At 37.2% G+C, this 288,358-nt stretch overlaps 1 protein-coding gene across 1 annotated transcript; it reads right to left on the bottom strand.

Annotated features, from left to right (window-relative positions):
- Positions 1-58,688: 58,688 nt before the first annotated feature.
- HCN1 (hyperpolarization activated cyclic nucleotide gated potassium channel 1) lies at positions 58,689-251,246 on the bottom strand. Its single transcript, XM_014884290.2, has 8 exons — positions 250,809-251,246; positions 227,760-228,183; positions 149,280-149,441; positions 126,953-127,171; positions 101,750-101,896; positions 79,576-79,816; positions 63,068-63,232; positions 58,689-61,416 (listed from the first exon to the last, which is right to left on the bottom strand). Exons 1-8 carry the CDS (start codon positions 251,180-251,182, stop codon positions 60,572-60,574), a joined length of 2,577 nt encoding a protein of 858 aa, XP_014739776.2. The 5' UTR covers positions 251,183-251,246; the 3' UTR covers positions 58,689-60,571.
- Positions 251,247-288,358: the final 37,112 nt, after the last annotated feature.

Below are 288,358 nucleotides of genomic sequence, written 5' to 3'. Positions count from 1 at the left end.
CTGGAAAACCAAATTGAAAGACAAGGCATATGTTGAATATGTTTAGATAATTTAAATTAATTATATAAATTAATTAACTTAGTGGAATTTTTTCCATCATTGCGATTGTCAGGGGGTTTATTTTTGCCATTCTGCAAGTCATGTGAAATGACTTTTGGCTCTGAAGTGGATCTAAACATCCAAGCCAAGTGTAGAAGAGCATGGTGAAATCAAAATTCTGCACACTCTGAAGTGAACTAGCTGATTGAAGACTCAGAAAATATACACCTGGCTGCTGAAAGCACAACCAGGTTACTGAGTTTAGAAAATTATGTCATCTCATTTCCAATACCATAATCCATTTACTCCTTTAGTTTCCATTACTGATCCTGTCATACAGAGAAATTATCAAACCTACTTGCAATTTTCTTTGATGTCATTGAGATACTCTCAGAAACATTCAGTATAATTTAATAATACCTTCCTTAGTTTAATTTCTTCAAACATATACAAAATTTCATGCCTACAAAGTTAGAGCAATGTCAAGTTTTGGACAATATCAGGCTAAATGACATGGATTCTTACTGTGAGTAGGTAGCAAGGAAAATTTTGCTTGCAACAATTTCTGCTGGTTAATACTGATTTTATGCAGGCAGCAAATTTTCCTTCTGAAGGAGGGATAAGTGTATACAAGCTTCTTGGATTTTTGTTAGTTTGAAGAAATTCTGTTTATATATTATACTTTTCAATCTAGTAACTTCACTGAAATTGTGAAGAAGCCATTTTGAAAAGGCAATAGACCTAGTGCACTGTGTGATTTGATGGTGAATAAAGTAGAATGACTTTACAAGGGACTATCTTGCATTTCATGAGTTAAGTAGCAGAGAAAGGAAATCTCACAATGTGCAACAAGGTCCCCGTTTGCCAGGCTTGCACTGTTCAGAGTAGTTAGGAAGAGAAAAGCAACTGATAAACCATTATAAGGCAATTCCAATCAACTTGGGTCCAAGGAAATGCAAAGGAAATGTGAAATCACTGGAATATGGTACTCACCACATTCAAAATCTGATTTTAAGTTCCACAAAAGCTAGTGGGTAATTAATGTCACTAGGTTGTAGATTTTTCTAGGTGGGGGAAATGTAAGTTATTGCAACACACTTAAAGTACTTACAGCACAAATAACTCAGTAATGCCAAGTAATGACAATGTTTTGGAGAATCTGGAAATATTCCTTTTTCATGCTTTATTATTTATAACTATCATTTTGCACAATCTTAAACTTCAAACCCAAAACAATGTGGGTTTAGAACTATCATTACGGGACAGAAGAGTAATTCATTAAAATGGGCTTGCCATGATATGAGAAGCACGGACACAGAGGAAGGAAAATTAAAGACTTTTTTGGAAAGTACTCCTAGAAAACCAGTTGTTAGTGGTTAAAAAGAAACCAACTAGCCTTTTTCCTAAAATTTAACCTTCTTGTGGATTTGGTGTTGTGGAGGTTTTTGTCACATATCATATCTAACATTGACATGAGTTAACAGACGCCTAAAATAGGATATTAGTTTTTCAAGTACTTCTACATTCTGTCTTGCATTCTGTCTCGACTAGTAATGTGAAGACGGAGCATTTTTGTACCTTTAAAAAACATTCTGAACACCATCTAAGAAGATAAACAAATCTTAAAATCACCAAGAAGCTTATTTTGTGTAATCTTAGTAAATTTAGTCAGAAAGTTCTTCTAATGTATCTGCAGGAAGATGTTTACTTAGCAGATAGAAAATTACTAGATCTAATGGGCAAAAGGCAAGCTTAGCAAAAGTGGCATTTAAATGTGCATTTTGAAATATCCTTACATGTTTTAAGCTAGGCATCTGAAGTGCACCTATACCTGGAAAAATCATAGAAATCAATTTGTGAACAATTCTCAGTTTCAATCAAAAAAAAAGTAGTCTGAAAGGAACCTCTAACTCCTACTCAGAGTGGAGGCAATTCCAAAATTAGAGATGTTTGTTTATGGCCTTTTTCATCTTAGTTTTGAAAATCTGTAAGGATGGAGATTCCAGTCTCTGCGAGAAACCTTTTGTATTTCTTGATGAAGCTGACTTTCTTCCCTTGCTTGTGACCTTTGGCTGGTGCCTGCCCTGTTGCTCTGCACCCTGGAGAGGAGTTTGCCTCTGCTTTCACTGTAATTTCCACCAGAACTCGAAGGTTGCACTGAGATCCCCTCTCCTCCCCCTGCATCTCCTTGCAAGTTCCCTGATGACCTCGCTGTCACCACGCACCCACAAAAGCAGATGAACTCTGCTCTGCTGACACCTGGCACAACAGGCACTGGAGATGGTAATTTAGCATTCTGAAAGGATTACAGGATTCCAGCAGACTTGAATTTTAAGAATTGACCTGATTTAATAGCAATGGCATAAATTTAAAATCTAGGATTTAGCTGGAAAAGAACAGAATAAAGTTTTTTTCCTGCAACAATTCCACAGAATTTGCCTATCCAGAATTCTTCTCATGTGGTCACAGGGAGTATCTCCATTATTTCTTGTGGAATTAAAAGTTAAGGATTCAAAGGGTGCTCCTCACATCATCAAGTCAAATCCTCTTTCAGGCTTATAATCCCAGAAACACATTTATAGAGTTTCTTGTAAAATCTAGCTCAGGCTTATGTTTCTGGTGCTTGCACTAAGAAGTGGTTCCACTACACTGATGGCTAGAAAAACTATTCTAATTCTCAGACTAGATGTATTCAGCTCTAGTTTATAACCATTCGTAACTGTGCCAGTGTTGCCTTTTAACTGTAATAGCTCTTTATCCTCCCCAGTAATAACAGCCCTGGTGTATTTATAGATACATCCCTTCTTAGCCTTTCATTTCCTGGTTTCAAAAACTGAAAATCAGAGTGCAGCAGAAATCTTTTCTAAAATGTAGAATTGTATTAACCCATCTTATGACTCTGTCTGTTTAATGGTTCCCCTTGTGTCTCTCACCACCTGCACTGCTTCCCTTTACCTCACTCATTAAACACCTGACCTTACCCTTTTTTCTTTTGCAGTGCTGACAGGCTTGATTTTGCCTCACATATATTCTGAAAACTCTGTGACCACGGACCACTGACACAGAAGTTTTAGTTCACCCTCCTTTTCTCTTGGAAACTTCAAGTTACTCAGGTTTTGGGTGTTTTTTATCCCCTCGTCAGCTGCAAATAAAATAGATCTATGTGAGACATGAACAATAGAACAAAAGCGAGATAATGAAATGTGTTTCTATTGTTCCTGTGATGGAGATGATAACTGTGAATCTTCTTGTCAGAGCTATCATGAAGTATTTGAGTGATATTCAGGAACACTTCTTTTACTGGAATTTGACATGGAGAAGCAATTTCTTCCCCATAAAGTTATTGATCCTTAATTTAAAAGCAGTTTTAAATTTTTTAAACACTGTGAACCATTTCTCTTAGTAGAAAAACCTGAAAGGGAGGATATGCAAGTGAGAATCACAGCATCACTAGAATAAATTTCACAATATGGTGCAAAACCTATGGAATGGTTGTACAGAGATACTCAACATGCATTACAGAAAATTAATGATGCCTCCATAGCATGGATGGATGAAGAAATCCCACCATCAAAAGCTATGAGATTAAGAGAATGTTAGAAAAGGACTAAGTTAGATATTCTTTACTAATTATTCAGTATTAATCTTTCAAAATAGTTGAAAAACTCTTCTGTATGAAAAACTGTGAAAAATAATCAATTTCTAGGAAAGCAGTTTGCATTAAGATACAGAAAGTGTGATTTTCTTGCTACTTCCTGCTTTTTTTTTTTTGCAGTGCTGAAATTATATGAACATTTTCCATTCCACATAACATTAAAGAAAAAAATATGTATAATGAGGGTGAAGACAGCAGCAAGCTTGATGGGAGAACACCATAGTTACTGTATAAATGAATTTTATTAATGCATTTTCAAGTTACTTATCTACCTCTTAATTTCAATATTTCTGCTGGTATCTGTAATAGGCATATAAAGCAAGTTTCACTTTAAATGGTGGCAAAGTTGTATCTTAGTGTTAATAGAAATCTGCACCAGTATTAAGTGCAAAGGATTTGTTTTTTAAAATGTAGCTTGTAGTTTTTAAAACATTAATTTGTGTGGGGTAATTTTTTCTACATTTGTATGAAGTTTGGATTCTCGAAGTTTTAAAAATGTATTTTATTTGTTTCTACTAAGCATTAGGAGGTAATTCAAGGGCACATTAATTAATCTCATCCTACAGTTTGTAGTCATGACTGTTAGCAGGAGAAAAAAGTATTGTGGGTGGTTTTTAATATGCAAATCCCATGACTCCTCTGAAATTCATTTGTAAATTAACATTTTTCATTCAGACAAAATGCTTAAGGCCAAATTAAATAATATCAAGGACATGACATCATATAATAACCTGACATATCATATGATATCATGACAAATTCATGCATCCACTTAGAAATATAAATAGATCCAAATAGTCATCTGTTGAATGTAGACTTAGATTACATCATGTTTTCCTGCTTATATATTGCATCTTGTGCATCTTGATGCATTTGCAGCAAAACGATATTGGCTGGATATGAAGAACAGGGGCAACATTTCATTTGAAAAGGAGACTGTAGCTGCTTTGACCAACTGAAGTATTGGACATTTAAACACATATTTACACTTTCAACATCCTACAGTATTGAGCTTTAGTAACAAATCTCATTCTCCCATGAAGAAAGAAGCTGGGGCTACGTGTTTACATAAGAAAGTATCTAACACCAAGAGGAGCACACCTCTCGGGCTGATGACAGGTCAAAAGCAAAAGTAACTAGCCTTTAGGATTATGGTTTTTAACACAAAGAAAACACATGCAACTAATATCTCATATCTGAGACATGGAGATTTACTATTCTGAAGCCCCTGCTATGCATCCCTGCTTTTGTGATCATTTTGACATAAATGTTAGGAGAGTCAAGACTAGGATTTTGCCTTTTGTATAAGATACAACAAAAACCCTACCCAAGCTCATACTATTCTACCACAAGGCAACATATTTGTCTGCAAAGCTGGGTGCCAAAATAAAACTCCGCTAAGTTTTAGATCTCAGAGTTAACAAACATCTTTCCTTTGCCCCATCAAGTTTTCACTCTAAGTTTCTCTCCTGCTATTGAATAACACCTGCCTGTAACAAGAAAACACATGGGCTGCTCAACAGCTCGCTAATATAAACTAATGAGCAGTGGTTTGTCTGGAGCACAGCAAATGCAACCAACTAAAACCATCAGAGGTACAAGTAGTGACTTTCAATTGAGCTAACAAGATTTATAGCTTCCTTCTCCCAGATATTTGACTTAATCTCCACCGGTAGATTTCTTTCTTTTTAAGAAATAAGCTCTGCAATATTTCTGCTCTATATGTTAATACCCTCAGAAATACAAAATATCCTCTAGCTGAATATACTGGCCGTCAGATTGGCAGAGACATTATGGTTTGCATGTTTTCCTTTTATAAGTTCCTGTGAATTTTGAATTATCCTGTTTTTTCAGGAAAGCCCAATTTTAAGAGAAGCCAGTCACTGAGCTGCAGGGCACTCTTTCACCTGATCTGAGCCCTGGGTTTAGCCAGGGCTGGTTGATACAGGTCTTTTCCTCTGTGGATTATCATCCAATCCATGTCATGGTGTAAGAAGGCAGGCAGCCACCTTCATACAGATTTTAAAAGAAAACGTATTTGCTCTGTTCTTCAACAAGAATGGTTCAAGATTACAGCTTTAGCATAAAACTGTAGGCTGGAGGGGTCCCAAAAAGATAGAGGCACATCCTCTTAGTTCTGGATCAAGCATCCCAGCTCCACAGAGATGGGATTTCAAAACTGAACCTTTCCTCCATGATTCTTGTTCTTCAGCACAGGGTCCACTCTTGCTGAACAGTTCCTTTCTGAAGTGTCTGATATTCCTGGGCCCTGATATGCATCCTAAGACTGAACAGTGAAAAAATCTAAAAAAGGTGGGTTGACTTTTTAAAATTTCTCTTTAGGTTACGGTAAAAATCTGTTGCTGTAGCAGGGCTTGGGGTAACAGTGCAGGCATCAACGCTTCTGTGTGATCAGTAGGGAGGTGGAGCACTAAGGGTGATGGAAATGAAAAACTGTTTTTTGTTTATTATGATGAGTACATTAGTTGCAAATGCAATTAATACTGGATTAGTGACCCAGTTTTTGTTGCTTTACATTATGTTATCAATGAAATTTTCATCGTTCCTGGGGAGTTGTAAATAGCATTTCTCTTCAGTTCCAACCTTAAAGCTGATTCTGAAAAATGTAAATTAGTTTTCATGTTAGCACATATTGATAATAAAATTAACTTTTATAATATTCTTTCATAATTTCTTAGTTTTATCTTAGTATATCATTGTTCCTTTTTCCCTAAACTTCAGTCACAGACTTAAATTTCTCATATTATCAGCCTATTTGAATTTTGTATCCTTTACAGAATATATAGCAGAAGTCCTTGGGAGAAAATACCTGGAAAGGAATATATCAGATATTCAAATGGCAATTAATGCTCTGATAGTTTAAGTATTATGTTTTACAGACCTCTTTTATAAAAGAAGAACATAATTCACTGATCATCATAGTACGTCTGGAGAAAAGAACATTGCAATTCATCACAGACTGCCAAAAGCAGAAAGTATATTTTAGATAGTAAAACAGCTGTGCTTATGTCTAGAGGGGGACAGATAAGAAAGGCTTTTCACAGAAGTGATTTATAGTGATTGTGTTAGCTAAATGTTCCGGTCTGAGCAAAATTAATCCTGCACTTTCTGCTGGACACAGTATTTTCTTCTGCCTACTATGATTTTTCCACAGGTGCTCCATTTATTCATGGTGGATGCTAGCCCACAAAATACAATACTGGTCTGTGGGAATAAGAGAGGCAGTTCAGGGTCTCCTGAGTCAACAGTGGGAGACCATGGCTCAGGCTAGCATGCTTTATTCTTTTCCTTAGCAGTATGTGTTCTGAATATCTACAGCCAAGAAATTTCAGGATAAAATGTGTAGGCCATAGAAAGACAGCCTTACCATATTGAAACTGATAAAGCAATGGTAATCTATTTTCTAGTTTGTTTGCTACTTACTACTAAGTTGTTTCAGGCAATCTAAAATATGTAGCTTTTGGTATGGGGAGTATGTGGAGGGGGGTGTTTTTTTGACCATAAATAACATGGATATTTTGTATTTGTGGCTCACAGCAGTCTAAGTAGCTTGCAACTCAAAGACATGAAATTAATGTTTCAGATTTCTGTGCCCAGCCAACTGAGAAAATGATGCTCTGGAGCCCTTCAGTTCCTGTCTAGTCTGAAAACACTACATACAGGCAAAAAGAAATTAATTCCACTCCAGAAAACCCCTGGTCTGACTGTTTTCTATTTCCTGCCAATAATATCTATATTTAAAGAAAACAAACAACACTCTTAGTAAATGAAAGGCATATATATACAGTAACAATAACTTAGACTTAAGAAGGGCAATCATATAACTTAGATATTCAGCAAAAATCCTGAATTAAAATGTACTGGATGTGTGCATATTAATACTCCTCTTAAATAGAGGATACAATTCCACTACTGTTATATAATTCATGTATTAATATTGGTAATGAAAAGATGGAAGTAAGGCAAAGCGTATTGGAAGAAAGTCTAATATATGCATGTAGCTTTGCTTGGCAGACTTACAAAGGGTTGTACTGACTTTGCAATAGTTATGTGCATAAGCTCTTCAGGGACCTTGATCCTGAACTGCTCCACACGGACATAAATATTATTACAGGCACGAACTGTCACAGTGGAGCTCTCCTCAAGAAAAGTCAAATAGGGATACACAAGTTATTTCTCAACTTTCTTGAAATTTACTTGCAATTTCTATGAGCAGCAAAGGTAGACTAGGTATTCATTATCACAGGGAGATGTAGAGCAACTGATCATAAAAGATCAAATGATCTAAGAGTAAAATAAACTTTGTAGTAGCTTTGTTCATGTTTTCTCCTTCTAGAACTAAAGAGCATCTGTTCCAATTAATGTGATTTTTTCCCCCTTTTGTTGTTTCAGCTTTTGAATTTTTGTGGGAACAGAGAGATACATATTGTATGAAGTGTAATCAACAGCAGAGTTGAATTGACATTAGAAGACATTGCAAATATTTCAGTTTTGTAAGAAAAAAAGAATGGTGATTACATGACCATAAATGCCATGATTTCCACTGCTACTGGATGAAACCAATACCATTATGTACTTTTTCTATATGCTGTGTGACCTTGAGTCTGCAAAATGAGAAATCCCTCTTTCCCTATCTCTTAAATGAGTAAAAACTGGTCTCTTATACATTACAGGAATTCCTCCAGGAGTTTAACTTCTAGATTGAGGGAAAAAGATGTAAAATAAAAAATTTAGTCTACTTAAAGAAAACTGCCTCTCTATATAGACTGAAAACAGGTGACTAGCGTTATGGATTCTGAAGATGTTAGCCTGGATTTCTGTATACCATAGGTGTCCTTTTTTTCTTGCTTATAATTATTTATTCTTTATTGAGTGTATTTTTTTATTGTTGTTGAAAAAATGTTCTTTTTCTCCACTGGTTGCTTTAATGTTTGTTTATTTGCTCTCCTGGAAGTATCTGTCTTATTTTTTCTTTGAATTTACTTTTACCATGTTTATCTTACTTGAGACTCCAGTTATGTGATGCTAAAGAGGCTACTTTATCTTCTTGATGGTAATTGCCTTTTTTAACCAATTTTAGTGCCATATTTTTTCCTGAATTATGACAAAACTATTTTCTAGCAGAGACTTTCTATCTCTGACAAATTCTGTTAGAAATATTACACTTTGACTCTTCGTTTAATTAACAATTTCTTTACAACATCTGTAAGTTATCTGGTTTTTTTTCATTAAATGTGCAGAATTTTTAGTTGTGATATTATCTTGTCACCTATGAAGTCTACAGTACATTGTAACTACAGTGGTCTTTATTAACCTGTTTTTCTCTCTCTTTAGAGAATTAGGTTTCTTTGTAAAAAATATGATCTTAATTGACATTAATCATACCCTTCACCTTTAATTCTTTATTAAATGAATCTTGTATCAGTTTTTCTGTTTATTTTGTCTGTGGCAAATTTCACTTGACTGACCAATAGAATCATCCTGTTGCCCAATGGTAAACCAAGCATTGTTCCAATCTTGGCATTTCCACTAAAACAAACAAACAAACAAATAAACAAACAAACAAAAACCAGTGTGTGGATTTATTAGGTTTATTCCTCTTAATGCAGTTTAGCGTACTGCCTAATTGCTAATCAAAGAAAGGCTTCAGAAGGTACTCCTTCTGGGAACAGCTTAAATTTCATTAGTATTTTCAAGGAAAAGTATCTAGAGTTGCTTATTCATTTTTTAACCACCAATTCATTAACTAAAAATAAATTGACAAATCAACGAAAGCCCCTTACAACAGCACAGGAATTGCCTGTTTGTTTCATATTCTTGGCAAAGCAGGCAGTATAATCCCAGTTGTTAGGAGCATGAAAAGGTTTGATCTTTGCAAGCTCCCCTATCAGGAGTCTGAGAGCCGTGAGTGTGGAGCAGTGACATTTATAACTCTGTGTACCTGGCTATTGATTATCCTCGTGTTTATGAGTTCATACAGGAACAGATGTTAGTTGACATTTTTTGTTTAATCTTACAGACGTGCTAACATTGCCCTTGGAGATTTGGGTGAATATGGAGAGGCATGTTATTATCAAAAACTGAAACCACGTGGAAACAAGCCAAGAAGATTTTTGCTCCCAGAGAAGTATAGAACAATCTGGGGCAATTTCTGATCAACCCGAGCTCATTATACAAGAACTTTTAGGAATTTTTTTCTATTGTACAAAGCTGAGGGCTTACCTCACTTGGCATCTAATTGCAGGTCTAGTTCATCTAGCTCATGAAATAAAAGGTAAAAAAACTATCTCTGTTTTTCACACAAATACATTGTTATTTTTTTCATATACAGGCTGAGAAAGACACTAGTTCTCCATCTAGATTCTAAGCTCCTATATGGCCGTCAGTATGTTTCCCACCAGCACAGCAACTCATAAAACCCTTCTGAATGAATCTGAGGTTTTTAATAAATCATTATTCTAAATATTGCATTTTTTATGATACTGGTTACACCTTGCCATTTGTAGTTACTGAATGAATCATGGGCTGCTTGGAAGAACACGTGCACACAAACATTTCTAAGTTTTGTTAAGGAAGGTTGTTGACCTCCTTTATCAAGAAATTTAAATCTTTATGCTGACTTTTGAGTTTTAATGGTTGTTTAAGGTACAATCAAGGCTTGAGTGTGATTTAAGATGCAGGCTGTGATCACTCAGTTGCAATACTGAGCTCCTTGCCCTTTGATGGTAACCTCTGGATATTAACTAATTGCAAGCTCTAATCACCAAATTCCAGGAGTCTGTGGTGTTTAGCCTGTGGTGTTGGAGGAAGAGGCATATGGTTTCTGAGACCAGGATCTAGAGAGTTAATGCTTTTTGCTGACCATTCTTGAAGACAGAGGAAAGTTGAGGTCTCAGACAGCACAGCCAGTGTCTTGTGATAGGTTTCTGGGTGGCTGCTCATGCAAGTATTGTCGTTTAAAGTCTAAGCATCACTAGGCACCCTGATGCTCCAAAGCCATCCCTGTTTACCACATTTTGGGGCAACAAGGCCTTCGTGCCTGCTTGATGACCTCACTGAGTTTTTGGAGAATAGTTTCAAAATTATTCCTCAACATGGGTCATAAACTTACATACATATTCTCAGCATCTTACAGTTCTTGATGTTTGCAGAGCCATTCATTTGCACACGATTTGTAGCTGCATAGAGCTGTGAGGCAGTGTCAGGTCTGAATAAAGAAACACAGGCTTTCACCATGGATCGCTTGACTGGAGAGAACAAAATTAGCAGGAAGCAGCACACACAATTTAGTGACCAAGCTCTAGATTCACTGGGCAAATTCCATCTTTACATCAAGATAATTCCCAGACAAGTAGATCTACGAGTGAGGCGATTTTGCAAGGAAAAACTCTCGGGATTTCTGGATTTTTGAAACAATTGAGGGAAGAAAATGCTCCATCTTGCTGCTTGCATGTTCATCTCTTGCTACTTGTATGTCTACTTGTGCTCCAAATGACTTCATGTTCCTAGCTTTTGCTAGTTTTAAAAAATGTATTAAAAAAATATTCGCATGCTGTGCCTTAGGTCTCCTGACCAGAATATTCAGACTGCTAATTCCTTTCTGAGATACAACATTGTGTAAGCTAATATACAAGCACAGATTTCTGGCGTGATGATACTAATATCTGCGTGTCTTGCTCACTAAAAAATAACAGCAGAGGAAAATTTAAAAAAATAATTATACTACATATCAATTGGTAAACTGTTAAGGAGCTTGTGGGTAAAGCAAAGAAATATTTCACTGCAGTGTATCTCTGCCTTCTTACAAAATAGAACTGATGGGCTGAAAGGCAGTGTTTTGGAGATGTGACTGACCCTTCTACTCTGCTTGTAATGCTAAAGATTTCATTCTATGCAGCTCTGGGTTTGAGCAAGTCATAGTTGTATTTCTTAAGGGAAACATACTTTACCTAATTACACATTGCAACATTTATACTTTCCTTTATTTGGAAGGAAAGCTGTTCAAGATAAAACTCATTTTTATTTCTCCTTAAAGGAGAAAAGCAGTTTACAAGCCCTGATTTTTTTGTATCTGGTGCCTTACTCTGTTTTTCCCTTGGTTAGGTCACAGGCAATTAATTCTCCAAGACGGTAGGTCTTTTAGAAGTAAACACAGAGCAGCTTCAAACAGAATTTTTACTTAAATGCTTAAACTCTTATTAAACTTGACAAGTTTGCCAGAATAAGGCCACAACCAACAGGACCAAATCTAGCAAGAGTTAAAATTATTTGTATCCATTACATCTGAATAATAGACAAAATTCCATTGGTATGCAGTACTTAGAAATACAGCAAATCAGCTAAAGGGCATTTTTGACATCTGCTTGCAACATAGCAAAGAGTTTCTTATTAACAAAGAAGTGAGACCCAAGACCTGTATCTGTTTTAATCTGTGGAATATTTCCAGGACTCCTTCTTCCTCTGTGTTCTCCATGAAGATAACGTTTATAACAGTAACAATCACATATTTTGCCAGATACAAAGCTAATTTTCATTGCATGAGTGGAGATTCCTATGTCAAATACAGCTTGTTCCTAGGCAAGCAACCTCAGTACTGCTGGCATGTATTCAGCCTTTTGGACATAATATTTTGGGTCCTGGCTCATGTTAAGCTAAGTAAGATGGACAGACAAAGCTTCATCTCACTTAATGTCCTTGTCTTAAATATGCCTGCATTATCCAGAGATTTAAACTATACGAAATTTGGGCTAGGAAAATGTCAATGCCTTATGACTAAACAGAAGAAGTTTTATCTGAATTAGGAAAAGGAAGAAAAAATGAGACTAGCTGAGACTTTAATTAGATGAAGTCCATCTACCCACCTGTATTTCAGATACCCATGGACTACTAGAAAGGAGAAAGCAAAATAAGTGAGTCTTCCTGACAGCCTGATACAGAGCTTTAAGAAACTTGAGCTGGGTCACAAGGATTGTTTGTGAAGTGTGAAGTCATTCTCCACCACTGGGATGAAAGTATTAATAGGAACAACATGACAAATTCAGGTGTTTGCTATGTTTCATAGAGTTTGATCAATTCCTACATGAGATAAAGGCAGAAATGAGAAGCCAGTGATCTGTGTGTGCTCCCTCACTGCCCAAAGAGAAATGTCCATCACTCAGTGCTCTCAGGCTACATCTACTCTTACCTGGATCCCTGGCTCCAAAGTTTTCCTGTTAATTCTGCATGATACCTCATATGCAAACAGAATAGATTGCTATCTGTTTTCTACTCATTTTGATGCTCATGTCATCAGCCTACTAAAAAAGAAATCTCTCAACAGTAATATTGATTTAATTAATCACACTGAAAATAATGTCTCCTTCAGTCCTATGAAAAACAAAAGTGTTGCAGAAAAGTCTGCTACGTATTGGTAGGACAGTGATAGCCAGTCTGACCCAGAGTTGTGCAGTTTTTCAATGAAAAATTTGCTGCAGGGCCATAGAAAAATATGTTATAAGATTCATAGTAAAATCTGAGAAGGATATATGAGTAGGTGTTTTATCTTTCTTTTTCAATCTTCATGGTTTGTATTTGTAAACATTACGAGTAACATTAATTGCTAATAAGAGACTGACATTCATTACAATAGCTGTACTGAAAACATTGGACTTCAGCTGCTGTGCACCAGGCAGAATCTAATTTTCAGAAGCTTTCCACTCAGCAAGGATCCTTTTATTTCTGTTACACTTCCACGCCACATCCAGGAGGATGTATCCTTTCAATAGCTGTCAGCACTTTTTGAACACTTACTTTTCTTTCACAAGTTGCAAGGGAGAGGAAGAAAAATTAAGCAAGCAGATTTATAGGCTTATTTCTACGCCAAATTACATCTCTTTACGCTATACTAGAGCACTGATAGTTTTCTAAAGTATTTTGGAAAGGACAGGATGATGCATTAAAGATCCCACTTTGTATTGCACAAATGAATGACATAAGGTATTCTGTTTCTGTTCTAAGTAGTCTAAGAGAACATGGTGAATTTGGTGCTAGAAAAGTGACACCTTCTTTAAAGATTTAGTTTCTTGTTTCTTTGGGGCACAATGTACTGTTGCCTCTGAGTTTTTGCCTTCTGATCTTGAAACATTCTTTTATACTTTCTCACACTCTCTTCTGACAAACAGAGGTTGTTTGCATTCCTCTTTGGAGGAAGAGAAATTGACATAGTAACAACCCAATTGGAGTCAGAGATTCTTCTAGCATTGTCCAATCCAGGATCACTGTTAGATGTCTATAAATAGACATCTCATGTAAATGCAGTTGGCTCTTCCTGTTCACCCAACCTGGTGTGAGGTGCGTGTCTGTTTCCCTCTTTTCTGTGAGCGTCACAAGACCCACACTGCACTCCAGTGTTTATGATCACATGCCCTGTCTGCACTCACAGAGAAGCTCCAGGCACGGGGAGAATGTTCCTGAGCCAGGGTAGGGAACAGAAGAGACCTGAAGGTGGACTTTGCCTGAAACCTGTTCTAAAGGAACTGTGCCTTGAGTGTTCAACAGTGTTGTGGCTATTAATTATTACATCTACTGCAGTGTACTAAAGTGGCTTGGCTTGAAAACATCATGGTTTGTAAACACATCACCTGGCCAAAAAAAGACCTTAATGCCTCACTGTCCATGTGCCTGCTGAGATTAATATTCATCTGATACAGTTTTTCCATTGTGAACAGTGAAGCTCATGGAAAACTGGTTTTTGCAGGTTGGTGCATTCTTCCTTCATTACTTACCAAGTATTATCAGCTACAATCAAATTCAGATAGTTTTCTTGAGATAGAAAGATCCAGATGAGACATTTATAATACAAAATGCTTTATCATATATTATTTTTATTAAATACTTTAAAAATTTTTTAAACATTTTATTAAATGTTTTAAATTTTCTTGTTCCATTACTTCATCTGCCTCTTATTTAATTATGATTAAAATGCTGTAAGTAGGTTTAAGTGGCTATAACATAGATCCCTGAAATTTACCAATCTATCTGGGGTCCAACAACACATATCCAGACAACATTTTTACATATGTAGGGTGATTTACAGCTGTATAGTCAAATACTGTAGCTTTAAGTTTGCCATGGATAGCTTTTGCTGTGCATCCTTGAGAGACACAATTATCCACTGTCTGTGGCCATAAGGCCATGCTCTCACTTGCAGTTTTGCTAGAACTTACCTGCATGCTGACAAGCAAAGCTCTGCTTAAATTCTGATGAAGTAAATTAATATAACTAAATTACATTCTAAATTAATTTTTTCTCAATCTCTTCCTGGGTTCTATCTTATTACTTCTGTTTATAGCATAAAGAATTTTTAAAGACTTGAAAACTTGTCTTCTTTTGCTGCTCTACCACCACTTCAACAGCAGGTATTAGCCATCACAGTGTAACTTCAATACATCAGGATTTAATTTAAATATAAGTAGTCAAATGAAACCTAGCAATGAGGTGATGACCCATAGTGATAAAAAAGATAATTAGAATTACCATTTCTCTGGTATGAGAAGAGCCATGCAGTGACATATATCAGATACTTGGGAGTATGTCCAGGCATTTCCATTAATTTTGCCTTAATTTTCACTTTTAATTCAGACAAACTCAGCTATGAATGTTTCTATAGAAACTTAATGCACGTGCTACCTAACCTGTCATGTTGGATTCCTTTATAGGGTGCAGTTATATTCTGTATTTCTACAAGTGAGCACTGGAAAACGAAGTGTAAGCACAGATGAGAAATGCCTCTCAACACTCTAAAGCCTATTTCTGGAACAACTCCTTGGTAGTAGTACAGGTTTTAACTGGTGCACCTTGCCACTATTTCTCTGATCTATTTTCCACCTCTGTGTGATGCTTACATTTGCATTTGTGCTGTTATGGCATGAACTGGACTGAAGACCTGATCCAGATCCAAAGTAAATATGAACATTAATCATTTAGCTTGTGTATTATTAAATATTAAACCACACTCTTACATAAGTCATAAATTGGGAATATGTGATCAAAACATGTTATAGGCATAAATTCCATCAAGAGATAAACACATGCTTATCCTCTGCCTGCCCATATATCCTCCACATCCTGCTGTTATTTGTGCCTGAAGCTTGGTGAAAGTTCAGGCTGACGTAGTTCATGCAGCAGGAGTAATGTCCTGGCTGAGAGAGGCAGATATTCATTTTAATTTTCCCTCTGGATGTGATTTTTGATAACTTAAGCTTCTGAATGAGTGGTTAGTCCCAGCTCTTTCCAGAGCCTGATTCATTTTCAGTTGAGCATATTACGTGGGGTAGGAAATTTAAGTCTTGGCAACAGCTCAGTCTTAATAGTTAGGCTTTCAGTGCCTTAAGGAAAGGCTGTAGCTTAAAAGATAGCTCTGGAAACAAGTATTTTCCTTCTGAGAATAGCTCACAATATTTACTGGGGCCCAGTGCTTAAATTCTCACACATTTGCAGCATCTGGCTTTAATCAGCTGGTTGAGGACTTGATCCAAAGACATCAGGACTTGTGGTTCCAGAGTCATAATGACTTAAATCCTTATTATGAACACTAGCAAAATCTGTCTTTCATTAAATTCTTTGTAACAGGAAGGGCAAGTTGGTGGCCCTAAGCAGGAAGTTCCTGTTTCACAAATAAGTCACCCTGTGAGACTGCCCTTCTGCTGCACTGTTTGGTGGCTCAGAAGAGCACAGTACAAAGATGGGTGTCCTCAGCCATCCCGCGAGCCTTTGGAGCATCCTTGAAGATATTCACATTCCCATTGCATCAGGAACAACTGCTTCCTCACAGCATGTCTCCTAAATCTAAACATGACACCTGGTTCTGCCAGTACCCGCCCAAAACAGGGGTTCTGGAGCATGGAAAGCCCCTGTATTTCACCACACTTGACTCATGATATTATTTGGAGCAAAACTATAGGGTAGGATAAGCTAATAAATATATTTTGGGGAAGGTGCTGTACTTTTAGCATGCTCATGCTGTTTGGATGGTAGGGCCAAGGCACAGCCGTCCCTAGCTATGCAAAACATCACAGATCTCGTCAGAAAAGCTTTATTGTGATTTTTCTGACATCCATGTCATGAAACCTTCACATATTATTGTGTATAATTAATAGCAAGCTTAGATAGTAAGATTACCATTCAGCTGCCTGAAGCACCATGAGTGTTATCCAAAGGAATATTTCCAATGAAGTAAAAGCAACTGGTGAAGCCTATCAACAATAAAAACTTAACTTTCCTTTCAACAGGGAAACTTACCTACTAGTCTAGGATCATATTATGATGCATGCTTTGTGTGAAGAACAAAGAAGATTCTTTATCCCTAAAGCATGCATCTCTCTTTTTTTTCCTTTTCTCTCTCTAATCTGCTGCTGGAATCTTTGCTGTGTATTTTTATTTTATTCATGCATAACATTAATTTTTCAAATGTTTTTTCAAGCTTACAGTCAAAATCACTTTTAAAATGCTTTCAACATTTAATTTCTTAGATTAAAACAAAATGAAGTCTTCACAGTAATATTTTTTCTGGTTTTATGGAACTTTACTATGCAAGGAACCTATGCAAGTTCCTATGAAAGGAACTTTTCCTTTCCTAATAAATGAGGTTTTTGTTCTGTAGCATACTTGTGTCACAGCCAAGTCTCACTGCTCCCATTGTTCTTCAAGCTAAGGACGCTTACAATGAAGAATAAAAATCCCTTTGCCCTTCCCATAAAGAAAAAGCCAAACAGTCCTGGGACACAACTCATCTCCTACATCCAAAAGAGATATTACATGACTAGAGGACTAAAAATTTAGGATGAATACATCAGAGAGCAGTCATTATTTTAAATCAAGCTAGTAACTTCACTAGTGTTCCTTATGTACTACCATAGCATCCATGCAACCCTGGGCAGCCAGAAAGGCGCAGTTTGGGATCCCCCACATCCCAGGAGGTCACTGCCCACTCAATATATCTATTCCCTCACAGACTCCTGCCAGCCAGGAGCTGCTGTGCTGCAGGTCTACCCTAAAGGCTTCTATGGGATCACAGCTAAGTTAAACATTAGTTTAGAGCAGCCCTGCGTTTTTGCCATTTCCACCGAGGCAGATGTAGAAGTTTAGGACCAAGGAATGGGAGCTGCCTTGCTGCTGCTTATTTAGCTGTACACAGCACAGGCCAGACACTTCAGGTAAATACTGAAGAACACAAGGCAATCTTCTGAGTTGGAGTCAAACAAACCTCTCTAAACTATTTTCCTTATAGTTTACTCTCTACTCATACCAATGCTCATAGCACTTTCCAGTCTTGCTGTAAAACTGTCTTAGGAGAGCAAAGGACTGACCAGAGGAGAAGAGGAAAGCAAATCACTTAGAAGAGAGAGATCAAATCTTAAGATTTTTTTCCCTCACACTGCCAAATGCAGTGATAAGCAATCTTTTGCTATCTATGCAACAAAATAAGAAAAAAAGCCAAAATGCTTTCAAAGTGGGAAAGATTTAGTTTGTAAGCTATAATACGCCTATATATTTTGTTGACCCTGATACTCCAAGATACTCTTGTTATGACAACCAAATTAAATAAACCGCAGAAAAATGCTGAAACAGAATTGAGGTGCAATTAGTCAATTACCTTTAAATGTAACTGGCTTAACAGAAAAAACCAAACAGCTACACCATATGTCACCCTGAGATCATAAGAATTTTAGCAAAATGCTTCCATTGGCAGGAAATATTAAAAATTAAATTTTCCCTTCTTACTTGTTACAGATATCTTATATAGATCTATCAATGAATACCACTGGACTGGTGTGTATCTATATCTGTATATCTATATCATCTCTATCAATATCTCTGTATCTGTGTAATCTAATCTAATCTATATCTATCTATATTGTATATCTATCCCTATCTCTATCTCTATCTCTATCTCTATCTCTATCTCTATCTCTATCTCTATCTCTATCTCTATCTCTCTCTATATCTCTATCTCCATCTCTATCTCTATCTCTATCTCTGTCTCTTATCTATATAATCTATATCATCTATATCTACATCTATATCTGTATCTATACCTATATCTAATCTATATCATCTATCTCCCATATTTCTATAGCATAGAGAAATTCCATATATCTGTGTTAGAATTTACTTGTTATTAGCTTTGACACATTTTGACATACTGCATAATTGGAATACATACAAGAACTCAGTATATAAACAGTATGATCAGAAAATGAATAATACATTAAATGTGAGGTTTCGTTAGTAGGAGAGATTCGTGTGTCTTCTGTATGGCTGAAACACTTACCAGTGTGGATTTTCTTAGCCCACATCCACAGGATGGTTAAATGACTGAAAGCAAAACATATAGAAGTGCACTAGAGAGTGCACTTCTGTGGCAGTGTATTGTGGAAACTAAAATGTTGAAAGCTTTCCCTTTTCAAATATCTTTTTCTAATTGCCATTGCACTTTCAATAAAGCTAAAAAGGAACTATAATTACTGGACATACTAATTTGAATTAATTTTAGCTATGAATGAATGGCACAAGGACCTTTCCTCTCCTCTTCTGTAGGTCACAAAATGAAGAGTAGACTATGGCATTTAAACCGAGTTAAAATAGTAGTGCTAATTTCAACCTTGAGAGATGAAATAATGATCCTGCTATAAGAAAACGACAGCATTGTTCTAGTTTCCCCATGGGGCTGGGCATCTCAGCAAACAGTCAAGTGGGAGAATGGCTGGAGGGGGATGTCAGCACCACGGGAGTGAGCCAGGCAAGGGAACCTGAGCTACCCCCACCCATGGCAAGGCACGAGCCACAAAAGTGTGACAGAGCTGAGACCAGGCCACTCTGACAGGGACCCACATGACACCCCCACTCAGGATCCCTTACACCAGGTATGGATGGAGCTGTGCTTGTTTCAATAGCAGCCTTGAAAAACTGCTTGTCTTGGTAACTGTGTTTGTATAAAGGCTTCTTTTACGCTGTAACTTACACTCGCATAGAAAGTGTAAGTTAGAAAAGTCTCCAGAAAAGATACATGAGGTGGAAATAGCCAAATATTTTGAAGCATCCCACAGGGTTTATGGGCTTTCTGTATGCATTAACAGTCACAGAAGCATGAAATAGCAAGCACCTTAAGCATTTCAAATAAGATATCCTTGCCACTGCGTGAAAAAAATCACACAAACTCATCCAGAGACTTTGGCATCTGAAAGGAGATCGCTGATTATCAAGAGACCAATGACTCAGATATCTCCTTAATATTTGCTAGATGACCTTTCAAGGTTTACTGAAATTCCAATTACCAGAAGTCATTCAAGCACTCTTTAGTAATAATTTTATCCTCTGCTACCTAGTAGATGGTACTGAGCAGGAAATTGGAGGGAAAATATAAATCTACATTACATTCTAATGACTTAAAATTTAGTGAGCAATTCAAGGAAAAAATGATTATTTCCAGATGACTGCCCCTAACATCATAAATAAAGATAAATATTAAGTATCTTCATTGATGCACAAGAAATAAAAACACAGCTTATAAAAATAATCACCTATTCTATGTCTTAATAACCATGTGGCTTCAGGTCTCATTACCATGGTTTGAGAAGGTATGGGATTTTGCTTCCTCCTCAGTCATTATGGCCTCAGTCCAACATTTTAATGTTTAAATGAATCTTTATCTTTCTGTTCAAGAGATTCAGCTAGTTAATGGTTGAACAGCAATTCTAATAAATGTGTTGAACGAAGTAGATGATCATCATCATAATTTAAAATAATTCCAAAAATGCTTTATCACCATTGTGTAATATTGTAGCTTTAGAGTGTTTTGGCGAAGCTTGCACTTCCATAGTTACCCTGGCCTCAAAACAAGAAGCTCATTAGCAAAATTGCTTAAGTATTTTATCTGGCAGTTAACATATGCAATCTAAAAGTGGTCATCATTGACTCATTACAATAACAAATATGATAGGATAAATTAGATGAGACAGGGAGATTTATGGGGTCAATATGTGTGGATAAAAGAGTATGGGGTGAGTCCAAATTAATTAGTTGCTACAGGTCTGTAGAAAGACAGAAAATCTTGGGTGGCAAGTGTTGCAACCAGGCAGCATCCAGCACCAAGGTCCATTTGGAGAGCTACAGAGTTTTTCAGAATGGTAAATCAAAATTTTAGCAGTAATCTCATGGTTTTGTACTCATGGGGATGGTAGATACAAGACAGATAAACTCATCAGGTAATGTGACTAGCCTAAGATTGTGTGTCCTAGTACACCTGCTGTACAGAGCACCCCCACCTGCACTGACTAACGAGGGCAGTCTCTGACCTGTTCCCTCATCCAGACTATGGAGAAAAATTGGTAACTGGAGGCTAGAGCTTGAATCCTCGACAAGGCTCTGTTTGGTCTGCAAACTACAGCATCCTATCTAATTATCTCACAAGTGCATCTGTGCTGACACAAGTTGTTTCAGCACACACTTGGGAAATTTACATCAACAGTTCTGAGTGGCATTTACATTTTCACCATGTCACTTAGAGAGGTGATATGAAATACATAAGATACCACTGATATAGAAAAATATCAGAATGTCTTTTAGGGGTTCTAAAAAACAAGGGATGTTTATTTCATGCTGCTCATGAACTCAATGCCAAATAGCTCATACCAAAACTTCCAAAATATGTTATTTCCTTTTTCAGGTTTTCCCAGTTTATGAAAAACGTAACTAGTGAAGCACAACATTTAAAATTGGGTACCCATTAATAACTTCTTGAGTATGAGAAGTGTGAGTACTCTGTGAGTGCCCCTGCTCTTGCACAGTGAGGCACTGCAAGGCAGGCAGCACATCATCTACTTGGGAGCATGTGGGCCACCCACTCGTGTGATGGCATTTCCCGAGGGTCAGCTATTTCAAGGTGCTGGAGCTGCTATTGGCTTCTACCTTGGCAGTCAAAAGACAACTCAGGCCTTTCTGTGTTCTTCTGTGATTATTGCACAAAGACTAGATGTTGTCCCCTTTTCTATTTGTCTCTCTTCTCTGTGTGGAAGGAAAGATTTTTGCTTTCATTATCATCGGGGCCTGTGACACTTTCGCCCATCACAATCTCCTTAGAAAGCTGCATCATATTTAGGTAATAAATTAGAACATTTCTCAGTTTTCTTTTATGTCAGCAAGTACTCAGTGGAACTCTTATTAGGTGGCAGTGGTGCTGGCAATTCTCATCATGAATTTTTGACAGAAAAGAGAAAAAAGAAAAGTTGAGACACAGGGTCACATACTCATTCTAAGTAGCAGTTTCGGCAATCACAATCAGCTTTCCCCATATTATTGGAAAGTCAGGTTTGGTTTGTTTTTTTACCAACTGATTGGCATGCTGTGCTGGGACTCTTATGCAGACAGAGCTGTCTGCATAATTTTCTCTAAGAGAATACACCCCCAAACCTCAGAACACTTTTGAATCAACAAATCAAGAGATTTTTCACAAGCCACTCTAGAATAACTAATTCCTTAAGCAGAAAAAAAAAACAACTAACCACTGTTAAATAGATGAAAATGACAGGATTTGTTGCAGAGAAAATTCCCTTCCTTCAGAGCCACTGGCAGTTCAGAGAAATCTGTGCAGTTCCCCTATGGACCCCTTGAGATCTCTCCTTTCCATCTTGGCTGGCACTTGACAATGCAACTGCTCCACATCTTGCTGGGAACTCTTCCTGGCCTGTGACCAAATGTCTGAGCAGTGGCTCAGGGGATGTCTTGCTCCCTGCCTGCCCTACCCAGCAGCCAGAGAAAACACTGAGAGCAAACGTGATCTTTTCCCCACCACAAATGTAATCCTTTGGCTTTGTATCACTTTGTATTTGCCAGAGGCTCCAGAAAATGCATTAAAAAATAAAACAAATCTTACCAACATTTGTATCCAATCTGTAAATCTTGTAATTGCATTTGAAAACAAGCAAGAATTAAATTCCTTGGCAGGTTTTCTTTCTTGGTTAAACCTCTCTTAGCTACAAGGATAAATGTTTCTTACTTAGCTAATATTGCTTACTTAGCTAATATTGACCTCCTTCAAAGGCATGAAATTTATTTATGTCAGTGCCTAAGGGCTAAAGTTTCATTTGCCATTTGAATAAATGGTTTTAGCAAGTACAGTGGTAGACAAATCATTGTATATTTTGGTGCTTCTGGGCATCGTTTTATCTTGCATTTTATGCTACAGCATGAACAACTTCTGGTACTGGTTTTGTTGATTCTGAGTTTGAACAGTACACAGCTTTCTCCCCCAGGTCTCTTTTCCTTCTCATTTTACATTCTCTCACATGTCCAAACTGCAGAGCCACTATCTGTCCGTATAAACATCAGACGAGATGAAGCAAATTCCCTGGCTTGCCAGATTTAATTACTTTGTCAAAGGCAAATTCTGGATCTTTCTGAATGCTCTGCTTCAAATCCTGTAATAATGTATTCCCTTAGTCAGAAACTCTCCTCAAATATTCTTTTGGTACTCTGTTAATATCAATAACAGTACATCTAAAAAGTTTGTTTGGCTTTGTTTTTATTCTTTTTCCCAAAGTAAAAAATAATTGCAACACTTGACTCATGCAGTTTTGTCAAAGTTCCCTATTCACATAAGAGCTCAATATAGACCTATAAATTATGCCCATTTATAAGGGCAGTTTTAGACTGATGACTGGAATCAAAGTTATCAGATTGCTAGACTATAGGAAAATTGGTTCATGAAAATTTCCTTTTAAGATCTTAGTCTGCTGTTATGTAACAATTTCTGTCTTTTCTTAAGATGAATCAGGTTATAAAGAGCCATTTTGTTGGACAAAAGTTACGGTCAATTTTAACTCCCTTAATTTATGATTGCCTCTTGGTTAAAGATTTCTGGGTACAAGGTCCAGAATTCATTAAAGAAGTTATAAGTGCTGACCTTGATCTACCCTTGCCTCTGGTGGTTCTCATATCTGCTTCCCGGCCCAGGGGCAATGATACTAATGTTGAAAATGTATTAAAATATGCTTCCACAAAGATTCTTGCTAATTGGCCAGATTTTTCCAAGATCAATAGCAAGCACACTGGCTGAACTCTAAGTGCTTGACCTATGAATGATAAAAAATTCTAACAACCAAAACTGACAGATTATTAAGATGTGGTCCCAGGATCCCAGAATAGTTTTCCTAATCGCTAGTTTATCCTGCCCAAAACTTGAATCCACAAGTTTCATATCTCCTACTGTATCCTGTGGCACCATATTATAGCCTCTGGGATTAGGTCATATTTTGTTCAAATGTTGTTTTATTTGGTTTTCTGGCTTGTTTTTATGTCTCCTTCAATCTGTGGAAGCCTCACATATAAAATGAATTAAGGCAAGCTAGAGAGGAAATGCATGAATGTAGATCCTCTGCCTATGTTTTCCATCCTTTGTTTCACATAGTACACTTTCACACTTTCTTCCTGTCTGAAAAATATGGTTCTGTAAACAAAAAAACGGTAATTTTGTTTCGAGCTAATTTTCTCCTTTCACTATAAACAGCAGATTTGCTCTGGTCTTTCAGTCCTCCACTTCAGCCACCAGTAGTAGAACAGTAACATTCCACCCAGGAAAGTCAAACCTGAAACTGTATCTTTGCTCGGAGGGAACATCCAGAATAGGATTGTTCTCAACTAACATAAAACTTCTAAAGATGCCTAGATCTATGCAATTGCTTTAAGCTCCCTGCCTCATCAACAGAAAAAAAAAAAATTAATGTCCAAACAGTGAGTCATCCTATCTATTTTAGGCATCTTAGCAAGACTCTGGAGATGCTTATTTTTCTTAAGAGAGATTTCTTAGTTCTGTGAGATAAAAGTCTAGCAAGGCCATCAGGAGTTAAATTTTTAATTGGCATGAATTAGATTACATAAAGTAAGTTAAAATTGTATGAAATTCGATCAGATTATTAAAGATATTTCCTTGGATAACACTGAAAGACTACTTGATCTGGTAAGAATACAAATACACAAAAATACTTACAGTCTTGAGATTGTCTTCTGATTTTTAACTCCATATTTGGTATTTAATGCAGTTTTTAGTATGAAACCTGTGACATTTCTAACACTTTATCATAATTGTGTCACAGGAAATGATTACTCCTATGAAAAACAAATTATCCTTTAAAAATACTTCTGCAAAATGAATTTATGTTTTTCTTTAAACTAGAAGTGTTTTGTTGAGTTGGAAAGCACACACTGCAAATACTTCCTGATTCATTTGTGAGGAGAACTTGTATTGTTCTTTAAGGAGCAGCATCTTTCTCACCTTCTGTTCTGAAATATGAGGACATAGATAAGTGGGAATAGAAGTGAAAATGCCTGGTAAAAAAAGGGGAAAAAAAAGGCTGTCTATTCAGCTGCTCCTGAGGGATGCATATCGGGAGAAGTGATTTGATGCTGGGCAGAGCTGAGTCCACTCTGAGTCAGCCTGAGCTGCAGGAGGAGTTCATGAACCTGCAAGCTTATGAGATGACAAGAAGAAAAAAACCCCACAATGCAAAACAAAACAGAAGCACTGCATATCCCACATGTCTCTAGTCGCCCAAAGAGAAATGTGCAATTTCAGGCAGTCAAAGAAGCCATGGAATGCCACTGGGCTAATATAAGGGAAAAGAAACAGAGAGCAGAGATTTGTTTTGAAATTTTTATTTCAAGTCTTTTTAGCAGGAAGACATAGTTCTCTCCATTTCAAAAGTGACATTATTTTGTAGTATAATTACACTAGAAAATTCGTACTTCAAGAGACTAAAAACAATGGCTAGTTTCAAAGAGTTCCATTAAAGGGAAAAATAGAGTACAATAAGTTAGGGACTTACCAAAAAGAGGAAAACATTCTTTCAAATCTTCAGCTACAGTCACATGAACTTATTTTGTTTGCAGTAACAAGAATGCTTGTTCAAGTTATTTTCAACATATCAGTTGGATGGATTAGAGCATTTGTGTCTTCTCTGGGAAGAAACTTACTGAATGTTCCTGAATATTGTCGTGGTATGAATAAACCAAGCAATAGGCTTCTCTTATTTTAAAAGGTTCTACATGGCATTCCACTCAAATACTTAATGCACATCTTTGCAGTTCTTACCAAGAACTTATCAAGGGATAAGTCTTCTTCCTTGTTCTATGTTTTTTTAATAAAGACCTAGGTTTGAGAAAAAGATAGTGAAGTCTCCTTAAATTACACATTGCTTTGATCTCAGATAACCCTAAAGCTCGTGTGCACACAGCAACTCAAGTTTGCATACATAAAAATGAGCTCTCTTTGGTGTATCAAAGATAGAAATAATTTTTACTTCAGGTTATTTGCTTTCTGCTTTAATATTAAGTCTGTTCTGAGCTAGACTTCAGTTTGCTTTAATTGCTCTCTTTCTGCTAATTTTATTTTAATTTTTAATATTGAAGTGATTCAGCAGAGTAAGGTAGAAGCACTTTTCTTTTTCTTGCAATGTTGTGCAAAGAAAAAATAGGCAGAAACTGTCTGTGACCATATTTCATGAGGACTGGAAGACACCTTGGAAAAGGTTGCCTGTGCCAAAAAAATTGCAGGTGAAGTTTTCAGTTGAAAACTGCTGAAAAAAAAAAATCCTGACACTCCAAATTACCTATATAGAAAAATCCAAACAAATGAACAATGGCATTTTAGTTTAGCTTAGGAAGAAGAATTCAGACTGAAGAATAAAGTCACTGACTTTCCAACTATATTTTCAGTGACCAATTATAAAATCACAGAAAAAAATGATGAAAAAATGGACAGAGAAGGTCACCTCTTTTACCTTCAGGTTGCATCAACTATACCTAAGCAGTCCTGACAGATGTTTCCCTAACTTGTCCTTAAAATGCTCCAGTGATAGAAAGGCTACAGGCTTCCAAAGCAGTCTCATTCTCACCAATTTATAACGATAGATAAAAAAAAACACATTTAATCAGAGATTCCTTTTAATGCTCTAAAGGAAATCATGTATATAGTTTTGAAACTGCCTGAACATCATCCAGGCTGGCTTGAGAGAACCACAAGAAGATGTATAATTGCAGTTCATTCATGGTCAAGGCCAGGACTCAAGGAAGTACATCCGTTTGCTCGAAAGGATGATGGATCTATTGCTGAATGCAACTGCAACACAGAATTAAAAATTACTGGCAAAGGTACAGCATTAAATCCATTCAGCACCTGGTAAGTACACATGCACATGTAGCCTCACCAAATGTCAGGTAACCTAGTTCTCATTTATTGAGTGGGAGGAGACAAAGAGAAGACACAGAGCATGGCCCAGAAATGTGGAACAGCTCATTAAAAACTCTCACCACTGTTTACTTAACATTTTCATCTACAGACACAGAATAGATAAGATAGTGCAATATATTATAATCTTGATTGTGTTAAGGATTTTGGGGAAAATACAGGTTTCTTTTTACTTGGTTGTTTTTGTCTCTATTTTTATTTTATCAAGGTCAACCCACAGAAAATCACATGAGAGTCTTACATTGAGAGTCAGATGAAGAAAAAATCGAAAGTTGTATAAAAATTTTAAAAACAAGCAAAGGATTAGGTGATATCCAAATTTCTCTGAACTGGGTAATAGGTTGGCTATTGAATAACTGCACTGTAAAATCAATACATTACTGGTATTTCTCAGTTCCTCCAGCTCTCCCAGTATGAGCAGAAAACTGTCTGACCTGTGCATTGTCTTGCCTTGGAGACAAGAAAGTCTTAGAATCGTGAATGCATCTCTTGTATCATACATTTTTCATCTGTTGTGAAAAATTCACCAAGGACCACACCCTTTAGAAATTGTTGGCTGGGAAAATGCTGGCTCAATGGCAAAGCAAGAGTTGCAGAGAACAGCAATAGTTGGTCCTTCTGATATATTAGGAGAAAATATTGAGGTGACATATTAACACAAAATGGTCTATTTACACTGACTATACACTGCCTGCACAGGGGCCATAATTCTACGAAAGAGGAGTAAAAGATTTTGCAGATTACCTGTAAGACAAAATAGAAGATGCTGGAGTAATTTGGGAGGAAAAGAGATTATTAAATGCAGATAAAAATGAAACTAAGGGACATATGGGCATTTTCTGTGAATAAGACAGTAGTTTAATTGCCAATAGGCCAATTAACCGGGGAAGTTTAGGTTGCAAATTACAAAATAGCAGCGTAAGTTAGGTAGCACTGGAAAATGACCTCTAGGTAGACAAAGGCTGGGGAAACCCTGTGTCCAGGTGTTTTTTTTAAAGACCCTGTTAAAATAAACCTCTGTGAGGACTGCTTTAGGAATAGCTGATGATGTCTTGGAGCAAGAGACCAGATCAAGACACCGGCAGCTCTGTACTAAATGGAGCAGATTTTTAAGGGTTCAAAACATTGGCTTGCTCTCTAGTATAAGTGACACAACACAGAATTTGTCAGTAAAGATAAATGAAATACAAGAAGAGAGTTTCCTCCATTGCTTTAGCAGTCTGGAGCAAGGCTCTTCCATTACTGCTTGGTTGCAGATCCATTATTGCTTTATAAACTTGCTTGTAGGTTTGCCTCAAATGCAGAACACAGTGAAACTGTACCAGTGAAGTCCAAGCCAAGCAGCAGAGAATGAATCAGGAACAAGGCACTACAGACAAAGCAGAGACTTTTGAGCTGAGAGAGCAATCTCTCCGAGTGTAGTCTCTTCCAAAGACTAAATAGTTGTGTTAAATACACTCCCTGTAAAAATCCTTCGAAAAAATGTTTCGTGAAATGCCTGAGATAAACTATTTCCTGGTCTGGGCATAAATGGATAAACTATTTCTTCATCTTGACATAACCTGGGATGAGCAACTATATGTCCATGGAAATCCAAGTCAGTAGGACTGACATGGTTCATTCATTTCAATATGTCCACTGGAGTCCTTTTGCCTCTTCACAAGAGCAAGGATAACCTGAGCTCCACTGTAAGGGATTTACTTTGCTTTTGTAAAATTTTCAGTGGAGCAGTGAACCAGGTGAATGCAGTAATCCATCTACAGCTCAAATATATTGCACAAGCAGGCAGGCTAGTAAGTCTCAGACCAGGTGGAGCTGGCCAGTGTTGATACACCCACCATACACTGAATACTCCAAGCACTCTGAAACACAACTGACCAATCCCCCATGAGAATGTGCAGAACTGATCACAGATTACGGATAGAGGAATTATTTATTTTTGCAAACCTCATGGTAATACAGGGTCTTATTTTAAGCCAGGAATTCTTTATTCGTAAGATTTGAGTGATAGGTGACTTTGCTTGTGTATGATATGCTACTCGTGGCTTACTGAAAATATTTCTGGAAATGGGGAGAGGGTCAGGCATGTAGATTCTCTCCTTGCAGGGCAGAATAGTCCCACTGTAGCTACCAGAGAATATGGGAGGCACAAATGGACAGTTATTCTCATAGTCCTCTGAAGTGACTACAGGATCAACAAACTTTCTGCTGCTACCACAGCTATATCCTGATGACGACACTGAGCAGTCTCCAAAAAAAAAAGGATTGTATATCTGGTCATGCCTTCTCTCTGTGGAGGATTTTCTTCACAGCAGAATGCTGCACCTGCCAGGAGACTGATGCTCCCTGCATGGCACTTTAGGAAAGTTAAAACACACCAGTTTTCACTCCCACTTAGTTTGGATAATCATAGAGCAGGAGAGAATCATCATGACCTTCTAAAATAGAAGGTAATCAGTAATCTGTATGCTTTCCTCAGTCTATGAACATATCTGTGTTACCATGTGTTTAAGCAGCATGAGTCTTTCCTTACATCTGTGCATTTAATTTCAATTAATTAGAAAAAGTGCTAATCCTGGCTGGATTATGCATGGATTAAATACATAGTACAACTTCTAGTAAGAAGGTTGATGTTTTTCAATACCACGTTTCACAACCTAATAACTGAACATTCCCTGTGGGTTGTATGTATCACCAGGAAAGGGTCATACTTGCAAGGTCAAAGCACACAGTAATATTTAAGAATGATTAAGAATGATTAAATTTTAGAAATGGGGGGAAAAAAGGCATCATATTTTGACTTTTCCCCCTTATAAGAGCAATTATCAATTCAGAGACAAACTAAAAACCAACCAATTTCCAGAAATATTGCTAAAAGCTTAATGAATGTACTTGAAAAAGTATAATATACTGAGGAATAAGTGCCCAGTGAGCAAAAAAGTAATGTTTCCCTACCTGCATAACTATTTTAGGAGAATTTTTCTACTTAATGATCTTAGCCTATTTCTATTTCTAGTTTTGCAAGTACTGCTTTTTAGGAGTCTCACAGCATTTGATGCTTTACAGTGGTGTGTGCTGTCCCAGATGTGTCGTTCTACATGCTAAAATATATTTGCAGTGTTGCAGGTTTTGTTCTGCTGACTCTTAGTACAATATCAAAGGCAGGTGCATGCAGGATTTGGATAAAAAAATTAACTACCCCACGGCCTTTCAATAATTTTTTTTTGTAAACATACAAACAATTTTAATACTTCATAGGCTGCAGGGATGAAAAATGCAAAGACTCAATACTGGAGTTGTTTTAATAAAATTCGGGCGAGTCACTTGTTCAAACAAATTCTACTATTTTGTTAATCTTACGGATGAACCAGATGCTCAGGAAAAGACTATTTGGGTGGCAGATTTGAGGGCTGGATTGTATTGTGAAAGCTGCCACATGTCTCTGGAGCTTTTTTATTAATGCCCATCACTGCAGGCGATGGGGAGGATACATGACTTATAAAATCTTATAGGAAAATAGAAGTAATTACCAAGCCAAACCTAGTCCTCAATACTGTTACTATTTTAGCTCATCTTGAGCCAGATCATCTGATATGTAAAAAAAAATGTGGGTTTAGCCTGAATCTCTTCAAGCACTAGCACTAAAATTGTTCCTGTTTCTGAGCACTTCCGGATAAGAACCACTAGTTACTAAATTATTAATTTTTGTTCTACTTTAAGCAAAAAATTCCAAGTGTGGCTAAATCAAAGTTATGGGAACATCTTCAGAGAAGTTGAAGATCAGCTGAGCTGTTCATGTCTTCAAAATAGACAGTTTGTACGACTTTTAGAAAAGTATTTGGTATTAGTAAAGCATAAAGACACAGAATAGGTTTTTGTTGCAGGTATTTAGACATCATTCTTCTACAAAGTTCCTGGTCGTTAAAAAATCTCATCTCTGTAACAACGAGAACAAATTGAAGAAATCTTTACTGCTTAGATCAACCTTTGTATTAACTTTGCTTTTCCCTCCTTTCCACTCCCCCCGACACATGCTTGGCTCCAATTCATCCTAATTCTCTTATATGATAAATTCCTAAAGCTTCTGGAAGCTGTTGGCAGGGAGAGATGTAATAAAAACAACAGGGAGGAGAGGGCATTAGTGCTTATAATAACACTGACACCAAATGACTTCCACCAGAGCTGTAAACACGTTCCCAAGGAGGGGCTCACCAGGCTGCTTCCCTCTGCCCACAGCTGAGCCCCACAGTGGGACACAGAGTGAGAGCAAACGGGGAAAACAACACGAACCTAGCAAACAGAGCCCTGACAGGGAAAAAGCCACGGCCCCTTCGCCTGCCTCTATGCCGATTTAGCCAGCAAGCGAGGCTTGTGGGCTCGCATTCATCCCACCTTCATGTACATTCCCTGCTGCGTTGATGAGCCCGGGAGCTGGCAGGTTCTGCTGTATTTATTTGAGATTTGTGTGCTCCTGGAGACAGCAGGTCCCTGCACTTTCTGGCTGCCTTGCCCAGCATCACAGGGTGCCTGTGTGCACCAAAAAACAAAGGAAACACAGGTTCTACTGCAACAACCAGTTCTGTGCTCTTCAGTGAAGGGATATGCAACAACGCTAATAATTACCTTGCCTGAATAGGTACAAAGGAAAATTGCCCTAAAAGAAGTGAAAAGAATTTGCAGCCCCCCAAAGAAACCTAACCTGAAAAACCCTAAACACAACCACTAAATAAACAAACAAATAAACACCGCCAAAAAAATGAACAAAAGATAAATCTTTAGAAATAAAGAACTTGTAAAGATTTAGAAATAAAGAAACACACATGATACGTGATAGAAATAAAATAGTGTTTAATGAAGGTATAAACCCACATTTTTTCAATACTTATAGGTTTTGTAATTTTTAACTGATTTTAACACTAAGTAAAGAGACATATAAAAAATATTCTTTGTGTTACTAAAACCATGAAATCATTAAATATAAATTATATTTTTGGATTGTATTGGGATTGGAGCTTTTGGTTTCTTATGTATATTCCTAAAAAGGAGTAGACATTTCAATAGGCAAGACAATCCTAACAATAAATACAACCCTCCTATCTTCATGACTGCTTTGTACATGATTTTGTTGTAGTTTAGCTGACAGACAAGGATGTGAACAAAAGAAAAAATATCTCACACATTGAAGAAAATGTATCTTCTCTAATTTCTGTCAGAGTGATAGATTGCATTGTCCTATATATGTTGTATGTAAAGAATACACACAAGAAAAGTGCAGAGCTTGCAAAACAATAGCTTATGTTCAGTAGCTGACAATTCTGAGAAGAAAAATATTATTAATAGCAAAGACTCCAAGAAAGATTGTGGAAGCACAGTTTCCCCATTCCCTGATCTTTTTTCACTTGTCTTAGAAGAAGAGTAGGTTAACTATAAATAATACTGGAAAATATCTATACCATAATTCTTCATTAATTCAGGTAAGAAAAGAATTTATCAGAGAGTTTTTAGGCATTTTACTTCTGATGCTGAAATCATAACTTCACTTAGACCCTACTTCAGGTTCAGTTTTATCTTGAGTCTCTTGCTGCGTGAGACTGAGATGTAATTTTCACTGAGATAACATATCCAATTAATAATTAAAATTCTGGTGAATAGTTTTAAATAAAGTTAGTAGTATTTTCTTGACTTGGAATTTTCCCAAAAACTACTAATCCTACGGGGTCTTTTAGGACTGTATATGAACCACCACATGTTCAGAGATGGAATTGAAAAGTTAGGTGTCTTTTTCCTCTGGAAAAAATATCCAAATTGCACTCTTAGTTTTAATCTGACTCTAAAGAACTGTAACTTGGTTTTATAAATGTTGAAGCCACTGTTAAGAGGTTATTGTAGTAAACCATTGTGAAAATATATGTGTTCACCCTGTGTTGGTACTCTGGGCATCCAGCAGCCACTGCTCTTCCCTAGTCACTCATTTCTTTATAGGTTATTGGGTTGGTCAAGCATAATGTCCCATTTGTGATTCCTTGTTAATTACTCCTGAAAACTTTATTGTCCTACCTGTGCCCAGCAGTCGTTTGCAGGATTAGCTGCTCCATCACCATCCCTAGGTATCAAGGTGAGACTGGGGCACCCGAAGTTCCCAGGATCCTCCTTCTTTCCCTTTTCAAGGTAGGAGTGACATTTGCTAGTCCTCCTTTCATTATTCCAATTAATCTTGTTGTCATCAACTGTGAGCAGTTTCATGACATGACATATTACTGCATAATAAAATACAGATGATGACCTTTTTTAATATTCCTAGGACAAGTGTCTCAATTAGAATTATTTGGATGCTGTCCTGCTTAAAGTATGCAATTCTCAGTCAATTCAAAGTCATGTAAACAAAACAGTTATATTCCTAAGATTGTATTCGAGGAATAAAATATATATAAGTGTAGCTCTTTGACTTCTTGTGTGGACATTACTTCCTCACTCAGTTCAAAACTGTGTTTGAACCTTTTTAATTTTCAGTGGTCCTTTTAATTTCATGTGGACTGAAAATAGGCACCAACTGTCAGAAAGTTAAAGCTATGTTAGATGGCCTTGATCACATCACTTCTACTGGTAGCAAATCAGTAAAAATTCTGGAAAGAGACACAAGGAAAATTCAAGGAAATTCAAAAGTAAATTAATAGTAAAAAAAAAGAAAAAAATGTCGCTTTGTTAACTATTTTAATTTTCTAATACTTGCCGTCTAACCTTGTTATGTTTTTTTTTGTTTCTCTGGTATGATGATGGAAGATTATATAAGTATGATCAGGAAACAGAGATTTCATTAAAATCTTGCACAGTCTTATACATACATATTAAAAAGTGCAAATGCCAATTTTCTGCGGGTGCATAATGAACAGAAGTTTATATAGAATTCAAATTTTTGTAGAATAGATGTTTTTATAAAACATCAGGAAGAACTGAATAAAATTAGTCATAAATACTATCAGTAGGAACATTGTGTTTATATATCATAATATGTTCTTTACTGAACAAATTGCTCTATCACGATGATGGAAAAGTCTTGAAGAAAAATAGCTTCAGATATGTGAGAGAGGAAAGCTGATATATGTTTATGCAGGAATGATAAGACAAATATTGAGGCTGCAGAAAATAAATGGGATTTAGAACATGTTATTTAAGAATCAACACCATAAAGCATCATATAAGTGCTAATTTTTCCTCAAGACTTAGAAAATGCTCCTGGAAGATAAATAGCTACTGCTCACATGCATTAGGGAGCAAGAAACACAGAGCCTGTCAAATCACTTCTGCATTTTCAAAATAACTTCTCCCTAAAGAATTTAGAGCTTTATTACCAACACACCAGCCCAGGTTTCCAAAAAATTTTGGAAAGTGGAGACTGATGAACTAAGCACTGCAAACTCATGAGATAGCCATACACTTGCTGGTTGCACAGTGAAAAGAAACTACCAAACCAGTCAAGGACAGAAATGAAAGGTGTCTTCTTTCTTCTCCCCTGCAGTTTGCTTCATTTTGATGACTAGCTAAATGAGGGCTATTGAAAGAAACACTTTAACCTAGAGGCATTTAGCAAAATAGCAACTGAAGTGAAATTTTAACTGAATTGAAAAGAAATCTTACAGAAAATGTTGGGATTTATGGTTTCAGGGGTCTGGAAAGTAAACAATGTGATAACACACAGCAATGAAACTTTAATACTGCATATTTAGAGTTATTAAAACCTTCTATGGAAAGCCTTTTCATGTAGCACACACAGCACCTGACCAAAACACATAAAGGCATGACGTAGAAGTCCAGCAAATCAAATGATCAGGAAATTACCAAGGACTAGTCATAAAAAGATGAAAAATAAAAGAAAAAAACAACAAGACAACAAAATAAACAGTGAAGATGCATCTTATTCATCACTGAAGTCTGTAAATTGTCATGAATGAAATGTGAATAAAATGTGTGTTGTCAGGTATGTGAAAAACACAGACCTCAGGCCTTGATCAGATAGTACTGTCTTACATAGCCAAGGAGGGTAAAATCTTTGAATGCCTGATGAAATAATCATTTTCTATTAATATGCTTAATTGAAGCTTCTGAATCAGAAAAATATGCCTGTATTGTTGACAACTGTCATTTTGAATCTAGGATTTCCAACATCATTATAACAAAATATATTCTTGACACAGAAAATGGGATATGCAAAATTTAAAAGTAAAAAACCATCACAGTACTGAAGAATCTGGCATCCACTAAGAGACACTGCAGCACACATAGATGGCAATGGTTGATTTGAGATCATACAAAAAAAGGCACAGGGATAAAATTTAATCAACTGGCAATGATTTAATCAGAAGAAAAAGAATGTGTTAAAATTAATTTTGACTTCTGAGCTGTGACTGGAGAAGATGCAGTTAGGCACCCTAGGGGAATACAGGAGGTGTGCAGGTCCTACACAGAATTAGGTGGAATTTCCAGCAGCCCTGGTATTAAACCATGAACCCATCAGCTATTAAGCAGGTGCCTAGTATACTCTGCTCCTTCACCTACCTTATGAAGGAAGGAATTCCTGCTAATGGAAAAACCCGTATCTAATATGAACTGTGACTAAGCATCTGGGCTGTGTGTCTAATTCAGTCTAAAGCCCTGGAAGGTCTGCAGTGTAATTGCACACTTGGGACATGTGAAGATTCTATACTTCCTTTGCATTGAAATTTCAATCCAGGCTGTGCTCAATGCCACCTACTTGGAAAGTGTCCCATCCAACAGGCTGTGAGAAAAACACATTGGAGCATTTTTACCTGGAAGTGTAAAAAAAAAGTCTACTTATGAAATATTGTGGTGATAGAGGTATGCAGGACATCTGTGTCACATCACCCAGTTTAAGAGGGTATTTGAGGTTCAGTCCTTCAAATCCCAGATGATTATTTATTCATTTATCTGGCAAAAATCCCTAGCTCCCAGCCAGAAATGAAGGCCTGGCTTTGTTTAGGCACCAGATGAGGTTCTCAGCCCTGAATCCCCAATGAAGGAAATTGCTTCCCTCTGGCCCAGAAAGAGGCATGTGGTTCAGCATTACTTCCTCCAAGGACAGCTTTGGCTCTCTTGGCTCTCACTTCTCCTTGAAATTTCACTTCTGAGTCAGGCCTTCCCCTACTTAGCCACAAGCCCATTTGTGGGAACCTAACTAGTCACATGTTGTACCAGGGAGCCCTGTCAAGGTGAATATTGTGAAGGACAGCCTAAAAATTTGATAGTGTGCAGTGTGTCCTAGAGTGCTTGCCTCTTTCTCAGCTAATGAGCAGCATTTTTCAAGGGACACTGCCAAAATATGCCATTTAAAGTGATTTACATTGCTAATAAAATGAATGCCAATGAATATCCCATTTTCTCAGCCTATCCAAGGCGTGGTTTCCAAGTGTATATATGGATAATGCATATTAAAATAGTGTGCTTGAAATATTTCTAATAGGAATACAAAGTCTGAATGTGACTACCTCACCTCCTGTAAATAACCTTTCATTGCCTAGACTTCTATTTATTTGGGATTTTAAATTTAACTTCTAGACTTCAGAGGAAGGTCATTCCCAACCAACCAGAATCTCTTAAGTAGGCAACTACTTGGAGATCAGAAAAGCCTAGAGAGTTGTAGCTATGTAATCATCTCATGTGATAGAAATCAAACATTTCTTTCAAACCCTGTAATTCTAACTGACATACAGAATGCTAATGATTGAGGAAGGAACAAAGGCAGTGGAGGCTTCAACAAATCCTCATGCAAAATTAATAGGCAACTTTGAATGAACATTTGAAATTAATACGGAAAATTTTTACTTGTACCTGTAGTTTCACATCTGCTTTTCAATCTGTCTTCCTAGTTCGAGGAAGTGTGAGTGAAAGGGGGGCAGGGAAAGGCAAAAAACCCTGTCTTGGGGAAAAAAGCTGGGAATCAGCTTTTTTATTCTCACTCTGACACTCAGAACTTTAAGGGTTATTACTGCACTGAAAAGAAACCCTGGAATATAATTTCAAACTTCTCACAAACTACTTTTTCCTCACACTCTGGCTGAAGCTATATTATATTAGAGGCAAATCTCACACAGTCTGCATATGTGCCTACATAGAGATGACTATATAATACCAGACATGCAGAAAGGCTTCACAATTTATTTACAGTTGGATGGCACTGAAATTAGATGTCAGCTACCCAAGCATTCTCATCATCAAAATGACAGCTGGAGTAAAGAAATTGCTGGTACTGTTTAATTGTTTACCACAAGAGGCATTTAATAAAAAGAAATGAATATCCTGTGCTCTTGGCAGTGTATAAAGGTATTACAAGATTTACATTTACCAATATTTTGTTAATTGTTGTTCTACTTCTGACTTAGCTGGTTGCATCTAATTTCACGGTTGAATTCCTAATATAATTTCTGAGCTTTATTAGTAGTGATCTGGTTATTAAGAGACATATGGTGAATTACAGAAACCCAATAGCTTGTTAAAAAGGGACCGGATGTGCAGTCGATTGGAATCAGTGGAAATTTCCCTTTTAGTGTGGGCCAAGCTCAAGGGAAGCAGCATCACAGCCACCAGGAATGCTGGTAACTCACTACCTTCCCACTGCCTCCCTCCAGCAGAGTCCTGAAAGCAGTCCCCTGCCTGATGTCTGTTACAGCTTTGTAGCCTCACTATTAAAGAAGGCCATTCTTTTTTGTCAGTTTATTTATAATTTCAACAATTTTGAAGCAGCCGAATTTTATTTTACAGTATTCATTAACAATTCACTTTTGCCCAGAAAACTTCTAAGTGGATTCCAAGAGTCCAGCTATTGCCAACACTTAGAACAATTTCTTGACCTCTAATCAACCTTCCTCCATTAAATCAATATTTATATTCTTTTTCTCATAAAGCACATCGATGTCAAAAACTAGTGATATCAAGGAATCATTGTTACTAAAGTGAAAAGTGAACCTCTCTTGCCAAAAATAGAGACACATATAATATATTATACAACCAGCATGTGTCAAAGTCAGAGAAGTCTTACTTAAGGTCCCAGTGTGGACATATATCCTTTATTGTTCTAACTTAAATACATAAATTCACCATAGTAGAATAAGATCCCACAACCCTCCTTACAGTAAGAGTCAGATTTTAAGAGCATTCCTGGCTAGATTTTCAAATAAATTTATTTTGCCACCCAAGAAAGACATTTCGTATTTTCTTTTTTCCATTTTAAAAAACTTTTTCGACTTATTTTTTCTTCAGTAATTCAGCATTCAACATGCTGACTTTTTAGGAAATTCTGCTAAGTATGCAGCAGTTTGACAGTTGCCAAACTACTTATTAATATGATAGTCATAAACAAAGATTAAATTTGAATCAATATTAATTCCATTATAGCAGCACCGTAAATTCATTTAGATATGAATTACAGAAACAGAGACATTGAAATGCCTGTCCCCAGTTCCTTTTTTATACTCTTTCCTGGGACTCCCAAAGCTACAGAGGCAGGCTGCTAGCGAAGACCTGGGTGAACTTGGCAGAGAGTATTGCCATGTGAAACTATGTAACTAAAATATTAGAAAGTGTTTCATCGGGTAAAATCATACCGAATCCTGACATGAGCACACAGAAATGGACAAGATAACAGAAACCAGCAGGACACCGGGCTGTGCCAGTGCAAGCACCAGCATGGAAAGTGATGTGATGCCATGAGGGGACACCAGGTGTGAAACAGCACGGCCTCCGTGATGCCTTTTAGCCCACTCCTGCTCTATGGGGATGCACAGGGCTCACACACGGAGAAGACACCCCTTTGCCTCCACCAAGGGAGGGATTAAACTGGCAGGGAGCAGCTGACACGGCGAGCTGGGGCCCTGACCCCACGGCAGTGGCTCGTAGCCACGTCTGTGAGGCAGCAGCGTGGATGGTTCTGGGCCATGAGACTGCACTGCTGGCTATCACAGAGCCCAGGCACAGACTCGGGCCTGTAAACTGGCTAAATTGTGTCTGTGGAGGCAACACACAGCTCGCTGATGCCTTTACTGCAGATTTCCATCCGCTGAACTTGTGGGAAAGGTGTTCTGCTTTTCAAAAGCCCTCAGCTTCCACCTCAGAGCTGAATGCTGCTAGCAAAATGGAAGAGTATGGCATGGCCTGAGGCAAGACAACGCTTAAGAGAAACAGTGTGGTCTTGACACAAATAATTTCCTAAAATGTAGATATTTCTGAGGAAAAAATTGTGCATTAACCATTTCTAACCTAAAGATGTCTGAAATTAATGTAAATTAATTTTAGAAGCCCTCTTCCAAGAACAGTCAGTTAGACTGACAGACTCCAAAATGTTAGTGAGGGGAGTACATAAAGGCCTCTAGAAGTAACACTGGTGTACCATTGGGGAAGCTGAGATGGAATTACATTGGTGGCTTTGAATGCAGCCTGCAGTGTGCCAGACAGCCCCAAACTCCCCAGCAATGCAGAGGAACAGAAGATGGTAATGAAAGGACCAGTAGAAGGAAGGGACTTCACCCATGCATGAGTATCCCTGGCAGACCCATTTCACTGCTCTGCAGACTGAAGATCCATCACATCAGCAGAGATGCTGGGGCTGGGTAAGGCAGCCGGGTCTGCTTGCTGTATAAGCACCAGCAAAGCAGCCTGATCTGCCCATGTATTACCCAGCACAGCTTGGAAAAGGTGACAGGTGATAGTAGTGGGGGAGGAGCAGAGGCACCCGTGTGCTGGCTTGATGTATGCTCTAGAGAGATGTGCTGTTAATTGGGGGATCATGCCAGGGATGCCACCTGGAGACTACTAAGCCTCCAATAGACCACTTACTACTCAGTGCTGTTGCTTCACATGGGTGATACAGCCAGGAGCAGATTGAACAATACCAAGAAGGATTACGGAGCCCTGGAAGTGGGCTCATTAGTCCTTCTGGTCAAAGGCAAGGGATTTGAATGGGCTGTCTTCCTCACATGAAAGATGCAGCAGCCCTCCAATCATCTTTCTAGCCTTTTACTGGATCCTCTCCAGCAGCTCCCTGCCTTTCCTGAGCTGGGGCTGGACACATTACTCCAGACATGACCTCACCAGGAAAGTAGAGGGGACAGGATCACTTCCCTTCACTCTTTGTAATGCATTCCAGGATACCCACTGGCTTTTCTGGCTACAAGGGCACTCCAGGACTCCCAGGTTCTTTTCTGCAGAGCTGTTTTCCATCAGGCCAGGCCCCAGGCTGTACTGGTGCATAGGCTTATTCTTCCCCAGCTGCAGGACCCTGCATTTGCCTGTGTTGAACTTCATTAGGTTCCTCTGCACTCAGCTCTCCAGCCTGCCCAGGTCTCACACAGCCTCCTGGTGTATCAGCCACTCCTCCCAGTCCTGTGCCACCTGCCAACTTGTTCCTTCATCCAGGTTGCTGATTAATAACAAGACTGGACCTAGTACTGACCCCTGGGGAGCACCACTGACTACAGGGGCCTTCAGCTGCACTCTGCACTGCTGATCACAACCTCGAAGCTCTGCCAGCCAGTTCTCAACCCAGTTAGGTGCCACAATATAAAGGAATATTAAACTATTGGAGAGCATCCAAATGAGGGTCACAAGGATGATGAAGGGTCTGAAGGGGAAGGATGATGAAGGGGATGATGAAGGGTCTGTGTGAGGAGCAGCTAAGGTCAGCTGCTGTTCAGCCCAGGGAAGAAAAGGCTGAGGGAAGACCTCACTGCAGTGTGCAGCTTCCTCATGGGGGAAAGTGGAGGGGCAGGCACTGATCTCTTCTCTCTGGTGACCAGTGACAGGGCTTGGCTCCCTGAGGTGCTGGTCTATCTTTCAAGGAACAGTGGGGCACTTTGCAGGATCTCAGCTTGTCAATGTAATCCTATAAGTTATTTACTATGCAGTGCTTTTAAAATCCATCAAGAAAAATCTATTATGCTTTAGAGAAAGGCCTTGTAAGTGTTTGGATACTGCAGCAGCCTATGCTCCAGTATTAAGGCAGTTACTTGCAATATGACCAGCTGTTTTTCAAATTACCACAGCCTACTCCATCTCTGCAGGAACAGCATCTCTCATGTCTGCCTCCACCTTGTCATCTGCTCAAACTGAAGGTGGCTCTCACAGCACTCCCCTTCAGCTCCTCAGAAATGGATGAGCAGAAAAGCATTTTTAATTCTCAAGAGATCACAGGAAGAATGTAAACACACAGAGAAGTAATCCAGACATAAAAAGGTTTCACAGCATGTAACTCAAAAAGGCTGCTCTGAGTCAGAAAATGGCTGCTACCTCGACATTTTGAAATTAAAAGTTGATGAAAAATTTCAATTTATTGTAAGTGAAGTACAGGCAGAGATGTGTTTTCTTTCATAGTTGCAATAGCAGAGCAACATCTGAAAGAGAAGACGATTTAGTATGTCTGCTCCTAATGAAGTACTCATTAAAGTATTAGTTCAGGTGAGCATAAAAGCATGTTGTCTCAGACCCACAGCTAGGAGAGGAAACCTAAAGTAACTTTACCACACCAAAATTACAGACTCACAGAATACCTGAGAGTGGATGGCATCTCTGAAGACCAGCTTTTCCATCCCCTTAGCTCAGAGCAGGGGCATCTATGGCAGATTGCTCAAAGCCATGTCCAGTAATGTTTTGAATGCCTCCAAGGATGCAAAGTCAACATTCGTCTCAGGCCAGTCTGGTCCAGTGTTTGATCACCATCACAGAAATAAAACACGTCCTTCATAATTCCAAGTGGAAATACAACTTATGCTTATTTTTTCTGGGTACCACTGAGAAGGGCATGACTTCATTGTCTTTATTTCCTCCCATCATCGGGCAGTTACAGATTGATAAGATTTCCCCTGAGCTTTCCCTTCTACAGGATAAACCCTCTCAGCCCTCTCAGTCTCTCCTGGTATGCCTGATGCTTTAAGCCAAGCCTCAAACATCTGAGTGACCCTTTGTTAGATTCTTTCTAGTATGCCCATAGCTTTATTGTACTGGGAAGGTAACTCCAGCTGTGTCTTACCAGTACTGAGGAGAGGAATTGGATACCTTGCATAACGTGCTGCCAACAGTCCTAATGTAGCTCAGGATTCTTTGACTCAAAGGCCTACTGCCAGCAAATGGCCATCTCATAATTCACCAGAAACCCCAGATTCTTCTCTGCAAAGCTGCTTTCAAAGTCAGCATTTGCTCATGCCAGAGGTTACTCCTCCCAAGGTGTAGGATTTCACATTTGATCTTGTTTAACTCAGTGGGTTTCCTGTTGACCCATATATTTTGAATAGTGGCAGAAACAACTGATGGCAGAAAAAACTGCTGTATCAAGTAGTCTTTCCAATTTTGTATAATCTGAAAACTTGCTGAAAACTCTGTCTCATCACCGAGGTCATTAACGAAGATGTTAAATGGGATTTGTCCCTGTATTGGAGGGAGGAGATAGCTCATGTTCAAGGAGGGGCAAAGTATGAAATTACCTTGGCTTGCAAAGCAGGATGTAACCAAAAGTATGTATTTTATCACCATCTGTTAAAACCAGGTGGGGGAGTTTTATTCATCTTTTCCATATTCCAGAGGAAAATCAGACCCTTCCACATCATCACTGGACCTTCAGAGGAAAACTGCACCTTCTACAGGAGCACTGCTTCAACTGAACCACATCTGTCATCCAGGAGGATGCAGCCACCATTTAACGGGACTGCTACCAACACCCTGACTGAGGGGGTTGTATTCTGAGTCTGTCAGTGTTTTGGTTCTCTTTTTTTCTTTTGTATTACTGTAATTTTATTTTAATTGTTCCTAGTAAAGAACTGTTATTCCTATTCCCATATCTTTGCCTGAGAGCCCCTTAATTTCAAAATTATAACAATTTGGAGAGGGGTGGTTTACATTTTCCATTACAAGAGAGGCTCCTGACTTTCTTAGCAGACACTTGTCTTTCAAACCAAGACAGAAATGAATAAGAGAGAGTGGCAAAAACCTAGCTTTTCATCAGGTCTTCTACTATATAATTAATCTTTATACACATTCATTAATGCAGCTGGTTTGTGACAACAAACCATTTTTCAATGTAGGTTTTCACTTCTATAGTCTGATATTCTGTGGCTATAACTTGCTCTTACAAACCTTTCCACTTTTAGACTGTATCCTAAACATGCCTTGATAGTTAAGAACCATTTGACTTTTAAGTTAAAAGAGGAGTACTCATCCCAGTATGCTCAATATATATACTCCATGACCGAAGACTGAGAAGCCAAAAGAGGCCACTCACCCTTTTCCCACACAACCTTTTGGAGGGCCAAACAGCAAGTAATTTGCAATGATATCAATAAATCAATAGGTTGAAACACCTGATGCTACGGCCAGAAGGTTGCAAACTCAAAGTCTGCAAAGGTAACTAAGCCCTTCTGCAATCATAATCAAACTGGAGAATGATTAGGGAAATTGCTTAAAAGCCAAAACTGCTCTGAAAGAAAATACTAATATAGGCACAGCCTAAAACATAGACAGCAGAGGCAAAATTTGCTCTATCTCCAAGAAGACGCAGTAACAAAATGAGTCTGAAACATGTGAGGGAATAGATATCTTTTTCCTCAACGTCTTTTTCTCCTTTGTCTCTAGGAATAAAGAAGTAGTTTTTGAGGGGAAGATAATATGATAAGAGTCTAGAGAAACTGATAAAACTGTGGCTTATATATATGTGTGTGCGTGTGTGCATGTGTGCATGTGTGTGTGCACGTATAAATCTAAATGCATAATTTTAATCTTTTCCCAAAGGTCATGAAATTCAGGTCATGTAAGTCCTTGTTCTTTCTGTATTGTAAAGAAACACATCTCGCTTTTTTAGACTCAGTTTAGAACTCTCTGAATTAGTGGAGAGGGAGCCTTGTCAGTTTAGTAAACCCCTGATGAAACCCATATATGACAAAAAACAAAAAACAGCATTCAGAGGCCTGGCCTACCTTTCATGAAAAATTGAGGACACAGCCATCAATAGATATTTAATATTGCCTTGTAATTTATTGATTCTTTTCTTAAAAATCAAGGAAAGAATATGAAAATAATAAGTCATACTTACAAACTCCAATTGTTTCATAATGTATACAAATGTGTGTATAACAGCAGAGAAAACTAGGTTTCTATTAAAATCCCCAGTGGTAATGAAGATCAAATTTACCTCATTGAAAAGCAAATACAAATCAAATTAATGTACTGAATGTCTTTAAAAGCCATTTTTACTTTTCACAAATGTTTTTTTAAACTGTTAAATTGATTTCAATTTAAAATGGGATTCTTATGTCCTTATCAGATGCAAATTTGTTACAATAAGCAATTAAGGAGTTTTGCATCATCCATCAAGAACGTTGAATTTTCTGTCACTTTAACAATTCACATTAAATAAAATTAGTGCAAAAGTAGCAATTGGTTGAACATTGAGCCCAAGAGAGCATAAAAATTTGACCTACCTTTTGTATCCCATGACCAGAGTGTAATTAATCAAGTAGTATTAACACTCTGGACTATTGCAAAATAGCCCACTGAAATGATTCTTAGGATGCACCATGTTAGGGACAGGCTGCTGCCCCCAGTGAGAAAATCAGGTGGCAAAGTGAAAAACAAGATGCCTTTTGTCCCTCCACCCATGCTTGCATTGGTTGCTGTGCCACCAGGGAATGAGTGGGTGTCAGTCTGTCAGGCTTTTCTTTTGTTGGATTCAAAGAAGACTGACAGTGATAAACTTTAGCTTTCAAAAATCATGCATTAGAGCTAAATAATAGTGAAACTCTGCTCCTTTTCTTGTTTACCTCGCATCCTGAACATATTTTCAGCTTGGTAGATTTACTTTATTTTTCTTTTAGTGAAACTGCCATACTGGTATGTTCATTATTCTAGTTTAGGGCTACTATGTAAACTGTGAAATAGCAGCAGAGTCACAGAAATTAGTGAGGATTGGTAACACTGTACCATAATAAGATGACTGTAGCAAACACCACTGGGCATTGCTGTTTGCGTAAAATTTTTATAAGAACTTCCATTAACAACGTGCTTTAAATTCTCTTGATTGTTTGAATCAAAAAGGGATCCATTTAGATATGAAATCAAGGCATATTCAGTTGGCACTAATTCTCTAGGAAGAGTCAAGATACGAAAAGGTTTTGACTCAGAATGGAAGACTGTTGTTATTGGAGGGTTTTTTAAGTAGTTACATAACCACTTTCTGAGCAACTATTTACTGTCTTGTTTAACTACCCTATTTTACCTTATTCTATACCTAAAAGTCCTCCAGAGTGTAAAACAAAGACATGGAAGTAAAGCAACATATGCCTGGATGATGTTGATATTTTTGACATATTGGTTTAAACCTATGAAGGAGTCTTTCATCTGCACTCTCAGTAGATAGCCTAACACCGTGGCACATCTGACAAGTGACACAACAGAGCACTGGTGTGAAGTGACACAAGCAGCTGAAAGGCAAGGAGACTTTTCTGTATGCTTTGCTCATATGCTTTCTTTTTATGTTGCAAGATCATAATTTTAAAGATTGATAAATTATTTGGTTAACAAGGAATCTCTGAAAATGGATCTTTGTCTTCAAGCACGCAAGTTAATGCCAAAGAAAAGAAAATAATATCTCTTTGTTCTCTATTTCTTTTGCCTTTTGAGTTGATTTTGATTGGACTCTAGTGTCTCAATTTCGAGGAGGTTTGTTTTACTGTTCTAGTAGGCCCACATATTCTGTGAGAACATTTAAAAATATTCCTTCCACTAAGCATTGCACCAGGTGTTGGGAGGAAAGGGTTAGAACCAGAAGATTTGGTGAGGGGTGAATAATTTCACGCAGTCACCTTGCAGCTGGAATACTAGGAATGTAAGTGTGGAAAACTCCACTTATTATGCCTAGTGTTCATGCCCTGCCTGTTCTGAGCAGCAGAATTCCTGTACAGAGACACCCTCACAGACATCAATCTCCTCCTGCTGGGGGAGAGAGAACATGAATGCACAGCCTGGCCATAAAGTGCATGTGGCAAAGCCCTTTCTTGTACCAGGGCAGGCAGTGGGGCTCCCCACTGTCTGTGAGGATGAGCTGAGCCTACTAGAGTCTGTGTCCTTCTGCATCTCTGCCCACTAGGCTGACCAAAAGCCTGAGCCCGAAGGAGCCTGTGCCCTGTGTGCCTCTGCTCACTAGGATGAGCTGAGCCTACCAGAGCCTGTGTCCCTGAGAATCTTTGCCTGTTAGGATGACCTGAGCCTGAAGGAGCCTGTGTCCCATGTGTCCATGCTGCCTGATATTGTTAGGAACGTAATGATGAAAATCTACTCTGCATTTTGGCCGTGGTTTGGTAGTCTCCCTGGCTATCTGCATCTGTCAATTCACACACCATGAAATACAGGGCATAAGCTGTACCCAACTGATATAAAACTCTTGAGTTTTCTTATGTAACCTGTCCAGTTACGTGAACCTCAATTTAATAGGTGTGTACAGCCACCTCCACGAAGACAATTCTTTCTGCATTTAAGCAGACACATTATAACAGGCACTGGAAATTATTTGCACATGCAGTGAGTTATTTTCCCTTGTAGTGTGTTATATTAGAGCCTGGTGACTTCAGATTCAAGTGGCTTACAAAGCTGTTACTTTACACCTCAAAGGAATTCCTTCTTTGTTAAAGACTCCAAATTTATTCTTATTTTGCATCTCTGGGGCTTCATATATCACTACTGCAACAGACAGTAAAATATCCAAGATCTACACGACTGGGACTTTGTTTTGAAGAAGAGCCAGGGTCCAGAGGACATGTGTGATGATGCGGTTTAAAGAGATTGATAGTAAAAGCTACATGTATGGGTTAGGGAGACTGACACTATAAGCTGTAGGTACTGCCTGAGACAGAGAGGAATTTGGGCCCTCTTATAAGCAAAGCTTGTTTGACTTTTGACTCTGGCAATGATTTCTAGTCCTGTTTCTCTGTTCATTGTCTGTAAATTCAGTATAAAGACACCTTCTTGTTTCCCAGTTTATTCCAACAACTCTTCTGGAACTGCTAATATCTTTGTTATATTGACTAGCCAGGAAAATATGTTGACTAGTCAAGAAATGTGTTTACCCATTAGGCAAAAGAGGATGTTAGCAAAATACAAGCTATATAGGAAAGAACAATGGTATGATGGAGTTGTGGTTTTTTAAAATCACCAGATATGTGATGATGTTGTACATTAAGGATAAATTTGCTAAGCAGTAAAGAGATTCAGGAGAAAATAAATCGGATGGGTAAGGAAGATAACTTTCAATTCCTTCTTAGTCTTAAAAAAAATATCAAAAATATAAGTATCTTCAATTTCTAGGGCTGTGCAAAGTATGCCTTATACTTTAGCGCACATTTTAGGAAACACTCATTTCAAGACAGCTGATTCTACATTGCTGAAAAGAATCCTGATTAATTTTAGGATAATTAACCAGTAAAATATTTTGTCAACATAAGGAAATGTTTGGCAGAAATCACAGTGCATGGTTCTGGCACTATTGTAAGCTCCCTAAAGCAGCAGTTACATGTGCTGTGAAAAAGAGGTGGCTCTGGTATGAATAAAAGAAAATTTGTGCCACTTCCTCGAGTTTTCTTGGGTAAGGGAAATTGGAAATTATATCAGAAGATATGTGTTTTATTCATACAGAGATATTAACCAACTTTGTTCTTATGTTACTATTTTCAGGACAAAAAAAGAACTGAGAATAAGTTTATGTGTCTCGTTTAAGCTCAGGTCTTTTTCAATTTCAGAAACCCCAAATCTAAACACTGTCTATCATATCACTAAAACCCATGCCCATACTTGCTCCTCTAACAAGACTTTAATGATGCTGGTTTTCACAACAAACTTTGATGATATAATCCATCTGTAATTCACAGAGAGTGCAATTAAGAGAAAGGACAGCAATGTTTTCTTAGCTAATGACACACAGCTTTTCAGTTTCCATTGCACTAACAGGTCTTTGCTGACACTGTCTTTTCAACACAGAACTATTCTGTCACGATATGAACTGTGCCTGATACATAATTAACGTGGCTTGACTTCTATTTCACCTAGAATGAATACACCCACTATCATAAACACTGTAAGATGGGTTTATATAATTATTTTTTAAATTATTTTATATAATTATTTTTCTTTCTTTAAAAATCAATATACAATTTCCATGCCCCCCCAAAAATGAGGCTTGACTTGTTTTGGAAACAGACTAAGCATCTCTTCAGATCACAGATCAGCTCAGGAAAACTTTGATCAAATGGTTCACTCTGTGAATCCTAATGAAGTCACTAAGGTTGCCTATAACAACTTGTTTCTTGAGCTTGCACTCCAGTGTTCTGCTGACACAGCTGCAACAAAGATACACGGAGTCCCTGAGCTGCAGGATCCCTCCTGGACAAAAGCATTGATCAGCAAAACTCTACTGTTAGCAGAGTTGTTAATTTCATTCATTGGATGAGCACTTTACAGACTATAGATTGAAAAGGTACCTTTCCCATTTAGAGCCCTTATCTGGGAAACCACATTTACATTTCAGTAAAAGTCTCAGTCTCTCTACTTCAGTATGTTCCATAGGACTTTTTTTCATCCCATTGCACATCATAGAAATTAAAGAAGCAAAAGTTGCAAGACAGCTCTCATGTCACAGGAAAAATTGCTTCCTGTACATCATCAGTTAATACAATTGGATTTTATTCTGGAATTTGGGTACAGACACTACTCATCTGCACACAGGCCAGCAGAGCTATTAAGATGTCTCTGTTTCAGCATCAGTCATTTGGCAATGTATTTAAGGCTAAGTAGTATCAGTAAACCTTATGGCAATAAACAAAATTGCCAAATTGACTTAACACCCTAATTAATTAGAAGGACTTGCAAATTATCTTGACATCTTTTAGATGGAAGGCTAGAATTAAGTAAAGTAAATACCCATTAATTGTTAAGAGAAGTTGATAAAAAAGCATGGCTTTACAAAAAGAAATAATAACTAAAATTAATAAAAGAGGACATTTTTATAGTGGAGACAGAAATGAATGCAAGGATGAGAGGCCAAGGAAGCATAGGAGAGAAATTTTAAATAAGAGAGTGGCAGATGCATATATTGCTATTTGAGCTTTCAGACTTCCTTAAATTTTTTGTTGCAAGGAATAAAGGAAACTGACCACTGTGTATTCTACAAAATAAGGAATGTCTACGTGCTGCAATGCAGCACTTTGTAATTTTTTATGCTGTATGACAAATACAGGTTCCACACAATCCAACATGTAACAAACTGAGAACAAACATCATTCTTGCAAAAGTGACTGTAAAACTCATCTTTTAAGGCTCTGTATCTTAAATTTCTCAAAGGCTGTAAATCACATTTGTTCAAAGCACAACTTATTTTTTTTCTCTTCCAGAAATATGGCCATAAGGCTTCCTTTGGGATAAGCATATTCTGCTGTGTTCCTTTTGGCTGATGCATCATCCTCAGGAAGATGATTTATTTGAAGACATATTTCTGAGTATGATAGGTAAGCCAAAGGAAAGCAGAAGCTTCTTGTAATATTGACTACTTGCAGAACCTTTACTTATAGCACAATTATTCAGAGCTGACTCTGAATGGTGGTGGAGCACCTCACCTGGCTACTTAGATTAACTGATGAGCAGTTAAAATGGTGATATGGTTACCATGGTTATCTGCTCAGTAACTAAGTGAGCACAGATTTTGCAGCATGTACCTGAAAATGACTAAAACTTCATTTGAAACACTAAGAGAGCCTACCCCAACTTTGAGAGAAATAATAATAATAATCAACTCGGAGCCATATGCAGTATACCACTGCTTCATGCTAACATTTAAAATCCAATTAAGTAAGATACTATTAAGAGCAGTTTTCAACTGCACTGAGCAGCAACTCCTCTCTGGGCTTTTAGCTTACTTCTAGATTAGGGTCTGAGAACTGGAAGAGAATGTTTCAAAATGCCGGGAGTCTATGACATGAAATAATTGAACAATTTCAGTAAGCAACTTTGGTTTGTAAAAACCTTTATAAGCTACTCAGCCAACAAAGCCAGAGAGGACCATCTCCTGCTCGACTTCAACCAGAAAGCACCTTTTAACCTCAAAAATGAAACAAAGTTGATAACCATCCTTTTGAAGCCTAATTGAAACCACTTTTTGAATTATAGCAATGGCTGTCATACAACCCAAGCACATCTGGAATAAGCACACGAACAGCTGTCTCCTCACATACCAGGCTTTACAGGTACAACTTCTCCTTTCTACTTTAATTTTTTTCAGTATTATTGGTCCATAAAAATCATATTTTGATTTGTAGTTGAATAGAATATTTAATTTCTTTCAATACAGAGTGAACATGGAAGGCTATGTTCAGCTTGTGTGCAGACAATATATACAAAACAAATATGCCCTGGTTTCTCTACTACAGATGAGGATGCTGGACTATAATTCACACAGAAACATAAGGAAGATGCTTCTATCAGGTTTGGTATCACCTGTTTCACGTCTGCCTCAAATGAAGACTGAGTTTTGGCTGTATAACAACAAGTTTGCTGACAGTTTTTGTCCTGGTTTATAGCAGGAGACAGAAGAGAATGTAGCCCATCCTGCTGCACCATAGTGTTAAGTGTGAGAGATAGTGAAAATACTTGTCAGCTGAGTGAACAGAAGAGGCTTGAGTGCATGCAGAAATAACACTGGCTGAGGAAAAAAATGGCAGTTTCACTTAAGAATTTTCCATCAGGAAGGACACTGTATTACCTGGGACATTTCACTGCATTTCCCCCACTCCTCTGTGTTATTCTCTTTCTCTCTTGTAACTTGAGGAGTGATTCCAGGGAACTTCACTTCTTATAAAGCATCTTGTACAAGAGCTGCTCTACAACGTCCAAGCCAGAAATAGTCTCATATTAACAACAAAGCAGCAGTGGCTTTGACATAAGGATGCAAGCTCATTCAGACAAACTGGCTGGTGCTGAGAGGGCAGGAGTAGTGGGCACAGATGGTGACATTACAATCACAAAACCATAGAAAAATTCAAGTTGGAAGTGATCTCTAGATTCTATCCAGTACAATATTGTGTTCAACACAGGTGTAGTTAGATCAGATTCCTTGGGGCAGTGCTCAGCTTAGTCTTGTACACCCTCAAGGAGGGTGATGCAACAGCCTCACTCAGCTTGTTTTCCAGTAATTGTGTGCCCTATTAGTAAAAAATCCTTTTCCTTTACATCTGTTTGGAACTTCATCTGTTCCAACTTATGTTCATCACCTTTCAGCCTACTGCTTGCATCAGCAAGAAGAATCTGACTCCAGCATATCTGTATCCTCTGATCAGGTATTCACAGACAGGAATAAGGCCCCCCCAAGCCCCACTCACTTAATCTTTAGGTGAGACAAGCTCCGCTTGTTTAACCTCTCCTTGTCCATCACTCTGGATATCTTGCATATCCTTTGCTGGACTTGGCTCCATTGTTCAATGTTTTTCCTACACTGGGGAGCCCCAAACTGGACACAATAGTCCTGGTTTAGTCCCATAAGTGCTGCATTGAGGGAAAAGATCACTTCCTCAGCCTGCTGGCTGCTGTCTTGCTAATACAGCTGAACATGTCAAGTGCTGCCTTTGCTGCCAGAGCACAACCTAGGCTCATCTTGCCATCCACAGGACCTGTCATGTCCCCAGATCTTCTGCAAAATTGTTTTCTACACAAACATCCCTCAAACTGTAATGCGGAATATCATTATTCCATACCAGTTGCAAGATTTTGCACTTGCTCTGTTGACCCTTATGAGACGTCAGTCCATTTGTCCAGCCTGTTGAGGACCCATTGAATGCCCTTGCCCTCTGTCAGATTAATTGCTTGCCCACCCTGTCCCCTGTCAACTGTGGGGTGCTGGCAAATTTGCAGAAAGTGTACTTTTTCCCATCCTCTGAGTTATAAAGACATGACACTACATTGGCCTGAACAATGATCCCAGAGGGATTGCTGCTAGTTATTGACTTGTCAGCTGGACTGTGCACCCATCCCACAGCCCATGCAAATCGTTGTACACATCATTTTAACTGCCATAAAACACAGGCAGTGGTGGTAAATGGCCTGTGCTTGCCCTGAAAAAAAGACTAAAAATTCAAGCTGGACTAGTGAAGACTAGAAAAAAAGGCTAGTGAATGAACTGCTAAATGAACAACCCTGAGCAGAGGAGATGCACCAAAGCTGAAGGGCTGTTACTGCTATGAGACTTGGGGAACAGAGCTAAAGAATTTGTTCACAGTGCTTTGTACAGTGTGAGATTTCTTTACTCCAGCCCTTAAAGAAATTCCTCTGTTCAGTTCTATTGCTTTAGGATTTCTTTCTTGTACTCCAATACTGTTCTCTAATGTCAACATAAAATGTAAGAAATTAAAGTAATAACCAAAACTTATCCCTATTGACATAATCTTAATCATAGTATATGGTATAAATCTAATATATGATTTAAATGAGGGTTCTACTTGCTGAAAAAAACCCTAAAACGAAATGTCTGAAATATTATATTTAATACTTTTATAACTGGTTAACAGTTTAGGATTAAGAAATACTTTGGGCTAATTTTCCCTGCACAGAAAGTTTAAAAGGAATAGTTTTGAGTACAACATTCTTCTACTGGCTGAAAAAACATGCCATCAGCCACTAATGGTATTGCATGCACTTAGCAATGGCTGGAGACTACACATAGCTGTAAAAAACTTGATATCCAAGGTGCAGTCTTCAGATTCAAGGCATAGAAGGTTGAGTTGTATTATTATCTGCATAAAAGCCCATGCACGAGATTTAGATATATGTAGATAACAGTTTCAATTTTGTTCTATTCAACATGATTTGATTTATTTATATATTTATACATTGCTGAATAGCTTTCCATAATTTTGCTGTAAAGGCATATGTTCAAGGAGCTAGTACCAATAAAATTTCAACTAATTTACATGAGGCCTATTGAGATAAGATGTTTCATCACAAAATGCAGTTTGTATGAGTGTTCTTAGATGTTAATGGTTAAATGAGTGACGTCTCTTTTCCTCCCAAAACTCATTTGTTGTAGGATATTAGGTGTAGTCACTGAGCATGCATTTATTTCTCCTAGATTTGATGTTATTATCTGTGATGAGCTTGCTTTTCCCCAATTGTAGTGTTAAAACTTAATATATAAATAGATAGAATTCAATCATATTCTAGTTATTTTATCATTGATGCATTTCAAAATAATGAATAGCTCTCTTTAATATTTGCAGGGCATACTATGAAGCAAACAAGTAGCCTTTCCTGATTATAGTCTTTGGCTGCCAAAGACAGTTTTATCAGAGTGTTCTGGGGCACTGTCATGATTTGTTGACTTTCACCATCAGTACAGCATTGTTCTGGCTTCACTCCCAGAAACCAACAAATGACTTACAGGATATGCAAAAAAAAAAAAAAAAAAAAAAAAAAAAATCAAAACAACAACAAAAAAAGTAAGATAGGGTGATGTGTAGGATCTAAGTTAGAATAAATCTTTGGAAAAAACTTCATTGGAAATCTCATATGCTACTTGTTTCAGCCTATGCTGAAGTTTAATTAACAATATTGACAACTCTTGTGCACATTTTCCAATAATTATAAAAGTAATTGTCAGACATAGAGTGCAATGCTATTGTAACAAGAAAAAAAAATACTACAGCATTTTTCTGTGTAGAAAAGGTGCTACAAAGATTCATGGTATCAGTGACATAAAATGCCCAGAATACCCACTAGTTTTATGGTGTTCTTGACCATCTCTCTCTTACATCCTTCTTCTTGCAGGCCCATCTCTGGCATCAACAGAAGCAACCAGTAAAGTGGGTCTATCAACTTACAGAACTCAAAATAAACAAAATGAATTACCTAAAAGAAGTCCAGTATTTGTGGCAGAAACAAGAGACATGGATTTCTCCTGCTCCTCCTGCTTTATTGTTACCCTCATGACAGAGCTGCTTGGCATGCTTAAATAGGACATGACATTTTGTCATCTTTCCTCCCCTATCCCTTTCAGGTCCTTCAGGGAATCTCAACACAAATGCCTTATTTCACGGAAATATTTTTTTTCTGCCTGTGGCAATTCTCTTTGCCTTTCATCTACTCATTGTTATTGTCACTTTTGCTCTTTTCATTGTGCTTGGGCAACGACATCTGTATTTCACATTACTACTGAGAACCTTCTCCAAACACGAGAAAAAAAGGAAAAAAAAGAAACCCTGGAGAACAATCATTCCACTTGATGTAATGATTTTTTCACACATCACAGCTGAAATGAAAAAAGAGTTCTAGAAGATGGAACAATTTATGTATGTTCCAGATATTTGCAAGTCTGTCTTGCACAGGAGTACTAGGGATGGGATAAGAGGGCAAAAAGTGATCCATTGCAATAAGCAATACATGACCTCATTAAAAATCATGGACTTGAAATAGCCAGTGTAACCTGGACCATGACATATGGTGATCTGTGCTCAGTGTTGTCTGCTGTAACAACACTGCCTACACTATGAAGTTTACCCCAGATATGTCAGTTTTTGCCACTTATTAACAATGCCAACTTTCTTTCTCTTAGCAAGCTGTTAAAACAATGACAGAAGACCAGTTAAAAGTATGACTCTTCTCACAGAACACTTTCACTGCTACAGACCTGAGCAAGAAAACAACGGATATACAGTATTCATCTTCTCAAACTCCAAATCTAGGAGATGACGTATGTGAGAACTTCCATTATGATTAATGCAGCTCTCACAGACAACAGAAATCCAGTTGGAATGCTTATTTATAGAGGATCAAAACCTCAGGGATTTGTAATGTCCTTTCTTTGTTGTTGTTGTGTTTGGATTTGTTATTCTGGGACATTGAAATGTGTACAAACAAAATGGGAGATTAAAAGCCTAAAGACACAGTTTCTCACTTTCTGGCTCAGAGGTTATCTTTGATCTAACCCACAGACAGATTACACAGTGTTTAGGGACACACACCACCTTAATTCATGTACGCAGTGGTGGACATGATGTTTTTTCATGGTCTAAAATCTTTTTTTCTGATGTTATGTGCTAAGATTAGCATATGCTCTATAATTTCTCTATATGCATTAATTCAGTCCAGGTTTTCATTAGTAGCTCCGAATTGTGTCCACATCTTTTTGTCTTGCAAAAAGGACATGAAAAAAGCAACAACCTTGAACGACACCATCTGTATTCTTCTTTGTCTGGTGGATCTGATGAACAACGTCTTGCTACGAGTTCCAAGTGAAGCAGTGAATGTACTCGAGTCCTTTCCTGATGGAGGACATTAACATAATACCAGTTGGTAAAATGCACACATGCATTTCCTTTATGACGGACGTCTGGTTGTTTTTTGGCATTTTTTTGTTTGGGTTTTTTTAAAAACCCCAGATTTCTTAATCTTTTTTGATATCTAACATGCAGGTATCATCTAACCTGAAATACAATTGAGATGCACTGTCTACAAATATTGGTACATATTTCTGTTGCCAAGATGATATAGTAGAGGATGAAGACAAATTACAGATGAAATGGGTATTGACTAGCAGATTTTAAAAAAGTAAAGTCTGCAATTCCAATATAATCTACTTTATCACAGAAGGTTCAGATGTGAATTGATCAGTCTGGTTCATATTTATCAGTATTTCTGGTTTTTTTGTAGGATCACATCTATCACTGCTGCCAATCTTCTCCCTTTACCTAGATTTCCTGTTGCAGTGGACAATGATCTGGCAAAAGTTACTGCTCACATTGCCTCTTGGCTGAACTAGAGGAATGAATATAATTGGATGTAAATCTTCCAGCTCCTAGAAAAAATTAAATGCTATAAAACCCTACAGGCCTCTCCTAAAGTATACAGACTGCACATTTGGTGTAATAAGCAGAGCAAACCCATTATTAATGCTGACTTTGCAGAGAAATAAAAAATCCAATTCAAGAACAGCTTGGCCTAGGAACCAAAATCCTAACTGCCCACATGAAAATTGAGATCTGTAGTTATTGTCCTCCGATACACAGGAACTATTTTTGAAACCAGATCTCTACTTAAAAACTCTACACTGCAGTGAAAAAACAAACTGCACATATCTGGCTTTCTGAAGAAAATGTGTTTAAGCATGAACAGTGGTCATATTCAATGTACCACCCACAGAAGATGGAAGATTTTAAGATGATCAAGAAAATGATTTACAGTCCTAAGTATGCAAGCACTGGCTACTGATTGTTGGGGAAAAAAATCTATAAATTCAAAATTCACTGAATGTATTTCTCTTAGGACATAGTCTAGGGGCAATATTAATGCTCTTACATTACTTATTAATGCTCCTTGATTTAAAAACAAAATAGGAAGGAGAGGAAAGGCCAAACCACTAAAGAATTTGCACACCCAATTCTAATAGAGTGTTCAAATAATGCTTGTAGCTCGGACCTATGATTTGCAAAGAAACACTTTCTGTTCCTTTATTGTAGCAATATTTTTGTGTGAACAGAGGACTTTAGAACAGCAGAAATTACCATCACTGAGTATTCCTAGAGCTGTTAAATTTCAGATTAATTTAGAAGTTTAACATCTTCTTTTTAAAGTAAGTTCTTTTTCCTCCACTGAACAATGTCACTTATACAGTAGAAAAGAGTGCACATGTCCAGAAATACTTGTCAGTGTGAGAACTCAAATTTTGAAAATACAAATATTAAGCTTAACTCTTAATGATATGCATCAAGGCATGAAAGTTTACTATTGAGAATAGAATTTACTTTCGTTCTAGTCCAAGGTAAGATGGGAAGTAGGCTGAGGTAGATAGAGGTATTAGAAATTGAGAAATTCCAAAAATATATAAGTTAGTGTGTAAATGCACATCAATATCACATGTGGTGATGTGAAATACCACTTGAAAACAACCCTTTGTTTTGTTTGGTTCTGTACACAAACATGTATGAAATAATAAGACTGGACCAGAGACCAATGTGTAGTCTGTGAAGTGGTCAAATGTAGACAGGAGAAACAGATTTTGCTGCTTAACAAAATTCTTCTGGTTCAATGCTGGTATTTTTGAAAACCACTTCATTGCCTACCATTGGAAGAGAGCTATATCTTAGCAATGCAAAGTAAAAAAAAAGAAGAAATACTAGGGAAAGGAATTCAAAATACACTTTACAGTGCAAATTTAAAATACAACTACTCATGCTTGCTTAAAATCAGTTTATCGATTTAGGATTCTATTGATCCTACTGAAGGTGATGTAAAACACACAATGTGCTATTGATTTGAATGGACTGTGCTTTTTAATTTACAATGACCTAAAATGCGATTAATGAATATTACTTCCATATCAATGGTGCCTTGAAATCTCAACTCCTATACACAAGTTCAGAGGTACATCACCTGGGATTGGCACATACAGTAAGATAAAGTGAAAATATGATAGAATACACTTTCCTTAAGTTACACTAGCAAGTATTTGTATTGCTCCCCCAGGATATTTAACATATAAAAAACAAGCTTAACTTTTCAATATTTGTACTCATAATGTATTTCTGATAAGTGGTAATAGCTTACTTGAGAGATTTTTGGGAAACGAATTTCTCTAATCTGCAGAGGAAACACAGCTTAGGAAATGCCTATGTAAATCAGATAGTACCCTTGAATTTCTAAGCCTTCTTATTTCAGGAATGCACAGAATTATTCAGGTAGCCTTTTCTCCACCTCCCCATACTTATGTGCATATAACTTCTGGGCTCGGAATAAAGAAAAGAGATAAAGAAACAGTTCTTCTTTTATGGTAAAGCAGAACTTGGCTCAGTTACACAGATATTGGAAGGAAAAAAAATATCATGGTTTTATTTTTTTATATATTTTCTTCAATTTATTAATAATCTTTTATATTTGTTTATTTATGGCTTTGAGCAAAGACAAAAAAAAAATCTAACTCATCCCTGATCATACAATTATTGTAAGAACCAGATCTATAGTCTTCCCAGCAGCAGTTAAGATCCAACCTTTTTCATTAATACATTTCATCTTGTACAGATGTGAGATTTCATACTTATGGGCCTACTTATGTACAGAGAAAATAGGTCACTTCTGAAACTAGCAATGGACCTTTATATTACAGGAATGTGAGTCATTTGTTTCTTAATCTAAGTATATATACATTCATACATACATATATATATATACGTATATAATTTTATACCCTGTACCATTTTTTTTAATTAACATACAAATCCTAGATATTGTCCACTCTATTACAAAGTCATTAAAAATTATTTATGGTTTCACTGAAAGACCATGTGAATTAATATTTCTTCATAGTGCTTAAAATAAAATAAAAATATATATAAAAATATTTTGCTACTAACCCCATTTCTCCTATTAAATGTAAACCTTAAACAGTTTTCAAGATCAGTATATGATCTTAATTAACTGACAGAATTTGTTAGCATTAAAATAATATAAGGGGTATTGTACTCATAAATAAATGGTCTTGCAGCGTATCCATAATGTTTGAGACACTTTTTTAAACAATCATTTCCCCATTTCCACTCCAGGTCACTTAAATTAATGGCAGCAGCATGTTAGTGGGTTAATTACATCGATCTTTACTGGTGAATGTGAGTCAGCAAAAAAAAGAAAGATTTTTAAAAATTTTATTTGATGTACCACTTTAGTAAAAGGTATAACAGGCAGCATGGGTTCAAGCTCTGTTAGCTTTAGAGTATTTACTTGGCTCTCAAGTACATCTGGATTCACTGCATTACATAGTTTGTGATGTTTTTAATTTTTCCATGCATCGTTAAACTCAGCATTGATGGGAAGAGAAGAACTCCTTTGCATCCACTTCCTCAACAGAGTCAGCTGGGTTTTAAGGAACAGAATATATGCTTGTATCATATCCATAATGCTGATTTTTCAGTGAGTTAAATTATGACACATTTAATTTCAATCTCTATTTAATGTGACAAATCAGGCACAAAAGATTATGATTTTTTTTTTCTTTTTTTTTTGTGGATAAGATAATGTAAAGGTTTGAGCAAACAAAACAAAATGTTCACAAAACAGTATGCTTTAACCCTGCTTTCTGTCACCATTTCCCTTCTGTTTTGAAGACATAAAAAATAATAAACCTCATACCTATGGGCTATGTTTGACACTACATGCCTTAGGATATACTAACCATTTAAGTACAATATACACAGAGCAAATCGTGCATTTCCAGACAGACTTGATGCTATATTATATTTATTTTTGTAAATTAACACCACAGTCAACTACAAAACTACAGTGAAGACACAGAAAGCACCTGAAAGTCTAAATCAAGCTGTGGTTTACAAATAATCCTTTAAATGAAAAACCTCACTTCTAGACTTAAACCAGAGATTCAAAGTCAGCATTATAGGAATTTTAAGGTAGACACAATTAATGAATGGTTATTATTTTCTAAGATACCATAAAGCCTTTTCCTACTGACCAAACCTATTTTTATTGTCTTTTTTTTTTCCAAAGCATGCATGGAATATTCTCAGATGCTATTGAGGGCAAGAAGAAGAAAAGTGATGGTATTGGTGAAGTACAAGCGGTTTGCAGGATCAAGCGTACAATTTTGCATAAAACATTGCATGTAAAAGTAACACTGTAGGTTTTAAGCCATTGCATTACAATTTAACAGTTGTGTTGTACTTAGCTTTAACAAATTTTAAAACTGTAAATTTTGAAGTGAAAAGCGGAACCTAAATTCCTAAACAAAGACCTTGCAATGGTACACCACATAGCAGCTATTTTTGCTTGGGTCTAAAAAGTTATTTACAATGGCAATATTTAGTCTTTGAAAAGTCTTTAGCAGTGTGAAGATCAAAGTCCACCCAATTCTCTTAGACAAAGAAGGGCTGACATGCCATGAGGTTACAACCTATCCGGAGGAGTGCTAGTGCCTCCCTTTACACTGCAGGTGTTTGCAATATAATACTTTTCCAATCTAAATTCCAACGGATGGTGCTAACGTATGAAATGCAATGTGAAATAACAACCGAATTCTTCATGAGAAATTAACAACGTATACACAATAAATGAAGCAACAAATGTTTCAGAGTATCACTCAGTCAGTGCTATGTGTTAGTTAAATTGATGTTTTTTTTTTTTTTTTTTTTTAATATACTTGTTTGAAGTTTGTTGTGTTGACAATTTCCCCATGAAAACAGCCAATCTCATAAACAGAGAAATCTGTTAGGCTGATTTTAAAGTCAACACATTAAAAATAAGTAGTATTAGCGCTAAATGTAATCTTCTGTAATGGTTGTGAAAAAGGAAGACATGAACTCAAACAAGTTTTTTTCATTGCTTTTATATATATATATATTTAGATATATATATATAAAACTTTTACATTCGTTACATAGGGCAAAGCTGTCTAAATTATTTTTCTCATAGTAGACTGCTGGGGCACATTAGGAAACAGGCTAAAACAGTTCGGGGGATGGTGCTCGGTTTGTTGCAAGTCTGTTGCTCACAGTCACCAGGGATCATAAGTTTGAGGCGAACCGCGGTTTGTCTCCCTCGGGCTCTGTGCTTAAGACTGTGGAAGAATCCCTTTGCAGCGGGGCGGCGGGCGGCGCGGCCGCGCGGTTCGGGGGGATGGCTCCCGAGGACATCTGCCGGAACAGCGAGACCCGCTGCGGCACGCTGGCCCGCCCGGCCGGGGGCACGCCGGGGCCCGGGGCGGGCTGCGGGAGGGAGGCCAGCGACTCCCCCACGGTGGGGTGAGGCCTGGCGATCAGGGTGGAGATCTCGTGGGGCAGGGAGGGCTGCGAGGCGGACAGCGGCCGCACCTCCCGCGTCAGGTTGGTGTTGTGGAGGGCCTGGGTGCTCTTGTGCACCTCGTTCTTCTGCGCGGCTCCCGGCGGCTGCTGCGCTGCGTGCGCCTGCTGCTGCTGCTGCTGCTGCTGCTGCTGCTGCTGCTGCTGCTGCTGCATGAGGGAGAGCTGCGAGGCGGTCGGCGAGGCGTACTGGAAAGTTCGGCCGGCCAGCGGGCTCTGTACCGGCGGGCTGCAGACGGCCGTGGTGTAGGAGCAGGGCGACAGGATGACGGCCTGCTGTGGCGGCTGCGTGCTGGGCGAGGGCGAGTGCAGGTTGGTGTGCGAGAGGCTGCTGGTGCTGTACACGGGCGGGGACTGCGTCCTGCCGCGCGACGAGGCCGAGGTGCTGGAGTTGAGGGCTGGCATCTGCTGCAGGCTCACCGGGGCGATGGTCTGCACCATCTCCCTGTCGTGCTTCACGATCTGCTTCAAGATCTCATTCTCCTGGTTGTTGAAAACGCCGGTGTTGAGGTCCTTCTGGAACTTCTGCAGCAGGATCGAGTTCTTCTTCCCTTCAGAGAGAGGCAGAACAGTTAGTGAGGCCGAGGCGCAGGGGCAGAGTCCCGCTCTGGCTTTGTGTTTGACCACCCATGGCTGAGGACTGACTGCTGTCAAAGCCTCAGCAGGCCTCGGGTGGCTGAGCCGGCACGGCCCGGCCGCCAGCCCGGGGCAGAGCGGGCTGTGCCCCGCTGGCCCCGCCACAGCTCCCCGGGGCTGTGTCCGCACCGGCCAGCCCGGGGCCCCCTCCGCACCGCCGGCCTCCGCAGCACCGCCGCGCTCCGGCACTGGCCTTTCCCCGCGTCTTCACTTGCAGTTCACTGCTATTGCTACAATTACGTGTAAGAACCGTAATTTCCTGTACAACTGTCAGAAAAAGTCGTCGTGCTCTGCATCTATATGGTCTTTCTCTCTCCTTGCAAAACTGTCTGAATTTCCATTAAATAGTTACATGTTTTAAAAGTACACCTGCCATCAAGCACATTTCTGGGAACTAGTTACTAAAAATTAGTAACCAGTGTTTGTGAACTAATGTGAACTAATGGATAATGTGACGCTTGCATAGTGAAGACTGCTGTACACTGTGACCTGAAGTCTGCTTGATGGCTCAGTGTCTGTAAGATGTAGACACTATTCTGTCTGAGTCATCAGATGCTCGGGAACACAATGGCACTCAACTGCTCTTTTTTTTTTTTTTTTTTTTTCCTCCCATAAAACACTGCACTTCAGATGGGATTGCTACCGCAAGAACAGACTGGAACTTTACTGCTAATATTTTTCAAGCACATATTACTTAGAGTTGGACTGCATTTCCAGAGTCTTGAGAGACAAACTGTAGGCGTCTAATGCATTGAGTTGATGTGCAGAAATCCTCACACACAAATTTTCTCGTGAAGTTGAGGAAACACCACCAAACAGCATAAGTGATTTCTTTTTCCAGCTGTGTTTTAAAAGCAGTGTCAGTAGTGATGATCAGAATGCAATTCTCCTGACTGAAGACTTTATGCTTTGCCTAGTATGTCCTGTTGGGAGATCCCAAATACTGGAACAGCAAGTTTACACCCCTTTTGATCACCTTACTTTTGATAATCTGCCATACCCTTCTATCTTTCACTTGCATATTATTGGACTGCTTTTCTGATTGCAGGCAAATCTGAGCAGTGCCAGTGTGCAGCCATCAAGGCTAGCATCATGTTGTGAGGAAAATGAGAGCCCTGCTGCAAAGGATTAATTCACTTCAACAAACAACAGGTTTGTGAGTACTGAGAGGCTTCAGCTTTTCCCAGCATTATGGATGTCATCTGTAAGCAATTTATTTAGGAAAATGTCATCTACTGCTCGTGACACAGCATAAATCCTATCAAGTGCTGAAGGCAGCAAAAAGAAATCTACAGGATTAATAAATAATAATAATTATAATTAAAGTATGAAAAATAATCCTCAGAGGAGTACAAGAGCTTTCTAAAACTCAGTGGTTTTTATTATTTAAAAGTGAGATTGCAAAATTCTTGTCTGCATGCCTGTTATTTATAGATCAAGAAAACATTTACTGCAGCATAACAGAAAAAAACTTTTAAAGCGGGGTATTTTATCATGCAGCTCAAGGGAAAGAAAATGCGGAAGGATTTTAAGAATTAATCATATGCAAAAAAATGAAATAGGTACCTATCCTGTCAAGTCTATCAATTGCCACCGTTTCGAAGGCCCTTCTCATCATGGGGTACTCTTCCAGCACCTCGTTGAAGTTGTCCACTGAGAGCGAGTACAGGCGGCAGTACGTGTCTGCTCGTACGCTGGCAGTTCGACGGCCCTTGGTCAAAAGGCAGATCTCTGGGGAGAGAAAAATTCAGCACACACTGAAAACAATGAAGTTACTGAACCATGTGAAACTTTAAAGTTAGAAATTGACTCCGCGCTAGCAAGTAATAATTTAGTACTCAGCAGCAATTTTTCCATTTCTGCTTACATAAGGTTGCAGGGACAATTCTGAAGGTAGCTGATTCTATTTTTGCTGCTCTGAAAAAATAATTAATGTCCTTTAAGAGCCCTGCCTATAGGTTTTCTCCATATGAACTCTGATTTTATCAAGCCTTTTTAAAATAATGCTTCAAGTTCTAAGAAATGGTCCATCAGCTGTCAAACACAGCTTGATGACTTTGATTAACTCAAGTGCTGGATTAACCCAAGTGGTTCTGTTGATTTTCTTTTAAATATACAGCTGCCATTGAGGACCAATCCCTTTAATCATTCACTGGATTTACTAAACCAATGCAATACATGATATCATGATGTAATGATATTGGAATATAAGAGCTGTTCTGAGAAAAAAATACCTGGAGCATAAACATGCCTTCTGTTTCCTTGGTTCTAGGTATTTTGGGGAAGAAAACTTAAACCTTTTGACCTTTTTTTCTCATTAGATTAAAAAATGGAATTCATATGATAAGTCTAGCAGCCTTTCTCTGCAAGTGGCCTCAACAGGAATTCGTTATTCTGGAACAGTGGAAACTGAAGCTATGTGCAGAGTCCCAAGAAACTGCCCCAAACTTTTGACTTCTAATGCTCCAACCCAAGTCACTCATTAGAGTGACTGCATAGAGACCAAAGTCAGTGTCTGAGGATTGTAACAGCAAAACGTGGGATAGAATATTTATATTTGGGGTAGATTAAAATACAGAAAATTAGGAAGCAGTTTGCAAAAAATTAGTGTTTGAGTTGAGCCCATTTTCAAACTGGGGACTAAGAACACACTTAGAAATATCAAGAATTTCTGAGCTGAAGCAGGGTGACAGATAGTTTCCCTACTCAGTTCCAGCAGTCAAGGGCTGCAAGTTCACGCTGCATATTTAAATACAAAAGTAGGAAACTGTGTCCTACCTTGCTTTTTGTCCGTTACATGCTCAATTTCAATCAAACTATCATTTTCAAGTGTGGAAAACCAAATAATAAATAATTCTGCAGACTTCAATTCTACAAAGTACCAACTTACTTCTTGGTTTGGGTTTTTTTTGCTGTATGTCTTTAAGAAATATATCCTTTATTAATCTAGAATATGAAGAACCTTGATTTCTTTTGTCTCATACTTCTTGTTGAGGAATTTCCACATGCCTCCTAACCCTGAAGGCTTAGGGGATAAGATGCTTAAATTACAGTGGATGAATCAAAGTAAATTAATATTGGACCAGTAGTAGCACAGAATGTACTTAAACCCCAACAGCTTTGGGAAGAATTTAGAGAGACTGCTGAAAGAGTAGAGTAGAGAATTTATAGAGAATACTAGTAAGAGACTTGACCTAAAGTCCCTCACAAAACTTGAAGCCTATGAAATAATGATAGTTTACTGTAAAGAACCAGCCAGGTATAACAGAAGTCAGTCTTTCCCTTTTCTCACTCCTAGCTTAGCCTGACCTCTTCTCCTTAGATTGAACCCACTGCATTTTAGTTACAAGAGAAGGACATTTTGCCCAAAGGGAGCAGTTAAATGCAGTCAATACCTTCTCCAGGTCCTAAGATATTCTTGAGGTCTCACAAGGAATAAAGTTTTACAATACATTGTTTAGAGAAAATTGTCTGGAAAGTCTGTGTGACTAGTGATCACCTCTTGATTTTCAGGTTTCTTCAATTAAAATTGCTGCAAACAATACAAGACACATAAATAGGTGTCTTCTGCTACTCTCAACAAATACCTGAGTTTAAAACGCATCAAATGCCCCCTCCCCCCAAAAAAGCATTTCCTAAATTCCCTAATTCCTAAGTCTTCATTCTGAAGAGTGCAGAAAAAAAAAATGAAAGTACAGTTTTCATTATTAATAATCTTGACCACTGTATTGTAGATTACTTAAACAAGAAAGATGGGAAGAAACCATGAGACAATGTTAGGTTTCATCACAGGACAATGGGACCGTAGAATTCATGGATATTACTGCAACAAGTAGAATAACTTTTTTTTTCTTTCATCTATTATTTTTTGTCAAGTAAGATGAAGGGAAAAAAAATCAATAAAAACTATGATGCGCACACTCTGTCAACCCACAACTTCTGGTTGAAGAATGTATGTCTGGAAGGCTTTTAATATTTGTAATCCTACTAGTTAGATAATGTAATAAGCAATGGGTAAGAAAACATATGACAAATGTCCCAGGAGCTGGTCAGGGAGTGCTGCTGTGGAGCCTGCCTGCTCAGTAAGCAAGGACAGCCTTGTGTTCTCAACCCCAGGTGAACGGTGTCATTCAAAAGATGAACTACAGTTTTCTTACAGAAAAAGAACTGTGAATGAATACCCATGTACTGCATTTCCAGTGGTGTCTCTTGACTGATGAGAACTGTATTATAGTCACTGACACATCATCTATATTACCTTGTTATATGTATCAATAACATAATTTGTAGTCTATTCATAAAGTGTTGGCTAATTGTATATATTAATCTGTTAACTACTTGTTTGAACAGACCCTCAAGCATAATGAGAAATAATATATTAAGTCTTCCTTACCTGGACCAGAGAGGAAGAGCACAGAATACTGAAATGTGTTCCCATTAAACACTTGTGTTCATTTAAATAAACCAAAGTGTTTGTTTTTCATGAAAAGAATAAAGTAATTAAAACAGCCATGACATAATTTAAAATGAACCTTAGTGGCATCAGGTATACCAGGTGCCCTTAACAATTACACTCTTCTTGATATTCATTTGATTTAAATGGACTAGGAAATACAATAATAGCATAGGAGTGTGTAGTGAAACACAAAAGGCATAGACTATTTTTAAAACAGCTTGGATAAACAGGGTTCTCTATTAGCATAAAAATAAAGTGTCGGCAGCATATTACTAATATTACCATGTGCATTTGGAATTGCCTTCATAATGACAATTTCAGTGTGTCAAATCCTACTATCTTTCCTTTCCAAACAAAATAATGTCTTCAATTCCAGTTAATAAGTATGTTTTAGGCTACAATGAACCTGTTATTCAATTCTGAAGGCAAATTTTACTTGAATTATTTCATCTTTGTGGACAATTGTTACCTAGAACATTATGAAGTGAATTTCAATCACTGCCCTAATGAAAAGTGACTGGTTAAAAGCACTGAATGATGCTAAAAACATTTATTTGTTCTTACAGTCCATATTTAATGCAAATGTAATTAATAAATTGGTGAAAATCATAATTTGTCGTCTGTTAGGATGAGATCTTTCCCACAGAAAAATACAGACCTCAAAAGAACATGGAAATGGGCTCAAATACAATGTACTTACTGCTGTGAAGACTTAACTAAAAATCAGTGATAAAAGTTTAAAGCTAACCTTATTCTGAGAGTTATAATAACCAAAACTGATCACCAACATACCAGTTGCACATATTTGTGGGATGTGGCTTAGTGAGGGAGCTGTTGGTGCTGGGTTAACAGTCAGACTCAATGAAGGTCTTTTCAGTCTGAGTGTTTCTGTGATTCTATGGTGGGATTTCAGCAAAAGCAGGATCAGATTCAATTTTTGGAACACTATGATTTTCTAAAGGAGCTTGCCCGTATCAGTTTCTTGTAAAACAGGGAGTGCATAGGTTGTATTTTACTATTGCATTAATGTGACAGAATACTCTGCATAGGAAATTCTACATATCTGAAAGGCAGCAGTAAGGAAAATCTGAACGAGGTAAGGTGAGTGCCGTAGCCCACAGGATGAATTTTAAAGAATAGGATTAATAGGCCTTTTGTGAGGATCAAGTTTTGATCCCAACTGAGACCAGGTTCATTTTTCTTATGGACTGTACTGATATGCTGCTGTTAGTGATACTTTTCCCCCTCCCCTGTTGCTACATGATACCTAAACACTTCTTTCTTTGAGAAAATAAGTGCTGTTTGTGGATGTGGAAGAGATTAATCACAAGTAGCATGGATGACAGTCATCTCTTCTTTAGTCTTTGCTGGATGGGTATGTGTCTACTGGCCATCCTAGAAATAATTTCTGGTTTCCATTTTATACAGAAGATTTTTATATAGGAAATTTCCTTTTTCACTCTGAGAAGCAGTACTTTTTATGTGAGAGTGTATCCTTGTCCATTCATCATCTCTTCATTTTACATATAAATTATATTCCAGATATAATTACCTCATATGCCACATTAACATCTGCCTAGAGATTAAAATCTGCAGAAATTTGAATATCAATATGAAGTTGCCTTGCAAAATATGCCCACCAAGAGTAAAGTGTGTTGATAAATGTAAGTTATGAGTCCAGTAGTTAGCAAGTTCACTGAAGGACACCAAACCAGTCCTGTCTCCATGGACCATATTTCTTAGAATGTTACAATGTATAAACAGAAGATTCATACAATTAATTATTATGTGTGCATCTTCGTCTTGCAGGGACACGAGTTCACTTTACTCAGTGCAGAAATTAAATTTATGTAGTAATGAATTAATGAATTCAACAGTATTTTAGCTATATAATGTCTATTCTAAAAGTAATTAAAAACAACTAGCAGATTTATTCATTTCTGTCCCCTTGCAGAGCTGGGTGATTTCTTATCATCTGTTAGATGAAACATTACAGGATCTAGTGAGATGTCCTTCCAGTTACTCAATAGGAAACTTGTTCTTATCGTGGGCATATAGGTTGCTGTGTGTGTTGTCAGCTGTTCAGGCTGATTACTTTCAGCAGCAGAAGATGGAAAATCAGAGCAATTCAAAAGCCTCGGTCAGTCAGTCTAACAGACTTGGTAATCTTTCTTCAGAACGGGGCAGTGGATTAGAATATTGTGAATATTGTTTATTTTCTAGAGAACAATGAGTTACTAAACTACCATAGACAAAACTTAAATGTCCAAGTGCTCTTTCCATCCATCCATCCATCTTGTAAGACTTCAGAAAAAGCTTTCCAGAAACCACCATGTTTAGGTTATTCTTATTTTCTAACAGCAACTCCTTGGCATGCTACAAAGATCGACAGTTCTTTACTTCTTTCAAGCAGCTGAAGTTGTCCACTGAGCAGAAACCAGCTAATGGGCTTTCTTGGTGTGCCAGTCACAGCAAGGAACATTCAGCTTGGGGCACTCTGCTCCCCGGTTTACAACACAGTATGAGATGGTTGGGCTCTTTTTCCCTTTAGGAAAGGGCTATATAAACTTCAAGCCAATTAAAAAAAAAATAAAATCAGTAAGCTTCTAGGCATCTCATTCTTTCAGAAATTGGGCGATTTTCCAACTCCATGTTGACTTAAGCATCTCCAATATAGAAAACAGGGAGAAGCTGTTTCATATGATAACATGTTACTTTAACAGAAGCATCTGCACTTCTGTTTTCTTTCTTCTTTATTCAACTCTGGAAAACATTAAATGCCTTTATCTTCATTTTTTCTTCATTTTTATGTTCCAGTATATTATTACTAGTGTACGCAACAGTAAACCCAGACATATGTTGCTTTTTTTATAGTTACTAAAATAACTACTACCAGGTCTTACAATTACTCAGAATGTAGTTTGATGCAATTAAATGAATTTCAGTAACCTATGTTCTAAAAAATTCAGTCCTACATTTAAGAAAGCCTAAAATCTAGTCACTGCTCAAGAGGAACATTCTGCAGCAAGGGAGAGAACTTAAGGAGAAAGGAAAAGGGAGATAATTCCTGCCTTTTACAGACAGATTTGTAACCTGAACTGTCCAAAAGGAAGCTATGCAAAACCAGCAGCTTTTGCCACCATGTTTACACTAAATACGGAATTGCAGACAACTCAGTTTGAGTTAGGAGATATTGGGTGCAGGACCTCTTAATTTAAGACATGAAAACAATAACTGTCTCTTGAGTTGCTTTCAGATATCTGGGTTCATCAGTTGGAAAGATGGTTCATAAAGCAGCCTCAATACATAACCAAGTAGTTATTGTTTTGAAGAGAGACTGAAAATGGTTGATTAGAATGAAAAGCAACTTCTGTAATATCCCGTCTCTAGTCTTTTATCATTTTTTAAACTATTTACTTTAACCTGTTTTAAATATATCAATTCGTAATTTGTGATAGCTGTTGCCGTTATTAGTCATCTTGTTAAAACATCCAACCAAACAAGTAACAAAAAACTCCAAAACCCCCCAAACAAAAACGCCACAGGTTAGTTTAGCTGGCATTTTTATTGCCTGTTTGCAGTAATTTGAAATTTCTGTCTCTGAAGACTGACGCCTGAGCTTGCCGCTTGTTCATTATTTAATTTATGATATTTTGTTTAATTTAATGTAACAATAGCAAGAGAGATAGCAAAAATTTACTTTGGGAAAATTATTAATTTGAAAAGAACTGCCTACATTTAATTGACCCAAACTTTGATAGAATTTATAGACAAATAGTTACTTTAAAAAAACATTTAATATTTATTTAGGGTTTGCCAACAACCCTGAGAGTATGTTCCTTTCTTTACCTAGCTCCAAATGTGTCTATTATGCCACTTAGCTAGGAGAAACCAGTTTCTCATTCTAATAAAAAGTGGCAAGTTATCTGAACAGGGACTTTTTATTTTTCATCTTGACCTCTCTTTGCTTTTTTCCATGTGCAGGTACTGAAAATAGCTGTGGCCAAGTTTTCTTGACCAGAGCAGACAAAAGCCAGTAACAGAAAGACAGAATCGTTGAGGTTGGAAAAGACCTCTGAGATCATCAAATCCGACCTTTATCTGAACACCACCCTGTCAGCCAGACCCTGGCACTGAGTGCCACAGCCAGACTTACGAACATTTCTTACATCTATTTTCCAGTGTTCAAGCCAATTCTTCTAAAAAAGCTCTATATGATAGAACGAAAGTTTAGGATAATTTTATAAAATAGAAATAAAAGTGCCTATTTTATCTTTAATGCTATTTATAACTGAACATCCATATATTTTTCTTCTAATTTATTAAAGTGTTCTTTTTACACAGAGTGATTAAGATAGTCTATTTATTATCTTGTAAAAGCTCACAGCTTTACTGATAGTAATTTCATATGCCTTAAAAATAATAATTAAGCTTAGATTCTAAGATAATAAGCCTAAGAACAGATTTAGTTTTCATACTTGTTGTATCAAAGGCCAAAAGTGATTTTATGTAATTCATTTACTCCTACTTTTATTCAGATGGATGCTTACTGCCTATTGAAAAAATACATTAGTTCCTTATGTATTCAGTGGTATGCTCTTGAAATCTTGAGTTTGGCAAACAATAACAGTTACAAATTAAACTATTCAACTTGAACTAAAGTTGGCTTTAAAAATATTGTACTTCTTTTCTTTCCATTAAATTATTTAAAAAATTATCAGAGACTGTCAGTTCTGAATTAAATATTTAGATTAAATATTTAATCTAAACTCAAATATTTAGTTAAAATTCTACTGTGTGAAATTGAAGGTGCTTGGAAAATCTTCTGCTTTATCTGTGTTGACCACATTTGATTTCCAAGGCATACTATGTGATATTTTACTTGTGTCTAGTTCTATAAATTTTAAATTAAAAACGTATACTGTTAATGAATTAGCAGAATTATAATTTATTTATACTTTTAGATTGCAAGACTTATTATTTGTGTTATTATTACTAATACTGTTAAATTTATATTTTTGTTTGCTAACTAATAAAACTTCTAAACCTAAATCAACTTCTACCTTTCAGCAGTAGAGTAAGTTATTTTAATTTTATATTCCTAAAAATTCTCATGCACTTGAATAAAAATTATTGAGTTTGAATAGCAAGAAGTTCTTTTGATTGATTACTATTTTCCATATAAAATATGGTGTCGAAAGAACAACACAACAATTTCTTGTCAACAAGAAATTATGCAATATTATGAGGACTATTGCATATTATATTGCCTCAAAATGGCAGATTAGTCTCTGCCAAAAAGGCATTTAATTTTTAGGCCCTCTTGCAGACAATATTTTTAGAAAAATGTTCTATACTGTTCAGCTGAAAAATGTTTTACAAACGAGCTGGCATGGAGATGGGGAGATCCTGCTCCCTTAAAGCATTTAATTATGTCCCTGCCATTAAGAATACGAATAATCACACCTCAGTGGGGCTACTTATAATTAACTATCTGGATTTTAGTATGAATATTGAAAGACCTAATCCACCACTACCTTGAATAAGGAATAGCCATATGCAGTATTTTTGCAAAATGTAAAAGTATGTATCATATATCATATCATATCATAGTGTCCATATGTAAAGCACTTAAACAGATTTTTTTTTCTATTTATAATTAGTATTATACTGCAGATCTTTTAAAGTATTCTATCAAAAGGAAGCACCTAGAGTGTAAGCAGAAAAAAATAAGTGGCAAAATATAATCTAAAGTGACTCAACATTTCCCATGGTATTATTTTCCACTGCACTGGGCTAAAATATACTGACAGTTACTGTTCCGAAAAGGGGAAAAGCTCCATAAATAATAGGTAGGTCAAAGAAGTTCTGTCTAATTGGCCTTCTACAAGCTGAAGTAAATGCAAGATAGAGTTTATTAGAATTTCAAGTGCAGAAGAGTAAATGTTAAAACTGCATTAAATAATTTAAGCAAAATAAAACATTTAAAATTGAAAGTATTCCATGAACTACATATTACAAAAAATAAACCAAAAAAGAAAAGCTGCTATAATATGTCTCTGGGACATTGGGAAGATGGCAATGAGAATCTGGTTTCTAGACCGATTTACTAGATGAATGATGGCATGAAGTACAGATAGTAATATCAGCCTTTGAGTAAGTAAAATAAAACATGTATTTGTCTCTTATTACATTGCAAAAGGTAGGCCAATTACAGTTTCATATTCACACACTGCAACTCTCATATATACACATCATAATTTTATTTTTTAAAAGTCACTTTTATTTCTTCATGTTCAACATACCTGGAAATTGATAGAAAAAAAAAAATGCAATATGAGTTTTATTTAGTCTGAAAACTGATTTATCTACTGACTCCAAGTGGCATAGGGATTTTCAGTGGGGGAAAAAACAATGGGGAGTGGGATCTGCAATGGATATATCAAAAATTGGGCAGCATAAATTACTGCAGACTTATCTACTAGAATTAGTATTAATATTAGAATTAATATTAGTTTATCAACTAATAAAACCTCCATGGGGCCCCCAGACCTAGCTAATAAAAATATATCTGCACTTCCTAAACACTAAGATTGGATTTCCCTAGCAATACTGGCATTCCTTCAGCTCTAACACAGTATCTGTTAAAAACAGAAAAAAGGGGTTAAATTTCCTGGAGCATATGTCTGGGCTGCTGCATGAAGGAAAGCCTGTGTAAACACAGGTGGGAAAACAGATGGAGAAAGGAAAAGATAGCAGGGAGACCAGTCTTATCTTGTGTCCTTTGTGGTTGAGAGGAATTTTGCCAGCGACTACAAAAAAGAGAAGGATGAGACCACAGTGAACAATCAGGCCTCTGTCCACCAGTGAGAAAGCAAATGAAGTAACAGCAGAGTCCTGAACGTGTTCCCAGAAATCCTCCTTTGAGTAGCTGTGCTGAGCCTTGCTGGTTGGGCAGTGTGGGGTTTATTCCTTTCTCCTCCTCCCTGCAGGCATGTCAGCCACACTCTAACACACCAGTTCATGGGGGCAGCTCAGCAAGGGCTTATCCAAACCAGGACTACCTGTCCTTAGTCTCTTCTGGTGGCTAGAGAGGCACAGCACCCCATGAAACCACTCCTGCTCATCAAAGGCCCCTGCTTTGGGACAGCTTAAAACGCTGATGTTTGCAGGGGTACCAATCTCAGGCAAGTCACCAGTGGCTGAAAGCTGCTTTTCCACTTTGCTCTCCAAGCAGGAACCTGCTGTCTGTAGCTGTTCCCATGCATGGGAACACCACCTGAGTCTGGGGTGAGGGGTATGCAGAGAAAGTGCAGGGTCACAAGGTACCAGGGAGAAAAAGGCCTTTCCAGAAGGGAAGGAGAAGTTGCAGGGCTTGATCTTACTGTGATGACTGAAGTAGCCCTAAGACCTACCCACACATCTGAGTAAGAGGAAGGAGATAATTGGAAAGGATTTGTTTTATTAAAGCAAACATCTCTTTAGTTTATTACACTACTGTATGTTTGATGTGATTAATTATCGGAGATTCTGAATTACCAACTTACATTATTATGGAGTGATTCTGAAACAATTTACCACAGCAAAAATCAGAATTGGCACAGCACTGGTAGTACATCAGTTTCTATCAATATGTATTGGTATAGGTAAATTAGATAGCCTCATTAAATATGTTAATAATTCTGTTCTGTAAAGCCCCAGTAACTGATGAACTAATCTCTTCTATAAGCAAAAGATTCATATTCTTGTGCTTCATCTCTAAAGATGTCAAAATCTTTGCATTTGCTGATTTTGTATGCATAGTGAAGAATTAATATACAATCTGTTCAGTAATTCCTCCTGTCACAAGAACAGCAATTTCTAATCTAATCACGTGGTACTGAAAGGAGAAGGTTCAAAAGGATTGAAACCTGACAATTTCCTTCCTACCATTTATTACTGGGATTATCCATAAATGAGTTTGAACTACGAAGATATTAAAGAGAAAGACAAATATGCACTGAGACAGAGAAAGCAAAAATGGGGGAGCTGTCATTATCCACTGCTGTGTACTTTGTATTTTCAGTTTCGTAAACTGTAGATACTCAGGACCAGGGACAAGATGACAAAAAAATGAACCACTTCATAATCACAACATTCTCAAAATACAATTGCTTACATTTTTCACCTGCCTTCTGATTCTTACTCTCCATCCCAGGAAGCTGAGTCCAAGTGTGTCAATCTCAAGTTTTCAATCCAGTTTAACTGCAAACACATGTGCAGTCAGGTTTTCCAACTCGCTATCCAAAAGGTGTAGAAGCACCTTCCCACTCTTTTCCAGTTTCTGGAAGTTGTTCAGATCCGTGCTTGCATTTTCTTCCCTTTCCCATGAGTCTCATGCCCATGATGTTCCCCTGTCTCCCATTCATTTGCACCACTCACAACCTGACTCCTACCCACAGAGTCCTCTCTCTGTTGACATCTATCTTGCTCCCCACACTCTTCCCTAGTTTTGTCCTATCGTTGTAGTCCACACCATCCATTCATTCTCTCCTGACCTTCACTCACATGTCACTAATCCTACAGAGGCAGCCAGGAGGAGATCATAATTCCTTAGATAAAGAATTGGTTGTATGGTCACATCCTGAGGGTACTAGTCAATGGCTCAGAGTCTTGATGGCCATCAGTAAAAAGTGGTGTCCCTCAGGGATCTATACTGTGACCATCCCTCTGTAGTGTCTTCATTATTCAAATAAATGAATGAATTGAGTGCACCCTCAGCAAATTAGCAGGTGACACCAAGCTGAGTGGGGCTGTTGACAGTTCTGAAGGATGGGATGCCATCCAGAGGGACCTGGACAAGCTCGAGAAGTGTGTCCATGGGAATCTGATGAGGTTTAACAAGGCCAAGTGCTGGTGCTGCACCTGGGTCAGATCAACCCCTGGTATCAGCACAGGCTGGGCATGAACAGCCCCAGAGCAGCCCTGCCCAGAAGGGCTTGGGGGTGCTGTGGGTGAGAGGCTGGACATGCCCTGGCCATGGCACTCCCAGCCCAGAGAGCCAAACGTGTCCTGGGCTGCATCCAGAGCCCCGTGGGCAGCAGGGCAGGGAGGGGATTCTGCCCCTCTGCTCTGCTCTGCTCTGCTCAGACCCACCTGGAGCACTGCATCCAGAGCTGGGGGTATCCAAGATAGGAAGGACTTGGACCTATTGAAACAAATCCAGAGGAGGCCAAGATGATCAGAAGGCTGGAGCACCTCTCCTATAAGGCAAGGCTGAGAGAATTGTTTTTGTCAGCCTGGAAAAGAGAAGGCTTAGATGTGACCTAATTGAGATCCTCTGGTACCTGAAGGGAGTCTCCAAAAAAGAGAGAGACTTTTTACAAGAGCATGTGGTGAAAGGACAAGGGTAAATGGCTTCAAACTGAAACAGAATAGATTAGCATTAGATACTAGGAAAAAATTCTGTACTGTGAGAGTGGCAGTGGCACAGGATGCCCAGAGAGGTTGTGGATGCCCTATCCCTGGAAGTGTTCAAGGATGAAGACTTGGAGGGGGTTCTTAACAACCTGGTCTAGCGAGATGTGTCCCTGACCACGGTGGGGGGAGCAGATCTAGATGATGTTAAACATCCCTTTAATCCAAGCCGTTTTATGTTTCCATGATTCTACAATAATTTCTATTGAGAGCAAACTTATTTCCTCCCATATGAAAACTGTGTCAGAGTCAGTGTGAGAAGTTCCTTTTGTACGTGTAAAAGATGCATCTACTGCTATGCTGATAGTGGCAGCAATCCCATTTCTAATAATGGGAAACTAGGAGCAAAATTTCTAATAATGGGGAGCTATTAGCAAACAGAGTAAAAAATGGAGGAGGACATAAAAACATCCACTGATGTGTCAAAGAAATAATATATATATAGTTCAATTAAAAATAAATCTAATAAAAGCCACTATAGAGTATTAAAATCCCATGATTCTTCACTAGTAACTGTGGCTTATATAATTTCACTGATGTCGAAATTACTATATAAATGCACAGCATAGTGGAAATTAGTTTCGTGTATTTTTCCTTGTCTAATTCTTATCCCTTTTATAAAAAATCACATGAACATACTATGTGAGGACAGGGATTCTAAGATGAGGCAGTAAAAAGTTACTGTTTTCTATAAATGCCAGCAAAATGGTAGGGGGAATATGGCCTATTGAAAAGGACAGCACCAGAAACTGCTTTCAAATTGCTACTAGCACTTGGAGGAGATATGTAGGATGATAATGTCCTTCAACCAGCAGTCTGAAAAAAAAACACTTATTGGGATGAAAATGAGCATCCTACACACTGCTGGCCTGAAAAATGGTCCTGCACACAAAGTTCAAGAAGATTACATTTATGAACACACATCAAGGTCAGGGAACAGAATGCTCTTCCCACAGAAATACTAAGAAATAAACCACAAAATCTCTGTGGTTACAGTATGGTATTTACTCCTTCCCTCCCAAAAGCAGAAACCAGTGAGCACAGATGAGGAAGGAGGCAGACAGGAGTCAAGCCCTGATCTTTCTATGGTCACCACTTTGCTTGTCCCTCAAAAATGAACAGAAAGAGTACAGGAGAGATGTAGCGTGATTCATCTATTCCACTAGTGGTTATCCAGGCATACTCTTTTTGAGAATTACCAACCAATCGTAAGGTTTATCTAGTCTCCTATTAGACCAGTTCTACGCCTGTTTTTAATTGAAAATAAAGATTAGCAAGAGAATTTAAATGTCCAACATCAGTCCTCAAACCTCAAGATATTTCCTCTTTTTTACTGAAACTTTTGGCATTCCAGATTTTCATTCTCCCAGCAATCTCCATTCAAGTCACTCCCAAATACTGGTGACTCTGCTTTGCTTCCTCTTAAATTTTGGCTTTCACACTAGAATCCAGTTCTCCCACAACTTAAGGGGCTTTTTTTATATTGGTAAGGCTTTTTACCTAATTTTTTTTCCTGATATAATGTTAGGACAGAAATATTTTACATATTAGGAGTGGTTTCCCAAATCCAAGGCAGGATGCTGTTGAAACCCTCCACTGTTCTGGAGGTGAGCCTACAAATCTCTGCAGAGCCAAGGTAATTCAGCTCTGGGACATCCCTGACAGAAGTTAGCATCTCTGAGCTGGGACAAGGAACTTTCAAAAGATAAGACATTTAAAAACTGAAGAACGAACTGTTTAGGCGTGGCACCCTGTCACCTGTGTGCCCTTTACTTCCTTTTGGGAGCACAGGTGTTGATACTGATGTGTGGTGTCAGACCTGGGAGCTACACAGATCTGTTGTTGTAAGTAGCATCTTAAACACAGTGTCAGCTTCAGATTTGTCATGTGTCCATTAAGGAACAAATGTGGTTATTGGTCTTAGAATTTGCATGCAGCCTTGATCTTCCAGTTTATTATTTTATCACTATGTAGTATTCCTCGTGTCTGCTTTGGTCAGGAAGCTTTACTCAGACTCTGATACATGCTTCAGGGAAAGCAGGAGCTCTCCAGAGAGATGAGAATTTTAGAACTGTTTTTTATTTTCTGCTTTGATAATCCAAACCTTTTCAATTCACAGATACCTGATTTGCAGCTTGTTTTCTCTCTTTTCTGCTGCAGTCACAGAATTATAAAAGCACAGAATGGTTTGAGTTATAAGGGACCTTAAGGATCATCTAGCTCCAAGTCCCTTGCCATGGGCTGGGATGCCATTCACTACATCAGGTAGCTCAGGCCCCAGCCCAGACTGGCCTCGAACACGTCTGTGGATAGGGCATCCACAGCTCCTCTAATCCAGACTGTTCTCCGCAGCTGGAAATACACTTCTGGAAATTCACAATATATGGTGTTTTGCTACAACAGATCTGAGCCACACTACTTTGGATCTTGGGGCATTTCCTCTCTTAGGTTCTCTCTCCCTGTGCATTCACCTTATTTCACCTCTCCTCACCCCTCCATGCTACAGCAGAAACTATTACCTGCTATTCTGTTTTCCCCAGCAGGCATTACCACCCATTTCTGCAACACCTGTCTCATCCCAGCTGCAGTTTGGATGAGCAAAAGTGCTTTGGTTTGCAGTGTAGTAACTTCCTGTAGTGTCCAGATATTTCAAGTAGATTATTTTTTTTGTCTGCATTCCTGTTAAGAAGGGTAGCAGTTGAACAGGATGAGCTAAATAGTTGTTTGCACTGCAACAACAGGCTGACAGTTATGTAAAATACTTTCATGTGCAATCTCCTCTGATCCTCTGCTGGTTCAGAGGAGTATTATGGCCAGATTCAGCACGCAGTCTCTTGCAAACTCATTTTCATAAACTAGGGCACTGCTAAGCATAGAGGAGACCAAGACCAAGGTTGCTCTGTTTTTTCATCCTCAGCATTTACCTTTTCTTTCTGCTTAATCTCCTGTCTTCAGCATCTACAGCTTAATCCTGTGGGATAAGCACAAGACCTCTTTACCAAAGTGCTTCTACAAATACTGGTGATACAAATCACCTTGCAGAGGCTACTTCAGAGTGACAAGGTCTTCTGGCCAGATCAGTAGGAGTTGCTTTAGCGTATTATTCTAAAATGGGATTAGTTAAGTAACTCTACAGCCCAATTGAAACGCTGAGCCCAATTCACTTTTCTTAGCTTCCCCCTTCTGCAGACCAGCTAAATGGCACTGATTAGGCTTTCAATTGAGCATTTTCTGAAAGCTGCTCAGGTCCGTTATGGGATCATTCATGGAATTCAACAGCAAATTAATACAATGTCCAGCTAACCAGTCTGTTCTTGTGGGTAGCAGTGGTACACACACGAATATTCAAGCAACTTCCAAAATCCAGCCTTTCTGCTGCTTGTGGAAGCAGACACCTATTCTCTTGCATAGAGATAATTTACAGTCAGAGAGAACAACTATTCTATATCATCAATTATTATTATTGAAAGAAAAACAATTGCTTTCATCAAAATATACATATTCACATGCTTTCATCTAAGCAAATAACTATTTTTCATTAGGATTACCAGATTAATTTAATTAAGATTAAAATTAATATGTGACTTTTATTAATATACATCTGTTAGAGAGCTACCTAGGAAGTCCTATTTCTCATAGTATATACTGGAAGGATAAACATTGATGTGTGCTAAAATTAAGTGGAAAAGCACTAATAACACCCCAAAATATTCAGGAATTACAAAATATCTCACATAAATAATGCTTTTCTATTCATAGCTAGTTTTGCAATTCTTACTGTGATTTTTACCTTTAGATTTTTGACTCAAAAAAATTGTATTATTTTTAAAGCTTAATTTTACCTTTAAAAATCTATAAAATTATATGCAAATTATTATATTTTTATTTAAATGTTTTCTGTTAAATAACAGCAATCTTAATGAAAAATAACTTCAAAATTCTGGAAGGTCATCTGCATTTGTAATAGCTGTCCTCACAACAGTAAGCAGACTCTGAATTTATTTTTTTTTTTCAGAAATATTTTGTGAACTCTTCATTGCGTTTGAATTGTCTAGGCAAGTGACTCTTAGCTAACTTATTTAGAACTCTCTTTTCGTCTGTCATCTGTACGTGTTTTGCTCTATTGCATTCACTCCAGTGTTATTCATTTTTTCCTACTCACCTCCAAAGTAAGAGCCATCTGTCAGCTTCAGCTCCTTGTTGGACTTGGTGATAACACCAGCAACACCATGTTGAATGAAATACATCTTCTTACCCACAGCCCCTTCTCGGATAATATAATCTCCAGGTTGGAACACCTCAAATCTCAGTTTGCTTAGCATGGCAGTCACAAAATTTGGGTCTGCATTAGCAAAAAGAGGCATTGTAGCCACCAGCTTCCGACAGTTGAAGTTGACAATCTCCTAAATGGGAAGGAAACATCATGATAATAATGATCAATAAATATGTTCAATATGATGGGCATTGAAAAAAAGATATTCTGCTTTCTTAACAAAGAATTTATTTATTCTCGTACTGGACTTTCTGTGTCTATGTGCTTGCTTTTTAACATATTTTCATCTGCTTTTAGTGAAGTGATTGAAACAAAAGTGCAGTCTAACTTGTATTTCTAAGGTTAAAGGTTTTCTTCTGATGACTTTTCATATATTATTTATTATTCCCATTCGAGTTTAAGGGGACAATATGACAGAAAGGTAAAAAATAAATAGGAATTACACTGCTTGACAACCAGATTGGCTGTTGCAATAACTACATTAAGTGGTGAAATTATGCAAGTCCTGTGTTTCCAAATATTACACCCCAAATATCTTTCTGTGTTGAACATAACCAGTGGTAATATATATTACAGTTAGATAGTTGAAATCAACAGGAAAATTCCCTGCACAGTTTCTAATTAATTTTATTAACACACATTACTGCCCTTTAAAGAGATGTATATAACATAGACCCCTATATGCAGAAAGCAGTGCTATTTTCCTAGGGTCTTAAGGACTTCTCCTACCAAGGAGAAACTGCATTCATATTTACAGAGCACACTATGAGCACATCTACATGAAAAGATTAGTACCAAAAAAATCTGTAAATGTCCTACTTGTTTTAAATAAATAAAAAACAAAACAAAACCCCATGAACAATTTATAAAATATTTTCAAGCTCATTTTTGCAGACCTTACATTGTCTTGGGAAATTAACATGGTCAGTTGCCATTACAGATTTAACATTGTATGGAAAAACTGAGACTAACCAGTATTACACATGGAGAGGGGCTCAGGCAGGCAACATCTACTGAAGTAGCAAACCCAATATGACAGAAAGAGCAAATATAATCATCTGTATATAAATGCAATCAGAGCAAATTAAAAAAAACAAACAAACCACCCAGCAGTCAACTGCTTTGCAGAACTAAGTATGCCTTTATTGTCAGTGGAGTACCCCTAGCATTTCTTACATTAATCAAAGGCTTCAAGATTGATGTAAAGACGACATTCCACCTACCAGTGCTCTCCTTCCCATGACTGTAGCCCTTCTGGAAGTGGCTCTTTCAATTTCCTATTTCCTGCTGTCTCATATATCTCATATATGCCGTGCAGACAACTCTGAGCATGAAGCTCAGATATCCAGAAGCTCAGATTATCCACTGCTCAGACAAATTATTTTCCTCTCCCAGTCCCACAATGTAATATCCTGCTTGCAGACATGCGGGGGAAGTTCAGGTAATTTCACACCAAAAGCAACAAAACCACAGTGGGTTCTTCAAATCAGTTCCCTTGCATCTGGGAAAGATGTGGGAATCCCCCTCTGAAGGGAAGACATTTGCTACTGAAGCAACTAACAGGCAAGTGCATTAAGAGTGAGGAGAGTGAAGAAACAACCACCTTTCCCTGAGCAATCACAACCTTTCCAAATAAATCTGGTGGGACTTAGAAAAGTAAATTGGAACAAAATGTCTCACCAGGCACCCTATAAACTAGTCTCCCATGTAAAAAAACATGGTAAATTTGATGCAAGATATCTTGTGTTCGCCTGAATCCAAAAATTATCTCAAGTATGCGAACCACCAGATAGGTGACATTCAAATCTATGAATACTGCTGAGTCAGTAGAGGGGAAATGCCAAGCTATCCTCTAAGTATATTTTTATGAGGCAGTAAGTATCATAATGAGATTCCAACTGTCTGTCTTTCTAAAGCATGAAGAGAAGCTTGTTTTCCTTCTTGTTTAAACTCTACATTTCTTAGTAAAGCTCCAGCCATTACCTCCCTCCCAAAGGAAAATTATTTGCTTCCCCCACAGCTAGCAGTATGGTGGCATCCCATGAGGAGCCCAGACTACATCCTCTGCTCCCTGTGAGACTGCCTGGCTGCTGTCTCCACTGATGCTGGCAACAGCTATTACTTGTCTTGTCTTGCTCAGGGACTTTTCACTAGGCTAGCTGCTTGTTTTCTGCTTCTGAAAGTGAATAGCTTGTCTCGCATGCCCAGGAGGCAGAGAAAGGAAATTACTAAAGAAAGCAAAAATTGACTGGAAATTATATAGAAGCTGGTGGGAAAGCACAGAAAAGGCTGGGAGAGTAAGAAAATTCAGCTCCACTCAAGATTAGGAAGAAAGAGTAAAATAGACTTAGGAGGAGTAGTACTACGAAAGAGAGAATGGGAGGAAAACAAAAAGAAGGAACACAAAGACCTAGAAAAAAATAAACAGAAAAAAAACAACCCAGGAAGCTTGACTTTAAAAACAGGTTGAGAAATGGAAATCGCTGAGAAGTGAGAACGCAGGAACACAAAACCTGGAGAATAGGTATCTGGAGTGAAAGCTGAGAAGTAGGGCATTTGAAGTAAACAAAAGAGAAACTGGAAAAAAATCCAGAAGTTATCTGTAACACATCTTTAACAGAATGATAGTAAAGATTATGATATATAGAGAAGGGAGACTTGAGACCTGTGTGACTCCTTTGTGCAGACCCAGTCCTACCACCCCAGAAAGAAATTAATCTCATATTGAGAATCCCAACAAAACATACCCTTGAAAGAGGATTTTCACCCTTGGAATCTCGTGTCCTCCTATGGCTCAATCTTCTGCCCACTTTTCTCTCACATTATGTAATCTGTATCTGGATATACCCATGTATACACACACATTATCCTGCTCAGCCTGAGCTGCCTAATGAAGGTACCAACATAGCTACAAAACCACCCTGCTGAGGTAATTTCAGCTGTTATTCCTAGTAATGCATTCATTTTGTTGATTAGTTTTCTGTGAAAGTTTGTGCTGAAGTACAAACTTGCCTTATTTAAGATGTTAGAAGGTGGAAAATTACCGAGGGAGAAAGAAATGTGTCATTTTTAAGTGCTTTGTTTTTCTTTAAAGTGTTCTTTTATTTAAATATGAGATCATTCAGAGCAAGTAAAATACATTTCCCTGAGTCTTAATCACAGGCAGTTCTGCAATTTCAGGTTCTTGTGTATTACTTTAAATATCATCCTGGGGAGAAAGAAACAGTAAAGATTATGAAAGTGTTTTATATAACTCAGAAAGTACTAGGAGAAAAAGTTCTGTGTTTTAAAAGAGAGGTAACAAAAGAACAAACTGAGAAATTAAGAGTTGACATTTTGTACAGAGAAAAATCTTTCACTCATATTTCGCTTTTAATTCTTTGGGAGCTAGACTGGAAACAGACTATGCTGCCTAATATGATATCTTCATTAAATGAGATTTTGTCTCACCTCTACTTGAAGAAAGTACCAAATGAAGCCTGAGGAAAGGATCAGGGAAGAAAATACCAAATGAAGCTTGAAGAAGGGATTAGTAGTGCATTATATAGCTGAAATGGTTAAAGAGCAAGAATGAATCAGACCTAGATGGTGCAAATGTTGATATATTCTAATTGCTGGTCTCTTACACAAGAATTAAATCAGAGATGCAATGGTCTGCTTTATATAAGAGATTGGTTAGGTAATTACACTGGCTTCTGCTCCTTTGTAGTATATCGGATATATTACTCATCTTGAACTTCCCGGATTTTTTTCAAATTGATGTCAAAGCATCAGATATTATCATTTTGTGTGGGTTCAGTATTTCTTGATGGCTTCTCAAGATGTTACAGAAGCAGTCACAAGCGTGTCCCAGCTGTGACTGGAGTTCTCTGATGGCATCTCTGAAAGTTTTTAGGATCTCATTTCCAGAAGATTTTTAGATGGATTGCAGTGCTTTTAGTTAGACTGACTGGAAAATCCTGTTGCCACAAAAAAGGAAAAGTTGTTGAATGATCTGTTTGTGTGAAAAGTTCTTTACTTTTTCCAGTTGAGCTAGTAAAAGGTACTACTTCCATCTACAAACTATGTTCTTATGTGTAGGCCATTTAAAACTATCTTAGCTTTTTTAGACTTCTACATACTATTGCAAAAATCTAGTGTATAACTGTAATAATGCACTTTTTTTTCAGTGTTCCTTTACATTTTGCTTTCAAAGGATGCAAAACTAAATTTGTCTTCATTTCTTGAACGTCAAAAGGAAGAAATCACTTTCCTGAGAGAACTATTTTTTCTCTTAGAAATAACTTGCAAATGAAAACTTACTGACCCATCATTAAGAGAGAACTATAGGAAAAGGGATTATATTTAGGAATTTGGGGTTGTTTGAGCAGGATAGATATATTTAAAACCAGTTTTAAGAAGCTATATTCTGTATGTTCATGATTTCCTGTAATTTTTTAACCCATTGGTCAATTATAGTCAAGTTTGGCAGAAAAGAGGCATCTCACTGATACTAAGTTCTCACAGGTTTTATGACAGCGGGCAGTCAGGAGGACTAGGATTAGTATCCCACTGAGGGAATGACTACATCATTATCTAACAACTTGTTAAATGCCAGGAAATCTACATGTGGCAATAGATGCAATATTCTTCATTTCTGGTGCACCTGAAATTGTTCAAATTGCTTTGACACATTCTGTTTAATCATCTCTACAGAGTGTATGACTTAAAAATAAATTTTGCTTAGAGGCCTTTCATGTAAGTAACGACTATGTACATTTTATCACATTGAATGGGATTGCCACAATTTTCCATTTTTTCAATTACAATGATCAGTTTCAACATAGAGACTGCTTAAATTTTACTTAGAACATGGGAACTCTTCCAGAGTACGTCTAGAAATGTGTCAAGACACACTATTCTTTTTCCTTTAGGACTGGTATTTTGTCATTTTGTCAATGTAACTGGACAATCCTTGTGTCTGTTTCAGAAAAGCTCTCCTTTGGTTGTATATTTTAAAGCCCAAGAATGCTCCGATCTCTGGTAACCAACATATCTGACCTACAGACAAATCAAAACCTGAATAAAATCTCTGATCTCTAAGGCAAAGAGAGTCCATGGAATCTCAATTGCCTTGAAAACCAGTGACCAGCCTGTCTATTTACATTTTCAAAGCCCTCCAGTTCCCAAGACCTCCAGCATACCTGGATAAAGGGTATCCACATGCAGAAAATTTGCCATCCAGCTGTGAGATAAACTTAGGCAAAATGAAAGAAGTAATAGATAGGCTTTGCAGCAAAACAATGAATGAAATTCCAATTTCACCAAGACTGACAGGACTGAGTTAAAGAAGGGATTTTTTTTCTGTCTAGCTCTGTTCAACTCAGATTAAGACAACTCAACCCTAAACAGAGCATATGTTAGCTGGTATTGCTGTCTTCTAAGAGAAAGCAATTTTTTCATGTGTATGCAATCAGGAGTGATGAAGATTTGACCAATTATATTTTCTTGGCATAGCTGATGAAATATTGGCCTTGTGCACACTTTTCTGTCATTCCCTTCTTGATTAGAATTTTCTATTCAACTCCTTATATGCATTTTTTATGCTTCAGTATTATTATTGCATTAAATTCAAATGCAGGCATAATAATCCTTTTGAGGCAATATGGTTCAACCAAACCTCCAATAAAGGCATTCTGATGAAAGATATCCCTCTTTTTCCCAGCTTGTTAATTGATTTAATGGGGCTTAAGAGAAAGCAGTTCTGCGCATCTCAGGTTCCTCTGGATTGTCCATTACATGTAGTAGATAAAAAAAGAGAAAAAGAAAGAAAAAATACACTATCTGTCCACTCTTTCATTCATCCAACTGCTTATCCATTTTCTAAATATTTGAAAAAGGAATTTAGCTTTCATCTTCTTCAATGTTCTGAAATGTTAAATGCTACTTAAGCTTGTTTTCCAGTGGGAAAAAGGACATGAGGCTTTAAAATGGGAGCAGCAATACAGCCAGTGTCTTAAGGCAGTCTGTAAAAGAGAAATAGCCAGTCTAATTTCAAAACCCTGATAATTCAGATAAGTACTTAAAGTTTGGGCCATATGACCACTACTTTTTGATGGTTACACCCTTTGAACTGTTCTGCTGAACAAATTTTCTCTATGTATGTTGTTTGGAAAAAACACCTACAGTTTATTACAGAAGGTAATGTAGAATTAGTGCTGTACCATAACAGCAGTTGCTGTAGAGACTGTTCTGTCTTATTAATTGAATAAATAAACTGCAATTTGCAAAAGTATTTAACAATCACTGTTTCGGTTTTTCTGCCCCTGAGTAACTAAATATCTTCATTCTCATCTCTGTGTGTGGACACTGGAGTGTTGTATTTGTTAATCCTATACAGTATTTTAAAAATAGTATCTTGGGGAGGGTAATTAGGGCTGAAATCTTTGTTTAACAGGCATTTTAAATATTTAAGTTGCCCATTATGCCAATGAGAATACAGATTTAAACACACGTACTTTAAAACTGTAGCAGAAAATTAATCCTAAGAGATGTGATGTTGAAAAAATCCTAATTAGCACCAATACCAATCAGATATCAATAACCTATTGGTATCCAAATGATTATCCATATTTTGATATTTTGTGTTAGTGCATGGAAAAGTGGCACTAGTTAGACTTCATGTTTGCTTGACAACAAATGAGCACCTTTCAACTTTTTCTAAACATCACTTTCAGTGATTAAGAAAGAGGAGAAAGTTTTGCTAATAATCACAAAACTTTGTCCAGTCTGCTCGCTCATAGGTTAGTCTCTGCAGCAGCAGCACTGCTTTTCCACTGTCTCTGGAGCCTCCACTCACCTCCTCCAGCTGGTGATCTGCTGGTTCTGGAAACCATTTTCACTACTATGCATTTGTACTGAAACTCCAGTTGCCATCACCAATCAATATGTGGTTGACCTTGTATGACATCTGTGTGGCAGCTATTATTTTTTAATACTATATCCTCCAAAAAAACCAGTTCAATTGCTACATACAGCTTTGCTCAATGAAGGCTATCTCTTATATCCACCAAAGTCAGTAAGGTTTCACCTGATCACCTCAAGAAAAAGGTTTTTGTTTTAGCATAGTGCTGGAAAGAATGCTGCTGTTCTCAGGACAGTGCTTGATTCACCTGATAGCAAGGGATAGTAATTGTGCTTGAGAAAGAGAGAGACAGTGGAGTTTCACAAAGGCAGTCTGAGTTACATTTCTGTGAATTATTAGGTAAAATATATTGATTGGAGCGTTTTATTATTTAAAACACACAGTTAGAATGCAGGACAACCTAAAGAGTTTCTCTCACTTGAGAAAGGGAAGACCATGAATAGAATAACTTGCGGATGAAAGCAGGGAGGAAGAAATCTGTGTTTGAAGCTATCAGGGGTGACTGGGGCCAAACCAAAGTTTGAAGCAAAAAACTAGGTGGTGGGAAAACAGAAACATATCTTAGAAGAAATGGAAAGCTATGGTTTGGATACAAATTTTTTGTTTAATTTCTGATTTGAACTTGTTTGATCAAGGTCAGAAACTGAAGCTGTGGATGCTTCCACGGAAAGTTTATTGTATGCTCTGAAACAGGCAAAGAATTCCTTTTGCCATTCCAACTCTCTCTCTTTGTTCTCTCCTCCCTTCTGCTGTCCCCCATGTACTGCAACCCAAATGGCCCAAACTGAGCAAGAATGAAGTTCTCAAGAGAATGTGCTTTATCTACACCCTATGTGTATGGTTTAGTTGACACAGCAGAAACAACAACCAGGAAAACAGTTATTTTAAAATCAGTGGTGATTTGTTCACCGAGTTATTTTATAGCTCCTGAGCAGCTCTGGATGAGAAATACTGTTATCCTGTTAATTGCTAGGTTAACACTTACTCTTCTTATAATGAATTAAAAGCCCATTGGTTCAAAGACTCTCTCTATAAATTTAAGTGGCTTAAATTAAATCTTACTGATTATACTGGATAAATCTCAGTTAGCTGAAATATCTGCACTGAAATTATGTTTAGTGTTTTTAAGTATATTTCAGTTTACATATAATTTGATTTGTAACTATTAAATGAAGGCCTACTCTATATTATGTGCAAGAAACATCAAACTCTTAACTCTATCTAACACACAAAATTTAGACATTTTTAGACAATGTATATTCCACATTTTAAAGTGGTAAAAAAGAGCTTTTATAATGTATGAGATTTACTTATATTTCTTAGGTAAATGTGTGACAGGACCCTGAATGCCTGTATGTGTATGTGCTGGAATATTTACAATGCCAGCTATAGAGGTACACATCTATATATAACAGAAGGATATAAAAAGAAAGATAAGAAGGATGCACAATCCCTTTCTAATTCTGAACTTGGCCTTCATCACTGCTTTGCAATGTAAACTGGGACAAGATACTTGTAATACCATTTGAATTTGCCTTCTAAGGAAACTACTGACAAGGATGCTGAAGTGGGATCAGGTGCAACAGCTCAGTGATCTTATGATGTGAGTAGCAACTTGCAATACAGGTGTAAGAAGTCCATGACCCACATTCGGGCCACTGCACCAGAGCCTAGGCATGCAGAAGTAGAAAAATACTGAAAGTGCTGATTTTTAGAGCCCTGGTTTACAGTGAAACATGAGGATGGCGCTCAGTTTTAAGGGTGAGACATGGAGACCTGGCTCCAGAGAAGTTAACAGCAGGTCATAAAAATGAAGTTTCTGGGAATAATTTAGTAGAGTGTCAGCCAGACAGCCCTCAAAACAAAATTTTCTTGTGAATATCACTTTGGCTAATATTGGTAGCTGCGGGGAAAAGAGATGAATAAATGGCAAGGGAGTTGTAAAGAGTGGAAAAAATTTTGAGGAGGGCAAATGGTGACAGCAAAAACAGCCTCAATAGCAGATCATGTGGAGCAAAGAGAAGGCAGGAGTAGACTAGTCAATGTGTATTAGTAATAACCACTGGAGTAAAAGTAATGCATCGGACTTTAAACATCCAGTCGGCAGACACACTAACTAATGCCATGGCATCACAGTAACAGTCACTTGGCAACTGGGAGCCAAATCACGGTCAAGGCTTGACAGATCAAGGATGCACCAGGACATCCCCAGCATTTTTACATCCTGAAAACTTGTTCTATAGAACAGGGAGATGAAGCAGCTATATAAATAAAAAACAAGGAAGCAGGGGAGATACCTACAGCCTTCTGCTGTCTACATTTAGCACTGTTGCTCTGTTTGCACTCTGAATGCCACCACTGAGGCCTTAGATACTTGTGCCTGTGCTTCCACTCCAGGGCTGGACATGCACTAAAAGCAAAGGGGCCTGATGACAGCAGGGCACTCAGAAACTACAATCAGCATCTGTGCATGAACCCAGGCAACCATGGGATTAATTTCTTTACGTTATTTTAATAATATTTTTCAAAACAATTTCAGTTCATCTGCTTGCCCAAAGTTTAAAATTTATTTAATTATTAGTAGCATTTAATTAAATTTATATATATATATATATGAAATTTAATTGCTCTCTTAGTGAATTAAATATAGGCTGAGGTTTATTTCCATAAGAAATATATTCCTTTAATTTATTCAGAAAGTTCTTCAAATTCTCTTTAGACTATATCTTAATCTCTACCTTTATGAATAAATGTATCTATATTGATTTTATATCAAAGGAAGCCCCCTAAACCCCTTGTAACCACAATTCATTTTGAGGTAATGTATTATAAATATAGCCTGGTGACTACAGAAAATATGTGCTGAGATATATGGCAACAGTAGAAAAAGAAAGACCATATCAGAGTACCTAATGCAATACATGCACTTAGTACTTTGCAAATGTATCAACAGAATTTTACAGAGCATTTTTCTCACACAAACATCCTGGACATGTGTTTGCATGTCTGAGTCAGAATATATGTGTATATATATATATATATACACACACACACACATATATACATGTATATAATATATAAACATATGCATATATATGCTCTCCCACACATGTATTTATATGTGTGCATGGACATACCTGCATGTCTACAGATGTACATATTTGTACATAAAATGAAAAAAAAAATCAAAGTGGAATTAATTTATGTGTCCCATTAGAACAATATTTCAAATTAGATTTAGTTATCTTATTTAGAGGTTGATACAACTCATGTATGAGTTTGGGCTTGTATAACCCAAGTTATAATCTAAAACAAAGAGGTGAGAGGAAAGAAGATTCTGCTCCAAGTCCCAATTATGTTCTTTGGAAATGAAATGTCCTGATGTTCTATATTCTGCAAGGACACATGATCTGTATCTATTTTCAGCGAACATCTTCTCACATGGTGGCCTAAAAATAGGCCAGCCATGAACTTTAAATAATGGCTCAGGAAGGGTATTAACCTCTTTCTCACATTCTAAGTTTGTCCCATTGCTGTAAGTATCAATATTATGAAGAACATATCTGGTGTTAGAGAATGACAAAGCAAGCTACATACACTCCAGTTCTGCTTCTCCACAGATGTCTTTGCCTCTTAATTTCCTTCAAGGTCTGTTATATAAATTAAGCTGTCCATAACAATACTGACAGCATTTCTCCTCCTTTGAGTAGTGAATCTGTTTTCTGACAGGTGTTAAAAAGCATGAACCATTTCATTTCCAGCCATGCAGGGTGGGAAACTTTCTACTCTTGGTGAAATACGGATGATTGTGAAAACTCGTATTTTCATAAATGAATAAACAAGTGTTTATTCAATGTGTGGCAATGATTCGTACATGAAGTTGCTCAATCTTTGTTTTGGGGACAGTGGATATCTGTATTAGCTGCATTTCCCAAATTATCTGTTACAACTCCCATAACGTAATGCAATTTTTTCAAATGTTTCTCAATAATTCTGTTCTTTACTTACTTTTAAAAAATAGAACGCAGATACATTGTTGCTTCCTGATTTTCAATTTAGTAAAAGAAAAAATCCTCACTATGAAGTAAACTTAATTTTTTAATACATGTAAGAGATATTCATGAGATCACAAAAATAAAGGTTTTCAGTTGCACAGTGATTTAATGATATCCATACAGGCTCATGTCAAAACTACTAATTACAAAGAATGTGGCTTTTCTTTAAATTGATATATTTACCCCAGGTATTTATTTTATCCACAAAATATTTTAGTGGTCTAGCAAGGCATCATTCAGTGCTTCAGTGAGTGCACAAACATGCAATGATCAGTTCATAAATTTGCAACTGTTCATGCTTTAGGGCACCTCATTTATATCCTTTCAACCAGTCATAGAGTTTTTTTTCTTTTCACAAGTGAGGGAAAAGAAAAATGGATTTATTGAGAAGAAAATTAACATAGACTCCCAAACTAGGAGATTAAAATCCTTTTCAGGGAACTCCTTGCCAACTACTGCCAAGGCTGGCTTAGGATCCAGTGCTACTACTGAGCCAGGACTGTGCAAAGGTATTGTGAAAATGGTGGTGGGGACAGATAAAAATATTGCCTTGAACTCAGGCCAGGATCTACCAGGAATTCTGTACCTGTACTCACAGTGTCAGACTCCACATTTTGCTCCAGCTTTTAATTTCACTCATCTCTGAGACTCTCATTAATCACTAGAAGTATCACATATTAAGTTCTTTCAGTGTTAGACACTTATCTTTAAATGAAACAAGTGTAATTCAACACCTTGTGCATCCATATCTATGCTATATTTAATTATCTGTCCATTTATAATAATTTCAGTATTTTTAATTCAATTTCCATTTTCATTTAATCCCTTACATTAAAATTATTAATCAAAAGAGATTAGATTTTCAAAATACTATTTTGGAGCTGTAGAGGAAACTCCAGATTTTTCAGGTACCAAAAAAACCCCCATCAGTATTTAAAATTTGACTTACCAGCAATAAAATTTCTGGAGAAAAGATATTAACTATTTGGTTCCTGCATCTTCTAGGTAACAGTAACAATACAAAAGTACAGATTAGGCAGAGTTTCCTGCAGGTTTCAAAGTAATGTACAACTTTTTTTTGCTCAAGAAGCACTAGGATGAAAGTAAAACAATGATTTAGCATTACCTTGAGATGCAAAATTTAACTTGGATTATGTCCCACAGCTTTAACTAGGTTAACCTTCCCAAATCGTTGGTGTATCAATGAGAAATTAAGTTCATAAAAGTGCATTCAGAACAGATCTTGTGCTCTGTTTTTTTTTTTTTTGCTCCTCGTCTTTGTCTTTGAGATCACATGCTTTTAAAAGGCAGCTACAGATTTATGCATGGGAAGTGCTGTGTGCCCTTCTGTATGCTGTTACTACCATAATGTGCAACTGAGTGCATAAAAATAGGCACTTGCATTTGCTTCTGCATCAAACAGTTCATGGCATATTTATCTCCTCTTGCTGGAGGTGAGTCACAACTCTGATCTTTATTTGTGCTGACTTTCATGGACAGTGGCACATTTAAAGGGTACCCCCTTCAACACAGAACTTCTTGTTTACTTGCCCCCCATAGCATTTTTACCTGTTCCAGACCAATGTGCTTCAAAAGCCTTTAGCCTGCTTTCTGAATTTAAATTCCACAGTGAAAACTCAAGGAAAAGATGTTCATTCTCATCCACCTCCATTAATGAGATTTTTTATCAATGATATAATTAATTTATTATGTTCATTAATGAGACTTTTTATTGCAGAAGTCAACGAAGAAGAAATGGAGAACCCTGGTAGGTACCAGGGTACCAGATACTGCATCTCCTAATCTTGATTTAAGAGAGACAATGTAATTTCCAGCTCTGCATCAAGAATTTTAATTTACTTATTTTTAATTTATCTTCAGTTATTTTCTAAAGAGTTCAGAGGAACATATTTCAAATTCCGCTGTTTTATTGTAATGGATTCATAGCCACAATTCAAGGATTAGGGCCAAAGATCACTAGGTTTTATCAAAATAAAAATTTTCCACATCCTACCAAAAAGGATACCTGTCAAGTCAAACAAGCATGGTATTAAAAGAATGTGTTTACGTAAGAAGAACTATCTCAGGAGTCATTTGAAGTATGTTACTATTACTATTTTGAACCTCCTAAAAATCAGCAATGCTATCTCTAATTGCAATAGCATATTCAGATCTGATAGAGATGAACGTGTTGTGGCAGGCATCAGTTTACTGCAACCTCTTTTGGCTTTCACCAGAAACCACATGGAGATTTTAAAAAAGTGCTTAACTCTTTCCATTCACTACCCCAAGCACCACCCTGGCATCAAGCAGCTGAGCAATTCTTTGGTCTGTTAAAAACTGAGACATGGCAGACACTTGGAAATGTGATCTTGGGCAGAATAAGGCAATGGGTGAATTTCGTCTCTGCAGGACAGGTGCTATTCTCTCATTGTACTGGACCTAGTGCCCACAAAAACCTTTCTGACTCTGCTCTTCAGAAGCCTGAAAAGCACTTCCAACCGGAGCAGGCACAGACTGGATTTACAAAATCACAGAATCACTTGGTTGGAAGAGACCTTCAGGATCATCAAGTCCAACCCATGCTGCAACACCTCAACTAAACCATGGCACAAAGTGCCACATCCAGTCTTTTTTTAAACACATCCAGGGATGGTGACTCCACCACCTCTCTGGGCAGACCATTCCACTACTTTATTATTCTTTCCGTAAAAAACTTTTTCTTACCTGAATTTCCCTTGGCACAGCTTGAGACTGTGTCCTCTCATTCTGTCAGTGCTGCCTGGAGAAAGAGACCAACCCCACCTGACTGCAGCCACCTTTCAGGGAGTTGTAGAGAGTGATAAGGTCACCCCTGAGTCTCCTTTTCTCCAGGCTAAACAACCCCAGTTCCCTCAGCTGTTCCCCACAGGGTTTGTATTCCAAACCCCTGAACTCCTCCTCTGGACGTGCTCAAACATCTCAATGTCCTTCCCAAACTGAGGGGACAGAACTGGACACAGAACTCAAGGTGTGGCCTCACCAGAGCCACGTACAGGGGAAGGATGACCTCCCTGCTCCTGCTGGCCACACTATTCCTGATACAGGCTAGGAGTCATTGGCCTTCTTGGCCACCAGGGCACACTGCTGGCTCATGTTCAATTGGCTGTCAGCCAGTACCCCCGGGTCCCTTTCTGCCTGGGCACTGTCCAGCCACACTGTCCCCAGCCTGTAACACGGGGTTATTGTGGCCAAAATGCAGGACTCCGCACTGAATTTATTAAACTTCATCTTACTGGACTCTGCCCATCCATCCAACCATTCCAGGTGTCTCTGCAGAGCCCTCCTACCTTCCAATAGATTGACACATGCCCCCTTTGTGTCATCTGCAAATTTACTAATGAAAGACTCAATACCCTCATCTATGTTATCAATAAAAATGTTGAACAGGACTGGCCCCAGCACAGATCCCTGGGGGACACCACTGGTGGCTGATCCCCAATGGATGCAGCACCTTTCACCACCACTCTCTGGGCCTGGCCATCCAGCCAGTTCTCATCCCAGCACAGAGTGCTCCTGTCCAAGCCATGGGCTGCAGCTTTTCCAGGAGTGTGCTGTGGCAGACAATGTCAAAGATCTTACTTTTCTGTAACAGGATTTTACCTCTCTCACAACATCTAGTTTGCCTCTAAATAGTTTGGAACTTTTATCAAAGGACTTCCCTTTCTTTATATAAAAGACAACTACTGCACTAAGAATTGGGCATTTATTTGCATTAGTATATTTGAAAACCTCATGAAAGAACTGTCATGTCTGAAATATTTATTTAACAATTACAATAAAGGAATCTTGTAGGTGCAGTAACATCACTATTCAAAATCATAACTACTGAGAAGTACTGGTGTATTATTATCTGTATTATTGGAAGCAGTTAGATCTGGGACTTGTCAAAGCATGTCTCAGCTCAGGGTGGATTTGCTAATAAAGCATGTCAAACACAGAAAGGACTGTGATCAGAGTTTCTCTAACATGTGGAACAGCAATGGAAGTGGTTGACAATTCGGCCGCAGCATGTGCACTGTGAATGTGCACACATCAAAGGGCAAACACACTCCCCCGGGCTCAGCAAATCAAACCACATTGTCTTAGTTAGGTCCCTGGGAAACAGCCTGGAGCGTGTACACTGTTTGTTACCATGTCACATCTGCAGTGCAAAATCGTCCTAAAACACAATAATCAATTCACCTGGTGATTGTCTGCCCATTTCTTCATTAAAATGGCCATTTGCTACTATTTTCAATTTTAAAAACTTCATTATAGTTACTTCTAAGAACTTTTCTTTCAGCCTTGTATACTTGGACTGCAATTTAAACATAATTTACACAGATATATTTGAAAACCACCAATTTTCTTTTTCAGCATTAGTCAAATAAATCATGCTGTGGTCTATCAGCATTTATTCTACAAGACTGACATGCTGCATAATTCACTCATGATTCAGTACTCCAGAATATAAACTACAGTTATACTTTATCTATGCCTCTGAGAAACAAACAAACAAGCAAACAAACAAGCTAAAAACCCCTTTAATTCACTAGTTAAAGGTAAGAAGATATTTAAGTGACTTCCAATGTGACTACATCTAAAATAAGAATACATTTTTTAGTTCCTCTCTTTAAGCTTCACACTAAGGATCACTGCATATTAAAATGCCAAAAAGCATGGTGGATTGCAATGAACGAGTTACCTGTCTTTTATGAGATAAATCTATGGACATAAGTTGCTATGGCATCAAAATCTTCAAATATTTCTATGATACTTTATTGTGCTTTAATGTAAAAAAAAATATTTTCTAACATTGTTTTAGTGTTTGAAAGTCCATAGCCCAAAATCATAATGACTACACTTTTAAAAAGGATCAAAGCATTCTGTAATCTAATCACACCCCATTTTGGCTTTATATTATTAATCTGGAGATGCTTTGTCTTTTGTGCATAGGACTATAGTATGGTCTAAATAAGAATACATTGCTTTGTGATTTCTAAAGATAAATACTAAAAAAATGAAAGACATAAAAAAGGAGATAAATTTTAAAACTGATTTTAAAAAACACAAAATAATTTCTCTACAAAAATACCTAATTTGTCTAAAAATGCCAAACCATCTGGTTTGGGTCCAATTTTCACTCAGATACAATATAAATTATAAATCCAGTAATGGAGGCTTTCCTGCACTTTATTGTGAGAGTACTTTCCTTACAAGAACTGTCACAAAATGCCACTCTTGATGCAACACTAAGTACTGTGCATGATGCTTCTCGGAACCTTACACCTGACTCATCAAGCTGTAAAAGGTACACAATGTACCTACATTCACTATCCCTATGGGAACAACAAAGGTCAAGGACTTCACACAGATCTGCTGAGTTCCAGAAACAGCACCATGAAAAGCTGGAGAAGCTTGCTAAAAAGAAACTACAAGAAGCTGCTTATCGTTTGGCTGCAAGTTACTGGTGGGGAACAATATCAAGTGACACACCTAAATAAATACATTAAATAATGTATTCATTACCACTTAGAGTTAGTTTTTACCATTACAACTTAAAAGAAAAAGTAAACTCAATGTTTGGCAGTGACTAACAAGCTAATTGATGTTAGGAATTACTTGTAATATTATAGCACCAGTATTCTTCCTGCAGATCTGGTGCTTTCACTGCTAAAAGGCTATAGTAGACCCAGGGAAAAAGAAAGAAAATCGCAAGAAGAATGATCTAGCTTCCATGCAAGAAAGAATTAACTAGAATATGTCTATTTATCATAAAAAATACAGGTTAAGGATGTTATCACATAACTCTATAAAACTGTAACTGGCATGCAAAGAGTCAGTAAAAATTGACTGTATTACATCATTTTTGCTACAAGAATTAGTGGCCATCAAAACAAAAAAACATTTAGAGCCGTGTTCAGTCCTAAAAGAAGGTGGTGGCTTCTTATGCAGGAGGGGTCAGGTCTGTGCTCTTTGACAAAGGACAGTGTGGTTGCAGAGAGCACCTTGAATAAAGAATGCAAGCAAGTAATTGGAAGAGATGTGTATTAAGGATTACCCAGTAGTCAAATCACATCAGTCTCAGAGCATTCCTTGACCAGAAAATATTGTGAGTCTAGGAGAGTCATTAAGGGCCACATCATACTTTCCCTGCTCTTGTTCTTCCACGGGCATCCACCCACAGCCACTGCAGGCAAGACTGACGGCTTAAACAAAGGTCAGAGCTGAGTCACTTTGACTTGTACTCAGTTACAAGATGGAACTAACAACGTATATGTATTTCAACTTCTAGAATTCAGGTGTTCTTTTGGAATATATTTCCCTTAGGTATATGTGGGTTTTGTTGTGTTTGGTTTTTTTTAACTTCTTATCTGTAGCGTCTCCATTTCATGTTATGACAAAGACCACTTTTGGGATTAAGGTCTTCTGAGGCCAAAGGATGTTCAAGCCTTGTAGATGGTAAGAATTACAAATTTAAAAATGTGAAGTTTAGTATCTCTGTCTGCTGAAGAACTAGAGATGATATTTATATAATGGAAACATGCTAATTGTTTCTAATCACTACCTCAAGAAATGAGAAAGACAATTAATTGCAAGTGCTATTAAAGACAGAATTTATTTCACATATCAACTGCTGTTATAAAGATGCAGCCTTTTTTCTAAGCTAGTCAGCTAGGTATTCTTTACTGTGAGAGCATGTGTGTGGGGGTGGTGTGTGCAGAGAGAGCCTGATGATCAACTTAGACTTGTTGCAGAACTTGTACGGAACTACAGATAGGTTTGATGAATCCAACCCTGCATGGCCTCTAAGAAGCAATTTCAAATCTTTCTTCTCTACCAAAATTATAACTGCCAGGAGTCTCTTGATTATCCTGTTCTTGAGAAGACTGGACGCCTATTATCAGATAAGGAACTGTGAAAAAGAGGATATACTTTCAGTTCAAGTGAAATTTCTGAATTTAATGAAAAAAACCCCAAATCCTTATCCTTTACTGTTGTCAGAGAGCATGTGTCCTTACAAGCAGGTATGCACGTAACATGTTGCAATTTATGGTTAATTCACTTTGAGTGTATAGAGCTAAGAGTATCCAATTAATTGCATTACTAGTGGACTAATACACCCAAATTGTGCAATTAACTAAACAGGGGAGAATACAGAGCTTTTCAGTCTCATAAATGTTGCCTCAGTGCCCCAGTCATCAAATGCAATCTCTTTGTTAATGCCAGATTATCCTTGAAGGATACAGGTCAGATACTAGTTGTTTTACTCAGCTTTGAAGCACTTAGACAGAGCCTTGTACAGTTTAAAAAGGTTCAGGATTCCTTTTTCCCTTTTTTTTTTAATGAAGCCTTAGTTAATTCCCCACAACAAATATGACTCTATTTTTATTATCCAACCAAATGCATCAAATCTTTTCTCAGATTTTCATTATTTTAATCATCCAATCTACTATGAATGTTCCATACATAATGTTCAGAAGCTCATTAAAATGAACGCTCATCTTCTTTTACAAAGAAAGTCTTAACCTCTCCTATCAAGGCTTGTCCTGCTCTGCACTAGCGTGACCTCAGCTCGAGTCTTGTGTACAGTTTTGGGTGTCACAGTATAAAAAAGACATTAAACTATTAGAGAGAGGGTCACAAGGATGCTGAAGGGCCTTGAGGGGAAGCTGTGTGAGGAGAGGCTGAGGACACTTGGTCTGTTCAGCCTGGAGGAGACTGAGGGGAGACCTCACTGCAGCTAAAATTTCCTTGTGAGAGGAAGAGGAGGGACAGACACTGATCTCTACTCTGTGTGACCACTGACAGGACCCAAGGGAATGGCCTGAAGCTGAGTCAGGGGAGGTTTAGGTTGGACACCTGAAAAAACCTTTTCACCCAGAGGGTGTTTGGGCACTGGAACAGCTCCCCAGGCCAGTGGTCACAGCACCAAGCCTGACAGAGCTCAAGAAGCGTTTGGACAATGCTCTCAGGCACCAGAAATTACTCTTGGGGATGGTGCTGTGCAGGGCCAGGGGTTGGTCTCAATGACCCTGATGAGTCCCTTCCAGCTCAGCATATTGTATGATTCTATAAGCATATACAGCTTTATTACTAGCATGTATCATGTAAGAATTTTTTTTACACCGGATTTTTGCTGCTAGTTCTATGTACTTTAGCTATTTTTAATGGTTGAATGATCATATTTTTATCATGCATAATTACTTTCCTGCTAAAAAAAAACCCCGAAATTTTAAAACGTGGATGAAAAAGAAGGTCATCGCTCTTAAAGAAAGCATAGCTGTGGAAAATTTCAGCCCATACAGTAAATTTCAATGGCTGAGAACAAGAAATAGTGAAAATCCTGCAGTTTTTTTCACAACATTTCACGATGCTGTAATTTCGCAGCAGTTAGTACGGTTTCTTTTGTTCAGCTTACTCCAAGTGAGGAAATAATGGTTTCAGATTAATATCTTCATCAGAAGCTACCTTCATGAAGCTAAGTATGTCCCGTAGAGAGACTGAATGTTTACTTTATGCTAAATTCCACATATAATCAAATTAGGATTAATTAAAAACTTAAGAAATGCAGTAAATATTTATTCTTCAATGATGCAGCCAGGGAATCTGTGCTATTCTAGCCTTGTGCAGTTATTGGCATGTAAGATGGTAAAGTCCATCCAATATATGAACAACTCTGTTCCACCTTTAAAAGGCTCCAATTTATTATCCATTATTTACATCAAAAAGCCACTACCTGCACTACTACACTGCACATACTGAAGTGTAGCTAAAACAGAATTTGAAACTATTAACTAAGCAAAATACCTAAGTTATGTTTTCAGGCCACAGTGCATAAGCTGCCATGAAAATTTGGACTGATCCATTGAGAAACCTGTTCTGGCACTGCCAGTGGCCAGTTCTTATTTTTTCTCTTTTTTTTTTTTGACCTTTCTCTGGAACACTGCTGTGATTTCAGCAGGGCAGTGCGCAACCTGATTGTAGCTAGTTTTTTGTTATATAATAGAGAGAACAAAGAAGACTTGCTAAGTACAGCATAACCATAGCAAAATCAGAAGCCACTCCTTCCATGAAATTCTATTCTTCTTTCATGTTTTTTAGTGGCTCATTAATTTTTGAAATTTTCCATGCTTGATCTCTCACCAGAAGTGCTTTTTGTTTTTTATGGTTGACCAAATTTGCCTTTCTGCTTCTAAGCTGTAAGAGAAAACAGGAAGGGAAGGGGACAGGGCTAGGGGAGGGAGGGTGGAAGGAATGAAACAAAAAGGGAGGCAGGAAAAGTGAAAAATACAAGTAATTAGGGTGCCACAACTGCAAATTGCTGTTAGCAAAATAAAGTTTTTCAATGGAAGGGTATTAGGCTTTACTTTTGGAGAAATGCTTTCTTTAGCAGTAGAAACAGATGAAACTGCTTCTGATCTCAGTGACTGATGTGTCTGTACATGCTTCTGTTTTCTTAAGAAAACACAAGTTCCATACTGGCCAAGATTCATGTTTTGACTGCCACTGTAGTCTAGGAATAATTCCCCTACTTTTCCTGTCCCACATGGCAGATTTTTGCAATACATTCTCCTCTTGACATTTCAAAACTTACACAGTGTAAACAGGCAATGAAGAAGCCAGGGCCCTCTACCTGCATTCCAAAACACAAGTTCAAAATATAAAGGAAGGCCTCAGACGACATCTTTTGTGAGAGAATTAAGTAGGTCCAGAATCTGGAACTCAGACATGGGCTATTAAATTGTTAGAACAATCATGGTTTGGCCTGATTTTGACTATAAGTATCTAGCAAAGACCAACAATTTTGGGCAGCACTCACCATTGCCACTTGAGAGTCTGTAGGAGGGACGCTACTATGGGACTTTCACTACAGAGATGTGGATAAACTGTGACTTGGCAAGGCTTTGTTTCTTTACGACTGTTTTAAATATGGAACTTGATGGATTTTGGCAGTGGATTGTATGACATATTTTCCCTTTCCAGCAAAGCACAGGATTCAGTAGCACAGACAGTTCACCACAGACCTATTCTCTCTTTATGCCTCAAAACTTGCAGAAAAAGAGACTAGCCTTCACCTATCTTTCCAAAAGTACAGATGTCATGCTGTTGGATGTTATATACATAGCCATATCTATATACAAACATATAGACACATAATCAGCTCCATTCCTCCAAAAGCAGAGGGTATTAGAAGTCATTACTTGGTAGCACTGAATATTACACAGATTTCATCACATACCAGACTGCTTCACCCTTACTTTTCTTGTTTCTTTTATCTTTTCCGTTTATGCACTCTTCTCTCTGAGTTTTTCAACTTGCTTCTTCTCTGGGTTTTTTTCCTCTCCTTTCAGTAGAGGATATCAGCCAACATCCTTGAGTGGGTCAGGCATGAGCAGAACCCAACAGAAGACAGTCTGGTGTATATTCCCATTTAGCAGCTACTTCTGCTACCACAGGATGAACACAGCCCTCGTCCCACACTAGCAAAGAAAATCCCAATTGCTTCCACACATCACATCACATAGCATAGCACAGCATAACTCCTAAAACTAGAATACAGACTACAGTTTCAACAAAAAAAGAATTTTTTTTTTAATGGCTTGCATAGATAATATTCCAGCCACCTTTAGCAATGATGCTACTTTACAAAATGAAAGAAAGCAACTCTCCCTTTGTGGTGACTTTTGGTGGTTTTACCTGGATAGATGTGTAGTTAGCAAGTAGGGAGAGTAGAAAAAGAATTTCACCCAGGATCATTTTAGTCCAGACACTGCCTTTTTTAAAAAGTGGCAGAAAACCAGGATTTCCAGTCACCAATAAGGGTATATTTTTACTCTTTGATGGGATTTTACCCTCTGACATCCCTGTGTGGCAGTGATTCACAGACTGGCCCTGCATAGACTGTGGATCTGCTTATTTCCTTGTGCCAGCCTAATATAAATTTAATTATTCTGGACATCATTGACTGTGGTAAAGAAGATGAAATGTTATAGAATGGAAAGAGCATTTCAACACAGAAACAGCAAAGACAAGAAGTTTTTTCACAGCATGAAGAGCTGTTCAAATACTTTAATCTTACCTCTCTGAGAGGATCATTGAGCTCATTCAAAATATTTTCTTCATCAAAGATCTTGCCTTGGTAGCGATGCTCATAGTAATCATGTATCTTCTGGCGCATTTCTGCAGGTAATTTGTGGAATGACATGTACTGTTCCACTTGTTTGTACTGTCAGGATAAAAAATAAGGAAAATAGCCTCAAATTTTTGCTATCTAAAAGCACCTACAAAATACAAATTCATTCATGTGTCCACTTAAGCTTTACACATTTTATAAAGATAACATTTTTTCACATGTCAGAAAACCCTCACACAAATATTAATTAATGTAATATTACTCGCATGACAACATCTCTATAAATTACAGAAACTACCTTTAGGAGCAATGTTAATATCCACACGAATATATAAGTTTTAGAAGTCAAATCCTCATACTTTTCATACATCTCTAAATTCCCAGCTGTACAGGAGCTTTAAAAATACACCAACACGATTTTTATCTCATGCAGTAGACAGGAAAGCTGTACACAGTCTGTAGCACTGCATTTGGGGAGAGATGAAGGTGTGAAATTTTAGAAACTGTATTACTAAGCAACATATTAATGTTGTGTATGCTTAGGGGGTTAAAACCTGTGTAGAAAATGAAGCAGAAAACACTCCTCAAGAGGGATGAAAAGAGAAAAGTAAACTAGAAAAATAGGTGTGGGATCAGGAAATATAAAATGACGGAAGAAAAAGATACCAGGATCCAGGAGACTAAGAGGAGCTCACTTCATTTACCTTGTATGTTTGGTTTCTTTGCTTTTAGTAGCCTTCTATCCTATATTCTGTGAGTTTGGGGTTTTTTTTATTTTTTATTTTTGTTTGTTTGTTTGTCAACATACTCATAGTTGTACTGTACTAAACTACACGATAATCTAAGACCCAAAAAATGGACAATTTATCTAAAGTGCAAATGGACAAATCCACCACAATAAGATTTTTTGCCCCTCACAGACCCCATCCTTGTCTCATCTGAAAAGGATAAGGCACTGAGGCAGAGAAGGATAAATCTCATCTCAGGCTAAAAGGTGAATTAAAACTTGGCGGAAACTTGATTCATGCATGTAAACAGTCTTAATTTATTTTTTGTTAGTTATTTCATGCTTAATTAGGGAACTGAAAATGCTTTCAATGGCAAAGCCAATGAAGTCCTAATTAGGACTGGCATCACTGTAGAACAGTTAATTAAATGTATAATGTACATGCCTTCTATGTGAACTGCAGCACATATCCTTTAACTTACATAGCTGAAGACTGCTCTGTCTTCTGGAATTGAAATTAACTTTTGCTTTGCAAAGTGGCAAAAGACTCGATGAGGCCATGTGTACAACATACGTTCCAACAATACGAGGAAAGTAATTTTTCACGGGGCTATTTAACAATGTAGGATGAATGTGTTTGAGTGATTTAACCCCTGCACAGTCATTCTGCCCCTCTGCAGTAACAATTCCTCACCCACATCCTTTAGATGTGTGATTTAAATTTGCATGCTTGCCATTGTTTTCTGTTCTGATATAAAGAAATTTTCCCCTATGTTTTGGGTTAGAACCAGACATCACCATGGCCCCTAGGACAGAGGCTGCTCTCTCTACACAATTTTATTCACACACAAATGTGCTTAAATAACAGTAATAATGAATAATCCTGTCGAATAAAAGAAATACATTCATTCTGATGTATATTACAAGCAAGCTGGAAAGGACTTTTGTACCAGAATGACCTTGAAATAGAGAAAATTTGAGCTACAAGGAAATTGCTTGGGCAGCAGTTTCCACTTCTGCCTTTCATTAGTGCTTTTACTTGAATGGGGGCTTTCTCCTGCAACAGTAAGCTGTTTTCTTTAACAAGATTTATGCTTACACATGAGAATTTTAGGGAAAAAGAAAAAAATAAAACTAGGAGAAATGTACTACTTATCACTGGTGTGTCTCAAATTACTCAAATTAGTAATATATGGAATAATAGGCACAGCTGAATATTAGCACCCTTTTCTTTAAAAATCTATGAAGAAGTTAAAGACTTCCACAATTCCTAGAAGTTTATAACCATCTAATATAATATCAAGGTTTTTCTATATCTAAATATCTGAGTCTGTGAGTATACTGGTAGTATACTATCACTGGCTCTTTAATCAATATTTTCTTAATATTTCTCAGTGTGTGATTTTGGCTTATTTTCTGTATCATTCACCATTCTATTACTCCCTTCCTGACCTTCTGTTCATATGTAGCATTACCTCAAAACTTTTATGCTGCCCTCTTGTTCAGTAACTATATCTTTCTTTAACTCAGCACAAGAAATAATTACTTTTTCAATTCCTCAGAATAATGTGGGTATTCCACGTTAGTTGCCACTGCAGTGTGTCACATGCCAGTCGCAAAAAAAAAGTGCTGAAATGAAGATACAAAGAGAGCAAGATCAATATGGTGTTGTTAAATTTATGTAAAAAATCAGGAATTTGTCTAAATTAATTTAGAAGAGTATTTTTTTTTGTGGGTACTACAGATATCAATAATGTTTAAAAATAAAGGTATTTTTCACTTTTATGTAATTATACTGGGTTTTATTCCTGGGGCTCTTTTTATGCATTAAAAAAATACAAATAGCTAAAGAGCATTGAAATATTTTCTGGAAAAGATAAAAGGTAAAAAATATTTAAATTTTTTCATTAGTGTTTCGAATCCCTTAAAAATATTATAATTCAGTAGCTTCTTGATTTTTCTAAGTATAATTGTAGATCTCAGGTGGATAAAATTGTCAATAAATTTAAATTTTGTTTAAAAATTATCTTTAATCATATTCGAAATGGCTGTAACCAATCCTGAGCTACCAACATTTAAACTTGCATTTTTATATGTGAGAAAAATAATTTCTTTCTAATAAGTCTTCTCATTACACTGTGTTCTCTCTCTTTTCCCCTCCAGACTTAAAATTTTGGTTTGCTTGGTGCTTTGTTTTGGGGTGGGATTTTTGCTACTTTTGTTTTGTTTTCTTGTTTTCGTTTATTCCGAAAATAGATGTCTTAATCCCATATTCATAAAAACACCTCTGGTATTTATTTCATTTGTGTAAAAAAACCTTTCAGAAACACGGTAAGTCCCCTCAAGACTGACTTTCTTTTTTTTTCTTTTATTTCTGGCTTTTTGTATGTCATATGAGAAGCACCAGACTACATTCAAACACAAAAGACTTTGCTAGCCCCCCTGCTTTGCAATTTCTAATTGCCTTTCCATCCTTGCTCCTGCAGGCAGCACTTGATTTTCCAGGAAATACTATTTATTAAGGGACTGCACATGTTCATATCTAAAGGAATGTTCCATAACTGCTACAAATATTTATGCCTGGTCTTTTCAGTACCATTGAATCAAGTAAATACTGTGTTGCTGACCACTCAGCAACTTTGTTTTTTTAATTAATTGACTTAATTGACTTGTTTGTCCTAAAATGAATACATATATCAGTGTGATTTATATATTGCACTGCCATATTTTCAGTAATTTATATCTGTTTTATATTCATCAATGAAATGAAAATGCCTGTACACGCTACAGAATTGCTGATATATGTAACAGCTAAGTGGCTTTCAAAGTTTCAAAGTAACATTCCACGTATTTTAATGCAAAACACCCAGTAATAATTGAATCTTGTTGTTTCAGACATAATCTTATTCATAGGCTCTTTGTATGTAGCAAAATCCTACTAATGAGGTCCTCCAGCAAAAGGTGAAGAGTATGACATTAGTTATACGGGATCCGGAATGGAATTGGTTAGTAAAGTACAGTTATCCTTAAAAAAAAATAGGTATGGAAAAAGGCAAAGGAGAAGAAGAACGTATTGTGCATAACAATTTGCAACTGAGGCAGGGAAAATATTTTGACATTAATATAATGTTATGTCACAATACAGAAAAAATCCTAATGAAATCAGTAAAACAGAAACCCCAGCGTTGATCCTTCACAAGATATTTTAGTATATATGTTGAGCCTACCAGTTCCTTTCTTCATAAAGTTTTGTAACTAACTAGTTGACCTTTTTAGCTGAAAATTTTCTTGGAGTCCTAATAATCTTTACTGCTCTGCTGTTCTGTCCATGATACAATAAATGATATAAAAATTTGAAAGATATGAATCGTGTCAGTTAAAATCATGCAGCTGATTACCTTCATGTACCTGGAACTGGTCCCACCTAAACTAACTGAATACTTTTCAAGCACAAGTGCTAAAGCCAGATTTGTCCAAAATGTCAACACTCAACAACTTCCATAATTGGCTAGTTTTTCAAAGCACCGAGGTCCCTGTGCCATCAGTTGAAAGTCCAGCTTGAACAATAGGCCTTTTGCATTTCATGTAATAATTTTGTCCTCAGCAATAGAGCCTCATTTCTAAGAAAGTTTCCCCAAAAAACTAAGCAACTACAAATAGCATTTTACTGAGATTTATAGCCAGTCAAAGCCATATCTTTAGAAATAAAAAGTTCAATGAAATGTGGAAAAAAAAAATCCTATATACTGATTGCAAATGTAAAAGAAAGCAAAGATCATTTGTGAAATCCTTCTACTGAATCAAGGAAGTTCTGTCCCATAATTTAGATGTAACAAATCCATTAGTACTCTTCAAATGGTTTGAAAATACTTGTGTACCAGGTACGAAAGAAGAATCTAGGCAGCATTAAAAAATGCAGAAGATTTAACTCACTGAGGAGTAGGAAGAGGGGGAATTTGATCAAGATGAAGCCTTTCTAAGTAACAACCAACTGTTTCAAGAAGTTCAGCAGTACTATATATAGTTCTGAACCTTATTTTAAATTTTGGTCTAAAGATATTCCGATGTAGTTTAAATCAACTAATGTTAGTAAAAAATTATCTAGCAGTTTCAAAAGATCCTGTCTCTTGGTATATCTCTCTGGAGTGTTTATAGTGAATTAATTATGTCTCTTCCCAGCTTCATGCAGGTAGTTGATTCTGCTTTTTGTTCAGACCAAAGCATTTTTGTTCAGAGCTCTTCTGGCATTCTTCTCTTTCACCTGTTCTAGTTTGAGTTCATTTTTATCCACCTGCAATTACTAGAATAATTTACATTTTTCTAGTAATACACAGTATTTTAGAGGAAGTATTACATAGTATTTTAGAGGAAGTAGTTCATACTGATTTCTTTCCCATCTATTGGAAAACCAAGACACATTGAAAATGTTTGCAGCCATTTTATGAGCAGCTTCAGCACTCACATTCCTCATTTTCTCCTTGCCATTTACACTCTCTTCAGTTCCCAATTTGTAACAGCAGCTTGTACTAGTACCTGAGTCCTTGGATTTTGAAGTTTCTGAATTTCATCTTACATACTACTACTTCATTGACTATTACTATTACTTCAATTACTTCATCTCTTAAAATCCAGTTCATTCTCTTTTGATCTTTCTGTAATATTAGCATCTGAAGCTTTTCACCATCCAACCAACCTTTATACCTACAAAACCATTGTTTAGCACAAGCCTAATGGCAATATCATGCCTTTAGATACTTTTCTACCACACAATCACAAATCAATTAGGTTGGAAAATTCCCCTGGGATTAACCTGGGATTATTTAACCTAAAGCAAATCAGTTTTGTGTAGGTGACGTCTTATGATCTACATGGCAAATATCTACACAGAAGAGATGCCAGGAACATCCTGTACATCCTAATACATAAACGATTTTCATATTTGTAAATTTTCATCAACTACTATGTTCAAAAAATCAAGCAGATCTAAAGGCAGCAAACTTGACTATCACCAAAACTAGATTTTGAACAGAATCTTTTAGAATTATGAAATTAAGACTGTTTTCCTTCTTTGCTAAACATCTTAAAAACTGTGACTTACCACAAAAATTGGATACTTTAGCTTAGCTTTCCCTAAGTCTCTAATTGAAACCAGTTATCCTGACTGTCTCTAATATACCGAGGGGTTATTAACCTCATTCCAAAATTCATTTATTTATATAAATTTTTCTATAGTCATACATGTAAATGGTCCAACAGATCCAACTGAACTTTCATGTTCCATTATACAGCCTTACAATTGTTCTTTTACAATTTCAGCCTTAATGGAAGAAAGTGAATGTTACAGGGAGGCACTGATGAATCTTGAGTTACCAAATGCCAGATGAGGATTTTTATAGACTCACAGAATGGTTTAGGTTAGAAGGGGTCTTAAAGATTGTCTTGTTCCAACCCCTTTTGCCATGTATTTGAGATTTATAATAGAAAAAAAGCACATGGGTGCTCTGTACTGAAGGGCAACAAATGAGGCTGGCCCCAGGTTGAAGTATGGGAAAGGTAATTGGTATGCCAACACATCAGTGAATAACAGCTGACAAAATGCACCAAAGTACAGAATGGTCTTATGTATAAAGAACTGGATTCTTATTTAAAAAAATAAATTAGAAAGTTTCCACCTTTTTAAGTTTTTAGTACTGATCAAACCGAGGATTCAGATGACTGACAGTTACCGAGCCTTTAAAAAACCAGATTATCTTAACAGGTTTTTCAAACAGGCATTGAATAAAATGGACAGCCCAAACACTTTTGGAGTATTCTAATAGTTTTTTAGTGGTAAATTGTTTCTATAAACACAGTTTAAAATATATATATATAAAAAATTTCCAGTATTTTTATGACAGCTCACTGGCTTTACACGTCAGAAACTGTTGATATCAAAGTCCTTTTTCTCTGTGCTATTGTGCTATAAGGCCTTGAAACAAACTGAAGGAGCTGAGGAGCTTTGACTTGTCTCTTGTCCTTCACTGCTGAGCTCAAGGTTTTATTTTCTGATTACAGATTTTTATTTATTTTCCAGTGAAGAAAAGGGAGAAAGTATTTCTGAAATAGTTCAGGACTGAGGGGAGGATGGGGAAGAGGCCCAGGGAATTGTTTCAAAGCACATAAACACTCAATTTAACAATTTGCATATTCATAGAGTTTTAGGCCCCTCATTTCTCTGCAGGAGGTGGGTTTGTTCAAGGAGGAAAAATTTTGAGGAAAAGAGGGAAGGTTCAACAGGGATCCCATGATACAGAACAAGAGGGATGGCATTTGCAACAGCTGTATAGCCAAATACAGTGTAACATGGAAGCTACCCAAAGCAAAAAGCAAAATTTTGTAAGGTAAAATATGTTGGGGTTTTGTTGCCATTTGTTTGTGGTTTTTTGTTGTTGTTGGGGTTTTTTTTGTTTTATTTTATTTTGTTTTGTTTGCTGGTTTTGTTTGTTTGGTTTTGTTGTTGGTGTGGGGTTTTTTTAATGGAAAAATAACTTTCTTAAGAGTGTTTAAAAATTAATGGTTTTCATGGAAAACTTTGCTTTGTGGAAAGTGTGCTTGTGATTAAAATTATCTGCCTCCCTCTCAAGCAGCACTAATGTTTAGCTCCAGAGATAGCATGAGCTGTATGGACAGGGACAGAACTGAATGATGATCACACATTTTCAAGTTGCAGAAGGGGAGAAGCTTTGCCATATTAAAGGCATGAGAGGTTTTCTGCTTCTTTCTCAAAATTATTCAAATGCATGGTAGACTTGGAAAGCAAACAATCAGAGAATTACACAAACTATTAAATATTCAGGAAACTTCAATTTCCAGTTAAACATTAAACATATTAAAATAATATTCTGGTTTATAATTGACAGTAATGTCTACTACACTTACATTTGGAATTCAGCTGAGTGTTGACTTTTCACTCAAATTACATTGAGGAAGACATTTAAAAAAAAAACAAACTGAAGTTTCATCTGACTAAAAATTCACAGGCAATTAATTTTTAAGCATCATATCTATATTTCATTTGTTGAAATTTGTTTCTGCACAGAAGGATAAATGCAAGTGCAATGAATGACTACTGAAAAATTATAAAGGAGAATAATTTTTCTCCATATGAGAAAGAAGTAATATAACTTTCTAAAAACAATCTTTCAGCAAAAGATACTTTTTAAGAATAAAGGAATACGATTTGCAAAATATACAAAGATCTCAGAATGAAATAATTTCCATTTAAAAATATTATTTTGAAATCAAACGTTATGCACTTTCAGAGCTGCTACTTTGCTAAAACACTCTATAAGCTTTTTCAATTAAACTCTATTCTATTATGCAATGCTGTTAAAATGGTACATATAAATTACATTATTCCTCCCCCAAAAGAATGTGTGGCACATATCCCTCTTTGTATGGTATCTTTCTCTCTCTCATATAAAATAATGAATTAATTTGGTTTTTCACTCAATCATTTGAAAAATTTAAAATACTAGATTGTTTACAATCTTTTAAGATTATCTCAACTCAGTATTCAATAGTGCTAACTCCCTAGCTGAGTGCACAGTTGGGTGGCTGAGTATCACATGATTTTTCTTCAGTTTCCTAAATGAATAATCTAATCTGTATATGTAAAAATAATGTCTATTAAAAAAAATCCCTGAGGCTCTCCCAGAAAGAATTTGAATAGTATTAGACAATCACAGACACCAGGCTATACTTTTCTCTACTTGCAGGAACTTCCAATCTAACATCATAAGTGGGTTCTGTGCTAGAATAATAATAAAAGACATTAAGTTGCAGATTAATGGGAAAGGAATGAGAATTGTATACCTTATATTTATTGGCTATTTAACAAATTTTCAATTTTTCTTGTCACATTCTGAGAACCTGGTTTTTTTTCTTCTTTAACTCCTTAACATATCATCAATGACAAGCATTACTCCTGACACATAGCAGTGGTGTAAATGAGGTAAAACCAATATTCCTGCTCAAAAAAGATGGGCAACCCATATTTCCAGCCCTGCCACTGTTTAATTGTGGGAATCTGGAGAGGGCCTGTAGCTACTGCAGGATATTGTTAGATGTTTCCTCTCTGTCTGATACTGCAAACCATGCTATTTAACGAGCCTGTCATCTGGATGATATAAGGTCTCCAAAGTTGTTATGTGTTCTCTGCAGTCATTGCCAGCCCCACAGTCCAAACCAACTGTTTGTGTGCCTTGACTTGCAGGTACAGACCCACACAGTAACACACTGGGTCTGCTGCTCTCTCTTAGCTGTGCTGGTGACTCCAGCCTGGAGCTCAGATCCCAGCAGCCACAATGAAGTGGAGAACATAATCACTGATACCTCTCTTCTACCATAAGGGAATCCTCATTAACGAGGATTCCTTATTACTGCAAGGACCTCACGTTATGTAAACACAAGGACCTACTGCCCCTGGGTCAGAATCTGAATGGTTTTCAGATTACTGGGGGACAGAGAGGAGAGAAAGGCCAAGAACACCTTCCCAAGCTACAAGAAATTCTGGATAAATGTCCCTTAAAGTGTTTAAACTCAATGTCTGTTCAATTTCACCTGCCATTTTAAATCATGATCTTCAGTAGCTGCCAATATGCATTTCCTATTTCAAGTGCTCATTCTCTTACACAGAACAGTTTTTTCACCTGTACAGGAGTGGACTTGTTCATTCTAATATTAATAATATTAAATTAATATATTAAATTAATATTAATTAAATTAATATTTAATATTAATACTATTAAATTAATATTAATTTAATATTCCTAATATTAGAAATAATCTCTTTAGGCTACTGATTCATACATGCTAGAGGGTTTCAGCCTGTTTTCAGGCACTTAGCCATAGGGTCTCTTGCTCTCCAATGGAAATTCAACCAGGATTCAGGAAACACTGCTGTTCCCCTTACACAGCAAGTCTGGTGTTTGTATAGCTCATCCTTTTATATTCCTTTTCATCCTTTCTTTGACTGGTATTACTAGAAAAGGAAAGTAAGGTTTTGCACGTTGAAGTATCTCTATGCTTCAAATGGAGAGAAGACTCCAATTCCTGTCCTTCTCTTGCATGTTTCCCCAGCCACCCTGGAAAAACAAGCTATATCCATTTCAGAAACACCTCTTGTTTATGTGTGGTCCTCTGGCATACAGTGGCTATTTCATGAGCCAGCTGAATTTTTTATCTGACCACCAAGGCACCAAAGGACACTCTCTAACCAAATATTTGGTCAGATCTGAAGTCTGCACTAACTTTAACTCACAGGATGATTACCTGTGATGATAATTCCAAAATGAATAAGCCCACATGGTTCTTAAATTACCAGAGATCTGGCTGCACTCAGAGAAGACACCAAGCCGTGCACATGCCAGTCAAAGATTTGGTTATCTTGTTTCTGTAGTGCCAAAATAATAAGCTCAGGTGTCTCTCCCACAGTCACTGAAAGCTGAATTTATTAGGGCTCAAGAGATATTTCTACAACCTGTTTTCTTTACTGATACTTTTTTTTTTATCATACAGATATTTGCACATAAAGAAAGAACAGTTTATAATCAAACACAGATCAAAACAAAATTTAAGTATTCCTACTGAATGGTATGTTAATGGAAAGTTAATTTTTATAGTTCCTTTATCATGAGATGGAACTGAAGTGATTTGTTTAGCCTAAAAGCTATCATCTGTTTACCATCTATTTTTCACTAATTACCCCCCAAAGAGTACTGTTGCTTACAAGAATGCTTTAAACTGTCATTTTACTTACAAGCAGTAATTAAGCATTTCCTTTCAATTGCTACAAAATACACAATCTCTTATTATTGTTCCTTTCAATTAGTGTAATTGAGAAATTAATTAAGTTATAGGGAGATTTCTGAATATGATTTGTTTTCTTAGACAGCTCTTTATCTTTCACAACTTTGCATTATACTGCTTTAAAAAAGGGAGTGAAGCAGCATGAAAACCAGGATCAATTCCTCTGAACAGAGGCAATGACAGGACTCTGATTTAATGAAACAACAATTGGAGCCCCAAGGCACAAGAAGAAAAACATCTCTCCATGCTACTTTTGGTGAAACTGTATCAAGTTTAAGGCAAGATGACTTTCTTTCTTAATGAGAAGGATACTGTAAAGATGACAACTTATTTAAAAATATCAGATATGCTGTAATGGCCTCCTTAGAGTTTCCAGTTTTGAAGTGAAATTCCATACCCATCCAGCCATCTTCTACAATTTTCCTTATCTTTTAAACAACTTGAATTTCTCTTTTTTTTCCTCTTCCCCCTTTTTCAATTTACTGCACCAGTAAGAAAGAATATGCATTAAAATCAGTGCCTAGAGGCGAGGATCAGGAGGCAAAAGGAGTTATTCCCCAGACAAGCAGTCTAGGGAAGCAAAAGAGATCAGCTCATCTCTTCTGGGTCACTTCTTCAGTTCAGTTCTGGGCACGGGCAGCAGTTTGTGCAGCTCCAGGATCCATGACAGGGACATCTGGACTGAATGCTTGGGCACTTGTCAGACACCTATTTCCATTCCAATGTAAGTTTTTTGGAGATGGAATTGGAGTTCAACTCCATTCTGATGGAGTTTTTTGAGTTTAGTCTTCTTACCAGACCTGGTTTCCTCAGGCATAGGCTTCACCTCAACCCACTGATCGTGCCACACAGAGAGATTGTGTGATGCTAAATTCTGGGTGTCCCACAATGCCTTTTGCTAAATTGGCATGCTTAGCTGTGAGCATCAGCACCCACAGGAAATTCAGTGATTTCAAGAAGCAGCAATTTAGAAAAGTAATATAGAAAAATGTGTAATTAGGTTGAAATTATGTAACTTTGTATCTATTGTTTAATAGTTGCAATGAAAAGAAGAAGAAAGAAAGTTTTATTAACAGTGTAATTGTTACATCTGCTTGGTGTTGTGCCAACAGCTATGCTACTAGCAGCAACAGCACACACAAGACAGGAACACTGGCACAATACAGCTGCTGATCCCAGTAATTTTATCTCTGATAAAACCTAATTATGGCTTCCCAGCTCTTTTTGTAATAATTAGTGAAAAATGCCAATTCATCAAAAAGAACTTGCTTTTTTTATGCACCCATTTTCACATTTTTCTTCTATGTCAAGACACTTGCACTGCAGTAAGTTTATCATGCATGGGAAGGTCTGTTCAAAGCTGAAGGGAGAAACAAAGAGATTCTTCAGTAAGTAAAGTTGCTCAGTTAAAGGATGAATTGTTTTTCTTGACATCTGATCAGAGATCCAGAACTGAGGCTTTATCCCATTTCACAGCAGTGTCTTAATGATGAGGAAATGGGTCCTCCAGGCTGGGCAGGGCATCTCCCAGTGTCTTTTCTACCTGTCTATTACATGTCCATCAAGATAAAGACAGAAGATTGTCTTGTTCCCTGTAGGGATAAAAATAGTGATGTAGATGATCACATTTCACCTTGCTTTTCCAAGAATGCATAATCACTAACACAGAATTAAGGTGGTGGGAAGCACAGAGTCATCCCATGCAGATGCTGCTCGTGGGGAAGAAAAGCCTACACAGGGCCATTGGCTGCAATTCATCCACCTCCCTGTGCCTACCTCCTGGAGGCATTTCACATGTAAACACCTGAGTCAATGTCAGACAAATGCAGTCTCAGATTTTTTAAGACCGATAGGAGCTTAAAGGAGACAGAGAACCTCTGCTCTGAACTATTGTTTAGTACCTGCAGTGTGAAACCTTGCATATTTTATTTGAGCATACAGCTAGATACTGTAGCATGACACAGAGCCCTTCCACTTATAAATGAGACTTGAAGACTATAATTTGTTTTTTAGATCATCTAAGACTCTTTGTCAAACTGCTTTGTCTCCAGCTTCATCTAACAACTGAGTTTAACACACAGTATCACACAATATTCATGCATTCTTCACCAATAACTGCAACAGTCTTGGCGAACTGCTCTTCAGCTTCATGCTCACAGCTGCTTTGTCTCATTCCTTCTGCTAAACTATCCATAACCTTCTTTTCCTTACCTTACTTTTTTATAGTCTTGAAGTAAACACACTTCAGAGACATCCTTAGGGAAATAAATTTACGGCATCTGAAGGCTTCTCTGATAAACGACAGCCACGGCAGGAAAGTAATACTCCAAACAACCTTTTGTACTCTCCTGAAGAGCATCATTATAGACCTGACGATTCCAGAGGAATGACTGAGCAACAGGATGTATTCTTTTATGTTCCAGAATTATGGAACTTATTCACTAGGTACAGGAAAAAAACCCTTCAAGTTTTAACGACTTAAAATATAATTTTTAAATTAGAATAAGAATGAGGCATATATGAGAACTACAGGCTCTATCAGGGATGGACAAGCCAATGAAACATTCTGCAAAGAACAAAATTTTATAGCTTTCTTCAAAGAAATAGAAAAATGATTCCTGTAATAGTTCTGGTTAGGAAGACATAGTTCAATGCATCAACCATTAAACTATCCAAATGCATAAAATCTTACATAAAGAGTAGGTCTTATTTTTCATTCTCCAAAACAATGCAAAAAGTTCTTAGTAACAGTGGATTGCTTCCCACATCTCTATGGAGATTTAACTGTCAAATTGATGTTGATATTGCATTTCTGTGCTGATCCTTTCTGCAGAAACATTAGGGAAAGGCTTTTATTCAGTATAGCTAGGTTCATTCAAAAGTGAAGTCACAGAGCTGTAACAGTTAAAGAAAAAGAATGGAGCTTCTGTGAAATAATACTCTATTTTCTTTTTCCCCTTCTTTCAGAACAAGAAGGAGAACTAGAGAGAGCTTTGGAAAAGTGGGTAAAATAACTCTAAGATGCTATGGAAAAACCTTGAAAGGAGTAAAAGGCTAAAAAATGGTTCTTAAACAATTCTACAAACAAATCTAAATACCTATGGATTCCTCACAGTTTCTTTCACTTGAAGGAATATGGGTTATAAAGTGCATATTGATTTCTTCCTATCTTAAGTATTTTAAGACCACTTTGCTCAGCATCTGAAATTTTAGCAAAATTTACCTTAGTTTTAGAGTCGAATAAAGGCTGTTTTATTCCCAGGGCAAGGGAAGCAATTTGCACTCCAGTACCACTGGCTGTGAGTATGATAGTCTGCCATGTTTTTAGGGCCAGTTGATAATTCACTTCCATTCTGGACTAGTCCCCCAAACACCATTACCAGCACTGGCAATGGTGTCTCACGGAAAGGCTGCAGTGCAGGACCCCTGCTGAAGCTGAGAAGGCACCTGCACAAGGTAGGGCTCTTCCTGGCACGAAATGCAAAATAATTGGTTTTGTTTTAAAAAAAAATGTTTTTGAAAGGGTGCTTTTTTCTCTTTTTTTTTTTTTTTTTCCCCAGTTTTTTAAACATGTAATAGATAAATAAAAGATCACCAGGCCCTTTTTCATTCTTCCAGAGATATTTGGTCTAGACCACAAGGGAAACCTTGCAAAGAGAACAGCAGTGCACCCCCCAATAAAGCTACACCTGGGCTATGTAAAAAATACAGGTAACGAGTTACTGAGGCAAGAAAAGCCTTTTCGTTTGTATTTTGTTTTTAAACTGAAACTGAAAAAGACCTGGAAGAATTCAGAACATCTTCCCAATAAATCAATATATTTTGAAGCTGTACAGACAGTGAAATTTTGAGTAGTCATAATCAAATACAGCACAAGGGCTCTGAAATGCTAATTCTTGAGATGTACAGAAACAGAATATTTCTCTGCTAAAACTTCAGTGTTACATAAGAATCTCACTATAAATAATAACTAGCTAACAATTAGGTGGTAACCTAACGATTTTAAAGGCTAAAGCAGCAACCACTTCAAGTATAAGCTGGCACTTCCTTCTGTTCACAGCACAAATTGATGGCTAAAACAGAGGCTCTCTATGCCACCCAGGAAGAGTATGTTAGAAATAGCATATAATGTAAGTTGTAATGTTAAACTCTGTTTTGAGCAATTTTCTGCCTTTAGCCCTGGTGTGTAGCAGAAATCCAGGCTAACACATTGAGGAATTGCTGCAGGCAGAGACAGCTCATTTTCTCAGCCTGCCTGATTGATCCCTCCTCTGCTCAGAACTGTACTGCAAATTCTAAAGCCATATGCAATGTGGCTTACACCTAATATTAATGGATATGCCACAGCACGGTGCTTTCATTATTCACTTTTTCCCCCATCTTTTTTCTCCTTTTTCACATTATTCTATGAAATTATATCACTGCACCTTTCTCAGGAAGCTCTAACTTTCTTGGTGTTAAGTGACACTGAATCATTTGGAAAATGAAAGCTTTCTTTTCCTGCCATAGCAAGCACGGTGCAAAGTTTAGATGAGATTTCTAAACCAGACAAAATAGATTGTTTTTGCGGAGGGTTTTGAGGGAGAAGAGGACAAATGGTCTCTGCCAGATGCAGAGACTGCCTTAGAAAGTGATATGGGGACTGGGGGGAGTGCTGGTAAACTGAGAAACTATAAAAGAAAAACAAGGAAGACTTAAGGTTTATGTCTGTCCCAAATAATTTCTGATTTTGGCACTATTTTACAAGGTTATACTATTCTCTACTATCTTACATAAATCATAAACTTTTGCAGAGCAAGAGCCTGTTTCTTAAATCTTTTGCAAACAAATCTAAACCATGATCTTTCAGCAATAAAAAAGTATCTTTTCATTTAATGAGTTACACATATTGTTGGTTTTCTTATGCTACTGCTTTTCATTCAGTTCACTCAACTCTGACTGTTATAGCTTTGTTTTGAAATCAATGGACCAATATAGTTCATTATAGTTTAAAATCTCTTTTTTCCCTTTTTATACCAGTCCATTTGCTTCCTTTCAGATTTTTTTCCTAGCAACACTGCTTAAAGAGTAAATACTGTTGCCTGCCTGACAGATGCACCTGATGGAGCAGGGATTATCAGATGCTATCTTGTCTCTGGCCATGCAACCCAAAACTTCCTGCCTGGCTGAACTGGGTAATGTGATATAGTAATCCAGGTAATCATTCCATTGATCATCCTCACTTCAGTTCTCTTCTATTATAGGTGGAAATAGAAAGCTCATCTCTTTCTCTTTGCTAAAAATTCAGAGTGTGTGTCAAATGACTTCCTAATTTCTTTCAGATAACGTCATGTAGTGCCTTGCTTAGCCATCAACAAATTCCTTGATACAAGCTCCTCTGTGGATCACAGTTCCTCCCTAAAACAAGTCAACATCTTTTACCCCTGCTGCAGTCCCTGTCGTTTCCTTCATCCTTACTTCCTCACATATTCTTTGGCTCCTGCCATTTCAAACTGGTTTTTCCTTGCAGGCACAGCATAGGAAAAAGCCAGAGATGCCTTTCCACTTCCTGTGTTACACTGACCAGCCACCTTCTGGGGCTCTCTGCCTCAGCTTTCCTTTGAGTTAGCCTCTGGTGTCAGCGGTGCTCCTGGCTGAGGAGGGGCCAAGTCCATCCTCTGATGCTGCCTGATGATGCCCAAACACGGGCTGAACAACATCTAACGCTGTGCAGGAATAAAGCAGCAACAAAGACAGATGGGCTCTTCAGCCAGGTGATCACCCACTCCTCTCTCTTACTTACATTCCCTACAAAATCAGGGGAAACAAAGGCCTATGCCTAAAACAGTGTTGAAAAATTAGCAAGGATTGGGAGGTACCCTATATAGGAGAATTAACTCCATAAATTCTAGTTATAAACTCCTTCATATGCCTAATAAGAAACACCCAAAGACCTCACTTCTCATTTAAAAAAAATTCTCAGTGTTTTCCTCAAAAAGTTATAAAATTACTTTTATATATACATCAAATTCTGAAGGAAGCAGGCATCCAGTGCTGCCCATATTAAACGGCATGTGACTAACAAATATTTTGTGTAGAAGGAGATTGTATAGATACTTATCTGAAAATTACATGTTCCTAATCCCAACCTGTGAAAATACAGCAGTGTCAATTTTTATTTTAAAAGTCCTTTTATTATGCTTAAGTAAGTAGTATTTAGAAAAACATTTTTTGAAGGTATTTTTTCTTTTTTTTTTCCTTTGGTAGCAGAAAATGTAAAAGGTAGGTCTAGTGTATTTGTATATGTATAAAAACAAATGGATATAAAAGCATTCTATTTCTATATTTATTACTGCTTCTCCTTTCTAATAAAGTTTTCTTGAATTAGCGTCACAATATTTTTTCAAGATTACTAACCACGTGGATTAAACTGTTAATTTAGCACACCAAACAATATAAAAGGGTTTATAAAACATTCTTTTGCAGAGAAAATGTTTTGTCCATTCTCCTATCCATTGCACTCCAAAGCATTTATAAATATTGCATGTCTTATTTATATAAATTATTATGTTCTCATATATATACACGCATAGTGTAACATATTCATAGTATAACATTCAAGTTAATTACTTGAATATTGAGAAACGGGGTAAAGTTGGGAAAGAATTACGATTTACAAGTCAATATAAAAATAATCAATCCTTCCTTCTTCCCTTCTTCCCTAACCAGGTAAAGGAAAAAAACACCCTAATCTTTCACAGAAAGGAATATTTTCTCACTCTTAATATTATATTATATTATATTGACTGCTATTTCCTTCTACTTATCTACAGGACATAAGCACAGTAATTCTAGTCCAGCTTGGATAATTGCCACCTGCTATATCTGTTTGGTGTGAATCAGTTTTCTCTTGCTAAATCTGTAACTTGTGCTGTATTTGAACAGAAAGTTTGAAGCCCAAAACTTAGTTCCTTGTTTTTGTTTCTCTCTCTCTTTTTTTTTTTTTTGGTTGTTGGTTTTTTTTCGTTTGTTTTGTTTTTTGTTTTTCATCTATTTAAAGTGGGAATTTATGATAATTACTGTATAAAGAAAGCAGATTGTGTGTAAAATCTGACTCTGGAATAACTTCATGCCTTCACAGCTAATTTTATACAGTCATCATGAACATGGTTGCTATTGTAATGAGCTTGCTCTGCAGTTTCATATGGAAAACTGCTAGAAACCCAATCCATAATGCAAGACAGCAGAACACTTTATAGGTAAATTACCCACAACACAGCAATAAATCAAAGACAGTCCCATCTGTCATTTCAGAAGCAGTGGGAGTCTATTACAGTTTGGCACAGGTATGATGCAGCCGGGTGGAGAGCACTTGGCTTGCACAGTACCTGCTGCCCGGAGGGACCAATCACCTTTTCAGAAATGAAAGACAAAAATCACCAGCCCGATTAGCCCAGCAAGACTGGCCATAATGAGAAGCTGAAACACAATAATGAAGTATCAGGACAAAAGAGGAGAGCAGTCTAGTGAGAACGTTCTGACTAATTTACATTTCTCTCCAAAGTCTTGCCCTCAAACTAAGTATAATATTCAGTCCAACCTCTAGAGAATAAAAAATGTTTATTTTTTTAATGTTGCATCACTATGGGTGAGTAACTTCTGATTTTTGATTGGGAGAGGAAAAATGTTTTTTTTCCATACTTTTTGCAATGCTATCTATTATTCTTTCTCGTTTCAAAAATTGTGAAGTTCAATGTCAGTATCAGAAGTATGTGCAGCAAAAATCCAGGTAGTCATTATAAATAAAAAACTGATAAAGATGAGAAAGTGAAAGCAAGTGACGGCAGTGAAGGCCTTATCATGACACAATGAATATTTTCACGTTGTGAATAAGCTTCTCCTTGCACAGCACACACTGGTTCTCACGGCTGAGAACTTACATATTCATTTATATGTCAGTGGGTTGATTTCACGATGGCCTTAATTATGCATCAAGTTAAAAGATGCATATAAATAAAAGAATTAATGTACCTACAAGTTCTATTATGTGCACGTTCTATCAAATAACAGGAGGCGTCCTGTGAAATAAAGTATCTGAAAAGATTTTTCTGAGATGTTGCTGTTTTTTCCCTTTCAGAATGTTTTCCTATTGAGCAATACCAAGCTTTTAATAGCTTTGTTTTAATAAATCTCACTGCCTTCTGCAAGGACCAATAAGACTCACAGAAGCCAGGAATACTACATATATCCATTTAGCACGTGACCTGATGTATGCCAAAACAGCATAAGATTATTCAGAAATAATCCTAAAGGCAACACTTAAAAACCCTTTTCTTACTATAAGGCACCCTGGACTTTCAAATAAAACCACAAATCTGTGAATTATGGTTACCAGAAACAATCCACAAATACTGTGGTATGCAATGACTCTCAGTAATGCCTAAATATTTAGGGAATAATGAATTTTCTTGTTCACAATACTGTGATGACTACAGGGCTTTTGATAAAATCAACACTTAGTCCTGAGGTCCTGACATTGTACAAAACTGTTAGCAAGTCTACTACTTGTGGCAAAGCTGAATAGGATATATATCTGTGTAATCTGATGAGAATTTTCTAAAAACCTGCAAGACTAGAGGCTATGAAAAGGTTTTACTTTACTTTCCTGTTTTGTGTTTTTGTTTTTATTGGATTCTTGTTTGTTTGCTTTTGTTTTGATATTGGGGTTTTTGGTTGGTTGGTTGGTTGGTTGTTTTTTTCAAGTAGGTATAACTCCAGGATAAGCCACCCCTCATTTTCCAAAATAAATAATTCCTTTGGAGTGGCAAGTATACTGTAGCAGTACTGCATAGAAAGTACAAGATTTATCTTCCAAGTGGCTCATCTTCTTCAGCAGTAACATGACATGACTTACTGCTAAAATTATGTTTTATAAATGAAAACAGGCTATTTTTAAGTAAAGAATCACAGAACATTTTTGTGTTACAGTATTGTCAGGCTTGATAAAAAATACTATCAGCACCAGAAAAGCATTTAAAAAACGATGAAAAAATGTAAAGCATGGGAAGCTACTGAACGTAGAAACCAGTACTTAATGAGTACTTTGCTGCTCAGATCAGACCAGATCCAGGAATAACATTCTATAATTCCAAGATGAAAGTTCATTGCTTATTGTCCAGGTTGAAGTATATTGAAAGTTCAGCTGTGTGTCTTTATTGGTTTCACTCTATTTCATCTGACTCGAGTCCAGCATGGACATTTGTATTTAGCTTAACATATATATACACATATATGTTAACCATATATACCAGTTAAATACTGCTGTGGTCTTGGGTTTGCCATAGCTCTTCCTTTCCTATGCATTTCCATCATGACCAGAACAACCTTTTCCCAGACTCATGTGGATATACACAAATCCCTGATACTTACAGATGACATAGTCACAAACACCAAAAAATTTCCAGAAATACTTCCTAAGAACTGAAGTAGTTCTAATGAACACACCAAGGACTTGGTATCTGCCTTGTTCCACTTTCAGTTTAACCTCTAAGTGCTTGAAACTCAAGAAAACATGGAAGTTCTGTCTCCCAGTCCTCTAAGAAAGTGCAGAGGTGTCTCTGGCTGAATGAGTGGCTGCCACGCCTTGAGTTGCTCTATGGCACAGCCCCTCCACTGCACCCCAAAACTGCTCAGAGAAGGAGGCTTGAGGAGGTGGCTCCCAGATTTGGAAGGGAGGACCCCAGGTGTGTGGAGGACACACCCCAGCCTCCTGGAGGGGCAGAAAAGGGGGAGCACGTTGCACCCACAGCTCCCCAAGGCACCCCAAGGCACTGCTGCCTCCTGCAATGCATATCAATTATTTCCCCACAGACTGCGTGGGCAAGCTGGATATCCAAACTGGAGCTGAGAGGGACACACTTGAAAAGCTGGGGCAAAGCCTCACGCTGCAAAATCTAAAGCTGCCCTGCTGCCCTAATTCTGTTACTCCTTTTTAAATGTTTCTTCTGATGCCTAAGAAATGAAAGCTGGGCAATCTGAGCTTCAAATCCCAATGCTATCTTTATAAAAGTGCACAATATCACATAATCGTGTAGTAGTTGCTTACTACTTACAACTTGCTAGTTGCTTTGAAATTAAATTTATATACAGTTATTGCTTTTTCTCTGTAAAGAAGTACATTTAAGTTCTTTTCTTCTTTTGAACAGACTGATTTAACTGAAGACATGCTAAAAGGTCATAAATTAAGAGATAAAATAAAAGCAAAATATGGGGTTAGAAAATGTCCTTTGGGACATTGGAGACAACTGTAATTTTTTTCCATTTCCTATATGAATATAATTGAATTGAGTATTTTATGTCTCTCATATTACTTGTAATTGGCAAAACAAGTCTTATTATTTTTTCTTTTTTCGACACATTGTGTGGTTTGAGTTCTATTAGAAAATAAACAAAATATACAAAATGATAGCATAAGGAAAATGGATCACTAAAATAAAATTAAATAATAACCTCCCCAGCTAATACTTTGTATTTTATCAAACCAAATTAACAATCTTTATGCTATGAGACAATCTGTATGCTACTATAAAACTCGCCTCTAGTAGCCTGTTGTTCCTGGATATTTTTTGCCTATGACAGACTGTAACAGAAAATATTAACCTATCTTCAACCATGAAAATTCTTTGACATTCAGAGCATTAAGCGAATATCTTCTGACTAGCAAGTGCCAACATCTAAAGGAAGAAATATTTAACTAATGATCTTCACCTCCTTGTCAAATGACTGTTCATTTTGCCTTCTTGGTTTCACACTAGATTGTTAATAAGTTCAATATATGCATTTATGGTTCTTTCCAGTAAACGTTGTCTTTGCAAAGGCAAACAACTTTGAGATGTGCTGCCTTCCTAGACATTAGAAAATGTCAAAGGTGTTGTCACTTAGAATATTGCTTTTAGTTATTACTGGATTCCTCTTTGACTTACACCAAAGTCAGGAAGGAGAGTGCTAAGATGACCTTGATTTGTTGATTTATTCAGTCCTTTTCTAAGGTAGAATGGTCCGTCAAACCTTATTACTGTAAAGAGATTATGGATTGAGTATGCCTGACTTGGACATCTCTCTCCTTTGTCAGGTATAAGCCTTTCACTAATTGATACCAGGATCTGATATATGTATTAAATCTGAGAGGCATTTTTTTTGTGAGAACATTTCTACTACTTCATCAGAAAAAAGCCTGAACTTCGTCCGAGTGACCAGAATGTATCAAAGCATTCTTTTTTGTACCACTCCTCAGTGTGTTTACTGCCTATCTCCTACATCTGATGGCTTATAATCACTCTTAATTTTCTCTGATACAATTTGGTTTTGGCCCATAAGAGTAAACCTGTGGAGCAATATTTGCTTCCTTACCATGTTTTGATTTCTCTCAGATTGCAAGGCTTGCACAGGTCAAATTCTTAGATGGTGTTTGACATTTGGCTTAATGAATATCACTTTTGTCTTCCTGAGTGTAGTTCTTCCATTTTGAACTATGTATGTTCTAGTTTTGCAAACCTTGAGCTTTGGAAGGATCTGAATTAAGGAGATTTCAGCAAATATTTTATTTCTGGCTGCTTTCAGTGTGAGAAGGACCAGAACTTTCCTTTAATTGGTTGCATTCCACAAATACATTTATTATATTATTCAGAGAAGAATCAAATAACGACCTTTTTCTTACCTCCACTATCATTCTATGTTGCCTAGCAATTCATGTTAATTTCATTATTTTACATGATTCTTACAAGGAAAAAGAATGGAGCTAATAAACATAAAACCCTAGATACATATGTCTAAACCAAGAAATTGATCCTAGCCCTTAAGTCCAAAAAAATAAAAAAAGTCTCACTCTCCTGATGCAAAAATGTATAATAGAGTATATTAAAACTCTCAAATCTGTAGCTAGAATTTAATGTACTTTTTCTCAAGTGTCAGTTACATGAAATAGAAAGAATTTTTATCTGGCAATATTTTAGAAAATATTATGACAAAATGGGTACCATCAAATGGTCTTTGAAATGCCCATTTATCTAGTTTGCAGAGTAAAGAAAAACACAGAACACTCTTTAAGAATCTGTAGTAATGACTTACAATTCTTATGCTATAATCAAAGATTTATTTTAAAATATGATTAAACTATGATAAAGAAATGGTTTAGAATGTACAGACAAGTCTGTAACGTTTTTATAGTTTTTATAGTTGATAATATATATCAGGGTCCAGGGTCTCAGAAATCAGTAGAAAAAATGCTTTATTCAAGACATCCTTTATCTCTACTCTTAATAACCAACATAAGAATAGCTTCTAGAAAATAAGAAATATTTTTTTCTAAAGCATAGAAATATGCAATTTCTGGCTCATTTTGTTAAATTTCTGTTTGTCAATGCCATGCTTTTCTTTATCTCTGAAGTCAGGAAACAAGTAAGAAATAAAAAAAAAAAAGGAAAAATGAATGTGTTGAGAATTGCAGGAGCTGAAAAATGCCAGATATTTCTATGCTAATGTTTAATAAAGCATGTGTATAAAATCACAGAAAAAAACCAAATAAACAAAAAGTTTTGTTTGTATGTGCATAAAATCAGAGAACAAATGAATAAACAAAAAGTTTTGTTTGCTGTTTTGCAAAAAGATGAGAAATGCAATACTGCTTGAGTGCCGCTGGCTTTTAATATACAAAACAAGTGCACATGAGACTTTACTCAGCACAGCTTAAAATACATGGATATCTTTACACATGTACTATATTTCTGATGCTCAAAATATTGTGATATACTGCAGGAGCCAGCAAGGTCTGAGGATCATGATTAGGATGAGATTTCAGGTAAATAGTGACAATTCTTCTGATTTCTTAAATCTGTGTATACGTGTGTGTATATATGTTGACCCTAACTTCTAATGAAACTGCAGTCATACTTCATGTCCATGGTTATGATATTTCAATCCCACAGCTTCCTAGAAATGTCCCATTTGGATAAAATTACTTCCCTTTCTGTTCACAGAATAGGCCCAATGAGCCAGCTGAGTTAGGTAGCCTACCAAGATTAGCCCTTTGACATTATACTGAGATGAATAAGGGGGTTTCACATGGTCACTGACAGAACTCATTTGGTTTTAATGATCACCTCTACTCTCTAAACCTCTTATTATCACTTTTACTTTATGACACTACAGTATGTGAAATTTCTTGCTTGCAAACTTATTTTGAATAGCTGTTTTCTTAGCCACAAGCTAATTTTTCTGTCACTGAACTTACAGCTCAGCCTGTACCTCTTCCTGTCTCTCATATATCGAACCCATGATCTTGTTGCAATTTGAGCTTAACAAAACTGCATATAAACCCTTCTTCACCCACACATTCTCATTTCCTCCCTCTTTGCTTCCTTGCGAAGAAAATCCCCCAATCCATCCTATTTTTCCCCCCTCTTTCTTGCCCAGCAAAGTCAGGTCACTCCCCTTCACCCTCAGCAGATGCCAGGGTCACCCTCTTGGCTTTAGTCTCTGCCAGGTTTCTCCCTCAGGTCTGGGTTACATCATACTGTGATTTCTGCCCAGTTTGCCTTTCTGGACCTTGTTATGGACACATGCCAAATACTATAGCTCAGGCTGTGTTTCTTATCTGCTGATATGAACTTTGATTTCACTGCTTTGCTCAGCTGACGTCTCCCCTGGCATGGCTCCTCCAGTTCCCCCATTCACTATAATAACGAATTTTGTCATCTTTTAAGCACCTCAGTAATTCTGGACATTCTTTTTGTCCCTTCTTGAAGTTCATTCTGATTCTTTCTTCCTTATGCCATCATTTCTAGCTGTATTTTCCAGTTTCGTACCTTCATCCACACCTGTCTCTGATTTTTATTACACAACTGACAGTTTTAACTAGGACTTACTTCAGAAAGATCCAACCCTGTACCCTCTACATTCATGTCTTTTTAATTCCAATCTTTCATGGAGTAAAACAATCTTCAACTTCCTGCTTCATAAAGAACTCTCTTCCACTAACCTTTCTCTACTTTTCTACCTTTGGCCACAACCTTTTTGACCTTGGAGAGGTCACTGTTACTAAGCAAACAAAGACCTCTTCTGAGCATTTCTCTGAGGAACTTATAAACAAAACTAATTGGTTTGGTCTGGTCCTCATCTAAAAGCCATTCTTTTGACATGTTCAAGGGTGATCCCTGAACTGCACTCCAAAGGAAGGACAGGAAATTGTAAAGACATGACCAAGCCACCAAGGTCAAGGCCCTTGTTCAAGCTACCTAGATCAAATACCTACAGAACATAGCAAAGGGATACAAAGCAAGTCTGAAGCAAGGGACAGTTTTCACAGAAGAGTTTAAAGGAAGTTGAACATCAAGAACTGGTGGCTCTCTAAGCAAAGTAGGTTCCTACAAAAATATACTGAACTCATGGAGTGTTCTGAACTCTTTGTGTTCAATGACATCTACCACAGGATTCACACACTACTAGATTATTTCACACAAAGTCATACCACCTTTCCAGAGTCAAAACATCCCAATAATCCATTTCAGAACTTAGGGAGTTATGAGACAACGAGTTACCTTCTCCTGGTACTGTCGTCGTGACGAATCCAGGGACTGAATGAGGGCAGTGGCGTGGCCAACAAACATGGCATAGCAAGTGGCCCCCACGATCATGCTCAGCATGGTGATCCAGAGGTCGGACATGCTGACGGGGGCGCGGGCTCCGTACCCGATGCAGAGCATGTGGCTCATGGCTTTGAAGAGTGCATAGGAGTACTGCTTTCCCCAGGAATCGTTCTGCAAGAAAAGAGACAAGTGACTGAGCCTGCGAGCAGCTGGAGAGAAAGCCACGCTTGTACCTGTTCAGTGGGATCACAGACTGCTGCCTCTGAAAGAGTAGTCTGGTCATGTATCCTGTGTGTTTGAGAAGAGGCATTCCTTCTAAATTAACTGCTAGATAAAGTGTCAGGGATTCTGACAGATAATACCTATCACAGTGAGATGAAATAAAATTAACTATTTTTTATACATGATTATATTCTTAAATGTGGGTGCTATCCTAATTACAACGAGACTAAAGGTCAATTTTATTTTACAGCCCATGGTAGATGGATTAGAAAGAGTTGAGTACTCAGACTTATCAAGCACAATAAAGTCATATTTTCTTTTAATATGCATGCACATACTCCTGTGGCCCTATTTCTTTTTGGGATTGTGAATTTTAACACACAACCATATTTATCTTACTAGCTTCCTTTCACTTTTCAAGGACAGAAAAAAAAGTATTATTTATTGTAATGTCTGCTTATCCTGATTTTTTTTAATTTTGGTTTTGTAATATTGTCTTTATGCTGGAATAATCTCAGTTGAAAAGAAGTCTGCTTATTCTGCATCATAGCAAACCTATGTTCATAGTCACAGTCTGTGAAAGTCAGCTCAAAAAATAAAGGTGATGCCTAGGTCCTGCATTTCTGATGGGCAGCTACCCCTTCCCAGTCTCTCTGGTAGATTAGAAGGACATAACTTCTTGCTCATTAGCTTTTAAAATTGCAAAGATGTTGGCAGCATCCTCCCTTCAGCTTTACATAAAGACCTTCAAAGGGGCTCCTCGTTGCAAAAAAGCAGACACCTTAACACACTCCAAAAAAGCCCTGGGACTCCTTGTCAGATTTTTCTGTTTTCCAAGCCAAAAGAATGAAAGAACAAGGAGACAAACAGTGCTTGCAGGCACGCAGCACACATGAGAAAACACAGTATTTACCACAAGGAGAAGTGACAACAAATTCAAAAATGAAGAAGGAGGAACTGGGATGACAGGAGAAAGATTAGTCAGTTACACAGTAGAGTGTCTAATGTACAGGACCAAAAGTAATAAACTTGTTAACACAGATCTTCAAACTAGCAGTACCATTTATACGCAAAGTTTATGTATGACATAACAATATTTGTGTCTCTCTTCTACCGATATAAGCTGTACTTCAATGCTCTAATTTCTCAAAAAGCTGCAAGCTTGCTCTCTTGTTATTTAAATGCCAAGGTTACTAACTATCCTTGTGCTTCACATCTATTAAAATGATCTTTTCTAGACCTCTATTCGCCTAAATAACTGGTAACAGAAAATAAGCTGCCAATTGTTGTATTGCAGATGACACAGTTAGTAGTTATTTACTAATGTAATGATTTAAAAATTAATGGTTTCTCTGTACTTAACACTTGTTTCATGTTGTAAGTCAAATTTTTTCAGATTCATGAGCTGTTGCTTTTTCACAAGCTAAAATTTTGTGTAATAAAAATAGATTAGGAATAGGCTTTGAGTCTACACTTAAAAAAGAAAAAAAAAAAAAGAAAAAAGAAAAAATATCATAGATAACTGGAAGCCAGGTAGGTTTCAGTGACTGATAAGGAAGTACATTTCCTATTGTTTCAGGCCTTCAAAAATACTCAAAAAATGAATTAATTGAAGAAGCTTCCTCAAAAAATCTCCAGTTCAGGATTCAACTACCCACTTTGAGCACAGAAGCTCCTTGTTTTTGGGGTCACTGCAGATACTCTAATGCAAATTTCTCAGGAAAGCAACTTAAAAAAATTAAGGCACTCTTTATTTTGAAGATGTTTTCCTCCAGGTGTCGTTAAATTCCTTGTGCAGAAATAACTAATGAGGAAATTTTTGGAGGCCCATATAAAATTTTTAGCAGTCATGCTTTATACAGATTATATTGGGAAAAACAATAAACTGCATGCTGAATGAAATATATCTAGAGTCTTTCAAGGCTACAAGTAGAGTTATTAAAGCCACAGTATTCACAAGGTTGTAACATCAAACTTTCAGTTCTTGTAGGGCTCCACAAAGTGGATCTTGCTCCTTAATTTAGAAGCATAACTATAACAACTACTAAACAAAAACAAAAGCTAATAATGATCCTGCCTAGGAATATTTTCCATCATATCCTTGGTGTGATGAATCTCAATTAAAATACTTTCTATAAAACTATATTTTTACACCAAAGTCTCCAAGTTAATCTGAACACTAATGGATTTTATTTCTTGACTGAGATACTTTCAGGTCTGTGAATCACAGTTTTAAGTAAAATACCATTGTTTTAAGAAAGAATAAGAAAATGGAAGAGCAGCAAGAAACAAAATACAAAGAATATTTCCTACTAACAGGGTAACAGGATGAGTGAAAAATAAACACTAGTAAAGAAGTACTAGCAAAAGGGAATAAGTGGCAGTAAGAGTTGTAATGAAATAAATATAAGAAAGAACTAAAAATTTAAAACAAAATAAACAAAAGTACATTTAACTACATATCTACCCTTCAGATATCTATATATAGATATATAGATAAATATAGATATAGATATATAGATAGATATAGATATAGATATAGATGATATAGATAGATACATAGATAGATATGGGTAGATACAGATAGATAAAGATAGCTATAGATAGATATAGATTAGATATAGATATAGATATAGATATAGATATAGATATAGATATAGATATAGATTAGATATAGATATAGATTAGATATATAGATATAGATATAGATATAGATATAGATATAGATATAGATATAGATATAGATTAGATATAGATATAGATAGATATAGATATAGATATAGATATAGATATAGATATAGATATAGATATAGATATAGATATAGATATAGATATAGATATCGATAGATGGATAGATATATATAGATATATGCACCGAAGTGTGATCCAACAGCTCAGACAGTCACAACTGCACCTGAATCTAAAGCAGAGGTCATGGTCATCTCAAATGGCAATTTTTTTATACACAGAGCATCAGCTTTTACTATGTAGCTTATTACAGACCACGTTATAGGCTAGGCTAGGCAGATTTCAGGCATTTGTGAATGGATGGTTCTGAGCAGCAGGTCCTCATACAGGTAGAAAGGCTTTACCAAAAGGAGAAAAAAAAAGAAAGACTGACAAAGCATCTGAATTCAACTTGGATTTGTCTGAGGATTTTGTTGCCAAAAATAGCTCGCCAATGTGTTTTTGTTTCTTTTCTTCAGTAATTATGAGGTCTTGTAAAATCAGGTGCAAAAAATTGGTCTTTTTAGTTTGCATGGGGTTATTTTTTTTAAATACTGGTCAAGAAATGCCATTTTGAAGGGTGCAGATTTCAATACAGTTGCTTTCACTGTTCAATGATTTATTCCATATATAAACCACTTAAAAAGAACATTGATTCTAATGTCGAATCCTATACATCATGTGTGTTACAGCCAGTGTTACTAAATGAAATAATAATTATTAATTATTTTCCTATTAGTGTTATATAACCTAAGGGTTTGGCAGGAATAACACTAACTTTGTTCCATTGAGAGGGGTTGGAATTTTCCACAACCTTACTCTAACCTGCTGCTCTTTCCTGTTCAAAGGCGAGGTGTGACCATTTCTCTGCTAGCCTACAGTAGTATTTTCTTTTAATTAGAAGTAACTTTTGCACCTACATCTTGAAATTTTTTTATAACACATTCACAGATAGTATCCCTGAGTTAATAAAAGACCATTTTATGAAACAGAATGTCCTGGTTTTATATCGGTGTCTTTTCTTTAATACAATCTTAAATAATAATATTTATATAATTACACATTACATGTTTCCCAAATTACTATATTCTGTTTTTAATATACAGATCAAAAAACCCCAACAACAACAGCAACAACAAAAATCAATCTGAAAAAAATTGCCTACCAATTAATAAAAAAGGACATTTAATTTCTTAGTTGACAATGGCTTGATCACTGCTTCCAGATTAGCAGTAATCGGTTTAAAAAGTTTTAAATTAAATGACATCAATTTGGAAAAACTATTGAAGACTTTAACTGTGAGAAACACCAAAGCTGTTTATCCAAGGATTGATTACATAATCTAGCTGGATGACATTAAAAAATCGTCACATTTGTGACAGGAACAGTCACTGATCATTTTCCATTAGTTCTGTAACTATATACATTAACTTCACAGTTATACTGAATACTACATTAATTCCAGGGCACTTCTGACCTTTAAAAATCTGTGTCCAAGCCTTTTCCTTCACCAAAGGATATTATGGTTTGTCCCATAATTTCAGATAAGACTGCTACAAATATCTTTTTGTAATACTATCTTTTCACCTCAAAAGAAATAAATCACAGATAGGCCACATGGCACCTTCTAAGGGACAACAATAAAAGTAAAATTATTTTTCTAAGGGGATTAAAAAAGGGTTTCTATGTTACTATATAATCTATGGAGGTTTTCATCAGGAAATTTTGTTGTCATACGACAAATCAATTCCACTCCCATATTGTAGTCATTCCCTCAGGCACAGCTTATCTTCCCTCAGCCATATCCTTGCACTGAGATATAAATTGATTTAGAAATCTCGTACCAAGGAGACTATTGCACAGACAGTAATGGTTTCCTCATTTTTGCCTCAGTCCCTTTTTTCTTTCACGTCACAATTACTGCAGGTGTCACAGAAATGGGTCCGTCAGTTTGCAAGGGCATGCTTTGCAATCATGGAGCAAAGACTGGCTTAACAGTTAAGAGAAATGGTTTCTACAAGGATTTTGAATTCATCCTCATTCTCCCTTCAAAATTGTAGCAGAAGTGGGAAAGTAGCTCTCTCTCTCTGAAAGAACTTGTCTGATCACTCAGACCCCAGTCTTCTATGCTCACCATTGTCTTCAGGTTCTTCTGAAAGTAAGTAGTATCTGAAGGGGGATCTTGACAGGACATAGACAGTTTGTCTCTATCCTAGTAAATTAAAAAGTATCAGAAAGCATTTCCAAGCTCTAGAACTTGGTTCACACGGTTTCACTTTCAGAAATGCCCCTGGTCTAACACTGGTCCCAGAGCAATCTCCCAAGCAACAGCAGTTGTGCTTTGGAGCTGGTTTAGCTGAGGAACTCTTCCTTCTAGGCTGCTGGCATGAGCTTGTCCTGTGCTGAAACCCAAAAAACATTCATTCTATGGACACAGTAGGTAGCTCCTAAACCAGTCCTACCCCAGTGCCCATCAAAATGGGACATTTTGGAGGCAGCTAGACAGTCCAAAAGTAAGCCCCCTTGTTTTAGCATTGTCACAGGAAGTCATTGCACAAAATGAATATAAAGTGAGGGTTTGAGAGATTTCAGAAAGCACAAAGCATCCTTGCCTGCATGGTGGCAGAGACTGTAACACAAGAGTGGCCCTGAGGAAACATCTACCTAAAGTCTGGGGGACATGAACTACTGCTGATCAAATTTGCTGTAAAAATGAGTCTTCTCCATCAGGAATTCAATCAAACTGTACTTATGTCTTATATAGCCATATATGGTTATGTAAGTTATAGCTATATACTTACTTGCAAGTCATTATTTTCAACCATTTCTAGACAAGTTCTTAAATTGAAGAGTTACTTATAATTTAACTAATCAAAAAGGCATGCTAAGAAAAGGGTATAGATGCATGTTAGCAAAATTTTTACCACAGCAAGAAAAAAGGCCATGTGATCCTTTCCCTGTGTCAACTAGTTATGTGCACGTAATATGGCAATAGAACTGGGCTTCTGTACTGAATCTATCATTTCCTCAGTAATCCACAGATATATATATACATATACAGATTTATAGTTTACATGCTTTTCCATCAGGAAGCTACATAATTTCCTGCCCCTGGTATCATACAGCACCTTAGAATTACACATTAGTTAAAATCTCAGACAGGAAATTGGAGCAAAATATCATCTCAGCATTTCAGCTTTTAAAGAAGTTTGAATTCACAATGAATAAACAAGTTGGGTAATGGGAAAAGTGTCCAATATTTACTGTTTCAAAGCTCATGTAATGGTGAATGCACGAACATGTAAAACCTCTAGTTTGTATCACAGCTATTGCTACTATGAATATCTTGTTTTCTAAAACTAGTAAACAAAGGCAAGGTGGGATCAGACTTGGAAGACTAAAACTTCCAGTGTTCTAAAATTCTTTAGAAGTGCAAGGAAGAGGAGCCTATTTTAGGAAGTGTGCAAGCATGTATGATTTAAAACAGAAAAACCCTGAATCAGTAAGCTCAGTGAAATAAGCAGATGTCTTCGGAAACTTCTGAACATTTCTCTCAGCTGATACGTGCACAGATAACAGATGGTGTAAGTGACTCAGCATATACTTTCAAGAGCAGTACTAGCAGGAAAAGAATTAGAAATTGTTTGGCATTGCATTCCACAGGAAAAGAAGTTTGACGGGAGGAGCAATGACTAAATATTATATATTTACTCTGTTCAGAGTAGCTACATGACTTTGCTGTCATTACAGCTTGCTCATTTTTTGGTGCTCTGGCTTTGGCACTAGCCATCAAACAAAAACAGTGTAGCATGGCAGATCTTTCCTTTTATTTTAATTATTTTTCTTGATGCAGAAAATACCGAACACTTATCTGCCAATACACTTCTCCAGTGAGAAAACCTCCTTATGAAATTTATCAAATAAATTAAAAATCTGATCAAGGCAGTTGGCTTTTACTTTCCTTTGTCATAATGCATTCAAATTTTGATTATGTTCAAACGACTCTGATTTTTTATCCTGAAATAAACTTAAGTGCCATTGTTTACAAGGGACTGACTGGAACAGATATACACTGCCTGGCAACGGGAAAGTATGTTCTAATCACAGTAAGTACTGTGTGGTCACAATAAGTGATTACAAGTGTATCTACAGGTTTCTTCTGGGCAAACAATGCCTCTTAAAAAGAAACACTTTCTTACAGGAAAAGAAGAAAGAAAAACCCAGTGCAATGGCATATCTAATAGGAGAATACATAAATCCTGCAAGGAAGCATTTTTAATGAGGAACTTTGTTCATGAAATAGCTCTGTTCAGGAGAGGAAAAAATTCAGCGTGCACTAAAGACAAAGTATCTCTTTGTTCTGCTCCTTTCCTTTGGTGAAAGGAGCTGGATATAATGTAAAACAGTTTACTTAACAAGCCTCAAGTATTGAATCAAACCATTTATGAAATGCTTTTACAATGCAATCACCAAGAAAAGCTTTGCATTTTTAACAGTAGCTATCTAGATAGTCAAGAATAGGCTGATGATAATGTGGTCTTAATATAGAGCAGTTCTGGGAAAGAGTTGAAGGAGTGAAGTGACATAAACCTGACTCGTGACTCCGTAGCTTTACTGAAAACTGTTAGGAAGAATCTACACCATCATAGACAATATTTGCAACCAATTTAGGAAAGGGAATTTGGTAGAAGGAATTCAACCTCTCTACTATGTGAACAACTCAGACTGGACAGCAAATTATGTGAAGCATCCAATCCCAAATAAAATGACAAATGGAAATTATATGGCTTTGGAAGTGGACACTGAGCTTTCTGAGTGCTGTCATCATACTCTTTGACTCAAAGGATTTTGAAAAAAGATTTTGAAGCTACATTTATAAAGGCAGGAAACAACAAACCTCAGGAACAGCAGAAAAAGCTATCATTAGGCAGTATCTAGAAGAACTTGATACATAATTTGGAAAATACAGATATGCACAGAATAATAGTATCCCAATGGTTTCTAACTAAGAATACTTCAAAACACTTAAACTTTTTCCAAGACGCACTTTCCTCCTTTTTCTATTTATAGGCATATTCCAGTTAAATATATTTCCTTCTGTAAATATCTTTAAGAATGTATCCTAAGGAAAAAAAAATAGTGGATTACAGTAGATTAAAATGGTCTAATATGATCTACTCACAAAGAGACTGAATATGTTTTAATCTGCCTAAAAATGAATCAAGGTAAACCAATAGGTACTTTGACACAGAGAATCACCATAAGGGTGGGATTGGGATTTGTGAATTACTGAATCCAGTGCTTTAAAAATCAGGGTTTTTTCTCTAGTAAAATGGTGCTTGGTACTGTATAGGCTAATTCAAGTATTGTTCTGCTTAGTCTAAGGATATAATTCTTACCATGTTTTATTTAAGTAATCTGTTTTTTAAGGCAGAGGATCAGTGCTGCTTTTAAGTATTTTTTTTCACTTAGCTGGTAGTTTTCTTGTCAGTTTTTTGGTAAATGTCCTAACCTGATGCCTTTGAGACTCTAGCTTGCATCTGGTTAGTTTACAATTCTACAGAAAACTACCTTACTAAATATCTGAGCCCTCAAGAGGCTGATCTGCATTTTTGGTAAATCACAATCCTTCATCAAATACTACGTCCTACAAAAAGCTGTGCATTATTTTATTAGGCAGTGACAGCAGGAAGCAAAATAGTTCTGCAGCTGAAAACCTATTTTGGCTCTATGAAAAGAACAAACCTCAGTGTCAAAGCAAGTAGGCTGAATCTAGGTCAGAGGCTTTTTTCTTCTGAGAACATATCTGAGTTTCCTGATGACCTTTTCTTAAACTCATATGCCTTAAAACTGCAGGTGCTTACTAGAGTCTCCAAGACTTTCAAGGTAAGATAATATAAAGAAAAAGTATTTAGCAGCCTAAACACCACCCACAAAATGATGTCTAGGCATTAAAAAAAAAAAAAAAAAAAAAAAAAAAAAAAGACAGACTTAGTGACTCACAAAGGTTTCATTTCCCTCCTCTGGCAGAGGGAGGTTAATCTAAATCATAGAAGAATATAATGACCTTGAGAGTATGAACTTTGAGGGGAAGGAAGAGGAACATGCTCCTCTTTTATCATCCCTGAGGGAGTTAACAGAGCACTCGAGTGATCCTGTAGCATTCACCCAAGAGGTGTGGAGCACACAGGTCCCAGTTCCAGCTGTAAAAACAGGGATTCCTTGCATAGCCATCAGTCCATGCCCACTTGGTCACTCTGGGCTTTCTCGGGTACCATCACCCCAGTGTGGGGTGCAGTGTTGAGGACAGCCATCAAGGTCAGCTTGTCACTGGCACTATGTGACAGCATGTCAGAGTCATCATCCTGTGACACCTGTGCTTCTGGACAAATATGAACGTGCAGTCAAAAAATCATTGGGCATTCTACTAGAAGGAACACATAGTGATAGTTGTTAAACACCTGGACACCAGCTCAGATCCTCAGCAGTGAATTTGTGAAAACTGAAGGAAACATCACCCCATGCTTGCTGTGGTTTGATCTTTCCTAGGCATCTTCCCTTGCTATCCTTGGAAAGGGAACAGGGAAACTGCAAGCAGACACTGCTGGTCCCATCTGGATGAACTTCCAATAGCTCAACCAGTAACTGGGACACATTCAGTTTGTCTTTATATTATTCTTATTTCTCTGTCTAACTTTCTAGCTGCTCAAGCAGGTCCAGAGGAGGCCCACAAAGATGATGAAAGGGATGAAGAACCCTTCCTATAAAAACAGGCTGAGAGAGTTGGGATTCTTCAGCCTGGAGCAGCTCTGGTAAGACCTTTTAGCAGCCTACCAATACTGAGAGGGCTTATGAAAATGAGGAAAAGCAACTTTTTACATGGGCATGTAGTGAAAAGACAAGGAGAAGAGGGTTTAAACTGAAAGACAGTGATTTTAGATTAGATATTAGATATATAAATAAATTCTTTACTGTGAGGATAGTAAGACACTGGAAAAAGTTGCCCAGAGAAGTTGTGAAGTGACCAAGGCCAGGTTGAATGGGGCTTTAAGAAGTCTGGTTTAGTGGAAGGTTTAACATTTTTTTAGCCAACTTGACCTCTAACAGTTCCATAGCAAGTATTTATGAAACAACTGTTTCATCCACAGAACAATGGTAATGCCATACAACTATTTAGAAATGCTTGGAAAGCCTGGATACTTTCATAGACAAACATAAAAAGTAAGAAAGTCTCCTACTGCAATTAAGAGTTAACTCTGCGCTTTGATTACAGCAAGACCTGCAAAATTTTCCTGCAGAGCAACTAAAACATCTATCCAGTGAGTAGTTCAGAGGAACTCAGGTTCTTCAGTGTAGATACTGAGGATAAAACGCTCTGACAGAAATGGGTACAGCTGAGGCAGACAGCCCAGGCCAGAGGACAAACCCTGGGGAGAGGCCAGGGATGTCGAGCACTGATGCTGGAGGGAGAGAGGCACAGCAGGAACACCACAGTCCTCAGCGACGGACAATGGACAGGAAGAATGAAAGTGCATTGCACTTTTTTACTGTTTACATGTGGATGTCTGCAATGACCAGTGGCCTCATCTGTCCTGAGTTTTGTTTGTGAGACCCAGCACTAAGAGGAAAAGGCATCCTAAAATTTCACTTCAGCTGACTTCAGGTACTTCACTTTGATAGCTAAGTGAGTTGGCAGGTCTCCCTAGGCTCCCTACACAGTCAGTAAAAATCAGACTTCTGCAGATGGTGATTCAGAGTAGAATGTTAATGCAGGTGTTCTTTATCACCTCCAGGGGAGAATTTCTTTTTCCATAAGCTGCCCAGGATCCTATTCAGCTAAAGCTGCATCCATTATCTTTCTGAGCTTCCCTACTGGGCATACCTCTGTTTTCACGGATAGACTTGACATCCCATTTCTTTCTAGCTCCAATCCAGTGGAGAAAATAAAACTCCCTAGAACAGCCTCTTCTTTCAAGCTCTGGTTTTATTTTATGATCCGTGTTTTTTCTCTTGCAATCGAACTTTGCAGTCAGATCAGGACATGAGTTTGCCCTTGCAAGTCTGACAACAGTCAGAGGGGCTCTGTAAGAGGTGCTGCAGATTTGACTTGGTGAATTCTGTTCCAGCACACCGGATTTAATGTAAGCATCCTACAGTGAGATGGTATCATAAACCTCAGATAGGAGCAGGTGAAAGACACAAAAAGATTCCAAGTGAGTAATTATTTACTTATATGGATAAAGTTATACAGCAGAGATCACGCAGCGAGAGAAAGAGCTCTTGGATTCAGGGCACATATCTGTATATCCATTTATTGAATGTATGACATTTGCATTGCTTGCAAAAGGTTGGGAAAGATGATAAACTGGGAACATCTATAATGACTCAGATTCTAAGGAAAATAGCATATATTTACTCAAAAATTGCATTATCTAACATGCAAACGGTTGAAAATCTTTCTTATCTTCATGTTAGCTGAGCATCTGCTACATTCCAAAACTGATTTTAAAAATCTGATAATTCACAGCATATTTATTTAATGTTAAGTAGAATCAAAAGAATAGCCCTTTTTTAGGTTGGTTTTTTTTTTTTTTTTTTAGTTAGTTTGTTAGAACAAAGTAATAGAACCACTCATTTCAGACTCAGCTAAGGTTTTCCTGAAACAAGTACCATGGCAATGCTTGAATCTTTTAATAACTCTAGCAAACCATGGCATTCTGCACATATATGGCACTCATTCTGAACAATGACAAAAATAATTTCTTTTTTATCACAACCATGATTTGCATCCTCCAAGCACATAGGTCAGACAAGTTTAAGCTGAGTTACAAATAAAACCCCCTTGTAAACATTATGGAGTGAAGTTCTCATTTCATTTAACTAATGATCTTGAATCTAATCTCTGAATCTAATTTCAGATCGCATGGCTATTTCTTCCTGCTGAGCTTTACATCAAAATCCCAAAATTTCTTAAAAAAAGAATAAGAAAGTATTTTTCAAATCTAACCTTTACAGTCAAAACTGTGAAAAGGAACAAGGTCATTAGTGGAGAGAAAATCATCAGAGGACATACATCAAGGCAGTTTTCATTCTTCAAAATACCATGCTATTTAAATATAATATATAAAATATAATTGAGAGTCATTATTCATTAGAAATACACATTATATTGCATTTGGGTGCGTTTTTAATTGATACCATGCATATTTAGTTTCTAATTCAGATTTTGCATTCAGTGTCACCACTGTAAATGGCATTTTTATGTCTTTAATATTATTAATGAGAAAATTTTTAAGAGTATTTTCTAGATAGTCTGTTAGCAGATGTCTATGTATTTGCTGTATGGGTAAGCAGTGAGCACCTTCTTATATCAAGTCTGAAAGACTTTAAAAGCCAAAGAGTAAAAATAACAAGCTTTGTTAAAGCCTAGAAACCATTCATCATTTATTTATCTGTACACATGCCAACTTTATGTTTCCTCAAATCATGTTGCAATGGTTGAGTGCACTGGCTCATGCTTAGAAAAAACCCAACCTCAGATGTTCTATTTCTATTTAAACTGTTGCATTCCTTCTCTCTCCTCCCCATGTCACTCTGTGTGTGTGGGATGGTTTCCTTTACAAAAATCCAACAGGAGTGGCTTACGTTTAGGATATTTTATTGATCTGTAAGACATGTTTACTTAGGAACAATATACCATTAAGTGTAAAGGCACTTCCTCTTAGCATTTATGTGTTTGTATTTTTAGCTTCCTTGTCAAGATACATACTGCAAAGACGTAAGGGAACTTCATCCCTGCTTATTCATACGACTCAGAAATTAATTCATCTATCTCAAGTTTTATATGCACAAAACCGTAGGTACCAGCAGGATGGTTTTGTTGCAAGAGTAAAGCCATGACTATTAGAGTTAGAGAATAACAAGAAGGTAAAAGCACATTTAAATATTCTAAATTGCACCTGTGTTTCATATAGAGAGATGGTGGTAAAGGACAGGCAGCGTTTATGTGAATGGCATAAGTTATGAGGTCATGAAAAGACATCTGCATAGGTCCAAAAAATTCCAGGGTCAAATCTATCCTTACCTTCTAGAAATGTAGCATGCTTACTCATTGCTCTTGAGTGTATATTTCCAGGGTGAGCTCTTGCATATTGTAATCACATAAATCTTAAGTTTTATTTTGCTTCCAGCAAACGTTTTTATCAAGGATGATGAACTTAATTTCTGAATACCTGGAAAAAGCTATTAAAATAGACAGGAAACTCGGAAACTCCCTCAAATATTCTTCTGTCAACATTGTTCTAGCAACATTTAGCTGAGTTTAGGTTTGCCATAACTTTTCTAGTTGTATCTAAAAGAAAAATTTAAAGTCCTTTACCATTAAAGATAAGCAGAGCGATATTACGTATTACTGAAAAGAGTGACAAATGAGTGCTACACGCCTTTATTCCTGACCAGTACCCAATTACCCTTTGTAACTGAACTAGCAGTCTGAGTGCACTCCACTTGAAAACATCACTACTAAGTAGACAGCTGCTCAAAACCAGTCATGTTAATTCCCTCCCTATCTATACCAATGTAGATAATCCTGTTTTGATTGTATGTACTATTGTCAAAGTGCTAGGCTACCCTCAATTGCAAGCTAACTTCATCGCCTTCCAAATACAAAAGATCAAACACAGTGACTAAAATGATGAATGTGATGGATTGGAAAGGGAACATGAGTCATCTGTGAAGAATATGGGCATTGTTTTCTTATCTCATTCAAATGTCATCTGCCAGCTTTCAAAGAGATTGTTTCAAATCAAGTCTCTCATGTTAGCAGCACCCCAAAATACAGGGAATATTGTGTTATTAAACAAGGCCTCATAGTTTATATCTCTCTCTGCTTCAATCCACTTCACAGGAGACTGTATTTTGTAATAAACACCAGTGATTCGAAACAAAGAGGAAAAAGATAAGGTAATGTCAGTAATGTTTTTTTGACATTTGGAGAAAAATGGCTTTACTTTTGCAGCTAAATTAGATTAGTACATTATTTCTATCAGGCTTTTTTGAGAAATATTAGGAACTTTTTAATGATAATATTGCTTCCCCTCACATGAGGAAGGGAAACCTAGTGCAGCTTATTAAACGTGGCATACAGCCAGAGAAAGTCTCACCATAAGGCTTGGTTCTTTTCCTTATGTTGTCAATAATATCTCACAAATGAACAAATATAAAAATCCAGATAGCAGAAAGTAAGCAGAGTATGTTTAAAGGGCATTCAGTAATTTAAGCTAAATAAATACTAAAAGTATTCACTGCTTGCTGTTACAATTAATATAAAAACATCTGTACACTCATCTAGAAGATATTAAAAATTTACTTATTAGCAATAACATTAAATAAGATACTGCGTATTTCACAAAAATAAAGATTTTCCTATCCAAAGTCTTTTCCATGCTTTCTATTAGATTCAATTTTCTGAAAGTTTTAGACCTCTATATGAACTAGTTCAAGTTGACTCTACTTAAATGAGTATATGTGCAGAAAACAGAAAGAGCAGGAAAGCAGATGGATGAGAGCAATCTCAAAGAAAATCATCCTATATTTTTAAAAAAGGCAAAAGAGGCAAAATCCATGCAGCGTACACGCAAATGAATTGTGTGTATCCCTGCCTTATATGTATAAATAGTATGGGCAAAACCATTTCAGACATGAAGGTAAATTAGTATGCTAAAACAAATTGAAGAAAATAGAATGCTATATATTTCCTATTTGCTTTTCTATGTTCTGGTAAGCAGAAGTGAAGGCAAATTGAGACTTCTAGTTTTACAGGGAAGGTTTTAGCTTAATTCATATTCAAATTAAAGTGAAAGCATGAAATATTGACATTTCCATGGAGAGAGAATTTCATAAATAACCAGATTTTAGAAAGAAGTATCATAAAACCCTCTTTTTTTCATCTGGGATTCTGAGAATCCAGATTACAGATCCTACAGACTACTGACATAGGTCTGGTAGACACAGACCTATATCTCAAGTTTCTCATGTATCAGAGTGAATGTTGGTTTAGAATTATGTGAACCAGAACAAGGCATCTTTCTTTGATACATGTAAGCATTCTAAATGTGCAATTTCAGATGGCCATTTTTTCATGTTTAATTGCATCCCAGTAGAGACTGCTCTCCAGATGCACTTTAGATATTAGAATGACTCCAATGCTGAATAGGTGTGTGTAGAAAATTCGAATTTGAAATGGCAAAACCCATCAAGTAAAAGCAGTAACATCAGTGCTCTTGAGAAAATCTGATTGTGGTAATGACCCCTTGACAAAAATATGCACCTTGTGCAAACCACATTTTTGTGCAGTGTTAAATCACACAGATCAAGAATACGGCTGCGCATTTTAATTAAGGTTTGCAATAAAAAAGGGGAAGAATTGCTGAAGAACAGCTGTATATGAATGGTATTCATCTGGATACATCTGCACTGGGTTTATTCTGGGAAACCTGGTCTGGCATAAATATTCCAAGAGTTCAGTTTTTGGATATTCCAATCACAAGAAAAAAGGCCACCCACGGAGAGCTACTTCAAAGTAATTTTTTCACATTTATATTCTAGTTCAGTCCAGAGTACCACTACATACAGATAAATATTTTAAATTTACAGAGCAAAGTAGACTGATTCAGCTCTCCTCAGAACAAAGGGAACAGTCCCTTCCACAACAGAGAATCTACTTTTGGCCATGTCGTGCTTATATCTCCTCCTGAATATTTATTCCAGGGCAAATGTGGGATACAAGGTCCTGAAACACGATACGTCCAATTTATGTTTTTACTTTAGTTCACATTTTTTAAATAAAGAAATGACTTAGGGCACAGTTTATGAAGTCTGTTATTTCTCCCTTGAATGTCTATCAAACACAACACTAGGCTTTACAATATAATGTACAATTTCTTCTATTCTTTCCAGAGTAAGGCTTAGATAAAATATTTTGTAGTTTACAGTTACCAGAAATCCCTTCACAATATATTGCAGCATAAGCATTTTTAAGTTGCATTGATTCTTGAGGGAGAAACATGGAAACTAAATTTTGATGACAAATAAGCAAGTTCTTCCTTGCATGTGGTCCTTTATATATTTCTACTAGCTCTTTCAAAAACACAGAAAAAGTGTGGAAGTAAGTTAGTATCTTTCAAGTGTATCAACTTGCTTTTGTATGCTCCATCTAAATAATTGTTTCGTTATTCTCATCCCGTATAGGAAAGACCAGCTTTCGATCTGAAAGAAACAGAAACATGCAAGGCAGCCAACTAATTCTTACAGGAGTCATCCTCTTTAGCACCTATTATCACAGCAGCAGCAGAGTGCTACAATCAACACTTTCAAACGTGCCCTAATTTGGATCCTTCCTCTTGGTTGCATTAAGCACCAGTATCTGCTGAAATATCTATCACCAGCAGCATTAAATAATTACACCTGTACTACAACATTAGCTTTAAGCATTTTAGTGAGAGTAAGGTAAAGTAGCTTATGACAAAGTTATTTGGCTTATAACAATAGTTGAGTTTGCAGTGCTAAACAATTTTCAGAGTTGGTGAAGGTGGGAATACGTTCTCTGAACTGTTTTCTTTTTTGAGGCAGTCAGAATCCAGGTATTGAAGTATAACTTTCTCTACTCTTAAACTTTAAAAATTTTTTAAACCTCACTCTAATTGATTTTGCACCTATATTTTTAGTTCTTAAGGTTCCACATTTGAATTAGTTCATGGTCTTAAGACAATAAAGTAAAATTAATAATCTGAGAAGACATTAATGGCAGAAATAATATAAAGAAAATAAGAAATCTCAATAACTGTAAAGCTGGGGAAATCTAATAACTGTTTTCATCTAATCACATCAGAAATCTACTGTCAAAAATACAGCCCACAATATATGAGACATCAAAAAATATATAGAAAATTACAACACAGAGGTTGGAAGAAAACAAGGAGTTTGGAAAGAAAAACTATTAAAATTATTACTACTTTTCACTCTAGGCCTGCAAAAGCAGACTACTTGCTAACCTGTCAGAAAATGGAACAAAGCTTAAGTCAAAACCTATGTGGGCTTCCTAGATCCTCAGCAACTGTGGTAAAAATGAGAACCTGATTTGTTTTCCACTTCATTGATCACGACACACTGAATTAAATCAACAGTGTCCTCGGATACCCTATTTCTCTAGTCCCCACTAGCTTGGCATAAATTTTTGGTATTGCAGTTAATGCACGTCCTCAGTCTGCATTAAACCTACCATTTCATTTAGCATTGCACATCCACAGAATTTTCCTCTGCAGTTTCTTTTACTGTCAAATCACACAAATTAATATATTTTCCTGAGCTATATATTTTTAAGCCTATCACTTCACGCCAGACCAGTGAAACAGGTCATTACTTCATCATCTTAATGCAGGAAGAAGCAGACTGACCTCAGTGACTAGGTCAGTGCTCAGGGCAGGAGAAACCAGCAACTGAATTCTGAACAGCTGCACATAACAGAAGCAATAGAATTACTCACAGTAGATTTAAAAATACGTGTGTCTTAGTCCTAAGAATGTCAGTTACGTATTGTTACTACCAATATCACCATATTTCCAAATTTTTTGTAAACAGAGCATTTGACTTGAGCAAATCCACTAATTTTGATCACAGTCCATCTCTGATCTGTAATTTCACACTTTTATCAGAAGCACCACACTAACTAGACACACATTAATATAAATACATTAGTACAAAATACATTAGAATAGCAGTATACCTCATCAGATCCTCAGTGCCTCTAGGAATCAGATGATTCCCATATAGTCCATACTTTTTAAGTACACAGTATAAGATTTGATTTACATAAGAATTTATTGCTCAGCATTGCAAACGAAATCAGAGGAATCTAATGCTTTAAATGTGGCTCCATAATATTTTGTAATAATAAAAATGTACTCAGAAACATTTGTGAAGCTCTAAATTATGACTATCACATAATGATCAAATGCAGAAAAATCTCACGAGAAAATTAGGTTCCCTAACTGCCAGCTACAGGAAAGAAGGTACTAAGCTGATGCATTACCAAAAAGACAAAATCCAATGCAGAATAATACATCAAAATGACTGTAATGAAATACTTGAGCTCCACTAAGTGAAGCAGACACCTTACTGAAAAAAAAAAAGTGATTGTGTAATTGAAAATGGTGCTCATTAGTAAGAAATGTTGAGAATTAAAATTATCGTTTTGGATGGTATACTAAATAGCTTTTTTTATATATTACATATATATTAGCACAGTTCTTAGGGCATTATAAATCCTAACCATCTCCTGCCTTTTTAATTTCTCTATCAAAAATTCATTTAAGTAATTCATTTTATAATGGGAGAGACTTCCAGATTCTACAGCAGAAATTCCCAAATTCTTTTACTAGCAATGCTGATATCATCAGGGATTTAATGTCTGATTTACTTTGCCCCTGAGGAAATCATGAGACACAAATGGGCGTCAATACAGTGCAAAATCCCAGGTTACTAAGTACATCCTACAACACCCCGAGAGCTGCAAACAATCCAACTGCAAGGACAGAAAGGAAAAGACAAAACAAAATAAATCAGAGTACCTGAAGGGCTCTTGCTGAGCAAACATCGGCTGACTGCCAGGGGAAATGCCAGAAAAGTAAGGCCTTTCCAAAAGCTTTACAATCTCTTTTGGCTTTTAAAAAACTCACAATTTAAGTTAAATTCTATACCACTCTGCTATACACCTGTATCTCAGAGAGGGAACATTATAAATAAAAAATCTGTAAAGCCCAGCTAAGTACCTTCGTTAAGGGACCATATGTTTTCCTAAACATACAAGTAATTATTGCAAAAAGAGACAGGAAAATATAGGTTGGGAATCCAGATACTGTTAGTAATGACCTGCTGCAAGGTAGGCTTTATTGTAGGCTGTGATGTTTAGATGGCCAGATGGCATCAGTGGCAAAAGTGTCATCTCTCATCTGTACTTGCCTAGTAACCCTTCCCATATAAGACATGACTAGGTGAGCTCATCAGCTGGGACCCACACACTGGTTTTGCAATTACTGCACCTGAAACTGAATGTAGAATCTTGTTTTCCATAGACTGACTGTGGCAGAGGAAGAGGACCCCTGGGCTTTTCTGCTTTTGTGCACACCTATTTTTGTCTGCAAGTTTTACTCTTAATTTTCTAAGGAACTACTGGCTCAAACTCTGAGGTATGACAAAAATGTTTAGTCTATCAGCCCTTATGGAAGTACACTAGACTAAAGCAATGAAGATCAGAAAGCTGAGGATAAATTACAGAGGGAGCTGCAGATAATAGGCTTTCTGAGCCAAGGAGAAATTAGGCAGCATTATTAAGAAAGTCTGTGAAACTTCTTCAGAAAAGACCTTCTTTAGGAATTAAAAAATCCTAGTGTTGAAAAAACTAAAATGGCATCAAATAGCTATATTCATTCCTATAAGTAATGTACTGTTACTTTGTCTGTAATGGATGGGCTGGAATGTTACACAAAAGGGGGGAAGGAGGGAAATAGCTGCTACTTACTTTCATATTACATTTACCAATGTTCTTATTTTTAATGACCAGTACAGCAATATTCTTGAAGACGTCAGCTCTGGCAGTCATTTCATTGCAAGATGAGGGCCTATGTTAGGAACTGCCAAGAGGTTCAAGCTGAGAATACAGATACAACATGGGCTCACAATTAATTTCATGGCAAAGAGTATATCAACGGGATCTGAACAATTTTGTTGAACTACCTAGCCTATACGTTGGTACAGAGTTTTCACCAGTGTTGATCTTATCCCCTTTTTACAGAGAGGGCTTTCCGCTTTATAGTCTCCTTCATGTTGCATTATGAGGTTTCTATTATCCTTTCAAAGACAAAAATCCAACTGATTTATTTCGTTTTAATTGCATTCAGTCACATTGTTCAAAGAGGTAGTAAGCAACTTGCAACCTGGATTCATTTTCCTATTCCTCTGTGACATTAAATTTAATCGATGTTATTTTCCTTTACAGTATTTATAAATTAAAACCGTGAGCTTGCCTGAGGCATTTGGATACTTTCGTGTATCAGTTCAGACAGAAGTAACAGCTTTCAAGACAAGGTTTTAAAAAGTTCTTGCACTCTGCAGCCTGAAGCAACTAATGTGCAAGACAGAATGGAACTGTGGACTGGAGGAGTAGGCTGGGCTGTGTCAGTTGTGGTAATGCCATGTCATCCCTCTGACTTCCTGACTTCCTTTATTAACACATTATCTGCAAAAGCTTTGACTCACCTGGCTTTTTCTCGATAAGCACACATTGGTTTGAATAAGTCTTCAAGCCAGTGATCACAATTAAGTTTAAAATTTTACTTTGTATCCAAACCCCAGTACCAGGTGCTATCATCTCAGTAACAAAAGCCAAAATTCAGATTGAACTGCTATATGCTACAGTATACAGAAGAGCAAGGTTTCCCTCTTGCCAAAGCAGTATCAGGTACATGAAACCCTTTCAAACTCCAAAGTCACTCTAAAAATAAAATAATGTCAGTTAGACTCTCACTCAATACACCACAAGAGCAGATAACCATCATGATCATAATTATCAACCTCCTCCTGTTTCTGCTATCATTTTACAGGACTGATATTCCATGACAGCTTCACTGTCTTTTTTTAATGTTAAAGAATTAATTTCCAGAGACTGGAAAACAACTAGGAAATGTCTTGGAACACCATGACATGTCTAGAAGTTTTCCCCAATGTTCCCTAAAACATGTTTCTGATTCCAGGCTGGTAGCTCACCATTCTTTCTCTTGTCACTGGCTATGAACTTTATATTCAAATTTCTCCGCAGTGTTCATTCCACATAAACAATTCAGTTGCTGGTAAAAAACAAAATAATGCTGCAACTTTCAGAGAGGATCTTTCCATGATTATGTGAACAGTAGAGAGAGAATATTGTTTCCATAAAAAACAACCCTGAATGTGGGTAGGTAGAAAGAAGGGTCTGAGCATGTTCATAGTGTGTGCAGCCTTCTTAAGATCGAATGTAGCTCTTAAGGAGCAGAGAGAATTTCAGAGTTTAGTGTTTTCTAAAAGTTGACTACTTCAATTAAGTGTAATCCAAGGCTTCCTTTCATTCACTAGCATGATTTTCATCCAGATCTTTAAAAAGCTGGTCGAAAATTTACACTTTGTAAATGTGAATGGAAGATGTTAGAAAGCAGAACACAGAATACAGGAGAATGGAAAGATGTGCCAGTCAGCACTGCGGTGACCTACTTTCATCACAGCAATCCCATTTTTGAAGATATGTCAGTATTTTTTTAGAAAAGTAGGCACAGTGAGGTGTCAGCAAACATGCTGGTTATCATTAAAGATGTTGTCTGATGACTGCAAATACTTGTCTGTATGACTGACAGTCTTAGCCAAGGCGCTCCCACATTTATGTGCAGTATCATGTTCCTAAAGGAACAAATACTGTTATGCTTCTATAGCAGGAATGTGTGACCCTGAACAAGATGCCCATCTACAGTAAAGGTAAAGGTTTATGGATCCTAAGATTACAAAAACTGGAGAGACATATATTTTCAGATTACCAATGAGAGCTCCTTGGGGCCTTTTCTTTTGGCTATAGGCCCATTCCAGCAATTTCACTGTATTTCCTATAAAAATGTTCTATATACTGCCACATTATCTGACTTGATAAAAAAAAATTATTTTCACGGCCATTGTCCTTTAAATAGAAAATCATTACCCGTCTTTATAAATAACGCACAATCACATTCTGTCCTTGAACATTCTGTTCCCACACAGAAAACTATCATACAACTGAGTCTATTTATCTTATTTTACTTACAAAAATCTTGATCTGTGTGTTGGGAACAATGGATCATTACATGACTCAGAAGTTTACAAACTGAGGATAACATTGCATGAAACTAATGCCAATAATGTACCTTCAGTGGTATTTTGAAACTACTGCCTAAACTGAAAGCAGTAGTGTACTGAGTGCTTCCATATTTCTTTTGGTGGCTTTTTTTAGGGAATAGGAGTTAATAAACTAGAATGACTTTAAATCTAAAGTATTTTCTGGCTCATTTACTGACAAAGAGTCAATATTATTTTATTGACTATGAGGACGACAAAACAAACTAGTTCATAAGCAAGTGTGCCAACAGAATATGAAAGTAACCTTGAATAAATTGCAGGGCAGTATATTGCTAGGCATATGTTTCTACACTAACTTCTGAAGCTAACTGTTTAGGAAAGTAATGTTTAGAAAGCACAATGAAAAATGAACAATACTTACAACCATACCGTTTAGGGACACCCAGCAATCTGGTGGGAAATCCTGGAGTAATGGTACTAAAAACTGTAGACAACCATCCCAGTGGCACAGCAGGAGCATCATTCCAATCAGATTAAAGATTCTCACCACTGCACTGGCCAGATCATACGTCATGTGGAAAATCTGCAGACAAAAATTACAGGTGATGTACATGTTGCAAATCAGAAATGAAACTCATTTAATTCTCATCAGGCAGGTTAAAGGAAAAGAAGGGTCATCCTGAACTTCTAAAAAAGCTGAGGTTTCTAAGGCAGGATCATTAATTTGAGGACATTAATTTCGGCAGAGAACCATACTGACACACCTGACTCTTGGATGCATGCCAGTGTTATGTAAGCTGCTGAAAAAGGCATATATTGGACAGAAGTCACCCACTAAAATGTTTTCTTAAAGCCTCCAACTCCTTTCAATTGAAACAAGACTCACAAATTTTAAAAATACCTGGTAAAGCAAGTGATACCATTACTTGTCTGTGAGTTTGGTATTTAAATACTCAAAAGTTGTGGGAGATTTAATGACCACTTCACAAGATTCACTTTGCATTTATTACCTTCTCAAGAGCACAAAAATCTGAGTGAAGAAACAGTACAAGTAAGTGTTACATTTCTTGGTTTCTACTTCTATACTTTTAATCCAATTTGCATATACCAGTTCACCAATCAAAAATGACAAAAAGGTAGTTTATAGCCCTTAATCTTTAGCATTTTCCTGAAACACTGATAATTCCATGGCTACTACATGGCTACTGTAGTAGCTAAATTCATATCAAACTAATACAGTAAGTTGGAATTCAATGTATTCCTCCATTCTTATGACACAAACCATTTGCATCTGAAAACTGTCTTACAGTAAATCACACATAAAATTCTCAGAAACAACAGAGACATCTTCAGGTTTGTCATGGGCAAATTTGCTGGACAGAATTTGCATGAGGAGCAGCAGTGAAAAAAAACGCATTCAGCACTTCTCTGGTATACTGGTTTTAATGCACTTCCAATCCATAAATACAGATATACTCCATACTTCAATCAAATAAATATAAATATATAACATTGTAATATGTACAATTATCACTATGCAGGAGTTATATTTAGAAGCTGAAGAATTTCCAGTTGGTGTTTCAAGGAATTTTAAGTATAAAATACTATTTAATAGTGTGGCTAGACTTAGAAATTAGAGGATTTAGGACTGAAAACATCAGATTACTAGAGATATATGGGCATATAGGTACATGACATTTTGCATTTTTTAATAAATAAATTCACACAAAAAAGATGAAAAGTTTGTGTCCTAATTTTTACATATCTAAACCTAAAGCAGAGATGAAGTACCCACATTGCAAATGAGCAAGTACAAATATGGAGAGCACATTATGGTGTCTTTAACTTTCTGTTCATGGGAGTTGGTTGTTATTTGAAAATGGCAGTCTATATTCTGAATCCCAAATCTCAAAACCTGCATATTAGAAATATACCTCAGACACTAACACTATGTGCAAAACATGTTTTTCAGTCTAGGGGATTAAAAGATAATGTATTCCAAATTCCAGTTCAGCACTCATTTGAAATAAAGAGTGATAACATAAATCCTATCCAAATATCACCTAGGTGCTGTCAAAATTGAGAAGATAACACTGATATTTAGGAGATACTGTAAATGGAAATAAAGTGTCATTATTACACATTTTTCTTGCTAAGCAATGTATTTATGTTATAGCTATTTCAATAGCTTCAGTTTCAGTAGCTGTTATGAACCAAAATAGTAGATGTGTGCACTGGAATTGTTTTATTTTGAAGAACTGGAAAAAACAGCAAGGATTACTACTGGTTTGGAACACTAGCTCTCATTTAGGTCGTACTTTCTCAACATGGTTCCTATACTGCAACTGCAAAGAGCAGATAATTTCTGATCACATGAAAAGTGTCAGAAGCCTTCCCTCAAGTTTCCCATTAGGCTTTAGTGTAAGAGACCCAGGGAAGAATGTCAAAACTCTCCAGAGTCCAAAGCCCAGCAGTCTCATCTACCCAAGGCTCCTGAATCTTCATCCTGTCTCTGCAACTATGGCACTGTGCTGTTGGGTTTAGGCTTTTTGAGGACTATTTATCTTATCACTTTCTTCTTCAAAGCCTTTGCATTATTAGCGTGCCTTTGCCAAAACGGTCACACACTATAATGCTAAAAGTTTGGAAATTTTGCATGAAACCAAATCCATCAAAGGAAATGACTGCGAGCATTCTGTGTACACCACTGCAAACTTCCATCATTTAACTTCCATCATTTGTTAACCTGGTAACATTTCAGCAGCATTTAAGCATACTATTCTTTAATCACTTACCTTTTGCCTATATAGTCTAATATTTCTGTAGTCTATCCTAATAACTGTGATGCCTCTGTGTTAAAGAAGATAACTTCAACAGAAACATCTTAAGCAAGTGTTGGAAAAACATTTTAAAAAATCTTTGCATATCCACTCTCCAGCAAGTAATATCTGACATTTTTTCTTTGTAAAGGAACTTATGGATATTGGGGTTTGGTTGGGGAAAAAAAAACATACTGCAAGGAAGCATTGAACAATGTGAACAATATTTTCCCATAGTATTTTACTGACATATTTACACTTGGGAGGTGGGAGGGGTGGTATGTCTTTTTTTTTTTTAACTGATAGCCAAAATGCCCTGTGGACTGGAGTCATATATTGCATGTTTAATGTTCTTCCATTCAGGAATTGATTGTGATACAATGAAACAGAAGTAGTAAAAGAAGCCATGTCTTTACAGGGTTTTTTTGGTAATCACAAATTACAATTCCTGTATTAATGAGCTAAACCTCATTAAAACTCCTAGGAGATATGGAAGTGTAGTTTTCTCAGAGATAAACTGGAGGACAGGAAACTAATGCCATTCATTTGGGGAAATGGTGGCTTGCCCATCCACTGGTCCTCCAGTGGGAGAGAAAGAAATGTAAGACCACAAATCAGTTTACCTTGATTTTGCAGAAACAATGAGTGCTCAAATCTCTCTGTTTCAACAAGTTTTTAAACAAGATACTATTCATAACAAAAATCATTCAAACATTCATACACAACTACAGTTAAGCTCCTAAGCCCATCACTCATGTACTTAAATATAAATGCTTGATTATCATTAAAAATTTACCATGCAAAAATGCCATGCAAATAAGAGGAAATTACAACTGTAAAATACATGTCTGGTTCCTTTATTTAGATTCCTAATTTCATACCTAAATATTCAGTTTAACCAGAAAGAGTGTAAATTTTGGACAACACATGTCTAAAAAAATTACTAGAATTACTAAAGATTACTATGCATGAGAAAGAAAATTAAAAATTTTCCTGAGAACTAACTCTTCCCAGAGTTTTGTTTCATGTCATAGGAAAGATTTCATAACTATTTCTCCTTTTTCATTACTACTCAGCTTCATTTCAATTACACATCATAGTTTTTGTTATGTTTGTCTGTGTTTGGCTATAGTACTGCCAATTTCCACGGCTTCCATATACTTGAAAAATGTTTAAAAAAATTTAGCCTGTGAACCCACTTTTAAGAATTAATAATTTCTTCCTTTATTAATTTTACAAGCTTTTATTAATAGCCTGGAAACCTTAATTTTTTTCCAGAATAACTGACAATGCATCTGACAATGGCTGAAATGGAACCACAGATTAACAGCTTCCAGTATTTTGGCACATTGCTCACAGAGAACAAGAAATTGCAGAAGAAGTCAGACTTCACATGTTTTATCTCAGTTTTCACTCACACTTTATTAATGACTCTTTATTCCCAAATAAAAAGCAGAAAGCAGACTATTCCCTGCTCACATTTATAACGGAGTATATACATCAAATTGGTCCTGCTAACTTTGGTTTCTGAGTCTGAGATGGCAAAACTGTCCAGTCTTACCAGCCCACGTGCTTCAATTGCATTCGAGGGCTGTCATATTAAGTTAATAGCACACACATAGTTTAACCAAATGAACACAAAAGCTGTTGAACTGCTGTCGTGGAATGCACAGGTTACCTCTTCTGCCTTCTGATAATTGGTATGTAATATTTGTTCAGCTGTGATTTTTAATTTACTTCAGAATCATATGATCATAGAACCATGAAAAGGTCGGAAAAGACCTCCAAGACCAGCAAGTCTACCTTTCCACTGAATGCTACCTTGTCCATGGCAGTAAGTGCCACATCTGTTGCTTCTTGAACACTTCCAGGGACGGCTATTCCACTGCCTTTGATATTTAGGTTCAGTTTATATAAAAAATAATTTTTATAAATCATCAGAATTTAATTCTGATTAAATGACTCCTAGAAAAATTTATCCAAATCTCACACCATTGAGTTCATGCAGACACCCCTTCCACTTCTCAGAAGAACTGAAGGTTCTCAGCATCACAAAGCTATCTTGGCTTTAGTCTTCAAGTGGAGATCTGCAACATGCCTTGGACAACATGAAATGGCACCTGCACCAAGTGAGCTGTGTGGAGTCTGGAACTTAATTAAACAGCCACGGCAGGGAAAAGGCATGCTGGAAGCTTTACTTACTGCAGTGAAACTCCAGGCTAGACTGCAGGGCAAAATAACAGTGATAAAAGTGACAAGAATTTTTTTTTTATTGAGTCTCTGGGTCAACCCAAAAATTATTAGGTTTATCCCTCAGAGCACCAACCAAACAGAGATTATAAACCGTAGGATATGAATTATCCTATCTAAGCTGAATGTTTACTTTTAAGACAGTGAAAGTAGCAAAGCTACCCTGGAAATAAAATAATATAAAAGGGAGAGCACAGTGGTTCTTTTTGAGCATCCATTTCTCAATCTTCTTGAAACAATGAAAGGCAACCACAGGCTTTTTTCTTTATTTATTTCATATTTGACAAATCAACTTCAAAAGATTTTCTTCATAAACATCACTTGGGATACCATGGGTCTGATTCAACTCCTACCAAACCAGTTTCTTTGAGAGCTGCAGGTTAGCACATTCTATACTAGAAATACATCTGCACAAGCAGATGTAAACATGCACTGATTGAAATGCCTGGCTATGCCCTCAGGGTAACATTTTACACTCAACTGACTCCTGATACGTGTGCTTAATTTTATGATAAATAATTCATCATTGATAATTCAGTAGTGGGAAAAGGTATATAGCATTATCTAATCCAATTGTATTTGTGACCTTAAGCTGGCAACAAATGCAAAGATCTGCTTCTGCTTTAGTTGGCCCTGAAGGGAAAACACCAGTGATTTAATAAACAGAGCAAACTATTTTTAATCAAACGTACTCAGAGAAAAAGAGCTGAGAATGGCCTATTTTATGTGACCTTTAAAATTTGGTACTTTCTAGATGGAGTCAGTCTGACATTAGGTTTTATAATAGAAGTCCCATTTGTTCCAATTCAAAGAAATGTACAAATAGAAGCCAGCTTCTGCTAATCAAAAAGAACAGCACAACAAAATAGAAATGTGACAGATTAAACCTGAAAGCATTAATGTAACTACTTTGCTGAAGTAAAATTTAGGCAAGTCTTGAAAAGGTCACATACAACCAGGAAGCAATGTTTATTTACTATATATAAATACTGCAATATTTATTTACCGTATATAAATTCTGCAATAAATTCCGCAAATACCATATATAACTTCTGTAAATTGGCCAATGACATACTATATATTAACTCTCACACAGAGGGCATGACTTCACTCTCGGAATGTGTGGTTTTGTTATCCTCATGTGATAAATGTGTGGGACCTGTCTTGACATCTAAATAGAGAGGAACAGTCACTTTATCTCTACAATGAAAAAAGCAAGCAAATGACAAAGGATTCGGGATTCTGAAATAAAATCACCAGGACTAATTCTCACTTGTTTCTGCAGAGGTGGAGGTCTCATTCATCACTTACATTGATGACACAAAGTACCTTATTAGACTAAGCATTTATCTTAAGTGAAGCAAAGTAAAAACAAACCAAAAACATTTCACAGCTGTCAGAAAGACATAAACGTGAATACGAACAGCCTGCCTCTGTGACAAAGTTCAGCTGTAACTCTTCTCCTTGAGTCATAGTACCAAACTGAGTGTGACCAGACGGCAAATAACACTGGAACTGTACATGAACACAGAGACTGAGAGTTTTGGCAGGTTGAAGTGTAGGTCTGCTCCCACTTCAGCATTATATCACCAGCATCACCTGAACTTCAGCTCCAGCTTCTTGATGGGTCAAATATTTCCACTGACAGCATCACTGAACTCAAACTGGAGACCTCTGAGTGTGAAGCTGAGCTAGAAGGGCCATTTATTATCTTTCATTATTATTTATATCTTAAAAAGAAGGCAGCTAGGAGATACAGCCAGTCTCTAGATGGCCCAAAATATTATTTAAGATTTTACTCACTAGCTGAGCAACTGTTTCTTTTATTAAAGTGAAGACGTACTTTGACAGCAACAACAGAAGAGAAATAACTTATTCCCCTTCAGTCTTTGCCAAGGAAGGAATTCCTACTGTGCTAAAAGGCAGTTGAACAAGCAACATGAATCCTAAAAAATATCACTGCCTACAACTTTTCAAATAGAAGATACATGACTGCATTTTTATAAATTAGTATCAGATTCTGAAGTCTAGGTTCCTCAAATTTAACACATTTAAACAAGTAGTTTTCATCCTCAGTGAATCTGAAACAAGCAATAAATACCAGACTTACATTTACCTAGAAATCTACAATAAAATATATCTAAATGCCAAGACAGTGCAGGGAGAACCTTAGGAAGTACAAAAGTCTTCACAAAAAATACATGCCTGATAAAACTATTCTACAACATTTGTGATCATTCAAGTCTCTCAAACACTAAACCCATTTTAATTTTCACTTTATAAGGCATAACTTTGGTGGCAATTACACTGTACCCTCAGAGACACTAGGTCTTTTCCTCAGAGACAGGTATTTAGCAGAGAGAGGAGAGCAGTGCCCTGACTTACACTGAAATGGGTGGGAAATGATCCAGTCTCCAGGCCCTGGATCAAACAGTGTAATTCAATCAAAACGAAGAAGCACAAAGCAGCTGCAATGCTTTTGATGCATTTATAAATACTTTTACAATCATCATTGCACAAATGGGACGCATGTAACCAACTTCTTTCAATCTCAGTATTTTCCTGATCTTATTTTTATTTTTTTTTCAGGTAGTGATATTTTCATCTTCCCATTTCTGTGAATACCAAATGAAATGAGGTATTTTTTTTATAGTAGATGAAGTACCAAAAGATTGGATGTACACAGAAGCTTGGAATTTTTCACATTTACAAATATTGTATCTGAAACTATTGTTGCAAAACAATTTTTTTACTAGATCTGTATAATGCATGTCTCAGCAGATGTGGGTTTCAGAAGCAAAGGAAAATGTATGTAGAAAAGCCAAAAAAAGTTTTCTCTTACATGATCCTAACTCCTCCTAAAAGTATCCCTTTGAAATTTAAGTGCATGGTTCATTAACCACAGTTATTTTTACACGATGCCTTCTCCCCAGCTCACATTGCCCATAGCTGAGCTTCAAATCAATTGTCCTAATTGCAATATGGCAGTGTAATGATCTCACTGAAAACAGTAGAAATACCAAAGAATATTTCTTCTGGGGAATTAAAGCTAATGTCTTTCTGAAGCTGATGAGGTTAATCTTCCAAACATGGAAATGATGGGTAAGGAATTGAAAATTAAAGTAATTACATTAAATTTCCTGTGGAATAAAAGTTCTGAGATGAAACTGGTTCTAAATGCTTTCTCTTGATAGCATGCAATACCTTCCTTTTAAAAGGCCCCAAAAATATCGCTTTATGAGGCACAACTGTTTTAATGTTTATAGATTTGGGTTGTTAAGAATAGATTTAAGCTGTTAATAAAATAGATAAAATTCCATACTCTACTGGAATCTGAATTTTGCTTTTGATAGTCATTTAATGGCAGAGATCATAGGCCAATAGTTACAAAAAACCCCAGCACTATCAGTACAATTCGAGATCGTTGATTAGTGCATGATATTGTGTGTAATTTTGAACTCTTCATCAGCTGAGTGCTTAAGGCTCTAAATGAAATCTACTTGTTCCTATGAAAATCTTGTAATAGCAAATACATTTAATAACACAAGAGGCATAAAAATCCAGGAAATAACATCTAAAAGTACATATGTGAATAAATTATTCTTCCAGGAAGGAATCAGTGATTTGTGGTCTAAGTCAATGCTTCATAATATTAACAAATTATTTTAAAAATTATATGGCTAACTGAATTAAATTATAGACAACCTTTTTTATGGGAAGTGCAAATGACATCTATAGTTAAAATCTTACTGCCACTCAAAATCACAGAGAGGACATCTTTTAGAGTCATAAAAGTTTAATCAAAAAAAAAAAAAAAAAAAAAAAGAAAGATTCCTGGGCAGATACAAAGAACACACCAGAATCATAATCTTAAGAATTTGCCTCAAAAATCACCATCAGTATTTAAGAATTCAGTTGCCTGATAAAAAGCAACATACAGCCGAAAAAACCAAACCAATATTTTAAAGAAATTACTCTGGAAATTTGCATACGATAGTCTCTCTTCAAAAATATGATGCTTATTCGGTTTAGTACGTAAACTACTCTGAGCTGAATTATTCATGTGCTGAATTATTCTATTTTTCTGTGTTCAACGACTGATAAATACATGGCCATAATCATTAGAAAAATTGAGAGTATGCTTGCATGCACACAAACATGTTTTGCTCACAGCCCTTAATACTCAAGAAGTCTCTATAGATAGCCTGTGAGCACAAAAAGTGAGAGATTGAGAAAAAAAGAAGACAAAATAGATATACAGATAGTATTAGAAAAGAGGAAATATAGTAAGAAGAAAAATGTGTTTTTCATGGTCTAATTTGGGTTCTTTGATTTTTATCTATTTTTTATCTATTTTAAATTAACACTTGTGTCTGCTAAAATTTTTCTGCATTCAATACAGAATCAACTTAGATTTTATATTTTAATGCTATCAGCTTTAACAATGAAAGGCTGATGAGGAGCCATTTGTCTAGACTTTTTCCATTGCTTTTTGATAAAATAAATATTTAAAAATAATTATCAATTTTAACATGGTTATTTTATTATGTTAAGATTGTTTGAAAAAGAAAACTGTTTGAAAAAGAAAACTGTTAGTGTACAGCAAGCCTAATGTGTAAGTTCCTCTCATGGTGCCTGTTTACTATAATACAATCTCTCAATAAAAGTTTACATTTAGTAACTTTTTCTTTTAACTAGTTAACTTCATTAAACACAATGCCTAATGGGAATAATGGAAAAAGATAGATCCACTAGACTGCACTTTCCAAAAGCTGACTCTGATCCCCTACCAGAGCTCCTGCTGACACTGGAGTCACCCCAGGTAATCACCTGGGGTCTCTTTTCAGAGACTTGGTCTGAATATTTCATTCCAGTCAGATTTTATGTGACTATTGAGTCTTGAGTGATCTGTCATTGAACACTACACAAATAAACACCTTTTGCACAACTAAGGCTACTTCAGTGTATGCTTTCAGTTGTTCATTCATGCTGTAGTACTATCACACACACACAATTGTTCCTCCCAAGAAAACCTCTGCCCTCTCAACTATTCTGACATCACGTATCAACATTTCCACTGATCATTTCTAGATGTTGTTGTCAGATCTTCTTCAGACCAGTATTTAAGTCCAGCCTGCACTTGGTAACAGGAACAACCTTCTATGCACTCATTCCCTGCACTCTTGCACGGATCTACTGCCAGGGATTGTCTGTGGGATTGTCTGCAGCCTTTCCCAGTGGATCCATATGGATGTCAAAAAATCAGCTGCATGCTGCTCCACAGAACTACCTCCTCCATCCTGTGCTCTGCAAACCTTACAGGTTCAGCAACCAACAAAAAAGAGTGAGCTCCTTTTGGGAGACATCCTACCCAGACCACAATGCCGAAAACTCAGCAATCTAGGCTGTTTTCTTACAGCTTATTATCTATGAAAGCAATAGAATTTAATCTGCTTTCCAGAGCAATTCATGCAGCCTTTAACCCTCTGACCCTCAGCTCCAGTTCTAACCTGTTACAAGAACAGCAGCAATTAAAGCAGCCTCACATCAGGATGGTCAGTGCAGGTTGGTGCTTGTGTTAGCTCTTCTTGACATCACAGGCTACGGTTCAATGCTGTGCTGAAATACTGCAGCACTGAGCACAGCACAAAGCAAAAACATCTCTCATTTCACACTCCTTTTGAACCAAATGCATTTCAGTTTTGGCTTCTGAGGGGCATTAGTATGCTAACCCCCATACAGCCTTTTTCAGTTGCCTTTCTCTACTTTCTCTGCAATCTCCAAAGTCCAGATTGAATTAAACTGGCTCATGAGCAACAGCATAACTCATACATGACAGTCTGGCAGCCAATGGAGAAGATGTGGTGAAGCAAAACTGCAGACTGAGAACTTGAAGTAAACATGCTCTTCTTTGAATTATCCGATGTGCTCCTACTTTTAAAATTCTTCCTAGAACAGAAATAAAACTTTGAAACATCTCCTGTGGGATATTTGACAGTTTTACCTTCAATTCCATTTACATTGCTGTTACAATAACTTTCTTGCTGCTGGTTGAATGCATTCCTCTACAATACAGGCTGCAATCCACTTTTTTCCTTCTCCATCACTCTGTTTCTGTCTAGTGATTATATTTTACAGCTCTAAGCATCTTGATGTTTTCCTTTTCTGGTTTCTCTATATTGTTTATATTAAAAAAAAAAAGAAAGATTCCTAAAAAAAATAGAACATAATTATTTTAAAGAGAGAGTATCATTACTTTCATTTTGTCAATTAAAAGCAATTCGAAATTAGTGTTGAGATTTTGGCTCACTCTGTATTTTTAAAGGCAGACTCTTCTGGTACTAAACATCTGGAGTGAAACTATTTACTTTCAGTAAGTAGATGAGAATTTCTCCCTGATTTCTGTGCTTTCTCTTATTCTTGTTCCCCAGAGCATCCCTGCAGTACAATTTCAGTTCATCTATTCTACATTCTACTTTTTCTGTACCCTGTCCCTGTGCCATACCCTCTTTTTTCTTCTATACACTCAAATGGAGAAAATGAATACTGTATCAAAAAATACTGATAAAAGGTTCTCCACTTCAGAATAAGTTGCTCTTCCATCCTTTTTTCAGAATGACTGTACCCAATGGCTGCCATGAAAAGGTCAGTAATTCAACTACCACATTGTAGCAATACGGCCCACTCCAAGCCAGTATTACTGTGATTTAGGTGACCCTGCAAAACCTGAGATACACTTAAAATGTTCTTTGGGCTGTTCATATTTCATGCCTATCAAACTTCCCTCAGAAACTGGTGGCTAAAAATAGTCATAAAAAAAAATAAAAAAAGAAAATAGTAGTAAGTCTGAGATATTTGCAAAATCACTCAACTCCAGGAAATGGGACAGAGAGAGGAAAGCATTATTTTAAGGTCTACAATAAAAATAGAAGAGTTTCCAAGTTTTCAACGTTATTTCAGTCATCTTCTTTTTACTAACTTAATCCTGAATTACAGAAATCCTTTGTTTCCAGAAAGCTGGAGCCATTTATCCTGTGTGCTCCCTGTCCTGCAGATTACATCCCTGTGACTGTCTGTGATGGAGACTAGCAAGAAGAAGAGCAGCAAGAACAGTAGTGACACAACTGCAGAGTGACAGTGGGATAGAGAGGTATTTATATCATTGTATTTGGCAGCACCAGCACAAGGTGCTTCAAGTGTTCCCAAAGGCCCTGGTAAGGCTAATAGCCCAGGAAGAGAACAATAGAGAGCACAGAGGTGGCAGGAGGGAGGAGAACCAACACATGTAAAAACCAGCTCATCACTCATGGAAATGGGCTGAGATTGTTTACTCTTGGGGCAGTGGCAGCAGGAGCACTGGGTGACAGCACCTCACCTGTGAGTGTGGCTGGCAAGGATGGAGCAAACAGCACTGAAGCACATCCCAGAGAAACAGGAGTGGGCAGTGACAGCAGGAGCACCAGCCTGCTGCCAGCAGGGCTGCCCTCTCCTGACATTGTCTCATGATGTAATAGAGCCAGGAGATTTGGGTTTGCTCTTTGTTTTTTTCCAGTTGACTGGGTTTGCCCATGTGCCATGATCAAGTGTGTAAGCTGAACCCTTCATAAAAAGAGTCAGGGTGTCTTGAAGTATTTTGTGGGGATGATGGCAGACCCTCTTATTTATCAGCCCCTCTTATTTCTAATGAGGTGGTGAAAAACAAAAAATGAGAGTTTCCAAGCAGCCCCATGCCACAAAAAAGATAATGTTTTATCTCCCAAATACTTTTCCAGCTGCATAACTGCTGTGTGTCTGTGGGGTATCTATGTGTGCAGCATCATTCTAGGAAGGAAACGGAGCAGGTCATGGTTTTACAAAGCTACCAAAACTATTTGTCTACACAGTTCTTGTCCTGTAGAGATGCTCTATAAGCAATGAAGACAGGCTGCAGGGAGTTTTTTGAAAGACTGTTGGATGTGGAGTAGTACTTACTCAATTCTATATCAGGCAGTATTCCCTGAAATGCAATTTTGAAATTACTCTGGACAATTTATCACCTGCCCAAATGACCCTGTCACTTGGTGAGTCCATCTGCATGGAACTTGCTCTAATATTCCCAGCTCCAGAAGCAGCAATAAACAACGACCTTTTTTTTCTTTTTATAAATCAACCTGCCAGATACAGTTCTTTCTCCTCTGATGCCCAGAAAAACAAAATAGTATTCATTCCCGGGTCTCTCACATGTTTTCTAGACATTAAAATGTCATAGTTTTCATTGCTAAATAAAATTGAAAAAAAACATCACAACCCACAGTCACGATTGCTCTGGGAAATCCTCTGTGATTTGACTGGCTACCATCTGACTTCTATTTCTGAAATAAACACATTAAAAATAAATAAAGAAGTTGTCTTACTTTTGTAACATGCCTCATGTTAAATATTCAAACTGTGTCTGCACAAGTCCTGCACTTATTCTGTTTGTTTATACTTCCTTACAATGTGAGGTGCAGAAGCTCATTGTTGAGAAGCTGGAGACACGGATGCTATGGCTCATCCCTGTCTCTGTACTGGCAATCTGCACAAAAAGTGACAGAAGACAGAGGACTTTTCAGGGGTTGCTACCCTATCTCTCGTGCATCTGCATGTAGAGGTGATATATTTCTCACATATAGTCTCAACAAATAATGCTCATCCCTTGTACACCCCTGGGATCATGGAGTGGGAGTAGTCAGTTTCTTTACATGAGGAGGTACAATAAAAAATAATATTCATGTTAAGAAAACCTAAATAATTAATTACTTTTTTTTTCCCAAAAACAAAGGAGTTCAATGCACCATGGTAACAATAAGTGATCATTATCTCTGAGAGCCAAAACAAAACAACTAATGAAAGTAAATCATTATGTTCAAAAGATGGAAAAGATTATGTAATCACAGACTCAATCCTCTCCAAATCACAGTCAGGTCTCTCCAACATCTTCTGTTCAAACTTTTTATTTCTCCCTTCAACTGGTCTTCCCTTTCCACTTCAGTGATTATTGATTCCTCCTTTCTGACGGAGCAGAATTTAAAACAATTATCTACTCTCTTAGTATTTCCCTCTTAGCTACAAGCAAAATGTTATTCCATTAGTGTACTGTTAGTTCTTTTCTCTTTATTAAAGCACAACTGTTAAAATGGGAAAACAGTGTACAATTTGTTTCCTAATGATGGATATAATGTACTAACATAGAAAGGATATAATCTACTGTAGCTACACCCCTCAACAGTGTTTCACTATCAAAAGTCATTTCTGTGTGTAAAGGCAGCTCCAAAGAATGCCACACTCAACGTTCAAGTTTCTGCTCCATCTCTTCTTTGATTTCAAAAAGATATTTTTTAAAGAATGTAACTGAGCTCTTTTCAGGGATGTACATACATTCAGGTACCCCAGGGGAATCCTTTTTCCCAAAAGTCAGTAAGAGTTTGGAATTGTGTTCAGTAGATGCAGCATTTAACTAGATTTTTCTCTGTCCTTCTGTGGCTGAATTAAATTAAATGGCAGTCTGTGCCAACCACAAGAGGAGAAAGGTTTGGAGAGAGATGTCTTCAAGAGGGAAACACACCTGTTTGGCAAAGACAGCTGAAACAGAAGAGCTGCTCATATGGAAGAGCTATTCATATGGATTTTAGTCCATTTCAAGTATTAATCCCTGTTTTATCGGATATTGCACATTTTGATTTCATGCCCGAAATAGCAACACGACGCATTATATTTCTTTACATGTCTCTACATAAAAATGCACGTGAGTTCAAGTTTTATTTCTGTGTCTACACTCCTGGCACTGAGAACATGCATGTTTCTGTTATCAACAAAGAGTAATGTTGCAACAGTCTGTATTAAATGTTCTTGAATTTTTTGTATCTTTAGCAATAAAATTGGCTTTGCTGATGTACATGCTCTTTTCTGAAAGGAAAGTAATTTGCAGATTTTGCATATTTTGAAGTTTACACAGGACATGGAGACCAACTGAAGATTGTCATGTGTGCATTTACTACTCTTGTATCTTTCTCTGATGACCTACGAGAAAACACTCTGATATTGCTTTATATGTTTTGTAGCCTCAAACACTATTAAGCAGGAAAGAGTCATTACTGTGCTAAATCTGGATACACAAATATAAACTCTAGCCCAAGTCACCAAGCACTGAAATCTAAGACAGAGAACCTGCACAATCCATATAGTTTCCATAATATTCCTATTACTTATTTTATATCAGCTCTAAAAATAGTAAAAAGCCTGCCCTGCTAAGCAATATTATCTAGACATGGCTAATCCTGGTTTAGGATTCAGAAAAAATACCATGAAGTTTAATGCATGCAATGAAACCCAGGATGTCTGAACACGGTCCCACACGGTCCCACTCTACACTGACCTGGTGTAGATCTCAAGTACTATTTGCAGTTTTGGGTGTCTCAGTAGAAGAAAGGCAGCAAATTATTAGAGTGTGTGCAGAAAAGAGGGATCAAGGAGGTGAGAAGTCTCAAGGGGAAGACTGAGTGAGGTCAATTGGCCTGTTCAGCTCGGAGAAGGCTGAGAGGTGACCTGGCAGCAAGGTGCACTTACCTCCTGGGGGGCAGAGAAGGGAAGGTGCTGATCTCCTCTCCCTGGTGACCAGTGGCAGGACATAACCAAGTGGAATGAAGCTGCACTGGGGAAGCTCAGGTGTGACATTAGGAAAAGGTTCTTTACTGAGAAGACAGTCAGTCCCTGGAACAGGCTTCCTACAGCACCAAGCCTCTCAGAGTTCAAGGAATATCTGAAGGATGCTCTTGATCCTGAGGTTTATTTTCAATAGTCATGTGATCAAAAGGGAGTTTCATCCTATGATCCTTCTGGGTCCTTTCCAGTTTGAAATTCTATGACTGTACAATGCTATCATCTTGTTCTTCTCCAATACATGGTCTATTTCATTTTAATCCAGTACGCTTCTAGGTGTCTAAGACTTCATTAGTTGTAAAACTGCCTTGTGACTAATACTAATTTAGGACACAGTTTAAGGTTCTTTTGTGTTTTTCAGCCTCAGTTCTTCTGCACCAGATGTCCCAGAAACTGTTGTGCTAAAGCCAATAGGACTGAAGCCATCATGACCAGTGCTCCTTCAGCAATGGCACAGATGTTACTCTAAGTGCTGACTGCTGAGAAAAGTTTCACAGATACTCCTCTTTGGTATCAGTAGCAGCTCAGCTGCCATGCTTTACCTTTTGAAGCTTATTAATATGGTCAGTACTTGTGATCACACTAAACATAAACATAAATAGATACAAACCTAAATAAGTACACACAATTTAGCAGTTGGAGTCCAGCAATAATGGTGATTCATACAAAGGGCACCTCTGTATAAAAGGCAAGACAAGAACCAGAGAAAACTCCTCTCGTGTCACACATGCAGACCAACTCCGAGCCTCCTGTCTTTCTCAATAAATGAGCCAACTGGGTACATTCTGTGGAAAAACCCTCCAGTGCTGCTTGAGCAGTTAATCTGCATGATGGAAATATAAAAGACACTTGGGAAGACTCACATCTTAGTCTCAGTACCTGAATAACCTTTCAGTTGGTTTTCTACGTTGTTTTACTGCAGTAGTTTGAGTTTTGATCTCTACTCTCCAAGGGCAATTGTTTCCCATATTCAGAGATCCAAAAGAAGGCTGAACCAACATGCCAGAGCTTTTCTTCCTGGTTTGGGGAAGGAAGAGAGTGGGAAGCTGTAGCTCCTCTGCTTTTTTGACAACCAAACCCTACGCAACCAAGATGAGAGTGATGAGCCAGCCTGGGTACTCCTGCAGCTCTGCCCCAGTCCTGCACTGCCCTGTGTTTGTACCACATTAAAAGCTGATCCTGTCTCATGGGGGGGTCTTCTGTCTTCACATAAACCCATGGAACAGTCATCTCTAGATTTTGCAGCCAACAGATGAAAATGGTTAGCATCCTCCACTTACTGGTCACCTGAATGGATTAATTCACGCACACAAGAGAGCCTTCAGTCTTATGAAACAGGTCAGTCACTGAGATCCAGTACACTCCTATTTGCCACCTCTGTCCCTGTTGGCATGGCTTTACCAAGGAAGTATTCAAAGATGTTATAATCTAAATTAAAATACAAACATATTTTAGTGAATTTTTTATCCCTTTTTATAGAAAACTCTGTATTCAAGTCCTTGTACATATTTTTCACAAAATTCTAAAAAAAGTTGGTAGAATCCTCAATCCTCAAACAAGAAAAACTTTTATTCCAGGAGTTATTTCACTGGTTTCAGATGGGCCAGAATGATTTTTTTCTTACTAGCTGGTACAGTGCTATGTTTTGGATGCAGTGTGAGAACCATGCTGGTGACTCAGAGATGTTTGGGATGAGCTCAGTGGTGCTCGCCCTAAACCCAGGACATTTCATTGTCCCGTGCTCTGCAGAGATCAGGTGCCCGAGAGGCTGGGGGAGCATGGCCAGGAGAGCTGACCCGACCTGGCCAAAGGGATATTCCATACACAGCCTGGCATGGCAGGGCAGGAACACTGGAATTACCTCAAAGAAGACAATCAGGGTTCAAGTACATGATTTGTCATCTGTCAGTGGGTGGTGAGAAATTTGTTCTGCATCACTTGTCTTTATCTCCCTCTCTCCCTCTCTTTTTTATTACAATTATTAGCAGTAATATTAGCATTACAATTATTTTGATTATTATTGCTGTTGCTGCTATTATTATTTTACTTGTTATTATTATAATATTTTGCTTTGTTTCAGTTATTAAACTGTTCTTATGTCAACATAAGAGTTGTATTTTCTTTTCTTTCTGGTATCTCCTCCCCATCCCACTGATGAGAGAAGGGGGAAGGGGAAGTGAGAGAGCAGCTCTTTGGCACATAGTTGCCATCGGGGGTTAAACCATGACAGTTGTTTAAGAAAAGGTTTGTTAGTCATCTTCATTGGACAAAATATGGAATATGTTCATCATGAATATGAAGCTATTATGATTTTGCTTTTATTTACATATAAAGTATTTGATTATTTTTTAGCAAAAAAAGCATGTAGTGCCACCTAGGGGTACCCATAAGCTTAGGAATTTGAATTTTTGATAGCTCAAATATTTTGGATTAGATTTGTTTTTCATAGCTGCATTCCCAGGAATAAAAATATGCTGTAAAGGAAGTATATGAATTTTTGTTTTGCCGGCCTGACAATAGGGCATATGCTAATTCTAAAAAAATAATGAAATTATTTTTTTCTCTGTATCAGTCAGTAGCAATAAAATAAACAACTCTCAGAAAATTGCAAAATAAATAATCTTTATACTAGAAATAAATAAATAAATAATAAGGTGAAAAAATCGTTCTCTTGACTCAAAACTCCCACATTACCAAAAACACTGGAAAACTAAAAATCACATTATTTGGCTGTCTCAGATGTGTGAAACTCCATTTCATATGCTTGAGTTTGCATTTGATTTCCTCCAGTTCAGCATGAGCTGGGCCAGGGGGAGGATTCCTCAGCAGCAGCATGAAGCAGAATATCATGTCAGCCACAGCATCTCTTTATTCACTTTAGTTTTTATTTGAGGCATTGATTTGCTTTCCTTTGTTTTCTCCCTTGCTTGATCGTTTATGGCAATAAGGGATATATTGGTGTTATTTTGGAGAGATTATTTATAGAAAAATGGATTAATTTACCATAGGCTACTTTCAGACACAGTTCATTGATAAAAAGTGCACTGCTTCCAAAACAAGTCTTTTATGCACCATACTGATTAGAGATACAATTGTCAAGAAGAATTTTTATAGAAAATAATACAACCAATATAAAATATATCAGAGAACTAATCCTTCCTATTTTACATGGCAAACTCAGAATGACCAAACTGACCACAATCATGAAAATATTTCAATCAGGCTGCTCAGCAATAGAAATTTCTCACCACCTTCCATCTACATGCTATGAACCTCCCTTACAATAGTACCTCAACAGCATCTGACCAAGAAGAACTTTATACATTAGTCTGTTCAAAAACAAATATGCATTTGTAGATGATGCAGCATAAGCATTTTCTGCCTAACCCAGGAAAGCACTTAGCAACTACTTTATGTTTAGGGGAAGTGCTTTGATTCAGTGGGGAAAAAAAAACAACCACCCAAGCAGGGCTTTGTCTATCATTTTAACTTTGTGCAGGAAGGTTGGCATCACTGGAAAGCAGAGTTATTTGCCTCTTTCTCTGCCCTGCTTCTTGTCAGACACCAAAGAGAGGAGCTCTGCTCTCCATCCAATCTGCCTCTGCCCCTATGACAATACCCTGATATTATTTTCACAAATATCACAGCAGCAAGAAGAGCTGGTTTTATTATTTTGAATTGATTTTTGATTAATTTTCAGTCTACCTGATTTTTGAGATTATTGAATCACACTGTCATAGTAATAATTCTGTTGTACTGGATACAGGGGAAAAAAAAATCACATAACTGCAGAAGTGGTAGAGTCTATTCAGTGCAAACTATAAGAAAGCCAGACAAGCCATTTAACAAACAATCTCTGTTCCACATAGCAGGTTTTTTTCCACAGCTTCCTCCTCTCTATCAAGCCCACCCACTCATCTCCATACCCAAGCAATTCAAAGATGTTACCAGAATGTCTGTGAGGTTTGAAGAATCTGTGAAATTGTATGGATTATTTAGAAAGCACAGTTCAGAAACACTGTATTATAATGGATTTTTCCAAAGAAACTGTTTAACATTTCCTTTAGAAATCTGCAGAACTAGCAACAGTAGCTCAAGAGAAAGGATTTAACTCTAAAAGTACTAATGTAAATGCAAATATGGGCTGTGGAATCTTCATACTCAATTTGTAAACACTTGGGTGATAGAGATACAATAACATTAACACATTAAGACTCCATCAATCCCAACAGTGATAAAAAGAGAGAAAGGAAAAAATAAAGGATAGTAAACTGATAGTCCCTAGAAATACAGGATTTTTCATAGAGTATATGGGAGATCAATCCTGCAAAATGCCGTGTGTATTCCATGGTCTCAATGCAGGAAAGCACTTAGCAAGCACCTTATTTTAAGCATATTACCAGTTGCCTTGATTCAGTGGGGGAAAAAAGCCCCAAACCAATCAAACAAGAGTGTGTCCATCTTTTTAATGTTGTATAGTAAGGTTGGCATCACTACAAAGTTATCTTTTCACCTGTTTAAATGTAGATTAATTCTGGTTTAAAATAACTCTATTTTATTTGAAGAGTCTGCTTTACATCATCCTGGAGACCAGAGAGCCTCCTCAATTACATTTCTTTTCTCCTAAGTTAGTGCTCCAGCATGTAGATCCTGCAAATTCTACTGCATCATTCTATGAGGATTTTTGCATAAAATTCACCAAAGTAATAGCATTTTTATAGCTGCATTTCATTGCAATCTAATTTGATTTTCTAGTGCAATGCTCTAGTCATCTACTTGGAAATAACCCCTCCTCTCTTCCGTGTTCTCTGAGGCTACTGTTCTGCTGCATGGAAGGAGAACAGTTATGGACAATTAAAATTACTCTAAGTGATAAAGGGAAATTATGAAATGTGAAATATGGTTCAATAACTAAGTTTTTTTTGAGATGACCTCTCTGCATTACAAGAAGGCCTAAAAATACAAAACAAACAAGAACCTCTCCTTGATACGCAGATTTTTTTTTTTGTTCTTACTTTAAAAATTGGTTAGAGGTTAATGGTTTTTCCCTTATTACTTACAGCCTCCATTTACCCGAAGTTAAATTTTTATGAGTCAAGGACAACCTAGGCCAGTTTATCTCCATCACATTCCCAACCTGTTATATTTTTCATTCTTCAGCGAAACTTTTACAAGGGTCCCAGTTAAATCTATATTCTGTGACAGATCTGCTTAATACAGCGTCTGTCCCTTCTTCTGCTCCATAGATGTGACATGCAAACTAAGGAATGGGTTCTAAAGTGGTGCTTTCAGCCAGTTCCCCTTCCTTTCTGATGTTTGTTTGAGACACCTTATGCATTTATTTGTTTAGTTCATCACCTGTAATCCGAGATCACATGGCAATGACCACACTCAATGAGAAACTCAAACCGGGATTTATTCCTCTGCATAAAAACAGAAGAAAAACCCACTAAGCTCTGTTACAAGCTCGGTGAAGTCACTTAGATGAACTTTTCTGACTCTCAAGGGGAACCACACTCAAACTGAGAACAAAATACAATGCAAAAGAGCACAGTAAAACCACTTCAGTAACACAGGACGGGGTAGAATACGTGAGGAGTCAAAAAAATTCACTCAAATAAGACGTCAAAGGATTGGTGATAGCTGGCAGAGGCATTCAGCAGTATCAGTATACTTTCTGATTGGGCAAGGGAGTATGAGAGGACAGAAGTAAAAACAGGTTTTCTTAATTCTTCCTGTGGAGCTCATGAAGAGGTAGTGAACATGTGGGATCCCACCTGAACACCATCCAAGACCTCAGATCTAGATTGCTCTGCACCTACACTCCTCCTGAGGTACCTGAAAACCTCCTGAGACACAACACACAGCAAGCAAAGATACTTGATGTTTGCTATGTGGCTCAATATCTATTTTGCTGTTTTAGGAATTTAACTGTAGCATTTCTAGTGTTCTCTGCTCAAAACAACAATTCTGGCTCTAATTTTCAGCCAAATATTGCTTCTCTGCATCTCACATAGAGATTCAGGCTGTCCCTGGCCAGTCACAAGGCAGAACAAGTACTCTGTACACTCCTGGCCAGCTATAAGGAGTCCTCTTTGCACAGTTCCAGGCACTAGAACCCAGCTCCTCTCTGGGTGACCAGTTCCCCCAGTCTCAGGTGGAGAAGAAACAGGACTGCACAATTGCATTTCACTTCCATGTCCCTGCAGAGACAAATCTGAAATATGACGTGAATTGCAATGCTCTGTTTCATTTTCATAGCCTGAGCAAATGCTTTGGGAACAACTTTTCTCACATAAAATATCTAACTGCAGCTTTAACATGTGAATTTGGACTCGTAGGTCATCTGAAAATTTTAATGTACCACATTAAAATTTCATACACACTCATGTGAACATATAGAGATGGGTCTATCCATGCAGACTCTGGCAAGTTTTCAGAAAAAAATACAAATCGATTCAATTCATACACTGACACTTTGAATCAGATGGTGGAAAATGGCACTGAACCCTCCTATTCAGTTCTAAGAAAGTTAACAAAGTACAAATCTCAGAATAAAAGTGAAAGGAAAAATAACTGACTTCTTTTGGGTTTTAGCTCATTACTGCTACAGTTAAATTGGCCTGTCATTACTTAGGAAGTTTTCCTCACAAATTCATACTGCCTGTGTCCCAAAATTATTCAGAAATCTAATCCCTACATTTCTTTCTTGCACTCCACATGGACAATTGCAATGCTTTCTCAGCAGGTCTACCAGTAAAGCCGATTAGTAGACTCCAAGTAATTCAAAATCCAGCTGCAAGACACTCAGCTAGAAAGAAAAGAATATTTCTCAACTGTAACCCCAGCAAAAATCTTTCAAACAGACTTTTAGTGTGCACTTGAAAACATATCACTTTGCACAGAACACAAAAAGGTCCCTAAATTACCTCAGTAATCACGTGCTCATCACGTACTTCATTCACTCCTCACTTTCCCTTTGGTAATATGGAAAACAAGACGTCAAATGATCTGCTTCACCAACACAGTATGCGTTTATAATCTGAATTATCACAGAACCCCACTTCAATACATTACTCAGAATAAACTAATCCAGAAGGTTCACTCTTTGACAGGGCAAATAATAGCTTTGGAGTAGAGCACAGAGACAAATATAGAACTTCTCTTATCCTGCAAGGAAATAGGCAACAGCAAGAGAATCCCTCAAATTATCCCCATCCAAGTCACGCAAGCAGCAGTGCTGTTCAGGGCTCCCTCTCCAGCAGACAGAGCAGGGGAGGCAGAGCAGCAGAGGGCCCTGGGGGAGGCATCACAGAGCCCCCCAGACAGCACCTGGTGCCCACGGTGGGTGCTCCAGCTGTGGGTGCCCCAGCTGTGGGTGCCCCAGCTGTGGGTGCCCCAGCTGTGGGTGCTCCAGCTGTGGGTGCCCCAGCTGTGGGTGCCCCAGCTGTGGGTGCTCCAGCTGTGGGTGCCCCAGCTGTGGGTGGAGCTCTGCGGATGCTGTGGCTGAGACACAGCAGGGCTCAGAGCACAGGTGCGTGTGCATTCCTGTGCCTTCACACAGTGCACTGCCACTGCCACGCCACAGGAAATGCTCTGCAGGCAGGGAAATACAATAAATTAACACTGGACCTACTTCTTACCTTTCCTAACCCTGATGCTATGAAACAGACTAATGGCTAATGGCTTTTAAACAAACTCACATCTGACACGAAAGAGCAAACCGATTTGAGAGGGGATTGGAAAAGACATTCCTCCTATACATCTGCTTTACTTTTTAGACTCTAACATTTTCTGCAGCAGAAGTTGTATTTACAGGGTAAAGTTTATCTCTAAGATAGGAGATTCTGCATTCCAACGTACAGAAATTAAGACTACCAGGAAAATGAAAATACTTAAAATGCTAAATAGTAAATTATCTTATCTGGCATCCAAGGTTACATACGTCATTACTTTCACTTGAACAACAACTTTCTGATATTTTATGTTCTGCCTTCCTCCCAGTCCCCTCTAAGAGTTGAAAATTATATTTTTTTCAATGTCTCATTATTCTGAACTCACAGACAGCTCTTGTTAAGATACCAAAATGATTACACCACTATCGTCTTTCTGTATAGAAGAGATAATTTTTTATTAAAACTTGACTGTAATTTATTCGTATCTGGCATTACAGGACTAACTAATGGGGTCCAATTTCTCAGAAAAACAACACGAATAATATTACAATAATTCAAAGTATTATTTACTAAAATCCAATTTTGAATATCTTTACATTGTTATTAATTGAATATTCTGAGAGTTTCTTTTCCGTGTGGCTATTTGACATTTCTCATTTCGGTTACACAACCTAATGCTTCCTCTTTTCAGTTATCAGAGCAGAGGATAAGAAGATTTTTCCTGACACCCATTCATTACCATCCTTGGTAAAGCTGCAGAGGACACTGTGACAATGAGGAAAGATGCAGGCACATTTTGCATATTTGTGAAAAAGTTATCTGTAAGGGTAAAGCAAAAGAAAGGAAACACCCTCCCCACGTTTTAGTGACCACCAGGTTAAATGAATGGGCTAGAGAAATCTGTTTTATTCTTGCAGATTCCCAAGAGGCCAACCAAGAAAGCAGGTAAAAATTCTCACACTACTGTTGGGAATTCCTCAAAAATTCCCAAGTGTCCAGATCCCAGCTGCTGGTAGAACCCATGTTCCATATATAGATATTTACTTATGCACATCTATGTTTTGCAGTACAGTGGAATGGGCAGCTTGATTTTGTGCCTGGATTAATCAGTGTGGCTGTGTATGCATATGTATAGGTATATGTATACATAATGTGTAACCTACTGGTAACACATGTTCAGCCTTACTGCTGGCTGGACCTGGAGCTGCAACAGCCTTGACTTTTTTGGGCTACCATATCTGGCAACTTCTAACAAACATCACTGTCACAAATGCAGATACTCAAAACACTATCAGGGCACTACTGAAATGGAATTAAATGAGTTTAATGTATCTGCAGCTGTAACTGTGCTACAATATATGGTGATACAATAATTATAAGGCTTGCAGAGTAACAAACAGCTGGAAAGGGGCACAAGCTTTTGGGTATGTGGTTCTGTCATTATATGTCCTTGTAATTTTTAATAAAACGATAATGTCTGTGCAGAAAACCTGTTTCTCCAGGCAATACATACCAGAAACACGTAAAGCTGTCAATGTGACACAGAAACTAATTGCAGTTGGAGACAAGTATTACTGCTGACGACAACAGCAGCAACAGAGAGGCTTAGGCAGGCTAAGCACAAAGAATAGATTTTCTGCAGGAAAGCCAAAGGAACCAAGTATCTATGTGGTGTGGAAGCATTTTGTGAAATGACAATAAATCCTCATTAACAATCACTAAATCTAAAAATGGTTACATGTCCTAAGATTAATCTAAACTTCCAGGATCTTTCAACTGTGAAGATGTTTTCCTTCCTCTCAGTTAACCCCACAAAAAATGATCTGGGTATTTTAACTTTGCTTTTATAAGACTAACATCCCAAGGTGTATTGCAGCAGATAAGTGATATCACATGAAAAGTACAAAAGTTCTATATCTCTCTTGCAACTCCATGTCCTTTTATTTCCCAGGCTGCCCACTGTTGCTGTCCCAGGGCCAGTGTCCATCGGGATGCTCCCTCCAGAGCAGGGCATTCCACCACCATCCCAGAGGAGATCTGCTTAGTGGGTCTGTGCTGAGATCAGTGCTCCTCATCACAGAAATGAAAAGGCCACTTGCTGTTATGGACAAGGAAAGGAGCAGCTGCACTCCACAAGGTGTGGAAAGAAAGCGAGGCAAATGAACCTCAAACCAGCAAAGAGCTAACATTTTTTCTCAGATTACTGGGTAAGAACCCACCAACTTCCATAAATACTGTGGGGTATTTGGAACACCAGAGTCTTTGGAGATGTTGAGGTCTTTGAATACAGTTCAGGGAGCTTATATGAAATTTATCACCTAATTGCTTCATTATTCATAACTTATAACCATCCCTCCTGGTCTTACTTTCTTCAGAAATTATTCTTTATTTTGCCCATTAAAACATGTAGCCCATTAGATATACCTAAAATAGTGCCGGAATATTTCTAAGTTCCAAAGTATATTGAAGTACAATAAACCATATCTTCAACTTCTTCTAAACTAATGAATTTCTCTTTACTTCCTTGAAGTTCACAGATTTTTATCAAAGGAGAGATACCATGATTAAAATGCATTTACATTCCTGAATATGACACTATCACTGACAAAAGTAAAGTACTCATCACCTTAAACTAGGTGGTTTTTTACATTGGGTTTTTACACTCCACTTTTGCTTTGTTTTGTTTGAAATCTGAGTGCACTTCAGAGACATTGATTAAATAATCCAACATCACTTCTACAGGTGAGCCCACATTAACCTGCATGCTAACAAAAGATTTGCAATTCAGTCTCAGAATTTGCCTCCTGTTAAAAATTAAAAAGAAATGGATCATTTTCCATCCTTGCCCGAAATTCCACCCATTTTTTTTTTCAAAATATCAGCTGTAGAATTGTGTGATAATATAATAATTAAATTCCACCTTAGCTTGAAAAACACCAACAAAAAGTAGTATTTTCTTCTCTGAATCTCATAGTGCCCCTTTGCCACCACACTTCTAAAACTCCAACAGAAGGGAACATAAGGCTAGGCTTTACCATTCTCAGGAAAATGAGGTAGCTGGAAAGAGAAGACAGATCACCTTTTCCCTCCCATCTCTCTTTCCCATCCAAGAAAAAGGCCACAAAGCTCAAACAATATTAGATACTAGCAGATCCATAAGGAGAAATCCTTACCCCAAAAGAAGTCCATAGACTACACCTTATTAAACATAGGAGGACCAAGACAGAACAAAGCCAAAGGAAAACAGATTGGAAATACCATCATTACCCAATCTACAACCTGAAAAATACAAGTCACTAATTATCATGATTGCCCCAAAAAGCTCACAAATTTAGAACCTGAGGGCTTGCAAACCTGACTTAGGCCCCAAATGTTTTCTTCCTGTAATCCTATGATCACAACACAAAAAATAATAATTTCTAATGCTTCATCTTGTATTCAATTTCTGGAATCAATTATATGAGTTTTCATACAGTTGTGTAACCACAAATAAAATCTGTTCTGAGGGCTCTGAATGTTTTCTTTGGGAGGATGCTAATGGCACTGCTGAAATGAGTTCCTCTGGATGCTGTGAGCTTTACAAAAGCCTCTAACCATATTATCTGGCAGAGCTTTTATTGTGATAACAGATCATAATTCTTTTCTGCTTTGCAGCATACTGAGTAAAAAATGTAAAACTGCTATATATTCTATTAAAATGGTGGAAATATTTTTTAAGTAAAGTTGCTTTCGTGATATTGTAGAAAGTAGGAGAGTTGGCAAATGAATATTTGTCCACTAATGTATTTCAGTATATATTTTTCTGTTGGAAATTAGAAGGAAAAAATAAATCTGTAAGCATGTCTTTTTTTCCTGGCATCAAGGTAGGGTTTTTTGTCTCTTTATCTTATATCTGAATTTTATTTTGTTACAACTTTCATTCCCTGATAGTAACTACATTTGCACATGCACAGGAGTAGCTATTTGCTTTGCTTTGTCTTCTTAATACAAAACAGAGTAAATACATAAGAGGAGGTTCTACTCCAATGAACACTTGTCTTAAAAGATTTTAGAAAAAAATTTTATAGTGACAGGTTAATAAGTACTCAGGAATATTTCTGGCTTCTTTTCATTACAATTGTTTCTTCATTGCCCTTCTTAGCCTTTCCTACAGCAGGGACCCAGATATCAAAAGGAGGAAGAGGGTATAGGGTCTTAGAGCCAGGTTTTTCAAAATTGGGTGCCATATTTAGGCACCTATATATAAATGGCCTGGTTTTCAAAAGAACTGAGCACTCATCAGTTCCCATTGATTTCAATAGGACCTAGAATTGATCACACCTCTGCAAATCAGGCCACTTCTATTTAGGCCCAGGCATGTGAAAATACCAGAACCACTCTGAGCATCTGGTCGAAAAGCAACAGCCAAACGTTCTACTATAGATTTTTTAGATAAACATTGTAATCTCTAAATGAACTCACAACAGCACAAGAGTTTAAACAGATGCATCTGAGCTGTGATGTTTCTTCTTGCCTAAATGGAGTTGGTGAGAATTTTGCTGCTGAACAGCTATTCTTCAGAGATCTTCAAAAAACTTTTCCATTTGTAAATAAAATGGTATGAATAATCTCATATATTCATTTTCTTCCCCAACTAAAATAACCCAGTTCTCAGTTTCCATTTCACTAGCTGCCTGCTGTGACACTAAAAATTATGTTAGTTATGTAACATCATGCTCTTTGTAGCTGCAGAATAAGAGAATAGTGACAGGGACTGGGACAGCGAAGTCCCCATGATATTTCAGCTTTAGCTGCTTAATGACAGCAGGTTGCAAATGCACTTTGCTGAGCTGGAAGGCATTTGCTCCTTTATCTGACAGAACTAGACAGCTTCAAGAAAAAAAAGGGGTATAAATGGCATAAACAAGAGGCATGAACTTAATTTTTAAACATTGTATTTGTTGGATATTAAGAGACCGCACACAAATGAATTGTATATGCAATTTCAGGGACAGAGAAGCAAAATGATCAACTTCATAATTTCACAGAAAATGTCAGATTGTCCTTAAAAACCATAAAAATGAAATATTGTGATGCAAACTGCTCTCCTTAAAGTTTCTGTTTCTTTGAAGGTGTTCTTTTACAGACCTCAGTAAATGCACAGGGAGAAAGATCTTCACAGCAGCCTTGACTCAGGCCCAGAGTATTCACAGAATGCTGAGCTGTGCTATGCAAATACAGAAGCTTACATATGGAAGCAACACATGTTTGTGATGCTGCACCCAACCTCATACATCCTTGTCAGGATACCTGATAAAAGCTCAACCTCAAAGCAGCACAAAGGGCTGGACGGGGAGGAGGCAGGAGGAGAGTGGTGGAAAATCCAAATAAGTGAAATAATATCAGGCTGCTCCCAGGGCTGCCCCCAGGAGAGTCTCAGCCCCAATGGGCAAGCATGAAAACCATCAAGGTGAGCCAACTCTACCACTGCTTTTGACTGAGGGGGTGACTGCCGAGGGGGCACAGGACCAGCACGGAATGCAGAGGAAAAGCCAGCTCAGAAACCTCTGCATCACTGCCCTCAGCAAATCTAATCCCAACATGACTCTGCAATTTGATAGCCTTGCAATCAGGATAGGTGAGATGGGTATGAAAATAGCTGCCAGTGATGAGCTCACAGCAAGCACTTTCACATGTAAGTTTGTAAATACAAACCCTCTCAGCTCAGAAATTACCAGCTACTGCCTTTAGCTCCTAAGGGACCACCTCTAACCTCTAGCAATGGAGCATTCTGCATTCTCACCTTTGCTCTTCAGAGACTCTGATGGGTATCTTTCATCACTGCTCCCTCCCCACTTCAGAGGCATGCTTGCACTGAATCTCTTCTTTCTCCCTGACTATAAGACATTCACATTTTGGTGCCTTGTCTTTTTGACAGTTATATATTTATATGTTAAATTAATGTTTTTGGTAACATTTGTTTTCCCTGTCACGAGCTCACTTAGTTTTAACGTCTTTGCAATAAAGAAGCCGTGTAAATTGAGAAAAAGGACAGGGTTCAGGAATGAGGCTGTTTTGTTTCAAGCTGGCAGCTAGCATGGACACTGCAGCTCTTTTATGGGAGTGTTCTGGGATGCACGTCACTGAGGTGACAGTGACAGAGAAGCAGCAACAGGAAAAAGTTGTCTTCTGACCCTGGAACATTGATTTGGAAGTTTACATTAAGAACACAGAAAGGTATTATACCTCAATGACACATTAAAGAAGTGGCTAAAAGCTGGATGCAGCTTCATTGTGAATGAATGGGAGACAAAAGCAGGCATCTGTGATGGTAAATTGATCCGCTCCTGTTCACTGAATACATGCTGTAATGGGCACTTCAAAAAGGGCAAGGGAGATTCTGCAACCTGAGACCCTACTGCTGCTTGTAATGCTGTAATTTCTTAGTCTAAGTTAAAGTGTGCCAGGGATGCTTTCTCTCTGTCATAGGGAAAGAGATTTCACTGAGAGGCAGAACATGATGTACATAAGCACAAAAAGCTGAAGTGTAAAAAAATTTAAGCAATAAGAGTGTTGGGGAAGCTGTAGCCTGGTTCCACTTTGAGGCGAGACTGAAATACAAACTGCTGAGACAGCTCGTTGACTTCCACCAGAGCAGAACTAAACGTCCATGAACATACAGAAACCTTTCCAGAAGAGTACAAAACATATATATCCTTGCACTGTGCCACAAAAAAAAAAAAAAAAAAAGGTTTATTTCAGAAGCTTAGGACAAAACAGTGAATCCATTCAGGCTAACAGCTGTTGGGAGATGGGGGGAAGTTAGGAATTTTTTTGTTTTTAATGGACAATGTACAGCTCATGTAAATTCTGCTTTTCTTCCTTACCTGCTTTTAGTTACAAATATTCCCTTGTTAGACCTAATTGACAGCACTTTCACATACTCCTAGAAAAGGGCTGTGGCATCATGTTTCTATTTTGAGGCTCCGTTGCACTTTCGACTCGCACAAATTGCTGCCTTTGTGATTGTTCTACTTATAAATAATTTCTGTGTTATTGCATATATACAGAAACTCTTGATCACATTATTCTACATTTCCAAGTCTAAGGAGGAAAAAATATAATAATTAAACAAGATGCTAATCCTGACATTCTGAAAGAAATGTAGTTCATAAATAATGGGATAAGAAAAAAATTACAGATGATGCAACTATCTACAATTGAGGCTGATACCAACAAGATACCCATCTATCAAAACGGATTTCTTTAGACCTTCTCATCAGTTCTCAGCTATCTGAAATTTTTATTCAATGGCTGCCCTTTTGTTCTTTTTCTATCATGTACATATTTACCATTATTATAGATGTATCACTGATTTTATATCTTCTTTTAATGTGAATGTTTTCTGACCAGGATCAGAAAAGGAAATATATCAGAAAGAGATATTACAGGTGAATTGAACCTTGAACATAATTATTTTTATTTAAGCAAAAATTGGAGGGAAGAAATACACAATTGCAGAGACAAACTATTAACTAAAGACTTCTCAACACTCTTCCCTTCCCAAGAGTCATCCTTTCCTTTCCTGTAAGCTGTACAATGGAAGTAGAGGGCTTTTTACAAAAATTACCTGCTCCTCCTTGTTTTTGTTTTTCTTTCAAGACAACTAATAGGCGTTGCCACTAAATTAACTGGCACAATGATTGGGTTACAAAAATAAAGATAAAAAATCTATTCTGGTTTTCAGCTCAGATCTTCTTCCTGATCTGCTTTACAGAGTAGACCTGACAAACACCCACACTAGTGCAACCAAAGGGGTAAATTCAGATAAAAGAGGTCATGAGAGGCAGTTCAGCTTTTCTAACAAAGCATATTCTCTGAACTACTCTATCAGCTCCAGCTTTTGAGAAAAAAATTCTTCCATAATACAGAGGTATAGCCTGTGCTCTTTGTCTGTTATAAGGACTGTTACATTCCTTAATGCTGCATTAAAATGACTGATCAGATGTCACAATGAAGTTTTACAAGTGAAGGTCATATGTTTTCATTCAATGTCTGAGTTATATTAGGGGGGTTTTTTTTGTTGTTTTTTTCCTTAATTTGCATTTGTAGTCAGCATGTTTAGGCCTACTAACCTTAGTCTCTTTAGCCCTTTTCATCTGTTCCTAGACACCTGGCTTGAGAGGTATTATTCAATATTGGGGTTTTATTTCCATACTTACTATAAACATGTAAGTATCACTGATTTTTTTGTCTCTTTTTCATCCGAGTGTTTCTGATCAATTCAGGCCTGAATAAATATGGATCTATACATTTTTGGACAATCAGGAGAATGTCCTTGAACAGTTGTTTTTCTATATTTTAAGACAATCTGACTTCAATGCACAGTCCTGTTCAATATAGTTAGAGCATTTTGGAATGCCAGTCTCAGACAGGTCTAAATTCTGAATATCTCATTTGCATATGGAAAATATAGCTAAATTATAATCACTGCAATCTGCACAGTTACTGAATAGTTTTCAGCTTCCATAATTCACTGTTCTGAACAACATCCAACTCTGGATTTGAGATTTTTCACACAGGACTTTCTGTTAGAGAAAGTCCTAACAAGTGATTCTAACTTCTGAAAAGCTCTGAGAATGTTTTCTTTGGTTCTGAATTAACCAGACAAGTGCTGAGGTGGAATGGCTCCTCTGGAGATCACCAAGCTTAGCTCTAAGCTGAGTCACCTACATGAAGTTGCTCAGGGCTGTTTTTCAGTCAGGTTTTTTTGTACCTTCAAGGATGAAAAGGCCATTGTCTTTCTAGGCAAACTGATAAACATGCTAACAGTCATTAGCTAATTAGATGACCTGGGATAGCTAGCTCACTGCATTATGATCTCTGCAACACCCAATGCATGGAGCTTTTTTTTTGTTTTTTTTTTTTGCTAAAAATGAGATAGAATACATTTTTTCCTGATCGGTTTCAATTCAGTATTTTGATTAGAGTAGTATAAAGCGGGTCCTCAGGAAAAAAAAAATATAAATTTAAATTTTAGTGCTGTGGACCCTTAATTCTTTGCATGGAATTTCAGTTCAGCCAATGTCAACCTAGGTGAGACGGATCACAACCAAAGTAAAAGTTTGACGGAGAATACAAAGGCAAGGCGCTGCTCCTCTGAGCTTAAGAATTGCCATTCACAACCATAGTTGTGAAAAATAACTCAAAGCTATCTACTCAGTTCAACAGGTGATAATCCTTGGTACATAATGTGGAACTGCTACTGACATTGTAAGACTACAGATCTAGATTTTGGTGTTGAACTTACTTAGCCAAGGTGTTTGAGTTTAATGTTTTGTATAATCAATTATCCATAACAGGTAGTAATGAAATATGTCTTTCCTACAAGGCTTCAAATATAACTTCTTACTTTCCATTAAAACAAGAAACTGAAACCTCCTTCCTTAAAAGTGTAACTAGGTCTCCTAACTCTTCTTTGCTAAAATAATATCAAAATGTATAGTTGTACTTTCAAAATGAGGAAACATCAAGCCTGATTGCTAAAGGACACTCCTTTTGCTCTGATGGTCTAATTCTCTGCCATACTGCACATTATTGACAATTATATTTTCATTCAGTAACTCAAAGTTTATTAGGAAAGTTGGCCACTACAGATTTAAGCTGTAACAAAAGTCTCTTCGGGCTTACGCTGAAAAGCTTGCTAACAGCTGTTTGTCTTGTAGATTTCAAATGGAAAACAAATCACAAAGCAGCCAATATTTAATGTGGAGAGTTGCTAATTTGTCTTTTCCCTATGCTTTTTCCCAAATCTGACACTATTCAAGTGACATATAAAGTGGTATATAAAACCATAAAGCAGGTGACGTTGCTAGAAGGCAGACTGCAAGGGAAAAAAGCGATTACCAAATCAAATAAGGAGACATTCATTATGAGTTTAATTCCCCTTTCTTTGACATTTCTTCCTCAATTTAATTAGTATCTCCTGAGGCTCACAGTCTTAGCAGTCTTCCTATGCAAAAGAAAACTTGCTTGCCAAGGAAAATAAGTCCAACACTGTCCCAACTCTGCGTCAGTGAGACTGGATTCTATAAATAACCCCACAAAATCTACCACATTCTCAGCCTGCAAAGTCAAATTATTAAACCTGACATCTCCATCACATCCAGCTGTGGCACAATTCCTCTCTTCTTCCTGAAATCTGCTACTGTACCTTGCAGACAACAGAAGCACTGCAGGTGTGGACAGCTAGTGTTCCCCACGAGAGAGACTCAAAGGCATGATGAGTTGATGTTCAATATAAGCTGGCACTGTGCACTTCAATCCCAGGAAGCCAAGCTGGCCTGGATGGCCCCTGGGCTGCAGGCAGAGCAGAGTGATCAGCAGGTCAAGGGAGGTGATTGTACCTGTCTGCTCCGCCCTCCTGAGAGCACACCTGGAGCACTGCATCCAGCTCGGGGTCCTCAGCACAAGAAGGACACAGACCTGCTGAAGAAAGTCCAGAAGAGGGCTATGAAGATGAACAGAGGGCTGGAGCATCTCTGCTATGGAAACAGGCTGAGAAAGTTGGGTGCTCAGCCTGGAGAAGAGAAGGCTCCTGGGACAACTTTCAGAACCTCCCAGTGCCTAAACCAGGCCTAAAAGAAAGCTGAAGAAGGACTACTTAAAAGGTCACGCAGTAACTAGATATGGGGTAATGGCTTCAAACGGAAGGGAGAGATTTAGATTACATACTAGGGATAAATTCTTTGCTGGGAGGATGGCGAGGTACAGGAACAAGCTGCCCAGAGTAGTTGTGGATGCCTCAGCACTGGGAGGGTCCAAGGCCAGGCTGAATGGGGCTTTGAGCAACTTGATCTGGCTGAAGGTGCTCCTTCAAGGCAGGGGATTGGAACTAGATGGCCTTTCAGGTCCCTTCCAACCTAAACCATTCCAAAAGTCTGTACTATCAGCTCTATTTCTAGAAACACATAGAACTTTTGAATTCACATTGTTATATTCATAACAATAACATGGTACTTCAGCAGCTTACTGCTTGTCAGTAGATGATGAAAAAAGAGAAGATAGTGAAGTTAATCAAGTTTGTTAAGGGCCTGATTCTGCAGGCCTGCTTCTGAAGAACCTTTGCATTAAGTCAAATGCAAGTAAAAAAAATATCACTGTTATTCTAATTGTTCCTGATCTTTTAACTCTCATATCCTAACAGGATACCCTGGAAGTGTCTCTTTTTAATCTCTCAATTTCTATAGCGATTAGAAAAACTTTGAAGAATACTAGTCTCAGACTGATCAAAAAAAACGAAACACTATCTTTTTTCTTTTCTCAAGCAAAGTGCTATGATCTCTGAGGGATGTAACTCCTGAATTTTGAACTCCTGGCAATACTTTTCTATGTTGAGCCATGCAGTCATATTGGCTTTCATGAGATACATTCATAATTCATGAAAGGATTTATAAACTCAGTCATTGATGACATTTTTCTAAAACAGAGATAGAGAAATATGAACCAGTTATGACTGCTCTGAATGTTCTCAGTTTTACACAAGGTAACCAGATGTAAACTGTTGTTGCTGCTTCTAAAATCAGGATGCTGCTTTGCTTACATTAATATATTCAGCTGTCCTGTCTGTTCAATTTTATCTGCAATTTTTTCAATGCAATTTTAGTTACGTTCAGTAGTTTATAACTGTAGCTGTGGTACCAGTCTTTTTTGTAAGGCATTTTCCTGTGCTCCACACTTAAAACAAGCTGCTGCTTTCTTTCTGCTTTTCCTCCATATTGTATAACAAAACAGTAAGCAGAAACAGCAGTGAACAAATAAGGACTTACTCTAAAACAGAATTATATTCTCTTTTTGTATTGACTTTAGAGGAACAAGAGGAATACTCAATTTTCTCTTTCCTGACTGAAAAAGAACAGAATATTATATCTGATGACAAACTAGTAATGAAAGAGTCTGCAGCAGTAATTGCTCTTTCTACTTTACTTCTCCATATGGCTATGTCCTAAGCATCAAAAAGCTTTCAAGTATTTTGTAACAACCACTCCACTGAACAGTTCATTAGTTCTGTAAGCAAGCAAAAAAAATCAGCTAACTCTCCCTTACTTTATTCTTTTCAAAGTGCACAGAATACTCGCAGTTACAGTTACACATTCCTCTCAGTATGTTCATCTATCATGGACGCTAATGCTGTAGGCATTTAGAGCAGTTCACTAAGAAAACAGCCTATGACTTTGGGCATTTCCCTAGAACTCCATTATGCCATGACCCAGTTAGCTCTTCTTCTCTCGATCTGCTCTTAAATTGTTCACAGAACTTTCTATTTTGCTTGAATCCTCACTCATGCAGCTTATGTGTCTCTCTGCAGGAAAATTCTACCAGCTGAACTTAAGAGTCTTCTGTCTCACACCAGAGTTTTCTGTCTCACACCCAGAGACCACTCAGAACATTAGCACAAGGAGGAGTCTCTCAACAACAAATCTTTTTGGATTATTTGGATTCATGACAAATTTGAAAACAGGGATGATGGCCGCATCACTCCCCTTCTTCAACCACAAGGCAGAAGATGTTTAGTGTCAGGCAAGGAATTCTGAATTCCCACCAAGTACCCTCTTTACCCCACAAGCCCCATAAACATTCTAGAAAGAAACAGGGGTTCAACTTTTTTTTTTTTTTTTGTATACTGCTATTTTACTGTCCAGACAAAGGCAGAAGGAGAAGCCATCAATCTTTTTGCTACCTGCCTCTGTTAGTAACTCTGATGTGCAATCTTTTCATTTCAAGACCAGAATTTCATGCAAACAGTACACCACAGCATTGTTCATATTGAATTGCCTTTTAACAGTTTACAAATATCCACAGAAAGAACAAAGCACAGATCCAGAAATCACTCTCCTTCTTTGGCATCACCCTTACTGTAGCTGAGCTGGTCTCAAGTATTTGTAAAGAAAAATATTTGTCTTTATGCAAAAACTATATAGAGCACAGTTGAATGACTTTATCATGTCAAAACCCTAACTGATTTTAGGAGGAATTCCTTTTTCAAAGGAATTTTCATATTGAAAAAATTCCTCTGACAAATGCAAGCACTTTGAGAATACATTTATCCAAATTGTTACCCGTGTGTGTGTGTGGGGGGGGGGGGGGGGAAGTGGTTTTAGATACATAATCTTGTATTGAAGAAACGATTTGCTTTTTAAGCTGACCTTGACATACTGTCTGCCTTTCTGTGAACAAAGTAGAGAAAAAAAAAGGTATTTACATAATTATGCTAGTTTTATACACACAGAAGTAACTGTACTGTTCTACAGAATAAAAACGAAGCTTCAGATTTCTAAAGTAGTCAGATTCTTTTTGCACTGAACAGATGCTTTGGACTGAAATTCAAGTTTAAAACTTTCAACACCCTTTAATCTTCCAAGGTTTCATTGTCTGTGTTGCTCCCTTTTCCAGAAGGCAGGCTGATGTAGAATCCCGGGTCTGAAAAGGCTTTACTGTATGATACAGGTCAGCTAGGCACACAGCTTAGCCAGACATAAAACCATACTTCTGCCCTCTGTGTCAGCAAAAAGGTTTGGAGCTTTCCTCTGTTATACCAACTGCATCTCTTCTGCTCTTCACTGCTCTACAGAAATTGGGCAGAAATTATAAATCTTTGCCTCTTTTTTGTTTTCTTTTCTTCTTTGTGCTTTATCCCTTCCTACAGAAGTTGGCTGAAGTATATCACAGTGGCAGGAGACAGCATAGTCAGGGAGTGAGAAAATCCAGTTACAACCCACTGACTGAATTACTTTTTTAGTAGTGTTTTCAGCAAAATTTATGAGGCTGTTTGTCTTCAGAAATATTTGTCTTTATCTTCTTTTTCTACTTTTGATTTGCATATTGGAAAGTCAGATAGACCTAAAGAGTTTTCCAATTTGTCAATCAGTGACATTATTTCTTGACCCGGCGTAGCTAAGTATTACTGCTGTGATGACAAATGAAATCATCAACAGTGAAAATTTTGTTTGATATGGAAGTTCACAACCTCAAGAATATGAATTACAAACCAGACCCTTGAGACACAATCTTCTGTTGCCCTTACCACTCCCTTCTCCCTTTTAACAACCAGGATTTTTGTTCTGTTTTCGTATAGATTTCTTTCACTCTCACTTTCCAAATTCTGTCACTAACTGCCTCATTTGGCTAACTTCATCATCCTCTACCAGTACTAGGTTTGTTTCAAAGTTAGCCAAAATAACTTGTGCAGTTTAGAGGCCTTTTCATTTTTCAAAATTGTTATCAAAGTGGCTTACACTGACAGTTCATTTTTTGTGTTCCTTGAGATAAAAGGAATGTGGTTCACCCTGGATTAAAGAAGTGATCAGGAAATTCCTGAAGTACCTGTAAGCCTGTAAAAGAGTTTAGACTCCTCAGAATTTTGTTTGTTTAAGGCAGGAGGTAGAGAGTATACAAGAAGTCAGAATTCAACAACTGGGGAGTCTATATATTAAACAATATAGAAGCCAAAAAATTAAAACTAAACAAACTAAAGCCCCAAAGAAAACCAAACTTTCAGCCAAAAGATACCTATACGTCTCCAGCAAATTTCAGCCAAAAGTTATTTATCATGATACCTCACCAGCACAGATTCAGCATTTTCTAATTGTAATCTGTTTCGGAATGCATTCCAACAATAACTGAAATTATATATAATTCTGTTATGAAACAGTCTTTATCATCAAAATACTGAGTGATTTTATTCTCACCAAAGCACTCAAGTAATAGAAAGTAGTATTTCTTGACTCCTACAATTCTCTTTAAACATTCTTATTTGATATCAATTAAAGTTTTGGAAATGCTTCTAAATTACCTTTTGTAAATCACCAAACCAATATATTATTGCTACATATGTATGCACTCAGAAAAAAATTCTAGATATGGCATCTTACAGCTTGAGAATCTTGAATGCTAGCTTAAAATATGATTTAAGTTGGTCAGCTGGATCAAAAAAAAATCCATATTGAGCCCTGTTGCTTCAAAACTTCCTATTTTTAGGTAGACCAAAGTAAGGATTTGAACTTGAGTGACAAGGATTATTCCATTTTATTTCTTCAGGACATGCATAATTTCTAATTTTTGTATAATTTATGTCAGCAAACTATGAAAGGATGAGAATGACAAGAAACTCCATGACACCATGCAACTGTTCTTCCAGTGCTGAGCAGGAGAAAGTGCTGTTTACATTTCCCTCTTCTGACATGAGTACCAAGATGTCTCCTTCACTTTTCTACTTTCCAGAGAAGAAATCAAAAAACTACAGATGATTCATGCAAGAATAAAATGGGCAGATATGGAAGGTGGTGATGGAGTTTCTCAGTCAGAAAATATTTGAGCTATTTCAGCATCTTTTGTATGTTGATTTCTTATCTTTGAGCTTCTGAGTAATTTAGGATATAAACTTTCAAACAAGATATTAATCTTGTTTGAGTAAATAATTCTTAATCTGTAAATTTGTATTGTCAAATGCTGCTTGTTTAACTTTCCATTTCAATCTTGTGTTATATTCTGACCTCACTGAAATCATTAGCAAAGTCACTTGCAACATCTGTGGAGCTGTGTTTTTATTCTTCACGTTTAGTTGCTAAATTAGTAAGTTAGTTTGCATATTAAGCTCCATTAAATCCACTAGGAAGCATATGTTTCATTTGTGGGACACTTTCACATCTTCAGCAGCAAGCTACTGCTCTTATTTTCACTATTGTAACTAAAAAGGTTGGACCTGAGCAAAGCCCATTGCATGCTTAAGCTGTACATGTCTCAGCCTGACAGGATCAGGGCCTTAAATCCTGGCAGTTCCAACTATGAAACATATTATGCTGTCAAAATTTCCTTGTATTATCTAATTTTGATAGATCTCACTAAATAAATCCAAACAAATATCTAGCATCAGGAACAAGTATGAATATTAATTTTGTAAAAACTCATTATAGTGTTGGTAGACAATAGAGTTTGACATTAAACTGCCATTTTTTCCAAGCAATTCTTTCAAGACAGTTCAATAAATATTGCTTAAAATGAAAATGCATGTATCAATTGATAAATGTTTTTCAATTAATTCCTAGTTATAAAAATCCTTATACAGCTGCATGTTTAGCAACTGGATTTATGTTAACACTGTGTAAATAAATATAAAAAGTAATTAGCAATAGGTCATTTTGTAGCTTTGTGAGATTGCGGGTTTCTGAAGAGTAGCTGAGGAGAAAAGAGGCTGCATTGTGACTTCATCAGTCATTAGCAGAATACTCACTGACTCTAACATGACCATAGAATTCACCATAGGAATACAAATTTAAATTTGAGGTGAGATGTTCAACAAGGGCATTCTTCAAGTGAGGAGCAAAATGGCAATGTTTCTCAGTTTAGACTGTAACTATCTCACCTTAAAAAACAAACAAACAAACAAACAAAACAAAAATGATGCCAAAAAACCCAACAAACAAAAACTGAATATGTAATATGATTCACAGTACTTGATCTTTAGGTAGTTAATTATACTCTGTCAGCACTGAAGAAGAAATATCCAAGAATTCAATAACCCTACTATGACGTCTTTATAGGGATTTTTAAAGAGTGAGTCTCAAGTAAACAGCTGGTTGCTACAATTTCTTTTTCCTTGTGAGCATGTGTATGCATATATCCCTAACACTGAACAAAAAAAAAAATCTAAAACCAGCATTAAAATTTAAACAAAAAACAATTTTTCAAATTAAAAGAAAATGTAGCAGTTTCTAATCAAATTACACTGATAAGCTTTGTACATGTCAGAAAACAACAGTCTTCCAGACTGAATGACAATCTAAAAACGTATCAAAATTGTTTGATCTTTTTTAGATCTCATAAAATCAGTATACATGGTATGCTGCAAAAAGCATAAGGAAAAAATTAATGTGCATTCTCAAAACCCTGGGAAGTACTAAGGATAGAATAGCCAAGTTGCTTTTAAAATCACAGAAATGAGACATATTTAGTCTGGGGCAAGGAACAAAACAGAATAAATAAAGGATGGGCTGGTATCAAATAAGCATGGGACAGGTTCACTTAAAGATGCCATTAGGTTGTCTTTGGAAAATAAAGGACAGTGGAGAAATGGGTTTGAATATGTGAGATCGAGGGTACCTTTGTAACTGCTTTCATTTTATCTCCAATTTAAAATAAACCATTCAATACCTTCTACATTATGGCCCTCAGTATTGTTTCTGTCATATGCTTTCTACCCTGGCCAAGACATTGATCAAAGAGCAGTCCAGCTTGCCCCTTGGCAAGCTCTACTGAATATAGAAGGGAAGGAAATAGCATATAAATAGCATTTCTAAAGGCAGCTGAATATTAGACACTGAAGTCCCATTGCAAATTGAATGATCATATCAAGATATAATGCATAGTAAAAAAACTTTCTTCTTTTTGACATAATCCTACAGAAAAAGTAAATTACATAGTATCTGACTCTCTGTCCTAGTTGTGCTGACTCATTTCCCAAATATATTTGAGGGTCAGCCTAAATGCAAGCTAGGGATGTCTTGTATTTTTTTCCATCAGGATTCTCATACAAAGCAAAATTTCATTACAGCTTAAATCAGTTTATTTTCCAATTCAGGCTACATTATATTTGCTTTTATCTCAAGTAATTTTTCTAACCATTACGAAATACTATAACTTCTGCAATTCTGCTCATTTCCACTACACTCCTGAGCTCTGATTTATGCTGGACTGCTTGCTAAAATATCCTCAATTAGGTCTTCCAGATTTGCATTGTTAGCACTGAAAGAGCTCTGAAGCAGTCACACGAGCCCTTCCCATCATACTGAAGAGGTGTAGAATTTCCTCAGTGAGGTGAAAGATGCAGGGATTTTGTGTCATTTCACTGGAAAACTGCTCTCCTCAGTCCTCTGGAAGAACGGTTCCAATAGAATCGCGAGTAATACTTTGTACAACATATGCATACTATATTGTTAACTACTAAAGTATTTTCATTCTTTTGATTTTGTACATGCTTTCTGTTAAAAGCGAGGGACCAGGGAGGGGTTTCTGATTGAACAACCTCAGTTCTGGCTTAACAAGTCGTCATTTTTGTCTGCTCCTGCTTTCACTCTCTCAGACGCAGTGATTGACACTTTAATGGTACGTGCAAAGGAAGTACTCTTCAAGTTTACTCTTTTAACAGATGCCATATATAAAAACACATACATTTACTTACTGTAACAACTTTAGAGGAGTTACGACCTACTGCAATCTTAGTTCAATTCTACCACATTTAGATAATCATTAAAGGTAAAATATATAATACCCTAGAATACTTTCTTTTCATTTTGCAATGGTTCTAGTTAAGAAAGGGAGCAGTGGTAAAAATAGGTCTGTTTGTTGAGGTGTTTGTTTCTAAAACCAAAATATATGCACTGCTTTCCATTTTAAGCAGCATATTATAATACAGGTAGACAACCTGATAAAAAATGAAACAAAATTCTCAGTGAGGCAAGTCATATGTGAAGCTATCCAAGTATAATCTTTTCTGGGCTATGCACATGCATATCCATGCTCTGTCAAATTACCTAAGAAAAGACATTATATTAAAAAGAGAGGTCTTTTTTTTTCACCATTGTATATATAAATGTATGAAAAAAAAATCTTTTTAAGCACATTTAAATATTGGAACTGACAATGTTAAACCTATCAAATGACCTAGCATGTAAAGCTTTTAAAAATCAGAGGAGGGTTGTTACAAAACAGTAAACAGTCCTTAAGCTGGAGAGGGTTGGGGAGCAAGATTCTCAATAACTAATGATATTTTGTGGTTGCAGACTTTTTAAGCTTTTTTATGGCATCCTTCACAGCCAAACAAAAAACCAAAAACCAAGCAAACAAACAAGCTAAGTAATGAAAAAGGAGAAGCCATAACTAGAGGATGTTTTTATTTAAAAGGCAGCTCTACTTGTGAAAAAAGTGGCATTCGAACTATGAAGGACCAGGCATTGGCATGTGGCTGAAATGCATTTATGAGCACAGCTGTACTCGCCCACCAAAAAACCCCTGAAATTGCATGCTGTTTTCTATGATGGAGATGTGTCATGCCAGCCACAGGAAACAGCACGAGAAAAAGGGCTGGGGACAAGGATTTGAAGGCTGCTGGGTTCCTGGCTCTATGCAGAGACAGGACAGGCAGTTCAGAAGCCTGAAATGCAGTAAAGCATTTGTCTTCCAACAAACAAACTTGGGAAGCATTAATATAAATGAAAAAACAGCATTTTTAGCAGAACCTGTGAGTGCTGGTGTCAAGGGGGCACTAGAGGTGATGAGCAAAAGACAAAAACAGATCACAGAGGGCAGCTGGCAAGGATGCAACTAACAAATTAGTGTGCGTTTTATAACAAACAGTGTTTTAAGTCAGCTCTGCTTTCACATATTTCAACATCTGTATCGGATCAGCAAGGATCAGCTACTCTTCCAATCCTATCTTACTTATTTATGATGTATTTTCAAAAGAGGATGCTTTTTAAAGCTTTTTATAAGAAGAGCTTAAATTAATACTCTCTATCGGAAAGAAGTAATTACCAATGGGCTTGAGGTATTTTGTGGCAATATGGGGACAGAAGCTGGTGAAAGGTATTATCCTAACCAGAGACACCTCAGTTTCACAGAAATTTGATCTCCTAATTAGCACAAACGTTAGGTCATGTACAAATAATAAAGCAGACATAAAAAGGCACTTTAGCAGTCATTCTACTGTTTGCTCATTATTTCCTAATAGCTTTGCCTATCCCCAGTTCAGAAGCACTCTGCTTACCACCTTTATCCTTCATTTCAAGCAGCTTTCATACACTGGATTTTTAAGCTTTATAAGCTTTTTGAGCTTTTTAAGACTCAGATATCCTAAATACATACCTTTTTATACTGCCTAACCTAAGAACTGGATCAATTTTGCATCACCCTTGAGGATTGCGCAATGTATCGCTGTTATTTGTGGCTGGAAAACAGTGTACAAGCATCAAGAAAATGTGAAATTTTTCTGCTTTGCTATTTTGGAACAGTTCTTAACGTATGAGAGATGAGAGGATGAAGAAGAAATTACATGGCATTTTGACATATTCTCAGTCCTGCCATAAGCATTCACAAAACAAAAAGTTAATTAAGCTCAATTATCATATTTAAAACAAAAACAGTGGTGGAAGGGATTAATTGATCCTTGAGGAAAAAGAAAGACCCCAGCTCTGTACAGGGAGACAGAGCTCTTCATACTTCAGTGTCAACGATGACATAAAAATCCAGATGTAGTCTCAAAGAACTTGCATACTAATTTTTTATAAATAAAAGTAACCATTTTCCTGTACTATAAATATATATCCAGCAATGCATAACAGGAACAGAAGTTGTGAAGGTCATTATTTCAGATTTGAATTGCCAAAGCTAAACCACACAAAAAAATTAAATCAAACTGAGCATTAGGCAGAATTGGTAACACTGTACTTAATGCCCAATCCTTTGGTAGGATTTGGAGATTCCAGGTGGGATCTCCAGCCCCACTAGGCTATTGGTCAAGACTACCAGCAGCATAGTCACACATCTATTCCTTCTGAATATGCCATTCAGTCTGCAAGCTGATTCGTGTCCTGTCTCTTGTCAGTAGGCTCAGGGACTGAGGAGGGATCATTTCATACCTCAGTTATTCTAATTTCCCAAACTTCTGATCTAGACAGAAAAATATTAAAATGAAAAGGAAGTAGCAGGAGCTCTACTGTCAAGAATAACCAATGATTTTCTGTTCTTATTAACCTTCAGTCAACACTACAGTTTGCTTCTGGGTCCATTAAAATCAACTGTTCAGCTTTTACTTTTTGCATTGCAGTTAGGAGACATTTTACATGCAATTTTACTTGAAATGCAAGCTTAGAGTTCATAAAGTCATGAGAAAATTAAGAAAATATGTTTAATCTTTTTGTACTGTATCTGTGCTCTTTTGTCCTTGTTGAATAAATTACGTTGGTTATTTCATTTTCAGAATTCAGGCAAAGAACATACTCAAAAGCAGCAGTAAGTCAGAATGCAAACCATTGAATAATTGTATTATAAAAATTTACCAATACATATAATAGTAGGTATTTGATATTTAAATGGTGATTCTCACATCTTAATGGGATATGTGGGTGTTCTAAGATTCTGAAACTATGCTTTGGAATCTTAATAGCAGTATGATAATACAGTCTACTGCTTCAGGCTTTACTTCCCACACAGAGTAGCCCTCCTTCCCTTGAGCAATATTTTACAGAACTTTTATACTCTGTGATGTGTAGAAGAAGTGAGATGCAGGGAAGAGAAAAAATGATACTAATTTATTGACCCATCCTTTAAGCTGAATAAGCAAGAAAAATTGGAAGAATATATAGATCCATGAGTTTTGTCCCCTGTAAGAGCCCACCTGGGAACATTCCTGAATATTCAAAGGGATATTTTGATCTCACACAAATATATTTCTAAGTTGCATCAGCTAACTCTTCGTGGTGTCCTGTCTAAGGTACCCCTCAAGTGCAGAGGAAAATAACGGGGAACAAGGTATTCTTTAGAAATCTCCAAAGCTGCTACACACCAGAGGCAGGGAAAACAGTTGTAAATAGTTGTGTCCTTTGCTATTTATTCTCGAGGACAGCAGATAAGGGAAGTGGAATTTCATTATTTTAGAAAATCATGCTAAAGGCAGGTATTTCTATTTGTTATTTAATTTGGCACTAGTCCTTAACCAAACATACAATTTCTGTACCAAAGTGAGGCTGAGCACTCAATCCTATCTCATCCTGATACTCAAAAGATAAAGCTTGGAAAAAGATAGCTTGGAAACAGACGTGTTCTTCTTTCCAGGAACAAACACGAAATTTTCCTCACTTTTTTGGATTCAGTTACTTGTAGGAACATCAAAATTAGAGGAAAGCCCTAAAATCCTTCACAAAGATTAACTCAGGTGAGCTATAACATTTTATTTTCTCACAGCATCAAAACAGAAAGAATAACTGTTTAATAATAATCTTTTCTCCACATGACTATCATCATTCGCAATTTCTCGGGACAATTCTAGTATATTTTATATTTTCATTATTAAATAAGCAGAGCTTTTCAGACTCAGAGAAGAAAGTCCTGAACATATTTTAGTGATTATAGTATAGGAGTGTATCTATTACAGGTATGAAAAGAGGACTCTCTAAATGCAGCCCCTTCTCAGAACTGCACTGCTTTAATGCTTGGATATTCCCTTCAGCTGTCAGCTGGAAGGGTTATTGCAGTTTTCTAATAAATTTCATTTGAAATGGTCAAAGTAGGATCAGGAGTTTTCAAAAAGTTTTTGTACAATAACAAAAAAAATTAGGGAATTCATTTTAGAAAAGTGTGAATGTATAAATGAAAAATTCTGAAATGGTGAAATGCAATAAAAAACATGAAAGAATACAGCTGACTATTAACAGAGAAAATGAAGTAGACTTAATGTCTGAAACAATCAATGTTTTTTTACCCTCAAAGCATTATTGTGTGAAGAATGAAAATGAAGTAACATTCAAAATGAATTTTTAAAAGCATATTATTCACATTAATCAACCATTAAAATAATATTATCTTGATTAGAGATAATTTTTCATTATTATATTCTCCAATTTACTACATCAGCAAACCAGTACCTCATAGCTGTTATCATAATTAAGCTTAATTTCTATCTAGTGGTTAGAAAATGGTCTTGAAAAATAAAACCTGTGTAGAAATACTAACATAGCTGAAGCAGGTCTGTATTTTGCTAGAGAAAACCTAAATTCTGCAGATCTTTCCTTCCCTAAAGCCCCATGTCAGCAGAGGCAAGGAATGCTGATGGCTAGGCTGATGGAATGAGGCAGTGATGGAATGAGGGTCCTTTTCCCTGGCGAGGAGTGTCCTGCTACAGAAAGGACATGCAGGGGGTTTGCACTTCTGGGAACTCAGTGAACACAGAATTCCTGCTGCTGTGACTTGGGAAAGGCCAGGCAGTGGAGAAATAAAGGACAGGGGATGAGAGACAGAGGGCAGACACACTGCCAATAAGGGTGACAACTGCACATCTGTTTGAAGTGCAGATCTGAACCATAAGGTTGAAGTATTTTAGAAAAGCATTAGTTCAAAATATGAAACATGAAATACCAAATGAGCACAAGCTGAAGAGCACAGAAAGACGTAAACAGATTGGTTTCCTTTTTCTGCTACCAACCTTGATAAAGAACTTGTCCCCTTACATAACAAGATCTGTGGCAGCTGAAATTCAAGTGTATTGCAAAACGGTGGTAAAATATGAATGGTAATACAATGCAGTCTAATCAGTTCTGGTTTTAGTCAAAAGCATTGCTGTGGCATCACCACGGTAACAAAGTCCTGCCTGTGCAAAGGCTGAGCTCGGGGCAGTACTGACTGTTCTGAATACCAGTGCTAAATTGCTGTTGTGTAAATACCTTACAAGTATCACTTTACAATGGTTATCTCTTTACCATAGTTTAAAATGAAACATAATGAAGGCATCCAAGCACTGGATATGCAAAGAAGAACATATCATATGCCATATACCCTTTTCTTTGCTACACATGTTCTGGTCTCAAGTAACTAGTTATTTGTAGTTGTATATCCATTATTGCAACATGAATCTGACACAAATAAATTTTTTATCCTGGTCAGTGGAAAAAAAAGTCTTTTCCTTAATGCACATGACTGCTTATTAGTACCTTTCATCTGAGTTTGAAGTTTGTTTTCTGTCATGATATTTATTAACACCAATTTATTAAACAGATTAACAGCTATATATTAAATAGATATTTATTAAATAGAGGTCTGAAAACGGGAAAAATAAAATATATTCAGATGGTAAAGACCTCTTTGCTTATGGACTTGATGCATTTAGAGGGGGCTTTTTGAAGCCTGATGAAATACTAACAGTGCCACAATTATCATTTATCTCATGGAACACTACTCTGTAACATAACAGAAGTAAACCTCAAGAAATAAAATTGTTAAGCTCTTGTGGACTACTAAAACGAACATTTCTACAACATGATGAACATATTGAGAACATGAAAAGTTTATCATTCATTAGACATGAACAGGTGCATGAATGCAGAACTGGTACAACCTTCTCATAAATAGGAGTGAGGAAGATGTATTAAAAGCTAAAGATTTAGTGTGGCCAGAAACAACAAGCAAGAATATTACATTTAATAGAAAAGGCTGAGATCTGAAAAAAATGCTTTGATTTTATATTGCAATCACACCTTGTGTAGAAAAACAACAGCAACAATGACAAAACATTATAGAAAACATAGAAAAGAAAATAAAACGAATATGCTTTTGCATACTGAGGGCACATTTAATTATCCTAGTGTTATATCTGCCTTGTACCTGAAATGATAAAGAAACCAGACTCTGTGCAGGTCAAGATTCCAACAGGGCAGTAGGTGCAGTGATGGATACTGGATTAGTCAGCCATTTCGAGCCACATCCATTTTCAGCACTGACTTCAGAAAACTATCAAAACAATTTCTCTTTAGAGCTACAACTGCAACAGAAACCAGCAAAACGTGAGACATACAGAAAAATATTTGCCAGTAGCCACTTCTGATCATAACAGTGTTTCTCATAATTTTAAATTCACTCAGGAAGAGAGGCCAAAATAAAGCTGTACAGAGACAGAACTAAATAGACGTTTGAAATATACAGCACTCAGCATAAAATATAAAATGTGATCAATACACTCCTTTAAAAAGTATGCAAAAGGAATAGGAACATAAAGGACTTTATGATTAGTTAAAAGGTGAACAAGTCCAGCATATTTTTGAAGGACTGGGGGAGAGGAGGCTTGTGATGTGTGGGCAGTGTTCGACATAAATAACGTTTCAAAGAATCCAAACGAATAAGAGAGAAAAGACTCTGGAATCCAATACTGAATTCTGTCCAAAACCACACAACTGCATACACAGTTGTGATGACCAACACAGTATAAAAATTATGCTTATCTTACATGAAAAAATGTAAGAAATGGAACAAATAATATTGCTTTTTGAATTTTCTAGGCAGGCACAAATTTCATCATCTGCCATAATGCTGTCTGTTGCATTAGAGAAGATAGATTGCTATTAGTCTGACAGAAAAAAAAAATTATTTTAAATTGGACAAAGATGCATAAGCAAGTCTCTGCCGGGACAAACTTAACTGGGTTTTAAGACTCTAAACAGGTAAAATTCTGAGAAAATTCTAAAAGCATATTCATGAAAAACAAAGTTCATAAAATGAAGTTCATAAAATCACATCAGCTGGAAAGTACTTCTAGAGGCCATCTGGTCCAACTCTTTCCTCAAAGAAAGGTCACCTTTTATCAAGTTTCTTAGGTTCACATTCAGTGAAGTTCTGAGTATCTCCAGGAACTGAGATACTGCCCACAACTTGGAGCCCTGTTCCAGTATTTCACCAGTCTCCTGGTGAAAAGATAGATTTATCTAAGTCACTCACTTCTGTGAAGTGCCTTCATTCTGCCATGAATCTTCTTGCTATGAATCTCTCTACAGTGTGAGCATTAGTATTTTGTAATCTCTGGATTCAAATACAAGGGCACATAGTTTCTCTTTGTTTTTTCTGGTCTCAGGATACCACACTTAGTGCAGGCATTTCTCCTGTAACTTTGAAAGCAATGTATTTTCTTTCCCTGGAGAAAACAGAAATTTTTATGAAACTGAGCTTGCACTAAAGAAAGGTTTATAGTTTAGCAATGTACTTGATCTTTTCCAGTCTAGGGGATACTATGATTCTGTTAAAGGCAATCTAAGTTTGTTACTGCAATTTGTGTCCACCAAATGTCCTCTTATTTGGCACCTGAGAAAAGCCTAACACCATCTTCCCAAAGACTGACACAAGTTAGGCAGTTGTAGACTAATCAGGTCCTGCAAAGCCTTAACTGGTGCCTCAGCTGCTTCTTTTATTATCTTGCCCCAGCAAAAAAAGCATCTTAATGGCCATAATTCTGCTTTTTGCTCTAGTATGACATCTGTCTGGTCTGGTACTGGGGAACCCAAAGTTAGGCCCATTACCCTAAATTTGGTCCCAAGGCTCCCTAGATGTGGAGTCAAACAGAGGGGAAGGATTACTTCCCTCCATCTCCCAGTTGTGCCCTGGCCCCTAGAGCAGTAGATGCTGCTGGCTCTCACAGGTGTCAGTCCCAGGGTGGCTCCTGTGCAGCTCACCTGTGCAGCTCACCTGTGCAGCTCACAGCCACAGAGCTGCTGCCCAAACAGGCAGGGCCCAGCGTGGGCTTTTCCTAACAACACCTTGATATCATTGCACTCATCCGTGTCTTCTAAATGGCAAGATTAAACAGCTGAGGGAGAAGTTTAACTACATCTTGCAATGCATAAAGAAGAGCACCACATTTCAAAATTAACAGATTCAGCACCTGAAAGAGCACAACTGTATCAACACTGGCAATATTAGAGGTGAAACCATAGCTTATGAACAGACCCAATTGAAAAGGAAGATATTTTTGGAGAGAAGTGAAGCAAAGATCAATAGATTTGGAGAGCGAATATTTACTTCTATGAGCCAATGAAGCAAGTTCCAAGAGTAAAGCAGAGCAAGTATTTGTGCTCCATCAACCCCTTCTGCAAACAACACTCTTCTTGAAGCTATGACTGCCAGCTGAGGTCCTCAGCTGTGGGCTGGACCTGACCAGCAGGACAGCTAAGGGCTTATTGCTTTCAGGTTTGTTTGCTGCATTGAGAGAGTTCGTTTTTTATTCCTGGCATCCTTTACTTTTACATTTGTAAAACACTTGTGAGTTCACTATTCAGAATGTACCAGCTGTTAGGAGACCCAGCAGGAAAATGACCCTCTGGAGCTTGCTGTGTGTCTCCAAGATCATGTTCAGAGGCAAAGTGCCAGAGAGGAATGGTTTGCCATACCTTTACAGTGACACCTTGAATTGGACTGAACACAAAAGCTATCTTAATTTTAAGTCTGAAGTGAAAGTATTAAAGCACTACTCTTGACCACACCTAAAAAAACCCCACAGACACATTCTCCATTTACTTGGACAAAAAGTTCTGAAAATATTTTTTTGTACAAAGGATGGCAAAATTACTTCCAATTATGCCTTAAGTGATATTCAATTTCTGCATTTATTTTCTCCATGCTAAGTAGACAGAACAGAGTCTACCACATGTTAGGTCAAAAGTCTCAAATATTTCTCTGTCAGGCCTGAGTCTAATATCAACTTTTTGCTAAAAAGAATCAACTGTAAACACCATCTTGAATGTCCTTTCAGTCTAAGCTTTGGCATCCTTAACACTGATGAGAAATATATGAGCTCCTAGGTAGGAACTTCCTCGTGCTTTTTATTACCGTAAGTAATTTAGCCAAAACGAAAATAATTTCAACTACACTCTTGTAGTAATTTTGCATTTGGTGTCATTTATTTGACAGATTCAGATCAACAATAATTAAAATTTTTTTTCATCTATCTGAGTCTCTCTGGATGTGATTTGGATAAGTATACTTACCTTTTCTTCTTTTTTAAATTGACTCCTTTTGAGTCATTATTTTCCTCTTAAATCTGCAGTTAGAAAAAAGTGTGTTTGTGTATATTCTGAGCAACTTTCAGGTTCATGATGACACATTTCACCAGGTGTTTCCAAGACTGAAAATCCCCAGGATATCTGCACTACTTATTAGCAATTTTAGCAATTAATATTAATGTATTTCAAAAATTACCTAGCTGTCTTGCTGTGCTGACAGGCTAAAAAAGGTTATTCAGGATTATCAATAGTCCACAACATTGTATTTTATCTCTATGAAATCTCGAGCATCTCCTCAAGTTTCAGATAATGTCATGGTATTGTTTTTCATCTTAAAAATATTACCAAACAACCCTCCAAAACTGAATTAATAAACACAATATTTTATTTTTTTTAAGTCTTATCTCAATCTGTCATATGCTACCTCATGTTGAGCTCTTTTTCCCTTTTCACTGGAGGGCTGCTTTACACTCAGCTGGTTTTACAGGAACAGCTCTAACAGAAGAATGGCACTCACGCCCAGACAAGCAGCAGTGTGATCACATTTGCAAGTTTCAAGTTCAGTTTTCATCAGAAGTTTATTTAGTCTTCATGGAGATGTATATTAATGAGACAGTAAAGCTGGAAACTCTCTGGAGCATCTGAGCAACTTTCTGAGGAACTGGAGCATGTGCTAAATCCTTTAAACCCTTACTGGTACCTGTCCTGCAAAATATAGCCTGCTCAAAATAACACAGGAAAATGCCTTGGTCTTATTACTGAAATACTTCTTACAGTTTCACATTAGAAATAAAACACACTGATATGAAGAAATATATATGTTTTTAAGGGGATCAAGAACAACGTTGCTTCAAATCAATCAGTTTGGGCAAAGCTGACACTGGAACAGTTTTGAAAGCAGTAAGAGAGTTAAAATATTTTCTGTCTTTGAAGAAGGGAAAATGAATGAAAGCATAGAGTTAAGAAGAAAAACAAGTGCTTTTTAAGTACTTTGCAATCATACATCAAAATATTAAACCAAGACCTGCCAGTTTGTAAGTATGATGATGTTAAAAAAATTTGACCAGGAACCTCTTTGAAAATGTCAACCACTTCAGGTCAAGGTACTCTTGAATCAAAAATGCTGTAAAGAGCTCTATTATTGTAGTAAATGAAAAAGAGGAAACGTCACACATGTAAAGATCACAAGTTAAACAACTCCACAATGTTCTCCTTTCACTAAGAGATCTAAGATTTAATTCTGATATTTGATTGTTTTAAGCTTATTGCTTTGTAATGGAGCTAATAAGAAGTACAGGAGGGAAAAAGATTCAGTCTTAGTGTAAAAAGACTGACTCAGCTCCCTTGATTTCATTCAATTTCAATTCACTTGTCTCCAAATGAAATAATCCCAATATTCTTAAAAGAAATTATAATTATATCATTAGTCTTTATCTAGCAGATAATTCAACAGTTACTATTTTTCAGAACATTATGTTTAAGTTTCAGAAGCCCTTCTTTTCAGGAAGGTTAATTACTCTAATGTGTTTATCTAGTTCTCTATCAGTAATACCCTATGTCACATGGCAATATCACTTTAAAAATAGGGCAGATTAAACAAATCTCTTTACTTGTCCTGTAAAAATATTGGTTGTGGTTTAAAATGCCCTTTCATAAGTATGCCATTAATGGCTTGTCTCCTAAAACATTAAGGCATATGTAACTATAGTATTATGTTCTTCATAAACCCTGAGAGAAGCAATGTTGAAAGAAGATAAACAGCAACTTAATTCTAACTTCTATTGGCTAAATCTAAACGTGCTCTGAACAGATAAGATCAAAATTAAGCAATACTCAAGATCTGCCTATGCTAAACAAACACACACTTGATAAATTCTTCCACAGACTATGTCTGCAGACTTCAGGTTTAACATTTTTAAACAGGAAACAAAGTGTACAGGTATGAAAAAGAAAACACTTTATATCACATTTTAAGCCTTTAGCTATGTTGTGCAAAGTGCTGCCTGTTGTGCTAAGATTTTATTGTTACAGAAGACAGGTTCTTGCAGGATGAAGCCGAAATCTAACATCTAAATAAGCCAGTGATTAACATGCACGCCCAGTTTTTGCTTCAGTGTCTTGAAGCTGAATTGAAATAACTTGTGCATAATTTTAAGCACAGTTCCAAGCTCAGGAGGGGCTTGCCCATCACCAGCAGCACCACCTTCTTGTGAGAAATGCTCAGCTCTGGCAGTGGAGAGAGGCTACCACCTCTGCTGCATAGTGCTTGTCCCCATAATGAACAGTATGGAAAGGGGGTAAGAATGTTTGCTGACAATAATTAGTTAGGGCAATAAGGACAAGGACCTTAGAAGAACTGCAAAAAGACATTGAAATGAGCTAGAAAATGAGAGTATCATTTCTAAAGTGACATACGAGGTTAAAAAAAATTCCTTATCTTTATGCCCAAGATGATGAACACTGAGCACAGAGGCAAGATCTTGGGTGATGGAAGTCAAAGAACTTAATATCAACAAGGCTTAAAAAAAGATCTTCAGGACCATCCAGTCCACCCATCACCCCAGCACTGCCCTTGTAACCCCTAAACCATTAAACACATCACCCAGTGCCAAAGCCAGAAGCCTCTTAAACACCTCCAGGGATGGTCACTCCTCCGCCTCCCTGAGTTACCTATTCCAATGCCTGACCAGCCAAACGGTGAAAATAATTTTTCTGGGATTTGATCTGAATCTCCCCTGTCTCAGCATAAGCCATTTTCTCTTTTCCTCTCAGTGTAGGCACAGTAAAAGAGTCTGCCACCCACTCACTGCACCCTCCCTTCAGGTAGTTGTTGAGAGTGATGAAGTCCCCCCCAACACTCCTCCTGAGACTAAACACTCTCAGCTCCCTCAGCCATTCTTCACAAGACATGTTTTCTAGGCCTTCACCAGTCACACTGCCTTCTCTGGATGCAGTCCATCACATCAAACTCCTTCTGGAAGTGAGTAGCCCAAAAGTGAGTGCAGTACTCTAGGAGCACCCCATCAATGCTGAGTACAGGGGGGACAATCCCTGCCCTGCTCCTGCTGGCCACACTATTGCTGATCCAGCCCAGGATGCCATTGGCCTTCTTGGCCACCTGGGCACACCCTGGCTCATGGTCAGTCACTGTCACCAGCACCCCCAAATTACTTTCTGCCAGTGAAAAGAACAGCCTAAGGCTCACTTCTGGTTAGAGGAAGTCTATAATATGTTTTACTTTATTAAGAAAGAAATAGAAACCAAAACAAAGATAACTGCTTTGTGGTATAACCTGAAGCTTTCTTGCATCTTAGATTTTTTTGCCTGAATTGGAGACAGAGTGTTCAGGATGCAAAAAGAGTTGGTTTCTAATATCAATTTTCCACTGTTATTCATAACCAGAACAGTTAGTCTTGCAAAATAAAATACTGGACTGCTATTAGCAACAGGAAAAAAGTAAAAATGAGAGTCTCAATGAAAAATTGTTTTGAAAATTAGTATCTTTACCTTAAATACTCAGTGATTACACTAGCTATATTTTTCATTTCGTATAGCAACTTTCATTAGTTTTCTTTCAGAAATTACTGAATTAAAATAAATGTACTTATGAAAAGCAGATAGAAGTTATTGTTAAAAAAAAAAAAGCCACCAGTAGATGAACAGTACTGACTTTGACAAGGGACAAACAGCAAAATTTCAACCTTTTTACTATGATAATTTTATAGGAGGCTGATGGTTTTCAAGAAGCAAACATCTACATTTCTTCAGATGAATTTTATTGCCTGTGTCCATGCAAGTTTGATCTTGAGTCTCTAGGCACTAAGAGAAATAGAAAACAAATAGTAATGACCTTCGAGGTTACAGTGATATCCCAGTGGGTGAGCTATTGGAATGCAGATCAAGTTATTAATAGCAGTTATTAATTATATTATGGTAGCTGCTGCAAAATCTAGCTGAACTCTGCAACTATGCTGGCATATTACAGACAAAGAAAACAGTCCCTGTTGTAGAAGAATTCAAGATTGAAAATTTAGGTAAAGCAGAAAAAACAATCAGTCTAGACTTGTTCAATTAGAAGCGAACCAAAATGATGTCAGCAATAGAAAGTGAAGTTTAGCAGCGTGTGTAGAGATTCATGTTTCTACCTCCATAAAGAAATTAGAAATAAGAAAAACTGTCGGGGTACTGGAGTCAAAACCAAATAAAAGATGGGAATTATCCCATTCCTGAAAACCTGGGTGCTCTCTAGTAGTGCCAGTAGCCTTCTACACACAGATTGCCTTCATTTTCCCCCAGCTGCCTCAAGACATCCTTGCAATAGCCTCCTCAGCACCAGCATGTATGGATTATGATAGAATCCCTCAAATATCCTCCTCTAAGGGAAAACGGGGAAGTAGGCATCACTGTAGGGATTTGCAACCAGTTTTTATTTTTTTATTCGTGATTTCAAACACTGAAGTGGTTCTGAAAAGGTCGGTTAAGTGACTACATTAAAGTGGTATCACAGGGACTAAAAAGACAAGTACAGATGAATGGCTGCAGGAAGAACATTATGCCTTTAAGAAGGTGAATACTAACAAATAATTTCAGGGAGTATTAACCTTTCTTTTCTGTCAAACCCATTGCAATTCTATTCACTGCCATCGCTTTGCATTGCAGGAGTAATTTGCCAGAACAGGGTATTTTAAATTCATACTAGAGAACACTAGAAAACAGAGTTGTTATTTATAGCTAGGAGTACTTGTACCAGAAATATGACTGATTTTTTTCTGGCCAGGAAACACAAGAGCACGTGACACATTTATTCAGTAAAAAGTCAGCTGAAATTTGAAGACTAGCTTTGCATTCTGTTCCAGCAGATGAATTTTTTTTTTCAAAAATAATCCAGCTAACAGTTTCCAGTCAATAAATTTGGAAAACTGCCACATAAATAGTGAACATGGAAAATTAGTTTTGACTAATTTTGACTGCTTAATACTAATGTAGAGGAAAAATTGATTTATTTGTGAGTCAGGATCTTTAAGGAAGCAGACATGGTTACACTATAACAAGACTGTTCTTCAAATAGCAGCAGGTCCCATTTTGTCTAGTTGTGGATCTCACTAACTCCAAATTTGCACTGCAGTATAACCAAGCCCAGTCAGGCATTAAATAAGGAAACTAGCATTTCTGGAATCATTTATAGATGGGGAAATTAGTATTTCTAGAACAAGCTACATTTAGTTGAGGAAGCAATAAAGAACCCATGAATTATTCCACGTGAAAAGAGAGCTTCTAATAAAATGCATCGGAGGTAATAACAGTCTATGCTGTAACAACACAACAGTAGGCATAAAAACTATTGCAGAGTTTTATAGCTTCAAAATCTATGCTGCTGCTCCTAAGACAGTGTAAATCCCCAAGTGTGGCTGGAAGAGGAGTTTTGGCTTCTCTCAGACAAAAAAAAAGAAAAAAAAAAAAAAGGAAAGCAGATGGACACCCCACAGGGATCTCTCTACATCTTGCACAGCTTTCTCCCTTGATATGAAGAACCATATTCCTTATCTTTTTTAATAATAAACTCAGCATTGTTTAGAAAATTACCTAAGCCTACTTTCAAAAACATAAAGATGTGTTTCCTTTCTCAGAATAGAACAGTGTACATTTCAATCATGTGCTTACTGCTCATGGTAAGTGCAAAATTAAAAAACAATACTCTAAATTCACATATGATCTGGAATTTTGATCAACAAAAGCATATATAAAAAGTGCATACAATACAAAAATTGAAAGTGTTAAGCAATATTCTAAGATAAAATGCATGTATTTATGCATTCTGGATGTAGCCTATACTATTTGAATAGTTACACAAAATAACAACAGCTTAATTTTGTAAATTCAAATGTTCCATAGATTAGATATGTGTTAGACAGGCTTATTTAACAAAACTTTTGCCTACAGAGTGAAACCTACGTTTTCCTTTTCCTCTGCCTTCTAAGAAAATCACAGCAGTTCCTGGCTCAAAAATAAGTGAACAGTTGCAGCCCTACTCCTTATGTTTCTTTTGCTGCTAGTCAAGAAAAACAGAAGTCTACATTTTTATTACATGATAGTGTCAGAAGTATTGGTGAAAAAAAATAACTCTGACACAGGGTAAATTACTGGCACTACTCCCTCAAAGACGTTGCTAGAACCTAACCTTGCTTTTCTTATAACTTATTAAAAATATGCATAGAATAATTTCCCTATTTTCACAGAGAGGCTGTCAACCTTATCAGTGCCATTCCATTGACCCTGCAAGTAAAGTTATTAGGAAGCATGTATTTCAGCTGCGGGTACACTGGGATATGTTTTCTGTTAATTGCTCTGTACTGCTTTATAATTACGATTGGTTTACTTAGATTTGCTTGTAATTAGTAATTTTTATTAGACCAGATAATTCAGTCTAGCTTGTAATACTATATAAAAATAGAAATAAGTGTATTAGGGAAATACTTTGGGTGCACTGAAGAACCTGTTTAGAGTGACGTGAACAGAAGAACAAGGTTAGCCTCGATTTGCCTCTCTAGCAGGTGCCAATCCTGCTGCACCTGCGACAATGTGACTTCGTGTGATCCGATTAGTGGGACATGCCTCTGCAGGAATTAAGGTGCCAACAAGGCCACATGCTGAAGTAAACAATATGGATTTTATTTAACTATGATTGTGAGGTAGATGGAGAGAAGGAAATAGAAAGCAAAGAGAAAGGGGCAGAGGGAGCACTTCAACATCAAATAAACTAATTTCAGGTAGGACTACAGTGCAATTAATGAATACAGAACATCATTTGATGTAAGATTTCTTACGAACTTGTCAATGGATTGTGTAAGATGTGAAAATCTTTGTCCTACTTTGTGGAGACAAGGGCAGAGACTGCATTATCATCTATAATACAAAAACTGAAGCAAGTCTTTGTTGCCTGCACTAGCAATTTTAATGTTCTGCTTGTGATATTGACTTTTTTTCATCTTGCAGTCTTGTGATACTGTGTTTAAAACCATTATTAGACTGGGTCATCTGGGTCTTAGATTTTGTTTAACTATTTGAATCCGACAATACTAAACCCAGATTTGATTCTCTCCAATGTCTGTTAATGACCTAACGTAACTTTTTTTGTTACTTCTACACAAATACTGAAAAATACTGAAAAAACAAAGTATGTTCAGTTTATTCATATCTATTTAACTTGCTCCTCCACAAGATCATTTCACTTGCTCCTCCACAAGATTGATTTACTCCATTTATTGGAAAACTGATGAATGATGGAAGCTCACATCTCAAGTAACAGATGTGACAAAATTTCAATTTGCAACATTAGGTGCCTAAAAAACTGCTTACTGTGAATAAATCAGGACAACATATTTTACCTAAAGTATCCATGTTGCTATCTTCAGGAAGATATTTTTTTACTATGGTTCAGGACTAGTTTTGTAGCTTAACAGAGAAGTGAATAGACCTCAATGTTAAATGTTAAAAAAAAAATAAAATCTTACTACCAGTAACTAACTGGTCCATTTTACAAAAATTCTTTATAGATGCAGTCAGAGGCTTGCCCTCTCTCACCGACTTGGCAGTTTTAAGCAAAATACCATATATTTTTACCCACAGCCTCATGGCAGATGGCAGCCAAGGAATGGGCCAGCTCCTATCCTCCAGTGCAATGGAAATCACAGTGAAAGTGAATGAGGCAATAGAGAGGACAAAAAAAAAAAATAGGAGAAAAAACCAGCATTGTAGAAAACCACTAACAGTCTTCCTGAAGTAATATTGAAACAAAGAAATCTAAAACAATAAGGGCATGAAGACTCAAAACCAACCTCACATTAAACACGAACAAGCAAAGAGAGTTAAAGAGATAAAAAGAAAGCTCAGGTTGAGGACACAATTCTCAGTATGTCTCTAGAAGCATAGTCTGGAAGAACTCCAAGAGATCAGACTGTCTGAAGGTAGGATTACCTACACCTACAGCATTTACCTGACCTGGATCTTGTGGAATACCTCTGGTTATTTATGTCTGAAGCACTATTTATTTCCAAAAGTCTTTTTTTTTTTGTTTTCCCAGATTGTTCAGCTCCCGTATGACCATACTTCAATTACACAATAGTGTGACCTCCATGTAAACAAAAATACAATCTAAAGGACAATGTAAAATAATACCAAGCTGATGATACCCAGTGTCAAGCAAAACACAAGTAGAAATTGACTTAATTTGAAGCATGGTGTATTAGTAAATACATCAGTAAATACATTACATTAAAAACATATATACAGTAAATATATTAGTAAATATATTAGTATATATATTAGTAAATACATTTAGCCTTTACTAAATTACTCTATTTAGCTTTTCAATTTTATGTCATTTTCAGTATTACTTGCCATCAAGTCAAAAATAAAAACTGAGTAGAGAGCATGCTCCACCATACTCTAGAAATACTACACAATCATCCCCTGGTGGCAGGGATATAGTTAAACATTAAATAAAATTCAGTATGGTTATGAAGATCATACAAAGCCTAAGTTGGAGGATTAATTTATAAAGGCTGAAGTCCTCTTAAAGCTGCTTTCTTTCTCCCTAGGTTCTTTGAAGGTGATAACAAAACATCAAGGTATGTAAGGTTTTGTGACAGCCCATACAGTTTTATTCTTTCTACTCAAAACAGTTTCAGTATTTTTTAAAAATGCTATCTACCTCTTCTCCTGATTCTCTGAAAACTACTCTGGTAGGTCTTCTCAAAGCAGCCTAATGCAAAGCACCAGGAATAAACGTCTCACAGATTTAGAATCACACATTATAGAGTAACGGGAGCTGGAAACAACCATCAATCCCAACTCCTAGCTCTACACAGGACAGCCCCAAAAAATCACACCATGGTTTAAGAAGGGACTATTAGTGGTACTAGCTTTGACAACAATATCACTAGCTTCTATATAATTGTTTAGGAAACTGGTTACTTCATGATAACAGAGGGGGACCCCTATTTCAGACAGTGCCACAGGACATATGCTTGAGTCACCATGGTACAGCCCATGCTGAATAGCAAAACCTTACACTTCTCTGGCCTCTATATTTCTAACAACATAAATATTATATATCACAAGTTATCCCCAAATATTATCTTCATGGTAATTTTTATATGATAGCTTTTTATTCCTGAAAAAAGCAGAGAAGGTATGAAGACCTTAAGAAGAGAAAAACTGTTAAATAATGTATGCTGTAATTGAAAAGTAAAAGCCAGACAGCATCAAGAGTGTTCCAGGCAGTATAATGGCTTTATCTGTTCCTGAAAATGAGTCATTCTATTTCAGCAAATGCATGGTCGCCAATCTTAGTCTGCACAAAAATCTGTTATGATTTTATGTAACTCAGTAGTAGACCTGATATAAAAAAATATATATTTCAGATTGGGAAGCATATTTCTTTCAAAATGAAAGAATACCACTTATTCCAATATTTTTTGAAGAAAGAGCAAGGAAGAAGTTAAGGACTTGACAAAGTTGAAATATCCCATCTCTCAATTAGAATTAAAATTGTAACAACTGTATATATAATACTGTAAATGAAAAATAAAGGTGAAATCAAATGTTGAGTTTGTCACACTAAAACGACCTACTTCAATTGAAGAATATTCTTTCTGTTTCCTCTTTTTTGTAAACTTGACATTACTGTATTTTGTTCTTTATTGAAGCAAAGACAGATTTAAAAATCACAAAATCGGTCACCAAACAGTAATGCTGAACAAGAGACTGCCACACAAACCTCACTGCTGTCTCTTAAAGTCGCATCCTGAATTGTGTCCCTTCATTCACTGAGATGTCTTTGTCTTCATCCTCTAAACTACTAAAAAACCCCAAAATCTTCATTTAGAGTGTACTGAAATAATAAATAATCACCAATCTGCATTAAGAAAATAATCACTATAAAAAGTCATAAATAACTTCTTCCTATATTATCTTTCCTCATGATTAGGTTGCACTCTGAATCTAACGTGTATATATGTCTTTTACCTGTGGATACATAAATAGATTCCACTAATTTATTTTTCCAAACGAATAAATTTACCTTTGTACGTAGAAGTGACAAAAGTGAGCTTTGGGCTAACAAAATAACATTGCCTCTTACAGGGGAGGAGGAGTGGGGGGTAATCAAACATTCTATGCAACACATATCAAAAATCATGAGCACTTTACGGAGTTGAATAATAATAGAGAGAAACAGAATTATTACAGTGTATTGGCATTGACCATTTTCTCAGCAAAGAGCAGCTGTTAATAATAACTTTTCCATGAGCTGCCAGCACTGACATTTTAAAAGCAAATCTGTCACCGGTGGCTATAAACACCTTAGAATAATGTGACAACTGTCAAGGCTCAGGAAGACAAATAGAGAAAAGTTGATTTTGAATGGCTATAAGATTAAAAAAAAAAAGTAGAAGAGTTAATAAACATATTCGTTTCAATTTGATACTGAAATTTTGAAAAAATTTATATGCAGCCATACCATCTGCCTATCTTTAGGAATGAGCCAGAAAGTTATCCTCATCCCAAAAGCCTCTACAGCTGCAAACAAAACACAGAGATTTCTATGTGCACTGTTAACAGGTCCAAGACATTTCTGCAGTGTAATAAAAAACAAATACTGAGGTATTTCTCCTGTGGAGCCTTGAGATCGGACCACTTATCTGAGATAAGAAATAGATGAATTATTTCCTAAGAACAAAATGGAACCACTTGATCAAAAAACTAGTATGCAGTCATCTGATAATTGGGACCACTCAGTAGGGGGTACAGAAGTGGATCCAGGCAGGGACTTTATCTGATTTTCCTGTGCTCAAGATGAGTTATCTCATTTACTGAACATTATTCTTTTTCGCATCTCTCTCTTTTTCCCTTTTCCCACTCACATCGATGAAAAATATTCAGATCTGAGGTTTTTCCACACTAAAGAGCTGTCATTTGTAGCATCACTCTCTTTTTTTAAAATTATTATTATTATTTTTGGCAACATGAATTGGCATCGGCTGTGAAAGCTCACAATTTGCAGAAAATGCCAGCTCTAATAATCCTAGAGCCTTAACTTATCACTGCCAAAATGAAGGCAAGATTGGCATGCCACTTGGGTGTGTTACAACACAAGGTCAGACATTGCTATTGCTGTTACTGGAATTATCTACAGTGCATAAAAATAGCAGAGCAAGAAAAGAAAATCCCTACTAATGGATAAGGCATATTTAATCATCTAACAGTGGAATTTTCCCTTCAGTGGTTACCTCCCTACCACCTTCTCCCAAAGAAGTAAACGTGTGGAGACAATAACATCCAAGCCTAAGCAAGTTACATACATGGAACATAAAATTCATAACAGACAAAAAAATATTACTTATTTTAAGTATGTTTTTCCAAGAACTGTAACTTGCTGGCCTTGTAACTACAGAGCAGAGTTGATATAATTCTTTTTGATATTTTCATATAAATCATGGAATTGAAAAGAAAACCTTCCATCATTAAGCATCTTTAAGGAAATTTAGAGCATTAAGACCCCTGTGAGTTTTCCAGTGTCCACTCCCTCCCTATACACTTATTCCTGGGATTCCCTCATAATTAAGAGCCAATTAATTTAAGACATAATAAAAAAAAATTTTTCAGACCAACAGAAGTTAACTTGTTTTTGAAACTCTGAGAAAGCTCTTTATGAAATAGTACATGGCAGGTGATATGTCACTCCAGAAATAGAGATTGTTAAGAGCACTTGAAGACTGTCTTCTATTTAGAATTTGATATATTCAGATTCAAGCATTCAAACTATCTTCAAAGTATGCCATGTTTCAGCTTTGCAAGCTGAAAATCTGTAAAATTCTCAAAAAAAGAAAACTGTAGAAAGCAATGATGCTCCCCAGCAGAACTGAATGTGTAACGACTTCATTAAAACTTGCATTTCTTTAAAAATTCTTTAACAAATGAAGAAACCTCTTCCATGAATAAGAGAATTCATGTTACATCCTACTCTGAAAGAAAACATAAATAAAGTCAAACAAATCAGTTTTAAGGAGCTTCGGAAATAAGACTTACGAAACAATATTGACTTGCCTGGCATTAGACAGTGCTCACAGAAACATAACAGAAAGATGATCTGAGGCACACAGCATCTCTGTAACAGCTGCAAGCCAAGGCAATGGGGGACAAATCTACTTGCCTATGAACTACAGCAGTCTCAAAGCAATATAAATGTGGGGCACATTTAACACTGGACTTGATGTGGGCACAAGGGAGGAAAACCAGCAGTGCATCAAGAGCTTGTCTCTAAGAGCCTATTCACATTCTTAAAAACCTGCACCCTGGTAGGTACAGAGGTTGCTGTAACCCCATTGATCTTACAGAAATAAACAGGATAAAAGGATAAAGACATGTGAATACTGGTGGATCAGGATCTGTGATAGCTGATCTGCACTACAAAGAGAAAGAACATTTTAGTGATCCTTTTTGGTGACTGCTGAGTCTCACAACCTCTTATCAATGGCACACCTAAAAGGGCATAGAACAAAGTGAATTTGTAACTCTTCATTAAGAATGGTGCTATAGCATCAGGGAAATCACTGACAACAATTAAATGTAAGCACTGGTATATATTTAATATCATTCTGAATTGCTGTCAACTATATCAAGGTTATAAACCAATCTGTGTTACCCTGCCAAACCCCAACTGGTTCCCAATTTAAAAAGTGCTGACTGTCTAGAAATTAGCCGAGACAGGACAATATAACCTTGTACCTTACAACACATTTTTATATGCCAAGGACACCATAGCAAACAAGCAAAAGGGGAATCTTCAGCTGCCTACTACTTTTAGGAATCTTCATATTTGGAATTCCACAGATAACTCATACTCTACTCCTTCAAGGAATGAGGGGATAAATGTGGCAAATCAAGAACCCTGAATAGATGTCACTTTGGGGAAAAATCCTTAAAAGTTGCTGATGGTTTATGGAGCAGGCAAAAACACCCCATGTCACAGGAGAAGTGCACAATCACAATGCACTTCTGCACCGAAACTGGGTATCAGTTGAAGAAATTGAAAACTTTGAAAGAAATATTAACTAACAACAGATAGAATAGCAGCCTTTATTAATGCTGGTGCACTTAGCATGACAAAAAGCTAGAGTACCATATCTTTACATGCCAACAAAGACAGTACTATGAATTACAAAGGTATTATTCAGGGTAGAAATACATTTTGAAGAATAGCACAAAATAAATGATATGTCATGTCAGGCATTTCTCTGAAAGTATGCAGATTTTTTTACTCTAGTCTTTTTAATGCCATGCTCCATTTTCTTGAGCCATTTTGGCTCACTGTTTCTTCTTATACTGATTAGATATAAGAGCAGAAGATCTGTGTCAATTTTAGACCACCTTTTATCACTTTTTCAGCTACCAATAGTTTATCTCATCACACTTTCAATCAGTAAGTAGATTAAGTCACCAAGCTCCTACAGAAGCATGCCTTTTTTATGCATTGGAATAAAACTTCACAATGAGTAGTTATGGATAAAGAGCGCATTAAAATTCCTTTTTTCCATTTGAATATTTCTTTTTTCTAAAACAGTCATAGTAAGCAGAAAATTGAGAGTCTAGTAATGGGGGCCAAATTACCTGATGCTTCTGAGGTGCCTCTATCCATTTAAAAGTTACTATAGTTTATTCTGTTCTACCTACATAGTGGTTTTCATCAACACTCGTGAGCTGAACACTTCTCCCAATATGCAACAAATACATGAGGATTCTTTCAGAAAGCATAACACGGAATACATAACTCTTTTTCATGTACAAATACTTGATCTGCAATGGGAAAAATTGTGAAGAGTTACAATCAGTCTTTCCCTGCTACTCTAGAAATAGTCTGAGAATATAATTTAAGGTAACTGAATGCTAGCAGTATTCCTGCAAAGCTCTGGCACAATCATGGAAACTATTCTACACTTTAACTGAACAGCAGCTTTAAAATAAAAGTTTAAAAAGGTCAAATTTGTTCTTCTGTTCCACATTTAAAAGAGATTTTCAGCAGACCTATCTATTTTTCCACTTGCAAGTGAATGAAATGGATAACCAAACCAAGTCCAAAGGAGACTCCAGACCTCCCACCAGAAAAATTAAAAATTCTCAAATCTTTACCGGTGCCACCTCACTGAATTCAGCTGAGCTGAAATTAGAGACGGGATCATTGAATTCAAAATATTAAAAGGTAAAACTAAAGAAGCTCCAACCTTCCTCTCTCTTCAGGTCATGCACCTTATTTCTCCCACAGACAAGTAAATTCAATGCTATCACTGGCCAGGAGCTTCAGAGTATCTCTAACAGCCAAGCCTAAGGAAGGTCTGATTTTGAAGCGTTTGCTTTCCAGTGATTAAAGGATGTTTGTGCTCCCTGCCCAATCTTTGGAAAGAGATGGACATTTCAGATGGTGCTGCTAAGAGATGTATCTGCTGACAGCTATGGGCATGGGAAACATCAGGGCTGCCCTTTCTCCATGTCATGGAACAGTCATTCCACAAAACCCAGGAGCAGCCCCGCTGCCTCTCCAGCAGTATGAGTGCTCCCACCTGCTCCATTAGGTGCTCAGTCTGGCACAAGGAATCAAATCAGGTCAGGTAGGGCAGTGTGCCAGTGCCAATTTCATCCCATGCCAACCCTGTCTGAAGCCCTTCAGACCAAGGAAGGAAGGGATTATCTTCTTCAAGACATTAGTGGATGATACAGCGGGCTTCCTTGGGTTTGTTTCCTTTCATAAATTAAAGCACTGCTACTACAGGGGAAAATTTGTAACTTCATGAGTGGAACAATTCTACATCCAGTAGCTTTCATCTTAAATGGCTTGCAAAAAAACTCATTTAAATAAGCAAATACGACAAATTTGGAAAACCAGTTTTCTCTCTTGTTTCCAACAGGAAGAAAAAACCTGGAGCATAAGTCTTGGCATGCTTATCTATACCAGTCTAAGTAAAAACTGTCACTAAAACCTCTCATGTTTCCCATCTTCAGTTAGACTTGAGAGACACAGAGATACTAATCCAGTAGCAGATTCTAATGCTGCAGAGCTCTGCCTGCGAGCACAGAGCACAGGCTCTGTGTCTTTCCAAGAAGCAACATAAAGGAAGAGGTGTGGGACTGAAAAGATATCGTGGGACAAATGTCTGAGGGCATGTTTTTCAGCTGGAGGTCACCCAAGTACATCCGTAGCTCAATTTAAAATAAAATACAGTTGGATAAACTTTATCCATGTAAAACATCAGAAATGCGAAAATTCTGAAAAATATTTAACAGATTTATGTATCAGCATTCCTAAAACATGTTTTCAAGTATAAGTCATTCAGTGAAAAGAAAAATGTGCGGCCCCAAAATTTCACCTACCTACCCTGCTAACGTACCGAATACTACACAGGCAAAATGTTAAATACATGTAAAAGGAGAGGGGGAAAAGGTGTAAATACTGCACTTGCAACAACACTTCAGTCCCAAGTGTAGCTGGGACAACAGCCCACCTCAGCTGCTGCTTACTCCTGCCTGATGGGCTCTGTGTGTATCTATCACTGATGTCCCCTAGGTAGCTGGAAACCTTCTATACCTGTCCCAAACTGCCCTAAGGAGTCCAGACAACTCAAGACTCATGAACACTCAAGAACTAGAGAACAAGGCAATTGACCAGGATTCATAAGCAGCAAGAATATTAATTTTTAGTAATTATTACTAATTAGTCAATTATTGCATGATAATAATACTACCAGAAACCTGGAGATTCCTGTCAAAACTGCAATCCCAAAACATAAACACAGATTAAAAGATGGTGGCTATTACAAAAATTAAATAAAAGAACAAAACAAACAAACAAACAAAAAAACAAAACAAAAAAAAACAACTGAAAACAAAACTAAGGCTAGGTGAAGACTACAAAGCCATCAAGAAGTCATGACAGAAACATAAGACGTGATTTCCAGTCAAAATTCCTTTAGTGTACTAAACTGCCCAAACTGCCCAGACATAGATAAGATTTCTGGAAAAATCTGCCATTGTTTCCATAATAACAAATATAAAAATACAGTCAAATAAAAATATTTACACATAGAATTAATAAAAGTACTATTCAAGAGACTGAGTAGAAATTACACTGAACATACTTTCTGTCTTATAAATAAAAACAGGTATTTTCTTGTGAGGTGCCACCTGCTTTCTCATCACACTGATTCAGCTGAGTACTTGCAATGATAGGAACACAGTCAGGAGAGAAACAAATAGAGGATTCAGTTTCCAGTGACAAAGTGAGTAGTGGAAGAAATTCGATCAGGTCTGTGATCATATCACAGTCATATCACTTGTGTATTTTCACATAGCTTAAAATAAGAGATGATAGTCATGATGAGTATGACAAATGAGCTTTTTGATACTGGTTTTCTAGACAGTAGTGGGTAACAAGGACCGGTTATAAAATAAAAATGGGCATGAGATGGTTTTCCCTCTCTTGCCAGATTTTTCCCTTTCCCTGTCCTCTCATTTTCCCTAGCTGTAAGACACATAAGGGTTAATATAGTATTAAAATTTTGAAGTATATCTAGCACTGGAGCACAAAGCTAGAAGTGACTGCTGCTTCAAGAACTTTAGGTCAAAAGATCAAAAAAAATCTTAAAAAAGATTCTTAAAAAACAAGTAAAGGAAGACTCCCCAAGTATGTATAATATCCCTGCAATTCCAGCTTTAAATATCTCAAGCCATACCTCTTCTATGACTCAGCAAAAAATACTGGTTTTTTTTTAATTGGTGGGGAATTATTTTGCACTACTCAGATGAAAATCCACCACTGGGCTAAATTTTCTAATTCTAAATGAGCTTATAATCATTACTTCTAGAGACCATTATGATATTCATCACACCAGGAAAAAAAAAAAAAAAAGAAAACAACAACAAAAAGCCCAAACATTTAAAGAAAAAAGAAAGAAACCCATGGGACTATGATTATGACACATGTGGAACTTATTAAATGAGGAGAGAAACAGAGTTCTGTACTCAAGTAATTCACAAAGAAATAAAAACTTTAACTATGCATGCTTCCTTTCACATTTCAGTGCTGAATTCACAAACCAAGTATAAAACTGACCGTTTTTCTTTCATTGTCTGTTCAAATCTATGAGAAAGAAACTGACTCACTACATGAGGCCGAGAACTTAATAAAAATATTGTCTATAATAAATAATGCCCTCATGTACCGTTACAATTTTAAATTTAGCTCTAACTAGTTTAATACAGACACGCATAGTATTAGAATTACAATTTAGCTGTCGACTCCAAGTCTTCAGCTGTTTTTCAGAGCCATATTCACTTTACACAAAGTGTAAAGGTACCCATAAGGCACCTTCCATAGGAGTAAAAATGGGAAAGTAAAATGAAAACGAAGAGTGCACCTGAAGTTGTACTGATTTTGTTTTGCAATTATTTTTAAAATAAGATATTTCTTCATGGATTTACTTCAATGAAAAATATTACAGTGTTGATGTTAATTCTAAACATACAAATCTCTGACACCCTCATTTATTGTGCGTTGTAGTTACAATACCCATCAAGAATGCCCCCAAAAATGATTTTTTGACAATCATTTTTAAAAGACCAGGAAATATATGCATTTGTGATATGCAAGTGTTACCAGAAACATAAATAGATAACCAAAGTGGGCTAAGCTGTATATTAAGTTACCAAAATTGACACATAGGAAAAGAATCACCTCTATGATAGACATTGATTTTGCCGTGGGCAAAATGAATAAGCGATAGGAATAAAAGTCTTCATATGACTGATGCTGGAGATAAAACAGTGCTTTGCCCTAATTAATCTGAAAGTCCTTGCAAGAATTCAAGTTACCTGTTTGAGTTCTGTATTTTAAAACTTCTTGGTAATCAAAACAAGGCAGAGTTCTAGAATTTGCCTCTTGCCTATTGAAACTACATTTCAGATGCATTTTTTTCCATTTTCTTTTTAAAACGTATCTCACATTATTTTTCCCCAGCTGGCAAACAATTCTCATGTGGGATACCTAGCTATTTTTGAGACAGATGAAGACATAATTCATGTCTTTAGTTAAGGGAAAAATCGATCATTCTCATCGATTTGGTTCTCAATAATGCGCTTTGGAAATCCCACAGGAAGGTACTCCTGAAAAGAGATTCATTTTAAATTATGCACAGCAATATTTGCTCTCCAGGTTTAAGTTTGGGCCATAAATTTTGTATGCCACTATCTTTACAGTATGAACATATGTATCAACTCAACTTACAGTTTTTAGTTGAAATAAAGGACCTTCTGTTTGTCATCTTTGAATCTTCCCGTTTGAATCTTTGAATAGTGGCACTGAGACATGATGCATGGAGAATTAATCCAGAGAGATAAAAATTGTAAACAGGTTCATTTTCTTTTCAGAGGTACAGAGTGAAGTGTTTCTACTGAAAGGTGCAGTGAAGTTAGGAACCTTAACCCTTGAAGACATATTCACGGAAATATGTACATACATACTTGTCTGAACTACCATTGTTGTCTCATGTTCTGGATTTGTGTTGTTTCTTGGGGTTTCCTCTATTTTGTTTTTGTTTGGTGTGGGGGGGTTTGGTTGGGTTTTGGTTGGGTATTTTTTTGGGGGGGAGGGCTGACAGTCACATTTTTCCTCTGTTCTACAGGCAGTTCTATTGAACAAGGTCCATGGCTCTGGCAAAGATTACAGCACTTATATCATAAATAGCCTTCAGACACTCATTTTTTCATAAATGGGTTTTTCTCATGCATATACAGGGCTCCACTCCCACAGCTGCTCACCTGGAACAATCCACTTGGATTCAAAGCAGGATCTCAGGTATTGCACAACATTTTGTCACACTACCCTAAGACTGAAATGACACCAAATACACATGGCAGCAGCTTCTGCCAGGTCAATAATAAGTTGGAGATTTACTGGAAGAAAAGAAGTACAACTACAAGACACTTTACTAAGTTAAGCAGATGTATAGTTAAGCCCATTAGTTCTGAAAGAGAAAATGGGGAAAAAGATGTGTTTTAAGAAGACAAAAAAGTAACAAAGAAAAAGCTATGAGCTTAAATGCATGGAAAGATCACAGCGAAACACTTGCCTGGGTTAAGAAAGGAGAAAATGGTGAGAAATAGAGCATCTTTCCAGTGCAGTGTGGCAAGGAGAGAGTAACAATTCAACCACAGCCGTCATTTCTGCTTGAAAACAAAGAGTTCTGACAATCTCTGAATCAGGTGACTTCCCCGTTTTTTCAGGTCACAACTATATTTCAATCATACACATATGCAACAATATTTGTTATTTGGAATAAACTCCATGAGATTCAGGTTAGAAATAACTCATTAAACATAATGTGCAAATGGTAGAGCCATTTCTACGCTGCCATCTCAGATTCTCAATCCTCTCTAAATAAGTTTATACAGTTGCATCTTACTCTCTAAATGGTAAATTCAGGCCATTTTACCCTTTCAAAACAGACCCTTTTTTCCTAATTGACTCTTGAAATGCATTTCATTGTCCTCAATGGGAGCTATAACAACAGAAACCTACTTAAGAGTAGTGTCACTGGTATTTCACTGTATTAGAAGTTCATAAAATTTGATCAAAATCAGAACCTAATTCTTAGAACCTATTGACATGCATTGAATTCTGCATCATTTCAGTCGTGATTTATTCAACAGAATGCCCATATGAGCTCAGGGACTTGACTCACTGGGAGAATAAAGACATTAAAGCAACAATGTATGGATGGTCTAACCAGCACAGCCCCAACACAAGTTCTCCAGATGTCTCCATTTTCTACCTCTCCAACCTTTCTGAGATAACCAGACCTCTCCTACAAAATTCTACAAAATTTCACCTGCACAATGTTCTGCATATAAGAGAACTAAAGAATACAATGGCGGGCTTGGAAAATTTTTTTAAAAAGCTGTTCACTTCAACTGATAATTTTCTTCTCAAAGAAGAACACAGAATTATATTAAATTGAAATCTAATGAATTATCTTTTCATTCTTTAATAAATGATTATTTAATTTAAAAATTAAAATGCCCCTTTGTAGGCAAATGTTAGGAAAATGTTAAAATTTTTCATATTCCCTTTCTACACATACACTTTTCTAATTAATTTTTTTTCTCTATAATTTATTCTTCAGCTTTCAAATAGTAATGATGCACTGTAAGGACATCTTGTTGCTTTCTTTAATAGACATATCAATACATTGTATTAAGAAGTATTAACTGTATTAAGAATTATTACAGTGGATCATATGTCTACCATTTCAACTGTTAGCTGGGCATATTTTACCACGTGGACTAGCAACCCAGCTTCACATGTGTGTTTCAAAAGTTTCTTTTAAAATTAAGTATTTTTAAGGCAGCATAAAATTACCATTAAATATCCCTAACTATTTCTTCCCTAGCAGCTGCATAACTTACTTCTTTATTTGCAAAGATCTGTAGGTATTATGTAAAAAAAAAAAAAAAAAAAAAGAAGGAAAGGATTCTACAAGGCATTAGTGATAAGGTGGGAATATCTTTTAGTTCAATTACTGTTGCGGAGTAATTTAACAGTGATTCTGCACTGGTCACTATTAATACAAATTGAAAATGCAGAGATGCCTGAATGAATTTTGTTTAGCCTGCAAGGAACAAAACTACAACTGCCATTCTTGTGAAATTTGTGCAATTTTTAACTTTTCAAAAATACATTGGAAAAGAACTGAAAAGCCCCATTTCAGGTGCTCCCTCTCAGTCTCCTCAGAGCAGCATCCAAAGGGAGCTTGTAGCCCATGCAGCAGGAAGGGCCCTGCCATGGCAGTGTCCAAAGGGTGAGCCATGATGCAGACCATGGGCTGCCCAAACAGCTCTTTGGCTGTCATCACCTCCTCTGACAGCTCCTCAGCTCCAGCAGGGAGCAGGATGCTGTGGGGAGCAGCCAGCAGCTCTGTCTTGCAAGAGGTCTGAACAGTCCTGACCTCCCCCCTTGCCTGAAAGCCTGAAATGGGGTCCATCCAGCAGGCCACTGTATGGGTTTTCTGCTTCTGCTAAAACTTTAAGATGGAAGAACAAGGCTTTTTTTTTTTTTTTTTTTTTTTTTACAAATCTGCAGTCATGGATAGTATGTGCAAGCTCTAGCAAGTGCAGAAACCCCCCCCCCCCCAAAAAAAGTTATTGCCAGAAATGCTTAAAAATAGTGAAAAATTAATTAGACTTTAAAAAGAAATCTGGTATAAACCTATGTTATACTTGAGTGTCAAAGACATGCTGACACTGCTCTGATAATTTTCAAAACTGATTGACTGGCATTATCTATAAATGCTGCTGCAAGGATATACCCACCTTCTTGGGTCTACAGCCAAGTCCCCCAGGAACATTACCATAGAAGCCAGGCAAACACTTACATAAAGAAGAAAACATTATCATCCAGTTCAGGGAAATTTATCTCAGGCTATGTTCTACATTTCCCTGGTTTATCTCCCAGGGAAAGCATCACCACCACACAATTACTCTCCTGGCATAGGCACACAAGAAAGGCAGCTCAGTTTGCACAGTCTTAAAAAGGGGGTAGAATGATGAAGCAAGAAACTTTACACTCATTACACTTCCTATTTACTCTCTAGGGGAATGCATTATTCTTTCTATGAAAGTGATTATGCCTAGACCACAAAGTAGGAAATTAAAAACCAGAATACTCAGTGTCTTGCTTGCATTTCAGTAATTGCCTTCTCTACAAATGTGCTGTTCTTTTTCAACAGTTAGTATTCTATTATTAGGACACCATGGATAATAATGCCTTTTAATTGTCTCTATCCATTATTTGTATTTCCCTAAAGTTGCACGGAATTTAAAAGAGTGAAAAATAAAAAACTTGAGTTTTTGTCAGTGATGTTCATGGATATATGCTTTATCTGCAGTTATACATGCATTTCTGAAACAAATAATTTAACTTGAAATTTTTCCTCAAAAAATATTGCACAATTGAACACAGTTTATCCACCTAATGTTAAAATATGCATAATTTCATGTAAACAAAAATGTTTATATGATATTAGATCCATCATAATTTCCCATTTGGAATACTACCACTTTTGTAAAGATTGTATTAGGCGCTCTGTTCAGCAAAACTCGGACAATAGCCTTGAAAGTTACATGTCAAAGAAGAAAAAATTCACAGCGCTGTGGCTTACATATGTGTATGAGACTGATGTAAAATATTTTTATTCACATGTTCATTTATATTGTGTAACACTTTATGAGAGAATTTAGGTATCTCACCTTCTTATTTATGTAAGTTACCTTCAGTTCTATCCACATATGCAAATTCTATTGAGCAAACCAGAACTACACTATCAAGACATAGGAACATCAGCCTCAACAGTCTCAAAGAAACTGCCTTTACACTCTAATTTTAAGTGGGGGAAAAAAGGGCTAGTCCAGGTTCTGGCTCTGTGCAGATAAAACACCTCACTGTGATAGAGACAGACTATCCAAGAGCCAACATCCCAATCGAATTGGGGAGGAATACCAGCACTGCAAGTCTCACCCAGGAGGAGCAGGGCTGAGCAGCCCTCTGCTCGGATAAAGCTGGGGAGCTCACCTACTTCAGCAGTGCTGAGCAGGGAGAACCCCTGGGTTCTTCAATTCAAAATGCAGCCAAACAGCGTGTTTGGGCTTTTTTCCCCTGTAGATTAAATAGAGATGGTGCTGGTCAGTACCTGAATTAGTCATCATGATCTGATAGGGAAGACTGCAGAACAAAGAAGAGCCCCCAAGCAAACCTGGTTGTGACCCCAGCCATGGGCATCATGTGGGAGGGAAGCAGATTCACTAATTTATACTGCGTATACTGTGGCATTTTCCAGACATAACATTCCAAAAAAACCACAAAAAAACAAAAACAAAACAAAAGAAAACAAACAAAAACAAAACCAAAAAACAAACAAACAAAAACACAAACAAAAATACCCAAAAATAAACGAAAAACAAATAAACATGAAGGCAATGCTTGTGTTTCTGTTTCCCTTCCTCTCGAATTGGGAATTTTCTTCCATCTCTTAATGGTAGGAAGGCAGAAGACATCAATACAGAGGCTTCATTGCAGAATTCAGAGACTTTGTGCCACTATAAGAAGGTGGACTTTCCTATGTCTTCTTTTGCCTTGAGTAACTTAACAAATATCCTCCACTCATTCCTTAAGAGACAGACAAGTTGTATTTAGTTCATGTATCTCTAAAAGACAATAAAAATGTGTCCTACTTTCAGCTAATCTACTTCAAAACTGCCACTCAACCTGTCCTGGTGTGCTTATTTGCAGTAACTAACTAATCGACAACTACACATAACAACTATGTAGGGCCTAGAAAATGTATTTGAAAATACCTCCTTGGATGACAGGAATTAAAATTGAATAAAAAGAAAGCAAAATGTGTCACCTCCCATTTCCACAAGGCTATTAATTTTAAAAAGTTAAACTGTAAAACATCATCACTGATAGGAAAACCCCATGTCTTTTAGGCAGAGTCCTGTTAAAATTAAATTAAATTAATAATCCAGTCAGTAAATATAAGTGTTTTCATCCAACACTACCAAGTACCCACCTAACTCATCATCTCTCCCTTCCCACAAAACTCGCCAGTCAGTGATCAAGTGGAGATAAAAACCTCCAATTCTCACCTGGCTTGAGGTGAAAGAAAAAGTCAATTGGTTTTCTTGTAGGGGACAAAAGTCATCTGTGTACCTACCATAGGAACAGCAGGCTACTGAAGTAGGAGTTTTCTTCTGTTGTCTGGATAAGTCTTCTTTTACGGTAATTTTATTTAGGAAATAATAAGGATTCAACATCACAGAGACACATAATGTGTGTTTTTGTAGGTTGGCAACAAACAGAACAAGGAGAGGACACCTAGTGGTGGTCTGTGATAATCAGGGCTGGGAGTATGGGAGCAGCAGATGAAATCTTTAATGCAGCACCTGATCCGGCTAAGCTCTCACACATTTAATTTAAAATCACTTTTGTAAGACCTAGCATTCCAGCAAGTTTTTATCTATGCGCATTTCTGAACCTGCATTACTGTGATTATCAGAAATAAACCAGCAAATTTGGAATATAGTATATCCACATTGGAAGATGGATGTTCTGTTAAACACCAGAGCTTTATCAACTGGAGTGGATATCAACATTTATGTAGGTTAATGAAACACATAAAGTTTTGGCGAATGGAAAAACAGATTTCAGTACAAGTTAAACCAAAATAAGTTATGGCTGCAATTCACAATTTTTGCACATTTTGCCATGTGATCTTTTGCAGAACATAACCCGTATTATATAACTTGCAATAAGCACTATTCTCTTCTAAAATGGTTCTAGTTCTATATAATCAGACATCTCAGAAAAAAAAAAGACCGATTTTTTGAAGAACTGCTTCTGTTTACTCGTAGATTTACTAGGTCTTGTCTGTGTTTAGAAAAGCTGTAAGCAAAGCTGTTGAAGTCTGGGTTTTATGCAGCTTTTGGAGAATATTGTTATTTTAAAGAACCAGTAAACTATATTACCTCATAGGCAAATGGGCAAATGGTGGCATATCAAAAGCAAAGTGGCATATCATTTGGCATGGAACAATGTATTCATTTGAATTGTCTGTCTCTTTTATTTTAATTGTTCAATGATCTATCAGCATATTTAACTAAGAATAATCTATTAGCTACATGTAAGCCTATGCAAAAAAAAAACCCAAACATTCAAGAGTCAGAAGTTTAGGTAGTCTCATAAAACTTAAAGGAAATGAGAATTAGGTCCAGGACCTCCTGTTCCGTACTTTTAGAAATGTAAATTAAAAAAAAAAAATCCAAAACAAGGCCCCTGCCAGAAATTACTTCAAAATTATAATTTCTGTAATCACCAATTCAAATATCATTTTTTTTCTTGCATATAGTTTAGTTTAAGTAAATATACGATATCAATATCTTAGTCTAATATCTAAGACTGGAGTATTAAGATTTGTAGCTTCAGGGAAGTGAGAATTTGCATATTCAGTAAATAATTTCCTGCCCACACATCTCCTGTCCCTTTCTTGAAGTGTTTCTTCCCATTTCCACTGAGCCATTCATTTGGGTAAGCAATTAACATCAGACTGATATGAATATATCAGTTTTCATATATATTCCACCACAGGCTATAGCTGTTCCATAACACTTAAAGAGGAGAAAACTTCTGCAATGCATGTATTATTTACCTCAATATTACTTTAGGTGGCAGCCGGCAGCTTGATCTTAATTTAATTTACTTAAATGATGTAGAAATAAATAAAGAAAAGGAACCATGTTTCACCAGTGTAATGTAAAAATCTTTTAAATTTTTGCTTGCTCATCTTAAAGTTCAGGATATCAACCACCTGAATTCTAGGTATGTGATATCTAAAACAGAAAAGCTCAAACAATGCCAGCCTGCCTTTCTTCTTTGAGGATGCAGAAATACAGGGATAACTGCTTTATCATGCAACTTGGTTTGTTCATACATCAGTTATCCATGAATAACAGTTATCCAAGTATTCTCTTGGCACATTATGTAGAATGAGTTTGCTGGCTGTCGTCTCAATATTTTTGACATTATGTTTATTATTCTGGAACCAAATACATATATTTCAGATTTATCTGCACCACATTTAAAACCGTGTCAGCTCATACACAAAAACTATTAAATCCTTTAAACCATGCACAAACAGGCTCCAGTACTGTGCCATAAGTTAACAGTTCCTCCTTGTAGTCCATGTGCCAACACACCCATAAAGACAACGTTAATATCAACAGCATGGGATCATCCAGTTATTGTTTCCCAGTAATTCAGCTAATGTGATCCCTAACCAGTTGTTTTGTCTGTTTGTTTTAAAACATTAAGATACTGTAACACGCATTTTCCATGAAGCCATATATGAAAATCCATGACCTTCTGCATTTCTGATCTCTGTAAAACACTAAACAAAAATAAAAACAAACAAACAAAAATTACCTTTTTTCCTTTCACAAATTTCATTTGGGGATTTATCAGAGCCTGATTCAGACTACGTATTTCTCCCTGCTCGTGCATGTGAGAATTATTTGCAGAATCAGCCAACGAACTTTTTGCTACATTATTAAAGGCTCAAAATAACCCCCCCGCCAAAAAAAAAAATCCCTATCTTTAGATTACTTTTTTACCTTCCTGTGAATGTATTTCGCAAATTTTACTAGTGGAATTAAAGGTGAAGTTGCAGTCAAGCAGCCATTAGCTAAAGATAAATGGACCAAACAGCAGCTGCTCCTGATTTGAACCACATACTCTGGTCCCTTTTAGTCTCACTTAGTGACCACTTCAACTGTTTTCATTTAGAATACCTGATTTCTGTTCGACAACCAACAGAGGGAAGAGGAAAAAAGGGAATTAATTTCTCTGCCTAGTAGGCCTTTATAGTGGCAAGCAACTAACTCAAGCTGCCAGAAAATATATCATTGAATTCATTTCAGAAGGTTGTCTCTTTGTGAAGCACAGAGGAGACAAAAGCAGCTTTATGGTAGAATTGCAAAATATGCTTAATCATTTGCCTTAGTTGAATTGAGTACAAAACTACAGTGCTCTATTTCTGTGCAAAAACATCTCTGCAGTGCTTTAAAGAGAGGCAAAAAGAAGTAGCTTTACCAAATAAAGTAATACAAAATAATGGCCTATTTCAGGGGCTTTTTGAGAAGCTACTATAAATTTTTTAGACTTTTGATATTTAGCACCATCTAGCATTATGCTATTTTAAATTATAATCTGACTTTATTTCAAATGGCTCTGCTTTTATGTTTCTCTTACAGAAAGTGCATATTATACTAGAGATAACCAGAAAAAACGTACCAAAAAAGGTATCAAATAGCCCTTCAATATTCATTTGATTAAATAAATCTTTATCAAATAAGTAAATAAATTTATGCAAATGAATTTTAATACTGCTTCCATTATAATGCTTTAAAAAAATAATTCTACTTATGCTTACTCCAAGAAAGGTTTAAAAAAACAGCAGTTCTTTTTCCTATTTATGGCTTTAGCATTTCTGTTTAAAACACCTGATAATATAATCAGACCTACAGAAATGAGGACAGGAAAGAAGCAAAATGATGGTATGTGCCAATGCATTGAACATTTCCTAAGCATGAGTACGCCAAAGTGGGGCATACCACAATTTCCTGGGCCATGACATAATTTCCTGGACAAGTCACTATGCCAAATTGACAGGCACCATAACATCATGTCTGGAGACCATGGAGTTGATAGTTTAGAAGGCAGTGACTCAAAATTTGAACTGCCAGTTTTTCGTAAAAGCCAGTATTTATGATATTCAGCTTATATACAGCCTTCAAACAACGAGCATTCTAGGAAATTTCAATGGCAAATGGTTTCAATTTCTTCTAAAATAGAAAGACACAAGTTTAAGTTGTCTGTGACTACAAGAGTATTAATAAATTTAAGTGCTAGTCATCAAACTCTAGTGCAGGTTTAGGTGGTTGTTGAAATTTCTGGTATTCCTTTCTAGAGCCTTATTTTGATATTTTGAACATTTGGTAACATCATTAGGAGTCCATCCATGTGAATTGTAGCAATGCCAAACATATTTTAGTCCCTGCCATTAGCAAAGAGAAGATGGTTACTCTGGGCTGGTTGTTTCCAAAAAGGCCTTGCCACTAGCACGTGTTTGTAATTACACCAAGCAGTGAGGAAAAGCTGTATTACATTGTTGTTCTTGTGTAGCTCTTCACAGAGATTGACTAGTGTTGGGTGGGAATAATCTCTCAGTGATTTATGTTATAACCATATAAATCTTACCTCTTCCCACTGGTGTATGTATCTGATCAGTCTTGAAAGGCGCAATAAACGTAACAGGCTGAGGATTTTTGTAAATCTCACAATACGAAGTGCTCTTGCTGTCTTGTAAACCTCTGAATCCATTCCTTTTTCTACAATGAGAAAGATATAATCCACTGGTATTGATGAGATGAAGTCAACCACAAACCAGCTTTTTAAGTAATTCATCTTAATGATTTTAGGGTCCAGTATTATCTCAGAGCTGTCTTCATTTACAGTCCCAGTTCTAAAATTCATGATCAAGTCCAATAGAAAAACAGTGTCTGATGCCACATTGAAAATAATCCATGGTGTTGTTGTTTGCTCTGTGAAGAATGTGATTCCGACTGGTATAATGACAAGGTTTCCAACCATCATTATGAGCATGATTAAGTCCCAGTAAAACCTAGGAAAAAAGGAAGAAAGAGAATGGTTGATGTCATGTGTTAAAATATTACAAAATATTACAAAATGGTCTCTATCATGCCACCAGATTTTGTTATTACTAAGGAAATTCTTACTGCTTTAACTCATTCAGCATACTTATGGTCAGTGAAGACAATGTAATTAATACTTCATTATGTGCCTTCCTTCTCAAAAATATGCATGTCGAATAAAGGTAGTACTATGGCTTATCACTTCATGGTATACCACATACTGAAAGGTGGGCACGTGTGGCCCTGAGCAGACTTATCCAGACTCCTGACGAAACCTCTTTGTGCTTTTATATAGATAAAAGTGATGTCTTGTGCCAATCAGAACTGCTCTAGTAAAGCAACCATTTTCCCAAGATTTCTGTCCAAATGGAAAGCCAAATACCTAATACATATATTAAATGTCAGTATCTCTTTTCAAATGTACTGATACCATTACAGTGCTGGAATAAAATTACAGGAAGAAGAAAAAAGCACCGAAGCAAAAAATAGAAACAATAATTAGATAACATAAAAACCTTCATCTACTTTTACAACCTTAATTGAACTTTCATGCATTTTTACAGCCTCACAGTCTATCTTCTTTCAGAGCTAGCTAAGAAATGTTAGAAAAAATAGCTGCAATTTGCATTGTAATAGAAAGGGGTACTGCATTTCATCATTTTGCTCTAGAAGGATCTAAAGGCTCCCCTCTAACACTGTTTGAATACTATCCATGCTTGATGCAATGTTGTAGAGAGACGGACTCCTAACTCTAGTATCTGTGATGTAAATACTAAGTAAATGCACCCATTACATAGAATATCTATCCTGATGGAAGATTTCCAGGGGACAACAGCATTTACCAGAGTTTAAGCAAATTATGGCAAATCCGAAATGTTAAATAGTCAAAGAAACCTATTCTTATGCAGTAAAAGAACTGAAATGGAACTCAAGAAAGCCTGAACCCAATGCATAATATCTTACTCTGCTCAAGAACATGATCTGGTCAACTAAAATAGATTTTGAGAGGTACAGAAACCAATCAGCAACAGTTGCCCATGGACTCATTAGAGTTTCTCCAAGACTTTTGTTGCAGTGGCTCCACAACTATCCCTGTGCTCTGTCACAAGGGGGCCTGGTGCAGGGCACCAGCACATCACTTCCACCATACTGACACCAGCCTCCAGACATGCAACACACCCTCATCTTGGTAAAGGTTCAGGGCAACCAGCAAAAATAATAGTTTAACTGGCCACAAAACATTTCAAAACCACGTGCCTAGTTTTTGCTAGACTTGCACAGAGAGTATGGATTACTTTAGATTTCAGAGATTGCTTCTTGTATTATTAAATGATCATAAAATCATAGACTGGTTTGGATTGAAAGGGATGTTAAAGATCATCCACTTCCAACTCCTGTGCCATAGGCAGGGACACCTCCATTAGACCTGGCTCCTCCGAGCTCCACCCGGCCTGGCCTTCCAGAGAGGGAGCATCTCCACAGATTCACAATAAAAACCTTTTTGTAATATCTAATCTAAAGCTCTTCCAGTCTGAAGCCATTCTACCTGGTCCTGTCACAACGTGCCTTTGAACATAGTCTCTATCCATTGTTCCTGTAGGCTCCCTTCAGGTATATACCAGATTTTGAAAGGACACAGTCAGGTCACACCGAAACCTTTCCTTCTCCAGGCTGAACAACCACAAAAATTTAACCATGAAATTTAAAAATTCCCTTTTTTCATGCCTATCTTGGAAGTAAATACTTCTAAGTTTATAGAGTGCTCATCAGCGAATATAAATTAGTATCTGGAACTGTAAAACATGCTAAAGAAAAAGCAGCATAGGATTGAGAACAGCATGAGAATTCCCAGTTTCAAAATTTTGTTCCAAGAGACACCTGGAGACATTAGATTTAACTACTGTTTGAGAGAAGAGAGCAGTTGGCAATGTACCTCTTATTGGTACTCAAAAGCTCCATGAAGTAAATTATATAAAAATATATAAATAATAAAATAAATAAGTAAAAAAATAATAAAATATATAAAAATTATTCCCTGTGTACCACAATGTGATTTATGTCTTACATATTTTCAGTCTTGCAAAAAATGTGATAATAGTAAATTTTAGCACTAACTGCTAAAAATGTTCAGTTTTATTCAGGCTGTATGTACTTTTGCTCAGTATGTGAGAGTATTCACCATATCTGGCAAAGATTTCCCAATGTCTCCTGACTTTTTGAATTACTGTAATACTTCTCAGTATGCTAGATTCCTTTTCAGTAATCTGGAATTCCTTCCCAGTAATCTGGAATTACCACAAGGAACCACTAAATTCATACACCAGTGCCACTGTGATCTACAAGTAAAACTACCACAAACACGTTTAAAATGCTATCAACCAAAGTACTTTACAAAAGTACTCTGGGAGAATAAACACCTTCAAGGAATCCTTAAAACTAGTGGAAAACAAATAGGAAATAACTACAGGAGGTGTCCTTGCATCTGTGGCTCTCTCCTAAGCAAAGCATTGCTAACTTCAGATTGATCTTTACATTTCTCTATCACAGGGAGCAGTTATGCAAAAAAGGCTAACCAGAGCCACACAGCAACCAGCCAACATAAGAGATAATACAGAACCAGGTGTTTTTAACCTACGGTAATCCGTGGTTTAAAGGATCATCATGTGCTGTGATTATACAAAACACACTGGTGTTCCTGATGCTGAATGTCAGCAAAAGTGGTAGCATCAGGGCTAAAATAATGTTGACTGCTAAGGATTTTTATATTTTAGCCCACAATATAATATAAGCTGATTAGTTAGTAAGAAAAACCCTTATTATTTTTCATTTAGAAATGAGTCGGACATTTTCTTTTAGGAGAATGTTTCCAAATGCCATTCTCTTGACCATGTTTTGTTTTGCTTTATTTCAGGTGAGAAAAACTAGATGCAACTGCCCGTCTTGCCCTTCTCTGACCCGTGCAGAGACAGTAATACAATGCGCTCCTCGCCTGCGGCTCAGAACGCCGTACTGGTCCCGTAGCAGAGGAAGCCTCACGAGACAGTGCAAGGAGCTGCCATCGACACACTGAGACTGCCCTTTGCTTTAACTACTTTTAGGATTATTTATTTAATTATTATTTTTTATATTTTTTATATTTATTATTTTATTATTCTACTTCCCCAGTGAGGATGGTTATGAATCTAGAATTTACAGCCTCAAGAGTTCCACATTTATGTAAGGTATTATAAAATGTTGATGAAGAGCAAGTAGGAGGTAGGCTTGTGACACAAAATTTTCAAGAATGAGGAAAAAAAGCAGGAGTCTACGGGTAATGAGATCTTCCAAAGCTCAAAATGAGAAGCAAGAACTGACCTCAGCCCCACAGCAAACAGCTACAGAGCTTATTGCTCAGCTGAAGCTAACTCAGTGAAGCTACTACTGGATGCCATTAACAGAGGGTGCAGAGGTCATCACTGCACTGAACTATTCCTGAAGCTTTTTAAATGCTTCTAAATGTCTCAGATGTATAAAATGTTTATAATATATAATTTTTTTGCCTCTAGGCAAAAAAAAAAAGTCTTCAAGTATTAAAGTATAAACACCAATCTTGAGACATATTATTTCAAAATTTTTAAAAATTATTTTATATAGAAATATTTTTTAAAATCCCACACTAATTACTACTTTGGAATTCTCAGAATTCCATTCTCAGATTCATAGGCCTCTTTTGGTGATGTTTTCACTAATAATTTATTTGCTATATTTTTATAAAATTACAGTCATAGCGTTTTTTCTGCTCTGGAATATGGCGCTAAAGTGTTAGTGTTTTATTCACTGTCACAGGCTGTTCTGGATAGCATAAACAGCCTGTTCAAAATGAGTGCCTACCCAAGCAGTGAGAAAGAGTTACTTAGTATTAATTAATCACTGTTTGTATTCGGCTGAATAATGTAATAAGTTATGAATTCTAACAGGCATTTTATTTTCCACTTTATATGCCCAACCCAGAGAAAAGTGAGCCTTAAGGAAGGAAATTTCATCCCTGAGTTAATGCGCTGCATAATTTGCTGTACATACAAATTCAGATTTGCTTGCTGTATCATTTCCTTTTTCTGCCCATCAACAGCAGAGTCTCAATTTCCCTGAATCAGCGCAGTTTGAGATTTGATTATCCTTATGGTACACCCAGACTGAACCAGCAGAACTTGTCAGTGGTCTCACAAACCACACAGCACAGAGAGCAGCACCTCTCAGGCATTGAGTGGTGTGAATGGATGCTGCAGAGCCTTCAGGGCTTTGCTTAAGTTTATATTTTCTCAGTTTAAAGAAAGATTGTAAAAATTCTGATCTTTTATTAAAAAGGAGCAAATTGTATCAGTAAAACTTCAGGAAATTCGGCCTAAACACTGAAAATAAATACTCATCCAAAGCCACTGAAAAAGACACTAACTCAGACTGCTTGTCAAATTCCTCTGAAGCAAAACCTGATGCACCACAGATCAGATTTTCTGATCTCAGATGCAACATGATTTCACTCTACACATTCAGGGAATCAAGAACTGCAAAAAAATTTCACAAGCTTTCCTAGAAAACTTGCTTCTTCTTTAGCTAAACATTGTGATTGACTAGCAGATGCTCAGTGAAATGAACACACTGACTTTCCTTTTTGCTCTTTTTTTTTTTAAGCTCACCTTCAAACACAGCTTTATTTCCTTTGCTTTCATAGATCACTGGTTCACCTAACAGAGAAATCAATGTACTATATAAAACAGAAAAATCTTAGCAGAACTAACAGTAATTTTAAATTATATTGTACTGTATGGTAGCAAACACTAAACTTGGTATTATTCATATCAGAATTTCATTCTCATAGGACATGTTATCTTCCTCTGGTTGTGCAACTCTATTATTCTACTAAGAAGGAACAAAGCTAGATATGCCTGAAAACATCTGCAAAACACAGATAATTACTGGGATGTGTTGAAGGACAGGAGAATGAAGAAGGGAGTGTTTTCTTCAGAGGACCTAACTCTTTTAATGATTGCACAGGTGTTTTTAGAACCTTAAAATGAGGATATCCCCTTCTGCCCAGCTATCCATTCTCATTCTGGCCGTTTGTTTCTCTCTCACAAATACACACACCTAGAAGAAAACAAGCTTGTTCTGAGAAAAAGGCACAAAACTAAATACTAAATTCATTCTACTTTAGAAAGAAATATTGCATTCAACATCCTCCATAGAGCAAAACCTGTTTAAATGTTGCCGATGCATACTGGACTGCTTCGGTGATTTGGGGTCAGCAACAATTTTTTTTAATTTTAAAATTTCCAACCTTAAAATTCACTGTAATCTATCTCTGTGAACATATTCATATAAAGGCATTAAACTTATTAGTGGAGTGCCACTATTTTATGTTGGCCTTTTTTACACAAACAAACAGGTCACTTCTACAGTGAGGTGTCATCCTTCTACATGGATAAAACATTCCTCATCTGAAAGTACTTCATTTCACAAAGCTTTAGGAAGACGAAACTTTGGGGTTGGTATTTTATTTTGCTTTTAAAGAATAAACTGTTCTCCTGAAAGTGTCAATTTAGATTCTTTTATGCTACTGTATTTCCACCTTGACAACTTCAAGCTCATATTAAGTAAACACAACCAAGGAAATGTGGCCAGGCTGAAATAAAACCTCTTTCGTGGCTCACCTCCTTTGATTGCAAAGCACACGCTACAGTAGAATTCTAACCGTGTATCCTACTCACCCACTGGTGATGCTGAAGGCCAGAAATATGATTAAGTGACACTTTTCCAGGTGAAAATTTCATCAGTATTTCCTATTCTTTTTCAATTTAAAGTATATCACAAGCTTAATGAACATTCGTTTACTTAGCAAGGTAACTTGCTAGAGCAGCAGAATAGCTTTCTATACCTGAGACTACTCAGTTTGGGATGAGGCAGAGGCTGATGCTCTGAAAACTGTGTTTCCCTGATGGAGCAGTGCTGGCCTTGGGAATCTTCCAGCCTAATGGTTTCATTCTGATGGAGACTAAAAGCGATTAAAAAATAAGCTCATAATGAAGTTTTCAGACCACCAGAAATCTTAATTTGATTTTAGAACAATACTGGAGTCCATTACTTCAAGGTTAGCCATATATACTTAAGAGATCCAATGTATGTTCCTTGCTGTGTTTTTTTTTTAAATATTGATACAATTTCCTACTTCAAAAAGACATTACTAAAGTTCAGTGATACTGAGTCTTCTTTTTTATATAACCATAGAATGCATTTAAAATTACAGACTTCCACAATTTCAAAAAGATTTCATGATTTTTATCTCTTTAAACCCATTTAGCAGTGGCAATTTGCAATTTGTTGCTAAGTTGTGATTATATGCACAAGGCAGATGATTAGATAAACGCACCTCTCAGGAGACCTGATCACAGCCCAGGGAAGGCAATGAACAGCTACTTACTACTTTCACAAGTCTTTGGTTATATAGTTTGGTTAGGTTTAAAGATTGAGGGCTTTGAATACTAGAAAAGAAAATCACAGTACTGACCACAGAAGGGGACTAACAAAACTGATTAACTTACACTTATATATACATTTATTTATATATATGCATGTATGTATGAATGTATGTATATTTTCAATATACTTTCAACTAATATTTAGCCAGTGGACATTTCATCAAAAGATAATTGGCTCTTGCTATGCATTCAGCAGTTCCATCTGACGATTTCATAGTATTTTACATGCAATAACAAATTCAGTCTCAGATTTCTGAGAAATAAAGGTACAGCAAGGAGAAGAAAGGTTGCACTCACTGCATACAGGACAAAAAGATGGAGAGGACAAAAAGAAACTTATAAAATATGGCAACATTATTTAAAAATTCGACTCTTAGTTTTCAGCCAATGATCCCCTAACACAACTGCCTGAATACCACTGATATTTGCAGTTGCTTTTCCTCCACAGAAACTTATTAAACAACAGTAGAAAGAATTAAAGCCCGACTTCCACTTAACCTTGGGCAAAAACAATGCACCACTGTCAGTGGAGCTCTGAGAATGCTTTTGCTCTCCCTCACTTTTACATAACTCCTTTATGAGAAACTTGATCTAGTGGGCTGCATCCCCATCTGTGGCAGGGGATTTGGAATATGAGCTTCAAGGTCCCTTCCAACCCAGGCCATTCTACAATTCTAAGACACTTCAGCCCCACTCCTCATTAAAAAATCTAAGTAGTGCACCTGTCCAGATGGCTACTAGATGGGAAAAAGGTGCTGATGAAAGGCTCACAAATACGTTTTCTCATAGCAAGTGTTGATTCTGCCTTTGTTTATCGAATGGATATATTTCACATCATCAGGATTGCTTCTGCATCAACACATGTCAGAGCACAAGCACTACAGCTTCCTCCAGTCCACCCCCTCATTCAAGCTAGACCACTGCTCTTAGAATCAGGCAACATTTTGTGTAGGGGCTGCAACTGATTTGTTTCAGTTTGATATTATCAGCCCTTAAACCAACTGAAAAGTGCCACATGTTGGTTATCTAAATGTCAGCAAATTTCTGTAGTGGATCACTGTAAAACACATTCGCGTTCTCAAATTAGAAATGACCACTTTAAAGACATGAAAAAAAGTTTGAGAGAGACAGATCTAAAAATATTTCAGCTGCAAAATAATCTTGTATCTCATGCTGGAATACTTGCATTAATTAAGAATTTTGTAGTGACAGTAATTTTAAGAGTGCCATTTAGAAACATGACATTTAGGATGCCTCTATACTAAAAATTCAGAGGCTAAAATTGGAAGAAGCATTCTGTAATTCTTCTCAACAAAGAATCAAATATGAAAAGGAAGGTAATTTCCTAACACCCTTCCAAAAATTAGAAAGCCCTTCAGTATCACTTATTTTCCTTTAATAGATTTTTTTCCTAGTCAATTCAATCTCTTAGTTATCAGTATAATCTTTAAGTTTCTGCTGATAGGGGAAATTCTATTTTCTCTACTTCAGAGAAAGAGATGACAGGGAAGATGTCATTCAGTAGCTATTGATAGATTTCAGGCATAGGTTTCACTGAGGAGACTGAACATGACCACCAAATGAGGTGGGACAATTAATTTTTTCAGATCAATACGTCTGATAAAAAAAAACAAAACCAAACCAAAAAACAAACAAACAAAAAAAACACTCACAAGGTTAGGAAATTCCACTTAGATATGCCGTTTTGACATATATGCTACTACTAACAATTTCATTCTGATAATCAGAGATAAAACTGGCTTTGTGTGTAGCTGTAAAATGATACAGTATGTTCGGAAGAGCAGCTTCAAAGTAGGACTTGGTGTATCATTTCTTGACAAAGTGCACTGAAGGCAAGAATGGGCACTATTTTCAAACTGAAGGGAAAAAAGAGACAGTCTTCAAATTTCATGAGGGGAAAAATTGGAGATGTGAAAAAGTGTGAAAGAACTGTAGCTAGCTATGAAACAAGCTGATGCACTCCCACATCATAAATGAAAACAAATATACATGACTGAATAGTTACAGTCATCCTATCTACATGCCTCTACCATGCCTCCTGAAGCGAGGTATGCTGCTGACATGTTCTCTCTCCCTAAACAAATATAAACCAGAGCAGGAACCAAATCTTGTTCCCAAGGAAGGCAACGACGAGACAGGAGAGGCGTTCTCAGTTCTTTGTTCCACCAAAGCAGAACAACTCTGAGAGGTGATATTGTTATTGGAAGTATCCGTATCAGAAGTGCTAAACAGAGTCAATGCACAGGTTCAAATCCTCTCCAGCAGAGGAAAAAAATTATTCTGCAGTTTCAACATCCATACTGAACGATATCAATTCCTAGGCAGATAAAGGAGACATTTAGGTAGGCATTCAAACACACTGAAAATGTTAAGATTATGGAATTGTTATTTTAAGAATTTTATTAACTGAACTAAGCATATCAATTTATCTAAAACATCAACTAATTGAAAATACAGTGTGCACAACACGTAAGAAATGAAAGGAGTCATCTTTCACAAGCTCGATTATACCTTTCCCCATGTATATTTATGTAAACGTTTTTACAGGAGGATACACCCCACTCTACTAATTACTCAGCTAGTATTCATATCTCTCTTTGCCTTCCATGGTATTTAAGCAGATACAATGTTAATTTTAACATTTCTTTAAAACTTCCCAATTTGCATACTGCACATCCCAGCGTTACCATCCTTTTGACAGCATAGCACTCTGCCTGCATTGCCAAAACAAATCAGAGCATTATGCAGATAGACAGAGCAGTGATCAGATAGACCCGATATTCACTTGTTCAAAACAAAAAGGAAAACCCAGAAGAGCAAGCAGAGTAAACAAGGAAGAGCATACATTATGCTCAGAGATGCTCTAGTTACTGGCCCAAGTAAGCGAGACCTTGCCAGCTCTGCCTCTGCTCCCCTCCTCGACTTTTTGTGCTGTTCCCCCTCTGATGCTCCAGAAAGCTCCACACAAGCCGGGCTGAGCAAAGCCTCATGTGCTGCTGCTGCTGCCAGCAGCTCGGCCAGCGGTGCAGCTTTAGAATACAAACCAAATTTCTGGGGATGTAAAATCCATCTCTGACATTTATGAACATTGGTCAGTGTAATGGAATGAAATTGCTGAATGGCTCTTTTGCAGTTTAATCCAATATAAGGAAACAAAGAGGAGGTTTATTTTTATTTTTTTTATGGCATTACTTCAGTTATTCTTAAAAAAGGAAACAAATTCCTTCCAAAAAACCCAAACCAGCATATGGGAACTTAATACTTGAATGGGTTTTTGATTTGCAAAATAGGAGATAGCCCACAATATCAAGCACCAGGAGATGCCTTTACATTAATTGATGGTTTTTCTCCTTCTGGCACACTTTTGCCAGCAGTACAGGAGGTCATTTCCATTGCATGGTTGCAATTAAACATGAGCGTTTACTACATTTTATCACAGGCATCTACGATAATGATACACCTGACTGAACTCCTACAACCAGTATGTATTAAAATTACTAACTATGTGTAGAAGGTATTTCTTGAATTACATCAGTTTTTTAGTTGAAATGCATTTATTAAGTATTTTGTTTTAATTTAGTCATATGAAATTGTTATTGTGCCACTGGAAGGTACATTTTACCAACACTTAGATTAATTTAAAATTCTGTTCTATCTTCATTGAGACAGAATCTATCTAAACTGGAGTTGTCATACAAAATACATACATTACATAAAAATTTTTCCTCCACGCTGCCTTTATCCATTTTTGTAAGAGAGCAAGTCACTTTAGGCATCAGAATAACATGTCACTTTTTAGACTGAAAAATGAAAGTTTGCTCGAGATATTAAGATTTGAAAATTTATTCAGACTTAACTACAGGCTTTGTTATATGCCTCACCTATAAATATTTATCAGAAAAAATATAAAAGGGAATTATTTAATAATCTGCTTCTCCACTTTATATCTTGTTAGAGTGACTTTGGCAGATGACTTTGAAGTCTCTTCATGCAAAAATTCTTTCTCCAATATTTGGGTCTTCAAACAAAACAGTCCATATTCCTTAACAATAGGCTGGTCCTGACATCAGACACCCACTGCAGGTTAGAGGTTGCAGAGGGAAGTGTTTGCACCCAAGTAAAGTTGCCTATAATTGTAGCCACCGATAAGCAGCTCTAAAATAAGCACTCAAAGAAACTTTGGTCAGGGACCCATGACCTGAACTATAAACAACCGCAAAAATACCAAGGAAGCTCTTTACTTCCATACTGATAGATGATTCTTGTTTTTATACAGCAAACAAAATGAGCTGCCCTTTCTGTGGTGAATAAAACACCAGATGTCCATCTTTATCTTCTACCCATATTCTCTCAAAATGCAGTTGCCTAAATATAATAAATAGGTTTCTGCCTTTCAGCAAATGAAAACATTTTACTTTGGAGATCTCATAAGAGGTTTTAGCCACAAGCCAATATTCCTCAGAAAGACTAAATCTAATTTAGCCAAATATTTATGTTTCATTTTTTGGAAGACAGTGAGTTATGAACTAATCAAATGTGTTTAAACTAAAGATGTGTGATAATTAGAACTGCCAAACAGATATTAATAATTTATTGGTGGAGAACAGCAAGAAATTAAGAGAGAAAAAATTATTAACAGAGCTTTTCCCCATAATCTTAGAATATACATTCATCTGTAATTTGCAAATCAAAATATATAATACAACAAAAATGGAAGCTGAAACATATTTGAATTATTCTGACACACTAGTTCTGCAAAATACACAGCACCAATGGGAGATGTTTTCTAAAAATCAGGTTTACCATTTTGGGCTCCTTATGACTGGAATTCTGAAAGAGGTTCAGGCATGGAGTCCAGATGCTTACAAGTATCTGGGTTCTGAAACCCAAAGATAGATGGGTTCCTGATTTCCATCTCAGATCTTCACCTAACATCCTATAGATTTGCACACTGTGCAGAGCACTGCGTAAAACTGACACTTTCAAAGCCGTTCCAGAAATGGGAAAATTCGTACTGGAAACATGAAACCAAGTAAAATACCATATTCCACTCGCTCATTTTGCCAGTGGCACAAAATCAGCGTGCACATTCAATACAGACGAGCTGCTATTCAGTGACACTCCACGGAACCAGGAGGCAGCAGCCCCAGCAGGAACATCTGCCACCATTTCAGGCGGATTCATGGTACCTGCATTCCCAGGCTACAAAGCCAGCTCTCCTTCCCTGAAGCAAGTCTGAACTCTGCCGTGCTATGAGGAACAAGTGTGGGAGTGGAGGTTCACTGCAGCTCTCCCATCCCTTCCACAGAAAGATAAATTTGGTCTAGCCTGTGGAGAATGTAAAAGTTGGCTGCAGCTTAGAAATTACAGGAACAACCATAGTCACATCGAGCAGCGCTCATGCAGTCTTGGGGAATGAGGGGGATGGTGGCGGAAATTGCTGAATAACACTGATTGTATAATACTGACAGAGTATTCCTCAGACCTGTCTTAATGAGAATCATCTCTTGGCAAAAGAAAATTAGCGCACATGTGAATGACAGAGTGCAACACACGGGCAGACTAAAGAAAAACCTAACTCCAGGAAATAAGCATAGAGAACAGTTTAAAGTGAAACAAGAAATTTTAAACTCACAGTTAGTGCCTTTATATAGCAACATAAAACCAGAGACATTTGATTGGATTCACTCACAATCTATGTTGTACTTAGCTCACATCTAGCTAAGTAATATGTATATGAAATAATAAAATTATTACATAATGGATTTAGTTATTTTCAACACAAAAAACCTTGAAATTTTTTTGGACTTCTTTTTCCATTACAGAGAGATGAACCACCATAATAAATTCATTATTTCAATAAATAAACAATAAGAACATGTACAAATCCTACTGAACAGCCAGCAGTATATCACTGGATTTAATATTCTGTTCCAAATTTCAAAACCACATTTAATTTAGCAAAAACAAGTATTTCATATAATACTGACAGAATGCATGCAATTAAAAGTCTGTCTGGTCATGTGGGCACCTCATGCTTAGGTTACTCATCTCTCACTTTTCCCACACATTCAACATCTACTGCTTAATAAGCCATAGGATTTCAGACATTTTCAATTCTGACCCTTTTTAAACGCTCTGATAGATTGCCTACCATCTGGCAGTGCTTACTCTTGGTACCACACTCCCTTTGCATTACAAAACTGTGCTTCTGATAATTATATCTTTAATATGGTAGATGTATGCAAGACTTGAATTCCCATGCTGGCAATATACAAGCTGAAGGGACAATTTCGGCCAAGTGCCTGTGTAACAGTGTATGATAACAGTATGTTCAACTGCATCACGCAGCAATTCTCAACAGAAAGCTACTAACCTCTCCAAGCCAAGGGAAATGGAAAATATACATGAAGGTGTCTTTTTAAATTACTACAAGGCATTTTACAAACTGCAGGAGGCTATGAAGAATATCTAAACTAACTTCTCCCTGCTAGTTTGAACAAACAGCTCAGTATCTTCTAGCTAGCAGACTGAATAAAAATGGAAAACTACACAGCAGAACAAACAAATTCTTTTAAAAATCAGTGCATTATTTCCATTTATTTAAAGGAATCCATTATATCTTCAGAAAGAGCTGTAGGAGGATGAAGAGAAGACAGAATGAGGGGGAAAAGGAAGTTGTTTCCAAAAAAATACTCTTTCAGGGATTACATCCATGTGCTCCAAGGAATTTTTGAAAGCAAGTTGACTAGAGCACGATTTCACTAACTGAAAATTTGACCATAAGAAATGCTATAAATAAAAGAAGAGGCAAGATTCAGTACTTAGGTAGTCATCTAGATAAGAGTTTCCATGAACACTGCACATACAGCTCTGAAAAATAGCTCTTAAGAACACTTGGTAAAGTGGGTATATGAGAAAGGTACCCAAGTAAGGACTTAAGTTTGAGGTATATACTTGAATTATTTTGCTTCTTTTGTTTTGTTTCCAAGTTTCAATCGACCAGACTAATCCCAAGCTGGAAAAGCAATTCTTGTTTGCTACCACCGGGCTTGTCTGGCACTAAAGGCAAGGTGAACCAGAGTGACAGACAAGCTTGGCTCTTACCCTCACTGAAAAATCAAGTGCAAACAAGTCCATATGCAGCTATCCCAAGGATCCTGCGGCCCTGGATGTGTCTGGGGAACCCAGAAGATTGCAAGTGTCTACTGCCAGGCAATAATAAGATGTTCAGGGAGTACCAGCACCTGCTACAGGTTTCATAGCAATTTCTCTGCCAGACCTAAATAATAAGTCCTCCTGGAACGAACAACTAGACAGAAATCACTCAAGAGCTGATGGAAAACCTCTCATTAGCCGTGTGAAAGCTTGATTGCATTTCTATGGTTTGGCAGCCATGCTTTTATCCCATCTCCTGGGTAGAGCTGGACAGATCTTACTCTATGTATCACATAAAAGTTCTGTGTATTTTCCACAGCTTTCCCCTAGAAAAAGATAGACCAATTATGTATTATTTGAGTCTCAATACATATTACTCTAAATTTACTGCAATCCACATATTTGCATTAAGGTCAGATCATTTAATCACCATACTGTCTATTGCTGCAGTCATGCCATGAAGAGGGGTGCTTCTTGGAAGATCTGATAAATTACTCTAAGATGCAATGGAACCAACTCAGGAAATATCAATATTTCCACACCTTAGTCTGCTGATATGAGGAGACAAAAAAACTAGAGGCAACCAAAGTACAACATGTATTTGATACTTGAGGGCACAATTTATTTCTATGGGGCTCTTTATATACTGGAGCCTTAGTGCAAATGTAAGATTTGGTGATTATCAGACAGAATTGGATGAAAAAGAGTAGTATCACTTAAACCCCTCCTCAGTATTAAAAACAATTTTTATGTATATTAGTTATTTTAAAGTCATTTAAAAAAAACTCACTAAAAAAAATTAAAAAAACAGAACCAACATAGCTTTGACTGTGAGAATAAAGCAACTCTGCTTTTTCAGTAGAAAATGAAATATCTTAGTATGAATTTTTAATAAATATGACATTTTTAGAGATAGAAACTTAACAGCAGTAGCACACTAAATTCCGATAGTGTATCAAAATATTTACTAAGTGACATCCTTAATTAGATAATATACACACATAAACAACATCAAAGATAATCTAATAAAAACAAAATCCTATTCTTAGCTATACAATGTAAATTAAGTTTTGGGTACTTCACTGGCAAAAATGAGAATGGCTTTGGGGTTAGTTCTGGGTTTTTTTCAAATATGTAATGGAAAGAGTATGAAGCTTTTTTGTAATTAAATGAACATTTTTCTGAACATAAGTTTATTCCAGACTTATTCCAGTTGCATCGCACTACAAGGCAATAAGATTACTGAAAAATACCATGCAGCTTGCCTGAATCTGACTATCATCAGATTAAAAGATATTAACAGAGATTTTATGGAAGCTAAATGACAGTGTCCTTGAGGTAGTACTGACATTGACTCCAGCTGATACAGTTTTTGGTTATTAACATACCTTACTATGTGTCTAGAACAAGCTCTCCAATAATTAGAGCTGAATACACTATGATTTTTAAAATTAAATCATGCCTCTGGGAAAGAATGAGGAAATAGACAGCTAAAGGACTTTCAAGCAATTAACGAGAACTCTACTGTCAGGTTAAAAATTAAACATTGCAAAGTAGGTTAAAAGTTTCCTCTCTCAAAAAAACGTATATTGACATAGAAAACAGTTCTCAGGCACGCTGTTGAGTGAAAGCAAAGGTGAGAACAGATACTTCCTATTTATGATCAAATTAAGTAAATTTCTTTTCAATTTTTCATATTCTACACTCATCTCTAAAAATAGTTTTTTGCCTTCTTAAAACTTCAAATTGAATCTCTCAAAAAAGCGATGAAATTTAATTACATATTATAGTGCCACTGATCTTAGGTAGGTAGGCAGAAATGCAGCACTAAAGACTTGTACTTTTTAGGTGACCTCTGAATTTATACATCTCTATTTCTGCTACTCCAGGCTGAACAATCAGAAACTGAGCCACTCAAATTTTGACTTCATTATATAAACACCCCCCCACCACAAGAAAGCCTAAACCACCTTATCAAACCCTATGCATCTTTCAATTACCTGTTGTAGTCACCAAACACCCAATCAAATAATAAATCTAGACTTTTGTGTACTACTTGATGCTTTTACACAGTATTTCAATTCACAGTTCCCTTCATAAACCCAAGTGTAGAAATCTAAGTTGAAGAAAAAACTTTTACTGACTGAATTACAAGCATCACTTATTTTGATCTGCTAACAAATGAAGTCGCAGAAGACATTTTAAAATGTGTCACATGCTAAAACAATCAATTGGAATATCAGAATCAGAATTTTCCCCTCAGGCCCAAGCACAATTATGATCTTATGAGACCTAATTTTTATATGTGTATACAGAGATATGGATATTGATCATATTTATTAAGCACTTTTTTCTCATTGCAGTCAAAACAAAAAAATCAGAAAACTGAAGAGGAAGTCTCATGCTATTGACTGTCCCGGGTTACATTTTAAAGACTCACATACAATATCCAGAAAATATCATCTTTGACTTAAATGTTAAAGAATTATTCACAGAAATTCTGTAACATTTGGGGTTCATTTTATTTTGCTGTGGTTTCTTCCTAAACTTATCTCAAAATTATGATGAACATACTTGCCTTTACATAGATTGTGTCAAATGCGAATATAGTAAAAGTAAGCATCTTGCAGAAAAAAATGTACTTTTGTATTTATTCATAGGTGCTGCCAGTGATCTTCAAAATGTCCCAAGTTAAATTAAAAGTAACTCAGAGAACTGAGGAATTGAGTTACACTTGTTCAGCTTTTTGTCTCCCATAAACTTTATTCGATGTTCAAGTAAGTACCACGACAAGAATGTGAAAGAAAATGCAGTGAATAGACTGTTATTCTAGAACTAGAATGAAGATAATGAAAACTGGCAAATGTTCAACATATAAGTGACACGCTCAAACTATGCATTAGTATTCTACATATCCAGAGACAGAAGGATGTCTTATTAATAAAATGAATCACTTTGCCTGAACAAACAAGGGCATACGGCTTCCCACATGCCCTAGAGGTCTGGAAGGCGAGTGGCTGCTGCACCAACCTTGGGTGGACTCCACTGCCTTGCTTTAGTAGCTCTTGAAGAAAACCTCAAAGCACACAAGAGTACATGGCCCTCGTGAGTCCAAAAGCACGAAATGCACCTCTCTATCCCTATTTTCTCTTAGGCGTCCCTGCTTACAACTGGTACAAAAGGAAAAGTCAGTCACTAGCTTTAGTCAACTAGATTTCATAACAAATGAAAAAACATAATAACCAATTCCATGATACCCAATCTGTGATAACCAATGATGAGACATTACTCATTAATAAAAATAATAGGAACTGGAGATAAAAAACAACCTAAATCATTTCTGGCCTATATTTCACATCAGAATATTTCCAATAGAATATTTTGTTGCTTACTTTTGGTTCTGCCTCCTAAACATCTAATTTAGATATTTGTAGCTGAAATTTCACTCCATTATTTCAATGTTATTTCCTTCCTCTTCGTAGCATCTGTTTATGCATTTGAGGACCATTACTGTATTTCTCTTCAGCCTGTCTTTATGAGAGTTGCGTTTTACCTGGGGAACTGTTGTGAAGCTAAATATTTAACTTGATGTCAGAGAGAATTGTCAAACATTTTAAACGCATTATTTAGATTAACGCTACAATTCCGTCATTTTATTTTTTAGGGCATTTACAGACGTAAAGGGCAAAAATTGTTGGAAGGAAGCAAATAAAAACCCAAGCACTCTTAATAATCTTTTTATCACTAACGGTTCTCAATGTTTAGCCAAATGTAAGGACTGAACCTCCAGCAACAGGAATAGTTTATCAGTACCAAGTTTTTCTTTAGTACAACTAAAAATTATAGTCACAACAATAGTAATTTAAAATGATATATGAAAGATATTCTCAGCTGAACCTGTGCTTCATTCATAAAAACATAACTTTTTTTACAAAAATTGTTTGCACAAGGAATATATATATATATGTATAGTATATAGTACAATTGTAAGTCCATGATTATGATTTTACTATTGAATTCAGAAGTGTCAATTCTGCAATAGAATCTCACGACAAATCCTGAGCAACAAGAAAAGACTACCTTGAGAATACAAAACTATGGCCATTTCATATTCCTACACCACATTTCATATTCCTACATAATGTATCTATTAAAACCTATGCAAATTTGTATCTGAACTATTTAATACAGACCAATATAAACATGAGTTATGTATTTCATTTTGAATACACATGCCTCTATCAATTACATTTAAGTCTGCTAAATACATTTTGTCTTCATTGCATATAGCATTACCTTCCAACTCTACTGCTCTATATAAACCTAAGTATGTAACAGCTCACAAAAACATAAATCTCATTAGCTTCAAGAGAGACATTAAAAACATGTGACAAAAGAGAAGCACAAAGTGCTTATCCTAAGCTTCTTAAGACACAACTTAAGATAGGTATAACGCGTAGAGTGAAGACTGGTCCCAAAAAGCAGCTTTAAAACCAATGCATGCATGAACTCTAGAAACATGATTGTGAGCTGCACACATAACATGCACTGCCTATCATGTTAGGGCGAATGCTGGTGGTCAAAGACAAGTCCAAAAGATAGGTGAAAATTAAAAAGACAGTCGATTCATAATGCAAATATAAGCCCAAATGTTTAAAAAAAAAGGTATCATTTAAAAAAACATGAGGCATGCTAAACCATGGCAATTGTGACTTACAGTTTGGCACACTTCCTTGAAAATTGAAGCTGTGTATATAACAACATGGATGGGTTGCATAAAACTGCGCAATATAACAGAAAGGTTTTTAACAGCAAGAGAGGCAAATTCTTCTGTAACTACCCAGACATACACATGCAAATGTTATGTCTTTCACCCTGATTAAAATCTGTTGAAACCTGACATTAAATTACTTACAAGGTACCACCAATAGGGCCTTCAATGATTTATAAAGGTTTCTGTGATAAACCTCAAACATTCTTATGATGCCTTAAATACGTATACAAAAAAGGTTTTGAAACTAGAATGGCACACAAGCTAAAAAAAAAAACCTGGCAAACCTTTATTATTCACTGCACTCTTAAATATTTTGTTCAAGTTTTAGAAATAATTCTGCTTTCACTTTACTGTTATCATTAGAATAAGACTTTGAGTTTCTTGGATAAATGAGAAGCTACCCAGAGAGATAAAATGTCAACTTTTTTTTCCTAATGTTTCCCATTACTTTATACTTCGTATTATTTACACAGGGGAAAAAGACCCTCAGCACTGCCTGCACTGCATATCTTTCTTTACCTGCTACTCTGACAGACAACGCCACATCACAGTCTTACTTCATCTTGAAGCCAGTTAAAATTTTTGTCCCCACTTCCAGACAAAGGCTGTTCCCAAACATCAAGCTGACTGTAACCATCAGAGTGTAAAGGCTACATTTACACACACACGTATTATTTCCACTCAGTCTGTCTCATACACTGCTATTTCTAGTCAAAAGACGCCACTCGGGTAGCAACTCTTTTCTTTATAGATTGCTGACTACAGATGCCCTAGCCAATGTGGATAAACCCAAGATTTCCTTGACAGAGTGAGTTTCTCTGTGTGGGGGAAGGGAGGGAGATTCTACAGGGTTAGATGAGCAGCCCAGGCATGTGCAAGCCAGCCCTCTGAACTTCAAAGAAACTCCTGACATGCCAAAGGACAAGCAGTAATTAATCATCTAAAAATCAGTCATGTACATTTCCATGACTACCAGAATGCTGTAACATATAAAAGTCATCCAAAGCCCATGTCCACCACAACTCTCCTATGAAATAAATGAAATGTGTGTGGCAGCAGCAGAACCATGAGCAGTTGCTCCTATATCCTGTCAGCTTTGTCCTGCTCTCATCCAGGGGCTGCGAGGCCACGGGGCTGGACCAGGGATGCTCTCCTGAAGGCTCATTCTTCCACGTGTGAGAATGGACAGCTGGAGGCACTCGGTATCTCACAGAACGCAAACAGGACTTCAGCAAACTCTGACGGATAAATTCACTTTTGTGATTCATGCAATTACACAGAATTGTTGTCCAGCTTTAGAGATACAGTAATCACAGCTGCAAAGTGATAAATAGAGGCCTTGTGCTGGGTTTGATGTGCATTAGGTGCTCGGTTTATGTAACAGCTTCCAAATTACACATCAGCCTCAGAAGACTGGGAAAAGACAACCAGGATCAAAATGGTCCCCTTGTGGAAAAATTATGTAATACTTATTGAATTTAATCCTCCAAGGGTATAGCTGCCTGACGAAAAGACAATTCTTCCGTGAAACACATGCAGGATGGCGAGCCATAAAACTAAAAACCAAGCCCCACAAGGCTGAAACTAACCACAGAGCACCGAGTTTAGAGCTTCCATGCTTTGTTCATACCAAAACAAGGGGCAGAAGGGCACCAGGATGCTGTCCACTCCTCCGAATATCACAACAAAATACCGTTTGGTGTAGATGAATATACTGTTTTACAAAAACAGGAGAATGAGATCAAGAAATATAACCAAATACATCAAACCATCCCAGGAAATGCATACAAGACATGCAAACTAGGAAAAAAATAAAATGGTCTGCAGAAACCTATACCAGAATTTTCCCATATTCTACATGGCTAACCCAGTATTTTCCTAAGTGTGTCTACATTTAAAGTTAACTGAGACGCCTATTTTCATATGTGCCATAAATACCCTAATAAGAGCTGCATTTTACAAATGCAGGATACCATAAAATACTCAGCTTTTTACTTTTTTCTTGTTAGTTTGGTAGAAAATTTAGTTCTTTCGTCTGATAGAATCAATATCAACACAGTGGTATGAGAATACCCCTGTCCCTTTGGATGCTTTAAGGCTCGTCTACACACAAGAATTACATTGTTGCAAATAACCTCCAAAAATAAATCAAGGTATTCATTCCTTACATCATTACACATGAATTCATTCTGATACAGAGACACTCTTAGATGGCACTTAAAAGTGCTGTTGTAATTCCCAAATAAGGCGAATATACTGTATAGTACAACTTCTTCACACATTTTGCACTGCCACCCAAGAAGAGTTGTACCACTACACAGCTGCAGTTGTTTCGGGAGAAACAGCACGCACATCTCATATTTCTCACTGAAACAGTCCTACTGGCTAAAAAAAATGGGTCTGGAGCAGGCCACACCATCCCAATCCTAATGAAACTCTGTGACCTTTATTTAAAAAACTAACACTCTAATAAAATAAGAACTTTAAAAATCATCAGAAAATAGCAATTAATTGAAGAATAAGCAGACAACAGGCTTGAAAAGGATGCAGTGTTGTTCACTCTTATTGAAAATAAAAGGGAAATATGCTACGATCTCTGAACCTTTCCACTCGAAAAATTACTACACAATTAGAAGATATTTCTGTAATGAAACAGAATGAACATGCTTATCATCTATTTCAGCTTAAAAACTTACATGCTGCAAAATGTGACAAATAAGCTCCTACTGCCCAAAACACTGAGTGTGCACCTCACTCAGAAACCAAGCTTACAACGGAACAAGGAAAATTATTCACAAGAATAACCTCATTCATTTCAACAGAATCCTCACGTGAATAAAGTTACTCATGCACACATACAGATAAGGAAGAGGCTATCAGAGCCCCCCAATCCCCTATGCATGCTACTACAGCACCAGATGTGACTTGCTACATCCCTCTCTAGCTGGTGGAAAGGGAGTGGGTAGGCGCTTGGCTCTCTCTCCCCTCTTAAAGCACCTGCTAATGCAGCTGAGCTGACATGCAACGGGGGAAATGTACTCCAGGAAAAGAAAAAGTGCAGTTTATTGAGTTCACGGAATCAGGAAAAAAAGCAGGGATTTGAAGCATGATTTCAAGTCATAACTGAGTGCTGCCGTGCTCCTCCACTCCTGGTAAGCTCTTAGGCTCAGCTGCAAGGTACTAGCAGACCTCAGTGCGAAACACCTCACTTCTAACAGTCCCGAAGAAACTTGGACTTTGAAAGTATTTCCTCCTGTTCGCACTGAAAGAATACTCTGTTTAACCCATTTTTTTCTTAGAAGATCCATTTAACTATTGAACATTCTGGATTTTCCTTTTCTAAACACAATCTCCGATGCAATTCACTTATCGTATAGACGCAGGTTGTTCAATTCAATCTGTTGATTAAATATGCTTAATGACATTAGGTAGTTCTCAGAAAATATCATAGAGAGTGTTACATTTATAAAGGCATACAGCCAGCTGGCACAGAGTATGGAAGGAAAAAATCTTACACTTTAAATGTAATTTTAAAGGGAACTGTAACTTCTTGGGCATTTATTTCCACTGCTTTCTGTATGAATATTCCAATCCAGCATCCATGCAGCTTACTGAGAAAGCAATGCTAATTTGCAATCACATTTACCTGCCTCCCTATGAAAACACAGTTTTCCACGCATCACCTGGACAAACTTATTTTACTGTAACTTTGACAGAGATGCACTTCCTTCCCGCAGCCCGTGGAACAAGTGTTTACACCGGCTGTTCAGGGAAGGGCAGGCGTGTGCAGACACTGGGATCTGACTGATGCTGATGCAGCAGCGTAACCCCCCGGGCGAGCTCTGATCCCCCTGGGGCAGAGCGGCCCCGCGGCGCAGACAGACCGGGACGGCGGCGTGGAGAGGCACGGAGCTCAGCACGCTGCCTCGGGGCCGGCGGGCGGAGCCCGGCCGGCGCGGGGCCTGCGGGGCCGTCCCGGGTGCAGCACGCTGGAGAGCGCCGGGCCGAGCCCGCGGCAGCCCCGGCCGCGGCCCCGCCGCCCGGTCCGGCGCCCGCCGAAGTTTGAACCGGGCGAGGTGCGAGGCGCCGGGGCCACCCCTTTCCCGCCCGCCGTGAGCCCCGCGCTAACCTGAAGTCGCTGTAGGGGTGGATGATCCAGAACCCCGCAGTTTTAACCCTTTCCTGCTCCTTCTCCACCGCCTTCTGGCTGCCGAACATGCGGAGGGAGAATTTGTTGACCCCCGGCTGCAGCATGGAGGTGAACTGCCGCTGCATGAAGCCGTACTGCCGACGGGGTCCCTCGGCATCCTCGAAGCCCACCACGGGCTCCTCGCCCCCGCCGCCGTCCACTTTGAAGCACACCGAGTTGCCATGCTCCTTCACGCCGCCGCTGCCGGGGCTGCTCTGGGCTTTCTCCGCCGAAGCCGCCGGCTTGGCTGGGAACGAGTTAGCGCTGCCATCGTCCCGGCTGCCGGCGGAGGAGCTGCGCTTCCCAGCCTCCATGCTGCGGGGCGGGCGCACCCCAGCCGCGGGAGAGCGCGGGGAAGCCTCACCACCGCCGGTGCCCTTCAGCGGCGCGGCTGGGCTGTGCCGCCCTGGGCTGGGCTGGGCTGGGCTGGGCTGGGCTGGGCAGGGCTGGGCAGGGCTGGGCTGGGCTGAGCTCCGCGCCGCCGCGCCGCCCGGCATCAGCAGCGCCGCCGGCTCGGAGCGCGCTCCGCGCAGGGCGGGCAGCGCCGCCCCTCGGCCGCCCCCTGCCGGCGGCCCCGCTCCCCTGACATTGAGCCCGGAGTCCTTGAGGGAGCGCCGGAGGGAGGGGCCGGGGGCGAGCGCAGACAGGGACAGGGGACAGGGGACAGGGTACGGGGGACAGGGGACAGGGGACAAGGCCTATCCCCAGCGCCAGCACCGCACCTCCTCAGGCTCACAGGAACACGCGTGGGTAGATGTTCCACCCTGGGCAAAGCAAGGGGCAAGGCGTGGGGTGGTAGCGTGCCCGCACAGCCCGAGCGAGAAACAGGGGCTGGAGTGATGCAGTGGGGCGCTTTCACGGGCTCGCCGGTCCCTTGGGAAGCCTCTGTTGCTCCTCGTGGAGCAGGCGGACTTGGAGAGAGCAGGAGGCGGCGGTCTGCCTGGCCATGGGGCCGAGGGGCGGCACTGGAAGTCGCGGAGGCGTTTTGAGTTCATCCTGCTCAGAGTGCAGCGTGTGTCCGGCACAGGGGAACATGGGTGGAGTGTGAGTGAGCAGGGAAGGCGAGCTGCTGGGTGACATTGGTTTTCACAGACGAAACACATCAGTCCGGTTAGACAGTCCCGCCAAGCGGGTCTCCCTTGTCCCTTAGCCCCGAGCGGGCTGGAAACGGGGCCGAGCTGATGAGCGCGGGATGGGGGATGCTGCGGGCACGGCTGGGCCACCCAGGGGTGCCGTTCCCGTCGGGAGGGCTGTGCTGCCACCGGCACCTGCCTTTTCTCCCAGACAGGTGTAAGATGGCAGGTGCTCCCGAGTGCTTAGACAACCTTTATACGTATGCCAAGAGGCGATTTGGCCTTTGTTTGCACGTCAGTAGGAAACTGGAAATTCAGTTTGCTCCACTTGATATTTAAGTACATAAATTACAATTTAGAAGCTTCTAAAAAGCTGAAAAAGCTGCCAGACGGAAAGGAAACAGTGGGTATTTCTAGCTCCCAGTGCTCCGCGTAGACTCGAAGGGAATGGAGTATATACTGCCTTCAGTATCTCTACACTCAGTAGAGTGTACACTCAGTCCTAGTGATTGCAGGTTGTAACTGGGGAGCTGTGGGATGAGGTAGGAGCTATGAAAGCAAATGATAAGCTGTTTACAAACCATGACCGAGAAGGGCCTTGGTCTCTGTTCTGAAGAATGAAAGATGCTGATACTTGCCCCAAAAGCTGTGAGTGTCTTTGGGTTACAGAGTGATGGAGAATCAATATCTGCAGATATTATTACAGGAGCTCTAGCATTATGTCTGCCTGCAAAAACATATATTACAGCATATACATGTAGGTCCTGGCCTTCTATTTAGAATAGGTTTGACATTGGTTTGTTTTTCACACATTCTTGACACATTTTTCATTCTGCATATTAAAAGTAGAGTAGGAAAAAATTAGTAAAACCTCATAAGCTTGACTCTGGTATTTTCAATGGCATTTTCCACTTCATTTTTACCCACTTTGTCCTTTACACAACTGATGCTTAAAGCTAGGAGAGAAATAGATGTGCAAATCTGCACAGCACCGTTTGCACGCTGTCAATCTGGTGCATTGAGGGGCTGTATTTCAAGGGGGGATCTGAGCAAATCCTCAGCAATCACAGTTGTAACAGAATGTTAATGCCTAGTACACTCAAACACACCAGGTTCCGTTGATTTTAGTGTCTTTAGTGTGGAAGATGTTAACATCATGCGAGTATGAAAGAAGATGGCAAGTACAGATGCACCAGGATGGATTGCTGAAGGCTGGGCTGTGACCAGCATAGGAAGGAATATGCTCACAGAATGATTGGTGGGGGCTGACACACATAAACCTTCCCCATCTGGAGTGATACTTTTCTGTAGGATTTTATCCTAAACCAGTGAAGAGTGTGTGCACAGCTGCTAATGGCTCATGCACAGCTGCTGATAGACAAAAATCCCTTAGTGTTTTATCCCCAAATGATGTCCGCCTCCTTCCCTCATCCAACGTCTGTCACCAAACGATAATTAAAAACTCAGAAATTATTACTGTTTTGCAGCTTTCTAAAAGAATTAACTCACATCATATTTGACAGAAACCCGCAAAGGCAAGGGGTGAAAAGGACTCCCACAGTGCTTTTCCACACAGCGTACCATATCACGGGCAGTGGAACTGGCAACTTCTGTGTCAGTCCAATAAAAGTTGCAACCTTAGAATTTTTGCTACTTCTTCTTCTTCTTCACAACTTATTCCACAGGACTTTTGCATTCAGTCCTTGACCTGAATGGTCTCTCTCAACATAACCTAGGAGAGCAGCAGCCAGTCATGTACAGGACAAAAATAGACTTGTAGTGGAGTAAATCAGAACAGTGAAATGGAGACATTTACAGCTGCAGTAAGCAGATTCTGATGTAAGTTTTTTTTAACTGGAGAAGAAATGAGCACTGGTCCTTTATTTATGGATGAGGAAAATTGTGCACACCAAGAACATTCAATTTCTTCTTTCACGAAACTTGCTTTCACTCGTGTTTAATGTCTCATTTGCCAGTATTTATCCTTACTTAGCATGGACTGCAGACCTACCCTGCCTACCTTCCCTTCTTTCTACAACAGAAGAATCTGGAAATGTTCTCTTTCCCTTGGTGGTATTATATAGATATGACAGGGATTTATTATATCAAAATGCCATATAACTTAGAAGTTCTTAATGGAAGAAAATATCTTGCATTACTTGTAACATATGACTTTTTGGATGCTTTTAAACACAGCATATGTATAAACCACATAGGTACATATCTCTTGGTAAAATTGAGATTTTGATATTTTCTGCTTCCTGTGATCAAATATTAGATTTTTGTAAATTTGTAAATTTTTTTGTCATTTTTTTCTGTGTAGAAGAAATGTATACTTATTTGTATGTCTGAGTGGTATTTTTCCTAAGTATTTGTGTGCCCTAATGGACCTTAACAACTCAACATCTTGCAAATTTTAATAACAATCCTGAGATGTTAGAATGAGAAAGCTTTTTCATAATCTATAGTTTTTCTTTGGGAGAATGAATTCTTCCAAATAACTTAATATTGTTTTCAGACAGGAAACAGAACTCTCCTGAGGCCCACCATACTAGCTTAGATGAGAGAATTTTGGTTCACTTAAGAAGAAATAATAGAGCATGTTGTGTGTGAATAGTCCTGAAAACTGCACCAGGGCTGAAAATGGTTGAAAGGTTATGGACTCACTTTAGCTAAAGGTATAGCTTGTTCTCGCTCAAGTTTTATTTTGATTTTGTGGCCATGTTAGGAGAAACACACAGAAAAATGAAATTTATATATGAAATTTCCAAGAGATCAGTGCTAGCAGAACAAAAGGAGCAAAAATTTATTTTGCATCTCTTTGCTACGTCCTAGATTAATCGATTCCTACTAAAAATTTAATAGGCTGTTTTACTTGTCTGTATTAAATTACTTTTATTACTTACTCAACTTCATGAAAGTACTGTGACATCATTAGTTTCAGTGTTTTATATGACTCTAATACTAATGTATACTAATATTAATATAAAGAAAATTAATTTTCTTCTCTTCTGACATAGTAAATTTTTATACTTGTAGTAAGTACATTCCTCCTTCTCTTTATTTTTTCATTTTGATATAACTTGAACCTATGCAGAACAATTCAGCTGTAGAAATAAGAAAAATAGCAGCATGTGTATAGAGGCATATGTATTTGTTCAGTGAAGAAACTGGGGCGCAGACAAGTAACAAGACTTCTATGAGATGACCCAGTAAGATGCACCTGACTGCAGAACAAAGCTGTTGTCTCTCAAGTTAAAGTTTCATGCCTTGTGAGATATTTTTATTATTTCTCAACAGAAGGTCACCATCAAGTCAAATGGCAAACCAGGGTTAGCAAGGAAGGAAAATAATAGTTATATTTTCAATTACATAACTATGTCTGCCAGCTTAATTGAGGATTGGTCCAGATTCGTAATATGTGCTGTCTTCCATGTTTTCCATTGAAGTTTGCAATAAAATAATTTTTATTTGATCCCACCTTACTTATGTTACTTTCCTTGCATATTTACTCACACATACTTACTGGCAACAAAAGTTTTCAAATAGATTTTATATTAATATTAGCTAGTGTTTATAAAGCAGGAAGTATCTTACTTTAGGAACCATTAGCGTCTTTTGAAGAAAACATATCACAACGCAATCAGAACTTCAAGCATGAGTGTTACATGGCAGCTGTCCATATAGTTACTTGATTTTTTTTCTTTTCTTTTTTTTTTTTTTTTTTTTTTTTTTTTTACTCTGTAGTACAGTTTGAATATCCTTGAGTGAGTACTGTTAAGTATGCAAATATGATCTTGGTGATTTCTCTTCTGGCCTGGTGCAGAGTGCTGGAAGTCCTACTGCAGCATCTCAGTGCAGTTCTTCAGAACTGGTGCAATTCTGGGACAGGAAGGTAAAATTAAATCACAGAATATTCCTACTGGTTTTTGCCAGCTCTCTGAAGTGTCTTTTATTTATGCAAATCACTCTCTAAAAGTACTAGAATATTTGTGTGCTTTGAGTGCCCATCTTCTTTGAAGAAAAATATTTTAATGCCAGTGTTTATTATCTGTTTCATAACCTGCCAGATCTTTATTCAGCCCTTATGGAGATATCATCACCACAAAAGAAAGGTAAAAAGTGAAAAACAAATTTTAATTTGATTTTTTCTTAGTTGTATGTGTATTATTATTTATTGTTTTTTGCTAACGTCTCCATTGTTGGGTACCTGAAGTGCATTAGAAATTAAGAAATTGCTTTCTCTGACAAATGTTCAGCTGACTAAGTGACTATGATGAAGTACTTCAAATTTTTCCTATGTTAAAAATATTTTTTTCTTTCAGTTTAAATGGAAATGTACCCCAAATAAATTTTATTTAAAATAATATTCTTAAAAGTAACTATCTTTTGACTGTATTGGTTTGAAGAACTATGATTTGATATTACAAAGATGTAGACATTTCTGAGTAATTTTTATATGAAGCATAATACTTGTTTCATGCAATGCCTAATCCTGTGAACGTTTCTGAAATTAGTGCATACAGGTGTGAAAGGTCATATATTACTATTCAGAGTGCTATATACTATGCTAGGCTATACTATACTAGGCTCAAATGTTTGTAGGCTTGTATCACTTCTCTCTAATATGAGAAAAATGTAGTTTCTATAAAAATGGAAATGCCATTAATTGGTCTGGAATGTAAGTTGACATTAACAATAGCTTTTTTCTCCTGTTGCACACGGTGTTCCTACATGATTGCATAATCAATCCAAAAATCAAGTCCTTGGAATTTAAAAATCTCTCTCTTCTGGAACTTCCAGAGACAAAGAAGTGCTTTTTAAAACTTGTGTATTTCAATTATATGTGGATATCAGCATTAAATAGAATGACCTACTTGCCACCTTCCAGTACCTGAAGGGAGTCTACAAGAAAAATGGAAACTGAGCATGTAGTGACAGGATGAGGGAAAACGGCTTCAAATTGGAAGAAAATAGGTTTAGATTAGACATTAGGAAGAAATTCTTTACTTTGACAGTGGTGAGGCACTGGAACAGATTGTCCAGAGTAGCTGTGGATGCCCCATCCCTGGGAATTGCTCAAAGCCAGGTTGGATGGGGCTCTAAACAACCTGATCCAGTGAAAGGTGTCCCTACCCATGGCAAGGAGATTGGAACCAGCTGATCTCTAAGGTCCCTTTCAACCCAAACCATTGTATGCTTCTGTGACAGGTCCTACTCTACCTTTTAAACTATTGTCTTTCCATGGCCCTGATTTTTCAGAGCTCAACCATCTTTTCATCTTTTTCTCCTAACTTTTCTCACATCATCAGAACTGGTAGGATGCTTTTAGAGATACCTGGAAAGTGCCATCTTGGTACTTAGTTCATTAGTGGAATTTGGAATAGTTGTCAGATTTAATCCTGCAAGCTTCTCTCCTGTGTTCCTTGACTTATTTTAAGTACTTAAGATCTCTCATTTCATAATCATATTTTAATGAATATAAATACTAGCAACAAGCAATATGCCTGAGTTGCATCTTCTACTTAGTTTCTTATACAGAGCCATGTCTTGCAGGACTAATATTTGATATGATATTCATTAAGTTGAGTATACTACTTCAGTGTTGCAGTTGTTTCTAAATTATAGGTGGATCTTCAAGTTATTATCAAGGAATTTCACCTATTAACCAGCAATGAGGAAGAAAAACTGAAACTGAAGACTTTTGAAACAGTTGTTTAAATCTACACTGCTTTTTACAGGTTTCTCAAATAGTTTTTTAAAATTATAAATGTGAAAAAGTGGTTGTATTTTAATAAGTACTTTTGTAAGAGCAGTCTGAAGGTGTAACTCCTTTAAATGTTGTTCTAAACATTCAGTCTTACCACTAAACAAAATGAGGTCCAAGGAGTCCAGAGATTGTACAATCAGTAATCCAGAGCTGTGTCTCACTTATTGTCTTTAAGGTATGTACAAATGTTCAGATTGTTGAGAGGTACTTTTTATTACTGCTAGCTATCTGTGCTGGCAGTAGGCAGATTTCAATTACTAGCATATATAATGAGAAGAACACACAGCACTAGTCCCTGTTGGCTGCACTGCCTCAGAGATGATGTCTAGATGGTGACATTGAACACATGACTCCAGAAGGATTGTCCCAGTTTTTGCTGTCAGACTTTCATTCTTCAGTTCACATGGGCAGCTTTCTTTCAGCTGAAGAAATCTGTTGCAGGGGAGGGGAATAAGTTATCACAGCTGGCAGAGGCAAACAGTACAACATGCACAGCTGAATAAATGTAACATCCTGAATTGCCATAAATACTTGGAGGCAAGAGCTGCTACAGAAGACAAGACTAAGCCAACTAACTGTTTAAGTTGGAAAGCAGGTTCCCAGAGTCTGCCTTCTTCTACTTGGAATGTAGATTAATTTTTGATTATAAAGAAGTTCCACCTCTCAGATGATTTTTCCCCTTTCCAGTTGTGATACCAGTACAGGAGGAAAAGGTAACTGCCATAATGGACACATTCCTGTTACAGACTTAGTGTCCTTTTATTAAAAAAAATAATATAAATAAAATAACAAATAATTGGCAGAAAGAATTAAAAATAAAAAGTGGGTTTTCTCTTTAGCCAACTGCTGGGTGAAAATACACATGACCTTGGATACAGTTCCTTAAATTAGACATTTGGATTGCTGATGGGAAATGGATTATGGCAGGTACTGAGAGATGGCTGTGTGGCTGGTAGATGTAGTGGACAGGGAATATGGATAGTCTTTGTGGTGCTTTGTACTAGAACTGTCAGATGTCTGTTCCAGGCCTATGGCAGCCTTACAAGCTGTAAGGGGTCATATGTGTCTGTGACAAGTTCATGTCTTCTGAAAAAGTAAGACTTACTAGAAAAATCCCAACTTTTATTGACTGAAGTTATTCAGTTCCTAGGGCTTTCACAGTGGAAGCCTTAGGAGCATGAAGCATAGGGAGGCCTTAACCAGTTACATCCAAGCCATCTCAGAGAGCTTTGAACTTTAATGCTAGCAATAATTAACTGTGTTTGTGAAATTAAGGTATTGCTGAACTAGAGTGGCAAATGTAGAGAATTAAGGAATACAGACATTCCGTCTAAGTGATATCAGAAAAATATATGAAGACTTTCTTATTTTAAAATAAAAGCAAGGCGGGGGGGGAAATGCATACAAGCTTTAACTTTTTTGAAAGTATGTGCATAGTAGGCATCCTCAGTAGTAAAGTAGGGTAAGCATACCTAAAACTTCAGTTAACAAAGGCACTTTTAATATTTATTTCCTATAGCCTTTTAATATATTTTTATTTTATTTAAGAATTTTTTTTACTCTCTTCTTCCATGTGACTTTCAGTTTAGTTACAATTACTGCTGAAGACTACTTTGCATAGAAGCTAGATAAACACAAACACTTACAGATGGAATTGCCATGCAACCATTCATCTTTGTACCTACGCATTCACAGAGATAGGAGAAGGTGTTTGACACATAGAACAGTGGAGATTATTGTACGTTTCTAAGGATGTTGTTCATTTTAGTAAGTAATGGAAGAACTGGACTCAAAAGTTTACTCAGAGGAAAATTAAAAAAGCAAACATAGTATATGGTCGGTCTTTCTAAAGCATTTAATTTTAACAAAACTCAGGACATAATTTTTTGTTTTTTTCTTTGGTGGTGCTAGGGAAATGAGAGGGCAGGTCTTCAGCACCAAACAGTCTCTATTTGAAAATAATGTGATGCAAGAGAAATAAGAAAGAATCCACATTTGTCTTCAAAGCTTACCTGAAAATTCTGGATCTTACTTAGAAATTAAAAATCAGATAAATTTAAGCAGCAGTGAAAGCAAGATATTATAGAAAGGATGGAAAATTGTAAATATCTTCAGAGAAATAGGGATAGCAGTCTGGACAAATGCAATCTTTCAAAGTGATTGTAACAAGATACTACTTGATATAAAAGAAGCATAAATTGAAGGCAAAGAATACCCTCAAATACTTTCAAAGCTTGTGTGAAAATACATGTTGTGGACCAATCACAGAAAATGGCTATCTGGCACTTTATTAATGCAGTTCTCCTAGCTCACTTGTTTGTAATGGCATTCAAAAGTACAACAGCCTTCTCTGACAGTAATGCTCAACAGGTGGCAGATGATGTTGACATGAGAGGTTAGAAAGTTATCTCAATTCGTTTTATAAGAAAGATTGGAATTTCAAAGTGTAATATGGCAAGCTGGAAAGTCAAATCTGATAAGCAGAAGACTGTAATACAACTGGAAACAGGTAGTGGTAGTAATAAAAAAGAGATCAGGAAAGTTCTATATCTAAAACTTGCTTTGCTGAAATGCTTGAATAACGTTTTTTATACACTAGATGGCAAATTGCAAAGGGCATGAATGATTTGTGATGACCTGTAGTGTCCTAAATTTGAGAAGATTTTGTTTTACCTTTTTTCTTGTCTTTGAGTACAGCCTCTCTGAGCAGATACTGTAATTGATTCCTCTGCTGTTCATGTTTTGTGTACATAAAAGTAAGAGGCTTTTACTCTAGCGTAATTACAAAACTGATGATGTTAAATATTTCTAATCTAATGATGATCCAACCACTTTTGCCATATTACAAGTGATCTTTTAGTAAATTCGCTGAATGTCACTTGTGTGAAGAATCACTTGCCAGTTAATGTTCTGTAAGTTAGTGTTTTCGTAGATTTTGTTCTTGAATTCTGTATTTCCAGCCTGGATATATTTGTAATCTATTTTCATTCATACTGGCAATTCACTCACTTCACTCATACTGGCCATTCTTTTAGTTCTCTACTGCTAATACTGCCGTATTGGAGTACTTCCTATTTAACATGAAAATCCCCGAAGTGTTGCTCCTATCTAAAATTTCTCCATCTAAAAATTATTAGACGTTTGAGATGGATCTCTCCTATGCATTGAAATACTGAAGTGAAAACCATGAGGTAATTTATATTTATGTTCTGAGTTTGATTCTTCTAAGTATGATAAACTTAATGGAATTTTTTTAGTGCATGTATCACTGAGATACTTATCCACGCTTGCATGAGAGAGAGGCTTTCTAGAGCATCATACAGCTTGCCAGAAGTGTGGCTTCTGAAAGTCACAATAAGCAGTTTAAAATGTTTTAAAACAGGCTATTCCATGATTTATAATCTTTGTATGTTGTGCATTGTGAGATGTGGTTAGTGCGGACATGCTTAATGCATATGTATGTTTCAAAAATTGCCTATGATCAAAGTACACATGAAATAGAATCTTACAACCATGTAAATTTACTACTAGGAATTTGTCAGTATCGATTTCTTAGCGAGTAGCGTAGTTATGTTCTCTGGACATTTTCTCTGTATTTTGAAAACTAGAATGTAGAGATTTTTGTAGATATTTGAAAACATCCTTCTAAGAAAAAGCACAGGACTATGGGAGGCATCAGGCCTCCCTAACTTTAAAATTCATGGTTGACAAAGGCATTTGTTTTGTAGTCATGCATATTCTCTACTAGTATTTCCCGTAAAATATATTTTCCTTTCTTTGCCTCTCAGGTACATTCACCTGTAACTTTAAAAGGGCTACTCCATCATCAAATCTCTTCAGCTAACACAGGGGAGAGAACTCTCACATAGACTTGGAATCATATCATAATATAATCATTTAGGCAAGAAAAGGCCTTTAAGATTATTGACTCCAATCGTTAACCTTACATTGGCAAGTTCCACTACGCCATGTTTCCAAGTGCTATGTCTACATATCTGTTAAATACCTCCAGAGAAGGTGACTGCCACTTCACTTAGGCAGCCTGTTTCTGTGCACGATAACACTTTCTGTGTACAAATATTTCCTAATGTCCAATCTAAGCATCGCCATGGCACAACTTTAGGCCGTGTCTTGAGGCCCTGTCCTCTCTTCCTGTCATGGTTGCCTGGGAGAAGAGGCCAATCCCCACCTGGCTGCACTCCCCTTCCAGGCAGCTGTGGAGAGTGATAATGTCACCCTGATCCTCCTTTTCTCCAGGATAAACACCCCCAGCTCCCTCAGCTGCTCCTCACAGCACTGGTGCTCCAGACCCTGCCCCAGCTCCGTTCCCTTCTCTGCACTCACTCCAGCCCCTCAGGGTCTTTCTTGCAGGGAGGGCCCAGAACTGGACACAGCACTCGAGGTGTGGCCTCAGCAGTGCCCAGCACAGGGGGACAATCCCTGCCCTGCTCCTGCTGGCCACACTATTGCTGATCCAGCCCACGATGCCATTGGCCTTCTTGGCCACCTGGGCACACCCTGGCTCATGGTCAGTCACTGTCACCAGCACACCCAGCTCCTTTCCAGCCACTCTGTGCCAGCCTGTGGCACTGCCTGGGGTTGTTGTGACCCAAGGGCAGGACCTGGCACTTGGCCTTGTTGAACCTCACACCATTGGCCTCAGCCATGATCCAGCCTGTCCTGATCCCTGTGCAGAGCCTTCCTGCCCTCCAGCACATCAACACTCCCACCCAACTCAGTGTCATCCTTAGAGCTCATGCTAGACAAAGAGGATAGGCACTTTGCTAATGGACTTAGTAAATATTTCCTGGCAGCAGAACTGGTGGGTTCCATTCCTGACTCTGGACTCTTTAACTAAAAGATTTTGCATGTGCATTTGGAAGAAAGACCTGGGCTTCTTTCTTGCCAAAGAGCACTTCAGCGAGTGTGATTTTTTTCTTAAAATCTTGGACATTCTGGAAATTATTTTTCAAATTTCTCCTACTGGATATAAGAGAAATATCTTTTGTTTTGTCTAACCCTTAAAAAAAAATATATCTTCTGTTCTGTCCATCTGTTAAAATTCAGCCTAAGGCAGATTCCTGGCTCAGGCAAAATATAAAATTTAAAATCTCTGGGTTTGTGCAGCTGGCAAAATTTCTTCCCCCTTTTTTCAGCAATTCAAATGGATTTCACTGTTAGACAATCTTATTAAAAGAAAGAGATGTTAGTTCAATTTACAACATGATTATGTTGTCACTACTGTTGTCTGATAAAAGGCCAGCAGCATGTTTTCTGGTGAGAGAAAAAGTAAGAAAGAGCATGAAAGCAGTGCTGAGCTGGACATTCACTTTTATTTGCTCAGCCACCTGCCGCTTCAGATCTATATAAGGGATATGCCTGCCCTGCAGCCAGCAGAGAAGTACAGAGATAGTCCAGCTATCCTCACAGTTGGGCTTGTTTATATCAAGCAATCTGGTAGCAGCAGCATGGAGTCCTATGTGAGTCAAGGTATTCGGGTGAGAAATGAGAGTTGATTAGCTTATGCACTGATGCCTTTAGACCTCTTCCAATGCTTCTGCTCTCTCTTTTAAAAGGGGTTTGTGCATTTCTGTACTTAACTACAGGCCTACTTTGAAAGGAGGTTCTACTACACCTGACAAATTAAATTTACAATTTACTCAATTTTCCACATGTGTTTAGTTAAAATATTTTACATTTCTTGTTTTCTGTGTTCAGGTATTCAAGGACTAGCATTTTTACAGTATTTGTGTTTCATATGCCATAAATATCTGAGCTATGCAAGCAGAAAAGATAATATTTATTTACAATGATATGCTTTTATTTTCCCCCATGTTTCTCAGTTTCTAAGTCACTGAAGAGTTTACCCTTATACTAATCAACTGTACTTTGTAGAGATACTTTTTCATTGACAGAGAGACAGATTGTCTTTTCCTCAGCACTGCAGCCCACTCCAAGCAGATGACTAAAGAACCATGGCGAGCATATGCTCGGCTATGACAGTGAATGCTACACAAGCATTTTTCCTACTGTTGTGAAATGTGGCTGTTAACATCTCTCCATTTTTCTCAGTGCACTCAAAGACTTATTCAGTTGCTAATGCTGTTTGAGTCATGGAATATCTTTGCCTACCACATGGAAACAGGAAGAAAAACATGGAACATATGCTTTTATAAGGAGGCTCTAAGAGAATATACAAATAGCAATGGCGGAATTCTAGCAATACCCATAGAACTATGGAAAAACATATTTCACAGGGGAAAAAATATCATTGTACTTTTTCTCTAACTTTTAGAGTTCAAATTATATACACCACAGTTTGAAATTTAGTTTATGGAAACAATCTAACAGATTTGAAATTCTACTTTTAATTGCTGAGGGATTTATACAATCCTGTCTTTGAAACAGTCTTTAAAAATGTAGGTCCATTAACTTTGCATAGACACTTGGATATTTGTGCTTACGGGGAGTCATGTATGTTGCTTTTACTTTGAAATACAATGGTGATTTAGGACTACATATATCGACATGCTGAGTGAACAGATTGTATCTCAGAAAACAGTAGAAACTCATAATTTTAAGTTGTGAATATGGATAAACAGATAGTTGATAATCCTTAAGTATGTACATTATTAATATGGAAGTCATGCAGACTATGTAGTGTAAGCACTGAGAGATTACATTGTTGTGTATTTCTCACACAATCCAGTGATCCCTGGAAACCAGGCAAACCATGGTTAACTGTAAAAGTTAGAACAAGTCTGGATGTCATCTAAGGGCAGAAAATAACCTGGCAACATTTTTAGCCATCTATAAGAATTCTGCTGTGATAAAATTATTTATTTCTGCTGTTTAAGTGAGATCCCACTAGTTTAGTTCCACAGGATAGACTAGCTCTAAATTCTATATAGGTCTGATAATCTTTCCTAAGAAAATTGTGTGGTTCCCTGACCCCGAGTATCTAACAGAACAAAGACATCAGAAGTAAATCACCTTTGTAGGGTGCAGTGGGCATCAAGGCAGCTGTTTGACTGCTGACCTGTTTGGTAGTGCTTTTTGTACTGTAAATCTTCTTCATCTTTTGTCATATGATGCCTTGATCCATGGTCATTGAGATAAAAAGTAATTTTTTTTTGGTGAAACTCTGAGAGAGAGTGCAGTCATGCAGGTCACCTCACTTTCAGTCATAAATCAAACAAAGCATTCTGTGACAAAAATAAAAAAATCTCATACTGCTCAAGATTATTTACCCTGCTTATACAAGATAATCAATTCCAACCTCAGAGGGAGGTCACTGCCTGTGGTCATACTTTTAAAGATATTATACTGGCGTCTAGCAGGAGCATGTAACACTGCAGAGTTTGCAGGATTATTTCTGTACCATTTAGAATAAGCAATAGAGCCCATTTTAACCGTGTTATTTTAAAACTAATTTTTGCAACCTAATAAATGATTAAAGCCTAATCTATCTGCACTGTAGGCACTTTCCTGAAACTTTTAGGTGACTATCACATACTTAATTTTGCCTACCTACAGTATTTTACTGTGTGATTCAGCAAAATAATTAAGCTTACGTAGTTGTGTAGATTTCACCAAGATCATGCACATTCTCAGGATTTGATATACACTTCATTAACTTGGGGAACTAAGATCCAAATACTAGTCTTACAAGATTGCACCCATCCTGATGTATCTTGGATTTGAGTTAGTCTTCTGAGTATAGACAATTTGGCATAGCTTGCCACACAGGATCAATCTTAGAGAGATGTCCTAGGGTGACTTTATATGAAAAAGTTGCAATTTAAGAATTTCTATTCAACAAAAGAAGGAAAATCAAACTAGGAACCCTTTTTCAGGAAATTACAATCACATCCAGATACAGTGAAATCTAAGCAGGACATTCAATACCAGTGAGTTCTTTTTCAGAAGATTCATCTGGTCATTCCTGTTCCCCAAACTAATTTTTTCTAAAGCCTTGGAGGTGCAATGATGAACAGAATAATATTCTGCTTTCCACAGAACTACTTTCCATTACAAAAGAGCTAGTTTGCTGAGTTTAGATAAATACACAGTGCTTTGCCTGTTCATCATAGTAGCCCATCTCTGTATACCCTGACACCTATTCTATAGACTTTTCTTCAGTCTTCTACTTTCCAAAATTCCTTCCAAAATTTTATTCAGTGTGCTAAATTTAGTTTCAATATAAATTAATATTCCACTTTTAAGACCACTGATAGAAACATTTGAAAAAGAGGACTGCACTTGCCTTTGCAGAATAGGGCTACTCATGTAATTTACATGTCTTGTCTCGTAACCTGATCAAAAGCAGATAATCTGCCAAAGATTTTGATAGCAATCAATTGATGAACTCACTGCTGAGATTTTAAATTTTCACTTTTCTCAACTAACTTGGTGCATCTCACTGGCTAATCTGAAAGCTTCATATGATTATGTACTAAATGGTACAATTTTAAAGTTATGCTAAATGTGTCAACCACAAATCCAGAGTTTCTCTTTCACTGCTTGTAATATTAAACATGCAATATTTTTTAAAAGTCTATATATATTAGGAATTATTCTACTGAAATGGTCTATTTTGAATACACGTAGGAACAGAATCTAATCCTGACATTTTTAATGTAATTTCTATCTATATTTTCAATTTTTTCTCTGAGACATGTCTCACTTAAATTTTGAAAAGTAGAGAGTCAAACTCAAATGGCTAGTAAATTCTATGTGCTAAATTCTATAAATAAACTATGAAGATGAAAATATTTGAGCTAGTAATCTTCTATGCAAATTGAATTCAATATAGCCAGAATAGCCCTCTCAAAACTCTATAGAGAAATACTGAAGTCTTTTAAGTTTCAATCTTTACTAGTAAGATTGAAAGAGGTTTGGTTTTGTTTTTGTTTTTTTCAGGAGATAATTTAAGTTTCACTGAATTTTTCGGGTTGTGGATAATAATAACATTTGCATCATTCAGTTGTAGTAGCATTAATAAGTCTTCCTTTAAAGGTTGCCACATAGAAGTATTTTGTTATGAACAAAAGCCCTGTAATTTTAAATCCTACTTGCGTAAAACTATGACAAAATATGAAGAAAATCCCCTAAAATCTTTCTTCTGTCTTATGCAATAAGTCTCAAATCACATTTCAGTGGGTGCCTTGTCCTCACATCAGTGATAGCAGGATATGTGTGATTATTACAGGAGCAAGGGCTCATTGTATAGAGTTCATAGCCTTATGTATGTTCACAGCTTTTTGTTTGTTCTTCAGTTTAATGAAACTGGATATGGTTGAGGGCGTTGCCTTGAGAACGAGCTCCTAAAGGGACTGACCAGGGCTGTGTGGCTGAGGTCTCTCATGGCCTGAATAAATCATTTAGCTTTTCCCGGGCCTCTCTGGCAAAGTATTTCCTGGAGGATAAATGGAAGCTGCTGTGCCAGTTGGCAAGTAGTTTCTGATATGAATAAAACACTACCTGGTTTCTTTAACATCTTCTAGTCTGTTTTATCAACTGCCAGCAAACATTTCAAATTAGCATGTCACATTCTATAGACAACTGAGAGACAATTTCTCTCAAACACAGTGTATTAGACTAAATAATGTAACATATTGTTTGAAAAATCAATAGATCAAAGTAAGTGGGTTTGGTGTTTCACAGATCCAAACAAAAAAGTACATTATAAATCAAATTAAGCACTAAAACTCTGTGAAAATAGTCCACCACATAACAGTAATTACTCATTTACTTGCTTTGTCCTCCCTTGCCAGTATTTCCTATTTGAAGATTATACCATCAAGAAATAATGCTGATGGTTGTTTTCAAAAGCTTTTTGTCAAAGCTGCTTTATAAATCTAAGCAAATCAGAAAAATCACAGAAAGTGAACAGCAGCACCTTTCTAAAATCTAAGTCTAAAAAAAGATAATTTATAGATATACTATTTTTCAATGAAGTTTGTACTCTTCTTACAGCAAGAGGTATTCAAGATTGATAGCATAATTTTAAAAAATTGCAATATTTTAAAAATATATTTTTAAAGCACAAGAAAATTGCAGTGTCATCTGCATTTCACCAGAAATACCTCTTGAGAAGGGGTTGAATTCACCATCACAGATGTTCACCAGCAGAAGTAAGGTTTCCTTTTTCCCAAATTAAAGTCTCTTCCTTTATCATTCCCTAAGTAAGGTTTTTTTTCCTCAGGACTACCTCACTGAGGATGATTCCACCCTGTGATGAGATCTTCGATGGAAGTGATTTCTGTGCAGATCTTGGACTACTGTCAAGAAGGCTTTTTGGATTTCCTAGTTATGAAATTATTTGAGTTGTAAAAATCCACAGGAAAACTAGTAATAAAAAAATTGAGAATATGGAGATTAAATTAATTAAAAGATAGGCTTGAGCTTCCACTCTATTTTCTTCATGGAAAATTAGCGAGGTCTTCTTGGAAGTATAATACCAGAAGGTCAGTAGATGAAATAAGGGCCTAGTTCTCTGAATAATAATGGGACACAAATATATTTTTCTCCTTTTGGAATGACAGCTCAAGCCAGAGACTTGCAGCTTCTTCCTTTCCAGCTTAAAAAATCTTAAATAACTTTTTTGGAAAATAAGATCTGCTATCCTCCTTTGCAGGCAGGGAGTAGATCTAATAGATTTAAATGCCTCATCAGGCTGAGAAAATAATTTGACTCAAATTTCATGTTATTATAAAAAGTGGACATCGCCCCATTTGCTGATCCATCATACCTAGAAACAAAAGTGGTTGATGAAAGATGAAACGTGATTGTTTTCCAAGAATGAATACACTCTATTGGAGCTCTTGAATTGAGTAGAATTCAAGAAGACCTTCTAAAATCTATTTGACAAATCTGGATTTTTAAAATCTGGCCAGCTTCTGCAGCCAATCAAGCATGGAGGGGGCATTGCCTGGAGCAGCATGGGAAATTTAAATGGCTCCAGGGAGGAAGGAACAGGAACAAGGAACAGGAGCTGGCAAATAGGACTTGGTGTGTCAGAAGAGTGTGACATGGCAGTGTGCACAGCAGTTCACACAGGCAGGGGAAGCAGGAAAGGCACAGCCACCCTCCCAGCTCCTGAATGGGGAGTTTAGTTTTCTCCTAATTTGCCCAATGTGAACTGCCCACAATTGAAAGCCATTCTACTAGGAGCATGGCAACCCAGACAAACCTCCCCTCAGTCAGAAAAAGGAGACCTAAAATATGGCAGAGAATGGAAATGGGCCCCTGCTAAGGGAGGTAGAAGAATTCCTCCCCAGCCTGCCTCTCCTTCCCAGGTGCCCTTACAGAACAGGTATGAAGCCCTGTATCTTGAGAGTTGGACAGATGAAGTGAAGAAGGAAGTAAATCTGCCTAGATCAACACAGTCAACCAGATGGAACACAATTTCAAGTATTAAAATAGAAAAAAGGGTAGTTGTAGTGGGTGACTTACTTCTGAGGGGAGCCAAGGGCCCTGTGTGCCAACCAGACCCATCCCACAGGGATGTCTGCTGCTGTCCTGGGGCCTGGGTAAGGGGTATTACCAGGAGGGTCCCCAGACTAATCTGGTCCACTGATTACTACTGGATGCTGTCCAGGTCAGCAGTGATGAGGTTGATAAGAGAAACACCAGGGTAATCAAAAAGAACTTCAAGGCACGGGGTCTCCTGGTTGAAGGGATAGGAGCAGGTGGTATTCTCCTCAATTCCTTCAGGGATTCCAGGAGGGATGAACCCCAAAGGTAAGAGGAAAACCCACATGATCAATAAGTGACTCACAAACCTATGGGACCAGATAGGATTTATGCTAGGGTAATGAGGGAGCTGGCACAATAACTTGCCAAGCCACTCTCTATAGTTTGTCATCAGTCCTGGCTAACTTTGGAGGTCCCATTTGACCGGGGGTTGGCCAATCTGACATCCATCCACAAAAAGGACCAGAAGTAGGATCCAGGGAACAGCTGACCTCACTGCTGGGGAAGATTATGAAACAGATCACCTTGAGTGCAATCACACAGCACATGCAGGGCAACCAGGGAATCAGGTGACCCACCTGGTGGATGCAGAGAAGGCAGTGGTTATTGTCTACCTGGACTTGAGCGTTCTCCTGGAAATGTGGCAGCCCACGGCTTGGACAGGAGCACCTTTTACTGGGTTAAAAACTGTCTGGATGACTAGGTCCAGAGAGTGGTGGTGAAAGGTGCTGCATCCAGCTGGGGATCAGCCACCAGTGGTGTCCCCCAGGGGTCAAGTGCTGGGACCAGTCCTGTTCAACATTTTTATTGATGACATGGATGAGGATATTGAGTTTATTATTAGCAAATCCATGAATGACCTCCAAGTTGGGCAGTGGTGTTGATGTGCTGGAGGGCAGGAAGGCTCTGCAGAGGGATCAGGACAGGCTGGATCATGGCTGAGGCCAATGGTGTGAGGTTCAACAAGGCCAAGTGCCAGGTCCTGCCCTTGGGTCACAACAACCCCGGGCAGTGCCACAGGCTGGCACAGAGTGGCTGGAAAGGAGCTGGGGGTGCTGGTGACAGTGACTGACCATGAGCCAGGGTGTGCCCGGGTGGCCAAGAAGGCCAATGGCATCCTGGGCTGGATCAGCAATAGTGTGGCCAGCAGGAGCAGGGCAGGGATTGTCCCCCTGTGCTGGGCACTGCTGAGGCCACACCTCGAGTGCTGTGTCCAGTTCTGGGCCCTCCCTGCAAGAAAGACCCTGAGGGGCTGGAGTGAGTGCAGAGAAGTGTGGTCTTTATTACTGAATATCAACATACATCTAGAGAGATTTTAACTAAAAATCTTTATCTTGTTGTAAGTCAAAATTACAGACAATAAAAATATAGTTTCATATCGTAATATCACTTACACTATTGACAGTGTAAGTGGTGGTTCAGAGTGCAATATGAAGCACACTAAAGACTTAGAAGAATGAGGTCAACAAAGTATTTTTTTAAAGTAAAACCCACTTTGGTTTAAGCTCACTTTGAAATGATAGAATATGAATAAAAATTGATCTGGAAGAAACGTCCTTCTAAAATTTGGCTGTAAACTTTCACTTTACCCTAGCCTTGTTTTGTTTAGGAAGCAATACATACTGTGAACTAGTCAGGGATAGTAACATACACCATGAAATTAACTTTTAATAAACACACTGAGGATGGAAACTAATTACAGATTTTGCTAGGGGAAAGGAATATTTATAGACAGATTATATTGCAGTTTTAAAGTGTTAAAAATTAGCATATTGAAGGACACTTGCACATTCTTTTTTGTAACTCCCCCTTACTCCCATTCATTAATATTTAATTCAAGTCTTGGGTATTACCAGCCCAGGTATAATCCTAAAGTACTGTGTGGTTGTAGCATCTTTTGTTCATCTTGCCATGCTTACCAAATAGAGTAAATTAAGTCAATGGAGCTGCTCACAGGATTTTATTCAAGGGACAACAAAATCCAGCTACATTTTTGGTATGACACATTTTTTCCATTCTTATCCATAATTCATTTGTGCAAGTGGGCTTTTTTACATTTTAATAAACAACATGAAAGAAAGAGCTATTCTCATGACATTTGCACAGCAACAAAGAAGTGTTGAAATGTGTACAGTAGCCCTTTCTTGTGATATGTTTAGGCTGATTTCTCTGATTAAGGTGTTTAGTCACACAGTAAACAAAATTATTTAATGTTACAGCAATCTGGGATTTTTAATTGTCTAGAAAACCAAAATATGAAGAAAAATATTTTATCAGGATACCATTTGAATTTGGAATAATTTTTAATTGTTCGTGTACATTTCGCTAAGGAAAATAACAAGGTCTGTATTGTCCAGGAATTCTTTCACATCTGAAAAGTGATGTTCATACAAAACAATAGCAATAAAAAGAGCATCTACTATATTGCAGAAATAAACCTATGTTGAATCCGAACCATTGAATCATTTTGCAAAAAATTTGCTGCAAATAAATTTCAAAAACAACTAACATTTTCAGAGTACCTGTTCAAAACTTTCTTGTAGGAATATTGACCGCCACATCTAAGATTTTTTTTTTTAGGGTCTTTTTGTAATTGTGCTGCATCTGATGAACCTCTTTTAACAAAACTAATTAAACATAAAGAGAACAGAAACATTCTTAAAAAGCATGAATCAACAGGGATATATTAGTACACTAGGTGATGTACCAAGCACACGTCTAGAGACCACATAATAATGAATGCATAGTACATCTGCTACCTCCCAGTGGTTAGGAATGGGAAGTGTCTCACTAATGAGCACTGACATGAAGGTATGCTTCAAACTCAAGGGATAACAAATTATTTGAACTTGACAATATTTATAAAAGCACTACTTTTATTTTTACTGTAATTAATAGGATTTGAAGATATGGAGGTGGGAATACTTCTTTATTGCAAGATATATCTAAATATTTAATATTTCTGTCTGTTTAAATGCAAATAACTAAAGGCAATCTGTCTATTGCTACTTGCTTAATGGGAATTACCTTCAAATTAGGCAATCACATTTTGCACTGTCTCCAGTCCTCACCTGCCCTTCAGCCTCTCCTGAAAACTGGAAGAGTTCAATGTGCAAATTAGTCCAGGGTCATGAAAGCAATTAGAAGTATTGAAACCAGTGGCTCTCTTAATTGCTTGGAGGTACTTGATCACCCACCTCTCTTTTTTTATTTTAAAAAATAATTGGGAGGTATTAACTGATTCAAAGAATCACAGAATAAGCTGAGTAGGTGGGGACCCACAGGGATCATCAAGTCTGACTCCTGGTCCTTCAAAGTACCATCCCCAGCAGTCACACCATGTGCCTGAGTGTTATACAAAACCTTCTTGAGCTCTGTCAGGCTGGTGCTGTGACCACTGCCCTGGGGAGCTGTTCCAGTGCTCAAACACCCTCTAGAGGAAGAACCTTTTCCTGATATCCAACCTCCACTGACACAACTCCAGACCATTACCTTGAGTGACCAGTCTGTCACTGGTCACAAAGAGCGGAGATAAGTGCCTGCCCCTCTTCTTCCTCTCAAGGAAATTGTAACTGCACTGAGGTCTCCCTTGAATCTCCTCTTCTCCAGGCTGAGTAGACCAAGTGACCTCAGCTGGTCTCATTTGGCTTCTTCTCAAGGTCTTTCACCTTCTTTGTTGCCCTCCTTTGGACACCCTCTAATAGCTTTATACCTTTTTTATATTGTATATTTTATATTTTATACCAGGACAGCCCCCAGCACTGGAGGTGAGGCTGCCCCAGAGCAGAGCACAGCAGGACAATCCCCTCCCTTGCCTGGCTGCTGATGCTGTCCCTGATGCCCCCAGGACACGCTTGGCCCTCCTGGCTGCCAGGGCACTGCTGGCTCATGTTCAACTTGCCATGGACCAGAAGCCCAGGGCCCTTTCCATGGCACTGCTCTCCAGCCTCTCATTGCCCAGTCTGTCTGTACATCCAGGGCTGCCCCATCCCAGGGGCAGAATCTGGCACCAGCCCTTGTTAAATTTCATACAGTTGGTGATTGCCCACTCCTCTAATTGTTGAGGTTTCTCTGCAGGCCCTCTCTACCCTCAAGAGAGTCAACAGCTGCTTTCAAAAATCAGATGAGAGAAGTTTGCAGTGACATCAGACAGCTCTTTGAAGATTCTTGGATGAATCCCATCAGGTCCCTACATAGATCTGTAGGGATGCAGCTGCAGCAGGTTATGCTGCTCAGTTTCAGTGTCAACAGCTGGTCATTCACACAGCTATCCACCTCAGAGTGCTAAGACCCCCTTTTTCCATCATTCATGTTGAAGACAGACAAAAAGAATATGTTAAGAGAAGGATTGGGATGTTTATCAGTGTGCTTGCCATTAACATTGTCACAGTGGAAACTGAGTATCCAGATGCAGAAGGAAAAAGTGTAAGTGATTTATAAATAAGCAAAAATATCCATGTTCAATGTAAAATTATTTTAGATCATAAAGATCCAGATGTGGCCATAATAACATTTTTATTATGCTGTTGAAACTTAGATATTCTGTAGTCTTGAAATGCAATTGCTAGATGCTCAAGTTTTCCTAGCTTCGAGTAAATTCCTAGTATTAACATGTAATGTTGCATAAGCAAGCCTGTCTCACGCAGCTGATCATTTTATCACAGGAATAATGCATCAATTGTTACTGTGGATAAACAAAATTCCACTTTGCTTTTGTTGTCAACTTTATGAATACTAAACATACAGGGTTTAACTTAGTTGAAATGAGTCTTTGAGATACAAAAATAAATGACTTCTATTGTGCACTACTTCTAGTACCATGCTTTTTCTGAATGTCCCTTTAATTTCCACCTTTGGCATGAAAAATTGATTACATGACAGCTTTCAGTGTGGCTTTGAGTTAAGGTTTGGGCCTGTTTAGCTATGGTTAGTTGAGTTCTGTTTGGGCCAACTTGGGTTTGTTTTCATGTCCATCCCCACCCCCCACTCCAGTTGGTTATGTTGTATTTTGTTTTCCTCTTCTTGTGTTTTCGGGCGGTTTTGTTTTTCTGAAGTTTTTTGTCCAGAAAGCTAGAAATGCATTTCAGATTAAAAGATAAAATTTAAGACTGTCAAAGGCAGCTTAAATTTGGTACCTCTATGAAAGCAAGATAATTGAACATAGTTTTTCAGGCTCAATAAATAATATATAACAAATTAATAGAAATAACTTAACACTAAGAAAAACCAAATTATTTCTGCTTGTGCTGACTATTGCAGTTACAGTGCTTGCACTAAATAATTTTGTGGTGGGACTCTGCCTGATACTCAAAAGAATTAGCACAAAAAATACTACATTACATAAATGAGAAAAAAACCATAATATTTCCTGATTTTTTCTCAGGCCCAGGATGCAGTCTTGAAAACACTGGACAGCGAACCTTTTGGTATGGTTCAGCTTGTCTCTGTACTAGAAACTCTGTAAGATATGTAAATACCAGCCTCTTTTAGTGGAATAATTACTCTTCAAATGCAACATAATATCATGAGCTGAGTATTTATGTTATAATACCTCTTCCCTTTCTACAGCCCAGATTTTTATAATCTGTGAACTTGCTTATCCAAATTTCCAGAGGGAAAATCTTGTCTGCCTTCTGTGCTTGGAACGTATTGTGCATGACATTAATATTCTCAAAAGATCGTTAATTAACAGTGAAAAAAATTTTGAAACACATGCAGGACTAGCATCTGACAACATTTCCCAATCTGAGGATAAAAACATGTCCAAATCACAGAAACTATTATGGTAGACTAAAATAATAAGCAAATTAAGTTCTAGAGCATTGAACCTTAGAACTGAGGAGAATGTTTAATTGTTTGTATAGCAGTTATCCAAAACTTCACTGAATCAAGCAAATGCTATTAGTGAAATAATGTACAAAAAACCAAATTAACTTATGGAAGAACAAACCAACAGACAGACTTATTTACTGCATGAGCACAGAATGGCAATTTCAGAAAAGTTAATATTCTTATGGGAAGGTGTTAGTGAGACAGTAATATCTCTACAAATTTTTTGCTTTGATATCCTACTCTGCAAATACAGACTTCATGCACTCTTGCTATTCTTATCACTTAAGCTTGAGTGCCTTATAGTAATGCATTAAGGAAATTGATTACCATCTCTTACATGCTTATCCTTTCATTTTTTTTTCCCCTGAGAGGGAAACTCATGCAGTTGGAGACTTTCTTCTGTATTTTTATGTACATTTGATATCCACAAATAGAGATATCAATCTGATTGATCTATATGTCAGTTCATTTGATAGGAAGCCAGATTGTGGGAGCAACATTTTTGTAGTTGGAAAAGGAAATTGAGAGGTTTGTGACAGTAAGTAGTTCCCATGGTCCTCTCCTCCCCAGTCATGGGCCAGTCTGTGGGAGTGCATTATTCTCTGAAAACACAAACAAGTTCTGTCTTTACTTCTACCATTTCATTGTGCTATCAGAATGAAGTTGTTGAGTGTGGTCTTTATGAGCACCTCATGAGAATAAGTGTAAATCTGTGAAATACCAAAACAATTCAAAGTTGCAAATATGACATAGAGGTCAGTGTCCAAATGGGGATATGTGATAAGATTTAAGACTGGTTTTTTTGTCTTCTCGATGCTGGGAATTTAATATAAATGTATTTATATTGATTTCTAGATCTGTATTTCTAAATCAGAGTATAGACGTGCAGCTAGCATTCATTAATTTAAATAGAGGATTAATTCATTTACTATTAGTACTATATTTTGCAACTCAATTGAATTAGTAATTATGTAAAATCATTGTAAGTTTTAAGTTCTTACACTTTATGAAAGTAGAGCATGGTGTTTGTATCTTTCAAGCCATTTCTATTTCCCCAAGTACATCTCCCCATTATTATTCTGCCTTGAAACATAAGGCTAGAAATTCCTGATACTCTGGTGTAATTGTCCCAAATATTCTTGCCTAATAAAACTAGTTAAAATCAGTGAAGTTAAAATACAAATCTTTTCTACCTGATTTTTTTTGAGTGGAGAAAACAGGTATAAGTGATTGATTGTTATCATCTCATTGTTATATTAGTAATTATATACAAAGATTTATTTTATATTTATTAGACCCTCATATCTAGTTCAGTGTACCTACCATGCTGATTGTCACAACAATATAAATGAAAAAAAGTGAGAATACAAGTCATAAAACTGGTAAAAGCACATGAATTAACTGAAGTAATATCTTGTGTTTAATGTTTGATCAATATCTCCCCATCACATTTATGATCATATCTTTAAATAATTAAAACATTTTTGTTTGAACCTGATATATATTGAAATGCCAAAAAGTAAAAGTGAGTAATATCAGATAGCAAATGCCTCGTAAGAAATCCATTAATTTATAATTGGAAGCAACCTTTCCCTGAAGTATACCATAACAATAAAGATGAAAGGTGTTAAGCCTGATGTTATTATTTTTTGCTGAGGCAGAAATTGGCAGAAGACATAAAGTGTTTATACCATGTGTAGAGATACAGCCTGCAATCAGGTCATGCCCCCAGTACAATACTTCTCCTGTATTTTGTTGTATTTTCCTTTCTGGTGTGTTGGATTTCTACATTGAGGTGAGCCCTCACTGGGATTCTTGTTCAGAGTCTCCAGCCAAGCACTGTGACAATGGTGGCGAGGTGGGAGCTCATGCAGTGCTCTCACTGGGTCAAGCTGAATTCACAGAATCCCAGGACGGGTCAGGTTGGAAGGGACCACAGTGGGTCATCTGGTCCAACCTCCCTGCTCATTCCAGAGAACATGGCAAGGGGTTGTGTCCAGGCAGCTCTTGAATATCTTCCGTGAGGGAGACTTCAAACTTTATTGGGCAAACTGTCCCAGTGCTCGGTCACTGCACAGTGAAGAAGTTCTTCCTCACATTCCGGTGTCACTTCCCGTCCATCAGTTTCTGCCTGTGGCCTCTTGTCCTAGTACTCAGCACTACCTATCTATTGACATTGATGAGGTCCCCTCAGTTGTCTCTTCTCAAGGCTGAACAGGCTGAACTCTCTCAGCCTTTCCTTTTAAGAGAGATGCTTACTCCCCTCATCATCTTGTTTTGTCCTCCTCTTTTGCCAGTGATGATTTATCATGCCATCTTTCCTTCTTCTTGTTAGTGCAGGCCAAGGAGACCTATTTTGTTTAATCAGTCCTTTTATGGAAGATTTTTTTCTTGTCTTTGATCATCCTTTTTGCCTCTCTGTCTTAGTTTTTCCGTTCTGTTGTTATGTTCTTCAGACAGAAGAACCAATCCACAGCCACTGTTTGCAGGTGCTATACAGATTTATATCATACCATAATGATGTTTTCTGTTCTATTTTTTATTCTTTCTTGACTAGTCTTGACATTTTGTTTGCTTTTTCACATCTGCTGTACACTGAGCTGATTTCTTTATGAACTTTTCATAAAATTACTTTCTTTAGTAAGTCTTTCATTATCCAAAAGTTTATTTTCTGAGTGTTTATCTATCTAATAGACCTCTTACTGGGTTAGACCCTAGCTTGCCATTGTTATGGAACACACATAACTTTTTAAAAACTATGTCCCTGGTGATACACTTATTTATTAGATGGACTACCTTGCCATGCTGCTAACATGGTTAGAACTCTATCCCTTGAAAGAGTAATGGCAGAAAAATGGTACAGTCATGGTAAATTGGATATTGATTGATGGGGCAGTGCAGCTCAGAACCCTTTCCTTAATCAGCACTGCCCTCTGATGATACCTTAGCAAGTAACTGCCTGTCAGTCATGATTGGACAGAGAAGATTTTCTCCCACACCAGCCCAAAGCCCCACCTTGAATGTAATGCTTGGTCTCAACGATTTGCAGCTGCAAATTGCAATGGAGAATAGATGAAAACACAAATAACACAAATAACTCCAGATGTAAACACAAAATACTGTTATTACAGGAAAGAAATTTACAAACAAAGGAGCCAGAAATAATGAATTCTCTACAGAGAAGAGGCTTCATGAATCCTCTTACTGACTGCTGGATGTCCTATTTTTGAAACCAAACTGTTCCTTGTTGATGATGAAATGAAATGAAATGAAATGAAATGAAATGAAATCATTTGATAGGCAGAAGACAGGCATACTGTGTACTAGAAGAACAGCTGTTTGCAATATCAGTAAAAATTCTGACAAACCCAAGGATATTGAAAGCAGCTGCTAGATATTTTCCAAAGCAATATTATTATGTTTCTATACTGATTCTTGGGAGTGCAATTCAATTTCTTAATAGTAAATTTTTGAATTTTATTTCAAGGCAGCTGAATTAGCCTCCTACTTCTTAACTGACTTGTAAGAAAATTTTCAATTTTCTCTGAATTTCGAAAATTATACCAAGTCCCAAAAATTTATTAGTGGCTCAAATATAATATCCCAATGCCTTAAAGAAAAAAAAAAAACAAAAAAACCCAAACCCAACCAACCAACCAAAAAAAAAAACCAACAACAACAACAACAAAAAAACAAACCAAAAAACAAACAAAAAAAACCAACCCAACCAAAAAACCAAAAACCAAAAAACAAAAAAACTAACAAAAAAAATCAAAGCAAAAAAAAAAAAAAACCCAAAAAACAACAACAACAAAAAACTTCCAGTGTGAACTTTAGAGCTAATTTAGTACTTTTTTTTGTTTTCTTGTTTGCTGAAGGTGTTTCTCGTTAATAACAAAATGGATAGATTTTGTGTACTTAATTCCTTGAAATACCTGTGTGATTGGTAGAAAGATATATTTTCTGTTTTTTTTAGAAAAGTAATTGTGTACTTAAACCACACTATAAAAGACATAAAACAAAAGTTAATGAATAGATTCTAAAGATTCAAAAAAGAAAGGTCACTTAAATATTGCATGTACATGGTAACTGTGTAGTACTAAAAGGATAAATACAAATGGGAAATCTAGTTTGATGCATCTAGAATTATCTTTACATTTGTCTAGAAAAATAAAAGCAGATGCTTAAATACTCCTCCTCCAGGCCACTATTCGAGATACCTTTAACCAATCCTTCAATTCTGACTGGTTGGTTTTTTTCACATGTTCAGTTGGATATTTTTTTCCCCAGAGTTCTATGCTTAGCTGTAGTTGGGATGTGGGTCAGTAAGGCTGTGGTTAGAATGCACTTAATTCAACTTCTACTTGGCTCATTTCACCTTTAGCCTTATGCCTTCTGCCAAGCTATTTTCTGTAGCTTGGCATCACATTAACTGCCCTTCCCTGACTGCCTCGAGGTTGGTTCACTTCTGCTTACACCAGGTTGTGCAAGGCTATCTTAAGAGGTCTGACCTTGGAAAACTAGTTCTTTCCATGGACGTCATGTTGCACTTGCAAATGACTGCATTCATGATTATTCATGGAGTTATACTTGACAGCTTTCTATATAGTTTAACAAATCAATGTGCCTGTGAAATCTCTGCTACAGTTTGCCTTCTTAAGAGAGCACTTGCAAAGCACAACTTTGATCTTTATCATCACCTCAAATCCTCCTCATTTTCTTCTTCATCTTCACTTCATGGATTTTTTCTTATTTTACCCTTGAAGTGGATCTCTGGTTTGTCTAGGCTTTCTCAGAGATGCTATGGTTCGCATTCCAAAGCAGGTAGAATTACTCTCTGGATGTGCCTTTCCCAGTGACTGAAGAGAGCCTAGCTGACCAGCTTACACTACATCTCTATTGTGTAGACAGCAAAGGAAAGGAGAGACAAAGTCCCCAGTTCAAATTTATAGCTGAATGCCCTTTCCAATGGATAAACACTTTGATTTTGAACATCTCTTGCTGCTGGTTCACAGTGTTACTTTTCTGGATTTTTATATCAAGGTGGTATCGTAGCCTGTTTTGTGTGGTGATTACTCAGAATCCACATGAAAGCTTCCTTCCAAATCCACCTCTTTCTGAAGACTTTTTCTAGTCTTGCAGACCTTGTTGCAATGTGAGTGAGATAAGTGAGACAGTTGGAAGTACCCCAATACAGTTTAACAGCTTTTGCTTGCTGTGAGACTGTAATGGTTCACCTCTACTAAGAAGATAAATTATAATGTAAATCTGTTACCACATGAATAAAAAACCCACTTAAGTTAAAATCACAATATCTAGTTATCACATAATCCTACATTTAGTTGATACAATTACAGAATGACCTATGGTGGAGTCCCACAACTACTGTGGAAGGGAATAGCATAGCCTCTGGTGGTTTTCCTTTTACCAAAATACTGGACTGCTTCAAAATTATATTTAGAACTATGTCAAGCTGCTGACCAGTATAGAGTACAAACTCTGTCTAAACCGTAAACTCATAAATCCATGAAAGCAGAATTGAAATTCTTAATACGGTTTAATGTTCTCATTATAATTTTTTCATAGAAAACAGTTTTAAAGAGACGAACAGTAAGTAAGGAAATACTCCACAGTAACAGTAAGTTCTTTAAATCATCTGCTATAGAAATACTGTATAAATAAAATCAACCTATTGGGTTCCTGTATTAGATAACTTCTAAGCAGCACATAAGAAATGAGGGAGATAATGTTTTATTCATGTGATGTATGCAGTGTTCAGCTTTGAGAAACAGCAAGGGGAAAAAAAGGTAAAACCTTCCTCTGTTTCCAAAGTGAACATGTGGATGTAGACAACTCTTGCTGCAATGGAGTTTAAAAGCTCCTCAGATTACTTAAATGCCATGGAAAAAGAAATAAGAAAAATCTCCTTTTTGCTTTTTTAGCATATGAACCGTGTTTGAAGGAAAATCCTGGATGAGCATCACCAGAGGTGTTACTAAAGGAGCATCAACGATTCTGCAGGCGAGAGAAGGAAGTAATAATTTTGCTAAATTTGTTTCTGGATTCAGGGTTTAAAGTAACTGACTGTTCCATGGCTTCTGGCAAAACACATTTTTTACTGCAACTTCTTTTTGATGCTGTTTTCAAATGAGCAACAGCATCAAACTGAGCACCAAAAGTTGGCAGAGCTTTTGCATATCTCTTCCTCTTACACTATGACAACAGACTTTTTAAAGGAGTTTCAAGGAAGTCCATTCACATCTTATAGAAAGCAAGAGAAATTCTTCTTTTGCTACTATGCAGACAAATGCTGCTCCTGGCCCAAAGTAATAATAATCAGCAGAGATTTCCCTTTATCCCCAGCTTATCAAAGTCAATGCCACTTCCGGTGACCTGGATTTCAGGCAGAGAAAAAGTCAAAGTAATGCTAACCAAGATAGATAATGTATATAAAATACACCCCCTGTACCTCCCCTACAACTCCCAACAGGTTGTCTGTCTGTCTGGGTTGCAGACCTCCAGGCATGGCCTTCATACTCTTCTCATTTGAATTGCAAATTTCAATTTCTTTTGCATTATAGCAGTAATGATGGGTAATATGTTCTTCACAGCTTTTTCAACCTTCTGGTCCATGCACTGAGAAGCACTTGCAATTTAAACTAAAAGGATTTGTTTGAGGTATTAACCAGACCACTGTGGCTGTTTGACACTTGTTAATCAAAATCAAAGATGCAGCCTTTTTGTTTATATAGGGATCCCTAAAATAATATAAAATTTAGTTAAAATGACAGGATATTGGTCCTTGCTTGTCCAAGCAGGACTGTCTTCAGAGCTGGATCACCTCGCTCAAAGCCTTGCCATGGGAGATTTGATTAACTCCAAGGGACAGAAATTATAGAAATCTTGGAGTACACTTTTCTAAGTTCTAGGCTACCGTCCTAGTGAAAAACTTGTTTTCTGATACTTCCAAGCAACAGCTTGTGCTCATCATCCCCTTTTAGCTCATCTGGCATTATCAAGAAAGACATTGTTTCTGACATCTTTGCAAGTATCTTTAAAATATTTCAGAAACCTATACGATTTACAATAAGCCAAAATGCTAAGAGGTTATATAAAATTTCATATCCAAAGAGAATTGCAGAAAGAAAAAAAAGAGAAATAATGTGTGGAAAGATGCACCATTACTTTTAAAGATAACTACATTGATGAAATTTTTGTTCAAGGCAATATCTGTAACACCATATAGAGATTCCTTCATCTCATGAAATTAAAACTAATTAGAGTTATATAACTACAGCTAAAAATAGAGAAATGTTATGTCTTAAATGTTGGCTTTCATTACAGGTTGGTATTGTATTTATTTTATTCATAGGAATCATGTATTATGTAAAGTAACATGACAACTAATATTTTCAGTGTACTGTAGCTAACGACAAGTTCCTGATTAAAGGGGATTAAGGTGTAAAATTGAGGCCAAAGTTAAAAGAAAGTGAATGCTATTTAAAGGAATTCAGAGAAATGAAGGCAACTTAACATTTAATACTGCTGAGTGCTGAGGATGCTATTTTTAGTGTGCTCTGGTGAATTGGTGTGAAACTCATGGCAGCTGATACTAATTGTAATGAAAAGATACTCGTAAAGTGGTGTGGGGCACAGCTGTGTATGCAATTCATTGTCAAAATGTATGGAGAAGAGTCACCTCAGGGAAAGTATGAAGTAAATGCTGTTCATGAAGAATAAAAATACTCAGCCCTTGGAAGGCAGATGAATGACCTCAGTGAGTTAAATATATATAACAGCATAGAAATCAGTGTTTAAAAAAAATGGTCGTTGCTATTTGCAGTCTGCAAAACCACAATGTATTATGGCACTAAGCCATTTTAACATACATCCAGCTGTAACATCTTGAGGTTTCTTTAGAGGTTTTGCTTGAATGGAATGAATAGTTATAACTTAGACATCCTGAATTCTAAAATGTTATTATTTTTTAATCAGGTTTTGCTTGGGATTTTTTTGTATATTACCTTTGGCATATATTTCAACAAAGTGCTACTAGAATCAAACTTCCATGTACTTGAGGCCCCCAAATGGAATTATTTAAACTTTAGTTGGAATTTACATTTGTACTCTGCTGCAAATCTTAAAAGTGAAATATAAGATACCATTTTTTTCTAAAATACCTATGATCCTGTAACTTCTGCAGCTACAATATAAGTAATGATCAGCTATGATTACAGCTTCCTTTCATGACAATGATTTATCTTAAAATCACAGTATGAAATCTGCACATAGTTTAAACTGGGTCTCATAAGATCCAGGATCTCTCATTCAGATAAAGAACACTTCAAGAGGAAAACTTGAAAAGGATGCACCAGTTGCCTAAAGCTTACATTTTCAGTTACAAGAAAGCACAGCTGAAAATCAGAGCGAAACTGCCCACTGAAAATGTTCATATTTTGTTCATTTTGTGCTGACTGATTTTTCAAGAGCCAAGTATCTTGAAGAATTAAATGTGTGTAAGTGCAGTAAAGGATGAAAAAGCCACCTCAAAGCTATGAGTTATCTGGCTGCACATGAGGCCACGTCTTTAAGATCTTTCCAAATACGTGAAAACTACAATGAAGGCAACACGGCTGGCTTGTTGCCTGCTCCTGCAACAAGCATTTCGTTTCAAAATCCCGTCAGCTGCAGACTCACAGAGACCCTATAGTGCACCAAAAGGGAATATGATCCTTTTGGAAAGAACTGTCACTTTTACTGTGTATACCACACATTGCATAAACACAAATATAAAGCAAAACAGGACAGAATCATAGTGGATTATCTCCTTGCACTCAGGGTGAATAAATGCCTGTGAGAGGATGAACTGTAGCTTGAGGCTGGAGAATAGTCTTAGTGGAGTAGGATCATCAGAGTCCATTGGAGGTGAACAGTAGGTGGTTTGGTTTCTAATGAGGTAAAGACCTGTTTGGTTAGGTATTATAAGGAATGTTAGCTTGGAGATTTGGGATGAGGTGGAGGAAATCAAGCTTGTCCTAACCTGTTGAGCTAATGTATTGAAAATCTTGATGGTCTCTATGAGAAGACACCTCAACCATTCATGTTCTAGAATATATAACCTTGGAAGGTCCTCTAGGCTCCTGCCCATAGCAGTAGAGATCCTGATAAAATAGAGCTGAAATACTGTTGCTGTACAAACTGAAGCAGTATCTTATTATCTCACAACCCTGTTGTGGATTTAGTGTGTCACCTGCATAGTTTCCAATTACAAGATTTTGTGTGTTAGGAAAACTTAGTTTGATGCAGAACAATTCAAGAACTTTTGATCATAGGTATTGCTCATGAACAAATTTGTCTGGTCTAGGCAGCAAGTCTGACATAACCTAAATGCACTGGGTTTGCTTGCATATATATTCTTCCATGTTGCTTGGGGGTTTTTTGTTTGGTTCATTGGTTGGGATTTTTGGGTGGTAGTTGATGGTGATGTGGTGTTTTTATTTACTTTAATGGTTTCATATCTTAAATTATCCTGAAGACAATTTTCTAGTGTAAATCAGTGGTGGTTAGTACCACATCTGGAATCAGAAAAAAGATGTATTGTACAGGTTTTTTCCTGATAAAGTTCTAACAAGAGAAAACCAAATCAAAATATGCATTTCATGAATTATCTGAGAAGAGTAAAACAGGCTGATTCCTATGCAAATCCCAGAATAGAGTGGATGGGGAAACACAGTCAAACTTCTAGTCTGTAAGGTTCATTAGAAAGGTTCTGAACGGTTCACTAGAGCTGCTACAGAAACCATCAGTGAGTGTGCTCCAAAAGGTGGCAGTTATAGAAAGAAATGCATAAGCTTTGAAGATTCAGGTCAGTTTTCCTGTATTCACCGGAGTTGCCAGATGTCACTGTGGCATGGGAGTTTTGTTAATGCCTTAAAATGCCGTACCACTGCATTGCAGATTGATGTCTCTAGAGCAAGACCCAAGAACACATAATCTTTGTTCATTACAGTTTAGTAAAAAATAGCTACAGGGGTTTATATTGAGAGTTCAGTACAACATGTTTCAGGATGGGTATATTCCCAGTTAACAGAGTATGTGTCTCTAGTGGATCTCTGAGATCGGCTGTAGACAAGAAACAGTCAGCAGTTTGTAATCTATGTTAATTTCAGGTTGAAGATTCTCAGAAAGGAATTATGTGTTGGTTTCCATGGGCCTATGGTCAACAAGCCCCTGATTCTTGCAGGTATTTGCTCAGTAAAGTGCAGGCTTTCTACCATGCCATCTGCAGGGAAGAAAGCTGTGAGTTGGGGGAACTTATTTTTTGTGAAAAAGGGAAAGTGCATTTTCATGTCATAAGATACTTAGAAGTCAAAGCATTTGCATCAGCTTTAGAGATTCAGCCTGAGTCATGAGGAATATCTGCCTGACAGGGGAGAAGAGAGCTGTGAAGTCAATTTAATTTGGCACCTATAAAATTTTGTTCACAAATCTTGAACACAATAATATGAAACAAACCCTGCAAAACCAAATTTATGCCATGCAGAATGAAGTGTATAATTTTCATTCTGAGAAGTACTTTAAAAATGAGTAATTTAAATTATGGCTGTCAGTAATTTATAAGATGAAAACATACCATTTTCTAGTAGCTCGGATATTCTTCTCATAATAGATAATTTAGTTGGTACTTGAGGTCCTTCGTGTCCTACATGTCAAAGAGACTTCCTTTGTCATGATGCAGAATATTCATGCTTCCAGCTAGACCAAACTTTGTCCACATATTTCATCAAGTATGTGATATATGAAATGGAAACTTAACAACTAAAGCTACATAAATGAAATGTAGAGTATGCAGCATGATTATGAAGCTCTCAGATGTGTAATGGTTCAATATTAGCTTGTAGCAGTAAAAATAGATTTTACCCCACAATATTTTACTTAAGTAAGTTACAGAGGTTCAGACTTGTCTACATTACTTGAGTGCCAATGATTTTCAATGTGTGTTAGTTCCTAATTGTGTAAGTTATATATTATAACTGAGTAAGTGCAAAAGATGCGTGGGGCTTTGGATGTAAGCAGGTCTGGAATTAATCAGTCTCTGGTGATTTGGAGAATTTTGCTTATGACACAGTCTGTAGTTATGTGATTCAATGCAATCAAATGCTAAAAGCTAGATTATAAGAAGACATGAATGATTTAACATTCCTGTAAAAATAATGGGCTCAGACTCTCCCTAACCTGAAACTTGCAAGTAATGATCGACAAATCAATAACATTGTGATTCCTGAGGCCATAACAATGCACTACTCATACTCTATTCTTGACTAGAATCATTGAACTTAGTTTTCTAGAGAAAACTAAGCTAGCAACAGATCTTGTAAAGCAGGAGTTTGAATTTTAAAATTCTTAACTCATCTTCAAATTAATGTTCACCTTTATGTTTTTCATAATTTTGACATTCCCTGCTTCATATACCTTCAAAAAATGTTACCCAAAATTTCCGAGTAACAAACTCTGAATACACATTCTAGCAGTTCTTAGTGAAATTATTTTCACTCAATACAAGCAATTACATTTTCAAAACACCTTTTACAGATTTTTTTCCCATAACAGTCTTACAAATCTCAGTATACACACAGACTTTTATGAAAGAAAGTAATACTTTGAAATTGGGCTCCTATAATTTAAATATCATTTGCAACTAGAGGCTGCATTAAAAGTGAGATCTGAATTTCACATTTGTCAGCATAGTAACGTTAACTTACTTGTGTTTTAATATATATTATATTGGCTAGAGATAGCAGCCAATGCTACTGCACAGGTGGACTGCACAGTCCATATAAATCATATTTTAATTTGGAAAACCCAGATGTAAATGAGTAACTGTGTGAAGCCATTTTTTCAACCTTATATTTTTTCCTAAGGTTCACCTTGTTGGTGTTTCTCATTCTTGTATTGATTGCTGTGGTAGCAGAAAATATTTGTAGCCACAAAAATAGCAGAATTATCTGAACTGAACTTCTCTGCATTTTCCAGAGTCAAATCAGATCATGTAATTGCTTTTTAAGCTTCCGTCTCAGTTGTTTCCTGTCACGCTTGATTTTGCAGCAGATTCAGAGAAGACCACAGCAGTTTCCTGGAGTTGTCCTACAAAGTTGATTTGAGGCCATATTCTATTGCTTGTCAGAGTAAATCTTGGTAATGCTTGCTTCACGTTTGCATTTGCTGAATGTGGCGAAACACTACTGAGGTTTTTTGCCTTTATGAATAGATGTTTGCAAATATGGTCTTGCATTTAAGATCTCTGAAAGTCAGGTTTTGTCTGTTAATTCCCTAAACAGTGTGGTCAGTCCTCTTTCAACCTCTGCACTGCAAGAGGTCACAGATAAGACCCGAGAAGAATATTTGATTAGAAAATCTCTTTGGAATCTTTACACTGCCATCAGCATTTAATGTTTCTTAATACTTCCCACATCTCATTTGCTTCATATGCTCAATGAAAATACTTATCATAAAAACTAGTACCACTGCAAGGATTTTGCATAAATACAGAAGACACTATTTAGCTGTAAAATTGTCAACTTAATTGTGATTTTGATTTTAAAAAGTGGCAACTAAGATCTCAAGAAAAATATTCGTTGTATCTTTGGTACTTCCGTTTGCTCATTTTATACTTTGCTCATTTTTATACTTTGAGGCTATTTAAAATAAATATTTTGGCCCCAAGGAACTACATGAAATGAATAATAGTGTAAGGTAGCCTCCTCTAAGTCTATGAAAATTAAATGTTGTATTTCTCGCTATACTTTTATAATGCTAAGGCTGCAAACATTTGAAATACTCTTGACATCCAGTGCATAATCAATTCAGACTACTTGTGCTCCAGTTATGAGAACCTTTACATGATTAGAAGTAGATTAGATCCACAGTAGGATGTGTGGGGCATTTGCAGGCCAGCTGATCAGCTTTTAAGTTCTTGTTTTGAAATAGGAGTTGCTCTATCTAGATGTTATAGAAGCATTATTCTCACCTTTTAAATTATTTGAGAAATAATGTAGTATTGTTTTGTTCTAAATTCTGGTTATCTCAGTTTTTAGCCTGTCTTATCTCACATAAAAACACTTTGTAATGATCTAATGATTATTTTTCATTTGTCAGTAGGATCAAGAAAATGGTTCCTAGGAGTTATGCAACTTGAGGAATGATTTAATTTGATCTATTGCCTATGCTTTTGTTGTGTTTGAGGTGTGTTGAGTGTGATAAAATGGGCTAGTGTTTTCCGGATGTATTTAAAAGACTTCAAATATAAGGAAAAAAAAACCAAGAAAAAATCCCAAGAA

This window comes from Sturnus vulgaris, chromosome Z (genome assembly GCF_052056855.1).
Source record: "Sturnus vulgaris isolate bStuVul1 chromosome Z, bStuVul1.hap1, whole genome shotgun sequence".
Lineage (NCBI taxonomy): Eukaryota > Metazoa > Chordata > Aves > Passeriformes > Sturnidae > Sturnus > Sturnus vulgaris.
The sequence above is the reverse complement of the archived record's forward strand: the minus strand, read 5'-3'. Positions and strand labels throughout refer to the sequence as shown.

Bases quoted from the DNA above. Each gene is read 5' to 3' on its own strand.
- HCN1 (XM_014884290.2), bottom strand. From the start codon at position 251,182: ATGGAGGCTGGGAAGCGCAGCTCCTCCGCCGGCAGCCGGGACGATGGC. The intron at 101,897-126,952 runs GTAACTCGTTGT...TTATCCTGACAG, and splicing joins GACGACAGTACCAGGAGAAG to TACAAACAAGTGGAACAGTA. The intron at 63,233-79,575 runs GTGAGTAGGAAA...TTCTCTCCCCAG, and splicing joins AGATGGCTCTTACTTTGGAG to AGATCTGCCTTTTGACCAAG.